At 36.6% G+C, this 246,109-nt stretch overlaps 9 protein-coding genes, 3 long non-coding RNA genes and 1 other non-coding gene across 34 annotated transcripts; 6 read left to right on the top strand and 7 right to left on the bottom strand.

Moving 5' to 3' along the window:
• The first annotated feature begins 2,653 nt into the window (after positions 1-2,653).
• On the top strand, positions 2,654-35,813 carry gpkow (G patch domain and KOW motifs). Its single transcript, NM_001007207.1, is given in 11 exon segments — positions 2,654-2,851; positions 2,978-3,150; positions 7,579-7,718; positions 20,897-21,003; positions 25,254-25,461; positions 27,013-27,145; positions 29,281-29,449; positions 29,539-29,662; positions 33,049-33,118; positions 33,211-33,296; positions 35,198-35,813. Coding segments are annotated over 11 exon segments (1,521 nt in total). The 5' UTR covers positions 2,654-2,669; the 3' UTR covers positions 35,327-35,813.
• Positions 35,814-38,235: 2,422 nt separating this feature from the next.
• Positions 38,236-44,730, bottom strand: pqbp1 (polyglutamine binding protein 1). Its single transcript, NM_001002435.1, is given in 7 exon segments — positions 38,236-38,597; positions 38,944-39,028; positions 39,418-39,663; positions 42,599-42,699; positions 43,540-43,651; positions 44,406-44,472; positions 44,650-44,730. Coding segments are annotated over 6 exon segments (786 nt in total). The 5' UTR covers positions 44,650-44,730; the 3' UTR covers positions 38,236-38,422.
• Positions 44,731-45,840: 1,110 nt separating this feature from the next.
• Positions 45,841-45,959, bottom strand: LOC137496395 (5S ribosomal RNA). Its single transcript, XR_015498672.1, has one exon. It is a non-coding gene; the product is annotated as a 5S ribosomal RNA (ribosomal RNA).
• Positions 45,960-48,023: 2,064 nt separating this feature from the next.
• Positions 48,024-55,577, bottom strand: pold2 (polymerase (DNA directed), delta 2, regulatory subunit). Of its 2 annotated transcripts, NM_213303.1 has the most exon segments (11): positions 48,024-48,285; positions 48,716-48,817; positions 50,125-50,252; positions 50,330-50,487; positions 50,963-51,043; positions 52,403-52,601; positions 52,817-52,931; positions 54,203-54,326; positions 54,846-54,967; positions 55,069-55,284; positions 55,445-55,577. In NM_213303.1, coding segments are annotated over 10 exon segments (1,404 nt in total). In that variant the 5' UTR covers positions 55,283-55,284; positions 55,445-55,577; the 3' UTR covers positions 48,024-48,124.
• Positions 55,578-55,866: 289 nt separating this feature from the next.
• Positions 55,867-66,039, bottom strand: sf3a1 (splicing factor 3a, subunit 1). Of its 2 annotated transcripts, none has more exons than XM_087263989.1 (16): positions 65,986-66,039; positions 65,775-65,865; positions 64,329-64,438; positions 64,044-64,236; positions 63,625-63,882; positions 62,827-62,901; positions 62,000-62,150; positions 61,504-61,700; positions 61,260-61,377; positions 59,691-59,998; positions 59,042-59,281; positions 58,723-58,930; positions 57,702-57,862; positions 57,496-57,597; positions 57,305-57,376; positions 55,867-56,324 (listed from the first exon to the last, which is right to left on the bottom strand). In XM_087263989.1, the coding sequence occupies exons 2-16, from the start codon at positions 65,820-65,822 to the stop codon at positions 56,223-56,225; spliced, it is 2,343 nt and encodes a 780-aa protein (XP_087120115.1). In that variant the 5' UTR covers positions 65,823-65,865; positions 65,986-66,039; the 3' UTR covers positions 55,867-56,222.
• Positions 66,040-66,089: 50 nt separating this feature from the next.
• ccdc157 (coiled-coil domain containing 157) lies at positions 66,090-77,432 on the top strand. The gene is made up of 9 exons (XM_087265151.1): positions 66,090-66,454; positions 67,781-67,943; positions 68,060-68,488; positions 70,682-70,895; positions 71,035-71,112; positions 73,276-73,445; positions 73,600-73,776; positions 74,706-74,868; positions 76,805-77,432. Exons 1-9 carry the CDS (start codon positions 66,207-66,209, stop codon positions 77,167-77,169), a joined length of 2,007 nt encoding a protein of 668 aa, XP_087121277.1. The 5' UTR covers positions 66,090-66,206; the 3' UTR covers positions 77,170-77,432.
• Positions 77,433-77,513: 81 nt separating this feature from the next.
• On the top strand, positions 77,514-92,096 carry LOC137496284 (uncharacterized). 12 transcript variants are annotated; one of them, XR_015498258.1, is made up of 10 exons: positions 77,578-77,810; positions 78,839-78,947; positions 79,277-79,333; positions 79,532-79,672; positions 81,709-81,746; positions 81,912-81,979; positions 85,905-86,022; positions 91,029-91,183; positions 91,279-91,356; positions 91,499-91,865. XR_015498258.1 is itself a non-coding variant. In XM_087265160.1 (9 exons), the coding sequence occupies exons 3-9, from the start codon at positions 78,869-78,871 to the stop codon at positions 91,713-91,715; spliced, it is 1,188 nt and encodes a 395-aa protein (XP_087121286.1). In that variant the 5' UTR covers positions 77,578-77,810; positions 78,384-78,652; positions 78,839-78,868; the 3' UTR covers positions 91,716-92,096. The 12 variants fall into 12 exon arrangements, 11 of the variants coding, with proteins under 11 accessions (XP_087121283.1, XP_087121292.1, XP_087121286.1 ...); XM_087265160.1 differs by adding an exon at positions 78,384-78,652 and having other exon boundaries at positions 91,029-92,096; XM_087265158.1 differs by adding an exon at positions 78,384-78,652 and having other exon boundaries at positions 79,271-79,333; positions 91,029-92,096.
• A 12,620-nt stretch (positions 92,097-104,716) lies between these two features.
• On the bottom strand, positions 104,717-123,498 carry slc7a4 (solute carrier family 7 member 4). Of its 8 annotated transcripts, none has more exons than XM_087263987.1 (6): positions 123,406-123,498; positions 119,610-120,591; positions 113,129-113,874; positions 111,130-111,238; positions 108,312-108,523; positions 104,717-105,417 (listed from the first exon to the last, which is right to left on the bottom strand). In XM_087263987.1, exons 2-5 carry the CDS (start codon positions 120,589-120,591, stop codon positions 108,327-108,329), a joined length of 2,034 nt encoding a protein of 677 aa, XP_087120113.1. In that variant the 5' UTR covers positions 123,406-123,498; the 3' UTR covers positions 104,717-105,417; positions 108,312-108,326.
• Positions 123,499-170,320: 46,822 nt separating this feature from the next.
• Positions 170,321-170,995, bottom strand: LOC147842781 (uncharacterized). Its single transcript, XR_015498283.2, has 2 exons — positions 170,954-170,995; positions 170,321-170,613 (listed from the first exon to the last, which is right to left on the bottom strand). It is a non-coding gene; the product is annotated as an uncharacterized LOC147842781 (long non-coding RNA).
• A 259-nt stretch (positions 170,996-171,254) lies between these two features.
• On the top strand, positions 171,255-172,199 carry LOC147842780 (uncharacterized). Its single transcript, XR_015498284.1, has 2 exons — positions 171,255-171,363; positions 171,706-172,199. It is a non-coding gene; the product is annotated as an uncharacterized LOC147842780 (long non-coding RNA).
• A 45,521-nt stretch (positions 172,200-217,720) lies between these two features.
• mhc2a1 (major histocompatibility complex class II integral membrane alpha chain gene 1) lies at positions 217,721-220,346 on the top strand. The gene is given in 4 exon segments (NM_131695.1): positions 217,721-217,822; positions 218,095-218,340; positions 218,537-218,821; positions 219,653-220,346. Coding segments are annotated over 4 exon segments (711 nt in total). The 5' UTR covers positions 217,721-217,764; the 3' UTR covers positions 219,775-220,346.
• Positions 220,347-228,518: 8,172 nt separating this feature from the next.
• On the bottom strand, positions 228,519-229,602 carry LOC147842778 (uncharacterized). Its single transcript, XR_015498281.1, has 2 exons — positions 229,553-229,602; positions 228,519-228,844 (listed from the first exon to the last, which is right to left on the bottom strand). It is a non-coding gene; the product is annotated as an uncharacterized LOC147842778 (long non-coding RNA).
• A 7,172-nt stretch (positions 229,603-236,774) lies between these two features.
• On the top strand, positions 236,775-241,975 carry LOC147842777 (uncharacterized). 2 transcript variants are annotated; one of them, XM_087264036.1, is made up of 8 exons: positions 236,775-236,967; positions 237,069-237,202; positions 237,301-237,437; positions 237,522-237,615; positions 237,835-238,185; positions 238,287-238,461; positions 238,543-238,670; positions 238,746-241,975. In XM_087264036.1, the coding sequence occupies exons 5-8, from the start codon at positions 238,084-238,086 to the stop codon at positions 239,058-239,060; spliced, it is 720 nt and encodes a 239-aa protein (XP_087120162.1). In that variant the 5' UTR covers positions 236,775-236,967; positions 237,069-237,202; positions 237,301-237,437; positions 237,522-237,615; positions 237,835-238,083; the 3' UTR covers positions 239,061-241,975. The 2 variants fall into 2 exon arrangements, with proteins under 2 accessions (XP_087120162.1, XP_087120163.1); XM_087264037.1 differs by lacking the exons at positions 236,775-236,967; positions 237,069-237,202; positions 237,301-237,437; positions 237,522-237,615 and having other exon boundaries at positions 238,069-238,185; positions 238,543-239,084.
• The last annotated feature ends 4,134 nt before the right edge of the window (positions 241,976-246,109 follow it).

The raw sequence follows: 246,109 nt of genomic DNA, 5'->3' as shown, positions 1-246,109 counted from the left end.
GTCCTTCTGAAGATTTTTTGTAATAGGCAGCACAAATGTCTTGATACCTCAGGCTGTTGATGTTGCTATCCACTCTGCAGATATATTGCTGCACGTCCCAATACTAAATGTAATTCCAAACCACAGTTTTTCCTTTACCAAACTTGATTGATTTCTGTGGGAATCTTTCCAGTAGGTCTTCTGCAGTATTTGTGATATTCGGGATGCAGTTGAACAGATGATTCATCAGAAAAGTCTACCTTCTGCCATTTTTCCAAATGATCAACTAGAAATCAAGTTATTATTTGTTGCTTACACAATTGGGATTGATGACAATACTTTTGTTAGGTAGTGTATATTATAGCATTGAAATTTTTAGTTGTTAATGAAGCTATAGAATAGGCTAGCCTATTTACTATGGTGAACTAATAACTTGTAACACATACTGTAGAGTTTAGTTTTTACATGAGGAATACATTACGAGGTGTAATGTAGTATAATATACTCTATAGTTGTAGAAACGTATACAACATTTAGTAATTTATGTTACCATAATTGTTTTATCACAGCAACTTACCATAACAAATTAATTCAGCTATACAATATGTGTGATTCAGAAACACTATAGGCTATAATTTACTATAATTACAATAATATTTTTTACATGGGCATATTGACCTGTTTGCTGTTTATAGATGCACTTTAAGGCAGCTGGTCAGGTTGAGAAATGCAAACCAGCAAGAACCTGACAGCAATCTTTGTCTGGTTTAAGATTGTTTGTTTGTTTATATTTTCAGCAGGGCTCAGTCTGATTGCATAAAAACAAGGTAGGATATGTTTAGGCTACTTCACAGCAAACAAGTTTGGCTCCCATTTGTTTAATTTTTGGGAATAAAATAAATATGTGCTGGGAATATTATCCCATATAGATATTTTTGGTAATATAAAAACAACCTCAGAATGTTGTAAGGAGTTTTATTTATTTATTTACTTATTTTGACAACTTGGGACTTGTGGAGCTGGGCATCAACGGCTTTGCTCTTGCTCAGTGTTTGGACTTTCAGCACTGAAAATTAAACCACACTGAACTGAACTAAACTGAACTCTTAAAAATCTGGACTGACACGATTTCAAATTCCTAGAATTTCTATGTTAATCTGCTTTGGCCATCTACATTTTAAAAGTGATATAAAAACATTTTGGGAACATTCTCCTAGCTTAGAGTGAACATATATTTAACACAGTGGTTCCCTAAAGTGGGTGTTGTGGGACAATGACAGGAGGTCCCTTGGTGATTTCCAAAAGTCAAATAATTTTTATTAAGCTAATAGAATTACCATATTTTATCCATAAGCCACAGAAGATAAAAAAGTAGTAGGTAATAGTTACACAAACAACAACGTGCAAATGAAAAGCCATCAGCCTTCCATTATTTTTGTTTTTATAGGATTGGTGTATTTATGTTAGATCAACAGCACAGTAATAGTGTCAGCTGCAGCAGATTGATTCTATAACACCAGGTTATAATTTCGGACACCTTTATGGCAATCAAATACATTAAAAATCAATACAGGCAACATCTGGACATTGAGAATGATCTCTGAGTGGCAGCCTCCACAATTAAACCAAGATAGACTTGTGCTAAAAATGTTGTTCCCACTGGTCTTATTAGCTGGGATTAATATTAAATTAAACAAATTAATAAATGACTATAAAATTATATTATTGTTAAACTGTTGCACTTTTTTGTGTTGTCAATACTATCATGTTTATATAAGCCCCTTGTTAAGTGTGCAAAATTTGTATATTTATAACCACCTCCAAGAAATATGGGGGTCGCGAGACACTGGCATCGCTATTTTGGTGTTCACAGGCTGAAAAGTTTAGACATATTTTTATATATATATATTATTTTATTTTTATTTTTTTTTCAGTTTTCATGACTTTTGTGTTAAATACCAAGGAAAATAGATACCTGTAACCATTGACTTGTATTTGTTTTTTTTAAAATATAAAATTCAATGGTTACAGGTTTTGTTCAAAATATCTTTTTTTTTAGAAATAAAGGTACGCGAGCTGTCACTGGGGTGGTACCTTTTGAAAAAGTTAAAATTTGTACCTAAAAGGTCCATATTAATACCTCAAGGGTACATATTAGCACCTAAAAAGTACAAAGGTGTTCCTTATAAAATTTGTAGGTACTAATATATACTTTTGAGGTACCAATATAGACCCTTCAAGTACAAATGTGTACCTTTTAAAAGGTAGCACCCCAGTGACAGCTTGCGTACCTTTATTTCTGAGAGTGTAGTGTTTAACAGAAAAAACAAACTCAAAAACATTCAAACTTATTTAATAACATTAAGTAACAGTAACACATTTTTTTAAAGGTGTTTTACACAGCAGAGGTCACTGTAATGTGAATTGAACCAGGTAAATATAGGCTATATAAAATGTTATTTATATATTATCTATAAATAATATTAATATTGTAGATAATAACTGAACAATTATTTATAAATAATTAAAAACAAAATCAATAGTTTCTAAGAAATTTATTTTATAAAGCCAGATAAAAAAGTTGGACTAAACGTGTTGTATTGTGGGAATTGTAGTTTTTTGACTCTTATTGCATGAAAGTGTTCGCACTGTAAAACTACATTTACCAGCAACTACAATCCACAACAAACATGGCGTCGCCTGAGCGGTATCAAGAACGTGAATCACTGAAAAAGGATATTAGCCAAGACGATGGGGGCAAAAAAGCAGCTCCGATATCTTTCGGTTTTAGTAAAACACTAATCAAGGTCAAATCCGGGAAAGCGGAGGAGCGAGATTATTTAGTTGAAGTCGAAGGAAAAGAACTAAAAGGGTGAGCTGAAAGCTAATGTTAGCTAGATTAGCAAATAGCCTAATTGAAAGCTGTATTAGACTGGCTATTTATATCAGGTTGTGTGTCATGCATTTCAAGTTCTGTACGTCTCTGTTGCTTTAACAGAACCAAACCGGTGGAGAAACCGAAGGAGTTGATTATCCCATTGATCCACAAGAACCGCTGGTACCGACAGGATGCTGAGCGAGCGGACAAAACCAGCGAAGAGAAGACCGAAGAACCGTCACAGGTGAAGCAGGACACGGTCGAGTCTCAAGCTGTCAAAGAACTCATCGAAGGTTTGTTTGTTTTTTTTTTACTTCTTTCTTTATGTTATTGGTTTGAGTGTTTAAAATCCCAGTGAGGCGCCCTCCTAGATGGCATTTTTGGGATTGAGGTAAAGTTGGTTTTATATTTGGACGTTTCAGAAAAGTATTATTTACAAATTGTTAATGGGGAAATCATATTAGCAGCCAGAACTATCAAAGTACAACATTGTTTACAGTTCAATTAATAGTGCTAATGTTGTTTTGAAGTCATATTTGTGATTTCAAAACTATAATTTAAAGTACCGTGGTTAACAATACGTCACAAGTTGTCACTGAATCAATGTAAATTCAACAAATATAAAACCAATACCTCATTTTATTGATGGTATCTACTTATGTTAATTGACAGAAAATTACACAATTCGTTAAAATGATGTTTTCACTAGATTTATAAACGTCTAGAATTTACAAAACTGTGTATGTGTGACTGTGTACTGTGTAATCATTCCAAAGCAGGGAGAATCTGCTTTATGTGCATCCAGTGTGAAAATTGGCTGTCTAATACAAATAAGCATGTCAGTCACAATCATAATGCTTTAAACCAGTGTTTCTCAACCACATTCCTGGATGCCCACCAACACTACATGTTTCGGATGTGTCCTTTGTCTTTTACACCCAATACAGGACTCTCAGTTTCTGCTAATGAGCTGATGATCTGAATCAGGTATGCTTGGTTAAGGAGACATGGAAAATCTGCAGAGCTGGTGGTCCTCTAGGAACATGGCTGAGAAACACTAGTTTAAAAAAAGAAAAAGAAGAAAATCCTGTCATCATTTACTCCTTGTTTTCAACTGTTACAAGCTTTGTTTCTTCTGTTGAAAACAAACCAGTATATTTTGAAGAAAGCTGAATTTTGAACTTCATTTTCTAATGTGAAAGTAAATGGTTAGGGGTTTTCAGCTTCCTTCAAAGCATCATCTTTTGTGTTCAATAAAACAACAGTACTGTAAGTCTCTGCATTAATGGTAGCTTGTGGTTCTTACCATGTTTTTAAAGATCCGACCCTTCTTATCTGAACATGCAGCTCAACTCCTTGTTCAAGCTCTTGTTCTCTCCAAACTGGATTACTGCAACTCTCTACTAGCTGGGCTTCCAGCTAACTCTATCAAGCCTCTTCAACTGCTCCAGAATGCAGCAGCACGAGTGGTCTTCAATGAACCTAAACGAGCACATGTCACCCCGCTGCTAGTCCGTTTGCACTGGCTGCCAGTTGCTGCTCGCATCAAATTCAAAGCTCTGATGTTTGCCTACAAAGTGACTTCTGGCCTTGCTTCTTCTTATCTGCTCTCACTTCTGCAGATCTATGTGCCCTCCAGAAACTTGCGTTCTGTGAATGAACGTCGCCTCGTGGTTCCATCCCAAAGAGGGAAGAAATCACTTTCGCGAACGCTCACGCTCAATCTGCCCAGTTGGTGGAATGAACTCCCTAACTGCATCAGAACAGCAGAGTCACTCGCTACTTTCAAGAAACGACTAAAAACCCAACTATTTAGTCTCCACTACACTTCCTAATCTGCCTCTCAGAATATCACACTAACTGTACAAAAAAAAAAAAAAAAACTAATACTACTAATACTTCCCTTCTTAGACTTTACAGACCTGAAACTTGTCTATAGCACTTATTCATTGTTGCTCTTGGTTGTGTAAATTGCTTCCTTGTCCTCATTTGTAAGTCGCTTTGGATAAAAGCGTCTGCTAAATGACTAAATGTAAATGTAAATGTTTTTGTGTAGTTTGTCTGTATGAGGCTTATACAATGCTTATATGTTTAAGTAATCCGGTGAGATTTGAATCTCAACCTTGTTAAGTCTGTCTACTCATAAGATGCAGACTTTGTTGTCGTTTACGGTTTTTCTCTCATTCCTTCAGATGAGATGTTGAACTATGGTCCTTGATCTCAGTGATAATTAAATCTCACAGCATTTCTTAAATAGTATAGGGGTGTAACTCTTGTGTCCTGGCCACATTTCCTCATTTTCAAGCCTTACCTATCACGGCTATCATGGCCATTTAATTATCCTCCTCCAATGGATTGGTTCTATCACTGTATCCCCTCTCCACATGTAGCCGGTATGTGGTGAGCACACTGGTGCTGTTGTCCTGTGATTGCTCTCACTTTATTGAGATGGATGCAGCACACTAGGGGTAAACCCCTCATTATTTAGATTTTTAGGGGAGGTATAGCAATACACATTAAAGCAGTATCTATATAGATCAATTCAACTTGTTGTTATTGATAAGAGTTTATGGCAGAGGTCTTCATTCCTTTTCCTGGAGACCCTCTCCTGCACACATGCTTGTGTATTACCAGATTATACTGACAAGCCTGATTAGCTGCCAAAGGTGTGTTTGATTAGAGTTGTAGCTGAAGACAATAGTGGGTATCCAGCAGGAATGAAGGATTGAGTTTAGTATTTGCTTACCTTTTAAGGTCATGTGAAGTGTTTTTAAATGTGCATTTTTTTAGCCGAAATTTGACGTAATATCAGCTGAAACATGAAGAAAGGGCAGGACATATAGTTCCTTCACCCTTTTATTAAAACAGCCAATAGCATTTTTGGACACATCGGGGCTCAAAGTTACAGCAGTCATGATAACCAATCACATAGCTTGATCATCATATATTTTTTATTTGTAACAACAAAAGATTTACAGTACAAATAAAACAGAATACAGTCTCTACAATCTATAGTTCATTTTTAAACAACAAGGGAATTAGGAATTAAATTTAAGTAGCCTATATAACAAACTCATGAGAGAAATAAGGGCAAATGAAAAGGTAATATAAACATAAAACAACTAGGCTTATTAAATACAAAGCAATGATTACAAATTCTAGGAGTTCAAACATCCTTGTTTAGGCTAATACCTCTTGTTTGAATATGCTAAAGGGCTTTACATTTATTTACATTTATAGATATAAAACTTTACAATAGATATTAGCGTAAAACCCAAAACAAGGTGTTATGATTAAGTCTTAAATAATGAATAACATTATTTTTGATAATAAAAGGATTTTAATAAAAGGCACTTTAATCCAAAAAGATTGAACATTCCCAAAATAAGTGAGCTACACTTTAAGTAGAAATTTCCCAGAAAGAGCAGGTACATCAATGTTACTTTTAAAATTTGTGCATAAGGAGCTAGACAGGAAATAAAATATTTTATAATCGTACAAATAATTTTATAGTTATTTAATAAAATCGTTCTTAATAATTTTCTTAAAATATTTAATTAATAATTAAATAGTTTCTTAACTTAATTTGTTAAGAAACCTTTGGGGTGTCAGGATCAATGATAATCATTATTTTATTACAAGTCTGTAAGATTTATTTGAGTTAATGTTTAGGTTATACACTAAAATATAAATTTTAAATCTTTCACTGCTGAATGCAGTGAATAGTCTGTTCGAAAATAAACCTATGCGAGCAATCTAGCCTTTATATACAAATTATTTAACAGAAAGATGATACTGCATGTTAAATATTTGTAGTTTTATTATAGCATATTATATAGAAGATAGAGATGATCTAGAAAGTTAATTGTTTGTTTTGAAATTTGTGAGATGGAATTTTTCCAATAATAAACTCGAAACACACAGAGTTGTTGTCATGCAGTGAACTCGGCCAATCTTATATCAGTGTCGTCATCGCAGCTCCTGTATCGCTGCATGAAGTCGAACACACCTAATGAAAGGAAGGAGTGGTGTATGTCAGATAATAGAAAGCTTTTGATTGTCATGATTTGATGAAAAACTAAGGTATAAGATGATGTAAAAAAAATTATTGATCATGGAAGTAACAAACTGCAAGCTTTGATGTTTAAAGCTTCTAAATGTCAATTTTGTTACTGTTTTGGAGCATACTACTTATATATGTTCTTAAAACTAACTTACTCATACTAAACGTCTTAAAAAAACATTATTTGTATTTTTCAGGGATTTTTAAGTTTTGAATGAGAAAAAAAGGGCACCGACACAATTAATGTGATTATTGTTTTTTAAAAAATTATCTTCGAAGGAAAAGGTTATTTCCAGGGGGAAAATATCACCCCTTAACAATAAAAAAAACCTTACCCTGCTGCAAAATGTTTCTGAATTAAGTCACTTTTTAAAAATAATCCTTTTAAAAAAGCTAATGGAATAAATTCTTCTTTGCTTGTTTTGTGAGTCCACTGTTATTTTTATTGTAAGGCCTGACAAACTATGCATCAATAATTCTTATAATAACCCAATTCGTAGTGGTTATATGTTGGCTTAGTGGTTATAGATCAGTAAGCTAAAGGTTTTATGTGGAATCTGTACTCTTAGGTCTTTTAGATTTGTAAAAGAAAACACCTACTGTACTAAATGAAATGTAGTGTATTGATGTTCTTCTGTTAAAATATCATCTATCACAGAGTCTCAGAAGTACCAGGACAGATGGAAGAATGGACCGCAGTCGGATCCAAACTTTGCTATTCCTCTTCTCATGCAGAACCAGGTCCCTGATGGCTTTGAGGATGGAGATAAAGTCAATGTGGATCTGCGACCTGAGTCGGTAGGTTTTGCTGCATGTTAGACGCAATGCATTTAGCCTTGGAAAGTAGTCTGTCCTCTCCGTTGCTTCTCAGCATGGAATTTTTGTGTTACACATTATTAAATTATTTAGCATTTGAAGTTTTCTTGCTAATACTTTTCCTGAGTGCATTTCCTGCTGAGAGTCCCGCACATGTAGTTTTTTTTTTCTTATAGGACATAATTTTTCTGTTGCATTTATTAAAATGTATGGATAAAGGAAAAATCTTGTAAAACTGCATCCATTTTTCTTAAGACTGTAGATCCAGTGTGGGAATAAATGAATCTATGCAAGACTATAGCTTTGACATTAGTGTGTCAGTCACAATCATACAGATTTAATGCTCTGTGAGAAATTTGCTACACTAATGACCCAAAAATGACTGCAAGTATTCAGTATTTAGGATTGTTTTATTAAAATTGTGTCTAATGCTGTTAGGCATTTGGCTGTTGATTTATAGCCAGAAGTCATTTTTATCAAGAAATGTTTAATAAAACAACTATATTCTGGTCATATAATGTGATTTAAACATTTATAAAAAATTCTTTGTGTTTTTTGCGACATTTAACCGATCTATTATCCTTCAGAAGGCTCTGTTTATTTGATCAAAATACATGAAAATAAATATATATGTTTTATAAACTTTAAATCAATATTTTTTAAATGAATTTCAGTTTATTGTACTTTAAAATAATTTATTAATGTAATAGCTGAGCTAGATTTTTAGCATACAATAGTCTACAGTGTCACTTGATTCTTTAGAAATCATTTTAATATGCTAATTTGGTTCTCAAGAAACATTTCTAGTTGTCAGTGTTGAAAATATTGCTTAGTATTTTTGTGAAAACTTTTTACTATTATTTTTTTCCTTTTACCTTTACATTTTGATATTTGTTTTGTAACGAATGGCAAATATATGTTTGTTGATGTGGTCATCGAGAAATCATGGCATTTCTTTCGATATACTTGATTGCCTGAGAAATATATATATTTTTTTAATAGAGCTTATTAATCTTAAATAGTCTTAAATATTTAAGGTTTACAGCTATCTATGTATAATAAAAAATGTGATTTATCATTTATTCCTAAATATATGTAATAAAATGATATGTGTAGAGTTATTTAAAACATTAATATAGATACTTGTATTTAAATAGCTTTTGATCTATATGAGCAATTCCAGCGTTATGGATGTGACATTTACAGTAAAATCTCAAAACATAAATTCACAGAGAAAGTATGTTAACTTTATTTTAAAAGATCTGTTTATATTTTCCAAAACAACTAGTCACAGAGTTATGGGAGCAGAAAAATATCAATCTGTAAACATTTTTTGCATTTTAAATTAGGAAAACGAACATGCATTATGGATGAGACAAAGTAACATACAACATACTTTGTTTAAATTCTGTGAATTAAACTGCACAACCAAAATAAACACTGCTAATCAAAAGGATAAGCATTGCCTCGCTATAGAACAAACATGATTAATTTTATTTTATTGACATTTTTTTTGCATGTATGAGGAAAACCTCTGCTGTGGATATGACGTCTATCCATTATGGACGTGACAGATGTGACATTAGCACTTGTTTGATTTTGGTAATTCAAATGTAATTGTTTGAAAACATTAACAGGGACATTTTTTAGTATTTTTTAAGCACTGTAAACTTCTTGGCTTTAACAAAAAACGCAGATTGTTTCGCTAAAAACTTGTTTTCCTGGCTAGGTTAACATTTGCATGGAATTGCTCATATAAAAGAAATCACTTTTGTAAGTTTAATTTAAAACTGTCACTGAAATGAAACATCTTGTAAACGAAATGTATATTTTTAGAATTATAATTAGGCTTATTGAACTATAATTAAACATTTAAAAAAATGCTACCTTGTTAATCAGAAGCCAATTTAAGGAATCAGAATATCGAGCTCAATACCAGTCCAGTGTTCGTATGCTAGCTGTTATACAAGAGCAGCGTCTATTATGGGTACTGCAGCATTTGCGCTGGCTTGTGTGTCTGTGATTGATTCTATATACAGATGCGGCTCTCTTTCAGGTTCAAATGAATTGCAAATCTGCCAGACAGCGGTGCATTCGGTCATGCTGAGGCTTGCTAATGCAATTAGATGTAGAGTTGTGAAGTGTATTTAATTAAAACTCATTAGTGTTCTGTCAGTGTATATTCTGCCCGAGCTGTTGTCCGGTAATGATGCCAAATGTGGTGTCAGCACAGGGCAGTTCAAGGTCACTGCACATGCACTGCTCTTGTTACATTGAGACTGTGTGTGTGTGTGTGTGTGTGTGTTGGATAAGGGTGTGTCCTAATGAAATGAGTGATGAAGAACTCTCCTGCTGCATCCAAACAGCTTACTCTGCATAAACTCTCTCTCTTTCTCTCTCTTCCTCACACCTCCAGTGTCATTTTCTCCTGCAGTGCAAGTCCATCACTTGTAGCTTGTTGTGAGAGTGCCAGCTATTCAGCTTGATTGGGCTTTAACTATGGATGGCTTTTTCCATAAATGCCTGTAATCAATTGTTGTTTATAAGAACGATCAATTAATCCATATATCATTAACCTTAATAATGCAAGATATTTCTACTTCAGAGACACATTTTCACTTTCAAGATGTGAAAATCACACTTAGAGGATTAGTTTACACCTCAAATGACAAATCTGTTATTAAATACTCATTGTTCAAACATCCTAAGATCTTCATTTATCTTAAGAACACAAATTAGGATATTTTAGATGAAATGCGAGAGCTCTCTCATCCTCCATTGACCGTAACAGTCTTGACCAAAAAACATTTTTATGCAATGCTCCAAACACTGTTGGAAAAAAAGGGGTTTTCTGCATGAGATCAGGGTTCTCGTTTAGTATGGTCAATATATCTCTTTTGTGCTGACTCTAATGGCAATATGTTGTATTACCTGTATTAAAAGCGCAACCTGATGATTTCTTAATAATTAATAATAATAACTAATAATAATAATAATTCCTTACATTTATATAGCTCTTTTTCTGGGCACTCAAAAGTGCTTTACACATTCGGGGAAATCTCCTCATCCACCACCACTGTGCAGCATCCACCTGGATGACTCGATGGCCATTTTGCGCCAGACCATACACCACACACCAGCTGATTGGTGGAGAGGAGACAGAATGATGAAGACAATTGTGATATGGGGAGGGTTAGGAGGCCATGATGGACAGAGGCCAGTGGGCAGATTTGGCCAGGATGCCGGGGTTAAACCCCTACTCTTTTTCGAAGGACATCCTGGGATTTTTAATGACCACAGAAAGTCAGGATCTCGGCTTAATGTCTCATCCGAAAGACGGCGCTCACTGAACAGTATAGACTCGTCACTATACTGGGGATTTAGGACCCACACAGACCGCAGGTTGGGCGCCCCCTGCTGGCCTCACTAACACCACTTTATAGAAGAAGATATTTTTTGGGTACTCAAGGTGTTATTAAAAATTACAATTATAACAGCACTGACAGCAACACTTGCGCACAATATGGGTCAGCTGATTCAGTCGTTTCCTATGATATACAAAAAGAGCACCGCGATTCTTTTTTTATTGTCAACATAAGAGGCAGTGCGGTGCGCCTCGCGCCTTTGGATTGGAACAGCGTGTTCGCTGTGATCGACCCCTGATGTGCAACACATTTGTCAACTCGCGGGACAATAACACATGCAACCACACATGCCTACAGATGTATTTTGCCAAAGAAGCAAAATCAAAGAAGGATATTACTGGTATTAGTTTGACACGGATGAGTTGACAAACCAGCACTGATGCTGATCACCTCTGTGCTGCCTGGAGCCGCGTCATAAACTTAATAAATAGGCTATTGATGATTTAGTTTAGGCTACAACCGACAAACCAACCTTTTCTTCCATTTGGAAAATTACAATTTATAATAGTTTTTGTATAATTTAAATTTTTGAATAGCCTTCATAGCCTAATCTACCAGTCAAACAAATCCAAAGTTTTTCTTTGAAAATTACAATTTATAATAGTTTTTGTATAATTTAAATTTTTAAATAGCCTTCATAGCCTAATCTACCAGTCAAACAAATCCAAAGTTTTTCTTGATTTTGGCAAAATGATATTGCCACACCAAACTGAGGCTTTCATTTTACAGCTTATAAAACATGTATGCAAATTAATGCAATATTGTAAATAAACAACAAAATTGTTATATGCTATGTAGTAGCCTATACTTTACAAAAAGTCAGCATATGAGCCTTAAGGCTCATTGTCATTGTCTTTATTACATGCAGCTCGCACACACATGAACCGCGAGTATTACGCCCCAAGTCTAGGGGAAACAAAAAGGGCATAATAAACGAAGAAAAAAAAAACAAATGTGTTGGGGTGGTGGATTTCCCAAACTAAACAAAACTTAAAGCAAAAGATTCCCTTCAGTCGACAACCAAACTCACACACTCAGTTGAGAGTATATATGAATATATTTATTGTAGAAAAATGGGGTTAATAGAAATGAGCATTTCGTCAGGGTGACCACAGGCCAAAATAACAAACAAAAGAATCTATAAAATAAATCCACTAAATTACCTATTACTATTTAAAGAAAAATACAAATATCTTACCTTACTCCCTAACATAAACAAAGTAAAAAGTAATCAAATAAATAGGCAGGTCACCCCATACACGCTCAAACTCTCATTTTAACATATGATGGTCATCAATACAATGTTTGTTGTTGGTCGTCGACCGGAGGGGTTAGGGAAACCCAGGAGCTCCACTCCGAACACACAGAAATAAGCTCTCCGATCCCTGCCGGAAGCTCCTCAGCGAATCAGAACAGGGAATCACGCCGGTATGGGAGCCTATGAGAAAGCAGAAAAACAACAAGAAAGCGGGACAAAAGAAAAGGACAGAGTACAATCTGTAATAATAAACAGACAAATCGTAACAGCGAGTGAGACAGAGAAAATGTCAAAATTATAATTAAAGACGTAATCTTTAAACTTATGACTTCTATTAAAAATGTTGACAGTGGTTTTGTAATATAATACTAACAGTGGAGCATTAATTAAATGCATTTTTTCCATAAAGCGATCAATTTGAGGTAGCTTAATATAGCTCAATTTTTTTATTAAATAATATTTTAATATTCATCTGTTAACGGTTAATATTTGGTTAATGAGTAGCGGTTGTCGGTTGGCAAAATTAACTGAAATTACCATCCCTAGTGCAGAGCATCCTTTTATTTCTATTTTTGTATTAATTTGTATTCAGAATCCTGATTTCTATCAGTTTATCAAGCCTTGTTCAAATTTATATACATCACGTACAAAACATTTCAGTATTCGCATATTATGGGTTGTATATGTGAAATAATATGTAGTATAATATGTAATATGTGAAATCCGCAAAGTAGTTAGCTTTGATTTTTACAATTGTTATAGATGTTTTAAGGCTGTAAAACCCTGTACTACACACTTTATATACTTTTCTCAGACAGGGATTAACATTTCCACACTTTTCTCTTTTTTCAAACTTTTGTAGAAAAATAAGTCCAGTATTATAGTATGAAACCAAAAATCCAAATCTGTTGTCAGGCACAAACAGTCATCGCTGTCATCAAAGGGTTCATAAAGCTCTTTAGCTTTTGTGTGGCATCCAGCGTAATGTGCATTTACCTGCAGTCACTAATATACCCAGCTAAAGCAGACTCCATCCTTAACGCCTGATTCACACCGGGCTTCAACGTCAACACTTGACAGAGGGCATGTCTGAAGTTGGGGTCTCTCACTTGAAGTACCACGCATATGATAGTTGGAAGTAACACACACTGGACACGCACATTCGCGTGTTATTTAAAAAACTGAATCAGACTTCCGGTGGCGCTATGACCAAGTAAGCAGCATAAAATTGAGCTCCGTCAAAATAAAAAAAGTCAAGTGGTAACTTTAATTCCTAACACTTTGGTTGAAGTAAAATCAAGACCATCAACATAATGAGCTCGACTTCAAGACATAAGACGAGTAATAAACTCGACAATAAGAAGGAAAGGGAGGAAAAACGGAGAACGCCGAGCCCAGTTAGCATCGAGAAGGCTAACGCTAGCAACGAAATGAAGCTAGATCCAGACGTGCTTGAAGAATTAAAGAAACTTCGCAAGGAAAATCAAGAAGGACACAGTCAGACAAAGATGTGCCTCGAAAGAGTGGAACAAACAGTCAAAGATATAAAGGACCAACTTATTGAACACGAAGAAAGAATTGAACGGGCAGAAGAAAGAATAAGCATGGTGGAAGATACATCACGGCGACACCAAAGGGCGATAAAATACCTGCTTCACCGCGAATGGGATCTAACTGCAAAGTGTGACGAACTTGAAAATAGAATGAGGCGCAACAATATCCGAATTTATCAAGTGCCAGAAGGAAGTGAAGGAAAAGATACGGCGGGATTCGTGAAGAAGTTGCTAGATGAAGTACTTAATTTACCGTCAGAAATTGACATTAAGATTGAGAGGGCGCATCGTTCACTAATGCAGAAACCAACGGACACGACAGCCCCCCCGAGATCTATAATTGTCAGATTTCTGGATGCAGCGGTGAAAGACGCGATCATCAGACAAGCGTGGAGCCAAGGTCAGATTCATTTTCGGGAAAAGCGAATCTTCTTTGATCAAGATTACTCCCCTGACCTTCAAAGGAAAAGAGCGAAAGTCTACGAAGCCGTCAAACAACTAAAGAAGAAAGGAATACAGGCAAAATGTGTTTACCCGGCACAACTAAGACTGAAACTTAGCAGCGGCGAGAAAACATTTTCAACGCTGAAGGATGCGACTACACAACTGAAAGAACTCGACATTGAAATACGCTGTGGAGAGAGAGAAAGAATGGAAGAGGAGTTGAAAGAAAAGCCGGGAAATAAAAGGAGAGAACGAGACACAGTATTGTCGACAAGCGACATAAAGGCTTTGATTCAAGAAGGGTAGATTCGGTACTTCAAAACGGGACAATAGTTTTCTTGCTTTCTAAGTAATTCAGGAAGGTGCGTTCCCGCTTGTGTTAGGAGTTTAAAATATGACTATAAATTTTATAACTTTACAAGTTCTGTTGCCATACGTATACAAGTGGTATGTTAAAGTTTTGACGGACGCTAAATTTTAAATAGGAAATGAGTGAAATGCACTCAATCAGACCTCTTATCTTTTACACGTACTTTAGTGTAATAGGGGTTTCAATAGCACTGAGTGCTATATCTTCCCCGGAGAGGATGGACCACGCCTCTCTGCCATACAAACCTGGATTAGATGCAGAACACGTTCGAAAACTGCGTCTAATGGGACAAATGGAAGTTCAGTTCAGTTCTGTTCAGTTTACGGTTATTGAGGGAATTGTTTTTCATTTTCTTTTTTTTGCTCTTTGCTGTCATTTCAAGTGTAGACATACAAACATAAGGAGGAATGCACATCTTAACGTAATTAATGAACATGGAACTATTGAATGTGGTTAGTTACAATATAAACGGAATTAATAATCCTATAAAAAGGAAGAAAATCTTTAATCAGTTAAAAAAATGGCAGTGTTCAATAATATTATTGCAGGAAACACATTTATCAGAGATAGAACATTCCAAATTAAAAAGAGAATGGGTAGATCAAGTGTTTAGTTCATCATTTGAAAATAACAAAAAAAGAGGAGTAGCGATCCTACTTAGTAAAGCGGTGTGCTTTAATAGTGAACAAATATTTAAAGATAAGGATGGGCGTTATGTTATGGTGATTGGATCAATTGGAGGTGTAAAGATAACAATTATAAACATTTATGCCCCAAATGAAGATTGTCCGCTTTTCTTTAGAAAAATAGCAGCACTTTTAACAGATAAAAGTGAAGGGATTTTGATTATGGGAGGGGATTTTAATTCTATATTGAATTCTAAACTGGACAGATCACCAATATTAATAAAACCACTCTCTAAAACTTCCAAAGAAATTACAAACTTGATGAATGAAATGGGATTAGTGGATGTTTGGCGATTTTTGCACCCTAAGGAAAGAGACTTTACATTCTTTTCACATGTGCACGGAAGCTACTCAAGAATAGACTATTTTTGTATACCAAAAGCAGATATATATAAAGTAAAAGAGTGTAGAATTGAACCAGCCACCATTTCAGACCACAATCCAGTTATTATGAAAATTAACCTGGGACTAGACACGCAGTTTAGATATTGGAGATTGAATGTCTCATTGTTAACAAACACTCAAACAAAAAAAGAAATACAAGAAGCATTAAAAGAATACTTTTTAATTAATGATGATGGTAATGTCTCCCCTTCAATATTATGGGATGCAGGAAAAGCCACAATAAGGGGTAGGATTATATCTATAGGGTCTCAATTAAAAAAACAAAGAAACTTAAAACAACAAGAATATGAAAACGAAGTAAAAAGGTTAGAGAGAGAACACAAAATAAATAAAAAAGAAGAAACACTTAAAGAGTTAAAAGAACTTAAGCAAAAATTAGATGAAATACTAACGCATAAAGCAGAAGGAGCTCTTAGATACATAAAAAGAAATTACTATGAAATGGGAAATAAAGCTAGTAGATTATTGGCTTTTCAACTCAGGAAGGACCAAGCTAGCCGTATTGTCCCAAAGATTAGACACCCGGTGACAAAACAAATTGAGACACAACCTAAAGCAATAGCTGACATTTTTGCAGAATATTATCAACAGTTATATAAATGCCAAGACCAAGAATTAAAAAAAGAAAAAATTTTGACATTTTTGAAACCACTTAATCTGACAAAATTATCAAGTGAAAAAGCAAATAGATTAACAGACCCCATAACAGAAGATGAAATTAAAGAAACAATCATTAAATTAAAAAACAATAAATCTCCAGGAGTGGATGGGTTTTCTGCAGAGTATTATAAGGTTTTTGTGAATGATCTTACCCCAATATTATGCAAAGTATACAACTACGCGCTAAAAATCACACGATCCACCAAAATCATGGTCAGATGCTATAATTTCAGTATTGTATAAGGAAGGTAAAGATCCTACGCAATGCAATAGTTATCGTCCTATCAGTCTTTTGTGTGTAGACTACAAAATATTAACATCTATATTGGCGAAACGGATTCAAAATTGTATAAAAGATGTAATAAAACCAGATCAAACTGGATTTATTCAAAACCGACATGGAACTAATAATGTAAGAAAGACATTAAATTTACAATCCATAGCGGTAAAAAGTAAAAAGAATGCAATGCTTCTCAGTCTTGATGCTGAGAAAGCTTTCGATAGAGTTGATTGGCTATTTTTAGAGCAAACACTGATAGAAATGGGTTTTGGAGAAAAATTTGTGGAATGGTTCAACATATTGTATAAAGAGTCAAAATCAAGAATAAGGGTGAACGGTCAGTGTTCCAAATTCTTTGGGGTAGAAAGAGGAGTTAGACAAGGGGACTCTCTGTCTCCTGCTTTATTTGCTTTAAGTATTGAACCATTAGCAGAAGCCATACGTCAGAATACAGCCATTCTAGGAATAGAAGATGAAGGGAGATCGGTTCATAAAATAGCATTGTTTGCAGACGATGTATTGTTCTACATAGAAAACCCATCACATTCCATTCCCCCACTTATGCAGTGTTTGCATGAATATGGACTAGTCTCAGGGTATAAAATCAATGAAAATAAATCTGAAGCCATGATGGTTTCTGGGGTTTGGCCTCCTCAGCTTAATGAGCAGGTTTCGTTTCATTGGTCAAAGAAAGGATTTAGGTACCTGGGTATCATTCTTACCCCCAAACCTAGCCAGCTTTTCGACGCAAATTATACAAATCTAATAAAACAAGTTAAAAATGATTTAAAAAGATGGGAGCTTCTTCCTCTCTCATTACTGGGTAGAATTGAGGTAATAAGAATGAACATACTACCCAGATTTCTTTTTTTGTTTCAGTCTCTCCCAGTAAATGTGCCTGCCTCAGAATTTAATTCGTTAGATAAAATATTTGGAAAATTCATATGGCAGAAAAAGAAAGCTAGGATAAAATATAAAACATTGCTTTTATCAAAAGATAAAGGAGGTTTAGGCCTACCAAATCTAAAATATTACTACTGGGCAGCTCAATTAACCGCAATAGTAACTTGGATTAAAAATAATAAAGAATCAAGATGGGTCGAAATTGAACAAAGCACAATAAAAGAGACATCACTGTCCGTTCTACCTTTTATAAATGTAAAACAGGCTCCAAAAATTAAAATAGATAACCAATGGATAAAACATACTCTAAAAATTTGGAATAAAATAAAAAAAATGTTTGGGGGTCCAGAATCTATATCCAGGGCCATGCCTATAGTAGGAAACATTGAGTTTCTCCCATCTGTGTGGGATGGTGGATTTCGAATATGGGCAGATAAAGGTCTTATAACAATAAATCAGTTATTCGTTGGAAAAGAAATTAAATCATTCTCACAACTCCAAGAACAATTTAATATTTCACCAAAAGATATGTATAGGTTCTTCCAAATAAGACATTACATTACAAACCATAAAGAAAAAGCTCTAATCATGCAAGAACCAAATAAAATAGAGGAATACTTCATAAATATTACAGAAAAAAACACTCCAGCTAAAAATCACGTCTCCCATTTATACAAAAGATTACTAAATAATACTGTACAAAATACAGATCACGTTAAAGGAAAATGGGAACTAGAACTAAATACCATAATCGAGGATGAGGTCTGGACTGAGTTATGTGAAGGATGTCATAAAGGAATTAATAGTCAATTGTGGAAAGAATTTGATTGGAAAGTAAAAATGAGGTACTTTAATACTCCTTTTGTAATTTCTACATACGTAAAAGGACCATCGGTAGCTTTGTGTTGGAGAAAATGTGGTAAAATTGGAGACCATACCCACATTTTTTGGGACTGTCCTACGATTCAAGAGTTTTGGAAAAATGTTAAAAAAGAAATAGATAATATATTAGATAGGGAGATACCCCTCGATCCAGTTGTGTGTTTACTGGGAGCACTGCCCAAAGAGATGTTTGATAAGGAAGCAAGATTTGTCCTAAGGATATTATTACTGGTTGCAAAAAAAATGATAACAGTACATTGGATGGAAGAAAGTTCTCCAAAAGTGTCTCAGTGGATTCAGAGACTTAAACAGGTCTATATAATGGAAAAAATGACTGCATGTCTACAGATGAAAACTGATATTTTTCTAAGGAGGTGGAAAAGTATTAAGACATATTTGGAAATGTATATTTAGAGATTGCTTAACCTCACCTTAACATGACTGTTATTTGATGTAACTATGCAATACAATGTAACTTGATGTACAGATGTATCCCCTGGAAAGTAATTATGATGGCAACACCTTTTATTTTAATTTTTTTTTTTCTTTATTTTTTATTATTATTATAATTTCATTATTTATTTTTATTTATTTATTTTTTTAGGTACCCCCTCGTGTGTAAGGGGTAAAAATTTTTGGGGAAGGGGTTGTTCTGTAAAATAAATATATAGAAAAATCTTAAATAAAAAGTTTCAAAAAAATAAAAAACTGAATCAGATGGTGCTTTGTGGCATGGGAGAAATATGAACAGTGTCCTGAGTCATAGCTGGGCACTGCAGACAGCTGCCAGACTTGTGCTTATCCCGTTATAAACATCCTGTAAAAAATGTTTACAATCCTAAAATGCACAGTGATAAATGGTGCATCGTGGCGCGGCGAATCCGGTGTGCAATACCCTTTACCATGGTCTTGCTGGGGACAGTTACAACCCTTTTTGCAACCTTGTTGGAACTCCCACTGCTAGTGATTGAAGTTTATGTAAATTTGGCAAGCTGAATGCATTCGGTACTGTACTGGAAACACGGAGGAGATTAATTGACAATGGTTTACAGCCAATCAGGATAGAGAACACAATATGCTTAACAAGAAAAAAAAAAATCTGCGAAACTGCAACGCAGCAAAAGGTGAACTGCGTATATATATATATATATATATATATATATATATATATATATATATATATATATATATATATACACTATAACGCGATTATTTTACAATTAATTACATGATTTATTGAACAGTGTTACTACAGAAGACTCAAGTTTTAAAAAGAAAAATGTTCAACACCTTTTTTTTTTACAGAATGCTAATTGTCAAATGCAATTCAATGCATCAAGCTAAGCTAAAAGTGACTCCGCCCGAAAAAAAAAGGGACTTGATGTTTAAAAGGGACCTCATATGCATATTAAGTCTCTGTTGTTCCTAGAGAGTGTATGGGAAGTTTCAGCACAAAATACCACACAAATATTTTTTATAACTCTCTGAAATTGCCCCTTTTAGACTTTGATACAAACTGTTGCTTTAAATTCAAATCAGATTGTGCTCCCAGCCCTCTTTTCAAAAAGAAGGTGGAGCTACAAATGCCTCTGTCTTACCATAGCGACAGATTCAAAACTCTAATGGTGGACAGCTGCTTCTCACTCAGGGCTGTTAATGCTTATGAGGGAGAGATCGTCACTAATGAGCTGGACTTTCTCCCTCCAATGACATGTACAACGGGAGAATGTCAATCAAAGTGTTTCTACAGAGTGTTTTTATAAAGTGTGATTATAAAAAAATATAATTAATAATTTTTTTTTACTGTTAGAGGCTGCCTATATTCACACACCGTTGCCACACAACTGTGTTTAAACCCCTTATAAAAGTGATTTTTGCATAATAGGTCCCCTTTAACTTTAGGACACTTGAGCCTTTTTTTTTTTTTTTTAAAGGTTGAGCGTTCCTTTAATGACATTCTTTTAGAATTGACATTTAATAAGGTGTATTGATTAAAATGATTGTCGACAACTAATTGTTTTCTTCCCTATCTATAAAGCTGCTCCACCATAATGAGTGAATCTTAATCTGTGTGTCAAAGCTGTTGTTTATTCTGCTGCATATAAAGAAGTTGCTATATTTCATCTAATTATCAGCTTCTCTGTAGGATGGTGTGTGTTTCTAATTGGTGTTTTGTTGTGTGGTTTTGTGTCTGGTTTGTGTCTAAGTTTGTGTATGGAGGCTTGTGTTTGATTTCTCAGTGGAGATGTTGGAGATGTGTGGTGAATATAGAGCTGATGTCTGTTCTCATTCAGTCCACAGAGGCCGACTATGAGCGTGTGCCTGTGGAGGCTTATGGATTGGCCATGCTGAAGGGAATGGGCTGGAAGCAAGAAGAAGGAATCGGACGCACATTTAAACAGTAAGGGCCTCAGGAGATATGGAAATATTAGCAGCTTTATTTGACATTTTAGTTTGCTTTTTATATGCATTTATTTTATTGAATGACCCAGAGAGTATTCAGATGTTCTTAAAGCCTGTGTTTAAATATCTAATATCTAGTCATATGCATTGTTATTATATTATATTAGATTAGATGAATAATTATTATATTATAATATATTATGCATTTTTAATTTTCTTTTTTCTTTTCTTTTAACTTGTATAACTTTATAACGTATAACTTCTCTGTTGACCTCTGTTTGCCGGCTTCAGTATCAATATTCTTAACCCCGCTCCTCTTACCATTGACCATTTTTGTTCATTCGGACGTACATTAACATGCTGAAATAAAAAGTCTCAGCAACTTTCAATTCCCACAGACTTCAAAGCCATTTTACAAGGACATTTCATTGTATTTTTTGTCCCTTGAAAGTGAGTTTTATTTATGCTGTCATATAATCATTGTGTAAACAGTGGCATAAATTTTAAAAAATGGCAAAAATAATCTTAAACTTACACTAATATTACCTATCGCATACATTTTTGTGGCTATGCCACAACAAAACTATTTATCATAATGGGCCAAATTATAAACAGAGTGGTAGTTAATGAAATGTTTGTTGCATTAAACAATATTTACTTTAACATTATTAAAATCAGAAGTTGTATTTATTAATATTGATTAGTTAATTAATATTAGTGACTTATTATTAGTGACGTCTAATATTATTTTATTTTATATTAAGTAAATGAAAATATGTAAATCTGGCAGTTAATTGAAATAGGATACGATTTATACAGTTATTTATTTAATGTTCAGTTAATGTTTATTACAAACACCTACTCATTTTAGTTTTATGGTTTTAAATTTAGTCAATTATATTTTTTTCAATAATATTTTAATAATTATTATTTTAATAAATATTTCACAATATTTTATTAAATTAGTTTTTATTTAGTCATGTTTATCTACACCTGTGATTTTTATTATTCATTCATTTTATTCGGCAAGAATGTTTTTTTAAGTCATAAATACTTGTATTGTTAAAAAGGGTTAAATTTTAAATAATTGCTGTTAATAAATTCCATTAATAAATAAATTTAATAAATATATAACAAATAATAATAATAAATATTTCATTGAAAACAATTTACTTTTACTAAATGTACTAAATTCCATCAATAAAAAAAAAAAATATATATATATATATATATATATATATATATATATATATATATATATATATATATATATATATATATATATATATATATATAATAAATATAATATAATAAAAAATATATTTCATAATGAAAATATACTTTTGCTGAATTCCATCAATAAATAATAATAATTATTATTATTATTATTATTAAAATTCATTTATTCATTTTTATTAATTTATTCATTTTCCTTCGGCTTACTCACTTTATTCATCAGGGGTCCTCACAGCAGAATGAACTGCCAGATTTACATATTTTCATTTACTGTTTCATTTATAAAATAAAATAATAATAGACGTCACTATCCAGTATGTGTTTAACACAGCAGATGTTGTTCGAGCTGCAACCCAGTACTGGGAAACACCCAAACACACTCATTTACACGCATACACTACGGCCAGTTTAGTGTATTCAATTCACATGTACCCCTTGTACTTTTGCCTGCAGTAATTTTATGGAAAGAATTGTAATGTTATGTAGGTTTTATTATATTTCTATTTTGTCAATTTTATGCCTCCTGTGGACAGGTGTTAAGAATTAGCAAGTTTGCTAAAACACTTAAACAAATGCATTTGGTTTTCCAGTGTAATTGTGATGTCCACGTTAAATAAACATATAAATAAATAAAAAAAATGTCCTTGGACTGTGGAGGAAACCCAGGCAAACACAAAGAGAACATGCAAACTCCACACAGAAATGTCAACTGAACCAGCCAGGACTCCAACCAGCAACCTTCTTGCTGTGAGGCAACAGTGCTAACTACTGAGTCACAGTGTCGCCTATTGTGATTTCTATGATAATGATTTTTATTATTAATTATTATTATTATCATTATTATTTTAAATAGTAATAAAATAATGGCTATAACAGTATGTTCATCATTATAAATCATCAGACTGACCATATGTTCCTCCCTCAGATGTCTGTTTTGTTTTATCAGATTTCATCTTCATCCTCTTCAGTGTCTTTACAGTTTTCTCACTGTTTTGAATGATACGTGTTTTCTAAAGCACGTGATGTTTGGCTCTCTGCTAGTCTTTTTTTTCACTTATGTGTCTCCCTGTGTTGGGATTACTGTCCCGGCTTCGAGACATTAATGACGCCAGATTATGATTTGATGTCAAATGCAATGAAGAATTATTTCAGACCGTCGGAGGGAATCTTTGGCACAGACTGGCCACACACTTTTTAATCTTTTGTACTTACGAGCCCATCTGTCCATCCGTATGAACATGGAGAAACACACAGGATGCTCTTTATGAGAGGTCGAGGCTGGTGGGTGTGTGTGAAGAAGAAGACCGTGATTGCTTGTGGTTTTTTTATTTTAAATATTTTGACTTCATCAATTTTTTTTTTTTTTTTTAAGAAAGTACTAATCTTTGTTTTAACAAGGATGCTGTAAATGATCAAAATCAAAAATAACAGTAAACACATTTATATGGTTTAATTGTAAACTATTTTATTTTAAACCTGTTATTTTGTACAATATTATTGCAGCGTTAATTAATGCAGAGTTTTTATATACTTTAATCCAGGGTGGTTTTCTGTGATGCTAAATTGTGAAGCTTAATTTTTATGATCATTACTCCATTTTTCAATCACATGGTCTAATAGAAGTCCTTGTAATATGTTTTTTATTATCTAATTTGGAAATTGTTAATGTTTTTATGCTACATATATTTTTTAATGACATGATGCTTTTTCATCATTCTTCAATGAATAAAATGTTTGTTTAAAATAGAACTTTTTTTACCGGTACACCAAAGGTTTATGGTCATTCTTTTTTTTTAATTTTCTTTTTTGAAAGAAAATAATACTTTTATTCAGGCAAGGATTTAAAAAAAAGTGATAAATGCTTAGTTAAAAAGGGTTTATTTTGAATAAATGCTGTCAATAAATTCTATCAATAAATAAAAATAAATTAATAAATAAAAAAAAAATCCTGATTTACTTTGACAATTCCATCATTTAGTATTTTTTTAAATAAATATATAAAAAAATAATATATAAAATGTTTAATAAAAAAACTATTTCTACTAAATTTATTAAATTCTTTAAATAAATAAAAATAAATAAATAAATAAATTATAAATAAATAAAAATATTTAATGCTTTTACTAAACTCACTAATTTTCATCAATGAATAAAATAAATTAATTAAATACATGCATAAATAATAAAAAAAAAGTTTTAAAAATGTTGTTCCAAAAAATAAAGTTTACGTCATTCTACAGTATTTCATTAATTCAGTTTATTTCAGTGTACGAATATGTGTTTGTGTTGTTCAGTAAATAATTCAAGTTCTGCCTAAGTCCAAAATGTATCATTTTTAAAATTCATATTAGTTTGCAATCCATGTCCGCTTATGATCATCTCATTAATATGGTAGAGTAAATATCCAGTTGTCCCCTAAATGTCCCTTAAATATCCAGTTGATTCCTATTAAATCATGTTAAGTTTCCAACTTCCAACTTTAAAGTCCCTATTAGAGTTTCCATGAAAATTTTCCAAACATGTTAATACGTCTGGACAACCCTAATGAAAATATTAAAATGGTTTCTGAAAGATCTTGCAAAACACTAATGACTGGAGTAATGTCTGCAGAAAATTAAGCTTTGCCATCAAAACAAAATAGATTGCATGCTGAGTTCAGATGCAAACACCACTAAGGGCCAGCTGACATTTTTCGCTCATGAGCATTTTTTTTTGAGCACTCCTATGTATAAGTCAAGCAATTTCACTTTTAGGCCTAGTAATATATTATTTTCATTGCCTTTAATGAGCAATACCTGAATAGAAACATAGCAGGTGAGAAAAATGCTCATTTTAGAAGAACATTTTAGATGCCACTTGGTTGTTTTTGTATTTGAACTCACCTTATTAAACTACAATACAAGAGAAAATAATTATTTCAAATAAATTTTATGTTTTTTACCACATTGTTTATGGTATTTTCCATCAACTTGTTTCAAAAATGAATGTGACTTTTGTGTATTTTCCTGTTAGAGATGTAAAGCCCATAGAGCATCAGTTGAGGCCTAAAGGGTTGGGTTTGGGTGCTGATCGATCTGCAATTAAAGACCTGGAGCCCGGAGTCCCCAAGAGACCACCTAAACCTGGAGATGAGAAGGGGAAAGAGGAGGAGGCTCTAGTTCTGGGGCCTGGAGGATGTGTGCAGGTCCTGGCAGGAGCACATAAAGACCTGTACGGGAAGGTGAGCACACTTTACTTTCGTCCAGAGACATTTTTGTGACAGTAAAGGTGAACCAAGGACACACGCACAACAAAGAGATGCTGTATTTTATAAAATGTAGACCTTAAAGGCATATAAAGGTAAATATCTGAAAAAGTATCATATTATTTATTCACTAAAATTCCTCTTATATTAAAAAAAATAGGTAACATGTTATTTAAGCAATTTAGAACATTTATTACTGGCTTATTCCATGCCTATTATCATATTAATATTTTATTAGGACTTGTAGGATCTTATTTTGCATTCCTAATCCTACTCAGTACCTAAACCCAACTACTATCTTGTTAGCTATTAATAAGCAATTAATTAAATGTTTTTTTAGTTTATTGAGCTTACTAATGGTTTGTTAATAGCATGATTTGTACATTAAAATAAAGTGTGACCAAAATATAAATACAAATCTGGATCTTGAGATTGCCAACTTTGGTTGATGACTCATAGTTTTGAGCTCCCCATTCATGTTGTAGAACACATGTTTTAAGAAATTAGAATCTTATCAGATATATAATCGGAATTAAATCACATTAGTTTTTATGTAATTCTTTTTAATTGTAGGAAATGAAAGTATAATATTTATTACATGTGGGTCTAAGACAAATGGTAGTTTCAAGTAAAAAATCAACTAATGACTATTATACAGTTTACTATGATTCAAAGAAGACGTCCATTAAAGTGTCTTTTACATTTACAAATATAACAATAGCTGATCCCAAAAATCTTTTTAGAATTATTTAGAAAAATTGTTTTTTGACATATTGAGACTTTTATTTTAGCAACACTCTCTTTAAGGATTATATTTATTCTTTGCCCATATCGTATAGACTAAAAGGCTTTGCACATTTGTCAGCAAACTTTTTTTAATTATTAATATTAGATTAAAACTATGGATAATAATTATATTTTGATGTAATCTTTTTATTTGTATGAAAAATAACAATTATAGGTCGGAAATATGCGACAGCAATTTAGTGTCAAATCTGAATATTACAAAAATTAGGATAAAATGTTGTGAGAATTAAATGAATTCTTAACTTTCTTATTGCTTAATAAACCTTAAAATAAATTTTTTTTTTAGCAATTGACTTTTGTTATAATATTTCAACATTTATCTTTATCAACATTAATCTTGTATTCTTAGTTTTTTTAAGTGACAAAAAATGTCGTCATAAAATAAGCATCTTGTTAATTTTTAAATTAAAGAAAACCTAAGCTATACTGGAAGTTATTTGAAAATTATTTTGTTTTTAAAAAGTTATTTTTTATGTAAAGAAAATAGCTGGGGTCTATTTTATTTGATACAAACACCAAAATGAGACATCTTGTCCTTTTCGCTTATCTGTTTTTTTGTTTTTTGAGTGTGTTTTTTTAATTATAATTATTTTAACTGTTCAAAAATATTGTAATTTTGGCCTTGGAAAATATTGAATAATAATAGAAATAATTTAATAATTTAAAAATATATATATTTTTGGCCCAATTCTTTTTCTTACGCTACCTGTTCTTTGACAGATAGAGGGAGTGGATCCAGATAATGGCAGAGTTGTAGTCAAACTCGCCATTGGCGGCAAGACAGTGACCATCATTCAGCACTCCATTAAACTAGTCACAAGGAAAGAATACGACAAATACAGCAAAGACCTCAGTAAGTATTCTTAAATCTTATTTTTGTGTACAACTGTACACTGTCAGGTCACTATAAATCAGTGGATTCAGTATTTCTAGTCTTGACTTTCCAGCTATTGCATTTACAAGTCAGTCATGAGTTTTCTATTAAATATCCTTATTTAGATTATAATGGGAAATTACGCTATTTCTTTGTTATGATTTCTCTGGAGTTTTAAAATGAGCTCTGATATTATTAGCTGATAATGTTAACTGATGAATTGTGCTCAGTTTTGTGATTGACTGAGAACAGTTGAGAAGACAGACTGAAAGCTGGATTTACTGTGGAAAGGGAAATTTGAGCTTGTGGGAAAACAAGCTGTCTGGGTTCAACTGTTTAAAACTAAAACATCATCAGCAACTCTTTATTTTTCTGTAAGCGGAAGCCGTGTGGTCTGGAGTGACATCACAGACTAGTTTATTGTGCTAGTTGTTTAGTTCTATGTATAAAATTTTGCTTTTAGTTTTACAATTAGGGTTTCCACAGGTCATGGAATGTTAAAAGATGGAGTTTTGTATGTTTTTGTACAAGTTCTAGAAAATAATATGTTAGAATTACATGTCAATATTGCAACGGAAACCAAACTGTTCAACATATTTTTTTTGTGGTATGTCCTATTTTTTTGTTATCAAACAATAATTTTTATCTGGAGGTACTTTAAATGAAATATTTAAAAATGTGAATCCTTTCAAAATTATACAATTTTTATTAAAACTAAACCTTAAACTTATTCAGATTTGTATCTTATAATTTATTATGTATTTTATCTTACATACGGTGTAATACATTTTGAGACATCCTCAGAGCTCAGTCATACTATGACAAGGCGTCATGCCTCAGACTAAAAACACTTCTGTCACTGGACAAAACTGCGTCGTTCCTTAGACTGTGTGACAATGTTTGATTACCTCGAATTTGAATTGCTTAATGTGAATAAAACTGAAACAAGGCTATAAAACAGCAGCGCATTAAACACGCATCTTTAATCTACCACGCAACACTGAGTGGACGGGCACTATAATTTAAAACAGACAGCGTGACCTCAGTTTTTCATCTGAGTCCACTTTTTTTGATGTCTTTTTGTCTGATAGCTTTTCATTGAGTATATTTTGTCTACTCAGTTTTGACCGATGCCTCGTTGTATGAGATCTGACTAAGTGTTTCCTGAGACCTAAAGTCTTTCAGACTGAGGAACGACATTGTTTTGTCCTGTGACTGACACCTTGTCTGTCTCAGAAGACTAATATCAGAAGATGTCCTAAAATGTACACTGTATTATTTTCTGTATTATTTATTGATGTTGATAACTTTTCATTGTTAAAATATTTTTATAATTATAGAAAAGTTGTATTTATAAAATGCTGTAAACTTGATCTGTTGTTTTTGCCATGATCTAGCCAGAGAAGCTGAAATGGCAATAAACACAACATCTCTGTTAGAATTAGAATATATTAGAATTCTAACATTTTTCTGTAACAAGTCTACAATTTTATTTATTTTCTATCATAAGTCTGTACACTTTTTAGTTGTTTCATATTGCTTAGTAAACCTTAAAATAAAGCCTTTTGCAATTGACTTTTGTTATCATAATATTTCAACTTTATACACTTTTATCTTTATCAACTTTAATCTTGTAGTCTTTATTTTTTTTTTACGTAACACTAAAATTTTGTCATAGAATAAGTATCTTTTTTTTATCTAAAAAAGAAACAAATTCTAATTGCATTTTTCATATACAGTCATTTACATTTACAATATTTTAAAGTCTGTCTATTTAGAACAGTGCACATGTTTTAATAATTGATTATGTTTTGTATTATTTTTGTGTGTGTGTCTGTGTTGTGAAATATATTATTCTGTAACTCTGTCCTATGCTATCTGTCTTGACCAGAACTCCCTGGTAGAAGACATATTGTATCTCAGTGGGACTTTCCTGGTTAAATAAGTAAATAAGAAATAATAATCATTTGGCTTTAATAAAGTTATACCCAGTGTTGATGTAAACACCAGGACAGCTGTGCAATTTTCACATTTCTACAAAAATTGGCCTTATTTAACTCTGTTGTATGTGCCTTGATGCCTTATAAAAATATTATTTTTGTTCCGTCTTCTAGGTCGTCTTAGTAAAGCACATAAAGACAAGGAAAGAGAAAAAGAACGGGAACAAAAGAGGGAACAGGAGCAGAGGTTAAACGGCAAAGATGAGAGAGGAAAGACAGATAGAAGTCGAGAAAAAGACAGAGACCAGAAGAAAAGAAAACACAGAGAATCAAGCACAGACCGGTAACACAGACACTCAAGAACATATAAGATTAGATGCATGTTTGAATAAATCTGTGTTTAACTGCACAAATTGTGACTGTTCCTCCCAGAGAGAAGCCTCCGCCAGCTAAGGAGTCTCGCTCTTCTCCACCGGCTCCATCATGGCTCCAGCGGGACCTCCGTGTGCGCTTCATTGATAAAGCTTTCAAAGGAGGAAAATACTACAACTCTAAGGTACTTCACTGCTGTAGTGAGCCTGCTTTGTTCAATGAAGTTTATTACTAACTAGTATTTTTAAAGATACAAATTAAAAAAGGAAGGTTATTGGATGGAAATTTTTGTTTTTGTAATCTGAGCACTACATTTTTATGGGGCATTCACTCTGGACGCACCTTCTTGTACGAGTAATTCGCGTATTTAGGAGTAATTAGATGATTAAACATTTTGAGATTACTCACTTCATTTGCATGCTAAATTTACTTCACAACAGAAACAAAAATTGCTCTGCATTTTTGCAAAATGGCTGTCATGGATTTTTACTAAAGGGGTAACTGTGCTTTATGTGCTATGGAAGTCAGTACTGAAAAACATTATGGACTCCTTCTGCACAATGTCTGGGTCCATCAGATCCTGTAGAGGTGCACACAGTTCGGTGAGTTTCACCAACTCCTCAAGGAGCTGCACCTCGATGCCGCTACTAGAGCAATAAGCTCCTGACTGAATGACTGCCACTACTAGAGAACGCTCCTGACTAGATGACAGTCGCTACTAGAGCAAGCTGCTGATTGGATGACGGCTGCTACTAGAGCAAGCTGGATGATGGCTGCTAATAGAGAAAGCTCCTGATTGGATGACAACTGCTGCTAGAGCAAGTTCCTGACTGTTTAACGGCTGCTACTAGAGCAAGCTGGATCATGGCCTTTACTAGGGAAAGCTCCTGATTGGATGACGGCCACTGGTAGAGCAAGCTCCTGACTGGTTAACGGCTGCTGCTAGAGCCAACTCCTGACTGGATGATGGCAGCTACTAGAACAAGCTCCTGACTAGATGATGGCCGCAACTGGATTAAGCTCCTGACAGGATGACGACTGCTACTAAAGCAAGCTCCTGAATGGATGATGGCCGCTACCAAAGCAAGATCCTGACTGGATGATGGCAGCTACTAGAACAAGCTCCTGACTAGATGATGGCCGCTACTGGATTAAGCTCCTGACAGGATGACGACTGCTACTAAAGCAAGCTCCTGAATGAATGATGGCCGCTACCAAAGCAAGGTCCTGACTGGGTGATGGCAGCTTCTAGAGCAAGCTCCTGAATGGTTAACGGTCGCTACTAGACCAAGCTCCTGACTGGTTAATGGCTGCTGCTAGAGCAAACTCCTGACTGGATGATGGCCGCTACTAGATCAAACTCTAGAATGGATGATGGCTTCTCCTAGAGCAAGCTTCTGACTAGATGACAGCCTCTACTAGAACAAGCTCCTGACTGAATGACGGTTGCTACTAGAGAACGCTCCTGATTAGATGACAGTTGCTACTAAAGCAAGCTGGATGACGGCCGCAACTAGAGCAAGCTACTGACTGGTTGATGGCTGCTGCTAGAGGAAGCTACTGACTGGTTGACGGCCGCTAATAGAATTAGCTCCTGATTGGATAACAGCCTTTACTAGAGCTAGCTGGCTGACGGCCGCTACTAGGAGATATATCCAGCTGCAGGCCCGCAGCACACACGTTTTAGGCACACACAATCTAGGACACACGATTTAGGCAAACCATAAATGGTCGCCACCTATTGAATTTCACAAGTATGGTTTCCCATTTCAGTCATTATTATTATTATTATTATTATTATTATTATTATTATTATTATATCGTTACGATAATTTTAACATCTCTGCAGTTTCTGAACTCAAATTATGTAAATAAAAATAATTGGTTAAAGACAATTATGACTTTATTCATGTGTCCACATACACAAAGAAATCATAGACCGTCTAATTGTTGGATTTAGTGTAATTAATTAATTCAAGATCTTAATATTATTATTATTATTGCCTATATTAACTTGCTATTATTTCCTTCATCAAAAATTAATGCATTATATAAACTAAACCTGTCCAAATTAGATCGTTCAGCAAGGCCAGCAAACGAGTATCTGCTATATTATTGTCAGATAATAACGACTGATCAGCTATAATGACTGATTAAAAACTGTTCAGTCTATTATATTGAATGGCGATCGGAAACAATGCTCCCCATTCGGCCGTCTCGATCGCAATATTTGTAAAATAAAGTAAACACTATTGTTTATTGTGTACAATATTTATTAACTACATATATCAAAATATATCGATGACGATGTTCAAAAAGACGTTAATGACATTAACATCCGTCGTAACCATATATGGTTTGCCTAGATTGTGTGTCCTAGATTGTGTGTGCCTAAAACGTGTGTGGTTCTGCGGGCCTGCAGCTGGATATTATTGGCTACTAGAGCAAGCTCCTGACTGGATGATGGCAGCTACTAGATTAAACACTTGACTGGATGACGGCCACTACTAGAGCTAGCTTGATGACGGCCACTACTAGAGCAAGCTGGATTAAGCTCTTGATTGGATAAAGGCTACTAGAGCAAGCTCCTGACTGGATGATGGCCATTACTGCATGGTTCAGGATCTGAAAAGCTACTTATCGATGAATTTGCTCTTTAGTGTTTGGACTCTCAATAAAGACTTCAAACCACACTGAACTGAGCTAAACTGAACTGAACTTAAACACTAAAAACTGAACTACCCTGATCCAGTTACTATGACCATTTATGTGAAGCAGCTTTGACACAATCTACATTGTAAAAGCGCTATACAAATAAAGCTGAATTGAATTGAATACTTGAGCAGGCTACTGACTGGATGACGGCCGCTACTAGAGCAAGCTCATGATTGGTTAACGTACAAATTTTCAAAATTGAGATTTTTAAACAAGAACAATTTGTGCAAAGCACACATTACACATGTCAAATGACTAGAACAATCCCTTTACCCTATATAAATCGCTCAAACTGCGTTATTAGTGTGAACTGCACCCTGTGTTGTCTTTCACATTTTTCCATAAGTGACTTCACTTGTAAATCGCTCTCTCTTAACTCATCATCCATGTCTGGTGTGAACACAGCATTAGAATGATTCTTAATATCTGAGGTCATGCCATCAATGCCAGAGCAGTGGATTTAAAACAGAATGATATGATAACTTCTGTTGTTGTAATTAAAGTTTTTATTAGTTGACCTCTAAAACTAATTGTGAACATTTTAGCTGAGAATCGAATAATAAATACATTATTAATCATAATAATAATAATAATAATTATTATTATTATTATTAATTATTATTATTATTATTCATTATTATTATTATTATTATTATTATATATCAGTAATTAATATTTGAGTGATTTCTGAAGGATGATGTGATCTGAAGACTGAAGTAATGAAGCTGAAAATTCGTCTTTACAATCACTGGAATAAATTATTAAATTAAATTATAACTACTTTTGAGTTGTTATTTTATAGTGCAATAACATTTGTACTAATAACTGAGATGTTTTAATTTTGTATGTGTTCAGATGAGAGTGGAGGACGTCCTGACCCCTCACACTTGTGTTTGTCGTACAGAAGAGGGCAGACTGCTGGACGGTACTGCATTTATCAATATAACTGTTATTAAAAGGGACATTTAATCGAGGATATTCACCCTAATATCTGCACCTTTGTGTCGTCTGTTTCAGATATTAGACAGAAAATGCTGGAGACGATTGTACCCAAGAACGACTCTGACTATATAATGGTGGTTCTGGGAGAACACAGAGGACAGGTAAATGAATTCAATCGCTTGTGTGGTTACAGCTTGCCTCTGTTTTAAACCCTGCTGGGCTACTCGGGGTAATGAGCATCATAGACATCAAACTGTTATATGGGTCAAAGACAAAAAGTTATTTAAGGATCAAAATAATAAAAATGTTATTCAGATTTGAAAGATTTCCCAACAAAACATTGATGTTTTATTATATATTTTATAAACGGTTAAAGTCATAATTATATGCCCACCTGATTTATTACCCCACCTGTATTTTTCCCCAAGATTTTTTCAACACATTTCTAAGCATAGTAGTTTTAAAAACTCATTTTTAATAACTTATTTCTTTTATCTTTGCCATGATGACAGTACATGATATTTGACTAGATATTTTCAAGACACTTTTATACAGCTTAAAGTGACATTTAAAGGCTTAACTAGGTTAATTAGGCAAGTCATTGTATAGTGATAGTTTGTTTTGTCGGCAATCAAAATAAATATTGCTCAAGTGGGTGAATTATACTGACCCTTAAATGGTTTTAAAATATTAAAGTCTGCTTTTATTCTAGCCAAAATAAATCAGTTTGACTGTCTCCATAAGAAAAAAAAGTATTTTAGGAAACAATATATACTGAGATTTGGATTCTGGTCTAATTTTAAGATATTTTGAAAAGAAGATTTTTTATGACTGTTTAAACAGACTGTCTATGTGTTTATAATCACTTCAATATGGCAGTATGCACAATAAACACAATGCAATACAATACAATTAAAACAAATGTGAAAAACAGCTGGCAAATGTTGATTTTGCATGAAAAGGTGCCTTTTTAAAATAAAGTTTAATAAAAAAAAATACAGAATTTTTTTTACCATGATTTGAAAAAATACATATATTTATAATAGAAATATGTTAATGACATATTAAAAGACATCCTTGAAATGCTCATTTATTACCATTTTTATTACGCATTAATCAGCATGTTTTCAAATATTTTAAAATATAACTGATTTTAGCATGATCATATTTATGAATTTTAATAAATACAGTTTGGTAAAAAGTTAGGTTTTTTTGTATATGAAGGTTACACTAAACAACAATAAAAACATTATTTCATTTTAACTTCACTTACAATATTTGAAATGATCATTTAGAAACTTCACCTGCCATTAATACTCTTTAAAATATAAGAATAAGATGCCTAATATTTGACTATTTCAGATGATTATTGTTAACTAAAAAAAGATTTTTTTTTTAAAAAAGCATAAAAAAAAATATCAGAAATAATACATAAAATACTTGATCATAATTAAAACCTGTTTAGATAAAGTTTTAGTAATTTATTTTTTAGTTGAATAAAATAACTAATGTAAATGAATAATACTAAGTGAAATACAATACATTTGTTTTACTTATTTCTTTTATACATTTATTTTTTTACATTTTCTTTTTTTTTTTTTAAATGATTGAGAGATACTATAATATACTATAAGTGCTAAAAACAAACCCACATTTACTAAATTTGGCCAAAGTAGGGCAGCCTGACATTTACACACATTTACTCAATGAATGAGGCAATCCCATGACACACAACAACAATCTAAGACTGTAAATAAACAACATTTCATTCACTGCTAAAAATAGATCCACCTAATTAAAATGAAACATTTTTGAACCACGTTTTCATCTGTAGAGTATTGGATCATTAGCTTAGCATCTAGCGTGCCTTTTAAAAAGTAGCTGCCCATGTAGACGGCGAGAAAAATCTAGTTTATCTTTAATTATCTATTTTATTCAACACATATTCATAATGCATTTGTAATTACAATCACACAAGTCTATATTTGTTTTTTAATTTATATCTTCAATCAAATCTGTTCAGTTTCTGCTGTCGAACTCTAATATGTCTGTTGTCCTGCAGGTGGGCCGCATCCTGAAGCGGGACAGAGAGAAGTGTCGAGCGATGGTTCAGCTGGATCGATATGAGGAAAGGGTGTTCACTCTTGACTATGACACCATCTGTCATTATGTGGGCGGGACAGATCACTGAGCAGCCAATCAGATAATACAACACACATTTCATCAAGTAGCAATTGGCTGCTTTTCCCGTCATCACAAAAGACCAACATGTCATATTTTTAATACAACCTAGACTTAATTTATCTTGCCAGTTTGATGTTGTATTTTTTAAATGCCAGTTCAGACTCAGATGTGGAGTCATGATTGGTTCTTAAAGCAACATAAATGTCCTGTTAGCATAAGAGTGTGTTATGTTGCTAATAGAAACTTGCCATGTTTCTGTCTGTATAAATGAATGTTTAGGATCATCTTCATATCAGTGTCTATTGCAGATCTGGGAAGAAAATATCAAAGTTTGATCCCTTGTAATTGTGGAAAAGACTTTCACTGCCAGTTCATTGGAATCAAAACACTTGCTTTGGTAATTTTTTTTAGTCCAATAAAGACCTCAGTTTGTTGTTTACGTTTGCACGCCACCTACAAATCTCATCCTTTTATAATAAAATGTACAAATGCCATCAATGTGCCTTTGCTTCTTTATTTACCCCTTTAAATGTTACTGGATCATATTTGGATTTGTTGTTTTAAGGCCTCTATATATTGTCAAAATGATACAAGGTTATTAGGTTATGCTTTTTGTATATATTTTTCATTACTTTGAGCTTCTGTAATAGGTTTCTTTTAATTATTTTATTTCAGCATTCAATTGTCTTTGGCTTAAGTTTCTACTTTCAGCTCTTTGTACTGTGTTTTTGGCAACACAATCTTAAATGATTCATTTATTGTAATGGTAACATTAAACTACTTTCATATTTTATAACAGTTTAATGTAATATTTGGAAATAAACATTAGATTAACTGGAGAAACTTGAGTTTATCAGGTTTTTTTCATAAGCATGTGATATCGTGTGACTCCCACATTTAAAACTACACAGATTTCATTATTGAACTTAACGCTTATTAACTTAAGATCAAGTTAACGTGTCAAATATGATACAAAAGATCCAGACTTTTTATGAACCTGAAACGTTTTTTTAACGTTTTAATTTTAGCCGCCACGTGCTTAAAAGATGGAAAACACACAGGCTGCACTGCCCTCTGTCGACATTGGGTAGCATTACAATCTCAAAATTTGGTGTAAACAGCAACACAGTGCACATCCCTACTCTTCTGTCTTTGCCACACTGCTATTAATGTTGTATTTTCTGCTTTGTCTGTCGCTTCAAGGAAACAATTGTTTTTGTATTTTCATTCTTTTATATTCTTAATTTATACAATTAAATTAATTTGATGATATAAGCATTTATAATTATTGATTATTCATAGAATTATTATTTGATCATTTGATTAAGCTTTTTTTGGTTTTTATATTTTATTATTACATTTTTATCATTATACTTTTATTATTTCTTTTTATTAATTATTATTATAACTTTATTATTTCCCTTGTTATAATCATATAATTGTGTGGATTCAACGATAAGAGAATATCTCTATTTTAAAGTTTTCAATGGTACTTGGTAATGTTGTGAATCAGTAAGATTTCAGTTGGTACTGCCATGGTATTATTAATATTGTTATTGTTTTGAACTATACCCAATTCAGATAATTCTTTATCACCATTACTTCATCTTTTGCTTTTACTCTTCTGTATCATTTCAACCCATATATTGATTAAAAATAATGAGGAAACTCAGTTCAGGTCTGAGTACTGGTTAACAGTTTTGGCATGACTCCAGAATCCAGAGAAACTTCTTTCTCTCAAAGGATCTGGCATTATGGGCTGGTCTGGGCACTATGTATCTGATACAAAGTTTTAAACAAAATGTCAAATTACAAAAATTATTCAGTTCACTTCACTACAAAGTCACTGCCCATACAAAAAATACCATAATAATTTATATTAAATATTAGAGTGTACTATGCGCTGAAGCAGGTTTTCATTCAGGATTTCTCTGTACATTGCTGCATTCATCTTTCCCCTCAATCCTGACTAGTCTTCCTGTTTTCTCCAAATGTAATGCCTGGCATTGACTCTAAAGAGTTTAATTTTAGTCTCATCAGACCACAGATTTTTTTTTTTTCCTATGGTCTGAGATTCCTTTAGATGCCTTTCTGTAACCTTGCCCAGCCTTGTGCCTTGACACAATCCTGTCTCGGAGGTCTACAGGCAATTCTTTTGTCTTCATGCTTGATTTGTGCTTTGACATGCACTGTCAACCCTGGCACCTTATATAGACAGGTGTATGCCTTTTCAAATCAAGACTAATCAACTGAATTTACCACAGGTAAGCTTCTAAAACATCTCAAGAATGATCAGTGGAAACCGAATGCACTATGTGCTATGAATTCTTCTGTACATGTGATTTTTCAGGTTTTTATTTTTTTATAAAATTGCAACAACTTCAAAAAATCTTTTTTCACATTGTCTTGTATTGTGGGTATTGTGTGTAGAATTAAGAAAATTAATTAATTGAATCCATTTTGGAATATGGCTGTAACATAAACAAATGTGAAATAAAGCGCTATGAATACTTTCCTAATGCACTGTATTTAACTAAATGATACAACAATACCACTGCAGTTTACCGTAATACACTATCAAAGAGTTATAAAATTATAATATACACAGTGCAACACACTTTATGGTTCAAAAAGTACTATATTACTATAGTATTTGTTCAGATGAGTGTTGACAATCCACTGAAGGGGAGTCTCTAAAGCTCTAAAATGATCCAAGTAACATAATTTTTCATCATAAAACTGCCATTAGTGTACTGACAGATGTGTCAAGATTTATTTGGGATCACGTCAATTCAAAACAGTACACCTAACTTTTTAAAGAAAAAAGGTGATTACATGATTACAGTGTTCATTTCAAGTTTGTCAAACATCTACTACCTACTATAACACATTTAAAATGGGCACAAAAGAACTGAATGCATTTTTAAACAGAATGTTTATTTAGCAGGAAACAACATCACTATCTCAAGTAAAATGGCGAATGTTTATAAAAGGTACGACATACAACACGTGGCATATTTACAAATGAAACTACTGTATGTCCCAATATGTAAGCAAAGACATTTACTCAAACTCATAAAAGCTTTACAGACACTATTCCTGCTCAGTCATCATCGTCATCATCCTCTTCCTCTAGTCGCCTTGTGTTCTCTGCGTTTGCCCTCAGCACAGCTCCAGGACTGGGGTACGGCCTCTGCTGGAACAGGGGTCCCGCTGCTGTGGTGTCGGCTCCGGTCTTTGCCTCATTGCGTTTGGGGAGACCAGTGGACCATGAGCCCCTATGATAAACAAACACAAACACACATGGATCACGAACATATTCTTTAAACTCGAAACAACCTCCTTGCAGAAATCACGTAAATGCTTTGAGTGCACTAAATTTTAGTTATGAAATCCAGTCATAAAATGTAATGTAGTGTATAACGTGAAGTGATATGTCACATATGATCTGTCTTTTAACCAGTTTCAAAAATAATGTACTTATTAGGTAGCAATAAAAATCCCTACATAAAAAAACGTACTACTATTAATAACAAATATACTTTCAACAAAATGCACACAAAATAATACAGTCTCATTAAGAAAAGTCAATTAATATTTAATGTAAACCAGCAGGTTATTTACCTTGGAGCATCCGAATAGGCGCTGGGATCCATGGGATCCATTTCCTCCTGCTGCTGTTTCCGACTTCCTCCTCCTCCTGATCCTCCTACAAATAAGTCTGTGTTAATTTAAGCTTACCAAAACATCCCTTTTCTCTAACTTTTACATTTTTAATTTTTATTCTTTTATTACTGTAATACATCATGCTGCCAGCCTCAACTTTTGGTACTGAGCCGTTTATATGCTTAATTTGTAAAATGAATGCACATTATATATTGTTTCTGCACATCACATACGGTTTGTTGCACAATATGTTTTTATTTTTTAATCAATTCTGTACTGCTTTATACTTTTTTTTTCCTATTTGTACTGTTATTTTCTCTTTTACTTTTGCGTTAACTGTCAGAAAATTCTGATGAATAAATCTTATAAAAAAAAAAGCTTACCAAAACAAAATTGTAAGTAAAATGTTTAAGCTGACAGTATATAAAGTACCTCTCTTTGATTTGTTGTATGGTGCGCTGTCCTCTCTCCTCATCCGTCTGTCACGATCTCTGTCTCTGTCCCGCTCTCGATCTCTGTCTCGATCTCTATCTCTATCCCTGTCCCGTCCATCATCCCTGTCTCTGTCTCGATCCCGCTCCCTATCCCGATCTCGATCTCTGTCCCTCTCTCGGTCCCGATCCCGGTCTCTCTCCGCCTTCTCATAGTGACCGTCTCCTTTCTCATGTCCAGTCTCTCCTGAAACAAAACACAAATGTTGTAGACCAATTTGCAAACTTAAAGTACACCCTAAAATAATTCATTTCCTAAAACCATTTGAGGAAACCATTAAAGTTCAAAAACGAAACCTAATGAGTACTGAGTACTTATTCTATTGGAGTATACAAAACCATTAGATGGCAATAAAACCCAATAAATTAAGAAAACTAATTAAGTGTTGTGTAGTGTAGTCTAATGTACTGAGTTTGGTACCTACTGGTAAAGAAATTTTTAAGAGTACATTTCTAAACACCACTGACTGGCCATTGTGCTCACATGATCAACAGAAATGACTGCGATTGGCCGTAAATGTCATCAGTTTACCACTTATCACCAAGCGAATCTGTCTTTGAGCTGACATACAAGCAATCTGCTGATGAATCGACTGATCTATATGGCTTTGAAATGCTTTATGATGATCCTATACCTGTGTTTGTACTCTAAACAGTGGTGAAGAGTTTTGAACTGATAACCTTTATGGCTAGTCACAGTCATTTCTGTTGAGCATAATGGCCAATGATATGTTTAAGAACAAGCTCAACATCGCTCAAATGTTAGCAGGAAATAGAACCTTTTTAAAATTTCAGTGCCCATTGATACCAAATTTGATACTTATGACAATACTACTGTACAACCCACAACCTAATAGGTTAAGGCAACTTAAACCATTTGAGGAAACTGAAAGCATCAAAACATTTAGGTTCAAAACTAATCTTTATGAGCACTGTGAACTTACTCCATTTAGGTTGAAGTTAATAAAGACATTTAAGTGATTAAGTAAGTTCTGATTGAGCATTAATGATGAACAACTGCTGTTAACAAGCAGAATCACTGAAGAGAAACACAAAACTACAACTGACACAGACTTAAGCTGCGGTCCCACTAGACTTTTCTCCCCATAGATTTCCATTCATGCGCACGTGAATGCATCAGATTGGAGACGCAAGCTCGTGCAACAAGTTTCGCAGTTTGCTGCATTGGAAAGTTTAAGCTTGATGAACCCTGACCTGCAAAATTGCATCAAGTGATTGTGTGAGACTAATCAAAGATCAAAACATGACCTCTCTGTACAAAAATTTAAAATATGGATCAATCGCTCGCTTTTTTCAAATGGCTAATCATCTTGTTTAATCTCGCCCCTTTTCAGATGACCTGGCTCAGGCTTCTCTTTTAAAACTTGCAGGGTTTCTTGTCTTCTTTTTTATTTAAATAGAGGAGCTCTGAAATTAAAAACACACTGTATAACCTTCATTTACCTTTAAAAAACACATAAAACATTTATGTAGGATTATGTTATCTTCAAAGAACTTCCTGACCCCAGAGCTCTACATGCCGTATATCTAGATTAATAAAAGTTTAAAGCAACGTGTTTACTAATTTTGTACTTTTTGCCTTATTAAATAGTAAAATCGTTGGTGACGCAGTGGCGCAGTAGGTAGTGCTGTCGCCTCACAGCAAGAAGGTCGCTGGTTCAGGCCTCGGCTGGGTCAGTTGGCATTTCTGTGTAGAATTTGCATGTTCTCCCCATGTTTGCGTGGGTTTCCTCCGGGTTCTCCGGTTTCCCGCACGAGTCCAAAGAAATGCGGTACAGATGAATTGGGTAAGGTAAATTGTACATAGTGTATGAGTGTGTTTGGATGTTTCCCAGGGATGGGTTGCAGCTGGAAGGGCATCCACTGCGTAAAACTTAAGCTGGATAAGTTGGCGGTTCATTCCGCTGTGGCGACCACAGATTAATAAAAGGACTAAGCCGACAAGAAAATGAATGAATGAAACAGTAAAATCACTGTCCATTCAGATAATCCTCTTTTCCTTTTCTTCCATGTGTTTAAATTATTGAGCACATTTCCATTGCAGAAATGAAAGGCTCAGCAATCTTCCTTTCTGTCTGTTCCTGCATTCTCTCATTGTGCGCTGGAGTCAACATGACAATGTTCATTTTAATGCATCAATTTGTTTTTTAAAAGCAAATTACCTAAACTAAAAAGTAACTTGCACTACATTTTTAAAAAAAGTAACTCAAATATTATTACTTAAATTTCGTAGTTAAGTAATAATATTACAAAACTTGCGTTACTTGTTATGCGTTACCCCCAACATTGCTTGTCACATCCTTCGCAATTCTTTCATTGAATATTAAAATATTACAATTTTTTACTGCACTGAAGATGAATTAGCACATTAATATGCCATTTATTGGTCTTGAAGGTTTTTATGTTTACATAATTATGGATACAAAACGTCATGACCAAATAAAACTTTATAAAAGTTCACAATGCTGATGCAGATGAAATAAAACAAGTATAAAATTAAACTTTTTTTTTAAACTGATTTGAACGGTAAAGTCTAGAAGGGATGCACCTGCATATATTCACATAAATATAGCATCATCTTTGTGACACTACAACAATAATTTATACTCTTACATTACCGCGAAGGGTAGGTTTAGGGTTGGGGTAGACTTTAATAAAATACAATTTAATGAGTAATTAAACAAATCACATAAATAATTCTCATTACAATGACAGTTTTTACATTATGGTGAGAGTTAGGTTTAGGGTTGGGTAGACAATAACAACATACAATTAATGGGTCATTTAATAATATAAATAATTCTTGTTAACCTCCAGCTGCAGATGTATCCCTTCTAGCAGCAACCCATTTAAACCCCATTACCTAAGTCTCCCCCACTTAAATGTTGGTCTTGTGCATCCACCATGTTTATAGTTTTTAACGCTTTTTATCATTGCTCGCAGTTCTACAGAAAATAATAGCCCTTCTAGACAACTTTGTAATTGCCTACTCATTTAAACACACTACAATTTTGAACATACTCATTTTTTGTTTGAGGTATGCAAATTGAGATGTAGTGAGAGTATCTATGTTACATACTGTTCCATGCCTTGTGTCTTACCTTTCGGTTTCTTGGCAGCTTTGGTGATGACAGCTGCAGGGTCATTAGGGGACAACCAGGACACCAAATCTGTCTCTACATTCCAGTAGTAAGGAAGCCCACTGAGGACAAAAATTACATATAAGGCTTATTTCATGTAAAGAATTATTTATATGTAATGAGCTTCAATCTGAAATTTGGGGCATTTATCATGATATGACTATGTTTTTTGTAGGATTTTGGTGTTTCATTAACATGGATATGGTAGTTATTCAAAGTCATTTCATTTTAGTGCCTGTATCAAATTACATTTACAAGTTGTGTGTATATATATATATATATATATATATATATATATATATATATATATATATATATATATATATATATATATATATATATATATATAGCATACTATGAAAGCTAATACATTTGTCTACTTTAAAATAACATTTAAAAAGCATGTCAAAATAAGGGTGAAATATTTTTAGAATGTCATTCAGGGTAATAAACCCATTCATCACAGCTTTGTAATTGATATGTACTTATGATTTACATTATATTTTATACATTTATTCCATGCAACGACAATTAATTTTGTGGTAATCATAAAATCCTTCAAACGATTTTCTTTCATTCAGTTATATTTTCAAATTTCAGAATCAGGAAGTTTTATTGATTAAGACAAATATTAACAAATATTCTGTGCATTCAGACCTTCTTAGCTTTGTCACATCTATAATGCTGTATTTTTTACCAAAAAATATTTTACCACTGATATTTTTATAGTCATCTAAGAGCCCATTACTACAGCAATATTTATAGATTAGACCTAAATATATGCACTGCTTTTTATCTTATTAAAGCTTTGCAATGTAGCATTAGGAAAATTTATATTATTCAGCAAAACTCAGCTCATAAAACTGGAAAATAAAATAAAGGTTAAAACATGAAATGCTTACCAGGCTGAATCAAAAACTTTGTACCAATTCGATGGTAAACTTTCAATCCGTGTAGCTTCATAATCCACGTTGTTATCATCATAGTCTTCAGCGATAATCTCCTCCTCTGCTTCTGAAGATGAAAAATTATGAAATGCAGTATATTAGAGAGTGGACTCACCAAATTACACTTTATTAATTGCCTATTGACTAAAAGTGATAGTTCACCAAAAATATTCTGTCATCATTTACTTGTTTCAAACCATGATGAGTTCTTTTCCTATGTTAAACACAAAAGAACATATTTCAAAAAATTATGCAAACCTTTAACCACTGACTTCCAATTGGGTTATAGTAGGTTTTAAATTTGCGCATTGAGACTTTCTCCATAATAACGTAATTTTAGAAATATACTCTTTGTAAATTTTAAATGGTGAAATCATACTAGCAGCCAATGAATATCAAGAGTAAAACATTGTTACAAATAGTGCTATACTTGCATGCAATTTCAGACCGAATACACAAAATAGTGTGGTAAACAATATAGAGAATGTGTCACAAGTTGTCACTGAAAGAATGTGCGAATATAAAATCAACATTATCTCAATTGACTTGACAAATACTATGAAAGTCATTGGTTTTCAGTATCTGTCATAACTATATTTTAAGAAAAATGAAAACCAGTAACCACTGACTTCCAAAGTATTTGTTTTTCCTACTATTGAAGTCAATGGTTACTAGTTTCAGCATTCGTCGAAATATATCCTTTTGAGTTCAACAGAAGAAAGAAACTCATAAATGTTTGAAACAAGTAAAGGGTGAGTAAATGATGACAGAATTATCCTTTTTGGGTAAAGTGTCTCTTTAAATAAGCATAGTTATGTTACCGTGGTCGGACTGTTTCACGATCCCTCTTTTAGCGAGTCGTGCAAGTAAAGCAGGAGGCAAAGGCATCTAAAAAAGAAAAGCAAAACATCTTAGTGATCAGTGTTGACGAGCCACGAAACTCGAACTAGCCACAATGAAAATGAAAAACTGCTCACAGGGTGCATGTTTTATATGCATGTAATATACATATTATTCTGTGTGCAGTTGTATTATGAACTAAATGACGAATGTAGCATTATTTACCTTTCCGATGTCCAAATATTTAGTTATTTGACCACAGTTTCATTGAAAAGAGGCAAAGCAGCGAACTGGGCGCGTAATGATGACGTTGCCGTGACGTCTCCTAGGATTACTACGAACAAAACGCTTCGAAATGATTCTCCTTTCTATCACTTTTGATGTCAAAACCTATTATTATTGCCATACATTGTATATTTTTTGTGAAATAAAACAGACAAAATACAGGACTTACAAATATTCAATATTTAATCTACATCTAATTTATGCATGTAACCAAGAAGGCATATTAGAAGACCATACACGTGAGGTAAAACAACTGTAATATTACCTTAAAATATCTGGCAATACTTATTTTACAAGAGTAGAGAGAGAAAGATACTGATTACTATTGTTTTTTATTACTGTTAAATGTACAGTTTATTCTGATCTATTATTTTTGTGTTGATTTTTATGAATAATATATGTTGAAAATAACATGATCTATTGAATGTTAATGCGATATATTGAATAATGTTATGATATATTGAATAACATATGGTTTTATTTAATTACTATATATAAATATCATATTTTTACTACTACTATTCACTGTGTTTATATGTATGTTACTTTATATTTAAACTTTAGAACTGCTTTGGCAATGCATTTGTAACATTTGTCATGCCAATAAAGTAATTATTGAATTGAATTGAGAGAGAGAGAGAAGTAAATAATAATATATGATACATTCAATAATATATATTATTTATATTTTTGTTATGTGTGTGTGTGTGTGTGTGTGTATATATATATATATATATATATATATATATATATATATATATATATATATATATATATATATATATATATATATATATATATATATATATACATACACACTAATAGTATTTACCAGTGTCCTTATTATATATGTATGTTTTTCTTATCTGTAATGTAAACTTTATAAATGCTTTGGCAAAACATTTGTAACATTTGTCATGCCAATAAAGCAACTATTGAATTGAAAAGCTTCTCAGTCGCCCTCTGGAGGAGAAAGACAGAATGACGCAGCTGAGCTGTCCCTTTGCCGCTGTGAAAGGAGTAAGCTACCACGGAGAAAACTAAATGTAGTTAACAAAGCAGTCAAATTGTATTACATATACTAGCACTAAAACGGAGACATTGGGAAGTGTATTAGCTGACAAAAGCAAAAGCTTACAGCACCTGGTATTCCCAGGCGGTCTCCCATCCAAGTACTAACCAAGCCCGACCCTGCTTAGCTTCCGAGATCAGACGAGATCGGGCGTGTTCAGGGTAGTATGGCCGTAAGCGAATACTGCTGACAAGAGCAGCCTATTTAAAGGATGACTTTTTTGCGAACAAGCTCAACTCTATTCCTACATTGAGTGAAAGGCCTACATTAACATTTCTTCATTTTTGTTGCTCTTTGTAAAATATTTATTTATTTATTTTGCATTTTAACAGGGCAATTGTAATTTATAAACATTTTAGTATTCCGTTGAATTCGAGTTATTCTTATATGAACAGACTCTCTGTGAAACCCTGCATGATAATTTGTCCAAGTTATTGTTGTAACGGCAATTCTTCATTCCTATATTTATGCATGTAAGGCCTATTTTGTTTGTACATTTTTCTGAACTCAAAAAGGAATAAAGTAAAGAAAACGTTACGGAACTTGTATTTAAAATTCTTATTTTTTAGTTAAAACAGTCTACAGTTGTGAGTCCTTTAACATATTTTTATTTCATATTGTTGGTTATTTTAATGTGCGTTTAACGTATTACTTTTAACTACACTTTGACTATTATAATAATATGCATCTTCAAGTATTATTATTTTAAACTACGTTGCGTTTACTGAAATGTAATAAAACTAAACATTCCTTAATAATCATTCAAGGTCACATGTCTTTTATTAATGTAAATACATGAAAAGAAACAGTATACACTAGACTGTCATTATTATATTGCATATATTGTATGATTTGATATATTAAAATGAAATCATTGTCATCGCATAAACATTAGTAGGCTTTATAATTGTATCATATAATTATATTTTATACTATTCAAAATATTATAAGCTGTCAATATAATTATCTTACTTAAACAAAACCAGCATAAATATATTTCTAAATATATGCAAAATGTTGTACGATTCCTTTAACGTTCCCTAAAACATGAATGTGAGTATAATATTGTGTTGAGAATTAAAAAACAGCAATGTGAGTTTCAGTAAAAAGCAAACAATATTCTAGTTAGGATGTACATTGATCCACAAATAAGCATAATAATACTTAATGCAGCTTTAAAGTTCATATAATCATGTCACACTGTATATTCCTTATTAAGGGATTGTCATTACAGCAGAAAGAAAAAACTTTATCTTTGACTTTTTTCAAGTTTGCTCCCTTAGATAATATATATTTTATGATAAACAATAGATCAAGATGGACAAAAATGTATGCGTTTCTTCACCGATTGTGCTTGTTAACAGGAGTTATCAATCACTTCCCCATAGCAACTGGTGTTCTTGAATGTGTTTCTAGTTTTAAAAATAAAATAAAAAAACATGAGCCTATCTGATGCAGACTACTTTATTACCTATTGGGAAAAAACACCTAATATAATTGAAGTCAGAATTATTAGCCCCCCTTGAACTTTTAGCCCCCTCTGTTTATTTCCCCCCAATTGTTGTTTAACGGAAAGAACATTGTTTCAGCACATTTCTAAACATAATAGTTTTAATAACTTATTTCTAATAACTGATTTATTTTATCTTTGCCATGATGACAGTAAATAATATTTGACTACATATTTTTCAAGACACTTTTACACAGCTTAAAGTGACATTTAAAGGCTTAACTAGGTTAATTAGGTTAACTAGACAGGTTAGGGTTATTGGGCAAGTTATTGTATAACGATGGTTTGTTCTGTAGACTATCGGGAAAAAAATGGCTTAAAGGGCTAATAATTTTCTCTCTAAAATTGTGTTTAAAAAATTGTAAAACTGCTTTTATTCTAGCCGAAATTAAACAAATAAGACTCCCCAGAAGAAAAAATATTATCAGACATACTGTGAAAAACTCCTTGCTCTGTTAAACATCATTTGAGAAAAATAAAAATAAATTAAAATTCAAAGGGGGGCTAATAATTCTGACTTCAGCTTTTTATCATTCAGTTTTTAAATTAATTTTCAGGTGGTTCCAAACATTTTTTAATTTCTTTCTTCTTCTGAACTTCTGTTTACCAGAACCAAACTGATGATGTGAAAAGTGTTGAAGGTTAAAAAAAGTTATTTTAGTTTTGACTGTATTTTCCCACATTAAAACAAGGTAAGAAGTAAAATGGGAACTTCACTAAAAAAGAAAGGTGTTTTTCATACAAAAGGAGCTTTATTAACGAAAACAGCACAAGAGCAAGTCTATGTTGGAGGAAATACAGTACTATACAGACAAGTGTCATTAATTGAGTGTTTAATGGCTGATGTTCATCTCACTGTCCTCATCATCCTCGGTGGAAAAAGAGGAAAAGGAGATCGGCTCACACTCCAGAGTGCGCAGGTTCACAAGACAAGCTGTCTGTGTGCTGCTGAATTCTGGGATTGCTACCAGGAGAACGTCTTGTCCTTCAGGACCTAAGAAGAAAAGTTGACATACAAAAAGCTATCAGGAATGCTGGCCCATGCTGTTACATGGTGCTGTTTTTAATGTTATGCTGCGGTCACACTAGAGTTTGTCAATGCGAAATTCTGTCGTACAGCACTGCGAAAAGTGGCGGGATCAAAAAGAATGATTAGACATTAAAAAAAAAGCTAGCGAATGGTCCTTATTTTAAATTTCTGTCCAGAGAGGTCATGTTTTGATCTTCGACTAGTCTCACGCAATCGGATGAAGTGATTTCGCAGGTCACAGCTCACCAAGCTAGAACTTTCCAATGTAGCGAACTGTGAAACTTGACACACAAGCTTATATTTACGGTCTGCTGCATTCGCATGCATACAAATGGAAGTCTAGAGGGAGAAAAGTGCAGCGTGACCACAACTTTATTAAACAGTATTTACTCACCAGTGACTCGTTTACTTTGGTATAATGGTGCATTTCCGCTGAAGTACACATGAGGGCACTCTTCCAGAATAAAGGGATCTTTCTGATAGAATGGGTAACAACCTGTACAGTCAAAAGAGCAGGACAGAGTAACCAGGCATATTCATGGTGGAGTATACAAAACAGGGAAAAAGTACATTTAGTCAATTTATTTTTACTAAAAGTAGTGAAAGTAAAAGTAGTTTCACTTAAACTAGTGGAAGTAAAAATTGCATTTACAGGAACGCAAAACATGATTATATAATTGATCTCAATGTCATATTTTCACCATCACCATGTTCTCTATAAGGCTCCATATCAGAAATGTAGAGGAAAAAAAGGTTAGCATGAATCTGGGTATTTTTGGGTCATTTTAGATCTTTTTAATGATCATTTATTTTATTGCAAAACTACAATCAAACTTAAGTGTAAATCAAAATCAGAGAAGAACCTACAATTTCCTAAATTTCACAGTTAAAGCTTAGGACTACTTGAAGTTACGAAAACAGGATTAAAGTTTAAGCATATTTCTTGAGTAACACACTACCTGACAAAAGTCTTGTCGACCTATCCAAGTTTTACAAACAACAAATAATAACTTGAATATAATAACTTGATTTCTAGTTGATCATTTGGTATCAAAAGTTGCATAAATGAAAGGCAAAAGCCTCTAGATTATGCTTATTTTACTAAAACAAAATATATTTATACTCAAATAACTTGATAATAAAGTCTGGAATGGCAAAGAAAGTGTTTATGCAGGACTCCCAGAGTTCATCAAGATTCTTTGGATTCATCTTCATAGCCTCTTCTATCTTACCCCAGACATGCCCAATAATGTTCATTTCTGGTGACTGGGCTGGCTAATCCTGGAACACCTTGACCTTCTTTGCTTTCAGGATCTTTGATGTGGAGGCGGAAGTATGAGAAGGAGCACTATCCTGCTGAAGAGTTTGCCCTCTCCTGTGGTTTGTAATGTAATGGGCAGCACAAATGTCTTCATACCTCAGGCTGCTGATGTTGCCATCTACTCTGCAGATCTATCGCACACCCCATACTGAAAGTAACCCCAAACCATGATTTTTCCTTCACCAAACTTGACTGATTTATGTGAGAACCTTGGGTACATGCGGGTTCCAATAGGTCTTCCGGAGTATTTGTGATGACTGATGATTGGGATGCAGTTTAACAGATGATTCATCAGAAAAAAAACACCTTCTGCCACTTTTCCAAATGATCAACTAGATCAAGTTCTTATTTGTTGCTCTTACAACTAAGATCGATGACAAGACTTTTGTCAGGTAGTGTATATACAAGTCAAGTGTTCTCTAATTGTGACCTTCACTGACTGTACAGTCTATAATTAATTAGAGAGAGGAGATGTTCCAGACCTAGTGTATCAGGAGCAGTTGGAGCCAGATGGCGCAGTCTCAGAGTGCTTTCTAATATTTCCAGATGATCGTCCACACTGCTGTACTTCACCATATCACTCACATTCTGTCCTGCAGTGCCCAAAAACCTGAAAACACAAAGCATTCACTATTAGGTGTTGTGAATCTAACTCATAGGAGGATAAACATGAGGTGAGAAACTCACCGAACACCATCTACAATGGCTTGGTAGGGGTTGCTGACCAGCTGTAAGGTGGGGAAAGGAATGGAGAGTGGAAACATACAGCGGTGCAGGGGCTGCTGGGGGAGGGTGTAGTTCGTTGGGTCATACTGTCCAGGCATGACATCTACAGACACAGAGGCCTGTAGAGAATAAACCAGAGAGATCAGACAGACTTGGAGAGATAATGTAAAACCTATTTCATTGTGCTTTTTATTAATAACTGGTATATTATACGCTTAATGTCCTTAATATATGAAATTTATTAAGACTGATGGCCTGAAACAGTAGTCTTATTAGTTTCACTGTGTATATTACAGGGTCTATTATTTATGTACAGTTTGTGTCACATACCGCAATTTATTTTTGTAATAACTTTCTAAAAACATTACCATTACTTTAGAATTATTTATATAAACTTGGTATAAAACCTCAAACAGATTACCTAAAAACAAAACAAAAGGGAAACTAAATGTAGTAGCAAATACTGCAACTGTTGGATTTGTTAGATCAGAATCAGGTGTGTTTGGTTTAGGAGACATGACACGTGTGCAAAGCTGGTGGTCCTCAAGAAACGTGGTTGAGAAACACTGATTTAAACAATGCAGTAAAACTCACCACAAGCTGCATAAGAAGCTCATCCAGCAGTCTGATGGCCTCCACACTCCCAGCCTGGGTCTTCTTAGTCAAGTACTTTGCCTTAAAATAGAACAAAGGTTAAACAAGGTTATTTTAGATATTAGTATCAGTAATGTTTGATTTAATTTTATCTATTTGCTGGTTGTGTGCAAAAACATTAACAAAATTCACATTTACATGAACATCCAAAGCTTGCAGTTTGTCAATTTCACCTTAATGGATCAATGATTTTTTTGACATCATCTCATACTTTATTTTCTAATAAAATCTTCTGACCAATCAAATACTTTCTAGTATATGACATGTCCCGCCCTTTCAAGGCGCTTCTCAATTGCCTTTCATTTGATGCGCTTGATCTCAACCCTTCACTGGCAGAGCTCTGATAAAGCATGTCCTTCCCTGTCTTCATGTTTAGTTGGCATTTTTTCAAATTTGAAATACAAATGCACATTACAAAGCACTTCATTTGACTTTTAAAGGAGTAGTATGAGTCCTATAAGTTAAGTTTGACACCCAGTGGTTAAACCAGGCATTGTATTCCTGGACCAAAACAAAAGCAAGCGCAGGTTGCCAGGTTGAGGATTAACAGGAGTGAGTATGATTATCGAGCCTAAAGTCTGGTTCGGCACCTCAGGTACACCTCATGTGCTTTATTCAGTGTAAAATATTTACAATGTAAGTTTGTGACTCAAAACCAACACAAAGTGACTCAAAACCAACACATAGCGATTCAGCATCTACATTTATAATGGTAAAGAGGTTTAATATATATTAATTAGATCATAACCTGATTCTGCTTCTAATATTGGAAGCTGCTACTGTCCACTGGATGTCGCATTTCGGTCACAGACGCATGCTTTGAGAGTCTTTCTGAATGAATAAATGAATGAATGAAATATGCAGTTTTCCAACAAGGCAACCCATGGTGCTGAAACTGGCAGTGGGTAGGTTAAAAGAACCGAAAAAAATAAAAAATAAAATAAAAAACACCAAACACATTTTCAAGGAAGAAAATCTGACTTCAGCATAGTTTTCCAGATAAACAAGAATGTTCACTTGGCATTTTTCATAAATATCTGCAAACATATTATTGTATTTTTATGCTTCAGAAGAGTACAGCACCTTTAACTCCTAATTTATTCACTTACCCCTAGTTTTATTTTAAGTCCCAGACTAAAAATAAATGAGGCCTGGGCTGTTTCAACTGAAAAAAAAAATTGCACTAACTAATCTTAAAATATATCAGTGTCTTTATTTTGTCTAAAGATGGACATATTTTTGTTCTAAGGCACATTTATGTATAAAACATAACTTTCTTAATGGAGCTATGGCCTAAAGCCCTGTCTGAGCAAATAAAATCCAAAATATCACAGAATTTGACCAAAAATGTTTGACGTGCTGACTGGAAAGTTTGTATACCTTGTTAGTGGAGTCTTTGTCCTGAGTGCTTCGACTCAGCAGGTTTCCAGCTAGTATGACTCTAGAGATGGACGCAGCACCGCTCTGCTCCCCCTCATCACCAAGCTGACCAGTTACCATGTCAACCAGAAGCTGCAATCCCATCATGCTGTCTGCTCTGCTGCCATTCAATCCCAGACCGGAGGCGAGAAGCACAAACCTGCAGCAACATCAACATGATCTTAATACCAGGTGTGAACATTAGTTACATTTAACATTATTCATAGCACTGTTGTTAATTGTACACTTAACATTACAGTAATGTGCAAGAAATATTGCTCCATCTCCCCACATTTAAGTGACTTTATCGTCAAAGTATGTACAAAATCATCGGTTTTGTGCAGAGATACACCTGAGGTCAGGGATGTACTGTACCTGTCTGAGCTGAGAGGCTGTCTGGGTGTCTGGGGAGGAACGTCAGCCATGCAGAAGTCTTCAACAGTGAATTTCCCGTCATTCTGCTCTGCACCTTTAATGGCAATGACACTACCTGAAAGCAGATTTCAAAATCACAAGTCTGATTTGCTCTACATTGAAATAAAAATTTTGAGAATCTTCCTTAAAAGGTTTGTTTATTAATCACTCACCCTCATGTCATTCCAAAGACCTTTGTTCATCTTTGGAACATAAATTAATATAGATTAGGTCAAAACTGAGAGCTCTCTCATCTTCCACACACAGTTCCAGACTCATTTAAATATCCTAAAACATTTTTAAAACAGACCACAAGACTTCAATGTTTTACTCAGAATTTGATTAAGCTACTAAAACACTTTTGTGAGCTCATAAAACAAAAAGTAATGATTTAAAATCCGTTTCTTCTCCTCAGTGTCAGTATAGGATGCACATTCACTAGATTGTGGTCCTCTTTATGCATGTCATGCCTCTGGAATATCATAATGCTTATGCTGTCTTTAAAAACAAAACAAAAAAAAACAAAGTCATGTGCAGTGTGGTCATTTGGGGTTTAAATGAGTAGCCGACACAATGCTTGTGAATGTGAGCAATATACTGACACTGAAGAGAAGAAACTCTGAAGAAAACTTATTTTTGTTTTAAGTTCACATAAAAGTATTCCTGTAGCTTCACAATATTCCAATTCAACCACTGAAGGCATTAGTGATGGGTCATTCTTAAATGATTAGTTTATTATGAACAAATCTTTTGTGCGACATGAAAATGATGAAGCCCATCAGGGAGTGATTCATTCTTTCATGTGTATGCACAATGTGCCGGTGGAGTAGAAGATTAGTTCCTTTTGAGTCTACTATCGGGTTTGAGTCTTACATTCATCACGTGAAAGATGGAAGCCAATAATATGCAGGCCAGAAACAGATTTAAATGATTTTTTTTCTGAACTTTGAATGAGTCAGAAAACTTGATGTCTATGAAGGATGAGGGAGCTCTCAGATTTCATATAATCCAGGGGTGAGCAAACTCCTGGAGGGCTGGTGTCCTGCCAAGTTTAGTTCTAACCTCAATTGAACACAACAGAATTAGCTAATCAAGCACTTTTCCATTTATACTAGAAACTTCCAGGCACGTGTGTTAAAGAAAGTTGGAGCTAAACTATGCAGAACACCGGCCCTCCAGAACTGAGGTCGGGCACTCCCTGATCTAAAAGATCTTAATTAGTGTTTCAAAGACTAAAAATGTCTCTGTCAAAATTTTTTCAGAGGTTTGGAACAACATAAGAGTGAGTAATTAATAGCAAAATGTTATTTTTGGGTGAACTAATCTTTTAGGTTTCTTGAATCCCACCTGTAACAAACTTGGGTGCATCGATGTTGCCCTCCAGTTTGATCCTCTGCAGTTCATCCTCCAAAATAAGCTCATCTGACTGGCTGATGTATTTAGCACGAGGTGGCTGCGGCAATAGATTGTGCTAAAGATAAAAGAAAAAGAAACATTAAAGAGATCATTTTCTCACAAATGGAGATTAGGTCAACTTACCAATTCAAATTGATTTTTCCTGCTAAACACAAAATAAGGACAATTTGAAGAATGTTAGTAGTGTTTTTAAGGAGTCACTAACAGTCTTCAAAACATCATTCTTTTTGTGTGTGTCTGTAAAAATAACCTTACAGCACAGGTGTCAAACTCAGTTCCAAAAGGGCCGCAGCTCTGCACAGTTTAGTTCCAACCCTAATTAAACACACCTGATCAAACTAATTGAGTCCTTGAGGCTTGTTTGAAACCTACAGGTAAGTGTGTTGGTGCAGGATTGGAACTAAACTGTGCAGGGCTTCGGCCCTCCAGGAATTAAGTTTGACACCCCTGCCTTATAGCATTGGAACTACTAGAGGGTGTGTAAAAGATTATCATATTTAAATTTTAGCTGAAATATTCATTAAAATACGGGGAAATTAACAAATAAAAGACCAATAATCTGCCTATGTTTTACCTCCTCGCTGATCTCCCTCAGGATAGAAGGCTGCAGCTCCATGTGTTTGAATATGGTGCCAACTATAACACACTCTTCACCCATCTGCAGGTCACACAGCTTCCTGATGGGCACCTCAGTGCCTGTCACACACATTCACTTATGTTTAATAGTGATTAAAGTAAATACAACAGAAACACGAACATGTCAGTAACTTTACATAAGTTTCTAGAATGTTTCTGACCCCACTTGTGCGTGGCTCTTTCGGTGAGGATCTGTCTCATCTGCATGAGTCTGGTGGCGTAGATGTGCGCGTACTGGCGGCTGAAGCTGCGCTCACCGATGCGGAATCGCTCCGAGCAGCCGCTGTATGCGGGCTCAGCGCGCTCAAACACGGGCTCCTCTGAACCCGGAGCGGCTAATAACGTCTCCTTCGGCTCAAGCACGTCTGAGAACATGACTGAAGACAAGTGTTAGACATTAAACTAGTAACGTTATTTAAACAGTTACACGTAACTTAAATGAATTATGAATACAATAGAATATATTGAGAAGCAGCTATCAAGCAAGCATGCTTCTGTATGCTAACTTAACAGCATACTATAGCGTCACTTTCTTACCTTATGTTTTATTTGTCTTATTGTTTTTCCTATGGTATATGGTAAATGTAGTCGATGATCAGGCAGACAAAATAAACATCAGATCGACCCTGTTCGCTGTTGATTTTTTGGTATCTCCCGCTAAATATTTCACCTATGACCTTATGAAAATGTGACGCTACTTCCTGTAAACATACTCTTTCAGAATAAAAGCCACCGGAGGCGAAATTGATCTGCGTTTTCATATAAATGAAAAGTTTTGATACGATAGTACGCTAAAATTTATTTAAGAAGTGTTATTCACGTTATACCCCTGCTTACAAAGAAATTTCAAAATTTACTTAAGACCTAGCTTCGTCTTACACCCTTTTTGTGAAACCAACCTTTAGAGGTACAAAAAAAGTAGTATTTTTGAAAGAGAAAGACAAGTGTGACAGACAACGTTTCTTAATGTAATTTATAAGGTACGTTTTCATAAGAAAAAAATATTTATGTGTCCCACAAAATGTTTCGAATCAGATTTGAAATGTTGTCACTTCAAATCAAAGAAGTGCAACTAAAAACAAGCTAAATACAGTTTGCTAAGAGATCATCACTGGTATGACATGTTACTTAAGTATTCATACACTGTATGCTTAAACACATTAATAGGAAAGCACAAGACACTGGCGATGACTTTGTTTTACAGTTTTTCTACCGAGCACAGCACTAGTTCGGTGACTTGTACAAATGAAACAAGATTATACACTTTTGTAATATTGATGGAGAACTTGGACGTGAAAAAACACGAGTGATCGATCTACTTCTTCCTTCCTCCTCTTTCCTTAAGGGCCAGATGGATGACGGCTCCATTGTTCATGTTGTAATAAGCCAGAGAGTTGGAATCTTTGATGAAAATGCCCTGGGGAATTCAAATAAAACGTTATACTAGATATATATTAACAAATGTCATAACTAAGAAGAACAACTGTTTTGATTATTTTTCAGTTTGTGCCCCTATTATTATGTGATCAAATGACTTACTTTTGCACTCCTGCAAATTCTATCATAAGAGTGAGTTTGAATGTATTGCCATATTGGCTTTGCTGGCTATTTCATGGCAAAATCACATCAAATTTACAACGTTTTATAAATAAATGTTTTTCTATAATAATAGAAAATAAAAGACACCAACAGCAATGAATACATAAGATAAACCATATGGATAATAATAATAATAATACATAAGACAAAAATCTAAAACCATCTAAGGTTTACCATTTTTGAAGAATTCACGTTTAAAAATAATTCCTTTAAAGTCTCTCCAGATAAAAATCATTGTCTGATAACAGTAAAATAGAGCATTGCAATATTGACATTTTGAGGGAATTTCTCCTTTTAGTAAATGTCCATGCGGGAGTCTTGTGGCCTATTTTTTGTAAAAATTGTTTGTTGTTTTTTCTACCACTGGCTGGATTTAATTTTTTTTGAGCATTGATCCAATTCTTCAGATAAAATGCAGATACAAAGAAAGAGAAAGACTAATTTCACAGCTTTAGTGCTTGGAAGACTTTTTTTGGTGAAACTGAATAAGTAAATAAAATAAACATTCTGTCCCGACAATAGATGTTTCTTCTGAGCATGAATGGGACAGCATAAACTAAAGTTTAAGGGCAGGTTTAAGTGGATATTATATCCAGATGCAGATGCTTGGAGTTCTATGGTAAAGAACTCAATCTTTCTCTTACATCATTTGTTGTTAACTTTGATCTTTAAAACTTTGCAGACGTGCATTCACAGTTACATTATACCAAGTAAAATTTAAAAAGCACAATGAGGCACTTTAAACAGTGAATCCTAAAAATAACATCTTAAGATTGCAATTAAACTATAGTAACTTACTTCATACTGCAGCTTCTGCTTTCCGGCAGGCATACCAGTGGCTTCATGGATCTTAACCTTGATGACAGACACCTGAGGCACAGGACATTTTGATTAGCACTCATATTCTGTATAAACTGCAAATATGAGGATAGTGTTTAAAATGTGTACAGTTTTTGTTCATTATGATATCAAACAGTCAAAGTTGTTACCTGGTCTGTGAGAGGCAGGTTGAAGTTCAGCACTTGTCCACTCAGCTTCCATTCTGTCTTGTCCTGCATGTTGGGCACCTGTACTTTGACTGCAACAGGTCCCTAAAGGAGAGTAAAAATGAATTATGTGAAATGTATATACACAAATGATTTTTTGTAGAAGAAAATATTAACAGCTTCTCTCAAGTTAATGAGCAGTTTTGTACCTTGTTTCTGCGCAGAAATTCGTCCTCTGCAATCAGGTTGTCCTCGGTCTTCATTTTCTTGCTAGAAGGCTCGTCCTCGTGAGGAGGTGGAGGATGAGCAGGAGGCATGGGGGCAGACACAGCACTGGGAGGCTGAGGCACAGGGGGAGCAGGTACAAATGCTGGAGGACAGAAAAATAATGTGTAAATGTAGGTTGATTGCAAGAAATTATTTAAAGTTTAAATAATACAACAAGGATTAGTTAATTTAGTTAGTACACCATTTAATTACGTACTAATGTTATTATTCTATCATTACTATTAATAATATATCTAAAATGAGTATTATTAAAACAACAAATGTTAATAGATTTATAAAATGCTGGAGAACAAAAAAAAAAAACGATGATTAATGTAGGTTAATTACATAATTACTGTAGGTTAATTATAAAGACTAAATCTAAAATATAAATCAATTTTTAAATGTTAAATATAACTACATTTAATTTAATTAGTAAACCATTTATTTATGTAGTAACATTATTGTATATCTATATTTATTGTAAATATAATTTTTTTGTTACTATAAATACAAAAAATATCAACACATTTAAAAACAAATCACTTTAATTTAACAAAAGATCCATCCAAAAGTCTCTAATGTTTACCAAAGGTGCATTTATTTCATAAAAACCTGACTATTTTTTTAATTTCTTTTATTAAAATATTATATTTTATAAAATATTTAAAGTTTTTTTTTTTTTATTCCATACTTTAACCCTGAGAAGCCAAAGCTTTTATTCTGTGCTCATTGTCAAAAGATCCTTCTGAAAACATCCTAATGAGCAGGTTTTCAAAATATTTCACAGTGCATTATTAAATATTAACCACAATAACAAAATAATTAATACATATAAATATGTTTACATTTTATTATATCATTAAATAAATACCACAAAAATATGTATAATTTGAACTGATTTGAATTTGTCTTTAAATTACCAAGCATCTACACAACAGATCAGTGTTCCCTAAGACTGACCTGCAGGGACGACCATAGGTGGAGGTCTGGGTGCCATAATATGAGGTCCAGAAGGTGGCATGGGCACCACATTGATGCGTGGGGCATGCAGCATGGGTGGCATGGGGGCCAAAACCTGTCCTGGGGCCAAACGCACCACAGAGGCCACTGGAGGCCTGGGTATGACAGGCACAGCAGGGAGCAAGGTGGTCCGTACTGGAGGTGCCATCTGAAATACATAAGAACATTGAGTGAGGACTAGCACATTTTCAATACTTTATTTCACATAATCAAGCAAGCTTTTCACAACTCCTGGACAGAAGAGAAAAATGAGACTCACAGATGTGGGCCTGGGGATGTTCATTGGTGGGGCTGGTTTGGGCATGCTGGGAGGAATTGAAGGCATGGGTGGTTGAGGGACTTCATTGGGCTTGCTGGGGCCGATCTTCTCCTTGCTGTCATCCTCCTGCACCAGGCCTTTAGCTTTGTGGATGGCTTCAATCTGCTCCTGCAGGGTGATGTTAGCCTGAGCCGCCTGCTGGGTACGAGCCATACTGCCTGAGTGACCGTCCCAGGTGACCTGCAGATGAAAAGGAAGAGCTGTTAGACACTTGTCATCCTCAAGATCTGTTCATTTTGTGTTATGCCTGAACAACTAAATGAATGGTTACTATTTAACTGACAAATTTCTGATTATGTTACACCAATTATTAGGTTTATTTAACAGCATTGACAAAGATAAAGTCACACCAATCTTTTCCAGAATTTTTGGCTGGCTTAAAAATGTCAGTTTAGTGAGAAAACTATTTAATTTGTCAAAAATAACTTTTGTTGTAATAAATTTAAATAGAATGTTAATCACTTAATCTATCTAATTTGCCCAAAAACACAAGTATAACCCAAAAAATATGTTTAGTATGTGTGTTTTTTAGCTATGAGCAGAGTTTTGGTTCTGTGGACTTATTGAGGTCTCTTAAAACTCTTCTCACCTTCTCCTCTGGTTTCTGTATCTCCTCTTCTCCGATCTTCTTACCGATGGCCGTTTCTTCCACACCGAAGATATCAGTACGTCTCTCGGCCAGCTGCTTCAGGCTGCTCTCGATGTCCAGGCCGGGAGCGTACACCTCCTCCTCAATCTGCCGCTCTCGGATGCTGCGGTCACGCTGCTCCAGCCAGCGGGGGTCCAGCAGGCCGATGCGCATGTGCTCTTGCATCTTACTGGCAGGGATCTTCTCACCCGTGATGGGGGAAATGAGGTACTCGTCTGGTGTGGCCACCGGAGCAAGAGGTTTGGAAGCTGAGGGGAAAAAAGACAAAGTCAGTTAGTTAGTTATTTGTTTAATTTAATGCTATTCTGGCATCCAAGACTAACTTCATGGGAAAAACACTTTTTAAATTACATTAAAAAAAATACACAAATAAATAAATACAAAATAGAAATCAAAGCATATTTTTCAATTTCAAATAATACAGGGTTCCTACATCATCTATAAAGTCAAATTTAAGTGCTTTAAGTACTTTCCAGGAGCATTGTCAAACTTTTACAGAATTTTACAAGATGCTATTTAGATGCTATTTGGTATAGTATCCATTGGTTTAATTCAATTTTATGCTTATAGCACTTTTTACAATAATTATTATTTCAAAACAGTTTTACAAAAGCTGCACATTACTGCATTACAATCAAAATCAGAAAAGTTTATTAGGTTAAAAAGTTATTAGTAACTATAAATACATATAGTACAGTAAAGTATTTTAAAACAACATTTTCTATGATGCCTAATAATGATTTACTGGCATTTACCCTTTTATAAGTAATTTACATCCATCTTAAAATGTGTCATCTTTAATCTTTTATCTTAATAAACGTTTATTTATTTTAAATATTTTGCATGTTCTCCCATGAAGTGGCAATCTCCATGGAGTTAGCTTTAATTTTATGAAAAAGCTGATTATAAGAAATAGTTAATTACTCCCTATTTGGTAAAATCAATTATTATGAAAGCAGAATAATTCTATTTTCATCTTTTTTATAATTATTTTTAGGGGTTTTTAACCTCTGATTGATAGGACAGTGGAGAATATTGACAGGAAATTGTATGAAGTAGAGAGAAAGTGGAAGGATCTGCAAAGGACCTTGAGCCTGGAATTGAAGTCATCTTAAGCACTTTGTTGCTATATGTCGACACACTTAACTACTAGGCTATTGGCGCAGACAACAACAATTCTTTTATTCTTTGTTTTCTTATACTTGTTTAGTTTATTCTTGTTTATGTAAAGCACTTTCACTTACCATTGTGTATGAAATGTGCTATATAAATAAACTTTCCTTGTAATGCCTTTTCAAGCAGTTTAAAGCGCTTTATTTAAAAATCGAAGCACTTTTCAAACTTATACACTAGATTAAAATTCAAGTTTTTTCAAGGATTAACTGACAATAAACCAATAATAAAACAAAATATTTCTAGAAAACAAATTCAAACAATTCCCTTAATGAATGAAGCAAATTATACATGTCCTTTTAGTATGCTTTTTAATGAATGTAGTGGGAATCTCACCCTTGGGGTCGTAGTCTTTGCGAATGATAACCTGGTCTGGGGTGGGGGGCAGAGGCGGTGGCAGGGGGTTATCAGGAGGCAGAGGAGCTTTCATGCCATCATCATCCTCATCAGAGCCCTATTGAGAAACGAAGAACAAGTGCTAGTCAGTCAGAAAAATGTAGATCCTACTTCCACAAACTGCTCATCTATGCTGATGCATAAACATGATGCATAGAATAAGCCCTTGTGCAGTTTGTCTCACCTCATCCATGTCCTGCAGCTGTGTGTCCTGGTCAGGCTGAGCTGCATGTCCATCTTCTCTGCCCTCCCTCTCATCATCTTCATCTTCACTCTCCACCTCCATCTCTACCTCCTCACTCTCTCCAAACTTCTCATAGCGCTCCTGGATGAGGATACGAGCACCCAGCTCCTCAGGAGTTGTTGGAGGAGGGAAATTACCTGTAAATGTATAAGAGTAATAACTAATAATATGCACTGTACATATAAAAGTAGTATTTAGGCAAGACAAAAACACTATTAAACACATTAATGATATGTTATTGCTGAAACTAATAACATAAAAATAGCATTAACAAAATTTCTAATATTTTAATCAATATACTAACCTATTAATACAATTATGGACAGTAATATTAATAACAAATCTAATAACAAAATGTACAAAATTGAGAGCTTTCTTCTGGTGCAATTGAATGTTTGTGTGAACCCCTAAAATATCCTGTGTTACACATGCTTACCTTGCTCATTAGGCTGAAAGTCAACTGTCTCCACCACAACAAAGTCATGCCAGTCAATCTGAGCATATGCCACCCTCTCCTTCTCTCGCTCCTCCTCTTCCTTCTTCCTCTCTCGTTCCTGGAATTTGGCCCATTCCACACGATACCTCACCTACAACACAAGGGAACAATAAGATATTATACTAATAAGGTCAATCTCATCACTTCACATACTGGGATATATTTGTGATTTTCATAATCAAAAGACTTCCTAAAACATATCAATCATATTTAGTATTTTAGTTCTGCTGTCTGATTGACCTTAAGTTTTGTTACAAGATTTTCCTGTCGCTATAACAGCAGAGCATGCTGTTCAATATCATGAGTTTTATTCTCAGGAAAAGCAAGATCTGATCAAATGTAAATGGCTTTGGTAAAATGTGTCTTCTAAAACTTTATCTAAATGTTAGTTCACCCAGATTTTATTAATTGCTTATGCTCATGTTGTTCCAATCGTCAGAAACCTTATTTGTTCTTCAGAACATAAAGATTTAATATTTAAAGATTTTATCTCATCATAAATGTAGGATTTAGATCTTGTCATGTATAGGTAGCAATACTCGTGAGACATTAAAGGTTCAAAAAAGAATCAAGGACATTGTTAAAACAATCCATGAAACTTCACTGGTTAAACTGCAATCATTCAAAGCTCAAAGAGTACGTTTAGGGCACAAAAAACTCTAAATATGATTTTGTCTACCAATATCTTATGTTTTTTTTAAGTTTTCATTAACACCCTGTGTGACCTGAAATTTTTAATTTTGCTGTTCATTTCTATATTTGATTACCTGGTCCAAGACCTCTCGAGGATTCTCTGCTTCTTTCTTCAGTTTCAGCAGAAGACCTTTTGGAGGAATCAAAACCTGCAAAAAGCCAATCAAACAAGTTATTTAATGTCACACTTGAATAACCTGTATTTGTGACCTGTATTTTGCAATTGGGGGTTTCACATTTGCAATTGATTTTTCATGGAAAAAGTATTTGTTTGTGTGATATTACTGAACTCCAAAATATCTTAGGGCTGGTCAATTAATCTAAAGTAAATCCCAAACATCATTTTTCAAAGCTAAATTTGTCATGCACATATTGTCAGAAAAGCACAGCATGATCAGCAATAAATCTCCTCTAAATGCCAGAGGCTGCTCTTACAGAAACTCCAAATACCAAAAGAAATCCCCAGAGTGTTGTGTTGAAACAGAAACTTTAAATACTTTCGCTAATTCAGCCCAACTAATAAAGACACAACTACAGATTCATCAAGTGTTGCAAGTTTTGTGTAGCTTTATAGTGAATAATGTGTGGTAAATGCTGCTCCAGCTGAATGTACCTTACTTTACTTTTATTGCTTTATTGACAAAATGTGCATGGAAATCACCAATTTTTTTCCCAGCCCTAATGTATCTTCTAAATGCTTTCACAAAAGTAATAATAGTTTTAATATATTTTTTGCAAATTTATTGACAGTTGTTATGAGCTTGCATTTTTTGAAACATCAATCAAAATATTATTAGAGGAAAAAATACTGAACATCTCTAATCTCTTTGCAATCCAATAAGCCCTCAGCATTTCTACAAAGTATATTTTACCTTCGTATACTGCTCCACTAGTTTTGTGAAGTAGTTGAACAGACTGTGCTGTGGCCGCAGAAAGTCGAACTGGTAGTTTCTCTGCTCCTTCTGCATCAGCTGTGTGAGAAACTGACGGCCATTACGGGCAACAAACTGTGCGGTCAGTTTCACCACATCCAAGTCAAAGGCTGAGATGGAGGGAGGGTCAGCGATGAACTCAAACTCAGGTGGAGGCTCTTTTGGCACCACCGTCTCATGGATCACCTGTGCTTGGACCTAAATAATCACAAAACATAAGCTCTTTATAACATAGAAAGCTATTAAAAGTTTTTAAATCTGTCTGCTGGATTATGGCTTGATTTTAACTATTATAGAACTATCTGTATACATCTATAATATTGATAATATTTATATAAAGCCACAGAGAAGTTGCTGACCTTCTGAGGAAGCTGCTGAGGATGCTGCATGACTTTAGGAACGGCTGCGGATGGTTCCTGAGCTTTGCCCTCCTTGAACTCATTGACCTTGTGACGGTAGTAGGCATGGTATGGGTCGCTCGGGTTGAGGAAGTTGAACTTTGGGTTGTTGATCTCATTCTGTCGAATTCTGGCCTCAAACTCGGGTCCATTCCTTTGACAAAATAAATGGAATTAATTATTGATTTAATAAAAGTACACAAATGAAATACTGCACTACATGATATATGTGGTAGGATGTCAAACCTGGCTACGAAGCTGGCAGTCTTGTCAACGATGTTTCGCACTTCAGGAGGAGGGTAGATGATTCCCACTATGGGCTTTGTGGCTGGAGTTTCTTCTTTCGGTTCTTCGGGCTGTTGATTAAAACATCGCACAGCTTATTCAATATAAGCAAAATAATACAGGAAACACAAACAAAAATCACAGAATACAGTCATAAATATGGAATTAATTATATAATGTCATTAAATGTAACAAGTTTTGAATTAATATATTAAAACTAATCATGTCCTTTAAATGAAATTGTGATGTGTACTATTGTGTGAGAATTTTGAGACCACTAAAATATAATTTAAATACAGATGCCAGTTTCATTTACTACACAAATATTGAAGCATGGGTGATGCTTGTGGTAACAATCTCAGAAACTTTACCATTTTATGTGAGAATACCATATCAGATAGACAGAAAAATTCAAGCGAATTGGATTTACCGCAGCCAATAGTGTTTCTATTGTACAACAGAATACACTTCTCACTGTAAATGGTCCTTAAAATTATTACTTTTTATTATAATTGCACAACTGTCCTTTCTCATTTCACAACAGCAATAAAACAGAATCTGATAATAAACTGAAATTTATATTACAGACTAATTAGTTTTTTTAACAATAAGTATCAATAAAAAATAACATTCAATTCAAACACCCCTAATTTTTAAATATAATTGGTAAATAAAATTTGCATAATAATTTTTAATTCAAGAATCAAAACAATAAGTGTATATTTATAAGCTAACATGTAATTTGTGTATTTATATTTTTCCATTATAAAGAAAAATAAGAATAATTATTCAATTAACATCTGAAGAATAATTTGATGACATTAGAAAACCATTTAAAGATCACATTGCAGCCCCCAAAATACGCAAATGAAAGATTTCAAATTTAACTATCCATTATCCAAATTTTTACTTTATTTAAAAAAACAATAAAATGCAGAAGGATCATTTACTTATTTTAATAAGTACAGGTCAGTATACCTTTGTTGTTGTTGTCATTTTTACAAAAGTATATATTTTTTATATCTTATTTTTTTTCTAAACAAAAAAAGTAGACACTACTAGCTTTTAAAATGGTTGTCTTTGACCACATCGATTTTGGAAAATAAAACAGTAAATTCACATAATATATATTTTTATATTATATTATATTTATACTGATAATATAACAACATTATGCAGGGAATATATACAACAATGACAGCTACAAAAGATAACAAAACAGATAACATATATATTAAAGTTCTGACTTTAAACTAGTAATTCTTCTACTCAAAACAATGAATTATAAAATTGCAATAATGCCCAGTATTATGCTTATGAAAGACGAAAAATGTAAGCAGATGAATATAAATCAGATAAACCTACCTATCGTGTCTATGAAAGTAATAAATTCTGAAAGCTTCATACCTTGTTATTCAGCTCCGGCTGCATGATCTGCACAGGCCCAGGCGGCATGACTGCGACACTACTGGCTCTTCTCGGACCAATTCAAACGTTACTGTGTAAAATGAAAGGTTATTTGAAGCTAAAGACTTAACCGTTATAAAATAATGAACAATGAAAGTCGCAAGAATGGCTAAAGTTATACAAATTATGAAGGCAGTTTTACATAACTCACTTACCTCTCGTTAGCCAGCAGCCACACACACACAACACAAAACGGACAACCAATGAAATAACTTCCGGTAGCAAAGAAAAGCGGTATTGTGGGAAATGCAGTTCAATAGCAATGGCTTCACGCAGCCATGGAAACCTGCTGTAAATAGAGCCTGTGCACATGATCTTGCAAAAAAAGACTTAATTTATTAAAGATTAAACCAGTTTTTGGTTTGTTTAGCAATGAGCCATCTGTTAGGTCGCCAGGACTGCATCGACAGCCTTCGGAGAGATCTTATTGACTTACAGGGAGCTCTTCTGGATGTTTTCTCAAAGACTGGACCTGTCCGTTTCCCATCATGGAAGTTTCCTGATAAACTATCATGTAACCTGGACTTGGTCAGACTTTTGGAAGAATATGATTATGTCGAGGACGATGAAGAGTTCAGCCAGCACTCCCACATAGTCCTGCAAGAGTTGCTGATTGACAGGTATAGTACTTAAGACTTAAGATTTTGTTTTGTTGTTATAACGTTACACTTTTAAATACTGTTACAAAATACTGTTCTGCTGTATTAAATTCATTTTATATTATACATAATATTTGTATTATAACTTAATTACCAATAATAACTTTTATTTGCAGATAAATGTATAAAAAATAATTACAGAAATACAAAAAATACACATACATATACAAATAAAATAGTTATTAGTTACATGCTAAACAATGCAATATAATGTAAACAGTTTTATGTGCTAATCTTTCGGCCTATGAACTGATTTATCTGACCTCAGTGGAATGAACAACCTTCCTAAAATCTATGTGGTTAAAAACATAATTATTTGAAATAGTTGTTAAATATAAAGCATAAAAGCAAGTTGTGTCTACTTTAATGTTTGTTTTAAAAAGTAAATGGATGGATGAAATATTGTTCCATCATCGGCACAAAATCTACTTTTGTAAAAATTACCAAAAAAACATATCCTGACCTTATTACATATTAAATGATAAGTGATTAATAATAATAATGGTTAAGCAATACAATCTACTACCATAAGATACTGTGCTGTGCAGTTTAGGCGTTAGAGCCAATCAGTTCTGGAACACACTTCCTATGGATTTAAGGTGTGTTACAATTATTCAACATTTAAATACAAGTTAAAGAAATGGCTAAAAGCAAATCAAGTTTGTAATCATAAATCTTTTTTCTAACATTTTAAGAAATTCTTGTTGTATGTTTTATCCTTTTGTCGTATGTAACTTAAATGTTATTGTATGTGTGATGATGTGTTTTATGATTTTAGGTTGCCTTTTAAAATCTGGCAGGTGGCAACAGAGGAAAACAAGCCCTTGTAGCTAACTCTGGCTTATTTACAGTTCTACTGTTGATTAATGAGCATTGTCCCTGTTAAATAAATTAATTAAAAAGTTAAAAACAGATTATACTACATTTTTATTATAATTTTATAATTTTATTTAAATAAAGCAAAGATTTGATAGTGAACAGTTAAAGGTGCTGTATGTAAGTTTTTTAACTCTTCAAAAGCATAAAAATACCATAATATGTGACTGGAAGTGTCTGAGTGTTTCCCAGTGATGGGTTGCGGCTGGATGTGAATGTGCTGCATAAAACATATGCTGGATAAGTTGGCAGTTCATTCTGCTAGGGCGACCCCAGATTAATAAAGGGGAAAAAAACGAAAAGAAAAGAAAATGAATGAATATATTAACTTATAAATACACATTTATTATTTTGATGCTTGAAAACACCCTTTTCGTCATTAACCTATGTGCATTTGTGTATTTATCAAAGATTGATGCTTCTACTTCAGAGTTTTAACGTTCATGCTGAGCTCTTACTTGAAAAGCAGCAAACTCTATCACTTGATCCAAATGAAACCTCAGTTTCCATTGGTCCTGTGGTCAAACGCTACTGGAAAAACCTGCTTCAGCTAAACAGTCAACAAAAACAAGAGGTGAGAAGTACAATAATGACAAAACAGACTAGGTTAACTCTTATTACAAGTTCTATTTCCTTGAATACTAATAAATTAAACATTCAGTGATAGAGCTAAAATGTCTTGTCTTTCAGAGCTCCTGCAGTGGAAAACAACCTCCATCACAACAAAGTCCATCCGTTAGCAAAACAGCACCAAACACTCCAACTACACTTAAAACACAGAGCGCCTCTATGAGCAGCATCCATAAAGCGTCCTCAAGTAGTCCAGCTTTCACTCTCCAACATGGCTCCTGTGTCTTGACCCACACTGTGAGCTGTCAGACAGTAGAGTCGGCCCTGGTGCCCTGTGCGGCCTGTGCTTGTGTCCAGGCTGTGCTGAAGGAGAACAGTGATGCTGTAGTGTCTCTGTGCCAGTCTCTGGGGTTGCCTTGCTCCATGCAGGGCTTCCTGGAAGCGGTTGAGGAAACGCAGCAGCTGGGCCGCTTGTCTGCATGTGACATTTCCCAATGGGCAAGTGAGCAGCGTAGGGATATGAGCCGTGTAGGGAAACATGTCCTGGAGGTGAGATGTTTAGTCCATACTTTGTAAAGTACTTGACAAAATCAGATTTTTCTTGTTTACACTTTTGCAATTTTATTGTTTTATTTTTTTCATGATCTTCAAAAGGACTAGAAACAATAATGGTGGAATTATTTCTGTTGTTGTACATTTTTTGAAAAGCAAACATAATTATTTACCCTTTTTTTTTTTACCAACAATCATACCTTTTATACATGTTAATTCGTGGTAGTTCAAGTTAATTAGTCAAACCACTCTTTAAACCACTTGATTTAATGCGGCCCTAAATTGGATCTCTGCTCGGCTTTTAGTGTAAAGACCATAGGTTAAGACACATTAAATGGTTTGTGTAATAGTCTCTGTAAATACAAATTTTAAAAAAATTTATTCCACTTCAGGTTTGGTTTCTTTGCTGCCTTTGATTTGTAAATATGTCTTTATGCAATCAATGTTGTGGACATAAGGCTTTACATACATATATTTAGAATATCCTCCTGAGACCCAAATATTTTTTTTCTTTTTTCTGTGATTTCCTAAATCATTTGGGTTAAAAAAAAATCTACAATTTAGTTCTTCATTTTGTTTTTATTTTTAATTTTACAGCATGTCCACTGTTGTGGACCACAGGACCATTTTAGTTAGAAACGACCGCCACTCAGACAACAAAACTGTACAAGATATGGCTGTAAAGGGATATTAATCCAATATAAATGTAACAAAAACTAAACAAAAGCCATTTTTTTCTTTTGTATTGAAATTCCTGAATCAGTTTATAGTCTGAAAGAGAGCCAAAAAAAAAAAAAAAAAAAAAATATATATATATATATATATATATATATATATATATATATATATATATATGATAACCCAAAACAAATTTAACATAAAAGCGATTTAAAGCTTAAAGCTAATTTTCATTCTCTAATTCTCTGATTGTCAGACTCTAAATCAGAGTCTCCCTCAACTATCTTATAAAGAATCCTCTCTGCTTCAGTTCTACCCCCTATAACATGCAGTTATTAATTACATTAAAATGGTCCTGTGTCCACTATAGTGGACATTTAAAAAAGGATGATATTTTGAAACACAAACAAATTAACAGCTTTGAAAGCTAAATGTATTATTCCTGACACTTCAGTAAATAAATATATATGTAATAATAATAGTAAAAAAAGATTTAAAAAGCTAAATTTTACATACCTCTCTCCTTCCCATAAAATATGCTTTTTTTGTATGTCGGCCATTTTGGATGCAGTGTAAGAAATGGTTCCTACCATGCCAGCCAAATCAAATGACATATCACTAGAAAATCCAGGATGTCCTCTGCACAGTACATCAGATAACTGTATATGTGTAAAGAAAACTAAGATTTGAAGCAGCATACCAAATCAACATTAACCAATTTCCCCATGTCAGCCATTTTTAATTTAGTCATAAAATTATAGATTTTACAAACAAATTAGTGTATTGTTACAAAAATGTGTATGTCTTTTACCATGCCCAGAAGGATTGAAGTTAGCACCTTTATGCGGTCACAAATTATAATTATATTTTTTAAAAATGCTAATAGCTTTTGGTTATTAAATTATGTCTGGTTTTGATTACTTGGATCACTCAAAGAACCTTGATTTTCCATGATTGGTCACAAAGTTCTGCCATTTTGACGTTCTTTGAAACGCCTACATTTTCAACAGTTGGTTCAGTTTTCACCAAATTCAACTTAGACCATCTTCACAGCATTCTGGGTGCATCTAAGACTTTATCTTTGCAAAGCATAGCCATATTAACCCAACAGTATCTGGATGCACACTTGGATATGCAAGCTCATAGTGCATATCTCAAACTTGCAATGTCAGACACAATGTACTCAATGAGGGGTGGGGTTAGGTTAGTGCATTAAAAGCATTACATGAAGTTCACCTTGCAACTGCACCAAGTCTGCATCCAGACCCCTCTCACAATAACGCCAACTCAATTTCACCTTACGCCAACCACACCTCATCAATTTGATAACATCACCACCTACTGGTCAAAAGCGATAACACTCTAAGTCATGATTGTATTTACATTTATTCTTTTCAATTACTCAGTGTTCCAGCTTGTCTGATTCTCCATACCATGTTTAGTTGTGTTTGGCCCCTTAATTGCTGCTTGTTTTAATTATTTCAGTCTTTTTTTAATGATTTTCAATCGTAGGTTAGGGAAACTGTTGAGCCACTAAAAAAGAAAGTGAAAGAGACAGAGATGGAGCGAGAGAAGCTGAGGAAACAGCTATCAGAGACGGTGAATAGAGAGAAGGAGGAGAGGAGGAAGATGGACGAGCAGTGGGAGCGCAGAATGCAGGAGGTGAAGGTCAAGAGTGAGGATGCAGTAAGGAGATTAAAGCAGGAGCAGGAGGAGTTAAAGAGAGGTGACAGTTTCTTTACATTAAAACATTTATTTATGAAGTTTATTCATTATATTTGTGTTTGAGCACAAATAAATATGTGCAAGAGATGCTAATATGTTCATAGACATAACTTATCAATAACTATCATGTTCATTAACAGGTCTGACATTGTTGGAAGACAGAAATTCTGAGCTGACAGTAGAATTAAAATTGCAGACAGAGGCGAAGCACAGTCTTGGTAAGCAGAACATGATTAAAGTATTTGCCAACTTTTATCTACTTCTACTATATTCAGCAATTGAACTGGAATAAAACACTTTACTCACATTCTTTACTTTATATGTACTTTACTTATAAGGTAATTTTTTTGGATTTTGAGATTTATGCATCATCTGAAAGCCCAATAAATGATCCATTAATGTGTGGTTTGTTAGAAGTTGACAATATTTGGCTGAGATACATTTAAAGTTGTCTAAATTAAGAGCTTAGCAAGGGACATTAATAATTAAAAATGCTATATTTACATTATCTTTACTTAATATTGTAAGGATTTTTGGCCGTATGGTGTATTTTTGGCTGTTTATAATATCTTATTTCAAAATAGCTGTTTAATAGTGCAAGTTCAACTCCCAGTGAGGGACCATTTTTATAATACAGAGCTCAACAATAAGGACTGCCCAATGGCCTGGGGCCAGCGTGAGAGATGTTTGGAACAGTAGAGGGAATCGTTATTAGCCCGATCAGGCCAGTGCTGCCTTGTCACAAAATTTAAATTTGCCTGCGAGTATTTGTGTATTGCGTGCAAATACAGTCTTAGAATCGAGAAAATTTTTTTACTTTTAAGTCTTTGAAGGCTACCTTTTCTGTGAAGTCGTAAACACTTTAATGCTTTTTGGTTTCTTTTATCTGAGTTTATGTTGTGAGCACGTAATTTTTTTTCCACCACCTGGTAAAAACCAATACAGTAAAGAGATGGCAACATGACAGCAACATCAAATTGCGAGGCTAAAAGGAAACGTCTGTTTCTAACGTTGTGGAAACAGATATTTACATGGGTATAACACAACAAAAAAAAAATGTGATGGTTTGCATATTTTTTAAAGTTTTTTTTAAATCCGCCTCCTTTTGTTTTGCAATAAAATACCTGCACATTTTCCATACTGCTATATTTTACCCGCTGAATATTTTAACATTTTAAAAATATTTAATTTCTAGATTCACAGACAATATTTTTGACACATTATTTAAAATATGTGGCTATTTTTTATTTATTTATTTATTTTGGTGGGGCCAGTGAAATTTTTGGCAGGGCAAGTAAAAATCTGAACCGCTGGTCCAGTCGGGCCAGTAGAAAATGTCCTTAGCGTTAAACCCTGTAATATAATAATTTTAACAACTTAAGGACATTTTTTGATGTTGTAAGGAAGGATAGATGACAAATGACAAATAAATCATTATCTTATTACAATTATGAACTATTAAAATAATAAATGTTTAGCAAAATCATAGCTAGATTTGCTATTTATTTCATAATGGAAAACTATGTTTATCAAAAAAAAAATGTAATTCTTCTAACTAAGCCTTGTGGTAAAAATTATTCCAGTGAACTCTTTTTATATCTTACATTTTAACAACCCTAAATAATATCTAATTTTATTATTGTAAAATGTAATGTAATGTGTACTTATATATCACATTTATCGTATATGACCATACACCCAAAGCGCTTGGGGAGGCAGGGGCACTCCACACCACCACCAGTGTGAAGCGTCCACTTGAATGATGTGACGGCAGCCACAGGACAACGGCGCCAGTGCGCTTACCACACACCTGCTATATGTGGAGTGGAGAGACAGTGATTAAGCCAATTTGGTGAATGGGGATGAGTGGGAGGCCATGATGGGTAAGGGCCAATGGAGGGAACAGGGCCATGACACCGAGCTTACACTCCTACTTTTTTAGAAGTGCCATAGTATTTTTAATGACCATAGAGTCAGGATCTCAGATAAGGTCTCGTCTGAAAGGCGGCACCCACTAGTGTCCCCTTCATTTTACTGGAGTGTTAGGACACACAGAGACTGCGTGTTGAGCGCCCCCTGCTGGCCTCACTAACACCACTTCCAACAGCAACCTAATTTTCCCATGTGGTCTCCCGTCCAGGTACTGACTAGGCTCGGTTCTGCTTAGCTTCAGTGAGTAACCGGTCTTGGGCTGCAGGGTATAAAATAAATATTAAAAAAATCTATAGAATTGAATTTTAAATATATTGTAGAACATATTTTATTCCTGTCAAATGTTACACAAGCACATAGCGCTGTCCAATTTGAAAACCCCTGAAATAGATAAGTCCTAAAAATAGTTTTCAGCATAACAAGTCATAGCTTTTTATATTTTTGTACAGAATTTGAGAGGAATGGACTACAGGAGGAAGTCCATCGTCTACATTCAATTGAAACCATGTTAAAAGAGGTTGAGGAGAGCAGGCAAAACCTGGAGAAGGAGCTCAGATCTACACAGACACTGCTGGACAAAGAGAGAGGCAGGAATCACAGTGTGCAGCACCAACATGAGGTCTGGATCATAGTATGATTTTACTATAAAGAAACCTCACCATGAACACCTGTGTCAGTTTTGCAAATTTGCATACATAGTGTGATAAATTTCGAAGTAAAAGATAATAACTGGACATCTGATTAGATTCTTAAAATGGTCATGTTTTGTTCAGGCACTTCAGGTGAAACAGACAGCTCTGCGGAAACATCTGGATGTGCTGGTTCAGCAGACTGAAGAACTCCACAGCAGTCTGGAAGAATGTGAGGATGAAAAAGCTGATCTTGGCAACAAACTCAAGCAGATCATGCGAGAAAAAGACACACTTCAGGAGCAACTCACTCACCATCAAGTGAGCATATAAAATACTCATTTTAAAGTCCGTTCACACCAAATGCAATGGCATAACTATATAACTATAACAGCAGATATATAGTTCTAAAAATTGTTATCTTAATCATTACAATGGGCAATAATGAATGCCTCCACACCACAACTCAACACAAGACGTGATATCATCGGACTAACTTTCAGATTTTTTTTTCTGTCAAATAAACAATGTAAACTGACAGCCAATCAAAATCCATCGTTCTTTGACAAGCTTGACCATCCAATTATCACAGTGTTTTAGGGTTAGCTTCATAGCCAGAACACTATTGCAGATTATTACAGGCTGTCTGGAATACTTGATTCTGATTGGTTAGTCGCAACATTCCAAGGTAAGCTTTGTTATTCCCGGATAACAACCTGGTGAATAACTCAGACCAATTGGTGAACTTCGAATCACATTAATTGTAAGTGAATACATTCACATCCATATACTTACATCCACATTCATATGTGTCTGTTTATCTATTTTTCATTCATTTATTTTCTTCCGTTTAGTCAGGGGTCACCACAGCAGAATGAGCCGCCAACTTATCCAGCATATGTTTTACACAGCCGATGCCCTTCCAGCTGCAACCCAGTACTGGGTAACACCCATACACACTCATTCACACACATACCAACATAGCACCAGAAGGAAACCCACGCAAACACAGGGAGAACATGCAAACTCCAAATAAAAATGCCCGATGGCCCAGCTGGGAAACAAACCAGGGATTTTCTTGCTGTGAGGTGACCTCTTGGCCTTTATTCTGCGCTGTTGGCCTTTATCCTGCGCTAACAATGTGCTTTATCCCCAGCATTTTTGGTGTAAACTGGACTGAAGTCTAAAATGTTTAGTGTGACTGAAACATCACAAAAATAAATGAAACCTAAAAATGTCTTTGTCTGCAGTCCCAGAATAGTTCACTGTGTACTGAGATAGAGAGCCAGCAGACACAGATCACAGAACTGGAGGAAAGAGTGTCTCGTCTGGAAGGGATGTTAGAAGAAGCTGTTCAGCGAGAGAGACTACTGGTGGCCTTTCCTGAGCTCAGTCCACAAGCAGCACCACAGAGTGAGACACACACACACACACACACACACACACACACACAGTCCTTTCTGTTTATTTTTTCCCCAATTTCTGTTTAACGGAGAGAAGATTTTTTTCAACATATTTCTAAACATAATAGTTTTAATAACTCATTTTTAATAACTGATTTTTTTATCTTTGCCATGATGACAGTAAATAATATTTGACTAGATATTTTTCAAAACACTTCTACACAGCCTAAAGTGACATTTAAAGGCTTAAAAAGGTTAATTAGGTTAACTAGGCAGGTTAGGGTAATTAGGCAAGACACTCAGATTGACACTCACACCAAACCTGGTGATCTTTCAGCTGTTACACACTTGGAACCGTGTATTTTAGAGATAAAAAATGAATGTTCCAAAATTTTCTGTGCCTGAACATTAACAAGACAGAGGTTATGTTGATTGGTTCTTCCAACCAACTGTGTAAAACGAAATCTCTTAAAATTACACTAGATGTCTCGACCATGGAGGTTCAGGCCAAACTAATGAACTTGGAGGTAATATTTGACAAAAATTGCACGTGCTGTCCACTGTAAAGACTTCATTTTCGAATCTCAAAAACATTTAACAAATCCACCCCATGCTGTCCTTTTCTGTGGCAGAAAAACTGTTTAATACTTAAATTTTTTCTCAGTAGACAACTGCAATGCTTTACTAGCTGGCGTTTCCAAAAGTAACATCAATAAACTACAATACATTCAAAACTCAGCGGTCAAAATTCTGACAGGGACTAAAATCAGAGAACACATTACTCCTGTTTTGGAATCTCTTCATTGGCTATCAGTCAGATTCCATATTGATTTTAAAATCCTCATGCTTACATATGGAAGGTAAGTACTGCCAACATAAATCAAATATGCATTGCAAATTAAAATGAAAACCAGATTAACAATTTCATTTTTAAAACACTGCACACAAAATATCTGCCAAAATTATAAATAAATAGAAATTAAGTAATTTTTATTTTCACTGTGACAACACATCGTCCCTGTCAAATCGATAATTTAAATAAAGTTGCCAATTTAACATTTAATTTTCTCTGCATTTCTGCATCAAAACTGCCAATATTTAAATAAAAAGCCAAACTGAAAAATAAAAAGCAAACACAATTTTTACAAAGCTTGTTATTAATGTTCACGCTTTAATAGTGACACAGTTAAAATGAAAATGTAAATTTAAGCTTTACTTTTACTGACACTTTTTAATTTCTGTTTTCATTATCAACTTTTTATTTTATTTTATTTTATTTTTATTCATTTTTTTTTTCATTTTCAACTTTAACCTGCGGTCAGCTGCCTCACGTAAGAGCTGACTAACAGTTTTAGCCATTGTACTTCTGTTATATACATTAGTAACTCACGATGTCCCATCCATCAATACCGTGCTTCTGCCCTCTGGTTCTGTGAAAACGCACAACATCACTTGAATACGTACCTCCCATTGATTAGCATAGGCTTTGCATACAAGTTGAAGTTGAAAATGAAACGAAAACTGAAATTAAAAAGTTAACAGTCCCCTCCACTCATTTATGTTTAATGGGTGACTGTACTTTCGCATCCCTGGCTCCGAGGCTCTGGAACTCTCTCCCCTATGACATTAGACATGCTGAATTTTTTAAAATTGCTTAAATCATCCTTGAAAACTCACTATTGTACACTCGCCTACTCCTGAGGTTTGCATTCTTGGTTTGTTTTGTTTCTAGATATTTGAATGTTTTATCAATTTTAAAAGTTTAATTTTAAATGGTCCTTTTTTTACTGTTATTCTAAACTGTTTTATATCTGTATCTTTTTTTGTAAAGCACTTTGAGAATGAAGTTTTAAAGGCACTATAAAACATAAATCATTATTATTAATATTATTATCTTGACCATTTGTTTTAATTTAATTAGTTATTTTTTTGGTGATGTGTAACAGCTACAGGTGATGTGGTGTGTGATATGGAGCACCAGCTGAAGGCAAACTTAGTGAGGATCAGGGTTCTTCAAAAGGAGAACTCTTCTTTGAGCAACAGTCTCGTCCGACTAAAGGAAAGAGAGGAAAATCAAAAGCCTTCAGACTCTGGGATAGTAGAGATGGACTTGAGGATGGAAGCTCAAGTGATGGAACCCCAGGACAACTCTGGTGCCTCTTCTGTCATATCCTCTCCCACCTCTTCTTCATCTGTTCTTCATCATCAGACTCTCTGCCTTTCTCTCCATCAAAATGTAGAAGAAAGATACAAGAACATTCGTCAGGCTGCTCGCATCCGCTCTGCTGGCACACGTCGCAGACGGAAGTGATATCACTGGTTATTGGTCTGGAGATTGAGTTGGCATATGAGTTGCTCATTTGTACATACATGTGACATGAGTGCATAAATTAATAGTAGTTCTTCAAATCTAGCTGTTCTACAGTTTAAAAAACTATCAATTAATGTTTCAGGTAAAATTATGGTAAAAGAAGACTAGGGACAGTATGTGATGACTGTACTTAAATTATTCAGGCTTTTCTTTAGTTCTTTTGTTTGTCTGTGTGTTTAAAAAAGTAAACTGATTCCATTTTTTCACGTTGTCTTTTTATGACTGAAAATCAGACTGTTGGTGAGCCTTGAACTGTACGTCAAAACGAAAGTTAAAAACCCTTTGATCTTTACGTCATTACCTACGTCGTGAATTGGTTCCCGCTCTTTTTCGTTTGAATGTTGTACCAATAGCAGGGATTGTTTTAAAGTGACGGGGTTCAGTTTGGAGTTAAGGGTGCAGCTTCTTTGCATTCTCCGATGTGGTAAAAAAAAAGTAGTACAAAAAGAACGAAGCTATATTATGAGTCATCATTGTCAAGTTTGTGGCTGACGGGACCGTGCGCTTCTCTCTTTAATGTTAGCTCAAAATCTTTCAAATGAACAGTACACTTACCGTAGTGAGTGGATTCTACTGGACGCGTGAGTATACAGAATGTGAATATTTTCCTGTTACTCTACACCAAAAGAATGTGCATCCGCACAAGGAAGTAGATTTGCTTTTAACTTGTGGGGACTGATTTATTTTACTTTGAGGTGGAATGAATGCATGCTGCTGCAAAGGAAGCGAATGATGCAAGTAGAGAACGTGATTTAACCCTTTAATTACGTTAATGAGAGCTGACAGAGCATTATCTTATTTTTGTACTCGATTCAATTATTAGTGGGGACATTTCGATTAGGGTGGTGGGAGGGCATTTTAATAATAAAAATATTATTAAAATAATTAAAACATAATAATAATGTAGAGCTTTAAAATTTTCTTGCCTCACTTGCAAAAAAGTAAATTTGTGAATATATGTATAGCAACAATAGCCTGATTAGTATTAAAATAAACTGGGTTGCTTTTTTATTGGTCATTTTTTGTTTCGTGATTAAGGTCCAAAATTTAGATTAAAATCACTTGTAAAATGTTTTCTCTATTAAACAACAATACAGCAGGTCAGCAGTGAAAGGTTATTTTACTCTCCTCATATTGTATGTTTTTTTACACAGCTGGATGTTGGACTCATGAAAACGAATTATTTGCATTGGCCAAAATTGATTAGCTAAGTCATGACAGCCAACAGAAGATTCCACTTAGTCAAAACCTGCTTTGAAATAGGACAAATGAGCTCATGTATGGGACAAATTCTGGACCTTTGTCAGTAGGTGGGTGGGTCTTTCGAACCACCCAAACCCCCCTGGCTACGGCCCTGTTACCACTTATGATATTGTGATATGGATGCTTGAGGCACTGATAGCAGACTAATGCAATTATTAAGGTATTTATTAAATTTATTAATATAGTTATTGTGGGAGATTAAGCAGTATATTTGTGTTTTTTCTTGTTTATATATTGTTTTATGTATATATATATATATATATATATATATATATATATATATATATATATATATATATATATATATATATATATATATATATAAATGCACCCACCTCTTTCTTAGGATCTGAATTCAGTCAATGTTGAGTCCAAAATGAAGAAAAGTTCTGTTAAAGGATCTAAAAACAAACGAAAATCAAAACCTGACAAATGTCTGTTAAAAAGAACCAAAGGTAAGTTAATTTTTTTTTATAAAGACCAATAGTCACATTACATTTCACAAAGACTTGATTAAATTATGAAAGTCCATTACCTAGCATTTAGAATTGGAAAAACCACCATCTTTTCATCTTCACTGCTACACAAATAGAGTCAAATTATGAGGTTATAGTTGATGACATCTGTCTTTTAACTAGAGAATTCAATTTGAGGAGGCTAAAAAACATCAAGTTCATAATTTTTTTGTAATTTATGTAATTGGTTGACAACTTTAATGCTCAAATTTATATAGTCAAGCTGTGTATAGTCTTTATTCATTTTTTTTCTTCATGTCCAGTTGAAGGGGACCCTGAATCAGAAAACATACCTCCTTGCCCAACACCATCAAAAAATAAAGCTGGTAAGAAAGACTAAAAGTGTGAGATGAATATATGATTTGTAGCGATTGTATACATAGACTGCTACATTTAAATTACATATTTTATATAAATATATATAACATATTTGTATGTTATTTATATGCTAACACATGCCAGCTGTAAAGTTCCCATTTCTCGCTGACTTTGCTAATTTCTGTCGTGTTTTTAATTTTTCTCAGTTAGGGACCGTATAAGGACCATTTTAGCTGACACTCCATCCCAGCTTAACATCACTGCTTCAGCGGATCATGGAAGTCCAGTCTCTGCTCCAACAATCAGCCAGACAAGTGTGACAGGAAACCTAACTATAAATCAGACCTGTAAGTTAAGTATGGTCATTCTGCAAGTATTTTTAATGCTACCCTGATAGTAAGAAACTAATTAGATTTTTTTTATAATGTATGCATTCTCAGATAATGTTATTTCATTGATAAAAAATCCTGATTCAAGAACACTAAAGCAGAGTCGACACGGTGGCTCAGTGGTTAGCACTGTCACCTCACAGCAAGAAGGTTGCTGGATCGAGTTCTGGCTGGGCCAGTTGGTATTTCGGTGTAGAGTTTGCATGTTCTCCCTGTGTTCGTGCGGGTGCTTTGGTTATGCCCGCATTCCAAAGACATGCACTATAGGTGAATTAAATAAACTCAATTGGCTGTTGTGTATGAGTGTGTATTGGTGTTTCCCAGTACTGGGTTGCAGCCGAAAGAGCATCTGCTGTGTAGAATATACGCTGGATAAGTTTGTGGTTCATTCTGCTGTGGTGACCCCTGATGAATAAAGGGACTAAGCCAAAGTAAAATGAATGAATAAAGAACACTAAGGCAGATGAAATGATTAGGTGTTTAATGTAGAGTTGATTAAGCATTAGTGATGATGACCTGCTATTAACAAGGAGATTCACTGAAGAGAAACACACGCCTAGTCCACAGTGCTTGATTTTAGCTCTGACTCTGAGAAAAGGTTTTGTAAAATTGTAGACAAATGCATGAAATCGGAGGAAAATTGGTGCTGTGTGAATTATCAAAGATGTGATTTGAGGGAATCACTAACGCCCATGAAATATTTGGCATGCTAAAGACCTGAACCAGTCAGTGATTCAAAATCAAGCTGTGTGATTGTGTTCTGACTAGGGCTGCAAGATTCTGGCTATAATAAGAATCTCGTTTTTTTTTTTTTTTTTTTTTTTTTTTTTTTGTGGTTAAAATCAAGATCACAATTTTGTCACGGTTATTTAGATGTAAAAAAAAGGTTAATATGAGTAGGGCTGCTATTGTTTTTTTTCAAAGGTATAGTAAACAACAATAATAATATTAGGCCTATGTGTAGGTTAAAATGCAAAAGTTTGTATTGACTTTGAATGGTGGACTTGAATAGAATTTAAATTTGTACTGGTTGTTAATTCATAGTAAAGTGACATCAGAATACAACTATTCATAATTCTGAAGTTGAATTATTGTGTTTGAGACATATGCTTGCAATCTGTCATTGACAACATTATTAGATCATTTTATTCACCGGTAAAGACACAGACATTTGTCATTATCAAATTCCCTTGCGTTATATTCAACATTATATAGGCTGAAGTAGCTATACTGACACTGCTAAACTTTGTGTTTGCTATGAAAGAAAAAAACATATCAAATGCTTGTTGTAATCATAACTCTAAAATGCGATATGATCATTGAAATGATGTGCACGCAGGTTTCACTTTCACTTCCTAGAGCGGCTCATGGCTACCGTCATTGTGAGAAAAAAAACACATACATGCAAATCATTCTTTCAGCGCGGCTCTCAAACGATCACTCTGTGCAACAAACTGAACGTTATTTACAACTTCGTTACCTGCTATTCACAGCCTTTGCAGGTTATGTTCACTAAAGTAGTCGGTAAGAAACAAACATTGTGTCAGCTTATGTGATTTCGCGACCACAAATACATCATTACATGAAGACAGAAATGACATTTCTGGGAGAATTATACCTTATAAATACAGTAAGTGACACTTTTACACCATTTAAAGGTGTCAATGTTGCTGTGATTATATTTATAATGGATTAATTATCAAAAAATGTTTTTGAGAATCTCTTTATGCACAACCTATCAAAAAATTGGAGCTGCTTTTGCTGAAGTGCTTTTGTTACAATATCTACAAACTTCTTTATTCACATTTATTGAAAATATCCTTGTTATTCGTCACCATTGTGGAGAACAGGGCTCATGGCTCTTGGGCTTTTCATTTCTTAAGTTTCAACCTTTTCATTCCTAATTTAGTGAAGCTAAATAACTGGTCTGCTATCAGGGTAGCTGTGAATTGTAAGCAGATATAAATTATATAAATAATGTTATGGCTTTTTAGTTACAGTGGTCGTGCAGAATCCCGCTGATAGTTCTTTGGTAAGTATAAAAAAAGATATCTCTTTTGTTTTTAAAGATAATACACAAAACGTTGTAATCTCACAGGATTTTTAACAATAGCAGTTATTTTAACTGTAGTTTTCTGTAAAAAATGTATTTTAAAATATTATTGCTATTAACAAAAATGGTTTCTTTTTGCATTAGAACCACTTGGACGTTAAAGAGAGAACAGATGATGAATATCAGATTCTGCCTTCAAGCAACACTGAACAGTACGTAACTTGCTGAGTAATCTATGTTTATCTACGTCTTTTTAAATCAATAGTAATAATGCAGATCTGTAGCTGCAGTCACTGTATGTTAACACACACATGCATTTATATATAAAGAAAAAAAAACTTTTGAAAAACATTTTGAAAAATGGTTTTAAGTCATTTGGTCTATGTCCGTAGGAAATATCAGTTTTCTCACCCATTGTTTTTTAAATGCAAGACTAGACTTTTTTTCTTTTTTGGGATGAAAGATAAAAAGTTAAGTATTCTTTGCTCATATTTCGTTTTTTTTAATACAGTTACCACACCCTAACATTATTCCGATTTTGTATTTCAAGTAATTTCTTTTTTTGTCCTCAAAAGTTTTTGTCCTCAATCAGCTCCCATGTATGTGACTAGATTCTTACACAGCTCATCTAAAGTATTTTGCTCTGTTTTGTAGCCTGTGTAATGAGTGTTGTATAACTGTATGTTGCAGCCTGTATAATTTAAAATAACTCAAATAGTTTGGCATAGTGACATGGAACTGTAATGTGGCCAAGATTTATGTAAAACATTTTTAGCAGTGTGTTTATCCAGCCTGATCTCACGAGAAAATTTAAGTATTTTACGTTTTGCCAGTTTAGTGGCTAATTCGTTCTAATTCGTATTCGAGTTCAGTTATAAGAAATTGTACGATTTTAAAAAGGAGGCGTGGCACTTAACCCCATCCCTAAACCCAACCGTCATTGGGGGATGAGCAAATCATGCAAAATTGTACAAATTAGATTGTACGAATTCATACGAATTAGCCACTAAATCAAAAAGTTACGAATTGCCGTGAGGCTGTGTTGGTTTATCAGAAAATAATTGTACATCAAACAATGTTCATCAGCCAATCATTCATACATTCAACATCCCTGTAGTATAAATTGGACCAATTTCAACACCAAATCAGAAAAAGTTGAGACAGTATGGGAAAAGCACATTTAAAAAAAAGAAGTGATTTCTAAATTTACTTTTTTTTTTTCTAAATAAACATGTATTTTGATTTTGGTTCTTCCAAAAAAGTTTGAACAGTAAAGCATTTACCACTGTGTAATTTTGCCATTAATTTTCACATCACAACAAATTTTCACAAGACATTAAAAGGCATTTAGGGACTGAAGACACCAAGTGATGAAGTGTTTTAGGTGTAATTTTGTCCCATCATTCCTGCAAACAATTTTAAAAGTATACAGGTTCTTCATTGTTGCATTTTGTGCTTTAAAATGCACCACACATTCTCTGTTGGAGACCGGTCGGGACTGCAGCCAGGCCAGTCAAGTACCTGTATCCTCTTCCTCCACAGCCAGGACTTTGTAATGTGTGCAGAATGTGGTTTCGCATCGTCTTGTTGAAATATCCATAAGCGTCCCTGGAAAACATGTCTTCTTTAAGGAAATATGTTGTGCTCCAAAATTTGTATGTACCTTTCTCATTACACATTACACATAAGTGCAAGTTACCCTTGCCAAGGACACTCGATCATGACAGATATTGGCTTTTATTGCTGGTAACAGTCTGGAGGATCCTTTTCTTCTTTGGTCTGGATCCACAGCATCCATTTCTCCTCAAAAATACTGTGTAATACGTGTTATTTTGTATTGTGTTACTTGACAAAGGTTTGCCAAAATAGTCCTGAGCCCATGTGGTGATATTGTTGAATGGCAATTCTTCATGCAGTGCCAGCTGAGGGATCGGAGATCATGAAGTTTAGATTAGGTTTTCTCCCTTGTCCTTTGCTCACCGAAATTACTCCAGATTTTTTGAATCTTTTAATTATGTTATGCAGTGTTGAAGGTGAAATATCCAAATGTCATCCTATCTTTCTTTGAGGAACATTGTTTTTAACATTTCAATAATTTTCTATCATATTTATTGGCAAACTGGCAGTCCTCAGTGTATCTTTGCTCCTAAAGGACTAGACCATTCTTGAATGCTGCTTTTGTACCAAATCATAATTACAACCACCTGTTGACATCACCTGTTTCAAATCACATCATTATTTAACTAATTTACCCGATTGCTAGCCCTAAACTGCTCCTGTCCCAATTTTTTTGTTGCAGGTCTAAATGACAGGAAAGGATGTGTACTTACAAATGAAATGAAGTTGACCAGACCAGACAAAACATGAAATATTTTGTGTTCATATTGTCTGCAATGAAATACAATTCAAAGCAAATTTGAAAATCACTACTTACTTTTTTATTTGCACTTTCTTTCCATACTGTTCCTACATTTTCTGTTTTGCGGTTGTATAATAATAATAGTAGTAGTAATAATAGAATTTAATGTATTGATAAAAAATGTGATGGAACTCCATTGTGGATCTGTTATTTTTTTACCTTTCAAATAGAGGGCTTTTGGATTTTTATTATTTTAAGTCAAGAGTAGTATTTTGATTTCTCATCTATTTCCCCCTCTTGGAATCAATATTAATGAATGTTTTCACATTTTTTTTTTTTCAGTTTATAAGTCAAGTAATCACTTTTTTATTTTTTGAATTTGAATATGCAAGTGGTACACAAAATGAGATCACATACAAAGAAAACAAAACGACAACAAAACATGAAAAAAATGTGTGTGTGCGTGCATGTAAAGGTAACTACTGTAGGTAGATGGTCAGAGTAAATAGGGGAAAAATTATATATATATATATATATATATATATATATATATATATATATATATATATATATAGATAGATAGATATAGATATAAACAACATGTATAACGGTCATTAAATGAAGCAAATATCATAAATATAAATAAAATAGAGAAAAAAAATCAATCAGTGGTAAGGAGTGACACCAATAATGGCAATGTAATGATAGTAATGACAGTAAAAAGAAAGAAAGGACAGCAGTAATAATAATTGACAACAATAATAATAATTACAAGTACTACTACAACTACTACTTAAATTACTAATGTTACAACTACTGTTGCTACTACAATGTCTACTACTACTACAACAATGACTGCTACTACATCATCTACATCAACAACATCTACTACTTCTGAAACTACTACACCACCGACAACTACTGCTACTACAACATCTACTAATTCTGATACGACAACACTCATGACACCTAATATTACTACTAAATCTAGTACTTCAACAACCACAACTACAATGACTCACTATTACTACTACAACAAAGACAACAACCTGAATAATGACAATGGTAGAAATACTTATAATAATGATAATAAGGGGATAACAGGAGGACACGTCAAAACAGTAATAATATTAATGGCAACAAAAGTAGGAGTAATAATATTAATGATAATAGTGAGGGGAGGTTGGGAATGCTTTCACTATTAATAAAATAAGCTAAAGATGGAATCTATTTAATTGTCACAAATATGTTTTATTTCATAAAAAAATGCATGATTTTATGCTGATATAAAGGTTAAAGGGGTAGTTCACACACAAAAAAAGATTGACATCATTTACTCACCTTTCACTTGTTCCAAACCTGTTTCGTTTTCACAAACGAAGATATTTTGAAGCAATATGAAAATCTGTACCCAATTAACTTCCAAAGTATTTGTTTAAAGCTTTTTTTTAAAATATATTATTTTGTGTTTACTTGAAGAAACTTAGGCAAGAAAGGTAGAAAGGTATGGCATCACTCGATATAGAGTAAGTTATTTAATCTTGGGTAAACTAGCATTTTAAGGGCAGACTGATACAAGTGCCACAGCTTATAGATAATTAATAAATCAATAATGTATTCAGTGTAAATCAAGGTAATTTCACTAAAACTATTGTTCAATAAAGCAACATTAAAACTAACAAAACCATTAATAAAACAAACTAAACTAAGCTGAAATGTACAGCAGATGAAATGTCAAACCATGACAACCTTGGTGTAATAGGCAACTTTTTTTTTAGGGTCCCGGGAAAATGTAAAAGCTCAAATCGTCGTCGACACCTGTCCTTCAGAAATCATCTGGAACAACCTACATTAACTCTTGCAGAGGTGAAAAAGAACACAAATCATTTAAGAGAGGTCAGTAAATAGTTCACTATATTTTGATTGGTATACAGTACTTTCTTGTGTATTACACTAGTAACCAAATGTTTTGAAAATAAAAAACAACCATATTATGCATTATAAAAGGTTCACATTTTGGTTTTGGGAGTTCCCAACAGTACATGTATGGAACACACATCACAGCTTATCAAGTGCAAGAAGATATGTGGAGTATATGTGAGTGTGAGCCCAATGCAGAAATGTATCTGCTTGTTAAATGTGACATCACGCATAGCGGCTTTGGGGTCCAAGCACTCTAGCAAACTGTATGGGGAGACACAACAAATGCTCGTGATCAACATTTACAAAGCGATTTAGTACTTTTAAAAATCATGATTGCTACATATCCTAATGTCATATGGCCAGAAAGTGATACATTTTTATAAATTGTTAAAATATTGTCTGTGTGATGCAGGAAGTCCAGAGACTGTCGTGTACACCATGATTTTATATATAATTCCCTTTATTGTGCTGTAATGTGTAAGTAAAAAGTGGTTATAAACTAATATTTTCTCAATTCAAATAAATAGCAGCTTGGACCCATCAACATATGTCATTACTTAACAGATTGATAAAGTACTGTAGTTTTTACACCAGCATATTGCTTTATTCTTCATCATATCTTAAAGTAATAACACCAACAAACAGCAGCAAAAGTTGAACTGTTTTGAGGTGCGGCTAGCACGGTTCACGCAAATAAAATGAATTAGTTTCATTGCGCAGCGCAGCACTTCCCATGTCCAGCTTTTTTAGCCAGTTAACCAGAAATATACAAGTTATGCAGAGGAAAAATAACTCTAACAACTAAGTACATATTTTGCATGCAACAGAGAAAAAGTAGGCAACCATTTTAATCACACTTACAGGTTGTGATTCAGAGGATTAAAAAGCTAAATAACTGGCTACTAAAAAACTCTCATGTGCTTTTAGTCTTTGGTACTGACCCTTCCTTTAATAACAAACATCCAGCAAATCCTGCATTGTTTCTTTATAGCAGTCATCAGTAAAATGAGAGGAACAGGAAAGGCAGGGAGACTGCATGCTCATCTAGTGGGCAGGCAATATGTCATGATGAAATGGCTAAAAGTCAGAAACTTTTTTCACAGTGCACTTTCAGATCTAAGAAAGCCGGATGTTTTCATTCACTTAGAGCTGTGCTGTAGTATCAATGAATGAAAGTTTTTTAAAATCCATAATAGGGTAACTTGAAGATATTTTTATGTCATTTAAAGAAGTCTCATGTGCATTTAGTTAAAGAAAAATCATTCAATATTATCAAAATTCCAAATAACTGTCATATATTGTGAAATAGTATTCAACTGAGTTTTCAGCAGACATTATTAATTATACCCTTTACTATAATATGACCCACATCTTCCCACATATAAAACTAATCTGTTTGCATTTTCTTAATAAAAATGCAACAACATGTTTAGTTTCTTTAATGTCTTTATATTTGTCAGCACATTTTAAAGTTTTTCTAACATGCTAAAACACTAAAACCCCTTGGCTGAACTAAGTTCTCAGTTGACTGACCTCATTTTGCTAATTGTGCAGACTGTTGTTAATAGCTTTAATGGTAAAACACAATGTGCAGATCTCACTAAGACTTTTCAACAGAACTCAAAACACATTCTGCATTCTAATGCACACGTCATCCATGCTGGTAAACACAAGTAGCAACAATCAAACACAAAAAGAGAAAAGATATCATTGATTAAACAACCACTCCAAATTGATGTCACGTTTTTCAAATGATGGGATGCAACCAATATAAGCAAACAGCTTGTTGAAGGTGGGAAGGAAAGTGTCTAAGCATGGTTAGAAGAAACAATGTGAGAGGATGAGTGCATTTTATGACCTTGTTCCTCCCTCCATACTCTCATTTCCTAAATTCCGATTGAGGAGTTTTATGGAACGTGTATGATAGACAATCCTACACCAGAGTAGATCTGCTGCAAGTCATGTGATGATATAGGTGAGAAGTCATGTCAGGGTTGTATACGGCCCCGTTGAGATTCAAATCCCTGAGAACTGTTTTAAACAATGTGTTTTGTGTTGTATTGTGTACTGACTGCTTGAGAGTGTATATAATTTTGATTGCTTTGTTTTTTCTTTTGAGAGCAGTGCTTGATTTTGAACACAGGTAAAACTGTTTTGAGGCAAAGGTTTCATTTTGCAAGAGAAGTCAGGTTTTGTTTCCCAGAGATGGGTTGCGGCTGGAAGGGCATCCGCTGCGTAAAAACTTGCTGGATAAGTTGCTGGTTCATTCCGCTGTGGCGACCCCGGATTAATAAAGGGACTAAGCCAACAAAAAAATGAATGAAGTAAGGTTTTATGAATATGAGTATTGACTGGAGTGAGATCCCTTAAATCCGGTGAATCCACTATTGGTCCTGGAGGGCTGGTGTCCTGCAAAGTTTAGTTCCAACCCCAATCAGAAACACCTGTGTTAGCTAATCAAGCTCTCACAAGGCTTTCAAGAAACATCCATGCAGCTGTGTTCAGGCAAGTTTGAGGTAAAATCTGCAGGACATCGGCCCTCTAGGACAAAGTTTGGACACCCCTGCCTTAAATGGACAGTAGCTAACAAATGTGAATCTAGTGTTCCATAACATTGCTGTTGCCACAGCACAAGCCCCACCACCTCAGCAAACAGAACTGTTCCATGGTTCTAATATCTTGAACCAAACCAAACTATCACTACAACCCTAACTTATAATTCAGAAGGGTTTTAAGTTAAATTTAAAATGTACTTAATACCATTATTGGACAATCTGTTTTGAGGGGTTTGCCCTTTAAGTGTTCAGTGTAACCGCTCGCTGTCATGATTGTCTGCCAAACTCATATCTGCCTTAATGTGATGGCTGGCATTGAGCCGAAGAAATACCTATTCAGCACTTATCATGAACCACAATTTATCATGGGTTGCAGACATTTTAACGCTTGATTAAAAATGCTTTGTTTATAATGAGTGGAACTCATTATTTTAAGTCAGAATTATTAGCCCACCTTTAAATATTGTTATCTTTTTGAAATATTTCCCAAATGATGTTTAACAGAGCAAAGATATCTTCACAGTGTGTCTGATAATATTTTTTCTTCTGGAGAAAGTCTTATTTGTGTTATTTCATTCATTCATTTATTTTCTTGTCGGCTTTGTCCCTTTATTAATCCGGGGTCGCCACAGCGGAAAGAAACACCAACTAACGCGTTTTTTTTTTAACGCAGCCTTCCAGCCACAACCCATCTCTGGGAAACATCCACACACACACATACACTCATACACTATGGACAATTTAGCCTACCCAATTCACCTGTACTGCATGTCTTCGGACTGTGGGGGAAACCGAAGCACCCGGAAGAAACCCACGCGATCACAGGGAGAACATGCAAACTCCACACAGAAACACCAACTGAGCCAAGGTTCGAACCAGTGACCTTCTTGCTGTGAGGCGACAGCACTACCTACTGCGCCACTGCATCGCCCTTGTGTTATTTCGACTAGGATAAAAGCAGTTTTTAATTTTTTAAAAGCCATTTTAAGGTCAAAATTATGAGCCCCTTTAGGCAATTTTTTGTTTCGATAGTCTACAGATTAACCTAATTAACCTAATAAAGCCTTTAAATGTCACTTTAATCTGTATAGAAGTCTCTTGAAGCATATCTAGTCTAATATTATTTACTGTCATCATGGCAAAGATAAAATAAATCAGTTATTAGAAATGAATTATTAAAACTATTATGTTTAGAAATGTGTTGAAGAAATCTTTCCATTAAACAGAAAATGGGGGAGAAAATAAACAGGGCGGCTAATAATTCTGACTTCAACTGCCTTCTTTTCTGGAGTCGCCTCGTCTGTGCCCTTGGGGTTTCTGGTGTAGATCACCTGAGCTCTGTGTTTGAACACCAGCTTGATCAGGCCTTTTCCCAGCAGCTCTGGCCAGGGAGTCTCTGATCTTCAACCTCTGAGAAACCATAGCCAGGGTGATCAGCTTGTAGTTTGGCACTTCTTTGTACAGTTTGTCATAAGTGGCTTTGTCCAAGAGGACCAGGTTGTTTAGCTTCTCCCTCATCTATCCTTTGGACTACTTCTTCAGCTTTGCCTCCCGATTTGTTAAGAGAAACCTTGTCCTTTTTTGGCTTGCCCCCATCGGCCAGAGCTGCCCTGCAGGAGCTGCTGGGAAAAGGCCTGATCAAGCTAGTGTCCAAACACAGAGCTCAGGTGATCTACACCAGAAATACCAAGGGCACAGACGAGACGGCTACATACCAGACACACGACAGCAACACACCCATTACATAGAGGAGTCAGCTGAACGATAAAGCCCAAAAAAAGCCATAATTGGTAAAGGGCGTACACAAATGTTTAATGCATAACACCCGCTACACTGTCATGTCAATATGGACAAAAATCTCAGAGGAATATTTCCCGTACCTTATTGAAACTATGCCACAAAGAATGATTAAAGTAGTTCTGAAGGCAAAAGTGGATCCAACCCGGTACTATAAAGGTGTACCTAATAAAGTGGCCAGTGAATGTACTGTTTGAGCGTTAGTCACCGATTAACTACGCAAGTCGTTATATTCAGCGCTCAGCTCTTTTATTGAACACCAGCACAAACACACTAGCCGATAGCTTGTTGTTTCACAGCAATTCCCAGAACTCCCCTCTTCTGCGCACATGCTCAGTAAACAGCAAACTTGACTTAGACATTTCCACATGACACTGTATGTTGCATGTATGACATTTTATATATGTGAAATGCAAATATGAACTTGTATATTTGAATATATTTCCATGTATCATATTTCTATGTGTGTACAAATTAAGTCATTTCCATACTCAAGCAAACAAGTATTTACTCTACAGACTAATGTATATATTAAAGTGAATGATAATAGATGCAAAACAAAAGTTTGATAGTGAGAGTCAGAGCCCTGAGTTTGTGAATGTAATGTATTATTTTATTTTATTTTAGGTTACTGTTGCTGGAAAGATCTTAGACCGGCAGCCTGCAATCATCATTCTACCCAACGAAGAAGGAGTGCATTATTCTCATTATATTCTTTCTGATACCACTGCAAATGTTCATCTGAGTTTAGCACATGAATTTAATATAAATATCGATCAGTGGTATGTATTTAAAAGTCTTTCCATTTGTGACTTTGGAATGGGGAATGTGCTTTGCTCAAATGAATTCACCAAACTGGAAGAAATTTCTCCTTTAGAAGGCCGGGATCCTAAAGAGACGGTCATCTCAGGGGTGGTCACTGAGGCACTACTGACCGTTAAATACATCTGTTCATGTGGTGCCACTCTCTTGCTCTCTGATACCAAATTGTTCTGGATTAAATGCAAGGAGTGCAGCAAAAGCTGCCGATGTGTAAACATTCAAAACAAAGCCACGGCCAACATAACCATCAAACAGCCGGATGGAAGAGATGAGAGAGTGGTGTTACACGATGAGCTGCTGCACTCCATTGTCAGCTTCAAGAATGAGGGATACTGTGATAGTCAGCAGTTAGAGGAGCGTCTGCTGAAAGCTGAGAGATTGACTGTGGTCTGTGTAAACGATGAGCCTCAGAGTGTTCAAATAGAAGAACTGGGAAAATCCAAGCACGTGGCAAAGTACTTTTTCTCTTTGGGAAGATGTTGTGTTGTGTGAAGCCTTGTTTAGCCCAAAACTAAATTCTATCATTATTTACTCACCACTGTCTTTGTAAACCAGTGTATGGCATAATTAGCAATATGTCCTTCCTGCAGTCTGTATCATGATGGTGTACTGGACCAGGTTCAATACAGAACATCTGGAAAGTATTCATAGCACTTCACTTTTCACAAATTTTTTGTTACAGCATTATTCCAAAATAGATACAATTTATTTATTTCCTCAAAATTCGACACACTATACCCCATAATGACATTGTGAAAAAAATATTTTTTTGAAATTGTTGCAAATTTTTTTTAAATAAAAAAGCTGAAAAATCACATGTACTAAGTATTTACAGCCTTTGCCGTGAAGCTGTAAATTGAGCTCAGTTCATTCTGTTTCCACTGATCATTCTTGAGATGTTTCAGCAGCTTCATTGGAGTTCACCTGTGGTCAATTCAGCTTATTGGGCATGATTTGAAAAGGCACACACCTGTCTATATAGGTCCCAGGGTTGACAGTGCATGTCAAAGCACAAACCAAGCATGAAGACAAAATAATTTTCTGACAGCATTGTCTCAAGGCACAGACAAATTTCTGCTGCTCTGAAAGTTCCAATGAGCACAGTGGCCTCCATCATCTGTAAGTGGCAGATGTTTGGAATCACCAGGACTCTTCCTATAACTGGCCGGCCATCTAAGCTGAGTGATCGGGGAGGGCCTTAGCCAGGGATGTAAACAATAACCCGATGGTCACTCTGTCTGAGCTCCAGCGTTCTTCTGTGGAGAGAGGAGAACCTTACAGAAGGCATCTGAAGGACTCTTAGGGCCCTATCATACACCCGGCGCAGTGTGGTGCAAGGCGTGGCGCAATAGTCTTTTGGTAGTTTCAGCTTGGCGCAAGAGTCGTTTTGAGGCGTTGCGCTACGCTGTTTAAATAGCAAATGCATTAGCACTAATTTGTGCGCCCATAGGCGTTTTGGTCTAAAAAGGAAGGCGTTCTGAGGTGGACTGCTGGCGCGTCGCTATTTTGAGAAACTATAATAGATTTTTCATAAGACCAAAACTAACCCGGTCTAAACTCCGGCGCAGAGTTGCGCCTCGCTTACGCACTGCTTAATACGCACAAGAGAGCAATAGGCAAATATATTTACATATGAAAAAATAAAAATATTAAGGATATATATATATGATATAATAAGAATAGATATAGAATATAAATATAATATAAATATATTATTTTCTAGCCTACATAAATATGAAAAATCACTGCTTTTATGTCTTCTTCATCTCGGGAGGCTTTTTCAGTTCATTCATAACTATTTGCTTTTGTATAATGTTATTATTATTAGCAGTATTATTTATTATATCCATATTTATATTTGTTTTATTAAAAACAAGCTTAGATTTGCCCACATGTCAGGTTTTAGACCATATGGGGCAAAGCATGTGTTTTAGAATATAACTCAGGTTTTTGAGCTCATTTTGCTATTATTGTTCATTTATTCGTTTGCTGGAAATTAGAACTGAATTTAGAAATAGTTTTGAAACGAATATTTGCGCTTAACAAACAAAATTATTTTTTTATAGACTAATTGATGTCTGTGCGTAAAGGTTTCCCTATCCAAGAGCGAAAGTGAAAGTGATCCATTATCTCTCATTCTCACGCAGTAGAAGCTCTGTTTAACAGTTTAATGTTAAAAAGACTGTTAACTGTTTGCTTGTGAAATTTTTTCCACTTAGACTTACTTTGAGTCCTGTAGGCATGACGCAGCTGGCTCTTAAAGGGAATGGGAGATGAGACTCTAATTGGTTTATTCTTAAAACACACCTATAACTCATTAAGAAAATAAACTCAACCCTTTTAGACCATGCGCCACGGCGCAAGGTAGATTTCCCGTCCTTAAATTAGCAAAAACGCGTTCTGACACGCCCTGAAAGCGTTTGCGCCCGGCGTTTTGCGCATGGACTGTCAAAATAGAGCCCTTAGACCTAAAAACAAATTTTTCTGGTGAGACTCTTGAACTTTTTGGAGTGAATGCCAGACGTTACGTTTGGAGAAAACCCGGCACCACTCATCACCAGGCTAATACCATCCCTACAGTGGAGCATGGTGGTGGCAGCATTATGCCATGGGGATGTTTTTCAGCAGCAGGAACCGGAAGACTAGTCAGGATAGAGTGAAAGATGAACGCAGCAATGTACAGAAACATCCTGAATGAAAACCTGCTTTAGAGTGCTCTTGACCTTAGACTGGGGTGACAGTTCATCTTCAATCAGGACCCAAAGCACACTGGTAAAATATCAGTGGCTTTACAACAACTCAGTGAGTGTCCTTGAGTGGCCCAGCCAGAGAACAGACCTGAATCCTATTGAGCATCTCTGGAGAGATCTGAAAATGGCTGTACACCGTTGTTTCTCATACAACCCGTAAGACCTTAAGAGATACTGCAAAGAAGAATGGCCAAAACTTCCCAAAGACAGGTGTGCCAAGCTTGTAGCATCATATTCAAAAAGACTTGAGGCTGTAATTGCTGCCAAAGGTGCATCAACAAAATATTGAGCAATGTGATTTTTCAGGTGTTTTGTTTTTAATAAATTTGTAACAATTAAAAAAATATTTTTTCACATTGTCATTATGGGGTATTGTGTGTAGAACTTTGTGGAAAAAAATTAATTTAATCAATTTTGAAATAAGGCTGTAACATTAAAAAATGTGGAAAAAGTGAAGTGAATACTTTCTGCACTGTACGTAGTGGACATCTTCTTGGACTTCTAGAACTCCTATTTTTTTCCAAGCATTTTTATTCATACATTTAACCTTGATAGCTGAATGGATGTGAATATATTATAGACCATGGCATTCAGTCTGTTAGCATATTACCATGGCAACCCTCAGGGTCAAGTGAAACCCTGTTATGGTCTCACTACAGAGATTCATCAGTCTATCAGTTGGAATATCGAATAACTGCCAACAGTGCTTTCAGGGTTCCTGTCATTTATTTTTATAACATATTAGTCATAAACACTGTATTATACATTAAAATTTAACAGTATTACACAATAGGACTAACAACCCCATCACGTGGAAGAGAAATGTTATCTCTGTGTATTGTTCAGCTGCACCAATGGGATCCCTGTGTGCAGCAAAGCATGATGGGTGTCATGTTATAGCTTCTGGGGACATCCTGGTTTTAGCTGAATCATTCATGTAGAATTTGACACATAGTGAGAGTAAATGCTCAAAATATCTCTAGACCCGTAAGCAGAGGTCATCAAGGTCAAACTGCTAACTGCGAAAAATTCCCATGTGACTCCTCACAAGTTCGGCTTAATCTAATAATCCCTTCAGTGTCTTTTCTTCATTGGTTCAATAAATGGTATTTTGTGTTGCCTTTCAAGCAGAGATGCCCAAAGTGGTGCCCGCGGGCCAAGTTGACCCATTGTAACCTATTTGGCCGACAATCTAAGAAGAGAGAGAAAATGACGGAGAGGGTTGGGGTGTTTTCTTAACATAATTAACTAATAATTTTCTTAACATTAACTAAATGTTTCAATGTTGTAAATAAATCTGAGTTTGTAAAAAATGTAAATACTGTCATACACAGAGGACTATGCAGAAGACATCAGCGAGAAAATAAAGGCAAAAGAGGTGTAATACTTAACACTAGTGTTTTAACTGTAATAAGTTTATTATAAAATGTAAAAAAAAAAAAAATAGTAGTGTATTAGTTAATATAAAGCATTTTTTTTCTATTTTTAACTATTATTAAATAAATTAGGAAATGAGCCATGGCAACTAGATTTACTTTCAGCCTACTTGCCTCAATCAAGTTTGGTTTTTTTGCCATCTATAAAAAAAAGTTTGGGCACCCCTGCTTAAGTATTATTTATTTAAATTATATATAATTACTATGCATATATTTTTTTCTCAAACACATTTAGCTAATTCCAAACTATATAACAGGCTCTATGCACAGCTGACGATAAACTTCTGATGAAAGCTTAATGTGAGTATTTTCAATTTCACATGGTTGTTTTTACAGCATCAATGTTGTAGTGTAATTACAATACATTGAGTTCAATAGACTTAAGCATTTATTTAGTTGTTCAAGCGTAAAACGATAGTTAAAAAAAAACATTGTTACCGCTGGCAATGTCAGTAGCAACAGCTTAGCACAGAAATTTCATTGAAAATACTGGGGTAAAATGAACCATTAAACAGTGATGTATAACACGTAAGAACTGGAAGATTAAATGCTTTATAATTATCTATACATTTTTATAAACTGGTTTCCCCTTTACTTCTGAAATGGCCCAAGACAAGATGGAACAATTAAAAATTAAATGCCTCAAAAAAGGATGCAATACTACAGAAATTGCCAAAATAAGGTCATGTTTGGCATTAAATACAAAAAAAAAATAAAAAATTAAGGAGAAATTATTTTCATGAGTTGAAAAAATAGGTGTTAAACCAAGAACTAAACCACTAATGGCCATTTAGTCTCGAGTTTAATACTTTTTTTCCAGAACTGCAGCCTGCTTGTAGTCTTCAAATCTATATTCAAAATAGATAAAGTATACTATTTAAGTATTAAAAAGCAAATTTCCATTAAGAAAACTAAAATTATTAATAATATTAAGTGCTGTTATGAATAATGCAATATTACAAAGCTGAATGCAACATAAATGAGAGGGTAGAAACAGGATTGTTTTATTTTTATTATTATATTTTAAATACTATTTAAAATAATTTAGAGCCCCTATAACGCATTCTTTTGGTTTTGGGAGTCTCCAACAACAGGCTGATATGCACGCAAGGTCAAAAAACAATTTCATTGTCTTATAATGTGCATTTTATCTAATTGTCCCAGCGACTCCCATATGATTTGTTGAGCGATTCATTTGTTCTCGAACCCTCCTTTGCATGATGCTAATTGGCAGTGATTATACAGAGTCTGATGTGATTGATGTGTTGTGTTTCGTTGTGACTGGTAAAAAAAAATTGTATTACAAACATAAAAAAATGTATTATATACGTTAACTATATTTCCCCATTATGATGAATTCATTATATAAATAAAAACTGTCCATTTTAGATTGTTTCATATATCTCAAAAAAATATTTCAGCAAACATGCAGTATGTGCTATATATTGTCACTGTCAGTTAAATAATGACTGATAGGAAACTAAACCGTTCACAGTCTATTATAATGAATGGCGATGCTTCCCCAATGCTTCCCTATTCCAGTCTTGATCACCATATTTGTGAATAGGCCTATTGCATAAAAAAATCAGCAAACACATATTAAATTAAGTATGTGTATATTATATAGTGAAAACAATTGTATATCGAAAATATATTAATTGTTAATCAGATTCTCATCACGGGATTTTATTTGCACTTAATCTTTTGCATTCTGCCAATATACTAAAGAAACAGCTAATGGATAAACAGTTCTGGTAAAAATGAAAAGACAAATTGAAATAAATACAGTACAATATAATTATTTTATTTTGTGTTGAACAGAACAAACTCATGAAGGTGTGAAACCACTTGAGGGTGAGGAAATATAGGCACTAGACTTTTATTTTGGGTGAACTATTCCTTTAATGTGCATAAGATGAACGAAAATGAAATAGAAAAGTGCAAGTTTATTTACATTTCAAGAAAAACGTAATGAGTAAAAATGAGTTTCTTCTTCAGAAATATACTCAAGTAAAAGTCTGTTTTAACTGTAATTAAATATAAATCCACCAAAATAAATATAACTATGTAATATTTGTCAGTCTAGCCCTTGCAGATCACTGGAGAACTACAAATCTGCCAGCAAAAGAACTACATATTCAGTCATGCACTACTCACACATCTGTCATAGATCCCAATGATTGCAAACAGACACAGCTGAAGTTGTAAAGCACTTATCACACAGACTACACCTCTCAAACCCACATACATTGCTGAGTCTTGTTATGCTGTTAGCATTATGACGCGGTTTCCTTGCCTTCTGTGTTTAAACTTTGTTTCGTTTGTTTATGTAGTATGCTGCCTGCCTTTTGACCATCTGCCTATTTTTCAACAATGACTCTGGATTGCTCATGTACATCTGTTTGCCCCTGTGTTATCTATTGCTTGTCTGACCATTTTGTTTAATAAACCAGTGTTTGGATCCGCACTCATTTTGTCAGTGCCACTTCACAATTCACTACTGTATCTGATGTGGGCATTTAATCATTTTTGACTTTTCATTGTGAATTGATTATTTTGAGCAAGTTTACCTGTGAAAGAAAACCTGCTTAATTATATGAACATGAGAACTTAAAGTGTTTACATAACTTATTAATGATTAGATGTGAAATTAATAGTGATTATGATTAATACTTATGTGGTTTGCTAAATGTACAGTGAGTCGAGAAAAAAAGTATCGGAATATTAACTTGAATATGCAGAATACTCGGGATATTAAACACACACACACACACTGTATTCTATTATAACACATTAAAGACTCATCAACAGATTGACCAATATGATGCTTCAAAACATTTATTCATCACAACATAATACAATCTCTCATAACAGAAAGATACTAAGACACAAAAACAGAGGTATATAATCAGTGACACAACAAAGAGGAAATTTCATAATAAAAGAGGTGCTTTCGAAAGAGACGAGAGTGCAAGCGAGCAAGGCAGAAGCAAACAAACTGCTAAACAGGAACACGTGTAGAAAGAAGTCAAAAGAAACAAGAGGTGCTAAATTTCTTCAAAAATCGCAGCTTTATAATTCATTTAATTTTGATTCGATGATTTAAAATTCCACAAATATTACAAATAACACTACAGACTACAGGAGCTGTATGTAAAACTTTGGGAATGCTTCAGTATCTCAATCATTAAGGCCATTGGTTATATGTGCTATATTTACAAACACAGACATCATATTTACATCTCAACTGGGTCTTGTGCCTTCATCTACTAATCTTTAGAACTGCATTACGCAATAAAAGTCTGCCTGTCAGAAAGACGTAAAGTGGATTATACAGCAGACCGGACTGGCAGACACACTTAAATAAAAATTCAAGACAGCTGTTTAAACAAAAAGCAGGAAACTTCCATTGAAATAGTTTGAACAAACACCATTGCAAACAGTGAAGAAGTGTATTGACATTGTATGTGAGGCAGCGGATGGACATGTGATGTGCCTTATGAGCATATCAGGTAAATACTTGAGAGACATTATTGGTGTAGTACAGTGTGTGAGGGACATTTAGCTCTAAATTTACTGATTATACCTAAATGAAAAAGTGTGATTTGGAGTGTTACAGTTCATTAATACCAAAAGTGATAACTATAAAAACACTATATTAGTGTCCATATTAAACACAATGAAGCTCTGTTGATTGTAAATGAAGACTGCAGTTCTGTCATCTGCTAATTGAAAATGTTTCAAGCTTTTTAACGCAGGAATGATTCTGATGGCTGGTAATGATTGTTTGGTTTCTGAGATGGAAAACCAAAATGTTCTGGATTTGTTTTCAATAATGATGCTCTGTGCTGTTTTCATTATATATAGCTGTGAGCTATTTGATTAAAATCATTTATTACATGTATTAATACAAATCTAATATGTCAATATCACCGCAAATAATTTCTCACTTGGAGGTTTTTGTTTCTTGCCCAAATATCTAAAAATTCTTGAATCAAGAAGCATTTTCTAGACAAGCAAAAAATATAGTCTTGTTTTCAGGAATAATGTCAAAGTAAGTGAGTTTTTCTTTAAAACAAGCACAATAATCTGCCAATGGAGAAAGCAAAATGATCTTGTTTCAAAGTGAAAATTAGATTATTTTGCTTATTTTAGAGAAAAACTCAATTATTTCTGACATATCTGAAAACTAGATAAACAAGCTTCTTGATTTAAGAAATTTTAGATATTTGGGCTAGAAACAAGGCGAAAAAAAAAGTGATTTATCCATTTACATATTTTTTTCAACCATTAGAATTATACATACAGTGCTCAGCATATACAAGTACACCCCTCAAAAATCTTTTAAATTCACATGTTTAATAGGAAGCTATACAATATTATATTTGTGCATATACATTAGATTAGTCAGTACTGAAGCCAAATCTGTAGTTTATCTAACAAAATAACTTGCGCTAACGGTTTAAAAACTAGTACACCTAAATTTATGTGTTATAGAAAAATAATAAAAACAAATTTAAAAAAAGAGGAAAACGCAAGAAAAGCAAATAAATGTAAATATTTAGTAGAAATTTTGTAGGGTGCAAATTTTTTTTGCAATATTTAGCTTGAATTTAACTGTATTATCTTTTAATTTCTAAATCTGTTTGGTGACTAAAAATATTTTTATAAATATATCTGTTTAATAAATCCGTTTTGTTCAAATGCACAAAAATACATTGCCTATATTTACTGAGAAATGGATAAATATTTTCACTTTCAAAATGGGCTGTACTCAATTATGCTGAGCACCGTATATGTTTAAATGTATTATCTAAAAGTTCATATTTGTGTTTATATAAGGTCATATATCAGATTTCCACATGTGATTACCATGTTGTTTATTTAAAGTTAGCATTAGCTACGTTTTCATTCACCTATTTTTATGCGAATTTTGCATATGCCCATAAAAACCGGTTGATGGAAATTCCATGATGCGCATAAATTTAGAAAATCCGCATAAAAAGCTTATGTGCAAAGCGGAGTAGGATAAACGTTATATTCAATAAGAAAAGATGATCATAAACTACAATGAAAACATTTTTATTGCACAAAGTTCAGTACTCACATTTAAAAAAGGTCATGTGATTTTGTGATAAGAGATCATGTGATAATGAAAATGTGTGTGAATGGATACACCAGCAGGCTAAGTACACTGTAAAACATCTGAAATGTTGCCTTACCATTTAAGTATTAGTGTTATTATATTATTATTAATGACCTCCAGAGTCAGAATTGCCTTTTGTGGCGCAAGTGATTTATTAGATGAAGAAAAGATTCACGCAGCTTCTCCTACTGCAGCAAATTTTGTTTTTACTGTTGATATTTGGCGCCAGTTAATGAGGAAGTGCTAATTTTGTTTTCTTCGACTCGTTCGATGGAAACACTGCTTTATTCGCACGTCTTTTATGCAATATTCCAGTGTTGCGCATAAAGTTCATTCGCATTTTTGAATGGAAACATAGCTAATGTAATTATTGTCTTTGGGGTGAACATACCAGAAGTCAATTGTAGGACCATAAAAGTGCCACTTTCGGATGTCTGCCTTTCTAATTTCATATCATGATACATCAAATTTAAATTGTAGGGATGTCAAACACAGTACTTTATAATATCAAATTCATGAGTTTAACTGTCTTTATTTGACCTAAAAGGAGAACACGTATGTTCTGGCATCTGTTTACCAAAAAAAATATTTACACCTTCAGACTCAGTTTACACTTGATACAACATCCATCTCAGGTGATCTCCAAATACAGGCATGAACAAACTTGTTTGCATTTGACAACCTGTTAGTTGGTTAAACTAAGACCCTGTTTACACCTGGTATTAAGATGCATTTAGGTTGATATAATCACAAGTAAACACAGGTGGCACATGCCCTTTCACACATGACATTCTCTTTTCTTCACTTCCAACCACTTTCCAAATTAGGAGGTCTTAAGTAGGTATAAAGGCTTTTTTGATCTAATTTAATGATGTACGCTAAAACATCTTCCATACTGACATACTGTACAGTTTAACTATGAAATACAAATTTTTGGTGAAAATTAGTTCCCCACAGTGAGTAAATCATTGAGAGCCTAGCCGTTTTACAATGTATAACCGAGTAGTGAAAGTAATTTAACATTTATATTGTCTACATTTCAATTCATTTAGGTTTTTCCACTTTTATTTAGGGTGATTAGTAGTTATTATGGCATTTATAAAACCACATAACCAAAACCAGTAAAGCAACAATAGTATATAATATAAGAAGCTGCAGCTTTTGTTTCTGCTCTGATAGCCACAAAAGTTGAATGTTGTTAGTGTCAGGACTGGTAAGATAACCTTTGCTTTTTACAGTTCACTTTCAAAACAAACTTATGATTGTCGATGGCAACGTTTTTATCTGGTCAGCGCAATTCAACAGCATATCCTAAAAATAAAGAGTCAGTAACCAGAAAAGAACTAGTGTTTTTTGTTGTTTTAATCCAAATTTGACTAAATGAGCATCCACACCACAAAAGCAATGCAATATTCGAAAACATCTGGAAATGGTTAAAAGTGGACAAGCTCTCAAACTATTTTAGACTCCATTTTTACACTGATATTTAGTGGTGTTCACTTGTGATTAGATGGCCAAAACGCAAGCTAATACTAGGCCTAGTTTTGTATACGGCCTATTGGTGGCTATGTTTACTCCACTATATTGTGCATTCACACTATATTGTGCACTTCCCATTTAAAACAATAAGTGTACAATGGCATTCACTGTAAAAAGAATTGCTGTAAAATTTACAGTATTACTGGCAATGAAAATTACAGTATTACTGTGCACTAAATAAAAAAAAATACAATTGTACTTTAAAACTGAGTTGTAATTGTTAATTTACAGTGCGCTTGTAAATTTTGCCAGTTTTACTGTAAATTTTACAAGGGTACTGTAAATTAATAATTACATTTGTGCTGTAGTTTATTGTTGATTTACAGTGCCCTTTTACAGCAGTTTTTACAGTGTAGTTTTTATTGATATTCTCGTAAAACTGCATGAAGGATATGAAACATTATGTTTGTGATCTGATTATAATGTGCCTGCTTTATGTATTTTATATAACTTTGTGCCAAGTTTTCCCACTAAGCCATATTTAAAGCTTGTTGCACTTCCACATGCTGAATGGACGTGATTGACTGAAATGAGAACAGGCTTATGAACAGGAAAATATTATAATGTTTTGGTATATTAAAAAAACCAACATTTAATTTTTTTTTTTTTTGTAGTATATTAATGGTTTCTTGGTTGTAAATGTGTTGATATTGGATAATAAAGCAGAAGCAGCAGGAAGAAGAATGACACGAGGTTTTGTGAATGTGTGTGTAGTGGCAGAGCTGAAGTCATCAGAGTGACAGTAATAATCTCCAGCTGCACTGACTCTCTCTGGAGGGATAATCTGGGTCAGTCTGTGAGGGAGGGACACTGTATATCTAGGGGGTGAGGGAGATTACAGGGGCTTATGAAATGCATTATCTAATACTTGCTTCTGTATGCCATATTTATGAGTATCTGCTGTCCAACCAGTATGCAGAAATGTTTGTACAGTGCTCAGCATAATTAAGTACACCCCATTTTGAAAATAAATAGTTTTATCTATTTCTCAGTGAATATAGGCAATGCATTTTGGTGCATTTCAACAAAACATATTTATTAAACGGATATATTTATTAAAATAGTATTTTAGTTACCAAACAAATTTAGAAATTGTAAGATAATACAGTTAAACTCAAGCAAAATGTTGCAAAAAAACATCCTATTACAAATATGAATTTAAAGATAAATTTGTGAGGGGTGTACTGTATGTACACTGTTAACGATTTTTTAATTTGTAAATTACACAGTATTTAACTATAATATGAATTGTATTTTTCTGTAGGGCAGTTATGCGGTGTGCTACTGTAACTTTTAAAGTGTCAATGTGAAAACAGAGAAAGTATAAAGTTATACAATACTGTAAATACAGCAAGATAAATGGTGCTGTAAATCTAAATACAGTATTCTTGCTGTAATTGATTTACTGTTTACAATAAGTTACTGTAGATTCTACAGGACATTGTTAACAGTGTGAACTTGACAATATAATTATGACAACATTCCTTCAAGATAAAAACGAGTTGACCCTTATAGTCAGCAATGTTTTTTTTAAATAATTCCTATTGCACAATTGAAGCTGGATCAATGACAAGTAAGAATGTTCAAGAAAAAACATAATATTTTAGTTTAAATACATGTGCTTAGAAATGTACTCTTTTTTTTCTTTTTTAATCATAATTTACAGTATATTAGCAAAGTTACTTGAGTTTTAGTTACAGTATACATTAACAAAGCCACTTCATTTTTAAAATTTAAGAAAGAGAATTCAAGGTTTGGTTTTGATTCATTTTGATATTAAAGCAGTAATTTATTAAATTTTTAGCCTACCTGCAGTGACACTTGGCCCACAGTCGGTCGGCAAGTAAATGAATATAATGAATAAAAATACATGGGCCTATGCGTACAGACATATAATGTAGTGCTGTACAGTAATGTGTCATTTGTTTGTTTCAGTTGTCTCCATTTTAATAGTTTTGTGATTATGTGATGGTGTGATTTATCTGCCTGAGTTATTGGCCAGACAGTGGAAATGCAACATGATTTCGGCTTCACTGCTCAAGCTCCCGGGCTATTGGCATGGCCCGGCCCGATAAAAGCCCTGGCTCGCACTGGCCCAACAGTGGAAATGCAGCTAATGTAAAGACTCTTGTGTCATTAAGCCAAAGGTCAAAAGATCATTCAGAATGTGTTTTTTTTTTCTGCTTTTTTTTTATTACCTACATTTTAGTCAAACCTTCCTCAGCTTTGTTTGTTTTTTTCTAAATTCTGAAAAAAGTAATATATATATATATATATATATATATATATATATATATATATATATATATATATATATATTCAGTTCCCTGTATGTGTAAATTATATACATTTATTGTATCTTTTAATAAAAAAGAAGTATCAGTGACCCAGCTGCTAAAATAAACCAAATGTACCGATTTAGCTATTGAAATAAATGTCCCAACACTGTCAGGCCACACTGTGTGAGTGTGTGTGCGAATAAGGTCAGTTTAGTGTGGATGTCACATGAGACACACAGAAAGGACTGTGGGAACAAGGATTAGTGAACTTGGGACAAGTATGTTTGCAAAGTCATTAGGCAAGGTGAGGTGCGACAGCAAACAAAACTGAAAAATAGATGCATTTTCTAAGTTATATAATGTAATGTAATCATATTTAAAAACAGAAATACTTTATTCATAATAATGTTAGAAATAGTAAACATTATTATACCATGATTTTTGACCGAGTATATACTGAAACAAATGAATATACAGCTGTATTCTAAAACAAATATTTATGAAGCGCAGAGATGTAGAATAATGGTAGAATGAGGTTAGCGTCGGTTTAGGGAGTGTGTTTGTGACCCAGACTGCAAAATGAATGTGCGTGTGTAAAAATAATAACGTTTGAGGATATTCATGTGATCTGTTAAAGTCAAATTACAGCCGTCGAGTGTATGTGTGTGTTTGTGTGTGGTACATGAGGAAGGGAGATTTGAGTGCCTCCACATGATCACTTAACATAATTAACTTTAAAACAGACCCAATATTTTCTCAACCAGTGATTGTCAGGATTACAAAAAAATCAGTAGAAACCATGCAAGTATTGTGTTTTTGGCAGTAATTATAATCTACATCATCTGTTTACAGCAACAGACACTTGAATTATAGAATAATATACCATCGTTTCTGTGCATTTCAGTGTTTGGACTAAAGACATAAATATGAGTTTCCTTGAAATATGCTGAAGTGACAAACTTACATCAGTGTTTGAAAGATAAACAGCAGCTTCTCTTAAAGGTTTCAGCTTTCACAGAGCAGCAAACGTGGATCCACCCGGCTCTAAGCAAACATCATAAAACATGAGGGACATTCTGAATCCTGCCACCAAATTATGGTGCACTTCACTTATTCTCATATATAATTTACGTACAAGACAGCGGTGTTGCTAAATGTAGCTAAACATGGTGGATATTGTATATAAAAGAGAAAGCAAATGGCCTGTGTTAAGGATGGTGAAAAGAAAGCTGCTTGCTGTACATACAAAACAATGACTTAGTGTCTTTAAATGTATATCTAAGCTGCAATTCAAGTTAGGATCAATCAACAACACTTGTGGCATAATGTTGATTGCAGTGTTTATGAAGCTAAATTTATCACATAAAATAAATTAAATTTGATTAGTGATGGGTTTGTGCAAAATGTTAATATTAGTTTCATTCCATAAAGGTATAATAAAATTACTTCCAGATTTGAATTAATAAAAATATTGTCATTTAGGGCATTTGTTTTATATGAGTGTTGGTCAGAATATTTCATGATGATGAGCTCAAAAGTTGAGTTTTTCATGACACTGTTTGTAAGTTTGGAGCTCAGATGTGCAGATTTCCTTAGTTTTTATTTCAAATTAGTCAGAGTAACAACTTATTTAATTTGTTTTTATTAAAAAGAAGTGTTATTCCACTAAATGCTAACATTTTAGCTGTTAAGAAGTAAAAAAAATTGTGTTGTGCTGTCTAAAATTGAATATTAACATGTATTAACATGAAAATATTTTATGGAAAAAAAAATAAAAATTACTTTTGAAAATAACTAATATAATGACTATTTATAAAACTAAGCATGAACATCAATAAGTGCACTGCGAAAAATGCCTTTCTTAATTCTTTTGTCGTTTTGAGTTCAAATGTCTAAGACTTTCTTGTTTAGTCTTGTTTAACTCTTTCACATGTGAGTTTTAAATACTCCAGCTCACCCTCTTGTGTTTTTTTTTTTTTTTGTGGCCGTTACTTAAAATCCATTGAGTTCTAAAGTTCCCATGATGATGTGTCAAGTTTATCACGTGACCCACCAGCCCATTGATCTATGTATATTGTTTATTTAGCTCTATTCTGTAAATATTGACAAATGTTCCTATTAAATTGTAAAAATGTCTGATACTCTGATTTTCAGATAAGTGATAGAACATATTTTGTCTTTTAAACAGCTCAAAAATGATCATTATTTTTGTTATATGATGAGTAATGGACACAACCGTTGTTGCTAGAAGAAATACAGCTGCGGTAATATTATTTGTCACAAAAATTTTACTATATTGACACGAGTATACTCTGCTGTATCTCATCTAAACTTCACCCTCTCGCAGCAAGATAGGATACAGCTGAGAATACTCACATCTTTTTGTATACATACTTACAATTTTTGTGCCACTGTTCAACAAATAATATTTTTTCATTACCATGAGGGCTGGGTTTAGGATCAAGGTAGGGGTAGATACTAATAATATACAATTAATGCGTAATTTAATAAATAATATAAATACTTCTAATTAACTTCCGGAGGCAGCTGTATCCCTTCGAGCAACAACCGCAGGAGCTGCATCATCAATCTGGATTTCCATCATGTTTACTTATAATTTTCTTAAGGTAGCTAAGCAACTGTTTATTTGGGAGAGGAATATAGAAAAAATTCTAGTAACATGTTTCTAGTAACAGTAAGTATGTTTTTCTGGTGTCACATGTAGTTATGTGTATTTAAATATCTATAATAAATGTTATTTGTTTAAAAACACAGATAAATTGTGATTTATGACAAGCAATGGGCACCGTCAAATTTGAATTTTAGCAGTTGATGACGTGTGCTCTTGACCTTTCTAATCACACCGGTGTGATCAGACAATTCAGGGACCGCACTGCAAAAAATGCTTTTCTTACTTAGTTTTTTTGTGCCTTGTTTCTAGTACAAATATCTAAAAATTCCTAAATCAAGAAGAGTTTTCTAGACAAGCAAAATATTTCGTCTTGTTTTAAGAAATAATATCCCAATATTGAGTTTTTCCTTAAAACAAGCTAAATAATCTGCCAATGGGGTAAGCAAAATAATCTTATGTCAAATAAAAAACAAGATTAATTTGCTTACCCCATTGGCAGATTATTTAGCTTGTTTTAAGGAAAAACTCACTTAATATTGGCATATTATTTTTCAAAACAAGATAATATGCTTTGCTTGGCTAGAAAATGCTTCTTGATATAAGAAATTTTTGATATTTAGACTAGAAATAACACAAAAAAAATCTAAGCAAGAAAAGCATTTTTTGCAGTGCAGCCAAGGCTATTAACACCGGTGTGATCATATGCGTGAAAGGGTTAACACCTAATATGCTAAAATTAAGCAAGTTTTTCCTTAGAGCAAGCAAATAATCTGCCAGTGAGGAAGCCAAAATAATTGAATTCAAAATAAAAACAAGATTATATTTTACTTGTTTATTTGTTATTTTTCTTGTTTTAAGGTAAAACAAATTTTTTGATATTTGGACTAGAAATGAGACAAAAAATCTAAGCAAGAAAAGCATTTTTGCAACGTGATTGGGGCCATTCAATAAATTCTGTAAAATACTGAATGTTTTTAAAAGTATGAAACCAAGACAAAAGTTAACGATTGTGACAAACAAAAAATACTGCAATTGTGATCCATCAAAAATTGCTCCATTCACTTCTATTATAAGTAAATCACACAGTTTTTATTTAGTTATTTATTTATTTGCCATTTTAAAGGCAACTGTATGGACAACATTATGCCACAAAAGTTCTCAACTGAGCTTAACTTGAACCCAGAACGTTCCTTCAATCCATCTTGTTGATGAACAGCTTAACTTGAAATGCTGTCAGCAAAAACTGACTAGAAAGAAAAGCAAATACAAGAGACCAGGCAGGCATGCAGGTGTACTGTAAACACACCTCAGTGTGATCAGATCATCTGCTGGCAGGTGGATTGTCAACGGTTGAAGTGTGTGTGCTGTGAGTGTGTCCTTCAGGCTGGACGTTCTGGACCGTCTCCACCAGGCTGCCGCTGGGAAGAACCACGTAACGCGCTGCCACGTCCTGCCCCTGCTGTTCCCGTAAACCCTCCTTACTGTGCCAGATGCCGTACCCGAAATATACCAGGAGGCCTGCGACAGAGCAAAGAGGACAAATTAGATTATTCGACCAGGCTGGTTTAATGGTTTGTTGCAGTGCTGACAGGAACTGAAGATAATTTAGTTTGGACTGATCTTCTTTTCCAATTAATGCTGACAGGAGCTGATCCGTCACTTTAAGTGGTTTTAAATAAATAAAGAAGCAGCTTCCGTTTAGCGATATGAATATATAATAAACAAAAAATGTCTAAACCTTCAATCTACAAACATTTTTAATGTATAACTTGTTTCTTCATTAAAATAAGATCAATAAGATCATGTTTAACTTTTTATTTACCTGTCAGTAGGGGTGTAACGATACACTCAGCTCACGATACGATGTGTATCACAATATAATGTTCACGATTCGATATGTATCACGATATTTGGAATAAAAATTGAAAATTTAACTGAAATGCAAATTTTACCAAGTAAACTATTTTTTATGTATTTCTTTTGTTTCAACTTGTTAAACTGAACCTTCTTTAAGAAATTATTATTGAAATGACAGAGACAAAATTAGGGACTAATTTAAGTAAAGGTGCAAAAAAAAAAGCTTTCTATTCAATTGAATGTAACAGTAAGAGCTTAATGCTTTGCTTGGTCACTTGCGTTTTTTGTGTGTGCAAAAAAAAAATTCACATTTCCAGGTAATCAGCAGTTCTATAAGATAATCCTGAACTTATGTGTGTCTGTCTGAGAGGTTTTTATGGATGGCTGTCTTCATGTTGGGCATGATGAGTGACAGGGTGGCCGTCTTTTCATTACACAGGACAGTCGTGGCTCTTTTCAGCAGTTTAGGCAGGTTTACTATTTCTTCGGCGTCGCTGATGTAGGTGCTATTAAGTGTATCATGTTGACGTGCATTTTTGTGTACCTCTGTACTCAAAAGGGTTAATGCTCGTCGTAATCATAACTCTAAAATGCGATATAATTGTTTAAATAATGTGTACGTTTTCGGTTTCATTTCCACTGCTGTTCATACTTCCCACGTGGCTCCTGATCACTCTGTTCCACAAACTGAATGTTGTTTACTACTTTATTACCTGTTCGTCACAACATGCAGGTTCTGTTCACTGAAGCAGACGCGCGCGTATGGCAAGCCGTTTTAGCATTTAAACCTTTGTTCTGACTATCCATAAATATATTTAATTCATATTTAATTAAATTCATTTAGAGATATCTCTAATTACAATTGTGACTAGTCAAAACTCATTTAGAGATATCAGCAAATATTTTTCAATGGAAGTCAATAGAGGAATATGACTAGTCATAATATATTTGCAAATATCTCCATTCTGATTTCGTACTAGTACAGATATCTCTAATTGTCATTCTGACTAGTCAAATTATAATTATGACTAGTCAAAATATAATTAGAGATATCTCTTAATATATTTATGGATAGTCAGAACAAAGGTTTAAATGCTAAAACGGCTTGCCATACGCGCGCGTCAATCATAGTCCGCCCTCTGTAGTAACAGCTCACGGTCAGCTCATGTCATGTGTGATTTTGCGGCCGCCAATACATCATTATATGAAGACAGAATGATATTTTAGGGTGAATTGTACCTTATAAATACAGTATGTGACTCTTTCAACACCCTTAGGAGGTATCCATGTCGCTGTGCAAAGTATGTAAATCACTGTGAATACTTTAAAACTTCGGCTATGTTTGACCCAGGATGCGTGTCAAAAAGCGGACAAGTCTAAAGCAATGACTTTACAACCGAAATGTTGCCAGACGTCTGATTTTGAGAGGATGAGCCATCCTCTATTTCAGCTCCACTCATCTTGGTCTGCTAACATTACTGCTGCTGCAATCTGAACTCACGTGCGACAGCAGGTGGAACGTAGCTCACGTGCAAACAGCTCAACAAATAAGAGAAAACGGACGTCATATCGTAATCAAATCGTCATAACGCCACGATGCATATTGTGACATTTTTGATTCGCAATAAATCGTACAACGATAAATCGTTACACCCCTACCTGTCAGGGTAATAGCGTGTACATTTAAAAAGGATAGTTCACCCATAAATGAAAACTTACTCATTATTTACCCACCCCCCAGTGGTTCCAAACCTTTTATTAGTTTCTTTTCTCTGTTGAACATGAAGATATTTAAAGAAAGGTGAAAACATGCAACGATTGACATCCAATGTAGAAAAAACAAATACTAATGGAAGTCAATGGTTACAGGTTTCCAGCTTTATTCAAGATATCTTATTGTGTTCAACAGAAAGAAACTCAAACAGGTTTGATGGTTAGTAAATGATGATGGAATATTCAGTTTTGGGTGAACTATTCATTTAGGCTAATCAATAAGAGGAAAATGTGCCATTACTGATTGATTACTTTAATTGTTCTCATTTGTAAGTAACAAAATAAAAGCACCTGTTAAAAGTAATTGTTTATTTGCAATTAAACAATCACTTTAAATGTAACCATTTTCATTGTTTTTTTGTAGATTTCTTTAATTAGATTATGCTTCTCTGTTTTGTTGGTCAGCTCCTTTGCAGCTATACTTTAGTGATATTTTATGTAATTCAATAAGACTGGTTAAAACGAAAAATAAATGAAAAGTGAATAACTTTTACCTGCAGCGACCCAGACGGTGAACCGAATCCAGGTGAGAGGACTTAACTTCAACATGAGGAATACATTCAGAAGGATGCTGAAGCCAGGAATAAATGGCACCAGAGGAACCTGAAGGAGAAAATACAAACCACTGATGTAAAATATGACTAATTTATGTGACTCAACAAAGTTCATTACCATGAGGGCTGGGTTTATGTTCTCACAGCCTAAGAACTGGTTGACGAAACCAATTTTATAATTCTTTTACATGCAAAATTAAAATTCTGTAATTACAACATGGGGTATAGAAAAAAATAATGCTCCATTTCCAAACATTTATGAAAAATTGGTCATCCACACTAATGCTGCGTTCACACCGGACGCGGCACGCGCGTCAATCGCTAGTGATTTACATGTTAAGTCAATGCAAACGCGCGAATAGACGTCCTGCGGCGCAATACGCACGAATGGCGGGGCGCGAATGACGCAAATTGCGTGAATGGCGCGGGGCGAATTGAGCGTTTTGCGCGTTTGTAGCGCTTAATGAGCGTTTCGCGCGAATCTCTCGATTTCGAAAATCTGAACTTCAGCGTAAATTCGCGCCGCGTTAACCAATCAGAAGCTTGCTCTTGTGGGGGCGTGATTGTGACGTAGAACCTGTTGTTGGTGTTCCGAGGGAAATCCTCCAGCCTTCACGGACAACAGTTCATCAAACTGGGCTGGGCTCAGTCAGAAGCACCGCTGAAAGCCTCCGTCAGCCAGGTTTCTGGAGGAGTTTATGAGCTCACAGAGCTGGATGCACCTCTGAAAGAATGTAGTGGACTCAGACACGACCCTAAACGTATCTACGCTGTTTTTCAGTCTTCATAAAGCACATAAACACTGTTATTTTCTTCATAAAATTCATGTTAGCCATTTAGCTATGAAGCTAGAGTCACCGGGCAGACAGAAGCCCTGCCCATCACGTGAATCCACATCTGTTCTGATGTGAATTTGACACGCGAATGAAGCGGGGTTTGACGCGCGTATGAAGCGAGTAAACTTAAATGTTCACGCGGCTATTTACGCGCGAAAATCACGATTTATCCGCGCGTTCCGTGTCTGGTGTGAACACAGCATAAGACATAAGGCTTCATTTCTGCATAGCATTTAATTACTTTCTGGTTCTACTATGTCCTCCACCATTTTAGCTGACTTGGTGACATTACTAAAAATGAGTCACTGTTTTCGACAGCCTTTATTTTTAAAGTCCACACTATGACATGAATTTGGTGTCTTCAAATGTATCCACTTGAATTGTGCTTCCGTTTCCTAAAAATGTTGTTTCACTGTGGATGGACAGAAAAACAAATGGAGAGAAAATTATTATAATTTTTTTTTCTGAAAATGTATTAGTATGGACATAGCCTTGGTTGTAGAATGCTGTCAAGCTGTCAAAGTGACATCATAAGGGAATAACTGGTATTCCATAGGAGAAACAAATGGATTTTGATTCAAGATAACCAAAGCAATGAATGTGAATGTTTATCACACTTGATAAAAACAGTCTGCAGATAATTGACACTCTCCCTTTGTACATGTTATCAGAGGGGAAAGCCCCACCCACTCTCTCTCTAATTAGCATTGAACGTTAGTCTTGTTTTTGAATCTGTCACTATTCTGACACATAGGCACTTATAACTCCGCCCAGTTTTGAAAAGAAGGCTAAAAGCACAGTCACCAACATGGCACAATTAAGATCAAAGCCTAAAAGGGTTATAAAACATTACTTGTGCAGTATTTTAAGCTAAAACTTTATATAAACATTCTATAGACATTAGAGGCTTATTTTATATTTTGTAAAGAGGCATAATTGGTCTCTTTAAGAGTTACAATGTGCGCTAGTAAAATAGACTACTTGGATTTTGATTTAATGCTGACTTTAAGCAATAAAAGGTAACAACCAACTCCTAAGCAACCAACATTACGATTATTTAAACATTTGAGAATCGGACTGATCCTGTGATATTTTAAACTCACCTGAAAAGTCTTAAGGTTGGGCCGCTGTTCATGGACCGAGATGAGAGCCAGACTGAGCAGGAAGACGACACTGAAGATGACCAGAAGCAGGGTGAAGCTCCACACAGGCAGATGCAGCTGGTTATTCCCAAACACCAACACAGCACTAAGAGAGACTCCACTGACCATCAGAGCAAGCACTGAGAACGCCACTACTTCACCGGGCTCACAGTCGCCCAGCAATCGACCTAAATATGGCTCCCAGCGAGCCTTCAGCATCCCGGGTGCCCGTTTCTCCTTCCCTGCCTTTTGCCTCTCCACCAGTTGAAGTTTATCAGAGAAAGACTCGTACTCCTTCAGCTCTCCACCATCCTGCGCAAATGTCTGGGCTTCATTTGCTGCCACAGATAGATCCATCTGCTGCCCTGACTGGTTTCCTGAAGGTGTGGATGAAGCATCGGTCTTGACTCCACCTGCTCCTGAACTCCCGCTGCTTTTATCCGGTTGAAAGCGGAGCACTATGACACTGGCTGCTACAAAAGTGTAAGCAAGCAGAGTGCCTATAGAGAGGAACTGGACCAGAGCTTCTAGATCAAAGATGAGGGCAAGGATCGCCATAAGGCTGCCAAAAACAAGAATGGCGATCACTGGGACTTTGGTTACAGGGTTGACACGGGAAAACACAGAGAAGAAGAGGCCATCCTCCGCCATGGCGTACACGATCCGCGGGAGAGAGAAAAGGTTGCTGAGCAACACAGTGTTCATGGCTAGATGAAGGGGAGTTGTTTTAATTAGTCAACAGAAGAACAAAGTCTTAATTTGTATGTAACAAGTAGGCATGGCACAATAACTGGTTTCAAGGTTTACCTTGGTTTGGAAAAGTCAGTGCTTTAAAACCACAAACATTATCTGTTATACCGTTTGAAGGTATATATAAGGCCCTGTTTACACTGTAAGGTCTTGATCCCCAATTCCGATTTGTTGCCTATATCTGATTTTTTGCCTGTCTGTTTACATGTTCTTTTAATTGTGACCCAAATCCAATTCATGTGTTTACACTTGCCATACAATTTACGATGTTGTGCATGCATAAAGGCAGGTTCTAGCATCTGCACCACACTAGCTACGATGAAAGAAATTCTCTTGCTTTTAGCTCTGTGAAATATGCGAAGTTCGCCCAACTTTAAAATGATTTTGAGGTGGAGACGAAAGAGGAGGGAAAGGGCCGTCATCGCAGCTTGCACCTATAGTTTATCTATTGTGTCCTTCACTATTCAGAGGAATTTTGAGATCTTAGGTCTGGTGGGAGCAAATCGTAGCGGCAGACCATTTTCCTCCTCCATGTTTCCTGTGTTGTTGTTTAACGCACACGCTCTTCCTTCTACACCATAAAACCTCAGAGAAGTACCACATTGTCCAAATTTAATGAAGTACAAAACGGAATGCCTCAAATCCGATCTGTCAGTTTACATGATAGTCACATTGTCACATATCCAATTTATATCTGATTTATTTCCACATATGAAGGAGGCCTGAAACCAATTTCTGAATATCCAAATGCATGCGTTTTTTTCGTGTTTACACGGTCATAGAACAGATCCGATCTGTGTCACATATGACACAGAAAATTACATTTAACTGGCAGTATTAGGGCAACATTTTCTTCACATCAAAAGCTACTGGTCAGCACATGATTCAGAAAACATTTAAAAATTGCTATAAATCTGAACAGTGCTCTAGATTTGAACAGTGCACTGGCTTATTTAAACCCAAAGAAAGAAAAATATCCAAAGATGCCTGTTCAAGTTTTCCAGAGACTAATGAAACAAGTAAAAGTCAATTATCTTTTTCAATTATTTAGCCTGACATGTTTACTGCTCCAAAATATTCTAAATGTTTCTTAAAGTAAAATATATTGTTTTCAATACGGGAAAAAGTTGTTGTTTTTGCCCAGACATTTAAAGAGAACAAATTTTAGAGCAGTAATCACAATACCATGATACCGTGATATTTTAATCCTAGGTTATCATACTGTCAGAAAGTCATCCCATGCCTAATTTCAAGAAAACAATATTAGAGAGTGCTATAATTTTGGGTCAACTTAAACAGGAGTTCCCAACTAACAAAATCAGAATTTTATTTTTTCTAATTACAGCAATTTAAATAAAGCAAAAGTTGAAGAGGAAGGAATCTGAAATATTAAGTATTATGGAAGTATCATTTACTATTGCAATATTTTCTAAGTAAACATTTAATGCACCAAATTGAATTAATTTGACAATTTTAACAAAATACATACAAATCCAGTGTAGCTAAACTATTCTTTACATGCCCTTTATGGTTCATTTACAGAAATAGTTTTCACTTCATAAGGGAGTAGTTTGATAGTATTCATTTTCTCCTCAACAAAAAACAAGTTACACTCATTTGGCATATACATAGCTAATACAGTTTTCTTGCAATGAGAAATATTTGAAGAATTAATAATGTTAAAGCGAGATGTATTTGTTTGTTTGTTCATTTGTTTGTTTGTTTGTTCATTTGTTTGTTCATTCCTTCATTCGTTTGTTTATTCCTGTGACAACAAACCTGAATTTTCAACAACCATTACTGTCATCTACTGTCTATCATCATCATCATCATCATCATCATCATCATCATTCAATCATTCTAAAATGCTGACTTAGAACTCAAGCAACATTTCCTATTATCAATGTTAAAGTCATATAAGAATTCATCATAAAAAATAGGATTAACTTAACTATTTAAAATAAATAAATAAAATAAATATAAATATTTAAAAATATTATATAGGTCTTTACTAAGTATGGAACGATAACAGATTTCAAGATGTACAGTGGTTTGGAAAAGTCAAAGTTTTAAAACTACCAGAATTTTCTGTTATATCGTTCCAATGGTATATGAACAGTTGTTGTTTTTTTACTACTTTTTTACATGTTTTTTGTAACAATTTTTTTTAGGACAACAATAGTTTTAGCAGAAAAGGACCCTCCAAATCAAAAACTACTGGTCCAAAATATCTTAAAAGTTTCTTAAAATAAAATATATTGTGTTCAATGGGTGAAAAAAGTTGTTGTTTTTGTACCCAAACATTTAAAAAGAAGTTATTTTAGAGAAAATAACAATACCGTGTTACAGTGATATCTTTATCCAAGGATATCATACCATCACAATCTTATGCCGGCCCATGCCAAGTCTTTACTGGTACTTTTAATAAAAGTAACACGCAACCTTATCAAAACTAAAATGCAGTTATTCCTATAAGATTTTTAAAAATGTTATTTTATTTTGGAATTATCATTATTATTATTTTTTTATCAGGATAGTGAAATTACCAAACATATCATGATGCACACATTCCTAAAATGATGTGATGCTGTTGCCTCGTGAAAATTAATTTGCTTATATTATTTGTGTCGCTACTATACCACTATTCACTTATGAATTTGTTGTAAATATTGCATAAAATAAGTGACTATTAAAAGTATATTAGTTTACATCATGTGCTGTGATTTAAATGTATATAGAAGTAGTAATATATCAAACAGCCACCTTTATAAATAAAGATCTGCAACTGTCCTTTAAAAGATTATATGTCAACTAGAACCTAAAGTTCGTTGACGAACTTTGATGTTGGCTTGAGAAAGCCAACGTGACTGTGCCGGGGACTCAAAGGCTGTTGGCAGGAAGCACAGCGGTTGATAAGTGGTTGCTAGGTGGTTGCTAAGGTGTAGCTAAGGCATTCCTAGGTAGTTGCTAGGGTGTTCTGAGTGGTTTCTAGGCTGTTGCTAGGGTCCACTGGACTGTTAATCGGAAGGCCTCATTTACATTTTTGATCAAATCGAGAGAAAGAGAGAGAGAGAGAGAGAGAGAGGACTGATTTGTTCAGGTTGTTTAATGCAGATCACTATAGTATAGTTAGTATTTATAGTATATATTATAATCTGAACAAAATTACATTATAATAAATATCATATAAAGAAAAATATTAAATTAAAATACTAATGAAACAATAGCACATGCATTTAGTTAATTTGTCTATTATTTAATCAGTCTTATCAGTTTTGCAGTTAATATAGAGTACAGTCAATTTACAGTAATTTGCAGCATTATATATATAGTTATAGTTATATAATTATATACAGTTTACAGGAAGAAAAATCGCATTAAATACAATATTATAGGACGTCTTCATCACGTGTTTAATTCTGACCAATGACGTTGTTCCACCCCATTGGCCACTAACACAATGTTATAATCGTAATATTTAGTTGTCATCACCTGGGTGATTTTATTTATTTATTTTTTTGGTACAGCATAGGCCAAAAGCTTGGCTTTCATTGTCATTATCACAAGTGAGGAGAATGCTCTTTTGCGGCACAGAATATTTTTTTGAAAGAAATATCTGAAGTAAACTTATGTTTTTGCTAACATAAAAGGGGGATTAAAAAATAATCCTTATAACCCTAACCATAAATGTGTGTATGTGTTATATATGTATATATGTATATATGTATGTATATATATATATACATACATATATACAGTTGAAGTCAGAATTATTAACCCCCTTTTGATTTTTTTTCCCTTTTTTAAATATTTCCCAAATTATGTTAAACAGAGCAAGGAAATTTTCATTTGTCTGATAATATTTTTTCTTCTTGAGAAAGTCTTATTTGTTTTATTTCGGCTAGAATAAAAGCAGTTATTAATTATTTAAAAACTATTTTTGGGACACAATTATTTGCCCCTTTAAGCAATTTTTTTTGATAGTCTACAGAACAAACCATCGTTATACAATAACTTGCCTAATTACCCTAACCTGCCTAGTTCACCTTATTAACCTAGTTAAGGCTTTAAATGTCACTTTAAGCTGTATAGAAGTGTCTTGAAAAATATCAAGTCAAATATTATTTACTGTCATCATGGCAAAGATAAAATAAAGAAGTTATTAGAAATGAGTTATTAAAACTATTATGCTTAGAAATGTGCTGAAACAATCTTCCCTCCATTAAACAGAAATTGGGGAAAAAATAAACAGGGGAGCTAATAATTCTGACTTCAATTGTATGTATATATATGTATATACACACACTTTATTTTACCTGTTTGTAAATAATTGTTCTTAACATTTTTGCTTTAAAACATTATAATACTGTTTGGATTTTCCCCCCATAATAATAAATTGTGAACATTGCAGTGTAAATTGCAATCCAGATGTTACAGAAAGAAATTGATGCAGCAACAGCAGAGCATATTAAGGGGATATAAAAAATCTTCATACATTGTATGTATATATATTCACTATTTTAAAATACATTTTCTTTGCTGTGTGTTTTTATTGGTTATGATGCTGTTTGGATGTTTTATTTTTGCACAATAAATAAAATGTGATTTAAAAAGTGCAAACATTGTCTTTGTTAGAATTTACACGTGATTACAACGGTATAAAGACGTTCAGGTCCGACCGCACCGAATGAAAAGAAATTGTAGGTTTTGAAGATGGATTATTAGTTTTGTGGCAAGGACATAGCTGTTTTAGAGGGTTAAAATACAGATTAAAAATAAAGTTAGAATGATTTTATATTAAATATGTTTATTGTATAATATACGTGAATGTTCGCATGGCTTTCATTTTCATTATCACAAGTAGAGGAGAAGGCTTTTCACGGCACAGAATATTCTGTTTGAAAGAAATATCTGATGTAAAGTTATGTTTCTGCCAACATCAGAGGCATGCATTTTAAAACTCACAGGGTAGCAGACAGAAATGCATGCGGGTCGATTACGACGCGGATGATTCTGCATCCAGATCAGTTTTATTAGGCTTTATGGAGTTCACCACGAGCATAATATGAATGACTAATGACCAGAATTAAGTTCAATCTTACCTCGATTTTGACCACAGATCTCTCTGCCTCTTAAAGGAACACTAAATAGTGTTGTATGACTTGTATTTGTGTATTTTCGCTGAGAAAGGGCCATTACTAAATTACAAAGGGCTCAAAAATGGTTCTCTGGCGCCATCTCGTGGACACTCTGACAAGCTTTAGGTTTGAAATTAACAAATTTAATATAAAAAAAATATTTATAGGAAAACTGTTATTTATAATTACACCAAATAAATATGATAATTATCTTCAATTTAAAGCACATCTTTTGGCCAAATTTGAGGATTGTATACTTTTTTATATGCCCCAAATACTCGATTGTAATATTTACAATTTTTTAATTCAAAAAATTTTTAATTCAAAAACTACAAATCTTATCGGCATGAGGACATACAGCAACCATCTCATGGGCAATAGACAGCTTTTGACCAAATTTGGGGCTTGTAGCATCTAAGCCCTGGGAGGAGAAGCGATTGCTTTTTTTTGGTCAGAAGCCGGAATAATAATAATAATAATAATAAGAATAAGTTTAAGTAGCATTACAGTATGTTGGCTTTCTCAAGCCAACATAATAATTAAGTCATACTCACCACATATGGATCCCACAGCCACAATAAACCCAGCCCAGCTATAACCTCGTCTGAAGAACGCATCCGAGAGAGCTGAGTTTGGGTCAAGCGTGTGCCATGGAACCATCAATGTAAGCACTGTGGACACAAGGACATAAGCTGTGGCCGCAAGACCCAATGAGATGGCAGTTGCTGCAGGAATGGCCCTCTGAGGATTACTGGCCTCCTCGCTGGAAGCTGCGATCACGTCAAAGCCAACAAAAGCATAGAAGCATGTTGCAGTTCCCGCCATGATACCCGAAAGCCCAAACGGGGCAAAGCCTCCCTCCCGAGCGCTCCAATTGACAGGATCGGCCAATATGAAGCCAAACACCAAAATAAACACAATGACCACCATACTGATGGCCGAAAATATGTGGTTAAGCCAAGACGAGACACGAACTCCAAATGAAATGAAAAAGGAAGCCACTAGAAGGATTGCAGCCGCTAGGAGGTCTGGGTAATGAGCAAGAAAGGGCACTTCCCAGCGCATCACATGACTTTCTGTGAAATTCTGGATGCGGTGATTAAAGATAGAGTCCAAATAGCCACTCCATGCACGAGCTACCGCCGCTCCGCCAATCATATACTCCAAAATGACATTCCAGCCAATCAGGAATGCCCAGATTTCGCCAACAGAGACATATGTGAACATGTAGGCAGAGCCTGTCTTTGGTACACGAGCGCCAAATTCAGCATAGCACAGCGCTGCCATCAGTGACGCTACTCCAGCTATGAGGAAAGATATCACTACAGCGGGTCCTGCCGTGTCTTTTGCAACAGTTCCTGTGAGAACATACAGGCCTGAACCCACCATTCCACCTACACCAAGCAGAGCAAGGTCCACTGTGTTCAGACAGCGTTTCAGTGAAGTTGCCATTACATCGTCGTCCAGGGTCTTCAGCCTGTTCAGCTTCTGACAGAACCTCATCACTGGAGAACAGCCGGAAATGCATGATGCCATCTTGATGGAGAACGAATAGTTGGTAAGAGACAATGTGAAATACAGCACGCTCAAACCTGCTCCATAGTGTTCAGAATCAAACAGGCCTTACAAACCTAAAACAAAAATAAACAGAAAGTTAAGCCAAATAAATGCACTGAAAACCATCAGAAATTAAGTTGGGTTTGCCAAGAAGAGACAAAAATTTTTTTAAATATTTTTGTGTGTGAAAAAATGTAATTGGGGCTGCACGATATTGGAAAAAATATGACATTGTGATATTTTATTTTTTTGCAATATTTATTGTGTTATACTGCATCTACAATTTCACCAAATGATTAAATAGCACTAGGAAATAAGTTATAGTCACGCATCATTTTTCACTTCTTGCTATGATCAAACCATTAATTATGACTTTGCTTTAATCAACTTCTGATTTTATAATAAGGTAGTTTAAGTATTGGATTCGGGATATAGAACAAAATCATGCAGAATATTTAGATTATTAGAAATAATAAGCAGCCAATATTTCAATAATATGCATGCTATTGAGCAATTAATTAATATAGTGAGCACTGGTTACTAAATATGTCTGTCAGTGAAATATAATGGCCAAAAAATAAAATAAATAACCAAAATAATCGTTCATTAATCATAATCGAGTTTAAATGATCGATTAATCGAGCATTAATGTTCGATTAATATGGTTTTTGCCAAATTGCCCAGCCCTACCTTGTGAATAAACACACTGCGATATCGATGCTCAAATGATATATTGTGCAGCCTTCATACTAGACCTATTTAAATCTAGTGATCACTTCTCTTTTTGGTGACTTAACGCTCCGAATACATTGGATATACAGTAAAGAGCTCATAAATATAGCTGTGCAATGTGATAGTTTATGTGGCATGAACAATACAAAAGACAAAACATGAATAACAGCATCTTACATTTTAAGTCTTATTTAGCAATATTTTTATTGTTATGTTGGAATGATTACTTATGTAATCATTGGTTTTTTTTAAAAGTGTTTCATAGTTTTTTTTATATTTCTACATTTTTAATTAAACATTTGCCCTGAATAGAGAAACACGATCACATATAATTGAGTACAGTTCTGAGTTTATAAAATGTCTTTCGCACATGGTCAATATAAACCATGAATTGATTGAATCCACAGAAATATTACTGTATTGGGATATATATCACTATCAAGATTTGAGACAATATATTATGACATGAAGTTTTTGTCATATTGCCGAGCTCGACTAATAAAAGCTCTAAAACATGAACATTGCCTGAAACGCTGCTAAACAAATCTAACAGAAGGCTGTATAATACTAGTCAGTTTTTTTTTAAATGCATTTGTTGGGTTATGATGTGTTGTGTATGTGAATGTGTTGAATTGTTTACTTAATTAACTTGCGATATTTCTTATTTACCCATTAATTAAATTGTTTGCTTTGATTCAGTGAACGCATATTTGACAGTATCGTACTTTACAAATGTTCATTAACAAAATGAATTTTAAATAAAAATATATTTTATTAAATTGGGGTTTTGGCACTTTTTAACGCAAAGTATTTGGAACTTCTTAAACACAATAGACCCTGATTGTTTTTATGATGATGCTGATTATCAACAATATGTATTAATATCATAGTTCTCGCAATGACATCACACATCTCTGCATGACAGTGCCAAACACAAGTTGACACGTAAGAAGATATTTTTTTGCAACAAAAAATGTGAAAGTAGGCAAAGTTTTGTTCATCAAGACGGTACTTGTGCTTCTCCTAGACACTGCGACTTTATTCTACACATCACACACTTTTCTTTTAAAAGACGTTAACAGGGTCAGACACGTCTGAGTCTGTGCATACATTATTTTGAGAAAGAAGTTTGACTGTTGTAAGGGTAGATTGAGGCTGTGGAGAAGGTAATAATAATGTAAATAATTTTTAATTTCTTGCACAGCATTATTATTTTGGCACATGCATAATACACATTTATTTCTTTTGCTTTGTCTTTATACATCTTTTTACTCTGAACATGCCAACAGCTGCTGACTTCCATTATATGATTCAGTAAGGACCCTCACTTCATTTACCCTCTTTAATGAATTACTGTAGACAGAACAATCACATAAATATTAAACTTTGTGTGTGAGTGAGACAGTGTGACTTTTTAATTGTGAAAAATAGACATACCTAAAATATTATTAAATATATGCTAAATAAACCAGTTTTTATTTGATATAATTAACGATTATGTTGGTTATGTTGAGATAAAGCCTGGTTTAGGTTGCAGCGGATCCGCTGACACTTAAGGCTATGATGCTGCGGATGGCAGATGGTGATTCCCGTTAACATCATATCCGCTGCCTCTCCAGACCCACTGCTGGAGCCCTGCATGACGTCATATGTCATCATTGACTGAACATCACTATTATATGATCAAACAAATTTAAATACTTACATTTGAAGAAATGAGAAATACAGATATTGGACTACTTTTATCCACGAAACAGGACATGAAACATAAGCTCACGTATTTGAGACTGTCAAACAGCAAACGTTAAACTAGCTTATATATAAGATCGAGACAACGAAATTTTCCCTTTATCAGGAATGCTTGTCTGTCGTCTAATTACACGACACTGAGCCAGCTGTCCGCTTTCCTTCTCCTTCCATGCAAAAGGCACTAGGTGTTTCAGCATCGTCACGACGACAGGTGAGAAACTGCCCCTGTTGTCCTCTTAGTTTAAGCGACAAAACGATGCATCAAAAGCATTTACATGAACATACTTAAATAAAGGATAGTATGTATTTTACCTGTTTTTAACTCATCCGTTCATTCGTGTGTTCGATGTTGTAGAGCGTCATTGAGCAGAGCGGAGGGTGGAGGAGAGAACAGGAGCTGCTTCCGCTCTTAAAGGTACAGCGCATCATTATATAGTACCTCATTAATGTTTTAGCTGTTTTGCATCGTCCTATCACAATTTTATCAATCATTCATGTGTCATTATCATTTATATAACCACAGTTTTACTACAAATACCATGGTTAAACAAAGACTACATTTATGTGCAAATAATGGAAGTATTTCCAATAATCAGAGTAGCCTAAGGACTTAATCACAATGTTTACACAAGAGCAAGCTTTCCAATCTTGCTTACATGCAATTACCATTATTCATCGGTCGTATTAAAGTTATTTACATGACACACACAACACAAATGATGGAACAAAAGAGTAGGTGTTACTGACTGCTGTTTTAATTAATTTGTCTATTTATGGCTGTATTCTGTGCATTTAAAAATAATGTTGATAGAAATGTGATGTCGATGCCACTTCAGCTGGGCCTACATGCTTTTTTGTTGATGAGTATGAGGCAGTGAGTTGTGTTCAACAGAGTTTAGCATTTCAGAGTGGAGGCAACGCTTCAAAATGTCACTGATTTCGTTCATAGATATATGTGAACTTGTTTGTCTCCAGATGAGTAAAGTTATACAAGCGATTTCTGTTCATGCACCCCTGGAGCTGAGGATGTGCAACAGTGTCAAACCTAAAGGGGCACCTGCACATGTCATTTTTTTTACCAAGAACGATGTGATCCTGGATTGACAACATCTTTATCATCTTTAACGTTTATCCTGGACATAATATTTGTTTGAAAATGTAATCAATACCTGTTCCCTACCCCTAAATCCAATCATAACTGTAAATTATTCTTAAAATCAGAGGGGAATAATTATTGGGTAACAAACAAAGTCATAAACCACAGCACAGCATTGCCCTCAGGCAACAGAACGTTTTCTTAAAGCTCGTGCTAAGCACAGATTTCTTAAAAAGATTGCAAACAATTAAAATGTAAGAAAAAGTATCAATAAAATGTCCAATAAGGTGTGAAAGTCACTTTCTAGCACCGTTTGAAGGTGGAGCTTCATTTTCTTACTCATGGTGACAGGAGCACATATGAGAAGTTAAGATTACTTGCTTAATTAACCTTAATTAAATTAACATAAACTATACAAAAAATGTGTCCATTTGTGAAGTAGCGAAAAGCCTTTTGTCAGGTTTTATGAAGTTTTTATTTTATTTTACATGTTAAGAAATTAATTTTTTCTATTTGTTGCCTTAGGGCAGCGTTGTGCGATAAGTGGTACTTTTCAAGATGTATTTACTGACATTACGAGTGGGCATTTTCACATATTATCATTATTACATATTGTATTATATTTCATTTAATTTTACTTTTTTTTTACATATTTGGCAAAAAAAAAACAAAAAAAAAAAACAAAAAAAACGTATGTAAGCTTGTTTTATGGAAGTAAAGAGTAGGATTCCAGAGTTAGACAAATCCCATCTGAGTACAATAAGATATAGTGACAGTGAGGAGAACAAGGTTTGAGCAGAAGTTTAAAAAATATATACAGAAATTCAAAAAGTAGTACTGACTATCATTTATAAGTGATCAGTTTACACAGCTGGCAGCACACAAAAATAGGGGTCAAATATATAGACCAGTAATAAACCACTATATAAAGTGCTCAGCATATATGAGTACACCCCTCACAAATCTCTCATTTAAATTAATATTAGATCTATAATCTAACAAAATAATTTATGATAATGGGCCAAAATTTGTACCCCTAAATTGATATGTTAGAGAAAAATATTGAACAAAAAATGTAAAAGAGCAAAATTCAACAAAAACAAATATATATATCAAATTTTGTTGTCATTTTGTAGTTTGTAATTTTTTCCCAATATTTCACATTTATTTAATTGTATTATCTTCTATTTCTAAAGATGTTCGGTGAATAAAATATTATTTTAATAAATATATCAGTTTAATAAATCTGTTTTGTACAAATGCACTAAAATATATGACCTATATTCTCAGATAAATGGATAAAATAATAATTTTTAAAATGGGGTGTAGTCAGTTATGCTGAGCACTGTATATGTTGTATGTGTTGTTCCCTATATCCTTAACGATTCTGTTACAATTTGATTAAGATTTGTAAATTATTATTGCTCTCTGATCACTGACTCATGATATTTGATATACAATATGTGAAGAATTTCCCATGTGATTCTGTACCATTGTTGCATAAAGTTGCCTTAAAGCAACAAAAACTAATTTTGGGGTTGGGGTGGGGGCTCAATCCAAAAACAACTTTTAACAGTAAAATGTTCCCAAAAGAACCAAAAAATCATGTGGAATCATTTTGTCATGTACCATTAAATTATGTGTGGTAGAGGGTTAACATAAACTGTAAAGGTGTCCCTTAATTCTGATTGGCTGATTGGAATGTTGTTCTTTATGTGCTACTTGGTGAAATCAGGTTGGTGGCTACCCGCAGCCCTGCAGAGTTTAGCTTTAACACTAACTAAACATATCTGACCCTTCAGGCTTGTTTAAAACCTACAGGTAAATGTTGGAACTAAATTCTGCAGGATTATGGCCCTCCAGGGACTGAATTTAACAGGACTGATATTCAAGCTGTGCTGCTGTGTGGTAAAATCATTGCCAGTCACAGTCAAAATAAGCATGGTTAAAGTTTTGTACATTTATTCGGTAAATCAATTATGATGCCCATGGCATTTGATTAGGTTAAAGTCCCAAATGAGAACCAAGCGAGACACACAGCCTATAATTTTGAAATTGAATTCCACATATCGCACTTTACTGCCACCATTGTGCACATGCACACTTTGGTCAGAAAGGCAAAAATGCAATTAAGGTGCTTATATGCCTGCATACTTCAAAAGTGGCATACACCACCTGTTAAGGTTATACCTACTATTGCTTAGATTGAAGTATTCCATGAGTGTGACGTAAAGTTGTCACACTTTTGTCAAAATCAAATTATATTAGCATTAAAATGGTCTACGTAAATGTACTCAATGTTGCAAAATTATGGTTGATTTGTGGTATGTTTTCTTTTTTATTTTATATATAATTCCAGCCAACATTGATTTGTGGAACCATATGGGTTTGTCCATGAATTCTCTATGAACCATATCTTAATTATCTCATAGTCTCACATATAATCTGACTGGGGGGCGACATGATGGCTCAGTGGTTAGCACTCTCCCCTCACAGCAAGAAGGTTGCTGGTTCGAGTCCCAGCTGAGTCAGTTGGCATTTCTGTTTGGAGTTTGCATGTTCTCCTTGTGTTGGCGTGGGTGTCCTTTGGGTGCTCCAGTTTCCCCTGCAGTGCAGGACAGGAGAACTGGGTAAACTGGCTGTATTTGTTTGTATATGAGTGTGTATGGTTGTTTCCCAGTATTGGGTTGCAGCTGGAAGAGCATCTGCTGTTTAAAACGTATGTTAGATAAGTTGGTGGTACATTCCGTTGTGGCGACCCCTGATTAGCTCAACTTAACTCAATTTATTTCTAGAGCACTTTTAACAAACCCCAATGGGTACCAAAGTGCTGTACATAAAACACATAAAACACATGCAAATATACACAAAACCAAGATACATAAACTCACGTCACATGATTAAAAGCTAAAGAAAATTAGTGTGTATTCAGTGACCTCTGAAAAGATTCAAAAGTTGGAGCTGTTCATAAGGAGAGTGAAAGATCATTCCAGAGTCTTGGAGCTGCTATTGAAAAAGCACTATTACCTAGACATTTTATGAATAAAGGGACTAAGCCAAAGTAAAAATGAATGAATAAATAATCTAACTGGGTCTAATGTGGAGCCCAATAGGAAACATGCATAAGGACCATATTGGTCATACAGTGACACAGCATTGCATTAAATCAACTAAAAACGACAGTTTGACTTTATTCCTGCCTAACATCATAAAAACTTTATAGTGAGATTTATCGAGAAACAACTATTTTAGTTATTAATAGAAAACATGTTTTTTCTATCGCTATTGTGGAGAACAGACCAGTGGTTAGGATTGTTTTCCATGTTAGTTTCAAAGGTTGTAATCAGATGAACAAATATTGTAATGATTTGATTGCTTTTTTCAAGTTTGTTTAATTTGGAACTGTGATGTTAAAATGGTTCTTGTTTGACTTGACTGGTAATGATAATGATCCAGTGTTTAGGCAGAAGGAGAATCAGTAGTGCTTCTATAAATTTATAAAAACACCTTGAACATCTGAATCAATTTAAACACACAAACATCAAGAATCAGTATATGAATCTCAACAATGATGAGTTTTTACTCTAGACCATATGAATGAGACTGCTAAATGGATACAATTCTTTCAATACGATCTTCAGATCCTGTGCTATATGCAAATTTACCTAGGTTACATAGACCAAATCACAAGGTACATTGCATTTTATTTAGTATTTACGAAATTGTAAGCTACCATATTCGGCATGCAAATTATTTTATATGTAGGCTGTAAAAGATCATCACAAGCGCACAGGGCAGGCTCAGTGATTACTTTATAAGTATTATAGTCTAAATGAAACACCTATTTTTGTCATACATATGTGTAAAACATCATTGCAAACTATAAAGGGTTTCAATTAATTTGTATATAACATAATCTGGGTGGGGCAGCATGGTGGTCTCAGTGGGTAGCACAATCGCCTCACAGCAAGAAGGTCGCTGGTTCAATCCCCAGCTGGGACAGTTGGCATTTCTGATTAGAGTTTACATGTTCTCCCCATGTTCGCTTGAGTTTCCTTTGAGTGCTCCAGTTAGCCCCACAAGTCCAAAGACATGCGCTATAGGTGAATTGGGTAAACTGTATTGTTTGTAGTGTATGAGTGTGAATGAGAATGTATGGATGTTTCCCAGTGACGGGTTACGACTAGAAGGGCTTCTGCTGCGTAAAACATATGCTGGATAAGTTGGCGGTTCATTCCACCGTGGCGACCCCAGTTAAATAATGGGACTGAGCCAAAAAGAAAATGAATGAATGATTTAAAAATTATCTCAATTATAAACTTATATCTATCCGATCAAAAAAAAAACAAAAAAAAAAAACATGAAGTGACCAAGTGTAAATGGGCAGGTTTGGGATCAGGTTTTTATTGTAGTGTAATTATGGTGATCATTCAGTTGATCTTATTTGCAGTTATTAAACATCTAAACTTTGTATACTATAGATAATTCTGCAGCACAGCTTAATGACACAGCTACATGATACATTGTAAAACCCAACAGTCTGATTTATCAAATAAAAAATGAGTGTAGTTAACTCAAAATTTACTGAAAGTTAATTTTACTCATTTAAAAAGTTTTGAACTCGGTGTCAATGACGAGCACCTGCTGTTAACTTGCAGAATCACTGAAGAGGAACTCAAAACACATTTAATCTCTTAAAAGCAGAAGATCATTAAACATTATCAACAGCTTCACTTATACTACCTGCTGGTTTTGTTTCTGTCAGACGTCTACAACAGCCCTTAGCAAGAACCAATCTGAACCAATAGTCGAAAACAGAAAGCAGTTGAAGGGATGGCGTGTTTAAATTCATTATTTATCTCACTCCCTTTTAACTTAATCTGACTCCATTAAAGTTGTTATCATCATTGATACAGAGAAAGAATCTCGAAGCTTAAAGCAGGTAAAGTTGTTTATTAAGTTACATGTTTAAATAAAGACATTAGAATGAAACAAACCAGCATACTGTATAAAGAAATTAGCTGTCACATATGCACTGCTGAGGAACAAAGACAGTGAAACTGCCTTTGTTGGCATATGAGGCTACGCACCGTTGTGCCGGAAATGCAGAGTAAAAGCCATTCTCCCAGATCAACAGTTATCTTTCCTTATTATACCCTGAGCAAAGCATTGTCAAACATGGGTGAAAACCAACTCCCAAAACCAGCTGAACATGAGAGCGAAGTTGAGGAGATAAAGTGGGGGAGAAGAACATTAACATTCTCTCCTCAGCCCATGACTCAACAATAGTAAATATATTGTAGATTGAAATATAATCATTTAATGTCTCGGTTGATTTCATCACTACAGCACTGAAGTCATAAACTGTCAAATGACACCAAACATTACAAAGTTATATGAAGGAAGATCACGAGCAGATGAATTGTGTATGGTGAAAAGCACATGGTTATTGTAAGCAGATAGAGGAACTCTGCTACACCAGGAGGACCTATCCCATGCTTGGAATGTCTCAGTAGTCCTTCATTAGCATAGAAGGAAAAGCATATAATATTTTCTCAGCCTACAAGAGATATAAGATTAAATTGCAGAATCATTGTTATTTAAATAGATATATAATTAAGTTGATGGTATGGTATTGGATGTGAAGTAGTGAATAAAGTAGATGCTTAATTTAACTACTTTTTTTATTAAGGGCTTCTTTACAAACATACATGAATATTTTCTTAATATCAAAACCAATTAAGAGATAGAGACATCATCTTGCAGTGCATGCTGGGAGAATCATTCAAAACTCATTCATGGCTCCCAACATGCACTGCCACAAGAAATATGTCACATCATTGAGATTCAGAGTCTGATTCTTGATGTCTATGTGTTTAAGATGATTCAGATGTTCAACGCATTTCAAAGCTTTGCTGAGTTACCTTCAGTACAACAACAGGAATTATGCAGTAAAGTAAAAAGTGACAAATAACACATATTATTTAAAAACTGGTTAAAACCGTCAGTATATATATATATATATATATATATATATATATATATATATATATATATATATATATATATATATTTATTTATTTATTTATTTATTTTTCACTTCTTATTACGTTTGCCATAAAATAGTTAGAATAACTAAGAAGCCAAAGAATAACTAATATGGGGAATGAAGTGAAGATCCCTATAAAGCAAACACTGTTTACATTAGCGCCAGCGGTGATGTCTAAGAAAATTATTATTTTCAGAGAATTTCATTTGACAAAGACAAACTCAACCAAGTTAGTAATAAGTATGCTGTTGATACTATTTGTGGAGTTGTTTAATGATTCTCTGCTGAAATGTTAAGAGATTGAATGTGTTTTATTTCTTTTAAAGGTTCACGAAACCCTGCAGTACTTTTTTTGAGATTTTAACAGATTTGTCTTTGTTGAGCATCAGTTAAGACAATGTTAGCACCTGTTAGCTTTAACTGTAGGAAAAACTGGATAATTTTTAGCTTTATGTAAGCTAATTTTATCTTCTGGGTTTAAGATGATTTTTGGGGCGGGATCAAAATCGGCGACGTATCGCAAAACTGCAACTGTGGTTTCTCATTAATCATAGCTGAGTTTTCTTATCCTATGAGAAGTTTTCTTATCCTTACTCAAATGGAGTAAGTTCACATTATTCATTAGGATCAGCTTTTGAACTTAAATGGTTTGTAGCAATCGGTTACCTCAAATAGTTTGAGCTACCTTAACTTATTGGGTTTTACAGTGTAGGATTATTACTGGTCTAAAAGCGCCATCTATTGGCAGGAAATGAAGTAGCATCTTTATTCAATGTTCTCTGCAGGTGTTTTTTATGTAGCATAATTTTACAAAATCAAGCCAAAGTTTTTTCACTATCCAATTATTTATATTTTTAAATTAATATATTCAAACGAACAGTTGCTCAAGCTAGCTAATTTAGTTTTTTTGTGTGGATCATGATTGCTGTGCAGTGGTTGGCTCTATAGGGGAGCACAGGGCACAAAGTATCCCGCAGTAAAATGTTACATGGAGTAACTAAACAGCCATAGTTGAAATAACGTTCCATTAAGTAAAGTGTCTAAATGATGATGAAAAATATTTATTATATTCTATTTTGGACTTCAATCACAGCTGTAGATTAAATCAACTGCAATAAATAAGACTTACTATGGAAGACTTATCCAAGTCTTCATTTACATTTACTGAGAACTAAAAGTTATAATTGATTACAAATATGTTTTCATTTTCAGAACTCACCATTATGGTGAAGAGTGGTTGCTTTACTTGGTCACTTTGATTCTTCATGTTAATTTTGTCTTTGTTGAAGCTCTGTTATGACAAGACAGACTAAAATCAGAGTATTAGTCAGGGGTTGCCACAGTGGAATGAACCATCCACTTATCCAGCATATGTTTGAAGCTTGTAGAAGTCCATCTATTATCCCAATGACGAAACTAACAGCATTGTCAAAAGTTAAATGCATGTAAGCCTTTTCTAGTGCTTCTGAAAAGAGTTTTGTTATTTATTAGAATTTATTTATATTTGTTTGTTAGCTCTGAATTTAATCTGACTCCAATTTAGGTGATCCCAAAATTTAGACTGTATTTCTAATTGTAAGAACAGATCACATTCATCATTTGTGACTTAATTTAAAGTTTTGATTTATATCTGTTCCCTTACTCTTCAGTTATACATTCATTAGGGACCAAACGCCGCTCAGAGTTTCACGCCTGGGTTTGCCTATCTTCTCACGGACAGTATGTCGACACTCTAAAGTTATTGTCAGAGGGTGCAGGATTAACTAATATTCAAATAGGCCGGTTGCAAACTGCTCACTCATGCCTAAAAGAATAGAAAGCCAAGCCCAATGCATTTAGCTAGAATCAGCAATTAGTTGATTAAAGATCTCCATGCTGTCATGGCCAAAATGCCTCTGTACAGTCAAATGTGCCTTAAAATCAACATCTAATCATGTCGAATCATAAAGGTAGCGCAGACTCCGCTTAATCTCATTTATTCATTCATTTTCTTGTCGGCTTAGTCCCTTTATTAATCTGGGGTCGCCACAGCGGAGTGAACCGCCAACTTATCCGGCAAGTTTTTATGCAGCGGATGCCCTTCTGGCTGCAACCCATTTCTGGGAAACATCCACACACATTCATACACTACGGACAATTTAGCCTACCCAATTCACCTGAACCACATGATTTAGACTGTGGGGGAAACTGGAGCACCCGGAGGAAACCCACACGAACGCAGGGTGAACATGCAAACTCCACACAGAAACGCCAACTTAAGGAGGCTCGAACCAGCGACCCAGTAACCTTCTTGCTGCTCCGCTTAATCTACTGGATATAAAAGATTTCAGGAGAATTCAGAATAAATCAAAACTTAACATTTTAATTGTCAGGTAACATTGTACTATGCCAGTTATATAATAAAACCATCAGAAAGCCAATTTAGAGATGAGACTGTAACAATATAACATCCATTGCTCAAAGATAAATCAAAGAATTATAGATGCATACCTGACCAGAGAAGTACGTTGCAGCATAAGTTTCAGAGATGCTACAATAGGGTGACTTTCTACAAGATCCCCCCTGATATGTGTGCTCATTCATCTTAAATACTCAACCTAGAACAAACAGCCATACATTCAAGATATTAGAAGTGTCACCGAGACCCTTGCCCGGTGAATTTGAGGAGTTAACCATCTCTAAGGAAAGGGAGCATTTGGCAACAATCTTATCAAAGCCAAAAACCAAATCAACATATACCAGTGAAATATTATAGAGAAATTAAGACCATTTTACCTCTTACACAGAGACACTTAAAATGATTCCAAACATGAATATAGTGCTGCAAGATACACCATATTAAAACCTTGAACATTTTATGTGAAAATGTGGATGATTTGCTCTGATCTGAAGGTAACTTAAGGTTCAAGAAGGGGGGTTTAAGGTGAAAGGAGAAGGGTGAACTTTCTCGCATTACCCCCTGGTGTGGTGTATTTTATTTTTCCAGCCTGTGTTTACATTGTCAATAGAGATCCTGATCTTCTTCTCAGATCAGAAAGTTTTCTACTGTTGTATTGTATATCAATTCTTATGGTCATGTCTCATGAAATTCCATAACAGTTCTCAGGGTCTGATATTCTGGAATCTTACAAGTTAATTGATTAATAAAATGCATTTATGCATTTTTTTTTTAGAAATCATCCTCATTTCATAGCATTTTACACAAGTCCCTAAAACTTTGAACAGTTCTGTATTTTGCAGGTAGGTTTTTTGAAGAATCTTAGAGATGTTGCCAAAGTTCTGGATTGAGTCTTCTGTTTCTTCTTGTCATTCCAAACTGGATGATGATCAGATCAGATCTCTGTATGGAGCACTGGCTGTTTTCAGACTCCTTGTGCAGAAAATAATATCACTGTATAATTACAATTAAAGACAAAAATAATGTTTGGGAATTGAAATTGGTATTTCAAACTGCTACAGAAAAAATAGAAATAACCTTTTTAAATAACTTTTTTTTTTTGGAAATACTAGTGACCAAGGACTTTTACACAGTAGCCTACTAAACATATTATATATTCTGTAAAAACTTTAGTATTTTTATACATGGATTTTCAACTTTTCATAACATAATGATGTCTTATTTGGTTGTCACAACTTTGCTTAACAGGTCAAGGACAAAGATTATCTAATAAATTGATTTATTTTTTAAAAAACTTCTTTCTACAAATTTTAAGATGCTAAGTCTTAATTTCCTGTGCTCTATAAATATGTTAAATCCTATTTCAACAGTAAATATTTACTTTAATTCAAAGCCCTCAAAACTGTTTTGTTGAGTTCTCATATTATTTTCAACATCCTGTAACTAATATATTTAATCGTTGTGTCTATTTAGCAGTTTCATTGTTATTTTCTATTTCTTTTCTATTTTTTTTTCATGTAAACTCTTCATAGCAATAATTTTTTTAAAGTGTTATGCAACGTTCCATGGCATCTGCTTTTATGACTACATTAAGAAAGAAGGGAGACCAGAGTGTCCATTCATCTTATTTTTTGGGCTTCATTATAAAATCACAAGATTGGGAGATCAAAATGATCTACAACTAATCTTTTCAGAACCACTCGGTACAATAAAAAGCAGCAATAAAAATCAGTGTATATGAGCAATACTGTTATGCAAGGCAAAAGTGAGACAGGAAGAGAGATGTAGGTAACAATAGATGAAAAGACAGCAAGAGAGAGAATATGGGAAAAAAAACAGCAAGAATAAACAGGCTAGAAGAGCTGAGGAAAAGATGAAGAGACACATAAATAAGAAGTTCAGAGTCTGAAATTGAAGTGATAAGTTGCAGCTGAAAGAGCAATATAAAACATGCCAGAATAAATGGTGGCTCATTCTGCTACGGCGACCTCTAATAAATAAGGGACTAAGCCAAAGGAAAATTAATAATTGAAAATATGAAGAGACTTTTGTCAAATATCCTGCATTACACCAAAGAAGAATCATAATTAAACACATTTTATACAAAAAATAAAATGTTTTGAGTAACTAAGTTTGCACTAAAATGTATCTAAAAATAATGTATTGTCCCTGCACACTAAAAATATTAACTTTCTTTGACAACAGAAGCAATGAACATACTGAAAACCCAGTGAAAATGCTCTAGGTGGCGCTTTGGAGTTGTTTTTGAAGCATGTAGAAATGTAGCAGCACCTGCAGACAGAGGGGAGCAGCAGTGAGCAGACTTTTAGTGCCTATAAAGACTGTTCTAAGGACTTCCTACCCTAGCAACAGATGATACAGGGAAAGCTTAAAGAAATGATTGGTTGTTTTCCTGGGGATATTTGGGGGATTTCTTAGGCTTGTTCTGTCTACGATTATACATGCCTATAGGCATAAATAACTGAAGTGCTTGCAGTATGAAACATAAAAAGAAAGTTCTTGCATTACTGTACTATATTATTCTACAGTACCTCGACAGATTGCTTTTACATTTAAGTTTGTGTTCTCATGAAACAACAAGTATGTGGTCTATAAATTCATGTGCCACTCTTTCACATCCCTACAGGTCTTGGTGACATATCCTGTTTTCTTACCAAAGAGGAAGAATGATATAAAATGATGAGTCTGATGGATCAGCATTGTTCCTTAAATTAAATTTAAAGAGGACTGATTTTGAGATACAGTATGTTAAACCAAATCAAAAGAAAAATAGATTTTCACAATAAAAAAAAAAAAAAAAAAAAAAAACTAAAATCACAGAGCTTTAACAGCTTTAGACATCCTATTGTTATGTTTGTATTGTTTCTCTCAGCAATACACGGGCTAATATATTCCAGGCTGCTACAACCAATATACATTTAAAACATTTGTCATACTTTTTGTTTCCCTTTACTGGTAATTTTATAAATTACTCTACTTTTTATAACTCAATTCACCTATACCATATGTCTTTGGACTGTTGGGGAAACCGGAGCACCCGAAGGAAACCCACGGGGAGAACATACAAACTCCACAGAGAAAGCCCAACTGACCCAGGTAGGGCTCAAACCAGCAACCTTCTTGCTGTGAGGCAATTGTGCTACCCACTGCGCCACCATGCTGCCCCTCTGATATTATCTTTAAACTTTATTAACTGAAATAAAACACATTGAATCTCTGAAAATCTCAGCAGAGGAACATTAAACAAATCCACAACCAGCATGAGAAGCATCTGTTTGACTTTGTCTGTCAGATGCCTGCAAAAGCCCAGGTTAGATTCACTGGAAATATTTCAGTGTTCATAGTTGAGAACTGTTTGCTTTATTGAGATATTTAATACCATAAATCGTGTGCTATTTTTCCTGCTATAACTTCTTGTTATTTATGAATTCATTCATTTTGTCACCACAGTGCAATGAACCATCACTTTTTGATATATTTATATAATAATCATTCATTCATTTTCTTTTCGGCTAAGTCCCTTAGTCTATTTATAAATTGCCACAGTGGAATGAACTGCCAACAATTCCAGCATGTTTTACGCAGGACGCCCTTGCAGCGCAACCCAGTACTGGGAAACACTCATACACTCTCATTCACACTACGGCCAATTTAGTTTTTTCAATTCACCAAGCGCATGTCTTTGGACTGTGGGGGAAACTGGAGCACCCGGAGGAAACCGGAAAACGGGGAGAACATGCAAACTCCATGCAGAAATGCCAACTGACCCAGCCAGGGCTCGAACCAGCAACCTTCTTACTGTGTTCATTGTATTCTGTACGACTTTGGTTAATGTTTTAAAGAAAAAACATTTTCAAAATGTTTTAAGGATGTCCGTTCATTTCATTCATCATCCTGTGTTGTTAAATGAAAAATACACATTTTCAGAAATCACCACTGTCGAGAAGTGTGGTTCCTTTACTTGGTCTCTTTGATTCTCTATTCCATAATTTATTTCTCTTTGTAAGCTCAAGTTCTGTTTTATAATAATACAGATTAAAACAAATTGTTGTGGTTTACTTCTTAAACAGTATAGTTTTACTCATTTTGTCAATGGTTCAAGTCTTTTTCTTCATATTAGTGTGGTGTTGAATTCACAGAAATGATAATTGAAGTCTTGGAGTTCAGCATATTGAGAGAACAGCAGTGCTCTGGTTAGATTTTAAAACACATTGAACATCTGAATCAGCATATGACTCTCAACAATGTTAACATGCTTCATGCTGCAGTACATGCTCAGAGAACCACACAAAAGTCATCATATACTCCCAGCATGCACTACGACAAAAGGTGGCATGGTGGCTCAGTGGTTAGTGCTGTCACCTCACAGCAAGTAAGTTGTTGGTACCAGTCCTGGCTGGGTCATTTCATTGGCATTTCTGTGTGGAGTTTGCATATTCTCTCCGTGTTCGCGTGGGTTTCCTCTAGGTGCTCCAGTTTCCCCCACAGTCCAAAGACATGCTATGCACTCTCTGAAATAAAGGTACACGGATGACCTTTTAGTATATATTTCCAATCCACTACAATCAATACCAGCCATCATGTCAATTTTAGGTCAATTTGGTAAAATCTCAGGATATAAGATAAACTTTTCCAAGAGCTTTATATCCAATAAACCCTGAAGATCAATTAGAATCATTTTCAACTTTTCCTTTTTAAGTACATTCATTTAAATGTCTAGGGATTATCATTACTAAACATTTTTCTTCACTCTTTAGAGAAAATGTCTTGAAACTATATGAAAGCACCCTCTTTAAACTCTTTAAAAAATGGACCACTTTCTTTTTTCTATTAACTCAGTAAAAATGACTATTTTGCTCAAATATCTTTTTCTCTTCCAATGTAATCCAGTATATATTAACAAATCATTTTTTTTAAATAGACAGGATGATTACCCAATACATTTGGAATAAAAAAATCCTAGAATCAAGAGGATATATTTACAGAGAATTAAAATGAAGGGATGAGTTTGCCACATTTTTAGTTGTATTACTGGGCATGTAATATAAGAGCACTTTATTTTGGGATAAAAGAGGGGTTAACCGATTGGGGGACATGGAAAATAAGTTATGTTCCCCTTCCTACTGGCTGGCTCTTTCTTTACTCAGCTTTATCTCCCCCACATCTCAGGGGAGATACTCCCCCCACATATTGATTAAACAATCTAGTGGTTTCTAATTCATTTAAAATTTGGAAACAGGTTAGAAAACACTTTAAGTGGCAAACATGTTCTGTCTTAAGCCCATGACTGAGAATCATTCATTTACCCCTTTTCAAACTGACTCTTTCTTTCAGACCTGTTCAAATAAAGGGATTCACTCCTTTAAAGGTCTTTTCATTGATAATTGTTTTTCAACATTTCAACAATTACAGCAGACATTTGATCTGCCAAGTACCCATATTTTTAAAATATTTACAAGCTCGCAGTTTTGCCAAAAATAATTTTATATAATTTCCCATTGAACCACTAAACTACCTAGTGGAAACTGTTTCTACAGAACCCATTTATGAAAAGAGGAATTTCAATTATATATAATAAACTATCTCAGTTAGAAGGTGATGTTTTATTAGAGCATCTCAAAATGCCAAGCGAAGAGAATCTCGGAGCAGAAATTGAAAATTGTCAATGAGAGGATCCAAGCACAAGAACAAGTTCATTCTAGATTTGTGTGTATCAGGCATGGTTTAATACAATTTAAGATTCTACACCGACTTCACTTGTCTAAATTAAAGCTCTCTAAAATGTTCCCTGTCGTAGACCCACTGTGTGAAAGATGTAATCAAACCCAGGCATCGCTTGGTCACATGTTTTGGAGTTGTTCTACAATTGTTAATTATTGGATTTCAGTTTTTAAATTAATATCAGTAGTGGGAAAACAAGTATACCCTTGGTCTATTTTAGCGATGTTTGGTGTTAGTGATGATGCAGAATTATGAAATAATGAACGTACAGTGATTCGATTTTGGCACGTAGATTGAATTTACTAAATTGGAAATGAAAAGATCCTCCATGTTGCTCCACATTAATAAAAAATGTCATGTCCTGTCTTGAGAAGCTAAAGCTTTCTCTAAAAAAAAAAAAAATGAAGAATTTCCTTGGAATCTGGAATCCATTTATAGAATCCATTTATTGAGTACTTTAATGAGAGCAGTGATTGAACCCTAAAAACACCTTAAATATCCCCCTTTATTTATTTATTTATATATATATATATATATATATATATATATATATATATATATATATATATATTATTATTTTTTTTTTTTACCTTTTTTCTTCTTTCTGTTTATTGCCCCTTTCCCCCACTTTTCTCTGTTTTTTTTAGTTCCTTATACCTATAATAGTAACATGATGTTACAACTTTGTGTTAAAAAGAAAAAAGTACACATATCGTCACTTTAGAATTATAAGGTTTTATCTGACATTTTTGTCAAAATTGATTTATTGACATATTCTTGTTAAAAGACAACTTATTTACATTATGGGATGTTTTTTATAAATTGTTTACATTTTAAGACTTTTTATTTAAAAAACAAATGTTACACACATACTGTTTGCTATGAAATGCAAAAACTTTGAAGCTCAATATCTCAAAATCATCCAGAACGCAGATAGAACCTTAGTCCAAGGTGACTCAGTACAAAGGTCATTTGTACTGATGTAAAAAATACCATAAAGAGAATGTAAAAAAAAAAAAAGAAGAAACAAAGGTATGCGAGCTGTCACTGGGGTGGTACCTTATTTAAAATGTACAAATGTGTTCTTAAAAGGTTCATATTCATTTGAAAAGGTACCACCCTAGGGACCGTTCGCGTACCTTTATTTCTGAGATTGTATAGCTAAATTGGATGAACTAAAATGGCCAAAGTTTATGAGTGTGTGTGTGTGTGTGTGTGTGTGTTTGTGTGAATGAATGAACAGTACGATCAATGCCATGACCGTCGCGCAGTTGAGATCGCGGTTAGCTTTCGTAAGAGAGCGAGCCACCCCTGTCGCCTCCTGCTCTGCAGCGGGCGCTCGGGCAGATCTGAGGGCTCCAGCGAAAGACAACCCGCCGCCTAAGGGCTCGCGGACCTCTCGCTCCTCCAAGCGCTCCATCCCAGCTTCGGGTACTGGGAGTGATCCGTCTAATCAGTAGCTCTCACGCTCGCTGACACCGGAGATCAGATGTCCTCCGCGGCATCGGAGGGTGGGCTTTCATTGTCCGACGATGATCCGGACCCACTCGCCCCCTCTGGGCAAGCGAGCGCCGTCAAAACGGATCCTGAAGCGGACATGTTGGCCGTGCTTTCTCGGGCTGCTTCGGCCGTCGGGTTGGAGATGGTTGATCCCCCTGCCCCGCGGCCGGACCGACTAGATGGGTGTTACGTAGAGGACCAAAATGCGAAGCCTTCGAAGCCTCTCGTCCCCTTCTTCCCGGAAGTGCACAGTAGGCTCACGCAGTCCTGGAGGGCACCTTTCTCTGCCCGCACTGCGTCCACCTCCGCCCTCACCAACCTGGATGGTGGAGCTGCCAGGGGGTATGAGGCGATCCCGCAGGTGGATCTTTGCCCGCGTGACGCTCCCGCTTTGCGCGGTCCGCCCTGTCTCCCGTCCAAAGCCTGTAGGTTATCTGCCTCCCTCGGAGCTAGAGCTTACAAGGCTGCGGGCCAGGCAGCTTCCGCCTTGCACGCGATGGCCACCTACCAGCGCTACCAAGCGCAGGCGCTGGCCGAGCTGCACGAGGGTGGGTCTAACCCAAGCTTGTTACACGAGCTGCGCACGGCGTTCGACTATGCTCTCCGGACCACTAGGTCCGCCGCGTGCGCACTGGGGAAGACGATGTCCACACTTGTGGTCCAGGAACGCCACCTCTGGCTAACCCTGGCAGATTTGCGCGAGGTTGACAAAGTTCGCTTTCTTGACTCGCCCATATCCCAGACTGGCCTGTTCGGCGACACCGTCGGTGAATTCACCCAGGAGTTCAAGGCGGTAAAGGAGCATTCGGATGCGATGGGCAGTGTCATCTATCGGCGGGGCCGTAAGCCCGCTCCATCCCCGGCCGAGCCATCCACCTCCGCTGCTCCTCGCCGGGGCGCGTCGAGCACGACGAAAGCCGGTAGCCCCTCGTGCCCAGGGCGCCGCTAAGTCCGGTAAACGGACCGCGAAGCGTCCCTGAGACAGGCCATCCGGAGAAGAGGAGACTTGCTCTTTCCCCGCTGGAGGGCGGGGCCCATATTCCAACAGTACTTTCGCCAGCGGCTCTCCTATTGGGGTTGGGTATAACCACCTATTGGGGTTGCAGGTCAACTGGGAAAAGAGCAAACTCGCCCTGGTGCAGAGGATCTCTTTTCTCGGAATGGAGCTGGACTCAAATACCATGGTAGCGCGCCTCTCCGGAGAGCGTGCTCGCCTGCTGCTGAACTGTCTGAGGGAGCTCGACAGCAAGTTATTGGTCCCGCTGAAATATTTTCAGAGGCTCCAGGGGCATATGGCTTCCGCTGCGGCTGTCACGCTGCTCGGATTGCTCCATATGAGACCACTTCAGCACTGGCTTCAAGATCGAGTTCCAAGACGCGCATGGCATGCGGGCACACACCGAGTCTCTGTTACTGCGCTGTGTCACCGCACCCTCAGCCCCTGGAACGACCCCTCGTTCCTGCAGGCCAGTGTGCCTCTGGGACAGGCGTCCAGTCATGTTGTTGTCTCAACAGATGCTTCCAGCACAGGCTGGGGAGCCATGTGTCGCGGGCATGCAGCTGCGGGCCTGTGGGTAGGTGCCCAGCTGCATTGGCATATCAATCGCCTAGAGCTGTTGGCAGTGTTCCTTGCTCTCCGCCGTTTTTCTCAGGTGCTGGAGCAGCAACACGTGCTGGTCAGGACGGACAGTACGGCGGCGGCAGCATATATCAACCGCATGGGGGGTATGCACTCTCGCCGCATGTCTCAGCTCGCCCGCCGTCTGCTCCTCTGGAGTCCCCCGCGGCTGAAGTCGCTGCGCGCCATTCACATCCCAGGTATGCTCAACCGTGCAGCTGATGTGCTCTCACGGCAGCAGATTCACTCTGGAGAATGGAGACTCCACCCCGAGTCTGTCCAGCTGATATGGGCGCGATTCGGGGAGGCCCAGATCGATCTGTTTGCTTCCCCCGAGAACGCTCATTGCCAGTTGTTTTATTCCCTGACCGAGGGCTCTCTCGGCACGGATGCACTGGCCCACAGCTGGCCTCGGGGCATACGCAAGTATGCGTTTCCCCCAGTGAGCCTAATCGCGCAGTTAATGTGCAAGGTCAGGGAGGACGAGGAACAGGTTCTGTTAGTTGCGCCCCTCTGGCCCAACCGGACCTGGATATCAGAGCTCTCCCTCCTCGCGACGGCCCTCCCATGGCAGATCCCTTTGAGAGAGGACCTACTCTCTCAGGGACAAGGCACCATCTGGCACCCTCGCCCCGATCTCTGGAACCTCCACGTGTGGTCCATAGACGCGAGGAAGACTTAGGTAACCTGCCGCCCACGGTGGTTGATACCATCACTCAGGCTAGAGCCCCCTCCACGAGGCGCGCCTATGCCCTGAAGTGGAGTCTATTCACTGAGTGGTGTGTCTCTCGCAGAGAAGACCCCCGATCTTGCCAGATCAGTGTTGTGCTCTCTTTCCTTCAAGAGAAGCTGGACAGTAGGCTGTCCACTCTCAAGGTTTACGTTGCCACCATCTCAGCTCACCATGACGCGGTGGCTGGTGGCACCTTGGGAAAGCATAACCTCATCATCCGGTTCCTCAGAGGTGCTAGGCGAATTAATCCAACTCGCCCCCCTCTCACACCCTCTTGGGATCTCGCCCTCGTTCTTACGAGCCTGCGATTTGATCCCTTCGTGCCACTCGATACAGTATCGTTAAGATTTCTGTCCCTGAAGACAGCTCTGCTGATCGCGTTGGCCTCCATTAAGAGGGTCGGGGACCTGGAGGCATTTTCGGTCAGTGACTCGTGCCTGGAATTCGGGCCGGAGTTTTCTCACGTTATCCTGAGACCCTGTCCGGGTTATGTGCCCAAAGTTCCTACCACTCCATTTAGAGATCAGGTAGTAACCCTGCAAGCGCTGCCCCCGGAGGAGGCAGACCCAGCCCTGTCCTTACTTTGTCCAGTTCGCGCCCTAAGCATTTATGTGGACCGTACTCCGAACTTTAGATCTTCTGAGCAACTCTTTGTCTGTTATGGCGGACGGCAGCAGGGAAGTGCCGTGTCTAAACAACGTTTATCCCACTGGATTGTGGAGGCCATTTCATGTGCTTATTTGAGCAGAGGTCAGCCGTGCCCCCCGGGAGTGCGTGCGCACTCCACTCGGAGCGTTGCATCCTCTTGGGCGTGTGCGCGCGGCGCTTCTTTAACAGACATTTGTAGAGCTGCGGGCTGGGCGACACGCAACACATTTGCAAGGTTTTATAATCTGCGAGTGGAACCGGTTTCCTCAAGGGTGTTAGGGACCTTTGGTGATTGAGGAAACAATTCGGTGGGTGTTGTAGCACGCTTTCTGTGCCTTTTTTCCCTAACACGGAGAGATGTGCACCCTCCTGTCTGTCAGTAAGTTCCCCATTCGGTGAGCCCTGCAGATTCCTCAGCGGAGGAGTCACTTGCTGGCCCACTACGTTGTAGGTCAGCCCGCGTTTTGGGTATAGGTGCCTGCTATGGCCAATCCCCGCTGGTGATCCCCATATGCTTTTCCGCCACGGTTAAGTTCCCCCCCTGGGTGGACCCAAGCTTTCCCTATCCGTTAACCACCTTCTTATGCGCACTCCCCCTTCTCAGGGTTAGTCCATATGTATTTCCATCTGTTTCTCTATTGGGTGCGGATGGTCTCCGCAGCGTCCTCCCTACTGGGATGGCACGTTGGAGGACCGCGCCTCTCATGATCTGGGTGCGTCACGCTTGCCCGACTGCCCTCTTATGATGGGTGTTGGTAAGGTGCAGTAATTATGGCGCTTTCAATGGGCTCCCATACGTGGATTTAGAACATCAAATCCACTTATAGTGCTGGAGTTCCCCCCGAAGGGGAACGTTCGAGGTTACTAAAGTAACCCTTCGTTCCCCGAGGAGGGGAACGGAAGCACTATACTCCGTCGCCATAATGACTGTCCCTTAGCTGTTAAAAGTCTCTTCAGCTTAAAAAGGATAGCGTCTGCTGGTGCCAGGTGTGCTTATATGCTCAGTTAATTGGCAATGCAGCACACCTGCGCAGGCTTGCGCTGCCAATTCATTGCTTTCATTGGCCAGTTCAATACTCTTTCAGACGAGCGGCTTCTGAACCGAATCCTGCCATACGTGGATTTAGAACATCAAATCCACTTATAGTGCTTCCATTCCCCTCCTCGGGGAACGAAGGGTTACTTTAGTAACCTCGAACGTTTCCCAGCGATGCCATAGAAGAACCTTTTTTGGTTCTTTAAAGAGCCTTTCACCAAATGGTTACTTGAAGAACCTTTTTTTCTTTGGTGCTATAAAGAACCTTTTTGGTACTGCAAAGAACCAATTTTTAATGGTTCTTTAAAGAACCTCTAATAGCTCGGTTCTTTGTAGAACCAATTTTAATGGTTCTTTGTAGAACCACCTATGAGAAGGTTTAAATGCAGTCAATAAAGAAAATCCAGAAATAAAGATTAAGTATTTATTGCTAAAACAATTTGTTTTGTACAAGTCAGTCAAATTATACAATGTTAAACTGGAAAAACACAAAAACAGTTAAAAAAAATTTTTTGCCGAAAATTGATATTTCTATTCACCTTATTCCGCCCCGCCCACTTTTTATTCTTCGCTCTTCCGCATTTTGTCATCCAACTTCCAGTACGCTGACACAATACATCAGATGATCGTTTCAGATTTTAGAAAAATGGCATTTAATGTTAGTTCAGGTAATGTTTTGAGCTGGGAGTACGGTGAAACCTCACTACAACGATCGGATGGTCTCATATTGCCCCATCCATCTTCACCGTTAATGTGGGTAGACGATATGAAAAAGTGGCCAGAGGTAATTTACGGGGATATTTTCAATTACTTTGTCCTGTCACAAGGAGTAGATGGAGCGTCTATGAAGAATTATAAAAGTACCGAGGCCTACCAATATTTGCATAGTGGGAAAGTGGGTTGTGTGCTATTGCACAGCGAGGGTGACTTCGTCTTTTTAAAAGCAAATGTGCACCCCAGCCAGTCGAGCAGTCCATGCCACTCAGCGTGGGTGCTACTTAGTAAGCAGGGATCAGTGGAGACTACAGGATGTTCGTGCATCGCTGGTTTAGGTAGGGCCTGTAGCCACGCAGCCTCTATATTATGGAAGGTAAGTAAATAATACTCATTGTTATTATTTATTATGTATGGTAATGTCACATTTGTGTTAACATAAGTAAGCTATTAATGTATAATAGTATGTTAATGTATTTGCGTCATAACATACAGCTGCTGACTTGGTTACCATCTGCAGACTAAGTATCTGGTCAAATCTCTTAATTTGTGAGTTATGAGGTAAGTGCTGTAAGGTAAGTGAATGTTTATAAATTATGTGTTTTATAATTGCACAGGAGGCTCGAACTTGGAAGTGAAAAAGTCCTATATTTAAGTGTGCAAAATTATTAAGGCAGATATATATACCCATACATCTAGCCCAGATTGCTAGATGTATGGGTATATATATATATATATATATATATATATATATATATATATATATATATATATATATATATATACATATATATGTATTAGGGCTGTAACAATACACCAAACCCACGATTCGGTTCGTATCACGATTTTTGACCCACGATTCGGAATTCGTATCGCGATTTTTTATTTTATTTTTTTCGTGTGGGGTGGGAAAAAAAAGACTTTTAAAACTATTTTTTATTAAATAACATTTGAAAAATCTTTATAAACTAAACATCAAAGAACAATATTAACTATGCAAATTATTAACAACATAAATAGGCATATATAAAATAAATAAATAGCCAAAGCTATCACTTCTGTTTTTTGTAACAAAATACTGTTGAAAAACCAAACAGAACTAAACTCCATTGTGTAGATGGTTAAAGCATGTTGAAAATTATTTTTCAATCAAGTTCTCTTACATAGAAAAAGTAAATTAAAAAGCTACTAGGGATGCTCATTTCGTTAATTTTGCTAACCGACAACCGCCGCTCATTAATCGGTTATTACCGGTTAACTGGTCAGATTACTATTAATTTTATATTAAACAAATTGACGTGTCTATTTTGTGTCTGACACATTAAATATTGCATTTTAAAATACTGATTTATTTTTATATGTTAGAATATTAATAGCGGAACAGAACAACAGAGCATTTCCACGCACCTGCAGTGTTTAGCACAGAAGAGCAGAATAATCTAAATAAAATTAATAAAATAAATAGGACTGCCCTAAATTATTTTCACTTAAATAATTAATTTATATTACAAAACGAAAATACTGACTGATTCTTTTTAATAACCGGCATAGGCTTTTTTTCCAATCATATGTTTTTTTCTTCCGTCAAATAAAAATCGCAGACTTCCTCAAATTGCTCGCTTCATGGAAAATATGCATTTATTTAATGCCCCACTGTTATTATTATAATCACAAAACCTTTTACATTTTAATAGAAATCATTATTTTAAAGATTATGTCCTGATATAGTCTATGGTTTCCTCTCTCTCCCTCGCGGTTCAAGTGCGCGCGCTGCGTGATGAAAAGACAGCAACAATGCGCTCATATGTGAACTTTTTGTAAACAGTTTTGTTGTTTAAATATGATATTGCATTAATCTGCGTACATGCTTTATAAGCTGTAAAATAAAAAGTAAAGCCTATTTGTTGCGTTTATTACGCAGATCCAGGTCAACATAAGCGCTGGTTAAGCATCAACAGGTCTGTTTCAAACAGCAATATTCTTCTTCCATTTTGCTTCTTTGGCAAATGTGTCAGTAGGCACGGGTTACACGTTATGGTCCCGCAAAATAAGTATGCCTTGCAGTTAAACAAGGGGCGAAAACGAGTCGCACCTCACTGCCTTTGTTGACAAGGAAAAAAGAAGAGGCGCGGTCCTCTGATGAAACGACTGAATCAGCTGGATATCGATTGTGCAAAAGTGTTGCTGTCTGTGTTGTTACAATAGTAATATTTAATACTATTGTGATATTCAAGATTTGTACATTCATACAGCTCTGGATAACCTAAAACAGCGATTAGACCTTCAGAGCGGCGTTAATGCGTCCTGAAGTAAAGCGAAACGGCTATAAACTCCAGCAAGATTGAGTGATTATGCAGAGCCATATAGGCTACCTTTATCTCTAAATAAAGTATAACTATAGAAACTGTGTTCATCTTAACTGAAAGCTTCGTCGTGAAACACAATCTCACGGCAATTCGGCTGGTCAGTCAGCACTCTCTAAGGTTCAAACAGAAATCGCACAGCACGGTTACAGAAAAGTTTGCGCTGTTACCTGACATCTGGTGAACGCCCATCCCTCTCTGCGCAGCCACATTAACAGTGTGACATTAACAGTGGTTTTGTTTTTAATATTCCTGACACAATCAGACGGTCCCTTACTAAGAGCTCCGTGCGAGCTCTCCCGGCTAAATATTGGAGGGCTTAAACGGAGCAGTGCTTGTAATGTCCAACGAAAAAAAGTGTTAATTAGCTCAACTTTTGCAGGCACGCGTGACGTTATTGGAAAGGTATCACGGGGTGTGTCGCGATTCTCCCTTATCACACCGCGACACAGGATCGTAGATCTGAGTGTCGCGATTTCGATTTTATATCGTGTATCGTTACAGCCCTAATATATATATATATATATATATATATATATATATATATAAAGAGAGATAGATAGATAAATAGACAGATGTGCATGTATAAATACATACATTTGAAAGACATAAGATATAATAATATAAGAAAATGTACTTGCTTAGTAATTATGCACACTGTGAATATACTAAAGGTAAGATTTGGTACACATATATTAAGTGTAAAAAGTCTAATCATGCTATCACCTGAAAAAAAAACAAGGTAGGTAAACATAAATTGTAATGTGTAATAAATTATATTGAAATAAGATAATCAAGAACATTTTGACACATCTTAATACAAAATAATACAAATTTGTCAGTAATTATGTTTGGTGTCAGGTTGAAAATGCTGTGTCCAGTGGGCTCACTGGCATTGCCTGCACAGATGAGCAGCGCCTCTGGAATATGGGGACCCAGAGGATCCTCTGCCTGAAGTGGTTAATGGACATAAAGTTTTCCCACCATCAAGCCACTGATGTGCTGCGGATGCCAGAGGGAATGCCCAAAAATGCCCCCCTTTCTCCCACTCCCTTATTTAGTACCCAGAAAGACCTCAGAGAGGGACTCAAGCATCTTCGGCTGCCTGCGTCAAGCCTTCTGCACAAATGTGTGAGTGCTGTGCAGGGAGAGGAATCAGAACAGCCTGCGTCCTCACCACATGCTAACCATGATGGCACCAAAAACGGTCAGAGGTGTATGTTGTTTTATGACAGCTTAGTGGCCATTGATCCTAGCAAGTGTGCAGCACTGGAGCGTGTAACACTTGAGCAGAGTTCTTCTCATTTGTGGCATGACTCTCGTAAGCTTAGAATCACTGCGAGCACAGCAAAGAAGGTACCCATCAGAGGTAACCCTCAGACATCTATTAGAGAGCACCTCTACCCCAGGTTCCATGGGAATGCAGCAACTAACCATGGCTTAGAAAGTGAAGCATCTGCAATACAGTGGCTAGAGAGTTTAGGATTTACTGTCAGTCACAGAGGGACAGGAGTTTTGAACTTGCATGAACTGCTGGAGATCAAATCCCCTCTCCTTAAATGTGATGAGTCTTTGGAGGACCTCTTCAGAAGTCAGAGGTATGATGTGAGGATGGTGGATGGCATACCTTAGCTACAGCCAAATGGTCCACGGGGCTTCTATATGCAAGTGCAGCTTGGCATGTTTTGTACAGGTTTGAGGTCCTGTAAGCTACTCGTCTGGGTTCCATCACAGCAGGTTCTACTACAAGTTCCATACAATGAGCAGTTCTGTAGCAAGACTGTAGCTAGACTAAAAACCTTTTATTTTAAGTATATGCTTCCTCAGGTGTCAGATGAGTTTCAAGCAGGCCGTCTGTTGTTTTCCACAAGATACTTGCAGCTTTGCAAATAAGGATTGCATTTTAAATAAGCTGGGGTGTAGAAGGTGAAGACAATCATTTCAAATGAACCATTTTATATTAGTTGTTTTATATCAGTTTTGATAAGCAAGATTGTGATAATTTGTGTATTATTATCATAAAATGTGTAATGTAAACCATTGCGTAAAATCAGTTTAAATGTTTAAGTTGTAAGTTTGTTTGTTGTTTTTTACCAGGATTATAGATACACATGATGACCTTCTTGTAAAGGTATGATTTAACCATTTAATTTTAATATGTAATAAAAAATATTTTGCAAACTTGATGTCTTATTTTTTAAAGTCAAACTTAAAGGGATAGTTAAAAAATTACAGTTCAAAATTAAAATTGTCAATTTACTCTGCCTTTATTTGTTTCAAACCTGTTACACTTTGTTCTGTTGAACACAAATGAAGATACTTTGAAGAATGCAGGAAATCTGTGACCATGGAATTCAATAGTATTTGTTACAGCTAACATGTTAATATGTAACATCTCATCATTGTAAGTGTTTATTAAAATACCTGCTTAATTTTTTATTTTTAATTTTAATTTACACAAAATTGTTAAAGACAAAACAACAAAATTTAATGACAAATACAATGCGCCTACAAATAAACATTTATTCATCCTCTACATCAGAAATTATGTCGCTACGTAAATTACACAGGGCTGCACAAATTCTCAAAATTTTGTAAATTTTAGGGGTAAGGTTGATTGGAACTGTTTGAGAGATGATTTTAAAGGTTTTCAATCTACAGATTACCTGCTCAACATGGACACGTACATTGGCAATGCGCCTAGTGTTGGTGGTGTCTTCCTCCGAGAGTTGCATGCCTTTCTTGGTGAATGCTGGAATAACCAGTTTTACTTTTTTTTCATAGAGGAGATCACTAATCGTGAAGCCTCTATTTGCCATTACTTCATCTCCTGGACGAAGGTATTCAAGGAAACCCGAGTTTGCAGTTATGAATTTATCACTGCACCTTCCTCCATATGCAGGTGAGATGAACATGATCAGTCCACATGGTGCAATGGAGACCAGGTATTTTATTGTGTTCTGCCCATAGTAATGACTGTAGGACTTGCCTCTTGAGTCAAGGTTGTGTGGCTTTTGAAGTGGTGTCTCAGAACAGTCAATAATGCAGGTTGTATTTGGAAATTGTTCTCTGAAGCACTGAGGCATTGTTGCTTGGATCGTTTCCTTGGGAAGCCATGGTATGTAATCCCTCATGTTTTCCTCCATGATGTCAATCCAACATGAAATTACCTTGCTTACGATGGATTGAGAAACAGCAAACCTTTCAGCAAGATCGCCCTGCAGTAAATTAAGACGCAACTTCATCAGAGTCATTAGGAGCTGATCCCATGGATGAAGCTGGAAGCTGTTGCTGTACGTATTTGTAAGGTGCTCTGCAACTGAATGAAATGCATCTAATGTCAACCCTGTGTAGAGCTGACAAAGGTAATTTTTTCTTAGTAGCGTTAAATACAGCGGCTGTGACTTATTGCACTGGGTTTCCATATCCCTTGTAGGTGGCTTCAGGTTGAGCTGTGACTTTGTGTAGCTGTGCTCAGAGACGGATAGATCCTCCCATTGTGTTTCTGCATCACAATTCAGGGGCATGCACACAGGTTCATCTTCACAGCTGTCCACTGCATTACTGGCAGCCACTGATGGATCTGTTGAAATAAATGTAAACATAATCATTTTTACATTAGTACATAATATACATAATGACAATTAATACATTATTGCACCAATAGAACATTGTGTGTATTAGTTAATTCAATAGTAATACAGGTTGGTATTATTATCTGAATAAGAAATGTAGTTTGAGAAAATGGACTTTAGGAATATGTAAAGTAAAATTAAAGGAACACTACAAAATGAATTTTATTTAAAGTTATTATTTTAAATGTTTATAATACGTTTTTTTTTTTAAACATATATGTTTAATGATTTTTAGATGTTGGTATATTCGAGTTGAAAGCTTAATAGATGTGTAGTCACAGCCCAAATGTCTTCATCCTAGAGGTCTGTGCTAGATTGGTAAGTTAGCTGGCCTGCTAACGTCTATGATTCCTGTATTACCTTCACTATGAAATGCATTCATAAATATGAAATATAACGTCATGTGGCCAATTGTAATCATACAAGACTTCTTGTAACATTATTTTTAACTCATCATTGCTGAGCTTAAACGTGTTTATAGAATGCATTTCAGAAATATGACGTTAGGCGAGCAATCACTACACAAGTTGGCTTACCTGAATCGTACAACCTTTTCAGCACCCGGCGTGGCTTTTTTACAGGAGCTTCGTAGCCGAGCCATTTCTCGGGGTAAGGGTGTCTATCAGTTGGCTTTCCTTCAACAAAATGGTAAGAACACACGTAAGGGCGCTTGGGTGGCTGTTTTAAATTGAGCGCCTTCAGCCATTGCCTCAGGTGCTCATCATCTTTAGGTGGTGGATGTAAATCGTAAGGTGCACCACAACACTCCGACCGGGTCACTCTGTTTTCATAACACTGTTGTTGTAATTGGTTTCTCCTCTTTATCCAATTGTTATGGCAGCCCCGAACTGAACACGCACTGCTTGACATTCTTGCTGTAGAAGCTTACGACTAACGTTAGATCCTTCGAAACCGGAAGTGAGATGACAAAATGAGCGTAATGGCGCCACCCTTGTTGTCGTGGAAAATAAGGTCAATATCTAATGCTAAATATATTTACATTACTTCTTTTTTTCTACATTTTAAAATATTTAATACATTTATGGTTCTTAATTCATTAACAGTTTAGTTTTCATTACAATTCATATTAATTACAATTAAACATTAAACAGTAAAAAACTAATAAGTAAAAAAATAGAATTCACAATGACATTACAGAAAACTACACAACAATACACCTTAAATCACAATATAAAAAAAATATTATGTAAAAAAAAAAAAAAAAACAATAAATCAGAAAACACAAAAACAGTTCAAAGAAAAACAGCAGAATCAGGGAGAAAAGTAATTGCCAGAGCCCATACCGGTGTTACAAATCAGATTTGCACATTCACAGATTCATCAATTCTTCAGATGTACAATACTGTATGTCCACATCGATTAAACACTGTCATTACATGATGTTGGAATCACTGTAAACATTAGTTACTTTATTTTTTATCAGCACAGGTGCATTTAACCAAAAGTAAAATAGTAAAACTTCATGCCTATGTAAGGTTCAAACTCGCAAAGGCAAAAGTTTCCAATCTTATTAGAAGGATTATCAAGGTGAGTTAATCAACTGAAAAAAATGCTTAAACATCCTTTGCATTTGAATCTGTGAAATATATATATATATTTTTTGTGGACTTGTGACGATGTGAAGCTGTTATAGCCTATGTGAAGCTGAATTTACATAGCTAACCCAACTAATTTGGTTAAATATGTCACCTGAATCACCCAGAAAAGTTAAACTGAGCTAAAAAATCCAGTCCATGGTTCTCCCTCAGAAACGGAAAGCTCATCAACAGAGTTCTCATCTGATCCACATACTCATGTGAAGGATACCTGTAAATAAGAGGAACCTAAGGTTAGCACAAGATGCATTAAACTAAGAAAATAATTTTCTAGTTAACTTCATTTGTGCTGTTCAGTACAAATTCCCCACTGTTTATGTATTTGCAATGACTTGTATGTAATCCAATCACCTGAATACTTAGGATCACATTTCATATCAATGCAGCATAAGAGCTCCATCCTTTTAAAGACAGCTTCCACTCTGGTCTCCAGCACATACACAAATTGAGTCTGCAACACACTCCTTATTAGGGAACAAGGGGAGTCATGACTGCTTGTGGTTCTATACATTACCCCCAAACAAGCCCTCAAGTACAACATTAAATGTAGACAATTTCTCTAAATTCCAGAGTGCAAAAGGCATCATCAGCATACTTCAATTTTAGACCAGACATGACCACTTGACCCACCGAGGAATAAGACAGTTTGTTTGACGTTGTATTGCTGGAGGAAAAAAAAAAGGCTAAATTAGAGGCATTTGTGAATTATTAAATTTGTTTGTACAAATAAAGTTGAGATACCATGCAAAATCTAAAATCTTGTAAAAATAAAAATAAATCACACAAAAAGACTATATTTTAAAAAATCTATTTCTAATATTTACTCAGCACCAGGTAGCCAAACAGCCTAGCCATGGTTGTTTTTAACACCAGATTTAGTTTAGAATGTAGGAATTACTGAAATAGAAAAAGGAGTTTTTAAATGAAACTGCTCAAAACAAACCCGTGAACAACTTAACATTTAAAAATCTAATCAAAATGAGTAAGACATCAACATTACCTTGAACAATCAAGTGATGGGTGATTGGTAGCATCAGTTTTTCAACATCAGTGGCCATGGCGCATGGCTGCAAAAACATAAATATAAAAAAAAAGACTGGTATAAGACTCAACATTTAACAGTCTAAATCTATGGTACCACTGAATCTCTATGGAGTTGAAATTTTTGCATAAATCATCCCTTGCCCCCATCAATTTCTCTTAGAATAGGCGATATGTATATTTGTTGGTTTAGATTGTGATCATGATTTTAGGTTATATTTGTGTACTCAAAATGTACACTTACCACACACGCCAGCTTTAACAATCAGGTACACCTGAATTGCAATTAGTGACACTATACAATACGTTCTCATTAGTACATATTAGTAATGCAATAAAATGACCAGTGAGGAAAAGAATATTAATATTTATTATACTATTGTTAACTTAAAAAATACAACTGAATTATATTATCAGCTCCATTTAATAACATCTTTCATCACGAGTTTCGTTTAATTAACTAACTTAAAGTTAACAAACCTAGTATCATAGTACAGCGTTAATGAACATCTGGCCAATAAATATAACCTTTCTAATCAATATATCCTGCGTGTAACTGGCCAGGTTAACATCTAAAAATGTTAATGTTTGAAAATAAACAAATTGTCAAGTAATTGGTACTGTAATAAACACCACTGCCAATACAAAAAATCGACATTCAACATTCAAATGTTAATGTTTAAATTACAAATAAGTATTTGCTGTATTTTGAATTGGCCACTATTATGTGGTTATTTACTTAACATTTGCCATAATCTATGACAACATTTTATTGGTTGATATTGATGGTCATATTAGCCCCTTTCACACAGTGATACCGGTAAATATCTGGAAAATTTCCGGAAAGACTTTACCGGTATATTCAAAAAAGTGCTGTTCACACAGGCGAGGACTTTACGGAAATTTTCCGGAAAAGAGCGTTCACACATCCATTACAAAACACCGGTAAATTCTGACATCATTCACCACAAATGAGCTTTAAACGGCTGCGCTTGTATTTGTAAACATTTGACTAAATGTAATGTTGAACAACTTTCGCAGGATCACTTTCGCATGTCGAGATGTTCATAATATGTGCGTGTGCTGGCGCCCACAGGCTGTTTCACAGGTACACGCAAAGCTTGAAAGTAAACAAACAGCGGCTTATCATAAGCATCTTATCGATAATTATTTACACAGTTGGCATTAAGAAGAACATATAAACGTGATTTGACCAACTTCTAGCAGCTAAATGTGTCTGGAAAAATATTCAAAGGCTTTTATTCTCATAAACCGCGCGGACGTAAATGCGTCTGACTGTTGTGATTGGCTAAAGCAGACGTCTCACGTCAGCACGTTCTAGACGTGGACGCGCTTATTCCGGCAATCTTCCTTCTGCATTCACACAGCGCAGCATTCCGGTAAATTGCCGGTAATGTTACAACTTCTCTTTTCGAAAAATAGCCAGAACGAATTTACCGGTATTTTCAAAAAGGACCTGTTCACACATACAACCTTTCCGGAAAATTGACGGTAATTTTCTGGAAAGATCTTTATGCGTGAAAGGGGCTATTGACTCGTGAAGCCCAGCTTATCTTAACTTTACTCCTCACGGTCAGACTCGACTGCAAACACTCACTTCAGTGTTGTGCTGAAATAGAAAATTCAGTTAACACGAAGTTAGTAAAAGTTAACAGGAGCTATGCTTAAAATAACTCAATAACATTATCCCACAAGCACTACAACACCGTCTGTTAATTTGCGGTTTAAAATGGCGCATTAAAACAGTCTGTTCACGAGTAACGTGACATAAGAACCAAGTTACTTCAATAATTCTGCTAAAAGACATGCACTATACATAAATATAGATATAAACATCATCATATTACTGAAAGAATTTGACACATTAACACTTACCGATGATGAAGCCGTTGGGTGAGATGAGATGACGACGGGTAGAATTCAAAATGCAGGCGTTACCTGGTGACGCTGTTTTGTTTGCGGTCGAATCGATTCTATGAATCGGTTCCCTTGAATGAATGAATGATAAGGAGTCGAAACCACCTAAAACCAATTCCTTTTGTATACTAATGTAAGACACAACATTATGGTTCATTACAATTTAATTATACTACCCGGTCACATGCATTTTATGAGCTTGTAAACATGTGATAAAATAATTCCTAAGCAAACAGTTCAATCTGATTCAATGTCACGCAGTGCTGAACCGAACCAGTGTAATGACAGGCGGCCCGTACTCTTTAATCCATCTAAAGCAGGCGTTCCTCCCCTAGTTTGAAATATTTTTGGGTGTTTTTAACAGTCTTTGGTTTCATAATCAATTACTTTGGCTAAGCATACAGTTCATTAAAAGGTCATTAAAAATTATGCCATATTTCCATATAAACCATATAAAATTAAATAAAGCTGAAAATTTACCATAGCATTCAAGTCGTTTCAAACCAGGATGATTTTATTTCAAGTTGTTTTTGAAGATGTTGGTAAACAAATTGGGGCTGCAATAGCATTATATGTGTTTGTGTGTGTGTGTTTGTATTTATATATATATATATATATCTATCTATCTATCTATCTATATATATATATATATATATATATATATATATATATATATATATATATATATATATAATTAATATTTTTAAATAATATATTTAATTATATATAATTTATATTTAAGGTGACAGTGGCGCAATAGGTAGTGCTGTCACCTCACAGCAAGGAGGTCAGGATCTCTGGTTCGATCTTCGGCTCAGTAGGCATTTCTGCGTGGAGTTTGCATGTTCTCCCTGCGTTCGCGTGGGTTTCTTCTGGGTTCTCCGGTTTCCCCCACAGTCCAAAGACATGCAGTAGGTGAATTGGGTAGGCTAAATTGTCCATAGTGTATGAGTGTGTGTGTGAATGTGTGTGTGGATGTTTCCCAGAGATGGGTTGCGGCTGGAAGGGCATCCTCTGTGTAAAAATGTGCTGGATAAGTTGGGGGTTTGTTCCGCTGTGGCAACCCCACATTTATACAGGTGTAGGGAGTGAAATTTAAAGTGAAACTAATGTTCTGTACCTTTAAATAAGTTTGGAAATAGTATCGCGGGATCAGAGACCTGTAAGTGAGACTGTGCGCGCGCGCGAGACGGAGAGAAAGGAGACGGAGAGAGAGAGAAACCGTACGAGGTAATCTGTAATGGCTGACTAATGATGTTCACCCTGTATGTTTAATAAATCAAGGGTTAATACCTGCCGATTGAGCTCTATGTGTCCTCCTTGCAACTAAGCCATAGAACCCACGAGACGGCGTGTGGTGAGAACTGGAAAGTTTATATCTAAGCACCAACGCGCGTTACACTGGTGGCAGCTGTGGTTGGCTTCTTTTGCTGGGACACTATTCTCATATTAAACGAGGGGAGCGTCGCCACTTTGACCTGCAGAGACGTTGATACATTTTCTGTGTATTTTTTTATGTGCTCTTTTTGTTTACAAGTTTGGATTACGTGCGTAATTTTTTTTCTTTTTCAACAAAATGCCGGACGAACAGCTTGACGCAGCTGCTGCACGAGGAGACAGGCATCTGGGGGATGCAGCAAACACACACCTGCCATTTAAAATTGATTTTCCTCATTCTTTTTTTTGGTGATGGGACATAACCATTTAGCACATAGATACAGAGGTTTGAAGTAGCTCTTTATGGCTCAGCTGTACCACTGGATAAGGCCAAACTTCTTCCTGTTAAGCTTATTGGTCCTGCTTTTGCTTATTGGCAGTCTTTCTCATCTGATGTTAAAGCTGATTATGCTTTAGCTAAAGCCAGTTTGACCACTGTTTTTGGCCGTACAACATTTTTGGCTACTTTTCAGAGTTTTTATTTTTGAATGCACGTCCACGTAAACCACAAGAACCTCTTGAAGTTTATGCTGCTGAGCTCACAAATTTAGTGACTGAAGCATTTCCACAATATGATGCAGTAGCACGAAATTGTGAAATTTTTCGGCGTTTTGTGACTGGTTTAGACCCCTCGCTTCAACTTAAAATTCATGAGCATGGCGCTGTGACTTTAGAAAATGCTTTAAAAATTGCCACTCGGTGCGAACATGCTCAGCTGGCCATCAGTGTTGCTAACCCTTCAGTTGTTATGCCCGTGATGTTGAACCAGCAACCACCAACTAACACAGTGACCGCAAACCATATCACTGTGTCTTATTAAACTCACATATGAAAGAAACGAAATGTATAAACACAATAACTGAAATTATTGTGACCAATAAATAATCTTAAATGAATATGTATAGCATGTGTGTATGTGGGTGTATGTGTGTGTGTGTATGTGTGTATGTGTGTGTGTATGTTTGTGTATGTATGTGTGCGTGATTACCTCACTCTCAATGTGTGGCCACCACACTGGCCATCACATACTCCCTCCCTTCGGGAATGTCACTGGCACATCGGGACAAGTAGTCAGCCATAAGGTTTTCTTTGCAAGGGACATGTCTGATAATAAACCGGAAGGGCTGCATGGCCAGGTACCAGCGGGTAATACGACTGTTGGTATCTTTCATTTCTTGAAGCCATTGTAGAGCTTTATGATCAGTCTCCAGTATGAACTCCGGGCCTAGCAGATAATACGTCAAAGAGTCCAATGCCCACTTCACAGCCAAGCATTCCTTTTCCACAATGGAATAGCGAACTTCCCTGGGGAAGAGCTTTCGACTCAAGAAGGCCACTGGGCGTCGAGTGTCAGGGCTGCCCTGCAGCCATACAGCTCCCAGGCCTCGATCTAAAGCATCAGTTTGCAAAACAAAGGGTTGGTGGAAATCAGGGTTATGCAAGACAGAATCTTTACTCAAGGCCTTTCTGAAATCTTGGAAAGCTGCAACAGTTACTTGGGTCCACTTCAGTTGATTGGGACTCCTTAAACCAACCATGTCAGTCAATACTGCAGCCCGGCCAGAAAAGTTGGGAATAAATCTGTGATAGAAACCAGCCATACCCAAAAAGGACCTTAACTCCTTACGAGTTTGTGGCTGTGGACACTTTTCAATGGCCCGTACCTTCTCCACCTGGGGTCGGAGCACCCTTTTACCGATAACAAACCCCAAGTACTCGGTCTCTGCCTTTGCAATGGTACACTTTTGGGGGTTAACTGTCAGGCCGGCTGCCTGAAGGCGTTGCAGAACTTCCTGGAGATGCTGCAGATGTTGCTGCCATGTGTCACTGTACACCACAATATCATCCAGATAAGCAGCTGTAAATGGTAGTCCTCGCAGTACCTGGTCCATTAGTCTTTGGAAGCTGGCCGGTGCCCCATGCAGTCCAAAGGCTAGAACCTTAAAATGGAATAGGCCCCAGGGTGTTTTAAACGCAGTGAGTTCTCTGGACTGTGTAGTCAATGGAATCTTTTTGCAAGATCAATGGTGGTTAGAAACTTTGAGGTGCCCAGTCGATCAGTGAGATCACTGATTCGTGGAGTAGGGTAAGCATCAAACTTGGTCACGGAGTTTAGGTAACGGAAGTCTATACAAAACCTTATAGACCCATCCTTTTTTGGAACAAGGACCACAGGGTGGCACCACTCGCTTTTAGAGGGTTCTATAATCCCCAGCATCAGATCCACCTTCTCTTTCAGCTCTTCTTGGAGACGTTCAGGGACCCTGTAAGTCATTCCTCGAACTACAGCATCGGGTTTCAACTCAATATTATGTTCAATCTAGGTGGTAAAGCCAGGGTATTCTGAGAAGACTTCTGGTAAACTAATTTCTCTCACCTCATGCTATTGCTGTGGGGACAGGTGACTCAGATCCACATCTCCTAGAGCTGACTGAGGCAGAAATACTTCAGAATCATCCTCTTCTTTGACTTGCCGGATCATCAAGCTGTGGCTAGATTCAGGAGGATGAGGAAACCATTCCTTAAGCAGATTTATTTGCAGAGTATGTGTAGAATGAGCATGGTCAGATAGAGCAACTTCATAGGTGGTAGGACCTAGTTTCCTTTTAATTTCATACGGCCCCTGCCATTTTGCAAGCAGCTTACTTTCATGACTGGGCAACATCATGAGTACCTTCTGACCGGGCTTAAACTGCCGCTCCCGAGCGGATTGATCATACCAGGTTTTCTGGCGTGCTTGAGCCTCTGCCAAATGAGACTGAGCTAGTGCAGACATCTTTTGCAAACGTTCCCTCATCTGAATCACATAGGATGCCACATAAGTTTCATCATTTCGCTGTGGGTTTCCCTCCCAAACTTCTCGGAGTAATGCTAAGAGACCTTTGACTTCATGACCATAAAGCAACTCAAACGGGGAAAATCCAGTGGAGGCTTGTGGCACTTCCCTGTAGGCAAACAGAAGATATGGGAGCCATTGATCCCAATCAGTGCCAGACTCGCCAACAAACTTGCGTAGCATCTGCTTTAACGTCTGGTTAAATCTTTCGGTTAACCCATCTGTCTGGGGATGATAAGGGGTGGTTCTCAAACTCTTGATGCCCAGCAACCTATAGACCTGCTTCAGAAGATTTGACATAAAATTAGTCCCTTGATCTGTTAGAATTTCACTTGGAAAGCCAACTCTGGAGAACAGTTGCACTAGACAGGTAGCCACGTACTTGGCCTTAACTAACCTTAAGGGAAACACTTCAGGATACCTAGTGGCATAGTCAGTCACTACAAGCATAAATCGGTTACCCGAACGACTTTTCTACACTGGTCCAACTATGTCCATTCCCAGTCTTTCGAATGGAGTGCCTATGAGTAGCAGCGGTTGGAGAGGGACCCGCCTTGAGCAGTCAGAGGACACTTTTTGACATTCAGGGCAGGTTTTACAGTACTGGGCTACTTCTGAGTTCAATCCAGGCCAATAGAAGTGTTTTCTGATCCGGGCGATGGTTTTACGTTTCCCCAGGTGGCCAGCCCAAGGAATCGAGTGACCCAGAGTAAGGATAACTTCACGGACACACTGTGGTACCACCAGTTGTGTCACTTGTCCCATCTGACGATATAGTAGACCCTGTTACATACAAAATCTTTCCTTTGTGTCTACATCAACAGTTTTTCCATCCTCCTGCTTTGCTCTCTCCAGATAAGGAACAAGACTGGCATCCTCTTGTTGCATCTGCACAATGTTGACCGGCAGCTTAAACTCAGGTGAGAAGTCAGCAAATTTTTCAACAGGCATTACAGAAGCATTATATTGAATTTTTTCTTACCGTTTCTGTCGTCTGGATTTCCTAGGTTTCTGCATCAAAGAATGGTAGAGTAGCAAGCAACTCTTTACTTTCGTCTCTCTTATGGCTCTGGGCTCGAGTAACAACCATGTTACAGGTGGATGGTGGCTGCAATAAGTCCCACAGTACTGGCAGGTCATGCCCCAAGACCACAGGGAAAGGTAGGTTGTCAGCTACACCGACCTCCAAGAAGTAAGTCTGACCTCTCATCTTCAGATAAACCTCTGTGGTGGATAGTAGCTTTTCGTCACCATGCACACAGCGGACAATATGCCAATATGTTACCTATGTAATCAAAAAGGTCATACCAAGCCCATGTGCCCTAGAAATGTAATCAAGAATACTCACCTGTGTTATGTGCCCAGGCATCTTGCAAAGCCAGCCCCTAAAGCTGAACGCTCACCAGCAAGCACCACTGTTGAGATTAATGGAAAGGAAATGATTGCTTTGGTTGATACCGGGAGTGATCAGATTTGGTACACATGAAGAGCATTTCTCCAGCCCTCCTTCGCTACACCAACCTGGAGGCATTTGCTCTCCGGTCATCTCGGCTGGATTTCCACCACCAGGACTGATTTCTCTGACGTGCTGCCACAAACACATCTGCTAGTGTTGCCGCTTGTGAAGCAGACTGTGGATCATGTTCTTGTACCCACACCTGTAGCTCTGGAGACAACATTCTCAAGTATTGTTCAAGAATGATCACTTCACCTATTTCTTCAATAGACTTTTTGGCTGCATCCATTTCCCATACAGTTCTTTTAACCTCACATATAGTTCTTTAGGGCTTTCAAGGTGTTCAACTTCAAGAGACCGAAACCTCTGCCTGTAGGTTTCTTGACTGATGTCACATTTCCTTAATACTGCAGATTTAAGTTCATCATAATTCAGAGATTCATCCAACATCCATGTGAACATTAGCAGCCCGGGCCTTACCCATCAGAAGGGGAATCAGATGAAATACCCACTCCTCCTTTGGCCATCGGCAAACTGCAGCCATTCTCTCAAAAGTAATTAGGAAATGCTCAATATCATCACCATCAGACAACTTTTCCAATTTAGGCTCTTTGAGTTGGCACTGACCTGTATCACAGGTTTCAGCTCCCTCTCTCCGACAGGTACTTGACTGAGATAATGGCCTACTTGGACCAGCACCCTCATCTGGGTGATCCAAATCATCTTGAGGTGTTACCAAAGTATTTGGAACAGGAGTTGTGCGAGCCTGCACCTCCAGCTGCAACAGCCCAAACTGATGATGGAGAGCTTTGAATTGGCGTTCCTGCTGAGCCAGCTCTGCCATCCTTTGTGCTTCCTGAGCCTCCATTTTTGCCATGTGAGCTCTCAACAAGCATGTCAAGTCAGCTATTGTTGGTTCAGTGCATTCAGTCTCCACATCAAATTCTCTCACCTCCTGTAATTCTTCATCCCCCAGCTCTTGTGCAACTTCATCCAGTTGCTCCACTGAAACCCTCCACTGAATTCCTTTGGGGCTCCTCTTCGTCCTCCTCGGTTCATGGCCCAGAAAGTTCACCAAAGAAAAAAAAAAAAACTATGCCCCCTACTGGCAGATCCCACTTCTGACACCACTTGTGAGGGACCGAGCCAGCACATACAGTAAGGGGCATACAAAAAAGAAGATTTCAAAAATAATTATTTTTAGTAAAGTCAAAAAGGTTCACAAAAAGTTCAAAAATAAATTTATTAAATAAATTGAAAGAACAATAAACTAAACAAGGAAAACAAACTGAGTTCAAACCAAACAAATCATGTCTAAACCAAAAACAGAACTCCATGAAATGACAAGACAACACATTTATAGAACAGGGACTAGTCCACATTAAACAAGAAGGGGAAGACAAAAACATACAATTTACAAATACAATAAACTAAGCCAAACATCTAAATACAAATCTAAATATAAAGTTAAATAAATTCTAAATAAGGCAAAACTAAATATAAATCTGAATAAACAAACATTGCAAATCATTATTGAACCTAAACTAAACATGAGCTCTCCCTCCAAACCATTAAGCCAATGGTATTGGCAGGCAAAACCAAAAGACTGCATCTTGCAGCACGTCGGACCTTTAGTTGGGCGGACCACACCCGGAAACTGTTCCTCGTCGGCACTGCAGCATGGTAACTTAAACTCAAAGGAAAACTAAATTAACAAAACATACAGTACAGATAACTGATTTTGTGTGCACCCAAAATAGTAAAAAATGTACTGTGAATAATAAAGAAAGGTAACCGAAACCGAAAGTGTATGTGTCTTATTAAACTCACATATGAAAGAAACGAAATGTATAAACACAATAACTGAAATTATTGTGACCAATAAATAATCTTAAATGAATATGTATAGCATGTGTGTATGTGGGTGTATGTGGGTGAGTGTGTGTGTGTGTGTGTGTGTGTATGTGTGTGTGTATGTTTGTGTATGTATGTTTGCGTGCATGCCTCACTCTCAATGTGTGGCCACCACACTGGCCATCACAGACATACTTGGATCTGTGACAGCTCCAATACAATACTCCAATGTACGCACTGCCACTTACCCTGTAATAATAGGATGGGATTTCTTAATTGAGCACAATTTCACTGTTAACATATCACTTGCGCGTGTAACATGAAATTAGCTCATTTCATGAATATTAATAATCAACAATAACGGTTTATTCTTAATTATTAATATTCCGGCTTAAGCTTCAGTCAGTTTGGTCAAACAAGCATATGATTGTATATGATCATGCTCGCGCGACCGAGCGGACTCCCAGATTATGAATATTAATTATCAACAATAACGAATTATTATTAATCATTAATATTCCAGATCAATTTATTGTTAATTTGACCAAACAAACACAAGCAGAGCCGCCGCTCTTCCGAGCGGACACGGTAATAATCTATTTATTTAGAAAAAGGGAATTTAATTGCTACTTCTTGTGAAGTAGATTAATCATTCAAAAGTTTTAAACAACTTATAATAGCTAGGCAGGTGAATCTGTATTTCAGTGACATTTTCTCGTGAGGCAAACAATACAATTCATTTGATTATAATGGTATTTATTGACTAGTCAGACGTAACGAACAAACATACGCACAAACATACATTAAACACAGAACAAAGGTAAACCACGTGGAGATATCGGGTCTATAGAACTTGTAACAACAAAGAGAAATAGTAAAGCGAGGAAATAGAGATTTCAGGTAAAAGAGTGACAAAACTTTCAGTTCCACACGCACCATTAAGGACCACCAAGATTATCCAAACAAAAACACCTTTTTTGATAAAAGGGGCACAGCTTAATCGCATAACTAAAATCACCTGGACTTTCATGTTGGGAGGTCCCTCTTATGCGAGTCTCTCTTCCGTCGTGATGAAAACTCCTTTGATGTCCTTCTTGATGCGTTGAGTTTGTAATGCAGTTTGGACGCAAACTTTAAACTGAGTTTACTTTGCCGGAAAAATAAACAAAACGTGGCAGGAAAGTCCATGCAGCGTAGGAAAACCGCGTGGCCCGAAGGCCACCTCTTTGATGTTCTTTTTCTTTTGGACCTTCTCTTTCTGCCCAGATGTATGGCAAAAGGTCTGGTTATACCTGCGGGTCACGTGACAACCCGTTCAGCATTCTGACCAATGGTTTCAGTACAAAGTTCGAGCGGGAACCCTTCCTTTGTCTCGAGGCTGCTCGTATGCAAATTTGAGTGTCCGCCTAAAGCATGCGGACAGGCATTTAATACAGGGCTTTAATGAATAAAGCAATGCGAGTTATGGTCTTGCTCTATGCATCATGTGTTGTAAGATGTCAGCAGAAACCCATCGGTACCAAACATGGGGGGTTTAAAGTACATCAACATAATTTTTTATATCCTTACAATATTTATGCTTTACAAAGGCCTAAAGGGAACATGCATACAGGTTATAAGAGAGGTTACACAGGTAAGAAAAGTCAGAAATGAGATACAAAGTTTACAAAACATAACACATTGGTTTTGTGCTGGTTCAGGATTTGATGAGTTCATTTTCTTTCTGTCGGAACAGCCTCGTGGGGTGTGTGTGTGTGTGTGTGTATTTGGGCAGGAATGTCTTTGAAGTTTTCCTGCTTATCTCTCCAGTCCCCCTGAACAACTTAAGCTGTCACGAAAATCCAGACTTCTTGGAGCCAGGAGTCGTAAAACCCATGCGAAATACTCAAATCAAATAGTAAATATCAAATACTAAAATCAATAAGTAATTTTATCTTCGGACTGTACGCTACACATCCCCCCCTTCGCAACGAAGGAGGTTCGGAGAAAACCTCGTTGGTTGAGATCTAACTTGACGTACAGGATGGGTTGGAGGTGAGTTTCCTTCAACCTCCGTTGCTGGGTCGACGAGTCGTGGCTTAGACTCAAGCAGTGTTGACCTGGTTTCTTCATGCTCTTTCCCCCCTTCCTGGTTTCACGCAGGAAAGCTTTGAGGGGGAGGTCAGGGGTGCACTTGTCCACTGGTGCTTGCCTCTTATTGAATGGCGAAGCCCTTGTTAATGTGTGCTTCCCTGTTGTTGGGAGGCACGGAGTGGTAGTTGTTCCGCAGTTTTCCAGAGATGAGTGATAGAGGAGTATAGTTGTGAGGTTGCAGTGGTCTTCTGGCAAGACTGAGGTACAGGATCGTGGCTGTATCCTGTGTAGAAAAGGAAGAGAGAGAGAGGGGGAACAGGGGAGAGAGTAGGTTATGTCTGTGATGACTGTGCTTGGCTTGGCATTCCACTGTGACACAGTTTGCAGGGTCTTTACCCCCTTTCCTGGCTTGTGGTCTAGTGTTTGTTACTCTGGTTGTGATACGTAGGTTTGAGGGTTGGCTGCTATGCAGCTGAGCGTATACAACCAGGAGTCTTTGCCCTTCCTGTGTGATGTTGGTAGTGCAGGGGGGGGTGCCTTTGTCCAAGTTGTTTACATCATCAGAAGATATGCCATGGTCTGGGCTGTGTCGTTGGTGCTGAGAGACACTCTACCCACTTGTTGTACTGGCATATGAGTTTAAGGGGAAGAGAAAGCGAAGGAGAGAGAAACACACAGAAAAAAAAATTGTTGCTCCTTGTGAGCCAATGAAAGTGTCCCGCCCGATCCATCTGGGTGTCTGATCATGAGAGGATGGTTCCTCTGTGTTGCTGTGGTGCTCGGTGAATCAGCGCCCTGGGCATGTTTTGCTGTGTGCAGGGTAAGTACATTAGCATTACCCCCCTCTGGCTCTGAGGCAGCACGAACTGTGGTGTCGTGGGGTCTTCAGGGACAACCCAAAAAGGATTCACACGCACCTGTTTTTTAAGATGTAGGAGGTGTTGAGTGACATCTGCGTTGAAGCTGAGGTCAGACAGAAGGATCGGGTGGTAGGTGGGGTGAGTGGTGGAAAACAAACAAAACAAGAGACAAAGTAAAAAGTAAAAATAAAACTGGTCTGACACAAGGAGTCAGACGCCTACGTGTTCGCAATGTCGTTTGTCGACATTTGTCGGGCTAGTGAGATTGGATGTGGCAGCTAGGCTAGGCAGGGTTGTTGGCTGCCGGTTACAGCTGCCAGATCTCGGGGTTTTGGTTGGGTGGTGACCATGGTCCACCGTGTGATGCACCTTCTTGGTAAGGGCATCGGTCCAGTCGTTCAGGTCCTTGTCAGTGCCTGAAAGTTTGAACTGTTCTTATCTTTTTTCTGTAGACGACCATGTTGCAGTTGTCAGTGTTGTGGTCGCCTACTTGGGGAAAAAGAAAAAGTGTTGATGTTTCACAGGCTTGTGGTGGGCAGTTCTGAAGCCTTTTGTTTCCACCCTGGGAGGTGGAATGTGAAACAGAGTCTAGCAAGTTGGAGTCTGTGCAGCTAACTGCACTCTGATGTCATGGGCTGCTGTGCTTTGAAGGGTTACAATGGTGGCTGCCATTTCTGCATACTGCGGTGGTTGTGGGAGCATCCATCGACACAGGTTGTGGGCATACCTTGGCACGCATTCTCATTCCAGTACTTGGGAGTACTTGAATGACAGGTTGGCAGAGGTGGCTGGGGTTCCTCCTCTACGGCGTTGCTGGAATGCTGTCAGTTGTACAGTCTTGGTAAACAGCTATGCTGTTACCCAGTGTGGATTTGTGGCTTAAGGTGTAACAAGTGTCAAGGCGGGGACAACATCAAGCGTTGAGTAGATGGTTGGTCCTTGAGTCCTGGGCACTTCCTGTTCCAGTGGTGTCATTGGCCCTCGTGACAATGGCATTTGCTGATTTAGCTTTCTATGGTCAGGCACCCTTTGACCCTGGGCTTGAGGACGGGCCAGATGGGTGCCGAGCAGGTTTTGTTGCATAGCCCGATGTCCTTTTCCCAGCATGGAGTTGGATATTTCCATGTGAAGGTCAGTGGGACTCGCAGTCTAAAGAGTCTTTAGCGAGGGCACCGTTGTAGTCATACAGGATGTGCTGACGTTTGTTGGTTGACATCATCCTGCGTGGCCTCCGCATGTCCGTCCTGTTGAGGAAAGTGCCCTGTCTTCATCCATGTTAGTGATGGGGTGACAGGTGGCTGGGCACACGGCAAGGAGTTAGTCCTCAGTGAGCTCACTTCTGCCTACCTGTTATTTGTTTACTGGTAAGACAGACGTGAGTGTGGCGAGCTTGAATTGAACAGTATAGTTTGTGTTTTCGGTCCCACTTTATATTGTCCCTTATACCTGTGAACTTACATGGTAACTAGATGTGTAAGTAGTATGTAACTACAGTGTTTGTACACACTGATACATAGTAATTACTTGTGTAATATTGGTGTAACTACATACATGTAACAGCCCACTGAATAGTATGTGTAAGTACAAATGTGTAACAGGACGTTGGTAACAACACTAAGAAAGTACACATCTGTAACAAGAATTATGTAAGTGCAATGTGTATCAACAGTATGTACTTGCAGGTGTTTTCTCACTTCCACAACTGTTTGCATACCATGTACTTGTGAACATTGTATGACAGAAATAAAGCTTCATTAGAAGGTCTCACCTTGTGATACCAGTGTACTTACATGGTAACTCCACAGGAACTGTCCACTCAATATAAAGTGTAAAATAGTCACAAAATACTCTGTAACTTGTAAAATACCCTCTGTGCAACACTTTATTAACAGTGTACTTACATGGTAACCCCAAAGAAACTGTCCACTCAATATAAAGTGTAAAATAGTCACAAAATACTCTGTAAGTTGTAAAATATCCTCTGTGCAACACTTTATTAACAGTGTACTTACATGGTAACTTCACAGGAACTGTCCACTCAATATAAAGTGTAAATTTGTCACAAATTACTATGTAATATATAAAACATAATCCTCCATGCAACTGCTTAACAACAGTGTACCTACATAGAAACTCCTCAGAAACCGTCCACCCAAAGTGTACTTACTGTATGTAAATAAAGTGTAACTTTTTTTTTAAAGTGTACTAGCAAAATGGGCACAAACTGTGTAATATAAATCCAAATCGAACACATTAACAATGTACTGACATGGTAACTTCTCATGAACTGTCCTTTCATGTCCTCATATAACTGTAACAAAGGAAAATGCATGGTGAATCCAAAGGAATAGTATATTTAATATGTAACTTTATAAAGTGTAACTTTATTGCATTGCAGTTTCAATGTTCTAGCAAAGTAACAGAATATTGTAATTTACATTGTGACTGTAAAGTCAGATTGTTCAACAGAGTGCCAGCAATCACAAAAGAAAAATTTAAAAGAGCAATAAAGAAAACAATCAGTGCTGTAAATAATATCCCAGGATCTATTAAATCAAAACTGTCACATTCATATTTGATTTTTACTCTGCAACATAGTATTTTACACAAGTATTTTGAGTAAGCTATGAATGTATTAAAACAAGTTAATTGTTTGTATTATCAGGAAATTTTAGAATCTGAAGAAATGTCACAGTATAAACAGCAAATAAAAGAGAAAAAAATGGCATATATATTTCCAATGAACCCGGTATGCTTTTCTAATGTCATGGATCAGCCGTGCTAAGGCACCTTTACTATTTCGCCTTCCCAGCCAGTAGTGCCACTGAATGAATTTCAAATGTTCTCTCAATAGTTTTGTAGTCTTGTTACCCCTTAATCTTGATACCTGTGCCTTGATGGCAAGCCAAGCCCTTTCAATATGTTGTGTGTGACAGCCAGTTTGGGGATCAACAAAATTTTCACTGTGATTAACAGTTAGGTGTCTGTATCCTAAAGGTTTTAATGCATTCAGATATGCCCTCCAATTGTCACTGTAAACAGTTGACCCCCTTCTGATGTGCCTTGTGATGATGGGCACCAGTGTGGTCCTGGAACGGTCCTTTACCATCTTTAAGACTGGTAGGCGGCGATCTCCTTTAACCTCCATCATCCCAAAAACCCATCCTTTTCTTCTCTGCCAAGTAGTACAAAAGCGGCCACGATTAAACTGAAAAGTAATGAAAACAAGAAACAACAGAAATTGTAAGAGCAGTAAAATCTCCCAATGACTGACCATAGTTATTTTTTACCATGCATCTATCTCAATTAACTTAAAAAGCAGTTTAATAATCATCTGAATAATCTTTAAACCAATTGGTCTATACCTAGTTCTTTAGTCTGAGGACAGAACGGCACACTGCTGCTGCTAGATGGCCACTAAGTTGTGTGGTGCCATTGTGTCTTCATCAATGCATAAAATAGAATTTAAAAAATGCAAGTGTCTGCATTTATTTAGTACACCTTTAATTTCAAAATGATAAATAAATTACTAGTCAGTCCAAAATTTGTTTAAATTTCAAAATGAAATTGTTTAAATTTCTTGGTAACACTTTACAATAAGGGTGCATTAGTTAACATTAGTTAATGCATTAGTTAACATGAACTAACAATGAATAACGCATTTATTAAGCATTACCTAACCTTTGTTAATGTTAACTAAACATTTATTTATGTGTTAGCTAATGCATTAGTAAACATGATTTAACAGTAATTAGGGACTTTGTTCAGCATTACTTAATCTTTGTTAATGTTTATTTACACATTATCTAATGCATCTCTTTACATGAACAGCTTAATTAGTTCATGTTTACTCACTCATACACTAACGCATTTGTTAATGGATTAGATCACTTGATCTTATAATGAACAACACATAAAGCAATACTGAATCCTTGTTCATGAAAACTTACAATGTTAGTTAATGCGTTAGTTAACATGAACAACATGTTAGCATAATTGGTAAAGCTTTTAATAAGTGCATAGTTCCTGATCAATGTCAGGGACAAAGGAGGACTCTTTTGGAGTGTATTACATCAGAACCTCAGCTTTAACTGTTATTCATGTTTGCTAACACTTTACTAACATGATTTATTATTAACAAAGCATTTATTCATAGAATTATGATCCTTATTGTAAAGTGTACACTATTTCAACATTACCTAATGCTTAAGTAACGTTAATTAACACTTTACTAACATGATTTATCATTAACAATGCATTTATTAATAGAATTATGATCCTTATTGTAAAGTGTACACTATTCCAACATTACCTAATGCTTAACTAGCGTTAATTAACACTTTACTAACATGATTTATCATTAACAAAGCATTTATTAATAGAATTATGATCCTTATTGTAAAGTGTACACTATTTCAACATTACCTAATGCTTAAGTAACGTTAATTAACACTTTACTAACATGACTTACCACCAAACCAACAATAACTAATGTTATTAACATCTGTGGGTTCATTAAAACAGTCATTATTGACCTTAACAGTCATTTCCTGGACCCAAAAAATACTCAAAACCATGCATCACTCAGACTTTCAAAACCTTTAATACATTACATAGTTATGTCAATTATAAAAACATAAACATATTTTTTGTTTTAAGATAATTAATCTCTGCAAAACTGGGAAAGTGGTTATTGCCAAGATTGCCAAGGTTCATGGTACTTCCAGGATGCAAATGTTGTTTAATAAGTGGCATAAGGTGATTGCAGGACCTTTGATGAACAAGCAAAAATCCTTTGTGTGTGTGTGTGTGTGTGTGTTCAACCCCCAGCCTTCCAAAGACACATTTTCTTCTGTGCCACGTCTTCCACGTCCATACTGCAAAATATGCACGCAATATAAACACAAAGATAAATATACAATATAAATAAGTTAAATACAGATAAGGTGTTCAACAAATCAACAATTATTTGGTGCTTTAAGCACACAATGCAATTTTATTATTTCTGTAATATGTCTTGCATGTAAGTTATATATTATTCATCTTTTATTTGTGGAGGAAGTTGATTTCATCATGTATGCATCAATCTTTATTGTGCAAACAACAAATAGTTGATGTATTCACGTTCAACATGCAGAAAGCAACATAAATATGTCTAACTGTATGCAATTAATTAGTATTATTTGTTGTTTTAAAATATTAAAATTCACTGCTTACCTGCTGTTGCACTGAATTCTATTACTTCCGTTTTCCGTTTCTTCCGGCTGTCGTCGCGGCTCGCGGGCACGAGCGCAGGTGAAAGGGTTCCGGAAGTAAAATTCGCGATCATTAATTCAAAGTTTTACCGCGAATTATTTCATTCCAGAAGACGCATTTGTCAATAACTCTTTAGCGATGTGGTTGTATATAAGTTGCTATTGTGGTTGCGAATTAGGAATTCGTTGGCAAACTTTTGTAGTCCATTAAAAAAAACTACACTACCCATAATTCGTCAACAGTCTGGCGGGTAACGGAAGTTGTGCTTGATGATGGCAAGCGGTTAAATGGAGGAAAGTAATTTGAGCTCTTGCCTTCAAGCGGGAGAAAGACCAAAGAAAAACCAAACGATGAATTTACAGAAATGTCTGGTAAGTAGCTTTAATCAAACTTTTTTACCAAATGGTAACACTTTTTAATATTGCTGAACTTAATATTAGGTCATACTTATAGTTTACTAACATGAACCAAGTATTTATTGATTAACAATAATTAATGAAAATACAGTTGATCATTGTTTGTTAATGTTGACCAGCACATCTTTTAGAAATACATTTTAATATTTTACATTAGTAAAATGTAAGATTTTATTAATACATTAGTAAATGGTTGATAAATTATGTTCATTGTTTGTTCATGTTTGTAAATGCATTACCTAACATGAACTATGATTCCTGTAACGTTAACAAATGTACTTTTTTTGTAATCTAAAGTTTATTTTAGTTACTCAACCATGGAAGGTGGTGAAGTGCAACAAAGGAGATTTTTGACAAAGGAAGCAACATGACAGATGCGTTCCGAAAGTATGGTGTGGACCGTAACACGATTATGCAGAGTGCAGCTATTGCTGAACTGGCCATTGCAGCTCTTATTCTATGCAGAACTATACAGAAATTCAAAATAAACAGGGAGAGAAATTATTAAGCATTTACTCAAAATTGTCAAGATGATATCATGGCAGATGAGAGCATTGCACACAAAATACAACCCGTGAAAAATGAGGGGAAATTGCTTTTAATAAAAAAAAATATTGATTGTTGTAAAGAAAAAAAAAAGGTTTTATATGTATATGTATATACACTTTTTATACTTTATTTTATATTTTATTTTTATCATTATTATGTTACTTATTTGTTTCTTTTTTTATATTATTGCACAGTATATGTTATGTAATGTACAGTAATAAAGATTTTGAAAGTCTAAGTGATACATGGTTTTGAGTGATTTTGGGATCCAGGAAAATCAAAAATGAACCCACAGATGTTAATAACATTAGTTATTGTTGGTTTGGTGGTAAGTCATGTTAGTAAAGTGTTAATTAATGTTAGTTGAGCATTAGGTAATGTTGAAATAGTGTACACTTTACAATAAGGATCATAATTCTATTAATAAATGCTTTGTTAATGATAAATCATGTTAGTAAAGTGTTAATTAACGCTAGTTAAGCATTAGGTAATGTTGGAATAGTGTACACTTTACAATAAGGATCATAATTCTATGAATAAATGCTTTGTTAATGATAAATCATGTTAGTAAAGTGTTAATTAACGTTACTTAAGCATTAGGTAATGTTGAAATAGTGTATACTTTACAATAAGGATCATAATTCTATTAATAAATGCTTTGTTAATGATAAATCATGTTAGTAAAGTGTTAATTAACGTTACTTAAGCATTAGGTAATGTTGAAATAGTGTACACTTTACAATAAGGATCATAATTCTATTAATAAATGCTTTGTTAATGATAAATCAAGTTAGTAAAGTGTTAATTAACGCTAGTTAAGCATTAGGTAATGTTGAAATAGTGTACACTTTACAATAAGGATCATAATTCTATGAATAAATGCTTTGTTAATAATAAATCATGTTAGTAAAGTGTTAGAAAACATGAATAACAGTTAAAGCTGAGGTTCTGATGTAATACACTCCAAAAGAGTCCTCCTTTGTCCCTGACATTGATCAGGAACTATGCACTTATTAAAAGCTTTACCAATTATGCTAACATGTTGTTCATGTTAACTAACGCATTAACTAACATTGTAAGTTTTCATGAACAAGGATTCAGTATTGCTTTATGTGTTGTTCATTATAAGATCAAGTGATCTAATCCATTAACAAATGCGTTAGTGTATGAGTGAGTAAACATGAACTAATTAAGCTGTTCATGTAAAGAGATGCATTAGATAATGTGTAAATAAACATTAACAAAGATTAAGTAATGCTGAACAAAGTCCCTAATTACTGTTAGATCATGTTTACTAATGCATTAGCTAACACATAAATAAATGTTTAGTTAACATTAACAAAGGTTAGGTAATGCTTAATAAATGCGTTATTCATTGTTAGTTCATGTTAACTAATGCATTAACTAATGTTAACTAATGCACCCTTATTGTAAAGTGTTACCAATTTCTTAAAATATTATGTATAATGTGTAACTCTTGAGTTAGGTATAATAATATAACGTTTTGAAATTAATATTTAGGTATACATTTCAGGTTATTGTCTATTAAATATTAAATAAAGACTGTAAGAACAGATGATTTGCAGAGGGTAATAAAACATGGTGCACACTCAAAAGTGAAAGCATAAAATTCACATGAAACATTCAAATCTTTGTCATTGTTTTTCACATTGACATCAGCTTCTTCATATGTGTAGATTGAAGGACTACACAAATATCATTATAGACTTTACTTCCCGGAGACACAGGAAAATAGTGAAATCTGTAATTATTGGGTACAATCACATGATGTCCTGCACTGTTAACCCTTACTGTAGATTATGCAGTAAATAACTGTAAAATAGCCAGTGTTTTGCTGTATTAAAAGGAAACAGTATTTTACTGTAAAAGGAGCAGGATTTTGTATGAAATTTTGTAGTGCAAAGAATAAATTACAGTAATTTACTTTATGTACCCATTACAGATAGTTACTGTGATAATAAATGGTAAATTACTGCTCAACCATTATTACCCCATGTACTGCTTTATGTTGCTATATATATATATATATATATATATATATATATATATATATATATATATATATATATATATATATATATATATATATATATTGTTCAGTTTTGGTATGTGTATGGTCAGTATTGAGGAGAAAGTGAGACAATGCATTGATGATAAGCTAAATTTCTCTGCACCCATCTCTGTGTTTTCTTTGGTTCCTTTTATGTTTTTAACATTGAGTATCAGGAGTCAACCAATGTCAATGTCACAGAGCTAATTAAAAGGTAAAGATATCGACGAGATGCATTTAAAGGCAAAAATATTCACACAGAGCAACCAAATTATCACAATCATTTTTATAACTTTGTTTACTTTTCTATAATTAATTTAATTTGCCTAGTTTAGCCAATAGTTAAGATTTTAAATTGCACTTTAAGCTGAATATTAGTATTTTGCTAATTAACTAGTAAAAATGTGTTATTTAAAAAATATGTTAAACAGCACGTACATACATTTTTGCAGAGACTCAATGAATTTGTTTGGAAAACTTCAAATGAAGTTGGTAAAAATGGCATTAACAGTATAGTATAAAGACTTTCCTAAATAAATATATTAATCAGGTTATTTGTTTTTTATTATTATTATTACTACAGGTTTGGAACAACATGAGGATCAGATTATTTATTTATTTTTTATTTTTTTGCTTTGGATGACGTTTGTATATTGTTTGTATATTATTGTTTTTATTCAATGATATGTGCATGATTGTGATAAATGTAGGCAATTCCTTTGAAAATATGCTATGTACCAAGGATGTCAAAATCCTGGAGGTCCGCAGCCCAGCAGAATTTAGTTCCAGCCCTGCTTCAACACACTACCTTTAGATTTAGTTTGATCAGGTGTGTTTAATTAGTATAACTGCACTGTTACTCTGTAGATTGTGCAGTAAATAACTGCAAAATAGCCAGTGTTTTGCTGTAATAAAAGAAAACATTTATTATTTATTAACACATTATTTTACTGTGAAAGGAGTAGACTTTGTATGAAATTGTGTAGTGCAAAGAATTAATTCCAATAAATTCTCTGATGGTTTATGTTGCTATTTATAGAGACGTGCATTTTAAAGGCAGAAAATAATGATTTAGGCATCACCATACACTCCCACAGGCTGTCTGTCTTATTCTAAACACAAAGGTGTTAGAAAGAGTTTTCAGAAAATGCTGGCCCTTTAAGGGAGTCAGGTGTTTGATTTGTTTACTGCTGAGTGCGCTCTATTCTCTGTCCATAAATTCAGATGTAGAGTCTGATATGTTTTAGGCTTTAAATAAGAATCTATAATGAGTAAGTAAAATGTGTTCAAATGTTTTTGAGGGTTTCTAAAATAAGGCTGTGTTTTAAGTTATATTGTTGTTATCTTGAACTGTGTACTTGAAAGCTACATTGTTAGCTAGTTAGCCTCTCCTCATATAACTTCTTACATTACTTTTGTTTAAGTATTTATTGGATATTGCATACTGCCATAATGTACAGATGCTAACAGTTGTATGTATCTTTCTGGCAACTAAGCCAAAATTAAATTCCATCATCTCTGTAAGGTAACATGTGCACATCGTCACAGGGAATCACAAAAACATGATACACATAGCCATCCACACACAAAAGCTCCACTGTCTGGTCCCAGGTTGTGAGTTTGTTGCTAAGTATTTTTCAGAGCAGTGTTTCCACCTATGAATTTATATTAGAAACAATAATAAAGTTTGTTGTCATGAGATAATTATAACAATAAAAGATTGGATCCTTTGGTTTTTCGGTGTTGCCAACTTTATTTTTTATAATTACTTTAAACTTTTTATTGAGATTTAACACAGTTTTTAATTATTTAAAACTTTAAACTTTAAAATAATTATGTTGTGTTTTTTGCTGTTCATTTGCTGATCTACCTTCCTGCAGATTTCAGTTGCTATCCATATCAAACACACCTAAACCAATTAATTAGGACCTGAACACCACTTGATAATTACAGGCAGGTGTGTTTGATATGGGTAGCAACTGAAATCTGCAGGAAGGTAGATATCCAGGAACAGGATTGAGCACCACTGCTGTATACCATGGGGGTCAAACTCCAAGTTCCTGGAGAACTGCAGGGCAGCAGAGTTTAGTACCCACCCTGCTTCAACATTACCTGTAGATTTCTAACAAGCCTTAATTAGTTTGATCAGGTGTGTTTAATTAGAGTTACAGCTTAAAGTCCCGGTCACACTGCACTTTTCTTCCTGTAGACTTCCATTCATACGCATGTGAGTACTGCAGACCTGGAATGATAGCTCACGAGACAAATTTCATAATTCGCAGCATTGGAAAGTTCAAGCTTGGAGAACGCTGACATGCGAAATCACATCATGTGATTGCTTGATACCAATCAAAGATCAGAACATGACCTCTCTGGCTTGCTTTTTCAATTTCTAATTATTTTGTTTAATTCCACTACTCGGTTTGTTTAATTTCACTTCGCAGTGCAGTATGACAGAATTTTGCTTGCTCAAATGTTAGTGTGACTGCAGCCTTACTGTGCAGACCTGTAATATGCAAGACAATATTTATATCTGCTGATTTCTTAATTTTGTTATACTTTTTCTGTTATTTATTTGTTTCATGCCAAAACAATAAAATAAATTTGTCTGAAAAATGTTATGCCTTCTATTTTTAAATAACAGCTAAGAATACTGATTAATTTTAGTAACACTACAATAACTATATATGACATACTATTAATGTGTATGCAGTATAATGCTGTGATTTGTAACACTACAATACAGTAATTAACTGTACACAGTTTTCAGTTAGTTACCACTGCTGCTCTATTACAGTAATTAACTGGCAACACTGTTGCTAGCCACTCACTGTAATGGTTCAGTTACAGTAATTCACTGGCAACACTGTTGCCAGTTACTTACTGTAACCAAACTTTTACAGTGAGAGGCTGGCAACAGTGTTGCCAGTGTTCTACTGTAAAAAACCCCGGTAAGGTCTAACAGTGTGAATGAAGAAATTTACATTAAAACTGAAAGGGTCACCCCACTGACGTCAGAACATACAGGAATTTGCATTTATACATAAAAATCATATCCCTGCTTTTGATTACATGTGCTATTTTGATGTGATGTTAACTCTGGAAGTATTACTGAATGCAGGTTAATGAACTTTAGTATTTCAACATAGTAAAAATTACTAAGTATACAGTATAAACATTTTCACATCAAACATACCTTTCTCTTGTGAGCAAACTTGGACTCATCTATGGCCACAAACTTCTGTCTTGACTTTTCACCTACTCTAAGGCCTGTTCTTCTTTTCAAATTACTCAATGCCTTGATGCAAACCTGTAAAAAATAGCCATAGGAAATTTGTACTAATGAACCTAATTGAATTGAATTGGTTGAGTAAGGTGCTGTTAAATGTAAGAGTGAAAAAGCCTGCATTGTATATGTGTGCATATGTTATAATTAAGTTACCTTTCTGAGCAATTTGTTCATTCTGGACAATGTTGTTGAAGTTTTGGCAACACCATCATCCATCAAGTCAATTTGTCTTAAATGTAGACCCTGTGAAAATCTTATAAGAAAATAGTTTTGGTTAATTATATATATATATATATATATATATATATATATATATATATATATATATATATATATATATATTTATATATATATTTATATATATATATATATTTATATATATATATATATATATATATATATATATATATATATATTGTAGCGAGGCAGAGGGAAAACACCGACTCAGTTGGATAAGGTTTACAGACAAGTCCCCGGAGGGTGCTTTATTTACAAAGTGAAAGGTGTGCAAACGGTGCTTTTCTTCGAGGTGAGGTGCTCTGGTGCTCCGGGAAGTAGGTGAAGGACAGTGAGTAGTCGGGTGAGGGATCGTCACGAGCTGGAGTCTGCTGTGGAGAGACAGAGAGACAAGCATTAGCGCAGGGAGTCATTAGTGGAATGAAGCTCGTCTTCTTCTGGCGTGGGCTTGGTTTTTATGCCTCTCCGTGTGATGACGTCCAGCTGTGAGCGATCCGGTGTTGATGATGGTCCAGCTGGGTAAAGTATTGAGAGGGGGGGTGGAATGTTTTGACAGACCTGCCCATCCTGACCAGAGCCTTGAGAGACCATCAGCGTTTTCGTGGGAGGCCCAGGCTCGATGTTGTACTGTGAAGTTGAAATCCTGGAGCGACAGGAACCACCTGGTGACTCGAGCGTTGTTGTTTTTTGCTGTAGCCATCCACTGTAATGGAGCGTGGTCGGTCACCAGGGTAAATCTTCTTCCGAGGAGATAGTATCTGAGCTCCAGGATTGCCCACTTGATGGCCAGGGCCTCCTTCTCCACTGTTGCGTACCGGGTCTCTGCAGGGGTAAGCTTCCGACTCACGTACATGATGGGGTGTTCTTCATCGCCGTGGACCTGGGAGAGGACCGCGCCCAGGCCCGAGTCGGAAGCATCTGTTTGTAGAATGAAGGGGCAGCCGAAGTCAGGTGTGTGCAGTACCAGTGAGGATGTGAGGGCCGTCTTCAGGGCTTGGAACGCGTCATCTGCTCTTTTGTTCCACTGGATCCTCTCTGGCTGCCCCTTTCTGGTCAGGTCTGTCAGAGGGCTGGCTATGGATGAGAAATTAGGAATAAAACATCTAAAGTAGCCCGCTAACCCCAGAAATGCACGTACCTGGGTCTTTGTGGTGGGTTGTGGAGTTTCTTGTAGTGCTTTGATCTTGCTTTGTTGTGGCTGTATGAGACCTCTACCGATGTGGAATCCGAGGTATTTGGCTTCTGCTAGACCCAGGTGGCATTTCTTGGGATTAGCTGTGAGCCCAGCCCTACGAAGATCTAGGAGCACCCTCCGCAACCGGGATATATATTCTTCCCACGACTCGGAGTGGACGATCAGGTCGTCGAGGTATGCTGCTGCATACGGCTGGTGGGGCCTCAGCAAGATGTCCATCATTCGTTGGAATGTGGCTGGGGCCCCGTGGAGCCCGAAGGGAAGAACCCGGTGTTGCCAGTGCCCACCGGGAGTGGAGAAGGCGGTTTTCTCCTTGGCGCTTTCACTTAGTGGTAATTGCCAGTAGCCTTTGGTGAGGTCGATCGTGGATATGAATCGGGCTCCACCCAGCCGATCCAGCAGCTCATCCACCCGAGGCATGGGGTACCCGTCGAACTTAGATATTTCGTTGAGCTTCCTGAAGTCGTTGCAGAAGCGGAGGGTGCCGTCGGGTTTGGGGACCATCACTATGGGGCTGGACCACGGGCTACGAGATGGTTCGATGATTCCTAATTTCCTCATCTTTTGGATCTCTTCGTTGATAGCCAGCCGGCGAGCTTCTGGTACTCGATAAGGCCTCTGCCGGACGATGGTGCCAGGTGGGGTGATGATGTCGTGCTGGATAATAGTGGTTCGGCCCGGTTTCTCTGAGAACACATCCTTGAACTGACCGACCAAGGCTTGCAGCTCCGCCTTCTGATTCGGTGAGAGTTGCTCACCTATATGGACAACAGGAGAAGTTACTTCTGAAAAGGCAACTAGATGACCTGGAGCTGCAACCCATTTCTTCATTAAGTTGATGTGGTACAGTTGTTCTTCTCTTCTTCGTCCCGGCTGACGGACTCGATAGTTTACCGGCCCTACCCTTTCTACCACTGTATATGGCCCCTTCCAAGATGCCAAGAACTTTGAAGTAGTGGTAGGTATGAGGATCATCACCTTGTCCCCTGGGTGGAACTCTCTGGGTTGGGCGGGCCGGTTATATAATCTCTGTTGGGCGCGCTGGGCTTCGGTCAGATGTTGCTTGACGATGGGCATGACTTTTTCAATGCGTCCTCTCATGTCCCGTACGTGCTCAATTACCGACCGTTGTGGGGCTGGCTCCTACTCCCAAGCTTGACGAGCCACGTCCAATAACCCACGTGGTTGGCGGCCAAACAGCAATTCGAAGGGGGTGAAACCTGTGGATGCTTGGGGAACTTCTCTGATCCCGAATAGCACGTACGAGATTATGAGATCCCAGTCGCGCCCATCCTCTGCCAACACCCTGCGGAGCATCTGCTTCAGCGTCTTGTTGAACCTCTCTACAACGCCGTCAGTCTGTGGATGGTAAACAGATGTTTTTATTTGCTTTACCTTTAGGAGGCGGCAGAGGTCTGCCATCAACCGGGACATGAATGGGGTGCCCTGGTCGGTCAGTATCTCCGCTGGTATTCCTACTCGGCTGCATAGCAGAAACAGCTCCTTCGTGATCGCCGATGACGTGGCTTTCCTCAGGGGAATCGCTTCAGGATATCTGGTGGCGTAGTCGAGGATAACAAGGATGTGTTCATGTCCCCGGGCCGACTTCGGCAAAGGCCCTATCAAGTCCATGCCAATGCGGTTGAAGGGCACATCGATGATGGGTAACGGTATCAGAGGGCTGGGGGGTGGTCGTTGGGGAGACGTTCTTTGGCAGATGTCGCATGCCTGACAATACCTCTTGACTTCTCCATCCAACCCGGGCCAGTGGAACCGATCTCTGATTCTTTTAATTGTGTTGGCCGCTCCTAGATGTCTTGCCATCGGGTGAGTATGTGCCAGTTCCAGAACCGTCTCCCTCTTGGTCCTCGGGACGACCAACAGTGTCTTCCTTTCCCCCCGCCTCTCTGCGACACAGTACAGCAGACCATTTTGTACAATAAAATGTGGGAGGGGGTGAGGGCTGGGAAACCGTTCGTTACCGTCAATGACCGTTACATCTTCTCGTTGTGCCCTTCCGAAATCGCCACCTGCAGTTATCTGTTGGAACAGATCAAAATATAGGTTAGCCGATGATGACTCACCCCCTCTGTCGCTCTCGGTGGCCATCAGCGCTGGTTGGCGGTCCCGCTGAGCCCGTCCTTTGTTGTTTTTCTTCGTACGAGCCGATCGAGCCTGATGGTGGGTGAGGAGATCATCGAACCCCGGCCAGTCTCTGCCCAGAAGGAGGGGTACGGGAAGATCCGGAACCACTCCTACTTCGATGCGCCAGCTGCCCGACTTTGCTGCGATGGTCACTCTCTGTGAGGGTACGTGGCGAGTATCCCCGTGCACACACGTAATCGGGATTCGCCCTTTTCCTTCATGATGGCTTTTTAAAGTTTTCGGATGAACTAGGGTTATGGCGCTTCCTGTATCCAACGTGGCTGTTTGTGTTTTCCCGTCTAGAAAAACTCTTCGGGTGGGAGCTTCGGGAGGGACGTTGCGATGTACCCCGCACCCTGCTGTCCAGGCCGGGGTCGAGTGTGATGTGGGCTCTGTGGGCATCGGCTCGTCGACTGGGCTGGTGACCGCCGGTCTGCTGCCTGGTCGTGCTGTGCCCTCCACCGGTCGCCATGGTGCATTTACCCTCCGGGGTGGCAGAGCCGCTCTCTCCCCAGTCTCCCGGGCCACGTGAGCTTCTGCCAGCTCCACCGCTTCCACCAAGGCGGCCAGCGAGTCGGGATTCCTCATGCTGGTAAGTGTGCGGAGCCGTCTGGGTAACGCCCTCATCATTTTCTCAATCACCACTTTCTCAGCGACCTGGACCGCGGAAGGATCTCCTCCCAGCAACCATAATCGCCCCAATCGAGATAGGTTAGCTGCTTGGGTACGTACCGGCTGTTTTTTGTCGTACGACCACTGAGAGAACTGTTGCGCTGCGCTTATGTTGGAGAGTCCCATTCTGGCGAGTATCTCCTTCTTCAATGCTTTATAATCGTTATTTTTCGGTGTCTCCAATGCAAAATATGCTCGTTGAGCTTCTCCAGTTAAGAATGGTGCCAACATCCTCGCCCAACTTTCCTTCGGCCATCTCTCTCTTTCGGCAATCACTTCAAAAGTGTGAAGGTAAGCATCTATATCATCCTGGTCGCTGAGTTTGGTGATATAACGGTGAGCGCTCACCTCAGGGAACTGGCTAGAACCGGCCGCTTGGCGGAGCTGTTGCTCCATTCGGTCTTGTCTGGCGGTGAGCTGTTCTGTTATCACCTGTTGTTTTGAAATTTCCGCTAGATGGCGTACTACTTCTTCCATCGACATGACTCAGGAGAGGATGACAGCCGAGCAAGAGAGCGTGAGTGAGAGAGAGAGAGCGGATGCCTGTCTGTAAACACAAGAAACAAGAAAAAATTCAGCGATTATTTCTCCTTACTGGTAAGTGCTGTTTTCTGAATTTTTTCCCTCTGTAATAGCGCGCATTCTCCACCAGTTGTAGCGAGGCAGAGGGAAAACACCGACTCTTTTACAAAAAGAGTCTTTTACTGCTTTATTTACAAAGTGAAAGGTGTGCAAACGGTGCTCTTCTTCGAGGTGAGGTGCTCTGGTGCTCCGGGAAGTAGGTGAAGGACAGTCTGCTGTGGAGAGACAGAGAGACAAGCATTAGCGCAGGGAGTCATTAGTGGAATGAAGCTCGTCTTCTTCTGGCGTGGGCTTGGTTTATATGCCTCTCCGTGTGATGACGTCCAGCTGTGAGCGATCCGGTGTTGATGATGGTCCAGCTGGGTTGGATTAGCGACCAGGGCAACGTGGCATGTGTGTGCTCGTTACAATATATATATATATATATATATATATATATATATATATATATATATATATATATATATACACACACAATGCTAGCTTTTCAGATAAAATGTATTTTAACACAGATATAACACAAATTCTTCAACTATACAATCTCTATTCATAAACAATAAGGAGTGTGTTGTTGAAGTGGCTGGGCAAATAGTATTAAACTATATTTCTTGATAATCTTACATTTATATTACACATGAAAAAGACCTAACGAGGCAAGCGATCGACCGCAATGACATTAAGTTTATAATTATTAGATTACCTATATATGTATTCCATCCACTTTACCAAAGGAATTCTGGAGTTATGAAACAGTGATCCTTTGCGAATGGAGAGAGTAATTCTGCGATGCTTGTTTCTTCGGCATGTCCTAAAATAAAAGTGAAAAAATTATGATAACCTATAACATAGTTGTGGTGGGGAAGGCGTGATCGAACACCCAGAAAGGGGGGAGAGCAGGCGGAGACACCGGCGGCTGGTCAGTGGTCTAATCATAAATAATTATTAACACCTGTGTTTTCTAGTGATTGGGCCGGAGAGAAACCTTCATAAGGGGAGGAGAAGGAGAAGCCGGGAGAGAGGAGAGCCTGTCGAACTTCAGTCTCGACACGCACACACATACACAGAACATTATTTCGGAGACTGCTGGACCAGGGGATCCGGCCCGCGTCGACATCTGCCGCCCACCCTCCCATCTCCCTTCAGAAAATGGGGCCTCAGGACGACCCGGAGGTATTTCTGGACCTCTTTGAGAAAATGGCGGAGGCGTGTGGCTGGCCACGGGCCGAGTGGCCGGTGAGAGTCATCCCGCTGCTGTCAGGCGAAGCCCAGATCGCGGCGCAGCAGCTACCGGCCCAGAATCTCCTGGACTATGCTCACCTGAAGCGAGCCATTCTCCAACGGGCCGGCCGCAACCCGGAAGAACAACGCCAGCGGTTCCGGTCCCTGGAGCTGAGTGAGAGCGGCCGGCCCTTCGTGTTCGCCCAGCAGCTCCGCGACGCCTGCCGCAGATGGCTGATCCCGGATGGCCAGAACATCGACCAGGTGGTGGACTCAGTGGTGCTGGAGCAATTCATCGCCCGCCTCCCCTCCCGAACATCGGAGTGGGTCCAGTGCCACCGACCCACCGATCTTGAGACGGCCATCCAGTTGGCGGAGGACCACCTGGTAGCGAGGTCCAGGGTCGGCGATACAACCTCTCTCTCCTCTCTCTCTCTTTCTTCTTCTCTTTCTCTCCCCTCTCCCAGACCCAGACAGCAGGGACCTCCTGTGCCAGCGCCGAGGAAGCGGGGCTCTGGGGCGGATACCTCTCGCTCGATGCCTCGGTGGGGGGGATATCCGGAAAGGGGTGGGGAAGCACGCCCTCTAGTGGTTTCTCCAGCCACAACAGGTTTCTCTCCGGCTCAATCGGTTGGACCAACTGGCCCCGGGGGTGCAGTGGTGAGGTCTGGGCCGACGTGTTGGCGGTGCGGGGGCGTGGATCATAGCCCCGAGAATTGCTCCGCGATGGAGGTGGGGGCTTTGATCCGCGTACCCGACGCCCCGGCTGTCGCCCCCGGTCGCAATGGGCTATATCAGATACCGGTGAGTATAAAGGGGGATAAATATCAGGCCTTGGTGGATTCAGGGTGTAACCAAACCTCTATCCACCCATGCCTGATGCAAGACACGGCATTGGATAAAAGCCGCACGGTTAGGGTGAGGTGTGTGCACGGTGATGAAATTCACTACCCGCTAGCGGCCGTAGAGATCCAATTTCGAGGTCAAAAACATAGCGTAGAGGTAGCGGTTAACCCGCACCTCAAGCATCCGCTGATTTTGGGAACAAATTGGCCTGATTTTAATAAACTATTAGGGGTTTTGACAGCGGGTGCCTCTTGGAGGAAAGGATCGACGGCTAGGGGGCGGATCGCTCAGCTGGGGGAATCCCCGGTGATGTCATCGCGCTCTGACTCAGAGGGAGGCCTGGGAATTTCCCGCTGTAAGGACTTCCCTCTGGAGCAGTCGCGTGATGACACGCTGAGAAATGCCATCGAGCAGGTAAAAGTGATCGATGGGCATGTCATCCAGCCTGAGCGACCACTCAACTATCCCTATTTTGCGATCATTAAAGACAGGGTGTATCGAGTGACCCAAGACACTCAATCAAAAGAAGATACCACCCAATTATTGGTTCCTAAAAGCCGTCGGGAAATGCTTTTCCAGGCGGCTCATGCTAACCCTATGGCCGGACATTTAGGTCAAGCGGCCACACTAAATCGCCTCATGGCCCGTTTCTTTTGGCCGGGCATTCACGGAGACGTCAGCAGATGGTGCGCTGCGTGTCCTGAATGTCAGCTGGTAAATCCGCCGGCCACCCCAAAAGCGCCATTGCGCCCGTTACCATTAATGGAGATCCCCTTCGAAAGAATTGGTATGGATCTCATCGGGCCATTAGAGCGATCCTCACGCGGACACCGTTTTGCATTAGTCCTAGTGGATTATGCAACCCGGTATCCGGAAGCTGTAGCTCTCCGCAACATCTCCGCTAAGAGTGTTGTGGAGGCTCTCTTCCGCTTCATCTCCCGGGTGGGGATTCCCAAGGAAATCCTCACCGACCAAGGCACCGCGTTTATGTCACGCACTTTGCGCGAATTATACGAATTATTGGGCATTAAATCGATTCGGACTAGCGTCTATCACCCACAAACAGACGGACTGGTGGAACGGTTTAATCGCACACTTAAAGCAATGATTCGTAAATTCGTTCACGAAGACGCGAAAAATTGGGATAAATGGTTAGAGCCCTTGTTGTTCGCCGTGCGGGAGGTTCCCCAAGCCTCTACTGGGTTTTCCCCATTCGAGCTCCTCTACGGCAGACAGCCCCGAGGGGTGTTGGATGTCGTCAGAGAGGCTTGGGAGGACGAGCCTTCTAACAGCAAAAATGAAATTCAGTACATTCTGGACCTGCGAGCAAAACTCCATGCACTGGGGCGGCTATCCATGGAGAATTTGCTCAAGGCTCAGAATGAACAACGCCGGCGTTATGATAAGGGCACTAAACTACGAACATTTTCACCGGGAGATAAAGTGCTTGTACTGCTGCCTTCTTCTAGCTCTAAATTACTCGCCAAGTGGCAAGGGCCATTTGAGGTCACACGGCGAGTGAACGATCTCGATTATGAGGTGGTACGAACAGACAGGAGTGGGGCACGTCAAATTTATCATATTAATTTATTAAAACTATGGAGGAAGCCGGAGGACGTGGCGTTAGCAACGGTGATTACAGGCGAGGATGACCTGGGACCGGAGTGCGTAGACTGTAATCGGTCGAGTGCTCTGGTTGCCGGGGGTGATCATCTCTCGCTCGCCCAGCTTGCTGACGTCCAGCTCCTACAAAATGAATTTAAAGACGTGTTCTCACCCCTGCCCGGTCGCACTAATATGATTCAGCACCACATCGAGACCGAGCCAGGCGTGGTCGTTAGAACCCGCCCGTACCGTCTGCCTGAACACAAAAAAAAAGTGGTTCAGGAAGAATTGGGGAAAATGCTAGAGATGGGGGTAGTAGAAGAATCACACAGCGACTGGGCGAGCCCGATCGTCTTAGTTCCTAAGACAGACGGCACGGTCCGGTTCTGTGTAGATTATCGCAAATTAAATGCCGTATCAAAATTTGATGCGTATCCAATGCCGCGGATTGACGAGTTGCTCGACCGGTTAGGCGCTGCTCGCTTTTATTCGACATTGGATTTAACGAAAGGGTATTGGCAAATTCCCCTTTCTCCAATATCCCGAGAAAAAACTGCCTTCACAACGCCGTTTGGATTACACCAATTCGTGACACTTCCATTCGGGCTGTTCGGGGCTCCGGCGACGTTTCAGCGCCTGATGGACAAAATACTTGCCCGCCACTCAGCATATGCCGCTGCGTATTTGGATGATATCATTATCTTCAGTAATGACTGGCAGCGGCATATGCAGCACCTGCGGGCAGTATTATCAGCGCTGAGACGGGCAGGACTCACGGCCAACCCGAGGAAGTGTGCAATTGGGCGAGTGGAGGTAAGGTATCTGGGCTTCCACTTGGGTCATGGGCAGGTGCGGCCACAAATTGATAAAACCGCAGCTATTGCAACCTGCCCGAGGCCCAAGACCAAAAAGGAGGTGAGACAGTTTTTGGGGCTGGCGGGATATTATAGACGATTTGTCCCTGAATATTCGGCTCTCGTCAGTCCCTTAACCGATCTCACTAAAAAGGGGGAACCAGATACCGTCCAGTGGACGGAGCAGTGTCAACAGGCCTTCACCAAAGTTAAAGCTGCACTTTGCGGGGGGCCGCTATTACATGCTCCTAATTTTGCTCTCCCCTTTATTTTACAGACGGATGCGTCCGATCGGGGTTTGGGGGCGGTGCTCGCCCAGGAGGTGGAGGGTGAGGAACGGCCGGTGCTGTACATTAGCCGCAAATTATCTAACAGGGAGGCGAAGTACAGCACCATAGAAAAAGAGTGTTTGGCGATCAGGTGGGCCGTCCTCACTCTCCGCTATTATCTCTTGGGCAAGGAGTTCGTCCTCTGTTCGGATCATGCCCCCCTCCAGTGGCTCCACCGCATGAAGGATACCAACGCGCGGATCACCCGTTGGTATCTCGCTTTACAGCCTTTCAAATTCAAAGTGATCCACAGGCCGGGCGCGCAGATGGTTGTAGCGGACTTCCTCTCCCGGGCGGGGGGAGGGGGGGAGCTGCAGGCCGGACGGCTGCCCGGCCTGAGACGGGCGGTGGGGGTATGTGGTGGGGAAGGCGTGATCGAACACCCAGAAAGGGGGGAGAGCAGGCGGAGACACCGGCGGCTGGTCAGTGGTCTAATCATAAATAATTATTAACACCTGTGTTTTCTAGTGATTGGGCCGGAGAGACACCTTCATAAGGGGAGGAGAAGGAGAAGCCGGGAGAGAGGAGAGCCTGTCGAACTTCAGTCTCGACACGCACACACATACACAGAACATTATAAATAAAAATTGTGCTTACCTGATATCGCCGACCCTGCCTTCTTCTTCCCACGAAACGAACATTATTACAATAGTATTCAGGGAAACTTACTTAAATTATGTTAAAATTAGCAATCAAAACAGCGAGTTAAACAAGCTTTGTGCTTGACTTTACTTACCATATGTAACCATCACGTCCACTGTGGGCTTTAATACTCATCTTTTTTCCACACTGGCGACAATGAGGTGCTTTACAAAGCAAGCCTTTCCTCTGTAGCCATTTGATCACTAATTTTCTATGTTTTCCACCGCTGCAAAGCCATATAACCTTGTTTAATTTCCCTGTATGCATAGCGCTATAACAGATACAGCTAATGTATAACTGAAAGTCGCTTGCCTTGCTTTCCTATTTGAAAATTTGGCGCCTTGTCGATAACTGGCTGTTTACAATGAAACGTCACAGTTGTCACGTCACGTTACGTAAGTTTTGATTGGACTACTGAATGAACCGCCAACTTCCCTATCAGAGCAGACGGTTATCTCGCTCATGATGCGTCTTTTTGCAAATTGTTAGCCCTAATTCTTTAGCGAATTTTTCTTCAGTATGCCACGAAAAAAGACGATTTCTTTGAAGAGGAACTGCCCCCAACGCAGCGAAGCTGACCTCTTGAGTGAAGGTAATTTAATCTACAGTTCGGTGATTTGTAATGATTTAACGTTAATATTAGTAGTCTCATGCATTAACTCTTCTACACTGACTAACAAAGGTTAGATATAAGTTCACTTTTATATGCAATATGCTTAACCGTAAGCAAGCCTTTACTAAATAAAAAAATTTATGTTACTATACTTAAACTACTTTAAATTATAGTTTAATGTACACACTTTTTATACACTAATAACTAACCATGTTATTTGTAAAACCATATACAAATAGTGCTGAATATGCAAAAAAAAAACACATTTGCTGATTGTATTTTTAATGGTGAAATCAGTGATCAGCACATTTGACCACTAGTCTATTTAAATTTAATTTTAACCCTTATAAATGCAACAAGAAAATTAATGTAGGATTGAATAATTTTTTTAATCATATTAGGACACAATACACATTTAAATTTGTTTACAAATACACATGTATGTTTTTATTTGTTTATTTAAGCCACATCAAGCTCTTTCTATGTTGGTCCTACAGGAAAAAATAAAAGTGGGTAAAATGTTTGAGAAAAAAATTGATAACCAACTGATCATACTCTTGGCGAAGTTAAACCATTTTACATGAAGTGTTTTAGAAGTTGTTGCTCCAGTAATGTTGCGGTAGTTTGACAGACAAGAGCAGCAACCATTTCCTTTTTTTGTTTTTACAGAACCACCTGAATCATCCCAAAAAATTCATAAAGTACACCATGATAAAGACGATGACAATGACCTTTCTGTTGCTGCGGTGGAAACCATAACTCCAGAACCGTTGCAGAACCAGGTGAGTTTGTATTTACTTAGAAAGAAATTACTTTGAATGTGCAATCAAGGTATAAGATAGACCAAGCCAACGTATTTGAAAATGAACCACATCAACCACAACTGTTTGCTGAAATGTTTTAGCTTTAAAAAAAAAAAAAAACAGCCAATACCAGTCTTGTTCTATTGTACTTTTATGGAAATATAAATACTACGTACCAGATGTATGTACTATAACTGTATTGTGCTACATTGTTTGTTTTTAAAGGACAAGATCATGGGTCTTCCTCTATGGTGGAAAAAGACAAGCTGATGCTCATGGACTAGACAATACAAACACTTAAACAGGAACGAGATTTTCTCCGCCAAACTGTCCTAAAATTGTCAAGTAAGAAACCTGTTTTGTGGTATTAACGTGTTTGATTTGAAATTAATATTTACTGTATTAATTTAGTAGTATTAATAGATTACATTTTTAAGGCTGGCCACATACTACAGTTGCTGATTTTAAGTTTGATTTCAACCCCTGAATGGGGTTTGACCTATTATTAACTGCTTCTGATCAAGACGGAAGATCCTTAAAAAAAAAAAAAAAAAAAAAAAAAAAAACACATTTTATTCTAAACCTCGCGCTTTGTTAAAATTTGGGAGCCACAAACATGTTATAAAAACTGGACAAATTTATTAACCATATTCTTTTTGGACTTTCTAGCTGTAAGACTGTAAGAAACAGTATGTCTCTTTTATTCCATGATTTTAAAATTGGTTAAGATTTGCATAAAGTCTCATCTGTGGCTAGCCTAAGCCTGCTAGCCTTTTATTGTAACTAAATCTGTTTTTTTTCCATAGACAGAGGGGCAAAAAAAGTAAAGAAAGTCTTGGACACAAGCACTGAATGCAGCACCAGTAACACTGATGAGGAGTCCATGACTTCTTCCTCCTCTTCAGAGTCACCTGATAGTGATATTCCTCGGAAGAAGAGAAAGAGTCATAAGAAGACAAAGAGGGCCAGCAGGTCAAAATCTACCAAGCACAGCACACGTGGTAAGCATATATCCTGTTTTTGAATGTCATTTTTCTGTTGATGTGTACTTAGTCAATAGAACCCCACATGGAAAGAACCTATAAAAACATATGTTTTAAGATAGGTTTTGATATAGGTTTTTAATATATATGACATAAAAATTGGCCATTTCCTATATTATATGTGCATATATGTACATATATGCACATTCATATATGTACACATACTGTATGTATGCATATATGTAGACATATACTGTATGTACACATATATGTGCTTATATGTATGTTTATATGTACATATATATGTTTACCTATATGTTTACCTAAATATTAGTTAAATTATTAAAATCTATAGCTGCTAGACAACGTAAATATAATAAATAGCATTTTTTATTTACTTAAAAACAATCAAATAGTACAATAAAAAATAAGACAAAAAACTGAACAGAAAAAACATTTTAAAACACAAAAGCTTTTGTTATTTTCTTCTTTTTCACTATCTTAATACAAGAAAGAATTGGCCTTGTAAATGTTTCAGGAAAACAGGTAGACATCATAGCTTTTCATCTCCTCACTTATTTGCCATAGTTAAATTTCATAAAATGCCAATTATATGTGAATAAAATTTCAAGTGTTGGCACATAATTTTTTTGCATTTTGTTTTTTATTAGTATATCTTGTATGTACATGTAAGGCTTATATGTGGATATAAAGAAGCATTACAGGAGACCTATATGGCATGTATATGCACATATATGCACCTCAGTTTTGCCTATATATGGCATATACATACACATATTTATTATCATATATTAGGCATGGGCCTGTATAAGATTCTTACTGTATGATAACATTGGATAAAAATATCACGGTATCACAGTATTGTAATTACTGCTCAAAAATATTTTCTTTTTAAATGTCTGGGTAAAAAACAACAGTACATTTTGTTTTGAACACAGTATATTTTATTTTGTGAAACATTCAAAATATTTTGGAGCAGTAAATGTGTCGGGCTAAATGAATTATTGAATTTTGCTTAATTTTGTCTTTATTTGTTTCAAAACAAGTTTTTTACAATTTAAAATGGAATATGTTCTGCTAGAGATACTGTTGTCCCCCCCTTGTGTGGTTTGTGCATTTAAGTATTTGACACACATTGTTTTTTTTTTTTTTTTTTTTCTTCTTAAGATTTTATCTTTCTACAGCAACAACCCCTGATGACGTACTAAGGCGGTACAACAAAGTTTTTAATGCCAATAAAAAAGAAGGGAGCATTAGTAAAGCATGTGCCAAAGTTGGGGTTGACCGTAATACTCTCGCATTAACAGCTGTTGTGGCTAAAATTCAGCTCGTTGATGCTGAGTTTTACAGAAGCATCCCTAAATTCAGAACCAAGGAGGAGAAACTTTTTGACTTTGCCAAGAGGTGCCTGCAGTCGCTGACAACAGACTTAAAATCTGTCATTGAAAACGCCAAACAAGAGCGCAAACTTCTGCCAATAAAGTATAAGTTCAGATAGAAATATACAAATCTCTTATGTGCAGATGTTGTTTAAAGTTAAATTGTAGATTCACATCAGTAGTTATTAATTGTTACCCCATATGTCATTCCAACCCCTGAGACCTGAAATGACACTGAAGAGAATAAAATGTAAAATAATGCGTTTTTTTGTCCACACAAAAGTATTATCATAGCTTCATAGCATTACAATTGAACCACTGAAGACAAATGTACTCTTTTGATGTTATTGGTACTGTATCTTTCTAGACTTTAAATGCCTTGCAACTCTGGCTTTCTATGGAGGGTCAGATAATTCTAAAATATATATAATATAATAATATATAATAATAATAATAATAATAATAATAATAATAAATAATCAGCTAAAATATTTTTACAAATAAAATAAAAAAGTAGATTTTTTTATTTTATTTTGTGAATGAAGGACTCAGGTTTGGAATAACAGCAGGGGGAGTAATTAATAATTTCATTTTTGGGTAAACTATCCCTTCAATGTGAATTGCTGTACGTTTAATGTGAACTGATGTTACTTCCAACATTTATCTAAAAGTTTTAATTTACTCTAAGATTTTTTTGTTCATGGGATTATGTTTAATCTCTTTAATTTCATAGTGTCTGTAAGGTTCTATATTGCAGCCATATTTCTAAGGTTTTACTTTATATATGTTGCACTGTTGAGTATAAAAATGTTAATAAACATTGTTTACCTTTGCTGCATGTTTTCTCTTTTTTAGTCCTCTATAGTCTACTTATTGAAAAACATTTGTGGATTAATACTTGGGAATTTAATACTATTACTTTTAGGTTCACAGTTACAATAGAATTAACATGGAACATTTCAGAATGTAGGTGGGAAGTACATGGATTCATCAGTGGATGAATCAGTAATTTGTGACAAAAATACACTTGAGTGGACAGTTCCTGTGGAGTTTCCATGTAAGTACACTTAATAAAGTGCTGCATAGAAAATATTTTACAAGTTAAAGAGTAATTTGAATTTTTTTACACTTTATATTGAGTGGACAGTTCCTGTGGAGTTTCTATGTAAGTACACTGTTAATAAAGTGTAGCATAGAGGATATTTTTACAAGTTACAGAGTATTTTGTGACTATTTTACACTTTATATTGAGTGGACAGTTTCTTTGGGGTTACCATGTAAGTACACTGTTACTAAAGAGTTGCACAGAGGGTATTTTACAAGTTACAGAGTATTTTGTGATTATTTTACACTTTATATTGAGTGGACAGTTTCTGTGAAGTTACCATGTAAGTACAATGTTAATAAAGTGTTGCACAGAGGGTATTTTACAAGTTAAAGAGTATTTTGTGACTATTTTACACTTTATATTGAGGGGACAGTTTCTTTGGGGTTAACATGTAAGTACACTGTTAATAAAGTGTAGCACAGAGGATATTTTACAAGTTACAGAGTAATTTGTGACTATTTTACACTTTATATTGAGTGGACAGTTCCTGTGGGGTTACCATGTAAGTACACTGTTAATAAAGTGTTGCATATAGGATATTTTACAAGTTACAGAGTATTTTGTGACTATTTTACACTTTATATTGAGTGGACAGTTCCTGTGGATTTACCCTGTAATTAGACTGGTATCACAAGGTGAGACCTTCTAATGAAGCTTTATTTCTGTCATACAATGTTCACAAGTACATGGTATGCAAACAGTTGTGGAAGTGAGAAAACACCTGCAAGTACATACTGTTGTTACACATTGCACTTACATAATTCTTGTTACAGATGTGTACTTTCTTAGTGTTGTTACCAGTGTCCTGTTACACATTTGTACTTACACATACTATTCAGTGGGCTGTTACATGTGTGTAGTTACACCAATATTACACAAGTAATTACTATGTACCAGTGTGTACAAACACTGTAGTTACATACTACTTACACATCTAGTTACCATGTAAGTTCACAGGTATAAGCGACTATAAAGTGGGACCGTGTTTTCTAAGCTCCTCTCTGGTGTCATTGCATGTGGGGTGAGGCCACTAATTGGCCCAAGAGTTCAAAGTCATGGAACTCGTAGCTGACCAATCGTCCCAGTAGGTAGTCTTTGGGGATTTTTATGTCAGTTGCCATGCAGCTATTACACAAGACATATACTGTTCATGAGGACAGTTCAATTTAGGGTACGGCTTCCAGGTTGAGGCCCAGTTTTATGCCTTCTGTTGTTGGTTTGAAGAAAACCCAATGTAGGGTTTAGAGTTCGGCCTTTCGTATGGAGAGCCATATAGAGCACCTGTTTGTATAGTCTGGCACCACAGAGTCTTGTTTGATGATGACAGAGCAGGCCTCTGGCATGGTCTGGCCTGAGTGGGGCTTCTTGAGGGTGACAGCCATCGTTGTTGGCTGTGAGAAGTGTGGGTGCCTATCACCGGTCAATAAAGGTGTCTATATATATGCCTGAAGATGTATCAGGCTATTAGCTCTGATGTGAACATCGTGCGGCGGGGCCGTGAGAGTAAGGACGGGATGGGTCCACCATGCGCCGTTCTGATTCAAGTTCAATGTGCACATGCTGTTGGCAGTTGTCATGTGTGAGAGTTCAGCATTTGGACAGTAGTGTGTATGCTTGTTAGTTGAACACAGGTCTGGGGGTGTGTTCAGGCGGAGTGTCGCACAGTGCGAGGCTGATGGCTGCTGGGTTGTCTGCTCACAGTGCAAGTACAGTGTCATTCACAGTCCGGTTATTCAACATTAAGCCCTTTGAGGCCTGGGGCAGCAAGCGTTGGGGTTGCTAGTTGGTTTGAAGGCTGCAGAGTAGCGACCTTGACCCCATCTATGTTGTTGAGTTTGGGTTCTCGCGGGTTCCAGCAGTTTCCCGCGACCTCGGTGACCTGAAAGTCTGTTGGGGTTGACCTGACGGCTGTGAGAGAGTTCTCGCACTTGGGCCCAGATTTTAAAGTGGTTCAAAGTTCAAAAGAGGTTCACACATATGCAGCGGATTTTTACCATTCAGCAGCAGGTATGTGCCCATTGGCGACGGGTACACGGGGTGCACTGCAGTCATGGGGACAGTAGTTACTTGAATGGGAGCGATGTATGTGAATTGAATCTCAGTTTGGCTGTATGATTTGCACCATCAGCCTGCCTGGTTGGCATTTAAGTGTTCGTTTTAGTCTCTGAGCTCTTGCTTTGAGTTACTCAAACAGGAGAGATGACATTAATGTGAGGTCTGCTCCCGTGCTGACGCGCGTTTTTCATCTTTCTTTCATCTCCACGATTACAGCCAAGTAGCGCGTTGTTGCCACGCCATTTTGGTCAGGTTCCCCAAGAGTTGCAGTGCAGGGGCCTGAGCAGTTGTTTGTACGCAGGTGTGGCTGGTTGGTGGGCTGTGGCTCAAGAGGTAAACAGACAACCAGACCAGTGTTTCCTGGTACCTGAGGTTACAAGCATGGTGGCACTGGCTGCTTCTTGGGGGAAGCATGATGCTGCAGTTAGATACACAGTCTTTAGCTTGTGTTGGACTCGCAGTACTCTGCGGGGATGGAGCAGAAAGCAGGTGTTCAGGGGGGTAAATGGTTTTGGACCCCCCTCTAATCATAAGGAGTCTGGCTTGACTTCCTGTAGGGCCCCTTCAAGCTTTTTAGCAGTTCTGCTGCTCATGACGCCACTGTGCCGTTGTTTGGTGTCAGGTTTTCACCTTTGGCTTTCTCTGGCGTGTAACTAGCTGGATGCTGGTTGCTTGAGCTCCTAGCTACTGCAGGTTGGTCATTCCTTGGTTACTGTTAGGCTCCTTTTGGGCTGCTTGTGGTGAGTGGCTTGTCCCAGTGTGTCTCTGAGCATCCTGTCTGGTGTTGGGACATGCGCCTTCCTGGCGGTGCTGTCCTCTGCTGGCAGAGAAAGGCTTTAACTCACTGTTGGAAGTCTTGCGGCTGGTAAACAGTAGCGTGCCTTTTAAAGTTAGCTCCGGATGAGACTCTGAGACAGGGTAGCTTGTTGGTGTTTGACAGTCTTTCAAAGCAGTCTTTGTTTTGAACAGATTTTATGAGCTAAACTCTGCCGCTGTTGGGGGGTCAGGGCGTGGGGGCAGGGCATTGCCCCAGTGCGGACTCACCACAGAAAGCAGGTTTTTTGGAGAGAGAGGATCTGGAAGGTGAACTCCTCCTCCGTCCGTGGCTCATTTCCTGTCTTGAAGTAGGGTTGGTGTAGTCGACTGCAGTATGCTTGTGAAGTCTCGTGGCTGTTCTGAGACCCATGGCGACAATCAGTCCTTACTCTGACACGGGGTCAGGTAAAACACTCTAGTAAGAGCTTTTGCATCGGCTCGTAATCTGCTTTGATGGCACGGGGCTGTTGATTCAAGAAACTTCTTGCCTCACGGCTTGAAGTAATTCTTAGCAGATACAATTTGTCACAGATAGTGGCACTTGGCCTTGTCTGTGTAAAAGTCAATTTCTTAGAAGTAGGAGTGCGTGTCGTCGCCAGCAGGGTTTGGGGTAAAAGTTGGCATTTCCCTGGCCAGCTGGTTTAAAAACTTTGGCTGACAGATGGTGCCTGTCGTGGGGGACCCCATTGGAGGGAGTCCTGGCCCTGTGTTGCTGATGGGCGTTGCTGGAATGCTGGCTGGCGGGGCGGTATGAGTTGGATTCACCCCCCTCTGCTGGTCTATCCAGTCTTGGCTTTTGGGGCTGACTGCGGCACTTCCCCTTTCGGATAGTCACATGGGTTGTAGGAATGTGACAGTTCTGGGTGAACTCTGGTAGGTTCATGCTTAAAAGTCTCTTTGTTGGGTTCCGTGTTGGAATTTTGCTCGGGCCCTCAGCCGTTGACTTTAGAGGCTTTGACCCGAGCTTTACTGTCTTTAGTTCTGCTCTTTACAATAGTGTTTCAGCTTTGTAGCTTTACACTCAGTTCATCTTTGGTTTCTCCTCTCGTCGCTCCTTGTGTCCGTTGTCCGCTTGTAGCTCCATCGGGGCGCGCTGTAGTCCATCCATTTGCTCCAGAAGTTCGGCGTCCTTTTCCCTCGTCGTCTTGCAGGCGTCCTGGGCTCGATGCTCCAGCTGGTTGAGACCCTTTCCTATGGATCCGGCCTGTGCAAGGGTGAGGTGTGTCAGGACCCTGGAGAGTTGAGTCTGGGCTTGGCTGTCATGGCTCCGGGCTAGGTCGTTCGCCCTCAGCGGATTAATGCAGACATCCAGCTGTTCTCTGATTGGCCGCTGCAGCTCCATGGCGTCGTTGGGCAGGAGGTTGTGGGTTAAGCACTTAACCAGGCCTCCAGTTGGTCCCAGTGAGCAGCGGGCTGGATGCACTTGACATGCTGGTCTGTTGGGTGAGACAGAGATCACAAGGGAGAGAAAGAGAGACCCACATGGCCAAATCGAGTGGATGTTAGCATTGTGCTATATTATTAGTCTGACAGGGTTGTCAGCTAGAGGGTATGTGCCGGCTAGACGTTGGTCCTTCTAAGGATCCACTGGGGGCCGGACAATTCGGATGTCGAATTTGGGTGGCTAGATAACAGTTGATATCTACGTACTGGCCTCAATGCTTTTAGTCATGCGCCAGGCTGTGCAAATTATCAATCAATTATTTAAATCACCCTGGTGGTTCTCAATAGCGTGGTCTCTGAGCAGGTCAAAGTAACTAAAAATAATTAAGTAAATAAAATAACAGTAACCCAAAAGAACAAAAGTAAATAAATAATACTAACGATAAGTTAGACAAAAAGGCACTTCGCTCGGATGAACGAGTGTACAGGGAAAGAAAAATGAAAGAAAATACTAATATGGATATCAGTAAATATGAATAAAAATAAAAATAAAAGACAGACAAGGATGAGAAGAGAGAGAGAGAGAGAGAGAGAGAGAGAGCGAGAGAGAATAGCAAAACCTATGGGCATGTCTAAAATGTTCGTTTTATAGTCCTGTAGTGGGCTAAGTTTAGACTAGGTTTTACATGCTATTTACGCTTGGTGGTGAGTGAAAGGCATTCAGATGAAGGTCGCAAGAGCGTGCTATCTGGCTAGACTTTCCCCAACTCCTACTGCAGTCGCTATCAGATCACTTGCCTATAATGTAACTCGGTTGTGAACAACACAGCGTAGGCTTTTAGCACAATACGTAGCACTCAAGGAAGTCACTGACCGCCTGGCATGATTCAAAATTGGGTTTTGCCTGATGATTCTGGTGCCGCTCTAGGCGTGTAGAATGAGGTGGCCAATCTCACTCAGGCGGGCACGTGTGTGGAATCATGACAGGGTAATTAACCAAGATAGACCGTGTGCCAGTGGGCACGGACAGTGCTTCTTGGAGTACGATTGCTGATGCCACTGTGATCCACACAAGCCAGAGTGACAAAACACCAAGGTATCTAACGCATCCTTCAGCAGGGGTCAGTTATGTCAGACAGATGAACCCAATCTTTTGATCTGCAACCTGAATAACCTGTACGCTAAACCACACAAGCACAGAGGACTCGGGTCCGGATACGGGCAGTACTATGGATCTACCATTCTGGGTGAGCCAGTTGGAGTAGGAATCTTAGTATGCTTTAGTATCTGATGGATAGAGAAGGTTATCACCCTGTGATGGAGGGAGGCTAAAGGAAAATTAAATCGGGATAAAAGAATTTAAAAGAATAATCATAATAATCCCCTATAGGTAAAAGCAGTACAGGACGGCTTAGAAAAAGTAGAAAGAGTGCCTTAGTATTCAGGGGCATCTACAAACATTAATGGGTTAGCCCAAAATGTTTCGATCAGATGTGGGATCTATAGATCGATAGCTCTGAATTTAGCTTCAGACTAATACTTGCCCTTATATAGTAATACTTTCCCTATAACCTAAGAGGTGAGGGAATAAATAAGGCATGAGGAAAAGATGGAGTAAAAAAATCAAAAGGGAAGAAAATTATGCCTATTAATGATAATAATAGAGAGATTAAAGGCTATTCCCCAAATAGCAAAACCAACAAAATTAAAATTAAACATGACCTAAGTTTAGAATAGATTATTGGGAACTTGATTAAAAATCAAGTAATAACAAAATAAACTGGACAACGGTATTAAAATGAAAAAGACAGAAGGCAGAAAATTAATAAAAAATTGAAAGTAACAAAATAATTCATAATACCAAAAGAAATAAAAACAGACCAATAATCTATACTTAGGTAACTAAACTATTGTTTGGATAAAATGATAACAGGGAAAATAAAATGCTTAATCGAAATTAAAACAAATTAACTCTAAACTGTTTGACCATTTCAGACCACTTGAGACACAATGGTGGGCGGAACTGATGTGAGAAGAGCAGAAGGAGACAGGGGGAGATGTTTCCGAGTTGCACTTCACATTCGGTTAGCCTTGTGCTAAAGTTTGTTAATGTTACAAAATGTGAAGGGTTGGTTTGCTTAAGCATTAGCTGGCGTTAGCCGCTAGCAAGTTGTTACGAGTTACGCTTCGCATCCGGTTAGCCTTGTGCTAACAGTTTGGTAATATTAAGACGCGAAGGGTTAGTTTACTTAAGGCTAGTCGTTAGAAGCTAGCGAGTTGTTTTGCCCTGTGATGTAAACTGCGTCACCAACTCTGCCTCCTAAAAGGCGGATCTTATGCTTTGGGGTGGTGACTACGTCATTCACGCATGCGTGCGCGCGCACGAGTTACGTGGACGAGGAGTCAATGAGCGCTCGAAGAGCCGATTTATGAATGGAAGAAGCTCTCATTCATAACTTGGTATGCGGCTGACTTCACAAAGGCAAAGCGCGAACCACTAAGATTCGCATAAACGCTCATTATATCATGTTGCCGTAACATTGATAATAATATTCGACCATTACAATTAGACAAACAAACATAAAATGCGAGACGTCTCTCGAGGCGGTGCACGTTTGTACACAGATTTGGTCCGGACGAACATAACTGAAATATGGGAATTCACATCCATATCAGATTTTGGTACCATTTTAAAACACGCTTATGATTCTGAGAATTCCTTTCGTCAGAAAGCGGTTAATAGGCAAGCTTGCAGCTCCCAAATACATTAATTTAAACTGTCCAGCAGTTCTGAAATTAATTTCGCACGGCGGCGAAGCAAAGAGGTTAAACGTTAGGCAGCTAATCTAAAAGTTTGAAACCACAGGAGAAATAGTCTAGAGGTTTTCTAGCTATAAGAAGGCCTTTTAAACGGACAGGTTTGGGGTTTCCAAACTGTCCCACAAGCGCTGAGGGAGGTCTCTTTTCCTCCGACAGGCACACTAATATATTTAAATGATTTGCGGAACGTGCGTCTCAGCAAAATCGATTTAAAATATATATGAACTGCAGTTTAAATTGTTACACTCTACACGGGCCAGCTCTCTGCTGTGTAGGTGAACAGAATGGCTGGAGGAGGCTTTTCGTCCTCCCAGCTTTGAAGAAAAGGAAATGCTTCTCGCGGTCCTTTTTTTTCTTCTATAGCGCGCTCCATAAACAACAATGAATTGGAAAGTTTGTTTCACAGAAAATGTTTGAAAAACTGCCCGCATTCTCCACCAATATATGTAACATGAAATTAGCTCATTTTATGAATATTAATAATCAACAATAACGGTTTATTCTTAATTATTAATATTCCGGCTTAAGCTTCAGTCAGTTTGGTCAAACAAGCATATGATTTTATATGATCATCCTCGCGCGACCGAGCGAACTCCCAGATTATGAATATTAATTATCAATAATAACGAATTATTATTAATCATTAATATTCCGGATCAATTTATTGTTAATTTGACCAAACAAACACAAGCAGAGCCGCCGCTCTTCCGAGCGGACACGGTAATCTATTCATTTAGAAAAAGGGAATTTAATTGCTACTTCTTGTGAAGTAGATTAATCATTCAAAAGTTTTAAACAACTTATAATAGCTAGGCAGGGGAATCTGTATTTCAGTGATATTTTCTCGTGAGGCAAACAATACAATTTATTTGATTATAATGGTATTTATTGACTACAAACATACATTAAACACAGAACAAAGGTAAACCACGTGGAGATTTCGGGTCTATAGAACGTGTAACAACAAAGAGAAATAGTAAAGCGAGGAAATAGAGATTTCAGGTAAAAGAGTGACAAAACTTTCAGTTCCAGACGCACCATTAAGGACCACCAAGATTATCCAAACAAAAACACCTTTTTTGATAAAAGGGCACAGCTTAATCGCATAACTAAAATCACCTGGACTTTCATGTTTGCAGGTCCCTCTTATGCGAGTCTCTCTTCCGTCGTGATGAAAACTCCTTTGATGTCCTTCTTGATGCGTTGAGTTTGTAATGCAGTTCGGACGAACACGATCGCAAACTTTAAACTGAGTTTACCTTGCCAGAAAAATAAAGAAAACGTTACTGGAAAGTCCACGCGGCGTAGGAAAACCGCGTGGCCCGAAGGCCACCTCTTTGATGTTTTTTTTCTTTTGGACCTTCTCTTTCTGCCCAGATGTTTGGCAAAAGGTCTGGTTATACCTGCGGGTCACGTGACAACCCGTTCAGCATTCTTACCAATGGTTTCAGTACAAAGTTCGAGCGGGAACCCTTCCTTTGTCTCGAGGCTGCTCGTATGCAAATTTGAGTGTCCGCCAAAAGCATGCGGACAGGCATTTAATACAGGGCTTTAATGAATAAAGCAATGCGAGTTATGGTCTTGCTCTATGCATCATGTGTTGTAAGATGTCAGCAGAAACCCATCGGTACCAAACATGGGGGGTTTAAAGTACATAAACATAATTTTTCATATCCTTACAATATTTATGCTTTACAAAGGCCTAAAGGGAACATGCATACAGGTTATAAGAGAGGTTACACAGGTAAGAAAAGTCAGAAATGAGATACAAAGTTTACAAAACATAACACATTGGCTTTGTGCTGGTTCAGGATTTGATGAGTTCTTTTTCTTTCTGTCGGAACAGTCTCGTGGGGTGTGTGTGTGTGTGTGTGTGTATTTGGGCAGGAATGTCTTTGAAGTTTTCCTGCTTATCTCTCCAGTCCCCCTGAACAACTTAAGCTGTCACGAAAATCCAGACTTCTTGGAGCCAGGAGTCGTAAAACCCATGCAAAATACTCAAATCAAATAGTAAATATCAAATACTAAAATCAATAAGTAATTTTATCTTCGGACTGTACGCTACACGCGTTTAGGACTACATAACACTACAGTGCCCTTTTCGCCACCTCATTCACTCATTCCGGTACAAAATTCGGCTGTCACAATCGCTCAATGCACATGATGAGTATGCATTAGTCTCAGCTGTGACTTCTAGTGAAGCTCTCCGTGGCCACCCAATGTCAGATGTGCATTTGGAGGATGGTCAACTAAACGCTGATGAGCAAGTAGAGCTTAAGAGCCTACTGACAGAATTCTCTGACATTTTTCTCTGACATTCAAACTTGATCACACATAGTATTAATACAGGCAATGCAGCTCCAAAAAAACTTCGCCCATATAGAACATCACCAGCTACTCAGGCTGTACTGCAACAAGAGTTGTCAAAGCTCTTAGACCACAACATCATTGAGGAGTCTCAAAGTCCATGGTCAGCCCCGGTTGTTCTTGTTCGAAAGAAGGATGGTACACACCAGTTCTGTGTTGATTATAGACGCCTCGATGTTACCATTAAAGACTCGCACCCTCTTCCTCGGGTGGATGACACCCTTGACAGGCTTTCTGGAGCCCAAGTGTTAAGCACAATTGACTTGACTGCTGGCTACTGGCAAATTCCACTTAACCCTAGCGATAAAGAAAAGACAGCCTTTTCCACTGGTGCTGGGTTATATCAATTTTGCATGATGCCGATGGGCATCTCCAATGCACCACCCAGTTTCCAGTGGTTAATGGAACTTGTGCCTCGAGGTCTGCACTGGAGTATTTGTTTGATCTACTTAGATGATATTATCATCTACAGTGCTGATTTTTCACAACACCTACAGCACATGTGAGGTTTTCCAGAGATTTCGTACAGCTGGTCTAAAACTTAAGACATCCAAGTGCCAGTTAGCACGCTCCTCTGTTACTTTTCTGGGCCACCGTGTTTCTAGTGCCGGGATTGAGCCATACCCATCAAACATAGATAAAGTGAGGACATGGCCAATTCCAATATCAGCCACACAGGTCAGGGCTTTTCTTGGTCTGTGTTCTTATTATCGTCAATTCATTAGTCAATTCGCTGAGACGGCTGAACCCTTGTACCATCTCACACTCAAGGGAGTGCCATTCACTTGGTCAGTGAAAGCAAATGAAGCTTTTCTTGTACTAAAACAGGCGCTGACTACATCACCTATCATAGCCTTTCCAAATTTTTCGGCTCCTTTCCTTCTTTACACAGATGCTTCGCTTCATTTTGTGGACTCTGTCCTTTCCCAAAAGAAAGAAGGAAAAGAACATGTAATTGCATATGCCAGTCATGTCTTGTCTGCTGCGGAAAGAAAATGGTCAACATTTGACAGAGAATTGTATGCCATTGTTTGGTCAGTTCGCCACTTTAGGCACTATCTTGCTTGTCACCCATTCACTATCATAACGGATCACAAGCCGCTGGTCGGTCTTAAGAAACTTCCTCTTGATCATGATCCTACGGGTAGGGGAGCTCGTTGGGCCTTAGAATTGGACTTATACGATTGGCATGTCACTCATCGAGAGGGAGCTAAACACCTTAATGCAGATGCTATGTCCAGGCGGCCAGATAATAATCCTGTAGACTCTGACAGTTACATTCAGGGCAACGTGTCCACCTTTCCGGTAGCAACTCAGACCACTTTGGCATCCTTGCAAGCAAGGACGGCTTCAGCTTACACCCAAACTTTGCAGATGAATAAAGATGTGCTTTTGCAGACAACCATTTCAAGTAACACAACAGCAAATCTCGTTCTAATTCAGAGGGATTGGAATGTGATAGAAAAACAAAATTTGGATCCAGATTTAGCTGTTGTTTTTACTTGGATGGAAAAAGGGCATAGACCACCCTTGTGGAGATTACGTGAGGCTTCCCCATACCTCAGAAAACTGTGGACACAGTTTAGTAGACTTATTATTCACAATGGTGTGTTATGCAGACACTTGCTTAACTCTTTTAGAGATGATACCTTTCAGGTGGTCATTCCCATATCATTGATTCCTGAAATACTCAGTCATGTCCATGGGCATCCATCAGCTGGTCATTATGGTCAGGCAAAAACATTGGACAGAGCTATGCGGTCCTTTTATCGGCCTTATATGTCTTCAGACATAGCCAAACATTGCTCCCAATGTATGGCTTGCCAATCACGGCGTTCTCCTGTGCCCAGGATGCAGGAACCACACATTCCTATTACTCCTGAGCGTCCATTCCAAATAGTGGCTGCAGACATAACAGAGTTGCCTGTTTCCACTAAGGGTAATCGTTATGCCCTAGTAATGATGGACCTATTTACCAAGTTTGTCAATCTCTACCCATTAAAAGATCAGACAGCTCACTCAGTGGCAGTTTTCATTTTTAACCACTATATACCACAGCATGGTGTTCCTGAGGCCCTACACTCAGATCAGGGCAGGCAGTTTGAATCGGACCTAATAAAGCACCTTTGTAACTTGCTATCAATCAAAAAGCTTCGTACATCCCCTTATCATGCACTGTGTGATGGAGCTGTAGAGCAGTGGTTCTCAAACTTTTTTCACCAAGTACCACCTTAGAAAAAAATCGTCTCTCCAAGTACCACCTTACAGCGCTATTTTTTAACCAGTATTAAAAAATAGCGTCGTAAGCCTAATTAAGCAGCTACAGGTGTGCACAGTTTTAAAACGATGCAGATTACTTCCTATTAGTAAGAATATGTATTATTGTCAGTCACTTTAAACATTTGAAATAGTCTGAACATTAACTGTGCTTGCAGATTAAAAAAAAAAAGTTTTAGTTAAAATGTGCTTTTAAAAGTTCATAAAAAATGGCGCTGTTCTTAAAAAGTAAAAAGAAAACTGCTGTACTTAAATCTAAAGTATTCATAGTAGCCTATTCATCAAAAGCTGGAAATGCTGCTTGGACCTTATAAATATAGGCTATATGTCATATTCATACACTTTCAGACAAATCTTGAAATAAATGTTAAATGTACATGACAGGGTTCATACAGGCACAGCCTAAGGAAAATCAATTCCAGCACCTATTTTTTTTTTCAAGACTGACATGCTATGTATTGAAGACCTGAAATGTATTCTCAGAAACCCATAAAACATTATATAGGAATAGATACAAATAAAAACCATTAATAATAATATTTATTAATCATATATTAATAATATAATAAACCTGCACTAAGTGCTTGTGAAATCTTTTTTGTACTCAAGTAAAAATACTATTACACTGCTAAAATAACACAAATTTTAGTAAATAATACTAATATTAGGTAAAAGTACAAATTACTCTTTTAAAAAGTACTAGTTGGTTACTTTTGAAAAAAAATCTGATTTTTATTATGAAATCACTTTTTTTAAGTGTAAACCTGATTTAATGGTTTGATTGCTTACATCCCAAAGCTACATGTATAATTTGCACTAACAAAGGAAGTATAGTAAATTTTTCCTTTCATGACAATTAATCTTTTTTCAATAGCACTGGTAAAACTACCAAATAATCTTTAAGGCCATAGAGACACTTTTTGCCCATTTTTAAAAAATATATATTTTTAAGCTTTGAAAGGTTAAATTAAAGTATATGGTAAAAAGATTTAAATTTAGCCTTTTATTTACATAATTTACACTATTTTCTTTACAATATGGCAAATTTGTTTCTTAAATAGCTGTACATCACATGTAGATTTTATTTTACACTTGATCTTAACCTAAAATAGAAACGTAAAAAAATACAAGTACAAGTCAGTAAAAAATAAAACAAATGACTTCATTTTACTTGAGGTATTTGAAATATGACGACACTACATTTATCAAAGCAGTGCTTTAAGAGCCTTATTGTAAATTGTGATAAATAAACAATAAGTAACAACGGATTGCTTTGACCTGTAATGCTTTAGGACAGATCAGAATACAGCTAAATGTATAAATCACACAAATACCTCATCCAGAAACATTTCCAGCATAATTATTTTGTCATAAAGAAATAAAAAATGTTCCACCTTTGCTAAAAGTAAGTTTCACTTCACAACACAGCCAAATAAGAAGACCATTAGCATTGTCATCGATCATGTATCAATCTATTTCTAAATATTTGATAACTTTGAATACTTTTGACTAAATTTAGTTAAGGAGCAAAGATAAATAATGTCTACTTTAATAGTGGAAAGATCGCGATTGTATTCTATCTGAGCACACACGTGATCATGAGAGCACTTGCAGTTCATTTGAAAAAAGCCTGTTTAAGAGCTCGCATATCTGTTTTAGCGATTTGAGTACATGAATGCGCTCTCGTGTTAAAATAAAGCACTCGCCGCATTTGCAGAAATGAGTAATTGCGCAATACCTTCATTCCCGCGCCGCCATTCAGAATGTATTTAGAGGAGTGACAGGTCAGAGGCGAGTCGACTGGCTGTCGGAGAGCGAAACGTGTATGAAGATCATCAAAAACGCAGGAAATATGTCCGCGGTTTAATTACTCTGCTAGACATCTCTGTAGTGAAAAGCATTATTCCAACAAAACATTTGTTTTTAAGTTGTTTTTTCTGTCTCTGCAACACAGAAAGCCTTTGTCCCGCCCTTACGTTTCACGCAACTAGACAAGGTCGACTGTAATTGGCCACTTTTCATGTCAGTCAAATCACGCTTCAGAATCAATTCTTAAACTTCGGAAACTGATTTTCAGCAGCTTATCACACAATGCACTAAAATAAACACTCTAAGCACAGCGTTGTGATCGTACGCTTCAAAAAACAGCCAATGCTGATCACATCAATGTTATATTACGCATTAAAGGATTAAAAGTGTTAATTGTTTCTTTCATTATTCAGCGATTCCTCCGCGTACCACTAGGAGGAAGCCCGCGTACCACTAGTGGTACGCGTACCACAGTTTGAGAACCACTGCTGTAGAGCGTTTTAATCGCATGTTAAAAGGTGAACTTTCTAAGTGTCTATTTGATTCTGGTTCAGAGTGGGATGAGTATCTCCCACAGGTTGCGTTGGGTTACAACACCACCAAGCACACTAGCACTGGGCTAACATCTTTCTTTCTAGCCCATGGCAGAGAGGCCCGTGTTCCTATAGACACACTACTTCAGGACAATAATGCTTCCTGTTCAGCAACAGCTGGTACACCCGCAGCATATGCTAACAAAGTGCGTAAAAGACTAGCATGTGCTTATCGTTCTGCTATTGCTTTCCGAGATAAGGCTCAAGAACAACAACGCCTGAACTATGATTGTCATTTGAAGTACACTCCGTATAACAGGGGTGACTTGGTTTTAGTGAATGACCCTGCACACCACCACAACAAACTGCATCCACGTTGGGTAGGCCCATATGAGGTTTTACAATCCATATGCCCATTTGGTAGTTCTACCCCAGTTAATTTTGAAGTCCGTGATGTATCTAAACCTCATGCAAAAGCAAAAATAATTCATTACAATCGCATGAAACCGTACATTACTGACATGCAGAACACTCATACCCTTACCCCCTCTTCCTCCCCTGCTCAGCCAAACACTCTTAATACATTGTCAGGGCTCCTACCACCCCACATTACACCTGCACCACCAGGACTTCCTACAGTTCCGGTTCCTTTGGAACTTCCTCAGTTACAACCACAGCCCCAATTGCACTCACCTGAAACCCTACAATCTCTCGGACCTATGCACAATGGCCAGAGCTTGAACTCAGGACTGTCACCTCAAACTCAGAGAACACCTGACACGGGACAGTCAACAGGTGTTTCTGAATCACCGGACTCTCCAGTGGCTACACGGAATGTTCTTTCTAGGACACGTCGTTTGCCTTACCATTTGAAAGATTTTGCACTTTACTGAGTTTTGTCTTTTATCTGTACTTGTTTGATGTGCAGCTTTATATGTCTAATAGTTAAAGAGCCCATATTATGGGTTTTTGAAAATGCTCTTCCATGTAGTTTGTAACAGCTCTAAGCGAAGTGAAGTATCCAGCTAAGGCTTAAATCTGTTAGTGTACAGTGTTTAAAACTGTTGATTCATCTATAAAAGAGTCGACTCATAGTGCTTCAAACGAGTCGCCTTGATACCGAGTCATTAGGTGTTTCGCCATGACGTACGAATGAAACCAAGTTATTCACGTGCATGCCCAAACCCGGGAGATTTCAAACCTGCGGCCCCGCCCTCTGACATAGAAACCCAGACACACACAAACACACACACACAAACATGCCGGTCAATTGAAGTCACACTGCAGATGGATATTATTGAGTCTCTACCCAAAGATGAAACCTCAGCATTATAACCAAGCAGTTGGAAACTACTGCAAAATTCTGGAAACTACATGCTACAAAGAATACTTCATCGGCGTTTGTTAAAGGAAGGATCAGTAAAGAGTAACTTACTGATGGATGTCAGGATGGGTTTCTTCCTCTATTTCTCAAGTGTAAGTACGTGTGATTAAAGTTGCCTCGTTGACTCAAGCTTCCAAATGTATTTAGTTGTGATGTGTTACTTGTAACCGCGTGTACTGTATCAGGTTAACTCGCTTTATTCTCATATTGGGTGCAAAGCCACGTTTAAAACGCGACGCGTGCTGCTTTGTTTACGGAGCTCCGTGGAGGAGGAGTAGTGTGTGTGTGTGTGCGCGCTGTCGTCCTGAGGTGTGTGTGTGTATGTGTGCGCAATGAACCGATAAGTTGGCGGTTCATTCCGCTGTGGCGACCCCAGATTAATAAAGGGACTAAGCCGACAAGAAAATGAATGAATGAATGAATATATATATATTTGTGTTGTAGGTCTTAGATGAGCAAACTGCTGGAAGAGGATGGGATGGGGTTTTTCTTGCTTTTAGTTTTTTTTTTTTATAAATGTGTGTGTTTTCATTTTAAATAAAAATAAAGTTATATTGACCCCACACTGGCTATTCTACTTGTTGCTCTTTACATATCTATAGTTCTACATTGTGATTTCCTAAACTGTTTGAGCACTGGTTATCCAGAATTAGTGATCCTGAAAAGTTCCTATATCGGGATCAGATTGATCCAATCCGATGTTGCTTTGAAAAACTGGCTCAAAAAGTAAGCTGGATTACAAGATCACGGATCGCAAAAACCGGATTACTAAATCCGGATCGTTTTTATCTGGATTAAACCTTTTGAAAAACCGGGCCCAGGTGTTCATCATTAAAGCTCAATCAACATTTACCTAATCACTTTATTAACTCATTACTTCAACTTAAATGAAGTAAGTTTACAGAATTAGTTTTTTTTTTTACTCAAATGGTTTGTAGCAATCGGCTTTCTCAAGCGGTTTGAGTTTCCATATTTTATTGCGTTTTACAGTACTCAGTTGGTTTGAGTTCTCTTGATGTATTGGGTTTTACTGTGCTCCAGTTGCTTTGTATACTCAAATGGATTAAGTACTCATTAAGATCAGTTTTTGAACTTAAATGGTTTGTTGCAATCGATTTCCTTAAATGGGTTGAGTTACCTTAACTTATTGGGTTTTACAGTATAGGTATGGTCTAAAAGTGCCAAATATTGGCTTGAAATAGCATCTTTATTCACTGTTTTCTGCAGGTGTTTTGTTATGTAGCATAATTTTACAAAATCAAATCATTACTTTTTTTACTATCTAATTATTTATATTTTTAAATTAATATATTTAAATAAACAGTTGCTCGAGCTAGCTAAAATAGTTTCTTTATATAAAACTGATTCTGATTTGTGGGTATCATGGTTGTTGTGCAGTGGTTGACTCTATAGGGCTCAAAGGAATCCGGGGTAAAATGTTACATTGAGTAACTAAACAGCCATAGTTGATATAATGATCCATTAAGCAAAGTGTCAATGATGATGAAAAATATCTATTATGATCTTATGGACTTCCATCACAGCTGTAGATTAAATCAACTGAAATAAATAAGACTTACAATGAAATACTTATCCAAGTCTTCATTTACATTTACTAACAAATAAAAGTTATAATTGATTAAAATATGTTTTCAGAAGTCACCATTATGGTAAAGAGTGGTTGCTTTACTTGGTCTTTTTGATTCTTCATGTATTATATTTATTTCGTCTTTGTTGAAGCACTGTGTTACAGCAAGACAGACTAAAAACAGACTGTTAATCAGGGTTTGCCACAGCAGAATGAACCACCCACTTATTCAGCATATGTTTTAAGTTAATTGGTTAATATAATGCTTTTTTGCATTATTTATTGAAAGCATCCTCATTTTATAACATTTTTACACAATTTCCTAAAATTTTGAACAGGTTTTTTGAAGAATCTTAGAGATGTTGCCAAAGTTCTGGACTGAGTCGTCTGTTTCTTCTTGTCTTTTCAGACAGACTGAATAATGATCAGATCAGATCTCTGTGTGGAGCACTGGCTGTTGTCAGACTCCTTGTGCAGAAAATAGTATCACTGTATAATTACAATTAAAGACAAAAATAATGTTTGGGAATGTAAATTGGTATTTCAAACTGCTACAGAAAATATAGAAATAACCAACTTTTTTGTGTGAAAATACTAGTGGCAAAGGACTTTTGCACAATAGCCTGTATACTAATATATTCTGTAAAGACTTTAGTATTTTACGGATATTCAACTTTTTCATTACATATTTTATTTGGTTGTCACAACTTTACAAAACAGGACATGGACAAAGATTATCTAATAAATTGATTTATTTTTTTGCAAACTTCTTTTTGAAAATGTCAAGATGCTAAGTCTTAATTTCCAGTGCTCTATAAAAATGTTAAATCCTACCTTAACACTTTTCTTAATTTCAAAGCCCTTTCAAAAATTTCAAAACTGTTTTGTTGTGTTCTTTTTATTTTTCTCATCCTTTAACTAATACATTTAATCATCTTTGCCCCTGACATTGTGTTTATTCAGCAGTTTCATTGTTTTTTTTATATATTTCTGTTTCTCATGTAAATTCGTCATAGTAATAAAAAATAAATGAATTATGCAACATTTAATGTTGAATTGCATGGCATCTGCTTTTGTGACTACATTAAGAAAGAAGGGAGACCACAGTGTCCATTCATCTTATTTTTTTGTGTGGCTCCATTATAAAATCAGGAGATTGGGAAATCAAAATGATCTTACAACATATTGGTAATATGAAGATTTATAAATACCATAAGTTACCTAATCTTATCAGAACCACTTAGTTCATTAAAATGCAGTCATGAAAATCAGTGGATGAATCTGAGCAATTCTGTACTGCAATGAAAAGGCAAAAGTGAGATGAAGGGAGGTAACACAATAGATGGAAGACAGCAAAAGAGAGAGAATATGAGAAGAAAAAACAAACAGCAAGAAGAAATTAGGCTAGAAAAGAAGAGAAAAAGATAAAGGCACATAAATAAGGGTTCTGAGCCTGAAATTTTATATAAATGAAGAGATTTTCAAGTGATGGGTTGCAGTTGAAAGAGCAACGTAAAACATGCTGGAATAGTTGGTAGTTCATTCTGCTATGGCGACCTCTAATAAATAAGGGACTAAGCCAAAGGAATATGAATAAATGAAAATATGAAGAGACTTTGATTACATTTTGACAAATAACTCACATTACTCCAAAGAAGAATCATATAAAAATTTTATGTTAAAAAAAAGGTTTTAGCTCAGTTTACAATAAAATGTATGTAAAAAATAACGTATTGTCCCTGCACACTAAATATATAATCTTTCTTTGACTGCAGAAACAATGAACACATAAATTCCATAATTTACTGAAAACCCAGTGAAAATGCTCTAGGTGGCGCTTTGCAGTTGATTTTGAAGCATGTAGAAATATAGAAGCACCTGCAGACAGAGAAGGGCAGCATTGAGTAGACTTTTAGAGCCAATAAAGACTTTTCTAAAAACTTTCTACCCAGCAACAGATGATACGGTGAAAGCTGAAAGAAATTATTGGTTATTTTCCTGGGGATATTTGGGGGATTTATTAGGGTTGTTCTGTCTGATTATAGAGGCTTATAGGCATAAACAACCAAAGTGCTTGCAGTATGAAACACAAAAAGAAAATACTTGCATTACAGTACTATATTATTTTACAATGCTCAACAGATTGCTTTGACATTTAAGTCTGTGTTCTCATGAAACAACCAGTGTGTGGTCTGTTCATGTGCCAATCTTTCACATCCCTTCAAGTCTTGGTGACATATCCTGTTTTCTTACCAAAGAGGAAGAATGAAATACATGATGAGTCTGGTGGATCAGCATTGTTCCTTAAATTAAATTTAAAGAGGGACTGATTTGAGATTCGGTATGTTAAATCAAATCAAAAGAAGAATAGATTTTCATAGTATTAAAAACTAAATACTAAAATCACCCAGCTTTAACAGCTTTAGACGTTCTATTGTTATGTTTGCATTGTTTCTCTTAGCAATACATAATATATTCCAGGCTGCTATAACCTATATACATTTAAAAGTGTTTGTAATAGTTTTTGTTTCACTTTACTGGTGATTTTATAAATGGCTCTACTTTCTATAACACATCTAAGCTCTTTTAAATTCACTAACAGCATCACCAGCTTATTACAATTCTGATTTTATCAGTCATTCATTCATTTTCATTTTAGCTTAGTCCTTTTATTAATTTGCAGAATGAACCGACAACTTATCCAGCTTATATTTTACGCAGTGGATGCCCCTCCAGCCGCAACCCAGCACTGGGAAACACCAATACACTCATTCACACTCATACACTACAGCCAATTTAGCTTATTCAATTCACATACCATATGTCTTTGGACTGTGGGGGAAACTGGAGCACCCAAAGGAAACCCACGCCAACACAGGGAGAACATGCAAACTCCACACAGAAATACCAACTGACCCAGCTGGGGCTCAAACCAGCAACCTTCTTGCTGTGAGGCAATTGCCACCCACTGCGCCATCATGCTGCCCCTCTGATTTTAATTTTAAACTTTATTAACTGAAATAAAACAAATTGAATCTCTGAAAATCTCAGCAGAGGAACATTAAACAAATCCACAACCAGCATGAGAAGCATCTGTTTGACTTTGTCAGATGCCTGCAAAAGCCAAAGTTAGATTCACTGGAAATATTTCAGTGTTCATAGTTGAGAACTGTTTGATTTATTGAGATATTTAACACCATAAATCTTGTGCTATTTTCTTTGCTTGCTTTAACTTCTTGTTATTCATAAATTCATTCATTTTGGCTTAGTCTCTTTATTAATCAGGGGTCACCAGAGCGCAATGAATAATCACTTCCAACGCAATCCCACAGCAATTCGTGACCTTTTAATAATTCATATAAATTTGTACGATATAATTCATACAATTTAGTACGATTTGCTCATCACCCAATTACGGTTGGGGCTTGGGGAATACTTATGAGATCAGGCTGTGACTTCTTGATATATTTATATTTAAGTCCTTTAGTCTATTTATTAATCGCCACAGTGAAATGAACCACCAATTTTTCCAGCATATGTTTTACGCAGGATGCCCTTCCCACTGCAACCCAGTACTGGGAAACAACCATACACTCTCATTCACACTACGGCCAATTTAGTTTATTCAATTTACCTAGCCCATGTCTTTGGACTGTGGGGGAAACCGGAGCCCCCGGAGGAAACCCACGCCAACATGGGGAGAACATGCAAACTCCATGCAGAAATGCCAACTGACCCCACCAGGGCTCGAACCAGCAACCTTCTTGCTGTGTTAATTATATTCTGTACAACTTTTAATAATGTTTTTTTTTTTTAAATGTTGTAAAAGTGTTTTAAGGATGTTCGTTCATTACATTAATTATCCTGTGTTGTTAAAGGAAAACTAAAGTATCACATTTTCACTGTAGCATTTCATACATGTTTAAGGAATGTTTTTAGGGTAACAGGTTACACATGTGTTCCTTATAAAACATTGGTAGACCGTAACAGAATAACAAAAGAAAAACATTCTCTCAACAACAGTTGAAATGCATTATATTGATAACACTGAGGTCTGAAAATACAAGTTTTCAGAAATCACTATGGAGAAGTGTGGTTTGTTTACTTGGTCTCTTTGATTCTCTATTTCTTAATGTATTTTCTCTTTGTATGTTAATGTTTGTTGTTAAAAAAAGATAGATGAAAGCAAATGATTGTTGTTTACTTCTTAAACAATATAGATTTAATCATTTTGTCAGTGATTAAAGTCTTTTTCTTCATAAAAGAGTGGTTCTTCACTCTTTTATGAAAATTCACAGAAATTATCATGGAAGTCTTGTGGATCAGCATATTGAGAGAACAGCAGTGCACAAGTGTGGCATGGTGGCTCAGTGGTTAGTGCTGTCGTCTCACAGCAAGTAGGTGCCTGGTTTGAGTTTTAGCTGGGCCAGTTGGCATTTCTGTGTGGTGTTTGCATGTTCTCTCCGTTGTTCGCGTGGGTTTCCTCTAGGTGCTCCGGTTTCCGCCACAGTTCAAAGACGTGCAATACACTCTCAGAAATAAAGGTACGCGAACTGTCACTGAGGTGGTACCTTTTCAAAAGATACAAATTTGTACCTAAACAGTTTTTATTCATTTGAAAAGGTACCACCCCAGTGACTGTTCGCGTACCTTTATTTCTGAGAGTGTATAGCTAAATTGAATGAAGTATAATGGCCAAAGTTTATGAGTGTGTGTGTGTGTGATTGAGCATCCATGGGTGTTTCATAGTACTGGGTTGTGGCTGGAAGTGCATTTGCTGCGTAAAACATATGCTAGATAAGTTGGTGGTTCATTCTGCAGTCGTGACCCCTGATAAATAAGGGACTAAGCTGAAGAAAAATGTATTTTCTGAATGCACTGCGACAAGAAATTATTGCAACAATTATAAAGATTTATATGCTGATTCTTGTCATCTGTGTGTTTTGAGTGATTCTAATGTGCAATGTGTTTTTAAAACCTGATCAATGTACTTGCCCTCATTCTATTCTCAGTACAGTTTAAACAACAATACGGTATATAATACAGAAAGTAGCTGTAACAGATCTAACCTTCTTTTTCGAGAAACTAATCAGAGTGTCAAAAATCTCACCACACACTCTCATTCACTAGTCCCTAAATAAATATGTGATCACTCTGGGCTTTTCCTCCCATAGACTTCCATTCATATGCACGCGAATGCGTCAGACCGGAAATGCAGGGTCATGCGTTAAGTTTCGCAGGTCGCTGCAGTGCAAAGTTCAAGCTTGGTGAACTCTGACCTGTGGAAACGCATCACCCGACTGCATGAGATCAACCGAGGATCAAAACATGAGATATTTGGACAGAAATTTAAAACATGGAGCAATTGCTCACTTTCTTTAATGCCTTATAATAATCTTGTTTATTCCCGCCCCTTTTCGAAGCGCCGCATGACAGAATTTCGCACGCACAAACTTTAGTTTGTGACCACAGCTTAAGTCAATTATGACCACAATGACTGAATGATGAACACCTGTTGTTAACCAGCACAATCACTGAAGGAAAGAACAAGAAATAAAACTACATACACAGCCTCACGCCAAACCAACTAAATTAAAACAGAAGATTAAACAACTTCATCAAATAACAGCATTAGCAGCTTCACTGAATACAGTTTGACTTCAATTTTCTCATATCTGCAAGAATATTTGATAATCAACAGAGGTTTATATTTTTATTGAAAATTTTGATCCGATCTCACCATCATGGAGATCAGAGGCTGCTTTAGTTGGTCTCGATCCTTTACCTAGATATTTGTTTTGTTATAACTGTGTTTCTGAAACTCATCAGTTATAATAATTACTCCTGATGTTTGTTAAGGCTAGTGATAAAACAAAAAAAATTAAGTACTTATTTATTGTGGGATGTCTGGGATAATACAATTAGAGAGTTGACAAATGGTTGTTAGGAAATTAATGAAAATTTCTAATTAATAATTAGAGGTTGTCCAAACCTTGAAATTACCATGACACGTTTGACATTTGAGACACACAGATGTCAAGGTTGATTGCAAGAGGAAAAAAAAGAAAAATAAAGAGAAGAGAAGAAAAACTGTATAATTCATTAATGCCACAATGCATGCTGGGTACCAACATAGTAGCAGCTCGCATTGCAACACACACACACAAAACAATGCAGCTTAATGCTCTTACAATTTCTTTCTTTGCCTTTATTTTATGTTGTTGGGTGTAATATTTTTAGTAGATTGTTTTTTATTGTTCTGGGTTGATGTTTATTTTATTTTATTTTATTGATTGTCATCATTATTGAGATTCAAAGACTAATTGTTGATGTCTGGGTGTCTGTGTTTTTTTTTTAGATGCTATAGTTCATTTTGTTTTTGTATTGTTTGTTTTATTTTTAGATGCTATGATTTGTGTTTTATATATATTTTTTAAAAAGTATATGCTATGTGTGATTTTATTTTATGATGTTCTGTGTTGTTACCTTAAAAAACTCAATAAAATATAAAAAAAATAATTATAAAAGTAATTTCAATATTTAATTTTAACATAACTTAACACATTTTTTAAAAATGTTTATTGTTTTATTTTGTGTCTTCTCTTTTTTATATATTTATTTATTTGTTTGTATTTATTTATATATTTATTAATTTATCTAAAAATACACATGCTATAATTTATTTATTTATTTTTAAAATATATATCACTGTAAAAAAATATATGAACAATTAGTCCTGGCAGCAAATGTTTTTAGGTCATTGTAACTTATTAAATTAAGTTAATCATCTTCTAACCTAATTTTATAAGTTACGCAAGCTGTTTTAAGGCAGTTTAACATAATATAAGTTCAATAGACTAGGTTCATTTGATTCAGCGTAAAAATTTAAGGCAACCAGGATTTTTTACAGTGTATGCTATATGTTTTATTTTTTTACGCTCTTCTGTAATGTTAACATTGGGAAAAAAAGATATTTAATATTTAACATTTAATATTAATGCAACTCTTAATTTAATAAAATAGTTTTTATTGGTTTATTTTGTATCTCCTTATATTTTTAATTATTAAAACATTTATATACTATGTGTTTTATCTTATGATGTTTTTTTGAATTGTATACATGTATAACTAAAAAGCTGAATAAAAAATGTAATTGAGTTATTTAAAATGAAAACAGCTAAATTCTTTGGACCAATAACCGTGTTTCATTTCTTTAAAGATATGTCGTTTCCAGGGTGTTTTGCTTATTATTTTTTAATTATGATTGGTCTTTTTTGCTGTTTTAAAAGAAAGTCCTGTTAAGAGTTTAATGGTCACTTAGTTTGGAGATTTAGAGCAGTTTATTATTATTATTATTTTTTTTTATAGATTTTATGTTTTAAGGTTACCAGTGTGCAGAAGAGCAGCTCATGCTTACAATGCAGGCAACTTTATTGGAAAAACCAGCAGTGAAGAAAGTGATTTGATCTCAATTATTCAAAAGGAAATCAAACATGAAAGTCATAAACTACACCAATTTTTTGTGCATTAATTTAGGGATAATTCAGCCTAATTACAGTAACCTAATACATTAAAACTAAATTATTTATTTACATTGACTCAACTAATCAACATTGCATTAGTTTCATGTAATGAACTTAAATTTATTTTAGTAAACATTGTTACTTTAATGCAATTTCACTCTGCTTTAAGGAACTTGTTGACAAAAGAATAAATAAAGCAATGCCAACATTAAGCAATACTACATATTTTTGAGTGAAGTAAAGAAATCACTCTTCATTACAGTGATGACGTCTAAAAACTTGTATTTAAAATTGTTTTAAACTTTTAGTTCGCAATAAATGTGAATGAGGACTTGGGTAGATGTCTGACAGAAATTAGTAATAAGTGTGTTTAAGCTGTTTATTCAACTAGAGTTCTAGTTTCACCGTGTTTACAAACTACTTAATTTTATGCAACAGGTTTCCACACAGTTTTCTAGTAAAGTCAACAGTTTGAGTTTAGAGTGCTCACAAGTCTTACAGTATAAAGAAGATAATTTTACCTAGATACAGTGATGTCGGAATAGGGCTTAGTTTCTGATTGGATGCTGTGATTCTAAATGACCAGAGATCAGAGACTATTATTCACTCTGGTGAAGTTTGTTTGATATGGTGTATGCTTCAGTCTACTCTCATTGAACTATGGATCTCTTTGGTTTTTTGCTGACATTCACTGTTATTTTGAGTAATGTGGCTCAAGGTAAGACTGAACATCTGCTGAGTAAAATTACATCTGCTTTATAAAGTCTAAGTAAGATATTAAAATGTCTTTTTATTAAATAACTTTTACTCTTGTACATGTATATATTTTATTTTAGATGTATATTTCTGACTTTACACATAAAGAGAACTATGGGTTGACTCTGTCATTTGAAAGTATTTGTAAATATCATAACTATACTGACTACGTGTTAATTGTAGTTCTTCATTTTATCTATTTTAATTAATATATTGACTTTTGATCTGTTTCAGCTGAGCACAGGGATGTTGACTTTTTTGGATGTTCTGACACAGAAAAAGAATATTTGCAAGGATTTGATGGAGAGGAGCTGTACCATTCAGACTTCATTAGAAAAGTAGGAGTAGTGACAGCGCCTGACTTTGCAGATCCTATGAGCTATCCTGGATTTTATGAGAATAGTGTTGCTCAAATGGAGGTCTGCAAACAAGATTTAGCCACAGACATCAAGGCATACAACTCTCCAGAAGAGCAACTAGGTAACATATACACATTGCATAATTACTGTATTTTCACACAATGAATAAATTAGATAGAAAAATAATCTGAAATTGAAAATACATTTCACCTAATTAAATCAAGATTTTGATCTAAGCTGCAGGATATCTCTCATAGTCTAAGATAAACGTGCACAGAAGTCCTGAATGTAAAGCACAGTTTATTTCTGTGTTACAGACCCTCCTGTGACATCCATCTATTCAGAAGATGAAGTGGTTCTGGATGAAACGAACACACTCATCTGTCATGTGACTGGATTCTTCCCTCCACCTGTCAATGTCTCCTGGACGAAAAACAATGATATTGTGACAGAGGAAATTAGTTTTAGCCAATACCGCAGAAACAGTGATGGCACCTTCAACATGTTCTCTGCTCTGAAGTTCACACCTGCTGAAGGAGACATTTACAGCTGCACAGTGAACCACAGATCTATTCAAGGCCAACCCAACACCAAAACATGGGGTGAGACAAAGCTTTATTTGATTAATGTTGTGCATCACTTAAAACAAACAAGACATCTTAAAAGCCTTTAGTTTACCATATAAGGTATCAAGAGAAACTGTTTGGCAAGCATCATTAGACATGATAAAATTGTTATCTTGGAAAAATCTGAAAAAAAGCTGAAAGACATAAAAAAGATAATTTTCCATTATGTTGTTGATGAGCAATATTTTCATGTTATTTTACAGGGAAATTCAAATAAAAGCATATAGAATCTAACAAAGGATTTGAGTATTTGATTTGATTCTCTGTTTCACAAAATGTGTGTGTGTGTGTGTGTGTGTGTGTGTGTCTGTCTGTGTGTGTGTGTGTGTGTGTGTGTGTGTGTGTGTGTGTGTGTGTGTGTGTGTGTGTTTGTTTCCATCCATTAATTTGTGGTGTATTTATTTCTTTTATACTCCTTACTTATTATTTCATCTATTCATTCAATTATTTCATTAAATCATATAATCATTAATAATTATTAGTCATATAGTATAATATTAAACAATGTAATAATTTATTAGTGGATTGTTTCTTAAGTATTTGTCTTTTTGTAAAGGATGTTTTTGTGTTTTATTATTTTAGACTAACAGAAAAAGGATTCTTGTCTTTTCTTGTTTTTAACAATGTCTCAATGTTGTAAAGCAGTATTTTAGTTTTTTTCTAGTTAGATTTTTGCTGGTCAGATGAAGAATAAACATTCATTATAGTTAATACTTATGTCTCATGCTCTTCCTCTTCTGTCTCCTATAGAGACTGTTTTAACATCTGTAACATTTCCTTTATCATGTTCTTGTATGTTTCCTATAGAGGTGGACGTTGAGCTGCCCAGTGTTGGACCAGCAGTGTTCTGTGGAGTGGGTCTGGTTTTGGGGCTGCTGGGAGTCGCTGCTGGAACATTCTTCCTCATTAAAGGAAACAACTGCAACTGACAGCTTTGATTTACACATGAACACAATCTTATTCTGTAATTCTGATTCTGTGTACTGCTATTTAACATCTTTTCTTAATGTTTATAACATTGTGTTTTGTCTCTAAAAACAAAATGTGTGCCAAACCATATTTGGTGGGATACAAGTTCTTTTTCATTTAAATATAAAGGATATAATTTTTAAACAATAAAATATTGTTTTACTACACATTTACTCAACAAGATGTTGGTAGTAGGAAAAAGTGTGTGTGTGTGTGTGTGTGATAATGATAATGAAAGTTACCATACAAATTATTAGCCATTCATACAGTTATGGGAATGTAGTTCTCAGGATATTTAGATTCCATAGCTTTTAGGTTAGATGAATATTTTCTTCACCATAAACTTAATCATGACAAAAACTGTTCTTTTTTCAGTTATTTGCCCTAACTAAACGACACATAAAATATCTTCACAAAATGGTTGTTGATTTGTTTTTGGTAAGTAAATGCACTTGTCCTTAGAAGTAAACAGTCACACAAACACACATGTATGCACCATTAAATTGTTCCATTAAATAATTTTTGTTTCCGGATTTTCGTATTTTTGTGACTTCTGACAATTTCACACTTTATTCTTGTGTTTTAGCTTTACCTTATGATAAGCAAAGACAAAAGTTTATTGAAATTTATGCTAAATTTAAACTTAATTGTAACGCATAATTTAATTATAATTTTTTCATGCTTTGATCATTTATGTGTAGTGGGATCACCTGATGTCATCACAAGTGATTTTTCTATTAGCCAATCGTATAACTCTTGGGTGTGTATATAAGGGAGGATTTGTGTGTGTTTTTTTTTTTTATTTATTATGCTTTAAACAACATATACATGACAATACAGCAAACAAAACAATGCCAGGGTGATAGAAAGTAAATGATAACAACAATACATAAAATAACATAAAATAAAACAAACATAAAAATAATTGTATAAAAACTTCTTACAAATATAAACAAGCAGGACCTTTACATTAATCCAAGATATTGAAACTAGAGCACAGTTGGACAGTTTTAATGGCCTTTAGATTAGCACTATGCTGAATAGTGCAAAAGTAATTTTTCAGTTCCTTATAAAACACATGAAAACAAGGATTTTTGTTGGAAAATTTACACTTATAAATATGAAACTTAATTAGCAAAATAAATAGGTTAATAACAAAAGCTTCATTATTCAAATTATCATAATTAAAATACCCAAAAATTTAAGTTTCATATTGCAAATTAAAGTTAAAGAGTACCCTTTTCTTTATAAAAACAGAAGCATCATACCAGAGCTTTTTAACATAACCACAGTGCCAGAAAAGGTGGGGTACAGTTTCCTAATGCAAAGAACAAAAAGAGCAATTTATATCAATATCCTTTTTAAATTTACTTAGGAAATGTTTAACCGGATAGAATTTATGAATTAGTTTAAAAGATATTTCTTTTATCTTATTTGTAACCAAAAATTTGTGAGGCAATGACCAAATACTTTCCCATTTAGGAATTTTTACAAAATTATTCCAATAGGTAGTAGAGCAAGGTTTAGATACTACTTGATTTACAAATAGAGAGCGAATAGATTTGTTATTTTTAGACTGTGAGAAACAAATTTTACCACACACTGTATCAACTAGTTTGATTATGGGCTTATGAATCCAAGTTACACCTCTAAATAAGGAAACAATATTAGAATTAATTGCAGAGAAAACAAGAGAAAATTCCTTGGGAGTTACAGGAAAGTTAAAATGTACAAGAAACTCATCATATGTCATAAGATACCCTTGAGTGTTAAACAATTGACAAACTAAAACAATACCCTTTTCAAACCACCTCTCCAAAAAGTTACTCTTGCATTTATACAAAATACATCTATTGTTCCAAATAAAATAACGTTGTGGTGAAAAATTGTGCTTGTAGATCAGTTTCCACGCCAACAAGGCTTGAGCATGAAAAGCAGAGAGCTTCACTGGTAATTTCTCAATTTTATAATCGCATAATAATAAAAAGGAAAGACCTCCAAGTTGGTCAAAAATAAAATTGGCAATAAAATTCCAGAAAGAAGGTTTATTTAGACAAAACTTTAACCAATTAATTTTAAGAGTATTATTTAGAGAAGAGAAATCCAAAAAGTCAAGACCCCCATTTTTAAGGGAATTTAAAACAACAGATTTGCGCATGTAGTGTACACGATTCTTCCATGAGAAATTAAATAAAATCGTATCAATAGACTTGACTGTTTTATTATCTAGATATAAGGTTGAAGCAAAATAGGTTAATCTAGAAATTCCTTCTGCTTTTGAAAGAAGAACTCTGCCCCTTAAGGACAAATCCCTTAATAACCAAAAATTGAATTTACTTTTTATCCTTTCGAAAACAGGGTTAAAGTTTAAGGAAACTCTGTCTTGTTCTTTTTTTGAAATGACAACACCTAAATAGTTAACGGCTTCTTTAACTGGTATACCTTCTACAGATAATAGGGGAGAGTTTTTTAAAGCTAATATTTCACATTTTTTAAGGTTAATGTGCAAACTTGAGGCTTTAGAGAACAACTGAATGGATTTGATAGCCTGATGAACCTGGTTTGAGTCTTTTAAAAATAAGGCTGTATCGTCCGCTAACTGACTAATTAAAATATTTCGTCCAGCAATTTGAATTCCATCTAGTTTACTTGCCTTAATAAAGTGACAGAAGACTTGGCCTACTATAAGAAATAAGTATACAGAGGCTGGACAGCCCTGCCGAATTCCTCTTTCTAATAGAAATCTCTGTGTAGTTCCATGTCCTAATTTCACTGAGCTATTTCCCCCAGCATACATTGTACTTATTGCATTACAAAAGTAGGGTCCAAAACCAATTTTTCTAAACAAAAATAGATGAAAGGATGCTCAATGGTGTCAAAAGCTTTGAAGAAATCAAAAAAAACAAAATTAAACTATCATCTTGAATAAAATCTGAATAATCAATTAGGTCAAAAACAAGTCTAATGTTATTAAAAATGTGACGATTTTTCAATAAAACCTGACTGATTTTCATCAATAATGGAGTGTAAAACCAACTTAAAACGCTTTGAAAAAATAAGGGCAAACAATTTATAATCGTTATTAAGTAAACTGATGGGTCTCCAGTTATCTAAAAGAAGTGTGTCCTTTTTAGGTTTAGGTATCAAACAAATGACAACTTGTTTCATACTAACAGGGAGCTCAGAACAGTTTAAACCTTCTATAAACACTTGGAGAAGGAACGGAGATACTAATTCAGAATATAGTTTATAAAATTCGGCTGTTATCCCATCACTACCAGGTGACTTGTTACTTTTTAAATGCAAAATTGCTTCCTTAACCTCACTAATAGTAATTGGTGAGTCACACACAGTTTTTTCATCATTACTAATAGAATTAATATCACCAAGAAATGTTGTAAAGGTATCCAGATCAGCTAGATTAAATTTTGATTTATACAAATTGGAATAAAACTTAAAACAATGTTGGGAAATTTCTTTGGGATTTTCAGAGACAAGCTCTCCAATTTTTAATTGACAAATAGAGTTATGTTTAGACCTATTTTTTTCAAGCTTGAAAAAAATAGGAAGACATTTGTTCACCATATTCAAGCCACCTTTGCCTTGACCTTATGAAAGCCCCTTCTGCTTTTAATTTGTATAAATTATCCAACTTGAATTGCAAATCAATTAAGTGTTCCTTCTGGTTATCAGAGAGATTTTCAAGCAGGATCCCGGTAATAGATGAAATTTCGCTAACAATATTAGTTTCCTCAAGACGCTTAGTTTTAGCCAAATTAGCACTAAATTTTTTGAAGAATTTTCCAATTTCATATTTTAACAGTTCCCAATTAATACCAAATGAGCTTTCCTGTTTAGCTTTATTCCAATAAAGACCTATAAGCCTTTCTAGCTCTACTTTAACCTCATTATGTTCAAGTAAAGAACTGTTCATTTTCCAATAAGAGCAGCCCTTGTTAAGTTTAAAATCAGAAGAAAATAAAATTTTAATGGAAACAGCCTTATGATCCGTTAGTGGCGTTGTTGAGATATCAATATGAATATTATCTTTATCAAGGTTTCTGGAGACTAACCAAAAGTCAATTCTTGAAAGTCTAGAAGAATTTTTATTGCTCCATGTATAAGCTCTATTATTTACATTTTGAATCCTCCAAATATCTATAAGCTCTAACCTATCCATAAATGCTTTCAGAGTTGTATTTTAATTTGACGAGCGACCAGGTGGCCATTAGGCTTGGGCGGTATTACGGTATTATGGTATACCGCGGGATCTAAAAATAGCAATGGTGTCAGTTTCAATACCGTTATACCGTCATAAAATATTAAATATCCTTTATTTAATGCCTACAAAAACGTATGTGTGGTTGTCATCACGGGACAGTGTGGAGGAGAGAGGGAAAGGAAGGGGGAGAGGGAGGGAGAGATGGGGGAGAGGGAGGGGGAGAGGTGACGTGACGAGTCGCGCTTCAAAGTGTCCTGCAGTTTGGGAGTTTCGACTGAACAGAAGGGAGACGTGGTTAATATGAACGAGAGGTCTGCATTAGAGCTGAAGATCTTTGACCGAACCCGGCGAGACCCGAAAAAAATCCAAATCCCTGCATTAAAATCCATCCCTGCAAAGATGAAACAAATGATGACGAAGTAGTAATAGATAATAGTAATAGTAATAGTAGTAGTAGATAATTTTGACGGCGGTCAAGCCAGTCACTAGCTCAGAAGGAGCGGTTATTCCAGCCGCAGGTATTTCGCGGTCGCTCATACACTGCGTATTACGGTAGAGCCCTAAACCGCAAGCTGACAGGTAAAAAGAGGCCATTCGCTAAAGTGAAACTGCTGTCATGGAAAATTAAATGCATGTTCCTGACTGGTAGAAGATCAAACAATCCTACCCAAAACTTGCAAAATCAGCCGGATCAGAACTCTGCATCTCGACCTGTAGCCGCAGGAAAGGGTGTTCAGTTCTGCTGGACGCACCATGAGTGAGAGACTGCGCTAAAGGCAGTGGATTTAATAATGTTCCTCCACAAACACACGTAGCCTAATCTTGGTGCGTAAAGGTTTTTTTAATTATAAATAAATATTAATTAAACCATATAATCATAATGTAGACAGAGTATACAGACTAATGGTGGCATTATTCTTTTATTATTCAGCTTCACCGCCGCTTTAATGCCAGATTGTGAAGAGAAGTGGAGAAACACATCTTGCAGAGCCTTTATCTTAATTTCGTTATTGCCAAAATACCCGTCACCATTTAGAGTTTATTTTAATTTTATTTGTTAAGCAAGATTACTTTTCATTGGTGTGTAGGCTAATTTAAAAGCTAAGTGCATGTAGCCTACCTAGACCTATAGAGTGCTGAGATGTTACAGCTGTAGGACTTATTTTATTTCTTTGTTCCAACTTTCAAGTGGCCTATAGTCTACGCTTGTTATGAATAAATGATGTTAAAACATATAAATGACTCATTCTTGAAAAAATGCATTAGAGCTGTGTGCATGAGCACATTTTAATGTAGGCTGTGAACGGGTTTGGGCTGTATAAAGCTGTCAATCAAAATGTACCTGTCGGACTCGGGACCTATCGGGTATAATTTTTATTGCCCGATTACAGCGCTCTGGATTCCCACTGCTGTTCCGCGGGAGCCGGCCAGATTTCTTACGGTGTAGGAGTAAATTTCTGAATAAATCGCGGGAGAGATGTGTGTGTGTGTGTGTGTGTGTATGTGTAAAAGAGAGAGAGAGAGAGAGAGAGAGAGAGAGAGGTGCTGTGCGTCGCTTTGCTCCCTCTCTCTCTCTCTCTCTGACCGCGAGCCTAAGGTCGCATAGAATGTATTCAGGTTCTGAATGGTTTAGGCTTAAGCCAACAGTTTAGTGACGCTGTCTGAGCCTTACGTCATAATTTTTTTTTATTACGCCGGTAATACCGGATACCGGGGTAAAACATGGAGGCGGTTTGACGGTATCAAAATTTGGATACCGCCCAAGCCTAGTGGCCATCTATCAAGAGATTCATTTAGGACAGCATTAAAATCACCACCAATCACTAAATATGCATTTGGGAATTTTGACTGCCAATAAGTAAGCTTATCTTCTAAAATAAATAGTAATTGATCATTTTCAGCTTTAGAATTATACCCATAGTAATTAACAAGAATAAGGTTCACATTATAACACTTTAAAAGTAACAAAATAAAATGCCCGCTTTCATCACTGTAAGTGTGCAACACATCACCTGCAAAATTATTTTTTAAACTGGATACTCCAGCAGAGTGGTTTGTACCATGTGAGAACCATATCTCGCTACCCCACTGCGTTTTCCAAAAATTAACATCAGTAGCTTCTGAATGAGACTCTTGAAAAAACACAAAATCAGAACTAAATTGCCTAGAAAACAAAAATAAGGCTTTGCGTTTAACAGCATCTCTTAAACCCCTGGCGTTGAAGGACACCACAGATAAAGACATTTAAAGAACACACAAACAATGGAACAATTAACCTGTTTAAGGAAAGTTCTGTTGGCTCAGATAACTTTTGTAATTATTAAAAGTATATTCTCCAAAAAAGGTCTCAAAATAAAAAACCCTCAAAAGAGCAGCACCATCTTAAACGACAAAAATTTGCAAAAATAACTTTTTTTTTTATAACAAAAAATATATATAATAAGAGGCAGACTCTAAATTGTATGCAACAATTCCATGTCAATGTTTGAAAAGTGCACATTAAAAGTCAAAGTCAAAATGCTAAACGTCTGAAGGCACTTTATCTGGTAACGCTTTCTTTTACAACCCGCAAAGTACCGCGTAAGTACAGTGAAATTACAGTGTACTTTTCTGTACGTACTGTGTAAGTATAATGAACGTATGTGTAGGTATGAGGGAACAAACCGTAATGCTTGGGTAAAAAGGGGGTAACAACCAGATGTTCATCACGAAAATGACCGCGTAAGTACAGTGAAATAACGGTGTACTTTTCTGTACCTATAGTGTAAGTATAAATAACGTTTACGTAAGTATAAGGGAACAAACTGTAATGCTCGGGTAATAAGGGGGTAACAACCAGATATTCAGCATGAAAGGTACCGCGTAAGTACAGTGAAATAACGTTGTACTTTTCTTTAAATTGCAAAAGAACAAACCATAATGTTTGCGTAAAAGGGGAGTAACAATAAGATATCCATCACGCAAAGAAGTATATTAAGTTTACGATGTACATTTCTTCAAGTATTGTATACATATAAAGAATTATGCAAGGATGGTGACAACCTATTGCTATCTGCAAATGTACTGTATATGCACCTGCGTGAGTACATTAGTACTCTTATTCAGTGCTTGGGTTTTATATGGGGTGTTTAATGAATAAAAGGTTTACAACCTGTGAAATTATGAACCCTTATTGTATACTGTATGTATTTTAAATCTGCAATTCAATATAAAATATATTTCCATACACTACTTACCTTATGTTTACTCGTCGATCTCACCAAAGCCATCAATGTCTCCATAACTCACTATCAACAAATAACTTTGCATGGCATAGGCCTACCGTCAGGGTTCAATGCAGATTAAAACAGGCTCGCATCTTTACTGCTGTTGCACAGGGGGGCTAACTGTTGCATTTCAGTAAATGTATAGCTGATGCTTTATAGAAAAATCTAGTAATTTGGTCTTCAATCAATAAAAACTGCTGCTGTAGTTTACTCTGTTCTTAGTGTTCAAGTATACACTAGTATGTTAAAGTTCAGCTTCTTCCCTCTTTGTTCCCTGTAGTTAAAGGGTAAATACAGTATATGTTCCCTCCTTGTTCCCTGTACTTACAGGGTAAATACCAAATTTGAGGGTTGTAAATTAAAGTGAAGCTTTGTTCCTCTCTTGTTACCTCCTTGTTCCCTGTACTTACAGGGTAAATACCACATTTGAGGGTTGTAAATTAAAGTGAAGCTTTGTTCCTCTCTTGTTACCTCCTTGTTCCCCGTACTTACAGGGTAAATACCACATTTGAGGGTTGTAAATTAAAGTGAAGCTTTGTTCCTCTCTTGTTACCTCCTTGTTACCTGTACTTACAGGGTAAATACCACATTTGAGGGTTGTAAATTAAAGTGAAGCTTTGTTCCTCTCTTGTTACCTGTAGTTAAAGGGTAAATACAACATTTGTTCCCCCCTTGTTCCCTTTAGTTTACAATGTAAAATTTTGAAGGCAGTGAAATAAATATACAAACACACAATATATTTCTTCTTTACTTTGTAACCTTTATTTTAATAAATAAGCATTTTAAAAGACTTCATATTAATCAAACATTGTCTTGTCTATCATTGCCTATACTCATTCATTTTCTCTTCGGCTTTGTCCTTTTGTTAATCTGGGGTCGCCACAGTGGAATAAACCACCATCTTATCCAGCATATGTTTTACGCAGTGGATGCCCTTCCAGCTGCAACCCATCTCTGGGAAACATCCATACACACCCACTCACACGCATTCACTACGGACAATTTAGTCTACCCAATTCACCTGTACCGCATGTCTTTGGACTGTGAGGGAAACCGGAGCACCCGGAGGAAACCCACGCGAACGCAGGGAGAACTCCATGCAGAAACCTTCTTGATGTGAGGAAACAGCACTACCTACTGTGCCACCGTGTTGCCACCCAGCTGCAACCCATCACTGGGAAACATCCATACATACTCATTCACACACATACACTACGGACAATTTTACCTTACCCAATGTCACCACATATTTTTGGACTTGTGGGAGCACCCGGAGGAAACCCACGCCAACATGGGGAGAACATGCAAACTCCACACAGAAATGCCAACTGACCCAGCCGAGGCTCGAACCAGCGACCTTCTTGCTGTGAGGCGATTGTGCTACCCACTGCGCCTGCCTATACTCAAACAGCAAAATAACACATTATTTCCTTCCCCCTTTTTTTCTGGCATCTCTTGCTTGGCTTCCTCTTCTGCTCTTCTCAGCTTCCACTGAGGACTCTGATGGTGAGTGGCTGATGAAATCCCATGGGTCTTGCTGCTCTGCATTTATATAAAATATATGAACAGACAGAAAGGCTTTTAGTAAGCTATAGACATGTTTATTTTCCTGTTTAATGTGTGTGTAGTGGTTGTCCAACAATTTCACACACTAAACATTTACAGATACCATACAGACACTATACATTACTATCAAACAAAAGTACTATCATCAGATCATATGGGAGATTGTGATCATTTATAGTGATAATAATTAAAGCGCAGAGGGGAAAAGGCTTAAATAGTAGGCTACTGTGCTAAAGTCCTAGGCAAACGTTACTAGTAATTGAGTGGGGGTGGGGGGGGGGGGGGGGCTATTGATATATCAAACTGGCATGCTACAGAAAATATTAATTTACATTTCCAAACATTAATTTTGTCATTAACTTTGCTGTAATTAACGTATAAAGGGAGAAAATCGTCTGCACAGTCAGTATGACAACAGCCACAGAGATCTGACCTGCTCATCATCCAGTCTTTCTGGAATTACATGAAGAAACTAAATCCATAGGAACTTTGGCAACATTTCTAAGATGTGCAAAGTAAACGACAGTAAACATTGGTAAATATTCGCTGCTGGCCGTTTAGATTCGGCCATGAACTAACGTTAATGTTACGCTAAAAACAAATGAAACAAAATAAATATAATCTGGTTAATGCACAATTTCTAATCGTAACAATCGCCTTATTTACTGACAACGATTTACTCACATGTGTTACATGGTGACAAGACGGAGCAATTCCAAACGTCCCAAAAGTCTGAGCAAAACCTCGTGGCGTGCTGCTGCAGTTTGATTCGGATCTTTAGAGGCTTCTTGATTCACAACTCGTTTGAATCAACGAATCAGTAGGCGCGTACCTGAAGTGATACAATATCGCGAGATGGATTCAAATGCACACGGAGCTGTCTGTTGTTCTCGCGATGTTTTGATGTCACACTGATCGGTTTGTTGAAGACGAATCGATTCAACTCTCCGTCCTCCATTCCCAAAATTTCCTGTTCACGGCAGTACAAGGAGGGCAGCGCGAGGTAAATAAAACAAGTATTTTTATGACGTTATGTACATAGAAGTGTTTGTTTAGGTTTTTGTTTATATCTGATGTTTGTACCTATTTTTAACAATTACACCCTTTTCACAACACTGTTATGACGCGTTTAACGATCATCAGGATTTAAAATCCTTGAGTTTTTATATGATTTTTTTATAAAATAACATTTATTTGTATTTACGTATGCATTATATAATATGATTACATGTGCGAGGTGTTTCAAACAGTGTCTATGGTCATGAGTAAATTAGAAGTAATTCTCTCTTCTTGCTGGCGTTATCAGTTTCACACTATTTTTTTATTTTTCTAATTGTCGAGACAACACCATCGTAAAGTTTTCATTTTATTTGAGCAAAGAGGACTAATGATGGGTTAAGACATGTACTTTAATCAAAAACTAACCTTAGGGGTAGTTAACCCAAACGTTACATTTACTTACCATTTAATGAGTGACACAGAATTTAAATATGTACACTGAACTGCAAATAATCTTTACTTCAAAGTCTATACTGCCTGCACATATATTTAAGCCTTTTCCCCTCTGCGCTTTAATTATTATCACTATAAATGATCACAATCTCCCATATGATCTGATGATAGTACTTTTGTTTGATAGTAATGTATAGTGTCTGTATGGTATCTGTAAATGTTTAGTGTGTGAAATTGTTGGACAACCACTACACACACATTAAACAGGAAAATAAACATGTCTATAGCTTACTAAAAGCCTTTCTGTCTGTTCATATATTTTATATAAATGCAGAGCAGCAAGACCCATGGGATTTCATCAGCCACTCACCATCAGAGTCCTCAGTGGAAGCTGAGAAGAGCAGAAGAGGAAGCCAAGCAAGAGATGCCAGAAAAAAAGGGGGAAGGAAATAATGTGTTATTTTGCTGTTTGAGTATAGGCAGGCGCAGTGGGTAGCACAATCGCCTCACAGCAAGAAGGTCGCTGGTTCGAGCCTCGGCTGGGTCAGTTGGCATTTCTGTGTGGAGTTTGCATGTTCTCCCCATGTTGGCGTGGGTTTCCTCCGGGTGCTCCCACAAGTCCAAAAATATGTGGTGACATTGGGTAAGGTAAAATTGTCCGTAGTGTATGTGTGTGAATGAGTATGTATGGATGTTTCCCAGTGATGGGTTGCAGCTGGGTGGCAACACGGTGGCACAGTAGGTAGTGCTGTTTCCTCACATCAAGAAGGTTTCTGCATGGAGTTCTCCCTGCGTTCGCGTGGGTTTCCTCCGGGTGCTCCGGTTTCCCTCACAGTCCAAAGACATGCGGTACAGGTGAATTGGGTAGACTAAATTGTCCGTAGTGAATGCGTGTGAGTGGGTGTGTATGGATGTTTCCCAGAGATGGGTTGCAGCTGGAAGGGCATCCACTGCGTAAAACATATGCTGGATAAGATGGTGGTTTATTCCACTGTGGCGACCCCAGATTAACAAAAGGACAAAGCCGAAGAGAAAATGAATGAGTATAGGCAATGATAGACAAGACAATGTTTGATTAATATGAAGTCTTTTAAAATGCTTATTTATTAAAATAAAGGTTACAAAGTAAAGAAGAAATATATTGTGTGTTTGTATATTTATTTCACTGCCTTCAAAATTTTACATTGTAAACTAAAGGGAACAAGGGGGGAACAAATGTTGTATTTACCCTTTAACTACAGGTAACAAGAGAGGAACAAAGCTTCACTTTAATTTACAACCCTCAAATGTGGTATTTACCCTGTAAGTACAGGTAACAAGGAGGTAACAAGAGAGGAACAAAGCTTCACTTTAATTTACAACCCTCAAATGTGGTATTTACCCTGTAAGTACAGGGAACAAGGAGGTAACAAGAGAGGAACAAAGCTTCACTTTAATTTACAACCCTCAAATTTGGTATTTACCCTGTAAGTACAGGGAACAAGGAGGGAACATATACTGTATTTACCCTTTAACTACAGGGAACAAAGAGGGAAGAAGCTGAACTTTAACATACTAGTGTATACTTGAACACTAAGAACAGAGTAAACTACAGCAGCAGTTTTTATTGATTGAAGACCAAATTACTAGATTTTTCTATAAAGCATCAGCTATACATTTACTGAAATGCAACAGTTAGCCCCCCTGTGCAACAGCAGTAAAGATGCGAGCCTGTTTTAATCTGCATTGAACCCTGACGGTAGGCCTATGCCATGCAAAGTTATTTGTTGATAGTGAGTTATGGAGACATTGATGGCTTTGGTGAGATCGACGAGTAAACATAAGGTAAGTAGTGTATGGAAATATATTTTATATTGAATTGCAGATTTAAAATACATACAGTATACAATAAGGGTTCATAATTTCACAGGTTGTAAACCTTTTATTCATTAAACACCCCATATAAAACCCAAGCACTGAATAAGAGTACTAATGTACTCACGCAGGTGCATATACAGTACATTTGCAGATAGCAATAGGTTGTCACCATCCTTGCATAATTCTTTATATGTATACAATACTTGAAGAAATGTACATCGTAAACTTAATATACTTCTTTGCGTGATGGATATCTTATTGTTACTCCCCTTTTACGCAAACATTATGGTTTGTTCTTTTGCAATTTAAAGAAAAGTACAACGTTATTTCACTGTACTTACGCGGTACCTTTCATGCTGAATATCTGGTTGTTACCCCCTTATTACCCAGGCATTACAGTTTGTTCCCTTATACTTACGTAAACGTTATTTATACTTACACTATAGGTACAGAAAAGTACACCGTTATTTCACTGTACTTACGCGGTCATTTTCGTGATAAACATCTGGTTGTTACCCCCTTTTTACCCAAGCATTACGGTTTGTTCCCTTATACCTACACATACGTTCATTATACTTACACAGTACGTACAGAAATGTACACTGTAATTTCACTGTACTTACGCGGTACTTTGCGGGTTGTAAAAGAAAGCGTTACCCTTTATCTATGCAGGATAATTTCTCCCTGTCCTTGAATGTAAGCTTTGCCTCCGACAAAAAAGGCCGTCTTCCCATCCGCACGTGCTTTTTGAACCTCGGGCCACAACTTTTTTCTCCTTTCACGGTCTCCCGCTGAGAAATCTTCCATGAAATGCAGACCACTCTCTTTCAAATATGAAGAATTCTTCGCGGCTTTCCAGATACTGTAGCATCTCTGTACGAACGAACAGAAAACTGCATAATGGTCACCCTGGGACGCTCCCTGGGACCACCTTGCAGCATCTTCCCGAGACGATGGACCACATCAATAACATCTGAGAGCTTATCCTTTGTACTTGAAAGAACATTTTGGCAGATTTTGACCACTTCAAGCCGAATGTCTTGCACAGATTCAGAAATTCCAGCTATCCTCAAATTACGTCTTCTTAAATAAGTTTCCATATCATCTATCCTTCGCTGCATATGAGCCACGGGCTGTTCGACATCATCCATGCGTTTCTCAAGATTAGTAACTTTCTCAACGACGGCTTTCAGTTCAATGGACATATCCGAGATCTTTTTCTCTATTCCGTCTAATTGGCTGTTGATTAACTGAGTTATGTCTGACAACTGTGATGAGATATCAACTCGAGTGTCATCACTTGCTCTTTTCTTTATGACTGGTGATTTACACGGAGTGACAGGCAGTGCAGGAAACTCTTCTTCAGCTAAACAGAAGGCATCATCTTCGCTCATGCAGGAAACAACATAATCATGGCCCGTAGTGGCCGGTGAGCATGCGTTAAAGCTAACGCTAACGCTAGCCGTCTTAGCATCAGCTGAAGAATTACCTGAGTGACCACGTTTACGCCCCATGACAACGCGATTCCGGGAAAAACACAGCAAAAATTCCAGTGTTAAATATACAGTGTGATTTTTTTGGTGTTGTTCAGTGTTAAAACTGGAGTACATTTCAATCCACGAGTGTGAAAAAGCGTATATATATAAGAGTTTTTTTTCCAGTGTTAAACTTTTAACCCCATATGCAGTGTATTTCCACTAGTGATGGGAAGTCTTTTTTTTTTACTTGAACTGGTTCTTTAGGACAAACAGTGATCAAACCAGTATGTTTTACGAGTCTTGATGATATAACAAATTATATGACATAATAAATTAATTCTCATCAGAAGCAATGAACTATGCACATGCATATTCTGTTAATATTTAATTGTTATTGAATAATCTTATTTTAATAAATCAATGTTTCATAAGATGATAATAGCATTAGCACAAAATAGTCCAAAGAATTAGTTTGGTTCAGACAACGGTCATGAACTTGAATGTGTTCGGCCGCTTCAGGAGTCACAGCACTTCACGCATGCGCACAGTTAAAGCTCTTCGGTTCTCAAATCGGACGGGTCTGAAAGAAACCGCTTTTCGTTGACGTACCTCTCGGTTCAGTGTGATCCAAAACAGCTACAACCGGTTCTTAACTCGAGAACGAGGTTCGAGCACCGGTTGCAGCTGTTTTTGAATCATCAGTACACTGAACGAGAACCTGTTTCTTTAGGATTTTTTAAGCGGATGAAGTGAAGCACGTTCATACTCTGTTCGAGTAACTTAATATTTATTTGTTAATCAGAGAAAGTGTCAGGCACGGTTAAAAAGCAAGGATTTTGAAATAATTTGTGATTAGTGATTAATGGAGACGGTGAACAGTTTCAAACGATTCAGTTGGACTTGGTGAACCGATTCACTAAGACGATCCAGGTGAATGATTCGTTCGCGAATCGGACATCACTATTTCCCACGATGCTCAGCTCCGCAGCTCTCTTTTCAGTTGGAGATCCCAGGGAAGTTTGCTTGGAGTCTCCGAGTTCAGTGGTAAGTGTTGGCAGGTATTTTTTTTAAAGAAATGTTTGATAAAACGATAGTAAATACTCTAACGTTATAATTACATTTAGCAAATTGTTTAAATATATTTAAATGTTTGTGAGAAGTGTCGCACGACGTCGAAGCTAATTCATTTGAACATGTAAGGCCATTGGCTTATATGCACGTGGACACTAAACATATCGAAAAGATTAGTTAAAATTGATATGATTTCAGATTAATACAGTTTTAATCCTCTCGCGACGAAATATGTATGTTTTAAAAATTAGTTTGTGACTAGCACTGCATCACTGAGGGGTTTCCCGCCGTTGACTGCCCCTGGCCTGAGGCAGCTGCATTTTGAAAATGCGCGTCCTTTTAATGTTACACAATAGTCGCACTTAGTTTCAAGTGGCGAATTTCAGCTTTTTTTCCTTTTCTCTAACGATCCGTTCAACTGAATAACCCATATAAGTTAGTGATGTCCGACGTTGTGATGAAATCTGTGACTCGTCAAAAACTTTGACTAGGGGGCGCTGTTCAGTAAAATTTTCACTCGGGAACGTGCTTGTCTCATGCACGTGACGTGACTGTGAATGCGCAGACATCTAAACCGAGCAGATAGCGTCGAGCTGTGCTGTAAAGGATGTTTTAAATCCTGGGATTCCGAAAACGAGTACATGGAAGAACTTTAATGTAGTCGTGATATTTTGTTGTTTGCAGGTAGACTGCTAAAACTAAACATTGAGTTATGAGATTGAGTCGAAAAAAATAATATATCTCATTACAAATGCTTATTACCGAGTTCAAATTACATGTGATACAGGTAGGATTAAGATAGAAGTGTGTTTTCCCTGTATAAACTTGCTATAATGTTTAATAAATCGACTCATTTTGTGTCAGATATATTTATGTTTTCTCAAACATTGATGACCAGATATCTTTATACAGTTGGATGTCAATTAGCTAGAATGTCATCAAAATGGTAATTAATTTTACTAATTCAAAATTTGAAACTCAGTAATTAGCATTTGTAATGAATTATGTTTTTTTGCAACTCAATCTCATAACTAAATGTTTAGTTTTAGAAGTCTACCTGGAGACAACAAAATATCACAACTACATTAAAGTTCTTCCATGAACCTGTTTTCTGAATCCCAGGATTTGAAACATTCTTTACAGCACCGCTTTATGCTATTTGCTTGATTTCTGTGTCTGCGCTTTCACAGTCACATGCATGATCGTCATGCACTTTGGTAAGTGAAAATTTTACTAAACGTCACCCCTGGGTCACAGTTTTCGACAAGTCACAGATTTCGGCACAACACCGGTTTATCAATATGTGTACTTTTGAATTACACTGTAAGCCTAATCAAACAAAAACCCATTTTTTTATTCTTCAGCTACAATGCTCTTCAAAGTCATTTATGGAGGCAAAAAGAAGTTGATTAAGGTAGATGAAGTTGATTACAGCAGTCTAATAAAAGAAGGTAAGTTCTTAAATTATTGACTCCATTATTTGTTTTGACTGTTGCTGCAGGTGGAATGTCTTATTTCAATTAATGTTATTTCTTTTAATACGTCAAGTCAAGAAGAAATTTTCCATCGAGCATAAGGATCTGGTTTTACAAGATGACACCGGTGTGAAGGTAGATGAAGATGTTTTCACTGATGTGCTGGAGGAGAGATCGTGTGATATACTTTGGAGAGTCATTGACCAAGATTCAGGCAAGTTTCTGTATGAAGGGCTTTCTGGTCCCATGCATTCAATGTTTAATAAACCACATCTGTTTGCCTTTTTTTCTAACATTATAATTATTTAAACTGGCCTCATATGTGGGACAAGCTACAGTTCCATTAAAACGATATGTCATAACTTGTGCTTAAATTGTGAAATTGTTTTATCTAAAAATGTGTAAATGCTTAGTTATTCAATCATTTATGACTGAAATGTACTACTAAATTTAATATTTAAAAGTAAATCCTATTACTAAAATCAAATTAATGTATCTTCAAATTAATCTTCTGGGTTTTTCCTATATTGAGAAGCCTCATTTCATAATTTTTTTTTTTTTAAGTGAACTGGTGACTGCACTTGTGACTGAGGGAGCGAGCAGCATCTTAAATACTGTTTTTGCTCCCTCTTGATTCAAAAACAACTGATAGCCTACTATATTCGCAAGTTTGAAAGAACAATTCCATGTTTTACGTGATGCAAAGTTGTATGCTGAAAATCTTCTCTGACATACCTTTTGGTTTTGTGATGTTAAACATTAAGAAGTATGGCTTAGGGCAAATCCAATTTTAAAATTGCTTGGCACATCACTAGAATGCAGTACATATAACATGCTTTTAACTATTATTATTATTATTACTTTCAGAATGCACAGTCCTCGATTCTTGTAGCTCCCACTCAGACACACTAGCTCTCACCCCAAACCACCCTGAAACTGATGACTGTGCTGGCCCAAGCACGAAGAGACCTCGTTTTAATGAAGCTTTTGAGGCTAAGCAGGTAATTTAAAATTTTCATGATGTACTAGTTCGTGTTTGGCAGTTTTTTTTGACATTTTTTTATTATGTGGACATTTCATTACTTTGTTTTTATTGTAGTTTGTCAGTGAAATTTTGAAAGAAAAGGCAGGAGGACTTGCCGTTTTGGCCGAATATAATGAACATGGAAGACTCTCAGATTCAACCCGGCGACAATTAGTCAACATCGTTGTTGCATACATAACTGAAAAAGAAGGGTAAGGTTTAATCTAAAAATCATAGATACAATTTTTGTAATCGAACTGTTTTAATGTTTTACCTTATTTTTCTTGTTCTTATAGTCGTGTCCCTTCCAAAGAAACAAAAACACGCTGTGCCTTGGGAATTGTAACACTTTGCCCATCACTGAAGGATCCATACTCAAGAACTGGATATGTAAGAATTAAAAACTTTTCATTATTCTAATGTACCTTATAGAAACATATTTTAGATTTTGTGGAACCATGTCACATTTTTAGTTCCCCTATTTGAATTGAATTAAATTCATTTGGTTGTATTCTTCATCAGTATTTTTTAGTCTAGTGTAGTGACATGATCAGATATTTAAAATGTTTGCATTTGATCTTATCAGCAGTCATTTTGTTTTTATTTAAGGAACATTTCTATGACCCCAAGAGCAATCAAGGATACATATGGCGTCTGAAAACAGTTTCACGCCGAAGCAAAAGCCAGAGCACAAGGAATGCCAGGTCAAGTGCAGCACCGGATGATGAGGGCAACGGAGGACCAACAGCTAACAGAGCCAACTGGAACTATTTGGAAAAGCAGCTCGATGGCGACCAGTGCAAAGAAGCCATATCATTTATGAATCATTGTGCTGACAAGGACCAGATTTTTTAGAAGATGAAATTAACATTCAAGCACAGACAGCAGCTTATTCATGATGCAGAGAAGTCCACCACAGCTCTTTCAGTTTTTCTAAGATTTCTCGACACAAAGGGATTGGTAAGAGAAAGAGACACATAATAGTATTTCGTTGAGATAAAATTAGGCAATATGCAAAACGCATGGTGTGAATTTTTGTTATGTTTGTAATTGTTTTACAGGTTCTTCAAGACTTTGACATCAAATTTGGAACTGAAACAGCTTCCAGACTACTAGAACAATGGGACACTTTAAAGCCGAAGATCATCGCAGAGGCGAAAACGCTTAATTCAAACTTGTACCTAAACAGCCTCCTTGCAGCTGGCACTGGGCAGAACCTGGAATGTGAATGGCAAGGTATTAAATGGTTTGTTATTTGTAAGTTTTGATTGTTGTATTTGTTGTTAATCTACATGCTCTCTTTGTTCTTGCTTGCAGGATGGGACAGTGACATGTCCTGTCTTTTACTACTGGCTTTCCTTTTGCCACCTTCAGCAGGTGGTAGGAACAATTCAACAAAGATCAGCATTAAGGAGGCAATGGATCATGTTGTGCACTTTCACAAGGTTTGCATGGAAACATTAGTGAGCTGTTTTGTAGGTTACTTGTTTGTAAGAAAATCTGTTTTTCACCTGTTTCAGGCTTGTTGCAGTCTAACTGAATATGTTGAGAAGACTGAAGGCCTGCAACCACATCTCCTTGCAGTTGGCTCTGCAAAGAATGCCATTCATGAGTTCTACATTGTTCTGGATGGAAAACTCCTACCTTGTCAGGCAAAGTCATCCCTTTCTGCTTTTGACGAACTGTTTAAAGCGTATTTTGTTTTCAGTGTGTCATACCCCCACTGCTTAAATGCAATGTTTACATTTGTTCAGACAACAATCTACAAGATTGGCTGTGGCACAGTTCGTGAAACCCCAAGGGTAAAGGACCTACGAGCCAAACTTCTGAATTAGCTCTCTTGACTGACTGAAAATGTTCCGCTGCTTTGCTTGTAAATCGGTACATTCAACAATTAATGACCTCATTCGTCATCTAAAACTTATTCATGCTTATTATCCTGGGAAAAAATTAAACTTGAAATGTGCACAGAACAATTGTAAGCATAGCTTCATGACTTATGCCAGATTTCGAAAACACTTGAGTAGTGTTCATAGACATGAATTTCTAGACCAAGCAGAGACTGAAAATCAGACTGATGAAGATACTGAACCGTCACGTTTAAATAATCGTAATGAACAGCAACCTGAGACACCACTCAGTGATAAAAGGAGGGTGACTGACACTCAAGAAATGTGTGCATCTATTGTTGCTAGATTGCAAAATAGTGGAGTAGCAACCAGTGTTGTAACTTCTGTAATATCAGACATGGAGGAACTGGTCCATGAAATACATTCTGATATGAAAAGTAATGTAATGAATTTACTTCCAGCAAAGGATTTTGCAACAGCATCCCAGATAGATGACTGTTTTAGTAGTCTGAATAATCCATTCACAAATCTAAACACAGAACACAAATGGAAAAAATATTTCAAAGACAAATGGGCTGTTGTTGATCCTACTGAGATAAAGCTAGGGGTACGATTTGACAGTAGATTGAATCGAGTGACAAGGACTTATGATTCCTGTAACCGACAAGTTCATTTACATTCCCCTTTTGAACACATTGCAGTTTATATTTAGGAATTCGGATATATGTAAACATATGACAAGTCCAAGTGCGAGTACATCTGTCTATAAAGATTTTTGTGATGGGGATTATTTTAAAAACCACCCACTTTTCAGTAAACATAAAAATGCACTTCAGATACAGTTATACTATGATGATTTTGAATCTGCTAATCCGCTGGGCTCGAAGCAAGGCATTCATAAAATTGGAGTAATTTACTTTGTTCTCAGGAACTTTCCACCCAAAATGAATTCAAGTTTAATGAACATACATTTATTGTCATTATTCCATGCACAGGATATTAAGAACTATGGATTTGATGCAATTTTGCGGCCCCTTGTTGAAGATTTAAAAGTCCTTGAAAGTTCTGGCATTCCAGTTCCTTTCTCCAAAGATCCCTTGTTTGGCACTATTGCACAGGTTATTGGCGACAACTTGGGAATGCACACAATTCTTGGTTTTATGGAATCTTTCAGTGCCCTTTATTTTTGTCGGTTCTGTTTAGTAGACAAAAAAACATCTCAGTCTGTTTTCAGTGAAGACGACACTAATATTACATTAAGAAACAAAGCGTTACAAGAACAGCACTATGCAGATTTGGTAGCTGACCCTAGCATTACTTCATCTTTTGGGGTTAAGCGTACATGTCTATTTAATGACTTAAAATACTTTCATATTTGTGACAACTACTCCCCTGATATAATGCACGACATCCTCGAGGGTGTCGGTCAGTATGAAATGAAGTTACTTCTTGAATATCTTTCTGGCATTATACCAAGACAAGACATATGTAACAGAATCTATTCTTTCAATTATGGCTTTCTTGAAAGAAAAAACCGACCCACTAGATTAAATCTAGAGCAGACAGCTAATTCTATAGGTCTAAATGCCATTCAGACATTCTGTTTAATACGGAACATTCCTCTGATATTTGGAGACCTCATTGAAGAGGAAAATAATTACTGGCGTTTATTACTATTGTTGTTACAGATCATCAACATAGTGTTTTCTCCTGTGATAACAGAAGGCATGACCTACTATCTGAAACATCTAATTTTAGAACATCATAGTCTTTTTAAAGAGCTATATCCACAAAAGTCTTTGATTCCCAAGCATCATTTTATGCTACATTATCCACAATGTATACGCAAAATTGGTCCATTAGTACATGTATGGTCGATGCGTTGTGAAGCGAAACACAAGTTTTTTAAAAACAGCATAAAAATTTTTAAAAACCTCACAAAGTCTTTTGCTATAAAACACCAATATGCAATTGCGTATCATTGGGAAAGTTTACCCATTAAAAATGTTGAATATGGACCTTTAAAAACTAGACCTTGATGATTTGCCATATCGTGACATTATTCTTAAAATGTATCTACATTTTTTTGACTGTGAGATCACAGTAACTTCATGGCTGAAATATTCAGGAATGGAATATCGTCATGATATACTGGTGTACAGTAAAATTGAGAAGGACTTACCAATTTTCAGTAAAATATGTGAAATTATTCTCATAGAGGACCAAAACCTTTTGGTAACTAAAGACTTTGAAACACTTGGATTTGTTGAGCATCTTCATGCATACCATGTAAGAGAACATAACATTTTTGGTTTGTCAAGAGTTGAGGATCTTCCTTTTTCCAGACCATTTGACTTACAGGCATCATATGGATTTGAAGAACCATATTTGTACATTGTTCCAGTGCATTGTTTTGTGCACGAAAATATCTAATTATCTTGCACTAATTTCTGATTGTTTAGCACATAAGCTGAATGTATTTACAGATTTTATATTCAAGTCAGAATTGTGAGTTTTTAGCTTGTTCCTTTTTTTGTAGCAGAAATGAGCTCAGTTGCTTCTATGGGCATGTTTATGTATGCACTTTATGAAATGAGTGTTTGTTGTTTCAGGTAACTCGGGTTTATGAGTTTTCTACGAGTTACAAAACAACAAGTTATATGTTTCTATGAGTTACAAAAAGAGTTATATGATATTTCTATGACTTGCAAAACAATGAGTTTTTAAACAATGAATGGTCTTTTTTTATTGCACAGGTGTTAATTTTTTCTTGCACTTGTGGAAACAGATTTTCTAAAGTTTGTTAAAAAAATTTGAACTATCTTGTTGCATTTGTAAATGCAGTTTAATGTATTGAAATTATTTCTAAAAAGTTTATTGAACATTTAATAAACAATTTTAAAAATCAACATATTTGATCACTGTTATCTGTCACACCCACCAATTGATAATATAGGAAATAAAGATAATATATTAACACTTTGAAGGGTACCACGCACTCCAGTTTGATGTAAGAATAAACTCTTATAGTGTTAAAATGAACACAAAGTAATGTACAAATTTAATATATTAACACTTTGAAGGGTAACAAACACTCTAGTTTGATGTTAGAATAAACTCTTATAGTGTTAAAATGAACACTGAGTAATGTACAAATTTAATAAATTAACACTTTGAGGGGTAACAAATACTAGTTTGATGTAAGAATAAACTCTTACGGTGTTAAAATGAACACTGAGTAATGTACAAATTTAATATATCAACACTTTGAAGGGTAACAACCACTCCAGTTTGATGTTAGAATAAACTATTATGGTGTTAAAATGAACTCTTTAAGTAGTGTACAAATTTCACACTTTAGAAAGTGTTATTTTAACTCCAAAATGGAGGGAGTCATATGTACACCCAAGGAGTGTTAAGTTAAACTCAAATTGAGTTAAATGTACACTGATTTTTTTGCTGTGAACGTAGAATTAACAACTACATAAAACGATAAACACTATGTTGTCACGGTTGCAGGTTTGTGCGCTCTTCCGGAGTGTCTGTGTAATCATGTGGGTTTGTTTTGCTTTTGTGGCCCACGTGTGTTGTTTTGGTCACGTGGCCTTACGTCACTACGCTGGATTGATTCTTCGCCAGCTGATATACATCATCGTGACTATTTAAGTGCTACGTGTTTAATGTTCATTGTCAGTTCGTTACGTGTGCTCATGTGTGTCTTTCTGTCTGTGCTCAGGACCGTGAGGAGCTTCTGCTAGAGCCTGATTTCCTGTTTGATTCCTGTCCTGTTCCCCTAGCCTTAGCACCTCACTCTTTTGTTACACCTGCCTTTTTTGAGTTTGACTGTGTTTAATAAATTCCTTTGTTCACTCGCTATTGGATCTACCCGAACATTTATTTTGAACGTGACAAAACGAACTGACCTTTACCATGGATCCAGCGAGTACTTCACAGATATCGGAGTTCCTTACTGCTAGCAACGCCAGGATTGATCGCCAGGACGAGGCTTTAGCCACGACTGCACAGGCTATCCAGGCCTTGGTTGGTCAGGTGTCAATACTCACTACTCAGGTCCAACAGCTGATTTCCGGAACAACACAAGGGGAGCCTGCACCAGCTCCGGAGGTGATACCTGCGCCGGTGACTGCCAGTGCTAACGTGGGCGTTGGTCGCTCAGTTGAGCCTCGCCTTCCTCCGCCGACCTGCTATGCTGGGGAGCCTCACTTATGCCGGTCCTTCTTAGCCAAATGCTCCCTGTACTTCTCCCTGCAGCCATCTTTGTTTTCCTCAGAGCAGTCCAAGGTGGCGTTCGTCATCACTCTCCTTTCTGGAAGGGCGGCTCAATGGGGAACCACAGCATGGGAGAAGAAATTACCCTGTTGTTCTTCGTTCGACCTGTTCTCAAAGGAACTAAAAAAGGTCTTTGATCGGGCCGCCTCGGGGAGAGAGGCCGCTCGAGTCCTCGCTGAGCTCCGCCAGGGGAATCGGAGCGTGGCGGACTATTCCATTGAGTTCCGCACTCTGGCTGCTGAATCCGGCTGGAACGCGGAGGCTCAATGGGACATGTTCCTTCATGGCCTTTCGGATCGTCTTCAGGACGAGATCTACTCCCTAGATCTTCCCAAGACCCTCGACGAGCTAGTGGATTTGGCCATCCGGGTGGACTCCAGACTGCTTCGCCGTGAGAGTCGCATGCGGCAAAACAGGTTTCCGGATCCTGTCCCTGACTCGCCGGTCTCGCCGATTTCACCGGAAGTTGGGAGCGTTGACCCGGAACCTATGCAGTTGGGCAGATCCCGCTTGTCCGTAGAGGAGAAGCGCCGGCGAAGAACGGAGGGACTCTGTCTTTACTGCGGTGGGGCGGGACATCGGGTGGCTTCCTGTCCCGTAAAAGTCAACACCCATCAGTAGGTAAGAGGTTACTGATGGGTGAAATTAATTTGGACAAATCCTCTACGTCTGCCACTATACTGCCCGTCTCCTTATCATGGGGTTCCGGAACTCAAGACACACAGGCGCTCGTCGATTCTGGGGCGGAGGGAAACTTCATTGACTCTGGTTTCGCTTTCAGTTTTAAACTTCCGGTTATTGCACTGTCACAACCCATTGCAGTACGCGCACTCAGCGGACTTTCCCTTCCCACTATCACTCACTCCACTAAACCCATAAAGCTGATCACGTCTGGAAATCATGTTGAACACATTTCATTTTTTTTAACAGACTGTTCTAACACACCAGTGGTTTTAGGTCGTCCTTGGTTAATTCTTCATAAGCCTCACATTAACTGGGGTCTTAATGCCATACTTTCGTGGAGTGAGAACTGTCATCAGTCTTGTCTTTCGTCTGCTCGTTCTGCTGTTTCTTGTTCTGTGTTTCAGGAGGAGCGCATGGACCTGTCAAACGTGCCCAGTGAGTACCTCGACCTGAAGAGAGTGTTCAGTAAGTCTCGAGCTGCTTCTCTGCCTCCTCATCGTCCCTATGACTGTGCAATAGACTTATTGCCAGGTACGTCTCCGCCTAAAGGCAAGTTATACTCTCTTTCTATTCCTGAGAGGGAGGCCATGGAGAAATATATTTCTGATTCTCTAGCGGCCAAGATCATACGGCCCTCTTCTTCACCGGCGGGGGCGGGGTTTTTTTTTCGTGAAAAAGAAGGATGGGTCCCTTAGACCCTGCATTGACTATCGAGGGCTGAACAGCATCACGGTGAAGAATACATATCCTTTGCCGCTGATGTCTTCAGCGTTCGAGCGTCTGCAAGGGGCTTCGTTTTTCACGAAATTAGATCTCCGCAACGCATATCATTTGGTTCGCATGAAGCAGGGTCATGAGTGGAAAACCGCGTTTTTGACCCCCAGGGGGCATTTTGAATATTGTGTTCTTCCTTTTGGGCTTTCTAATGCTCCTGCGGTTTTCCAAGCACTCGTAAATGACGTGTTGCGAGATATGATAGATCAGTTTATTTATGTCTACCTGGATGACATTCTGATTTTTTCTCGTTCTCTCCAGGAACATGTGCAGCACGTCAGGCGAGTGCTTCAGCGGCTGCTAGAGAATGGGCTTTTTGTCAAGGCGGAGAAATGCGTGTTCCATGCACAGTCTGTTCCCTTTCTAGGACACATTGTGTCAGTCGAGGGGGTGCGCATGGATCCAGAGAAAGTTCAGGCTGTGGTGAATTGGCCAATCCCCGAGTCTCGTAAGGCCCTGCAGAGATTTCTGGGCTTCGCTAATTTTTACGGCGTTTTATTCGCAATTTCAGCCAGCTCGCCGCCCCTCTGACGTCCTTAACCTCCTCCAAAACTCCCTTCAGGTGGTCGATCGCAGCACAGGCTGCATTCTCCAATCTGAAGAGCCGCTTTGTTTCAGCTCCTATTTTAGTGACACCTGATCCCTCCCGGCAGTTTGTGGTGGAGGTTGACGCGTCAGAGGTGGGGGTGGGAGCTATCCTGTCCCAGCGCGCCGCCTCGGATGACAGAATTCATCCATGCGCGTTTTTCTCTCATCGATTATCTCCCGCAGAACGTAATTACGACATTGGTAATAGGGAGTTGTTGGCTGTCAAACTCGCTTTGGAGGAGTGGCGTCATTGGTTGGAGGGTTCGGGGGTTCCCTTTATCGTTTGGACCGATCATAAGAACCTTGAATACATCAGGTCCGCCAAACGACTCAGCTCCAGGCAGGCTCGGTGGGCATTATTTTTTGGACGTTTCGATTTTACCATCTCTTATCGGCCGGGTTCCAAAAACATCAAACCCGACGCGTTATCCCGTCTTTTTGATTCTTCCGAGCGCAATACGTCTCTTGAGCCCATCGTTCCCCAGAGGATTTGTATTTCTGCTGTGACATGGGAGATCGAGAGCAGGGTCCGCACAGCCCTGGATGGGGTAACGCCCCCGGCCGGATGCCCACCCAGTTGTTTGTTTGTGCCGGAGGGGATTCGGTCTGACGTCATTCGATGGGGACATTCCTCCAAAGTGGCTTGTCATCCGGGGGTGAGTCGTACATTATTTTTAGTTAAACAGCGATTCTGGTGG

This window comes from Danio rerio, chromosome 8, assembly GCF_052040795.2.
Source record: "Danio rerio strain M-AB ecotype USA chromosome 8, GRCz13ab, whole genome shotgun sequence".
In the NCBI taxonomy this organism is placed as follows: domain Eukaryota; kingdom Metazoa; phylum Chordata; class Actinopteri; order Cypriniformes; family Danionidae; genus Danio; species Danio rerio.
The sequence above is the reverse complement of the archived record's forward strand: the minus strand, read 5'-3'. Positions and strand labels throughout refer to the sequence as shown.

Coding starts and splice junctions, on each gene's coding strand:
- sf3a1 (XM_087263989.1), bottom strand. CDS start 65,822: ATGCCGCCTGGGCCTGTGCAGATCATGCAGCCGGAGCTGAATAACAAG. Junction 63,883..64,043: donor CTCAGCAGCTTCCTCAGAAG/GTCAGCAACTTC, acceptor GTGATTATTTAG/GTCCAAGCACAGGTGATCCA. Junction 61,378..61,503: donor AGCTGCAGGACATGGATGAG/GTGAGACAAACT, acceptor GTTTCTCAATAG/GGCTCTGATGAGGATGATGA.
- slc7a4 (XM_087263987.1), bottom strand. CDS start 120,591: ATGGCATCATGCATTTCCGGCTGTTCTCCAGTGATGAGGTTCTGTCAG. Junction 113,875..119,609: donor GGCTGTGGGATCCATATGTG/GTGAGTATGACT, acceptor CCCTTCATCTAG/CCATGAACACTGTGTTGCTC. Junction 111,239..113,128: donor CCAACCTTAAGACTTTTCAG/GTGAGTTTAAAA, acceptor TTTCTCCTTCAG/GTTCCTCTGGTGCCATTTAT.
- LOC147842777 (XM_087264037.1), top strand. CDS start 238,084: ATGAAATTAACATTCAAGCACAGACAGCAGCTTATTCATGATGCAGAG. Junction 238,186..238,286: donor TTCTCGACACAAAGGGATTG/GTAAGAGAAAGA, acceptor ATTGTTTTACAG/GTTCTTCAAGACTTTGACAT. Junction 238,462..238,542: donor CCTGGAATGTGAATGGCAAG/GTATTAAATGGT, acceptor TCTTGCTTGCAG/GATGGGACAGTGACATGTCC.
- ccdc157 (XM_087265151.1), top strand. CDS start 66,207: ATGAGCCATCTGTTAGGTCGCCAGGACTGCATCGACAGCCTTCGGAGA. Junction 71,113..73,275: donor AGAGGCGAAGCACAGTCTTG/GTAAGCAGAACA, acceptor ATTTTTGTACAG/AATTTGAGAGGAATGGACTA. Junction 73,777..74,705: donor AGCAACTCACTCACCATCAA/GTGAGCATATAA, acceptor CTTTGTCTGCAG/TCCCAGAATAGTTCACTGTG.
- pold2 (XM_087263990.1), bottom strand. CDS start 52,866: ATGGCTGACGTTCCTCCCCAGACACCCAGACAGCCTCTCAGCTCAGAC. Junction 52,602..52,816: donor CAGCCTCTCAGCTCAGACAG/GTACAGTACATC, acceptor ATGTTGCTGCAG/GTTTGTGCTTCTCGCCTCCG. Junction 51,044..52,402: donor ACAAAGACTCCACTAACAAG/GTATACAAACTT, acceptor TTCTATTTTAAG/GCAAAGTACTTGACTAAGAA.
- LOC137496284 (XM_087265157.1), top strand. CDS start 78,869: ATGAAGAAAAGTTCTGTTAAAGGATCTAAAAACAAACGAAAATCAAAA. Junction 79,334..79,531: donor ACCATCAAAAAATAAAGCTG/GTAAGAAAGACT, acceptor AATTTTTCTCAG/TTAGGGACCGTATAAGGACC. Junction 79,673..81,708: donor CCTAACTATAAATCAGACCT/GTAAGTTAAGTA, acceptor ATGGCTTTTTAG/TTACAGTGGTCGTGCAGAAT.